The sequence below is a fragment of the Pseudomassariella vexata genome (genome assembly GCF_002105095.1).
Source record: "Pseudomassariella vexata strain CBS 129021 chromosome Unknown BCR38scaffold_2, whole genome shotgun sequence".
Taxonomy (NCBI): Eukaryota; Fungi; Ascomycota; class Sordariomycetes; order Amphisphaeriales; family Pseudomassariaceae; genus Pseudomassariella; species Pseudomassariella vexata.
The window spans coordinates 1155912-1417692 of NW_024467957.1; the positions used below are offsets into that span (position 1 = coordinate 1155912).

General features: G+C 51.7%; 82 protein-coding genes and 1 non-coding gene across 83 annotated transcripts in view; 40 read left to right on the forward strand and 43 right to left on the reverse strand.

The window, feature by feature from the left end:
- Positions 1-2324: 2324 nt before the first annotated feature.
- BCR38DRAFT_332443 (aminotransferase, class III) lies at positions 2325-4105 on the forward strand (the record flags this gene model as incomplete). Its single annotated transcript, XM_040855144.1, has 4 exons — positions 2325-2655; positions 2724-3242; positions 3424-3527; positions 3674-4105. 4 exons carry the CDS (start codon positions 2325-2327, stop codon positions 4103-4105), a joined length of 1386 nt encoding a protein of 461 aa, XP_040719765.1.
- A 1292-nt stretch (positions 4106-5397) lies between these two features.
- On the reverse strand, positions 5398-6513 carry BCR38DRAFT_93282 (uncharacterized protein). Its single transcript, XM_040865779.1, has 3 exons — positions 6228-6513; positions 6005-6129; positions 5398-5868 (listed from the first exon to the last, which is right to left on the reverse strand). Exons 1-3 carry the CDS (start codon positions 6406-6408, stop codon positions 5566-5568), a joined length of 609 nt encoding a protein of 202 aa, XP_040719766.1. The 5' UTR covers positions 6409-6513; the 3' UTR covers positions 5398-5565.
- Positions 6514-6632: 119 nt separating this feature from the next.
- Positions 6633-8998, forward strand: BCR38DRAFT_420152 (tubulin domain-containing protein). Its single transcript, XM_040859365.1, has 5 exons — positions 6633-7083; positions 7137-7336; positions 7396-7837; positions 7888-8504; positions 8583-8998. The coding sequence occupies exons 1-5, from the start codon at positions 7012-7014 to the stop codon at positions 8851-8853; spliced, it is 1602 nt and encodes a 533-aa protein (XP_040719767.1). The 5' UTR covers positions 6633-7011; the 3' UTR covers positions 8854-8998.
- Positions 8999-9264: 266 nt separating this feature from the next.
- On the reverse strand, positions 9265-12834 carry BCR38DRAFT_405494 (uncharacterized protein; the record flags this gene model as incomplete). The annotated part of the gene is made up of 4 exons (XM_040857964.1): positions 9265-10040; positions 10097-10324; positions 10376-11330; positions 11389-12834. The coding sequence occupies 4 exons, from the start codon at positions 12832-12834 to the stop codon at positions 9265-9267; spliced, it is 3405 nt and encodes a 1134-aa protein (XP_040719768.1).
- A 1194-nt stretch (positions 12835-14028) lies between these two features.
- BCR38DRAFT_480986 (uncharacterized protein) lies at positions 14029-15945 on the reverse strand (the record flags this gene model as incomplete). The annotated part of the gene is made up of 3 exons (XM_040863329.1): positions 14029-14060; positions 14117-15388; positions 15453-15945. 3 exons carry the CDS (start codon positions 15943-15945, stop codon positions 14029-14031), a joined length of 1797 nt encoding a protein of 598 aa, XP_040719769.1.
- Positions 15946-18779: 2834 nt separating this feature from the next.
- BCR38DRAFT_480987 (ribosomal L29e protein family-domain-containing protein) lies at positions 18780-19192 on the reverse strand (the record flags this gene model as incomplete). Its single annotated transcript, XM_040863330.1, has 4 exons — positions 18780-18815; positions 18874-18976; positions 19073-19124; positions 19186-19192. The coding sequence occupies 4 exons, from the start codon at positions 19190-19192 to the stop codon at positions 18780-18782; spliced, it is 198 nt and encodes a 65-aa protein (XP_040719770.1).
- A 3326-nt stretch (positions 19193-22518) lies between these two features.
- On the forward strand, positions 22519-24857 carry BCR38DRAFT_502715 (fork head domain-containing protein; the record flags this gene model as incomplete). The annotated part of the gene is made up of 2 exons (XM_040864862.1): positions 22519-23709; positions 23760-24857. 2 exons carry the CDS (start codon positions 22519-22521, stop codon positions 24627-24629), a joined length of 2061 nt encoding a protein of 686 aa, XP_040719771.1. The 3' UTR covers positions 24630-24857.
- A 712-nt stretch (positions 24858-25569) lies between these two features.
- On the reverse strand, positions 25570-27537 carry BCR38DRAFT_332393 (major facilitator superfamily domain-containing protein; the record flags this gene model as incomplete). The annotated part of the gene is made up of 3 exons (XM_040855141.1): positions 25570-26188; positions 26384-26639; positions 26706-27537. 3 exons carry the CDS (start codon positions 27535-27537, stop codon positions 25570-25572), a joined length of 1707 nt encoding a protein of 568 aa, XP_040719772.1.
- A 2923-nt stretch (positions 27538-30460) lies between these two features.
- Positions 30461-30554, reverse strand: BCR38DRAFT_t72. Its single transcript has one exon. It is a non-coding gene; the product is annotated as a tRNA-Cys (tRNA).
- A 175-nt stretch (positions 30555-30729) lies between these two features.
- Positions 30730-33473, reverse strand: BCR38DRAFT_420173 (putative C6 transcription factor). Its single transcript, XM_040859366.1, has 5 exons — positions 33174-33473; positions 33043-33064; positions 32890-32981; positions 32198-32837; positions 30730-32146 (listed from the first exon to the last, which is right to left on the reverse strand). The coding sequence occupies exons 1-5, from the start codon at positions 33389-33391 to the stop codon at positions 30956-30958; spliced, it is 2163 nt and encodes a 720-aa protein (XP_040719773.1). The 5' UTR covers positions 33392-33473; the 3' UTR covers positions 30730-30955.
- A 1898-nt stretch (positions 33474-35371) lies between these two features.
- BCR38DRAFT_332608 (patatin-like phospholipase) lies at positions 35372-37703 on the forward strand (the record flags this gene model as incomplete). The annotated part of the gene is made up of 2 exons (XM_040855164.1): positions 35372-36338; positions 36412-37703. 2 exons carry the CDS (start codon positions 35372-35374, stop codon positions 37701-37703), a joined length of 2259 nt encoding a protein of 752 aa, XP_040719774.1.
- A 1586-nt stretch (positions 37704-39289) lies between these two features.
- BCR38DRAFT_405501 (Intradiol ring-cleavage dioxygenase) lies at positions 39290-40359 on the forward strand (the record flags this gene model as incomplete). The annotated part of the gene is made up of 2 exons (XM_040857965.1): positions 39290-39517; positions 39640-40359. 2 exons carry the CDS (start codon positions 39290-39292, stop codon positions 40357-40359), a joined length of 948 nt encoding a protein of 315 aa, XP_040719775.1.
- A 355-nt stretch (positions 40360-40714) lies between these two features.
- Positions 40715-44422, reverse strand: BCR38DRAFT_93647 (fungal-specific transcription factor domain-containing protein). The gene is made up of 7 exons (XM_040865780.1): positions 44225-44422; positions 44073-44150; positions 43289-43712; positions 42881-43089; positions 42481-42832; positions 41740-42424; positions 40715-41689 (listed from the first exon to the last, which is right to left on the reverse strand). Exons 1-7 carry the CDS (start codon positions 44225-44227, stop codon positions 40996-40998), a joined length of 2445 nt encoding a protein of 814 aa, XP_040719776.1. The 5' UTR covers positions 44228-44422; the 3' UTR covers positions 40715-40995.
- A 2210-nt stretch (positions 44423-46632) lies between these two features.
- BCR38DRAFT_332187 (CoA-transferase family III) lies at positions 46633-48412 on the forward strand (the record flags this gene model as incomplete). The annotated part of the gene is made up of 2 exons (XM_040855126.1): positions 46633-47014; positions 47061-48412. 2 exons carry the CDS (start codon positions 46633-46635, stop codon positions 48410-48412), a joined length of 1734 nt encoding a protein of 577 aa, XP_040719777.1.
- A 332-nt stretch (positions 48413-48744) lies between these two features.
- BCR38DRAFT_454753 (biotin-requiring enzyme) lies at positions 48745-50103 on the reverse strand (the record flags this gene model as incomplete). Its single annotated transcript, XM_040861727.1, has 2 exons — positions 48745-49958; positions 50022-50103. The coding sequence occupies 2 exons, from the start codon at positions 50101-50103 to the stop codon at positions 48745-48747; spliced, it is 1296 nt and encodes a 431-aa protein (XP_040719778.1).
- A 440-nt stretch (positions 50104-50543) lies between these two features.
- Positions 50544-51422, forward strand: BCR38DRAFT_334117 (uncharacterized protein; the record flags this gene model as incomplete). The annotated part of the gene is made up of 1 exon (XM_040855286.1): positions 50544-51422. The coding sequence occupies one exon, from the start codon at positions 50544-50546 to the stop codon at positions 51420-51422; it is 879 nt and encodes a 292-aa protein (XP_040719779.1).
- A 448-nt stretch (positions 51423-51870) lies between these two features.
- On the forward strand, positions 51871-52939 carry BCR38DRAFT_93701 (uncharacterized protein). Its single transcript, XM_040865781.1, has 3 exons — positions 51871-52071; positions 52139-52308; positions 52458-52939. The coding sequence occupies exons 1-3, from the start codon at positions 52029-52031 to the stop codon at positions 52911-52913; spliced, it is 669 nt and encodes a 222-aa protein (XP_040719780.1). The 5' UTR covers positions 51871-52028; the 3' UTR covers positions 52914-52939.
- Positions 52940-54691: 1752 nt separating this feature from the next.
- Positions 54692-55570, reverse strand: BCR38DRAFT_420191 (uncharacterized protein). The gene has a single exon (XM_040859367.1). It carries the CDS (start codon positions 55507-55509, stop codon positions 54997-54999), a length of 513 nt encoding a protein of 170 aa, XP_040719781.1. The 5' UTR covers positions 55510-55570; the 3' UTR covers positions 54692-54996.
- Positions 55571-59637: 4067 nt separating this feature from the next.
- BCR38DRAFT_93742 (uncharacterized protein) lies at positions 59638-60509 on the reverse strand. The gene has a single exon (XM_040865782.1). The coding sequence runs from the start codon at positions 60355-60357 to the stop codon at positions 59845-59847; it is 513 nt and encodes a 170-aa protein (XP_040719782.1). The 5' UTR covers positions 60358-60509; the 3' UTR covers positions 59638-59844.
- A 3236-nt stretch (positions 60510-63745) lies between these two features.
- BCR38DRAFT_93781 (uncharacterized protein) lies at positions 63746-66753 on the forward strand. The gene has a single exon (XM_040865783.1). It carries the CDS (start codon positions 64084-64086, stop codon positions 66625-66627), a length of 2544 nt encoding a protein of 847 aa, XP_040719783.1. The 5' UTR covers positions 63746-64083; the 3' UTR covers positions 66628-66753.
- Positions 66754-67431: 678 nt separating this feature from the next.
- BCR38DRAFT_420203 (alpha/beta hydrolase fold-3 domain-containing protein) lies at positions 67432-68999 on the forward strand. The gene is made up of 5 exons (XM_040859368.1): positions 67432-67583; positions 67690-67968; positions 68069-68148; positions 68204-68264; positions 68353-68999. Exons 1-5 carry the CDS (start codon positions 67521-67523, stop codon positions 68950-68952), a joined length of 1083 nt encoding a protein of 360 aa, XP_040719784.1. The 5' UTR covers positions 67432-67520; the 3' UTR covers positions 68953-68999.
- A 2249-nt stretch (positions 69000-71248) lies between these two features.
- On the reverse strand, positions 71249-75206 carry BCR38DRAFT_454756 (uncharacterized protein; the record flags this gene model as incomplete). The annotated part of the gene is made up of 6 exons (XM_040861728.1): positions 71249-71589; positions 71665-71730; positions 71792-71935; positions 71998-72118; positions 72951-74388; positions 74452-75206. 6 exons carry the CDS (start codon positions 75204-75206, stop codon positions 71249-71251), a joined length of 2865 nt encoding a protein of 954 aa, XP_040719785.1.
- A 434-nt stretch (positions 75207-75640) lies between these two features.
- Positions 75641-76519, reverse strand: BCR38DRAFT_93821 (uncharacterized protein). Its single transcript, XM_040865784.1, has one exon. The coding sequence runs from the start codon at positions 76481-76483 to the stop codon at positions 76007-76009; it is 477 nt and encodes a 158-aa protein (XP_040719786.1). The 5' UTR covers positions 76484-76519; the 3' UTR covers positions 75641-76006.
- A 259-nt stretch (positions 76520-76778) lies between these two features.
- Positions 76779-77203, forward strand: BCR38DRAFT_420209 (uncharacterized protein). The gene has a single exon (XM_040859369.1). It carries the CDS (start codon positions 76930-76932, stop codon positions 77146-77148), a length of 219 nt encoding a protein of 72 aa, XP_040719787.1. The 5' UTR covers positions 76779-76929; the 3' UTR covers positions 77149-77203.
- Positions 77204-78130: 927 nt separating this feature from the next.
- BCR38DRAFT_93894 (uncharacterized protein) lies at positions 78131-79035 on the reverse strand. Its single transcript, XM_040865785.1, has one exon. It carries the CDS (start codon positions 78913-78915, stop codon positions 78448-78450), a length of 468 nt encoding a protein of 155 aa, XP_040719788.1. The 5' UTR covers positions 78916-79035; the 3' UTR covers positions 78131-78447.
- Positions 79036-79731: 696 nt separating this feature from the next.
- Positions 79732-80852, forward strand: BCR38DRAFT_420212 (ATP synthase). Its single transcript, XM_040859370.1, has 5 exons — positions 79732-79922; positions 79980-80009; positions 80136-80289; positions 80352-80530; positions 80594-80852. Exons 1-5 carry the CDS (start codon positions 79821-79823, stop codon positions 80624-80626), a joined length of 498 nt encoding a protein of 165 aa, XP_040719789.1. The 5' UTR covers positions 79732-79820; the 3' UTR covers positions 80627-80852.
- A 526-nt stretch (positions 80853-81378) lies between these two features.
- Positions 81379-82200, forward strand: BCR38DRAFT_332235 (uncharacterized protein; the record flags this gene model as incomplete). Its single annotated transcript, XM_040855130.1, has 2 exons — positions 81379-81891; positions 82141-82200. Coding segments are annotated over 2 exons (573 nt in total), but the record flags the coding sequence as incomplete, so codon positions are not given.
- Positions 82201-90422: 8222 nt separating this feature from the next.
- BCR38DRAFT_304836 (PalH/RIM21-domain-containing protein) lies at positions 90423-92306 on the forward strand (the record flags this gene model as incomplete). Its single annotated transcript, XM_040854600.1, has 1 exon — positions 90423-92306. A coding segment is annotated over one exon (1884 nt), but the record flags the coding sequence as incomplete, so codon positions are not given.
- A 2162-nt stretch (positions 92307-94468) lies between these two features.
- BCR38DRAFT_454759 (TLC domain-containing protein) lies at positions 94469-95893 on the forward strand (the record flags this gene model as incomplete). Its single annotated transcript, XM_040861729.1, has 2 exons — positions 94469-95335; positions 95417-95893. The coding sequence occupies 2 exons, from the start codon at positions 94469-94471 to the stop codon at positions 95891-95893; spliced, it is 1344 nt and encodes a 447-aa protein (XP_040719792.1).
- Positions 95894-96910: 1017 nt separating this feature from the next.
- Positions 96911-99024, reverse strand: BCR38DRAFT_93953 (uncharacterized protein). The gene is made up of 3 exons (XM_040865786.1): positions 98791-99024; positions 98469-98735; positions 96911-98410 (listed from the first exon to the last, which is right to left on the reverse strand). The coding sequence occupies exons 1-3, from the start codon at positions 98820-98822 to the stop codon at positions 97048-97050; spliced, it is 1662 nt and encodes a 553-aa protein (XP_040719793.1). The 5' UTR covers positions 98823-99024; the 3' UTR covers positions 96911-97047.
- A 252-nt stretch (positions 99025-99276) lies between these two features.
- Positions 99277-99991, forward strand: BCR38DRAFT_333042 (P-loop containing nucleoside triphosphate hydrolase protein; the record flags this gene model as incomplete). The annotated part of the gene is made up of 2 exons (XM_040855189.1): positions 99277-99325; positions 99396-99991. The coding sequence occupies 2 exons, from the start codon at positions 99277-99279 to the stop codon at positions 99989-99991; spliced, it is 645 nt and encodes a 214-aa protein (XP_040719794.1).
- Positions 99992-100187: 196 nt separating this feature from the next.
- Positions 100188-101121, reverse strand: BCR38DRAFT_481010 (ribosomal protein S5 domain 2-type protein; the record flags this gene model as incomplete). The annotated part of the gene is made up of 2 exons (XM_040863331.1): positions 100188-100905; positions 100958-101121. 2 exons carry the CDS (start codon positions 101119-101121, stop codon positions 100188-100190), a joined length of 882 nt encoding a protein of 293 aa, XP_040719795.1.
- A 295-nt stretch (positions 101122-101416) lies between these two features.
- On the forward strand, positions 101417-102179 carry BCR38DRAFT_333630 (Pre-mRNA-splicing factor Cwf15/Cwc15; the record flags this gene model as incomplete). Its single annotated transcript, XM_040855245.1, has 2 exons — positions 101417-101526; positions 101579-102179. The coding sequence occupies 2 exons, from the start codon at positions 101417-101419 to the stop codon at positions 102177-102179; spliced, it is 711 nt and encodes a 236-aa protein (XP_040719796.1).
- Positions 102180-102724: 545 nt separating this feature from the next.
- BCR38DRAFT_93970 (phosphatidylethanolamine-binding protein) lies at positions 102725-103810 on the reverse strand. The gene is made up of 3 exons (XM_040865787.1): positions 103322-103810; positions 103069-103235; positions 102725-103013 (listed from the first exon to the last, which is right to left on the reverse strand). The coding sequence occupies exons 1-3, from the start codon at positions 103618-103620 to the stop codon at positions 102862-102864; spliced, it is 618 nt and encodes a 205-aa protein (XP_040719797.1). The 5' UTR covers positions 103621-103810; the 3' UTR covers positions 102725-102861.
- Positions 103811-103898: 88 nt separating this feature from the next.
- BCR38DRAFT_420229 (Emopamil binding protein-domain-containing protein) lies at positions 103899-105408 on the forward strand. The gene is made up of 5 exons (XM_040859371.1): positions 103899-104325; positions 104389-104415; positions 104477-104613; positions 104671-104905; positions 104961-105408. Exons 1-5 carry the CDS (start codon positions 104040-104042, stop codon positions 105089-105091), a joined length of 816 nt encoding a protein of 271 aa, XP_040719798.1. The 5' UTR covers positions 103899-104039; the 3' UTR covers positions 105092-105408.
- Positions 105306-106221, forward strand: BCR38DRAFT_94019 (uncharacterized protein). Its single transcript, XM_040865788.1, has 2 exons — positions 105306-105739; positions 105856-106221. The coding sequence occupies exons 1-2, from the start codon at positions 105467-105469 to the stop codon at positions 106042-106044; spliced, it is 462 nt and encodes a 153-aa protein (XP_040719799.1). The 5' UTR covers positions 105306-105466; the 3' UTR covers positions 106045-106221.
- Positions 106222-106296: 75 nt separating this feature from the next.
- On the forward strand, positions 106297-107962 carry BCR38DRAFT_333745 (uncharacterized protein; the record flags this gene model as incomplete). Its single annotated transcript, XM_040855256.1, has 4 exons — positions 106297-106373; positions 106429-106863; positions 106924-107180; positions 107322-107962. Coding segments are annotated over 4 exons (1410 nt in total), but the record flags the coding sequence as incomplete, so codon positions are not given.
- Positions 107963-110865: 2903 nt separating this feature from the next.
- On the reverse strand, positions 110866-114203 carry BCR38DRAFT_420234 (uncharacterized protein). Its single transcript, XM_040859372.1, has 7 exons — positions 113861-114203; positions 113479-113803; positions 113287-113426; positions 113152-113228; positions 112800-113102; positions 112263-112748; positions 110866-112206 (listed from the first exon to the last, which is right to left on the reverse strand). The coding sequence occupies exons 1-7, from the start codon at positions 114084-114086 to the stop codon at positions 111226-111228; spliced, it is 2538 nt and encodes an 845-aa protein (XP_040719801.1). The 5' UTR covers positions 114087-114203; the 3' UTR covers positions 110866-111225.
- Positions 114204-118661: 4458 nt separating this feature from the next.
- On the reverse strand, positions 118662-120088 carry BCR38DRAFT_454766 (homeobox domain-containing protein; the record flags this gene model as incomplete). The annotated part of the gene is made up of 3 exons (XM_040861730.1): positions 118662-118933; positions 119078-119909; positions 119960-120088. The coding sequence occupies 3 exons, from the start codon at positions 120086-120088 to the stop codon at positions 118662-118664; spliced, it is 1233 nt and encodes a 410-aa protein (XP_040719802.1).
- A 9309-nt stretch (positions 120089-129397) lies between these two features.
- Positions 129398-130286, reverse strand: BCR38DRAFT_405522 (uncharacterized protein; the record flags this gene model as incomplete). Its single annotated transcript, XM_040857966.1, has 3 exons — positions 129398-129925; positions 130084-130181; positions 130241-130286. 3 exons carry the CDS (start codon positions 130284-130286, stop codon positions 129398-129400), a joined length of 672 nt encoding a protein of 223 aa, XP_040719803.1.
- A 4069-nt stretch (positions 130287-134355) lies between these two features.
- BCR38DRAFT_420262 (uncharacterized protein) lies at positions 134356-138307 on the reverse strand. The gene is made up of 7 exons (XM_040859373.1): positions 137941-138307; positions 137772-137879; positions 137398-137705; positions 137303-137332; positions 135980-137252; positions 135365-135922; positions 134356-135303 (listed from the first exon to the last, which is right to left on the reverse strand). The coding sequence occupies exons 1-7, from the start codon at positions 138019-138021 to the stop codon at positions 134782-134784; spliced, it is 2880 nt and encodes a 959-aa protein (XP_040719804.1). The 5' UTR covers positions 138022-138307; the 3' UTR covers positions 134356-134781.
- Positions 138308-139843: 1536 nt separating this feature from the next.
- BCR38DRAFT_481018 (uncharacterized protein) lies at positions 139844-141766 on the reverse strand (the record flags this gene model as incomplete). The annotated part of the gene is made up of 1 exon (XM_040863332.1): positions 139844-141766. One exon carries the CDS (start codon positions 141764-141766, stop codon positions 139844-139846), a length of 1923 nt encoding a protein of 640 aa, XP_040719805.1.
- Positions 141767-144462: 2696 nt separating this feature from the next.
- On the reverse strand, positions 144463-145550 carry BCR38DRAFT_332056 (NADH-cytochrome b5 reductase 1; the record flags this gene model as incomplete). Its single annotated transcript, XM_040855113.1, has 4 exons — positions 144463-144612; positions 144666-145209; positions 145257-145338; positions 145394-145550. The coding sequence occupies 4 exons, from the start codon at positions 145548-145550 to the stop codon at positions 144463-144465; spliced, it is 933 nt and encodes a 310-aa protein (XP_040719806.1).
- Positions 145551-146245: 695 nt separating this feature from the next.
- On the forward strand, positions 146246-146956 carry BCR38DRAFT_454773 (uncharacterized protein; the record flags this gene model as incomplete). Its single annotated transcript, XM_040861731.1, has 2 exons — positions 146246-146366; positions 146448-146956. 2 exons carry the CDS (start codon positions 146246-146248, stop codon positions 146954-146956), a joined length of 630 nt encoding a protein of 209 aa, XP_040719807.1.
- Positions 146957-147033: 77 nt separating this feature from the next.
- BCR38DRAFT_405526 (uncharacterized protein) lies at positions 147034-147516 on the reverse strand (the record flags this gene model as incomplete). Its single annotated transcript, XM_040857967.1, has 1 exon — positions 147034-147516. One exon carries the CDS (start codon positions 147514-147516, stop codon positions 147034-147036), a length of 483 nt encoding a protein of 160 aa, XP_040719808.1.
- An 827-nt stretch (positions 147517-148343) lies between these two features.
- BCR38DRAFT_94292 (uncharacterized protein) lies at positions 148344-151493 on the forward strand. Its single transcript, XM_040865790.1, has 2 exons — positions 148344-150997; positions 151048-151493. The coding sequence occupies exons 1-2, from the start codon at positions 148595-148597 to the stop codon at positions 151120-151122; spliced, it is 2478 nt and encodes an 825-aa protein (XP_040719809.1). The 5' UTR covers positions 148344-148594; the 3' UTR covers positions 151123-151493.
- Position 151494: 1 nt separating this feature from the next.
- Positions 151495-152416, forward strand: BCR38DRAFT_94269 (uncharacterized protein). The gene has a single exon (XM_040865789.1). It carries the CDS (start codon positions 151633-151635, stop codon positions 152095-152097), a length of 465 nt encoding a protein of 154 aa, XP_040719810.1. The 5' UTR covers positions 151495-151632; the 3' UTR covers positions 152098-152416.
- A 225-nt stretch (positions 152417-152641) lies between these two features.
- Positions 152642-152978, forward strand: BCR38DRAFT_333869 (histone-fold-containing protein; the record flags this gene model as incomplete). The annotated part of the gene is made up of 2 exons (XM_040855267.1): positions 152642-152756; positions 152815-152978. Coding segments are annotated over 2 exons (279 nt in total), but the record flags the coding sequence as incomplete, so codon positions are not given.
- Positions 152979-153466: 488 nt separating this feature from the next.
- On the reverse strand, positions 153467-154134 carry BCR38DRAFT_333859 (Sedlin; the record flags this gene model as incomplete). Its single annotated transcript, XM_040855265.1, has 2 exons — positions 153467-153773; positions 153950-154134. The coding sequence occupies 2 exons, from the start codon at positions 154132-154134 to the stop codon at positions 153467-153469; spliced, it is 492 nt and encodes a 163-aa protein (XP_040719812.1).
- A 277-nt stretch (positions 154135-154411) lies between these two features.
- On the forward strand, positions 154412-154909 carry BCR38DRAFT_481025 (ribosomal protein subunit L31; the record flags this gene model as incomplete). The annotated part of the gene is made up of 3 exons (XM_040863333.1): positions 154412-154467; positions 154560-154789; positions 154857-154909. 3 exons carry the CDS (start codon positions 154412-154414, stop codon positions 154907-154909), a joined length of 339 nt encoding a protein of 112 aa, XP_040719813.1.
- A 330-nt stretch (positions 154910-155239) lies between these two features.
- Positions 155240-156260, reverse strand: BCR38DRAFT_94323 (nuclear cap-binding protein subunit 2). Its single transcript, XM_040865791.1, has 3 exons — positions 156024-156260; positions 155810-155943; positions 155240-155748 (listed from the first exon to the last, which is right to left on the reverse strand). The coding sequence occupies exons 1-3, from the start codon at positions 156087-156089 to the stop codon at positions 155349-155351; spliced, it is 600 nt and encodes a 199-aa protein (XP_040719814.1). The 5' UTR covers positions 156090-156260; the 3' UTR covers positions 155240-155348.
- A 264-nt stretch (positions 156261-156524) lies between these two features.
- On the forward strand, positions 156525-159256 carry BCR38DRAFT_332450 (nuclear pore complex protein An-Nup82; the record flags this gene model as incomplete). The annotated part of the gene is made up of 2 exons (XM_040855146.1): positions 156525-156863; positions 156920-159256. The coding sequence occupies 2 exons, from the start codon at positions 156525-156527 to the stop codon at positions 159254-159256; spliced, it is 2676 nt and encodes an 891-aa protein (XP_040719815.1).
- A 1792-nt stretch (positions 159257-161048) lies between these two features.
- Positions 161049-162382, forward strand: BCR38DRAFT_481028 (uncharacterized protein; the record flags this gene model as incomplete). The annotated part of the gene is made up of 2 exons (XM_040863334.1): positions 161049-161109; positions 161175-162382. 2 exons carry the CDS (start codon positions 161049-161051, stop codon positions 162380-162382), a joined length of 1269 nt encoding a protein of 422 aa, XP_040719816.1.
- Positions 162383-164541: 2159 nt separating this feature from the next.
- BCR38DRAFT_405534 (uncharacterized protein) lies at positions 164542-165681 on the reverse strand (the record flags this gene model as incomplete). The annotated part of the gene is made up of 2 exons (XM_040857968.1): positions 164542-165524; positions 165576-165681. 2 exons carry the CDS (start codon positions 165679-165681, stop codon positions 164542-164544), a joined length of 1089 nt encoding a protein of 362 aa, XP_040719817.1.
- Positions 165682-166616: 935 nt separating this feature from the next.
- Positions 166617-169923, reverse strand: BCR38DRAFT_502762 (kinase-like domain-containing protein; the record flags this gene model as incomplete). The annotated part of the gene is made up of 5 exons (XM_040864863.1): positions 166617-166782; positions 166838-167042; positions 167099-169538; positions 169595-169781; positions 169844-169923. The coding sequence occupies 5 exons, from the start codon at positions 169921-169923 to the stop codon at positions 166743-166745; spliced, it is 2952 nt and encodes a 983-aa protein (XP_040719818.1). The 3' UTR covers positions 166617-166742.
- A 1489-nt stretch (positions 169924-171412) lies between these two features.
- Positions 171413-171703, reverse strand: BCR38DRAFT_324521 (histone-fold-containing protein; the record flags this gene model as incomplete). Its single annotated transcript, XM_040854803.1, has 1 exon — positions 171413-171703. A coding segment is annotated over one exon (291 nt), but the record flags the coding sequence as incomplete, so codon positions are not given.
- A 1780-nt stretch (positions 171704-173483) lies between these two features.
- On the reverse strand, positions 173484-175055 carry BCR38DRAFT_361187 (Alpha/Beta hydrolase protein; the record flags this gene model as incomplete). Its single annotated transcript, XM_040857168.1, has 4 exons — positions 173484-174440; positions 174493-174565; positions 174622-174811; positions 174925-175055. 4 exons carry the CDS (start codon positions 175053-175055, stop codon positions 173689-173691), a joined length of 1146 nt encoding a protein of 381 aa, XP_040719820.1. The 3' UTR covers positions 173484-173688.
- A 338-nt stretch (positions 175056-175393) lies between these two features.
- BCR38DRAFT_361192 (uncharacterized protein) lies at positions 175394-177742 on the reverse strand. Its single transcript, XM_040857169.1, has 3 exons — positions 177482-177742; positions 176954-177399; positions 175394-176890 (listed from the first exon to the last, which is right to left on the reverse strand). Exons 1-3 carry the CDS (start codon positions 177534-177536, stop codon positions 175676-175678), a joined length of 1716 nt encoding a protein of 571 aa, XP_040719821.1. The 5' UTR covers positions 177537-177742; the 3' UTR covers positions 175394-175675.
- Positions 177743-180524: 2782 nt separating this feature from the next.
- BCR38DRAFT_481035 (cation efflux family-domain-containing protein) lies at positions 180525-181743 on the reverse strand (the record flags this gene model as incomplete). The annotated part of the gene is made up of 2 exons (XM_040863335.1): positions 180525-181135; positions 181197-181743. 2 exons carry the CDS (start codon positions 181741-181743, stop codon positions 180525-180527), a joined length of 1158 nt encoding a protein of 385 aa, XP_040719822.1.
- Positions 181744-183267: 1524 nt separating this feature from the next.
- Positions 183268-184449, forward strand: BCR38DRAFT_454786 (silencing information regulator; the record flags this gene model as incomplete). The annotated part of the gene is made up of 1 exon (XM_040861732.1): positions 183268-184449. The coding sequence occupies one exon, from the start codon at positions 183268-183270 to the stop codon at positions 184447-184449; it is 1182 nt and encodes a 393-aa protein (XP_040719823.1).
- Positions 184450-184491: 42 nt separating this feature from the next.
- On the reverse strand, positions 184492-185205 carry BCR38DRAFT_481036 (uncharacterized protein; the record flags this gene model as incomplete). Its single annotated transcript, XM_040863336.1, has 2 exons — positions 184492-184682; positions 184740-185205. The coding sequence occupies 2 exons, from the start codon at positions 185203-185205 to the stop codon at positions 184492-184494; spliced, it is 657 nt and encodes a 218-aa protein (XP_040719824.1).
- Positions 185206-185437: 232 nt separating this feature from the next.
- BCR38DRAFT_420301 (peptidase family C50-domain-containing protein) lies at positions 185438-192176 on the forward strand. The gene has a single exon (XM_040859374.1). It carries the CDS (start codon positions 185609-185611, stop codon positions 191918-191920), a length of 6312 nt encoding a protein of 2103 aa, XP_040719825.1. The 5' UTR covers positions 185438-185608; the 3' UTR covers positions 191921-192176.
- A 6338-nt stretch (positions 192177-198514) lies between these two features.
- On the forward strand, positions 198515-199382 carry BCR38DRAFT_94532 (uncharacterized protein). Its single transcript, XM_040865792.1, has one exon. The coding sequence runs from the start codon at positions 198561-198563 to the stop codon at positions 199149-199151; it is 591 nt and encodes a 196-aa protein (XP_040719826.1). The 5' UTR covers positions 198515-198560; the 3' UTR covers positions 199152-199382.
- Positions 199383-199888: 506 nt separating this feature from the next.
- Positions 199889-202992, forward strand: BCR38DRAFT_333046 (zinc finger transcription factor 1; the record flags this gene model as incomplete). The annotated part of the gene is made up of 2 exons (XM_040855190.1): positions 199889-200766; positions 200823-202992. 2 exons carry the CDS (start codon positions 199889-199891, stop codon positions 202990-202992), a joined length of 3048 nt encoding a protein of 1015 aa, XP_040719827.1.
- Positions 202993-204795: 1803 nt separating this feature from the next.
- BCR38DRAFT_420310 (Rab5-like protein ypt51) lies at positions 204796-206150 on the reverse strand. The gene is made up of 3 exons (XM_040859375.1): positions 205924-206150; positions 205777-205840; positions 204796-205701 (listed from the first exon to the last, which is right to left on the reverse strand). The coding sequence occupies exons 1-3, from the start codon at positions 205999-206001 to the stop codon at positions 205121-205123; spliced, it is 723 nt and encodes a 240-aa protein (XP_040719828.1). The 5' UTR covers positions 206002-206150; the 3' UTR covers positions 204796-205120.
- Positions 206151-206324: 174 nt separating this feature from the next.
- BCR38DRAFT_420311 (KRI1-like family C-terminal-domain-containing protein) lies at positions 206325-208719 on the forward strand. Its single transcript, XM_040859376.1, has 2 exons — positions 206325-206587; positions 206792-208719. The coding sequence occupies exons 1-2, from the start codon at positions 206452-206454 to the stop codon at positions 208594-208596; spliced, it is 1941 nt and encodes a 646-aa protein (XP_040719829.1). The 5' UTR covers positions 206325-206451; the 3' UTR covers positions 208597-208719.
- Positions 208720-210680: 1961 nt separating this feature from the next.
- BCR38DRAFT_502772 (uncharacterized protein) lies at positions 210681-211928 on the reverse strand (the record flags this gene model as incomplete). The annotated part of the gene is made up of 3 exons (XM_040864864.1): positions 210681-211272; positions 211327-211602; positions 211668-211928. The coding sequence occupies 3 exons, from the start codon at positions 211926-211928 to the stop codon at positions 210859-210861; spliced, it is 951 nt and encodes a 316-aa protein (XP_040719830.1). The 3' UTR covers positions 210681-210858.
- A 1100-nt stretch (positions 211929-213028) lies between these two features.
- On the reverse strand, positions 213029-213550 carry BCR38DRAFT_481042 (uncharacterized protein; the record flags this gene model as incomplete). The annotated part of the gene is made up of 1 exon (XM_040863337.1): positions 213029-213550. The coding sequence occupies one exon, from the start codon at positions 213548-213550 to the stop codon at positions 213029-213031; it is 522 nt and encodes a 173-aa protein (XP_040719831.1).
- Positions 213551-216069: 2519 nt separating this feature from the next.
- Positions 216070-217490, forward strand: BCR38DRAFT_481043 (uncharacterized protein; the record flags this gene model as incomplete). The annotated part of the gene is made up of 3 exons (XM_040863338.1): positions 216070-216127; positions 216189-216463; positions 216516-217490. 3 exons carry the CDS (start codon positions 216070-216072, stop codon positions 217488-217490), a joined length of 1308 nt encoding a protein of 435 aa, XP_040719832.1.
- A 2660-nt stretch (positions 217491-220150) lies between these two features.
- Positions 220151-221983, reverse strand: BCR38DRAFT_332984 (histone acetyltransferase type B catalytic subunit; the record flags this gene model as incomplete). The annotated part of the gene is made up of 2 exons (XM_040855188.1): positions 220151-221388; positions 221662-221983. The coding sequence occupies 2 exons, from the start codon at positions 221981-221983 to the stop codon at positions 220151-220153; spliced, it is 1560 nt and encodes a 519-aa protein (XP_040719833.1).
- An 877-nt stretch (positions 221984-222860) lies between these two features.
- Positions 222861-224050, forward strand: BCR38DRAFT_333897 (Zinc/iron permease; the record flags this gene model as incomplete). The annotated part of the gene is made up of 2 exons (XM_040855270.1): positions 222861-223810; positions 223858-224050. 2 exons carry the CDS (start codon positions 222861-222863, stop codon positions 224048-224050), a joined length of 1143 nt encoding a protein of 380 aa, XP_040719834.1.
- A 325-nt stretch (positions 224051-224375) lies between these two features.
- Positions 224376-225282, forward strand: BCR38DRAFT_405551 (uncharacterized protein; the record flags this gene model as incomplete). Its single annotated transcript, XM_040857969.1, has 2 exons — positions 224376-224485; positions 224619-225282. The coding sequence occupies 2 exons, from the start codon at positions 224376-224378 to the stop codon at positions 225280-225282; spliced, it is 774 nt and encodes a 257-aa protein (XP_040719835.1).
- A 2229-nt stretch (positions 225283-227511) lies between these two features.
- Positions 227512-229810, forward strand: BCR38DRAFT_94705 (WD40-repeat-containing domain protein). The gene is made up of 2 exons (XM_040865793.1): positions 227512-229421; positions 229557-229810. The coding sequence occupies exons 1-2, from the start codon at positions 227625-227627 to the stop codon at positions 229791-229793; spliced, it is 2034 nt and encodes a 677-aa protein (XP_040719836.1). The 5' UTR covers positions 227512-227624; the 3' UTR covers positions 229794-229810.
- Positions 229811-230946: 1136 nt separating this feature from the next.
- BCR38DRAFT_481047 (pyridine nucleotide-disulfide oxidoreductase-domain-containing protein) lies at positions 230947-232606 on the forward strand (the record flags this gene model as incomplete). The annotated part of the gene is made up of 3 exons (XM_040863339.1): positions 230947-231115; positions 231181-232391; positions 232457-232606. The coding sequence occupies 3 exons, from the start codon at positions 230947-230949 to the stop codon at positions 232604-232606; spliced, it is 1530 nt and encodes a 509-aa protein (XP_040719837.1).
- Positions 232607-233817: 1211 nt separating this feature from the next.
- Positions 233818-235038, forward strand: BCR38DRAFT_502784 (uncharacterized protein; the record flags this gene model as incomplete). The annotated part of the gene is made up of 4 exons (XM_040864865.1): positions 233818-233855; positions 233913-234039; positions 234132-234216; positions 234345-235038. 4 exons carry the CDS (start codon positions 233818-233820, stop codon positions 235022-235024), a joined length of 930 nt encoding a protein of 309 aa, XP_040719838.1. The 3' UTR covers positions 235025-235038.
- A 1242-nt stretch (positions 235039-236280) lies between these two features.
- On the reverse strand, positions 236281-237377 carry BCR38DRAFT_481049 (uncharacterized protein; the record flags this gene model as incomplete). Its single annotated transcript, XM_040863340.1, has 4 exons — positions 236281-236864; positions 236977-237067; positions 237141-237267; positions 237349-237377. The coding sequence occupies 4 exons, from the start codon at positions 237375-237377 to the stop codon at positions 236281-236283; spliced, it is 831 nt and encodes a 276-aa protein (XP_040719839.1).
- Positions 237378-238152: 775 nt separating this feature from the next.
- BCR38DRAFT_420334 (peptidase M16 inactive domain-containing protein) lies at positions 238153-240323 on the reverse strand. The gene is made up of 3 exons (XM_040859377.1): positions 240255-240323; positions 239986-240197; positions 238153-239918 (listed from the first exon to the last, which is right to left on the reverse strand). The coding sequence occupies exons 2-3, from the start codon at positions 240106-240108 to the stop codon at positions 238299-238301; spliced, it is 1743 nt and encodes a 580-aa protein (XP_040719840.1). The 5' UTR covers positions 240109-240197; positions 240255-240323; the 3' UTR covers positions 238153-238298.
- Positions 240324-243141: 2818 nt separating this feature from the next.
- On the reverse strand, positions 243142-244005 carry BCR38DRAFT_454797 (pectate lyase-domain-containing protein; the record flags this gene model as incomplete). Its single annotated transcript, XM_040861733.1, has 2 exons — positions 243142-243317; positions 243396-244005. 2 exons carry the CDS (start codon positions 244003-244005, stop codon positions 243142-243144), a joined length of 786 nt encoding a protein of 261 aa, XP_040719841.1.
- Positions 244006-249441: 5436 nt separating this feature from the next.
- Positions 249442-251102, reverse strand: BCR38DRAFT_420346 (uncharacterized protein). Its single transcript, XM_040859378.1, has 2 exons — positions 249892-251102; positions 249442-249826 (listed from the first exon to the last, which is right to left on the reverse strand). Exons 1-2 carry the CDS (start codon positions 250828-250830, stop codon positions 249572-249574), a joined length of 1194 nt encoding a protein of 397 aa, XP_040719842.1. The 5' UTR covers positions 250831-251102; the 3' UTR covers positions 249442-249571.
- Positions 251103-252224: 1122 nt separating this feature from the next.
- Positions 252225-253291, reverse strand: BCR38DRAFT_94854 (60S ribosomal protein L32). Its single transcript, XM_040865794.1, has 5 exons — positions 253186-253291; positions 253079-253118; positions 252830-252954; positions 252592-252713; positions 252225-252513 (listed from the first exon to the last, which is right to left on the reverse strand). Exons 2-5 carry the CDS (start codon positions 253116-253118, stop codon positions 252405-252407), a joined length of 396 nt encoding a protein of 131 aa, XP_040719843.1. The 5' UTR covers positions 253186-253291; the 3' UTR covers positions 252225-252404.
- Positions 253292-253989: 698 nt separating this feature from the next.
- BCR38DRAFT_94915 (uncharacterized protein) lies at positions 253990-255924 on the reverse strand. Its single transcript, XM_040865795.1, has 4 exons — positions 255494-255924; positions 255375-255433; positions 254239-255318; positions 253990-254183 (listed from the first exon to the last, which is right to left on the reverse strand). Exons 1-4 carry the CDS (start codon positions 255525-255527, stop codon positions 254094-254096), a joined length of 1263 nt encoding a protein of 420 aa, XP_040719844.1. The 5' UTR covers positions 255528-255924; the 3' UTR covers positions 253990-254093.
- Positions 255925-258619: 2695 nt separating this feature from the next.
- On the forward strand, positions 258620-261292 carry BCR38DRAFT_454800 (uncharacterized protein; the record flags this gene model as incomplete). The annotated part of the gene is made up of 2 exons (XM_040861734.1): positions 258620-258770; positions 258822-261292. The coding sequence occupies 2 exons, from the start codon at positions 258620-258622 to the stop codon at positions 261290-261292; spliced, it is 2622 nt and encodes an 873-aa protein (XP_040719845.1).
- A 418-nt stretch (positions 261293-261710) lies between these two features.
- The window catches only part of BCR38DRAFT_384381 (Nnf1-domain-containing protein), a 1178-nt gene continuing 1107 nt past the window's right edge, over positions 261711-261781 (forward strand). Inside the window, exon 1 of the mRNA XM_040857456.1 lies at positions 261711-261781. This exon is cut by the window's right edge and continues 483 nt beyond it. Within this exon, the coding sequence (XP_040719846.1) occupies positions 261762-261781 (20 nt within the window). The 5' untranslated portion in view covers positions 261711-261761.

Genomic DNA, 261781 nt, shown 5'->3' on the forward strand with positions numbered 1-261781 from the left:
CAAACTTGTGGCTATCATTCGCATCCCGGTCTATGCCGCGTGTATATATAGATGATTCTCGCCGCTTTCTCGACTACTGGCCGAGGTCAGGATGGTCGGTTCGAAGTACATACAAGACATCTTCACTCTAGTTCTGTTGAACCAGGCGATGCAATTCAATGCAACTAGTTATGCATGTGGGGTGCCCGCGGCTTGCAATCAAGGGAGGTGGAGACTCGATATTCCTTTTCCACCATAGTCAAGTACATAGCCACTGGGCAGCATCCATTCTCAAATCACGACAGCCAACCACAACACGAAGTTGGTTATGCAGTAGCAAGCAGTCATATCCAATCCGGCACGTCTATCGAACCATGCATACGACCACTTTCCATCACATACCACGCCGCGGGACGACGGCAGCATTCCGCTGAAGATTCTCTGTCTCTTCCTCTACCTTTACCTACTAACCACTTCGGTTGCCTGCGGCGTCGCGTTGGGTTGCATCAGGTCTGAAAGTCAGAAGTACGAAGGACCAATACACTTGTGAGCCTGGTCGCAAGAAGCCCGCGCCGACGTCATGCGCTTTGGGCAAGGCGATGGCCAAGTGTTCCCAATTCCTTAATTGGGCCTCTCTCGACCTTGGAAGGGTTGGCAAACAGCTGGGAGGTGGATTCCTTGTGTACTCGGGAAGCCCTTCTCGATACACACTCACAAGTTCGCAGACAACCCGTCTGGGAGAGAGGGACGTTGACATACCAAAAAACACTTTGGGTAATGTATCGGTATGGCGTATCTCCAATGGCTCTAATGTGGCGAACCATTTTGATTTAGTCACGGCTCTCGGTCCGGTTGAAGTGCTCAATGTCAGCGGCACCGTCCGTGAGAGACAAGCGGTGTCTTCGGGCCGACGCGGGCTGACAAGAACTTCGGTGCCGTGCTTTGCAATATCATTGGGCCGTCTGTTTCGGTCTCGTATACTTCTACAAACGGATGGTTGAAAGGATTCTGCGTAAGGACGAACTCTACCGCAGATCGTCCCAACTTCCCGCTCTTCCTCTTTCCCCTTTCCCCTTTCCCCTTTCTCCTTTCTCCTCAGATGTTCCTAATCACACACTGGACAATACGACACCCCAGACTTTAGAACGTGCCTGCTTGCTTCCAATAGTCTTGTGCGCTGGTCGCACTGCCTTGTAAGGCATGCGCTGGCTACAAATAAAAAAAGAACTTTTTTATGATAACACGTTGAACAGGCTAATTTGCGCAAGAGTGTGTGGCTACGTGAGGGATTTCAAGCAAATCCAATCGGCCAACCTGCTGGGAGTGTACGACATACACCTCGTTGATACCGCTGTTATGGAACTGCACTATAACGGTGCGTTCTGCCAGCACCCGTGCTTGACACCTGTCCCATCGCTCTTCCAGTTCAAACTGTGGCGGTGTTGGCTCTTTGTAATTTTCGCACTGCTGCTGCAAGCACCTTGACGGTCCTTATTCACTTGATCGAGTGCTAGATTTCGTACCGTCCGTTACGCTTGTAATATTAAGTGGTGCACGGGTGATCAGCTTCAACCCCCTCCAAGCGTCTGCCGCAAACCGGAGATTCACGAGAAACCACCATTTTATATGCCCCCCGTTAGATAAAGCGACCTCTCCTTGGACGCAGGGCCAATAAAACAGACATTATAACTAACCGGCCGTATCTGGTAGTCAACCCACGGCCTGCCTATGGACCGATGAAGAAGTGGCATATAGCCTGGCCAGGCTCACAGCAAGTCCACGGCAAGTGCCCCTCCCCCCGGTATGGTTGCATTATAACGGATTAGGCTGCTATTGGTTTGCCAAAAATAACCATAGAGGGCACACACCATGTCAGCCTTGCTACGTGCAGATATATCGAGCAGATCGTTACTATTTACAGGCCCTCCTTCATGCTGATATGTCATCATTCTCCCTCCCATCGCGAAGCACGACTACGGGCCGGGTCCCACGACTATCGGACAGCTGAATTGTCAACATTTTCGGACAGGGTGCCAGCAGCCGGACCACAGCCAGCACACTGCCTGCATACTGCCTTGTGCATGATTAACATACCGTTTCCTTCGTACTCTAGCTCATCCGTACCCCATTCGATTGGAAAATATTATTCATTCATACCGCCATTTACCATATATGAGTACTTTGTCACGACAATACTCTAGGCTCATCGTTCCATCATGTTGGTCACGGGGACCAGGCTACAAACCTTAGACCAGGGCGGAGATTTCGATCCGGGTCCGGCAAGTGTTTCCCATCTGAAGAGCCAAGTAACCTCAATTCAAATTCAAAAGCTTGACGACGACGAGATGCTGGGCGCCAAAGAAGATCGGGCGCCAGATGGATCCACGACAGATCCCGACACTGAACCTATCGCCGCTCGCCCATTAGTTGTTGCCGGACAGGGCAACTATCTGTACCTGGCGGATGGCCGGACCATTCTAGATGCTTGCGGCGGCGCCGCGGTATCCTGTCTTGGTCACGGCGTCAAGGATGTTATCGATGCTATGACGGCACAAGCGAGCAGGATCTCGTACGTATCATGGAGCTGCTTCGACAATAGAACCAAGCTGGAACTGTCGAACTGGCTTTCTGAGAGCTCGAAGGGGCATTTCCAGAAGGCGTATATCACCTCCTCTGGTATAATAATCCTACTCGGCATCCTTACTTACAAATAGTTGGTATTGTACTAATGCGTGAAAATATAGGATCCGAGGCGATGGAAGGGGCGATGAAGCTGGCACGTGAGTACTTTGTCTGGCAGGGACAGCCTAAGCGAGTGAACTATATCTCGCGGGAGGAGTCGTATCATGGAATCACCCTCGGCTCATTGGCTCTGGGAGGTCATCTGGTTCGGCGGGGGCCTTTTGAACCGTTGCTGCTTCCTAACATCTATCGGGTGCCGGCTTGCAATATTTATCGTCAGCGACTGCCGGATGAGACTGACACTCACTTCATTGTTCGAAAAGCGGTCGAGCTGGAACACGCGTTCCATCAAGCCGGGCCTGACACCGTGGCAGCCTTCATCGCCGAGCCTGTTGTCGGGGCTGCGTCTGGCTGTGTTCCTGCGGTCCCTGGCTACTTCAAGGCTATGAAGACCGTTTGTGACAAGTATGGAGCGCTTCTGATTCTGGACGAGGTTATGTGCGGTATGGGACGGACTGGGACGCTGCATGCTTGGGAACAGGAGGGTGTCATGCCTGATATTCAGGCTCTGGGAAAGGGTCGTGCGTAACCCCTTGGGTTGTATACTCCCAGTCCCCCATTTTCTTTTTCAAGTCTCGGATGTCAAGATTCCTTGGTCGATTTTCTCAAGGCTTTGGCTCCTGAGAATTGACGTGTGGATTCGCTCCAGAAGTGTCGCCATGAAAAACCACCAGTAGCAACTGCTAACCAAAGGTGTTGTAGTTGGAGGGGGTTACCAGCCAGTTTCAGCAATCCTGGTGAGCGGAAAAATAACCCAGGTGATGGAGGCGAAAGGAGTGGCCTTCACTCATGGACATACGTACCAGGTTAGTGCAAGAAAGTCCGCCCTGCGTGCTCGTTATGTTTGCAGAGCAGCACTCTGCATAGAGCTTTTTATTATCACTTTTGGCGTATCAGAATTTCAACCGTCTTTCCAAGCCCCTTTCTTCTCTGACCGCCTCATGCGAAATAGGACCACCCCGTCGCCTGCGCAGCAGCATTGAAAGTCCAGCAGATCATCCAACGAGATAACCTGCTCTCTAACGTCCAACGCCAGGGTCAATACCTGGAAAAGCTGCTTCGGACCAAACTACGGGATCATCCGTACGTGGGTGACATCCGCGGCCGTGGACTGTTCTGGGGGATAGAATTTGTCAGAGACCTAGTTACGAAGGAGCCTTTTGATCCTAAGCTCCAGCTGGCGTACCGGATACACGAAATGGCCATGTCACCGCCGTATAACACGGTGCTGTATTACGGGCAGGGTTGTGCGGGGAATAGGAAAGGTGACCATGTCATGATCATGCCGGCGTACAATGTTACGGAGGGTGTGCTTGAGAGTATTGCGGAGAAGACGGTAGCGGTTATACAGCGAGTGTTTGAGGCGTTGGAGGAGGGGACGTGACTGCGGGTTCAGAGATCGGGTTGGTGGGAAGTTGGCACCATGGGAGACATGAAAGTTGGGCTTGCAAAGGTTAAGTTGTTGGTTTTATTATCGGGTAATGGGTGTCAGTCAGCTCGTACCACAAGCTTTTCATACCATGTGTCTCAAAACTCGTATGCGATGGAAAACTCGGTCATGGAACAGCCAATTTTCTCTTATGTTGGCAAAAGAAGAAGCCGCCTTAACAGTAATTTGAATTTGTTGTTTCATGGCACACTTGTGCGCTGGTGTCTCAAGTGGCCTCATTTCCGTGGGCTCCCAGTCATCGTAGCTATGGAGTTTTCATCTGATGCGGTCTGAACTACTACACGGCCACACGCTGTTTCGGAAATGTCGACATCGGCACGAACAAACACGATCGATGGGCTCAGAGGAGTTTCACACTCTCGGGATGGTGTTGGTTGGCCAGAACACGGCACCCTACATGACGAACGGCAAGTGATCCAGAGCCCTCAATCGAGGTAGGCATACGGAGAACAGCGGTTGCATATCTGTGTCTCGGTTTCAGCTACTGATTTATGCAACTCGGGAGATGAAACTACCCGGGTAAGCTTCATCTGCGCCATGTGCGGAACCCACGAACCCACCTTCATCAACACATGGCTGTCTGGCACTGAGGTCAATGATATTTGAGTACCGTTTCTACATTGATTCGAATGATGTATATCCTGTGCAGTTACGTACCAGCTAGTCCACGAAAATGGTATCCGGTGATGGTATCACTCGTGCCTCTGAATTGGGTCCCCAAGCGGAGTCTCATTCCTACCATCTCGTTCCTGCAGGTGCGCCGTATTGGTTGGATACGTAGATATGCTTCATATATGTGACGACTTCATGTTGTGAAAGACCATGGGGGATACAAACGACATGTTGACATACCCCCGAGGAAGGGTGGCACACCGGTGATGGGTCGGGCAGAGAACATTTTCGATAATCACAGGGCCGGTATGTCTCAAGCCGCATAATTTTCGATCTCTTGGGGGTCCAGTTAAAAGTGTCAATTTTCGGGGTATCGAAGCAAAGGCAGGCGCCCTAGCTTGGTGCTTGCGACCCCGGAGATGGCTGGCGGCTGCCCGTGTTTGCATCTTATTGACTATGCCCTTGGAATATCCTGGGAGCTTGGGAGTATGGGCTTTTGTTCCCACGACCGTGTACGTTCCTTTTGATCGGTACTTGAAGCTGCGATGTAATCCATCAGGTAATCCATTGGTTCGTTGGTGGTAACTTGATTGCTATAGGTTCTCGTGGCATAAGCGTGTTGCACCATCCCGTTCTCATTGAGTCCATCACAGCCATGTACCATAAGTCTCGCTCTTTCCGCTGTCGTCCTGGGTATCCGCATTCACCGAACAAATGTCATCATCCACCAGCTCGAAAGCATCATCCGCAAAACCCTCTTCCTCGCCCGCGGGCAAGCCATCCTAATGCTTGGCCCCTTCTTTGACGCCAAGGGCAGCCACTCCCTCGTCGAGCTTGGACAAGTCGTCGGCCGTTGCGGCGACGTGAGCCCACCTCACGATACCGTCTTTGTCCAAAGCAAAAGCACCGGAAATCTGCCAACGCGTGCCGCTTTCTGTCGTACGGTTCCAGATGTTCTCCTGCTTGCCTAGCTGCAGCGTGCGATAGAGCGATAGAGGGTTTAGCACGTGCCATGTCGTGGAGATTCCCAGGCCCCATTGCGCGTAGAGTTCCCGCTCGTGGTCGACTACTACCTCGACGTCCCACTGGATAGGGTTAGTTGTCCCTTCTCTCCGGGGTGTAAGAGGAGGCCTTCTGGATTAAGGGGTGCTGAGGGCTGGAAGTTCTCGACTCCCGGGTCTTGCGCAGAGGATAATTTCTGGATTCATAGTGTAAACTTACCGTACCGCCAACTTGCACTACCCAACGTTCTGTTGCTTCCGCAGAGGAGTGCGAGATGGCAACACAGTGAATTTCGGGGTGCTTGGCGGAGATCTTGGCGAGGGCCTTGAAGGTCTTCTCAGCGACTGCGATATCGTGAGTTCCTTGAAACCTGTATTACTGATACGTAATGGTGATGGGCGTAGCAACGATGCAAGCCAGTCACAAATGGACGACGACTTACAAGGACAGCCGCAATGGCGTAGGAATACAATCAGGGTGGGCTTATCGGCTGGCAGCGGGAGGTTCGGGTGGACAGGGGCCTGGTCACCAACTTTAGGAGGCGGCTGAACGTCCCTGGCCGGCGGAGTTTTAAACGATTCCCACTCCTGTGCGAGGGCTGCTTTATCAATAAGTTGGGCCATGTTGATTTATAGTATGGCTGGAGACGTCGGCGGTTTTATTAGGTCCAGTAACAAGAAAACGAGAGCATTCGATGTGGTTGCGACGATGATGGAATGGGTGAGTTTCGGTGGAGAGCTGAAGTTGAAGAGCGCCAGCTGTCGCGTAAATCATCGCCAGCTGCCAGCTTCATCAGGTATCGTCGCTTCCTTCAGAGTTATTCTACCAGATCCGAAAAAACAGTGACTTTCAACCTTCCCTTATAAGCAAATGCGCTCTTACATCGTCGACTTAATCCACTAGAAGATCATCTGCCATAATCACAGCATTGAACCTGCATTTCATCCCGAAGCACTCGTACTCAACTGTATAATCAAGTGGTTTTCTCGTCACAGCTGATACCGGGTCAAGCCGGTCTGGACTGTGGTGACAAATTTGCCAACACATTAGTTGAAAGTCATCGCAGCAACTTCTAAACTGTCCAGAGTCCAGTACATGCAAAGACTAGCGTATCCAGTATAACGGTCCACGCAACTGGAACGACCAAGTTTTTTTCTTTGGGATTTTCCCATCTAAGAGCACACGTCAAAATACTGTGCCGCGCAAACCCAACCAACCCATGAGCCATGCGTGAGATCATTACACTCCAGCTAGGACAGCAGAGCAATTATCTGGGATCCCATTTCTGGAATACTCAGGTACAACCAACCCAAAAAAACCCCGACCCTGGATTACTGCTCACCTATGTCAGGAGTCATATTTCACGTACGGCCAAGATGGCGAATCGCCAGTGGACCACGATGTCCACTTCAGGCCCGGGCTAGGCGCTGATGGTACCGAAACTTATATGCCCAGGACGGTAATATATGACCTCAAAGGAGGATTCGGCTCCCTACGCAAAATCAATGCGCTTTACGACGCCACAGAGGACGGGGTGCCTCAAGGGCTGTGGTGCGTCTCTTGTCTATTCGAGGCAAGTCTTGCGGGGATCAGTTCCTGACCTTATATAGGAACGGGCGGACTGTCGTGCAACGGGAGCAGCCCATCGAACCCAGCGCATACCAAGAAAGTCTTGACACGGGTGACGCACCACCAGAATTGACGACGAGCACCGTTAGGTATTGGTCAGATTTCAATCGCGTCTTCTTCCACCCCCGATCTATCGTTCAGCTCAATGAGTTTGAGCTGAATTCAACCGTGATGCCCTTTGAAAAGTGGCATAGCGGTGAAGAGCTCTTCGCTTCCTTGGACAAAGATCACGACATCCTGGACCGTGATTTGCGTCCCTTTGTTGAGGAAGCCGATCAGATGCAGGGTGTTCAGGTCATGACTGGCATCGACGATGCCTGGGGTGGGTTTGCGTCCAAGTACATGGAGCGGTTGAGGGACGAATACGGGAAGACCCCAATCATGGTCTGGGGGCTTCAGGAGCCCACAGTAGGAACCTCAAGGGTATGTGTCAAGTGCGTGCGTGAAGAAGGATCATCGCTAATGGCAACCAGGAAAAGCGCCTGCTGCGGCTTGTCAACAAGGCACGAGCAATTACTGACTTATATGCCCAAGCCTCTCTGCTCGTGCCTCTAGCAATCCCCTCGGTATCATCATCCCGAAGTGTTGCTTTGGACCGCTCTTCTCCCTGGCACGTCTCAGCTTTATTCAATGCGGCAATAGAAAGCACTTCGCTTTATACCCGACTGAAGACGTCAGACCGCACTAACTCGACATCCCTTGGCCACATGACTGACATCCTAAACGTTTTCGGCAAGCAAACGATTGTAAACTTGCAAATTAGTCCCATTTCACCTCCTAAGCCCGTGCAAAACGGCACCAATGGGGCGGTTGATGCGCCATCGGGACGGGGAGAGCTGGTTGGACGCCCACATGAGCTCGAATACGAGGATCAACCTGATGCCAATGCACAGAATGACTTGACTACCCTTGATGTCGACCTGTCTTCGCTAGACGAAACACTTGGACAATCAGGTGCCCGAAGTCGGAGAAAGCCACATTTGTTCTCCCAAGTCAGCACCTCTAGAGGTTTTGAGCCTGCTCAGCCCTCTGACGAAGTTGACTCCGACACCCCTCGTTACGGTGGTTTCAACCGACCAAAGACATACCAGTAAGATAAATTATTTCCTCCACCGTTCTGATACTCCGTCATCTGCTGTATCAGAAGACCCATCTAACCAAGTTTTAGGTACGAATCACCCCTTGCCTTCCCCATGCTCGATAGCTATCCCCGTATCTTCCGAGACGGTGACAGCCACGTGATTCAAAACCAGATAAGAGTGAAAACGGTTCTCTCAACTGACTCATCGGTCATGGATAAGATGAAGGGCCTGCGAACGACCGTGGCCCGCTCGATTGGATTAGAGGACAGAGAGACAATTGGCAATGAGCTAGCCGAGATTGCCGAGGGTTACAAGGAGGGCTGGTCTAGTGGAAGCGACGACGACGATGATGAGTGATGTAACTTCTTTCCCGCATGTGACCTCTATCAACGCAAATCTGATAGCACAATGTCGCAGCAACAGACGATCGTCCTTGTTTGTGGCATGATGACTTTGATTTTATGGTGCGTCCACATCGAGCCGAGTCATTCTTCGTATCGTGACAGCATGTATAATCAAAACGCAATGACCTTGCTCACCGTAGCACCGTAGAAAGGTAACCTAACTCGCAGTGACCGCATCATAGCCTACAACTCTACATATAAACTTCGGGAGAGCGAGGCGACAATGGCCCTGGTCTCGGGAAACAAAGGGGTACGTACACTGGGCCGACTTGTCGACCCGAGTCACAAACTCAGCGGCCAATATGCCTATTTCTCTGCAGCAAGTCCATGGCCCCATGTCAGGGTATCAACTTCGAGTCCCGCATCAAAGCACAAGCCAGCGCTCCGTAATCTTCTGAACAGCTTCCATATCACCACCAATAAAACACATGGCCTGTAAGTTGTATGCCGCCTCCCTGGCCAGATTCTCCCCACCTGCTTGCATCATCTCTTCTCGCGCCTTGTCCACCAGCCCTTCTACCTCCCGCAGCACGCGACGGTAGTACTCGGCCGCGAGATTCATGAGGCCGATGGAGTGGTAGCTGCGAGCGAGGTTGTAATGGGCCTCCTGGCGCTGGGCCGGGGTGGTCGCCAACCTGAGTTTCGCGTTGTAGTACTTCTCCAGGAAAGCGAAGCCTTGGATTATGAGGTACTGGCGGTTCTCGGCTTGTCGCTTCAGTGCATAGTGCACGTACGCTTGGCCAATGCTGATATTGATCATGAGGTTGTCAGGGTCACTTGCGTGTGCTCTGATAAAGTAGTTCAGCGCATAGGTGAAGCTGTTCGAAATGAACAGAATATGCCCGTACAGCATCAGAAGAGGAACGTGCAATTGGTCGTGTGGGTAGTGTTTGGCCTCGTATTCGTCAAGCGACCGATCCGGTTTATTCTCCTCTCTAAGAAGTTTCGCATCCATGATTTTGATCTGGCGAAGTGTAAACTTCTGGACTCTTGTGTCTGCGTACCAGGTAGCGCTTGATGCGCATAGTCGACAAAGTGCCGCATACATGCGAAATGCGTCTGAGGCGAATAGGTTCTTGGACATGAAGTATCGTGCTACTTCGATGCATTTCTCCTCGTCTCTTCCGCGTAAAGCGCAGGCTGTTCGAACGTGTAAGTAAACTTGTTCCCGTGGCGACGGGAGTGTACAACCTAACCTGCAATCGCAACCTGGATAAGGAAAATATCCTCGGGATTCTCGAAAAAGACGTTGGCATCCTTGGCAGAGTCGCAAATACTGTAAGCTTCCTTGACTTTCCCATAATGGGCTAGATTCAAAGCGTATTCAATGAACAGGTCAAGCCATTCCTGCCAGCCAACATCTCTGTAGCCCACCGTGACCTCAGTCGTTCTTGCTCGTTGATCCAGCTGGGTTGGATCCAAGTCTGCAGTCCCGTTAGTATACTATCAACGGCCATGGATAAACGAGCACTCACTATCTCGCAAACGCTCTGCCATCTTCAACAGTGCAGGGTTTGTCGACGACGTCGTAGGTCGATCCTGTTTCAGCCCCATATGGACGAGGTATCGGTCCCAAGGATAGAATCCACGGAAGGATCGGAAATCATCAACCAGCTCATTTGCTGCTTCCATCCAAACACTCCCAGGTCCTCCGTCAGATGATACTTGGCGTCCGGTCCTGACAATGTGCCACTTTTGTGCCAGATCCGCTGACCTCTTCTCTTCTTCCTTGGCCTTTTCCTCGTCAAGAGCAAACAATTTCGGTCGAGGCCTTTGAAGAGGCCGTTGAGCCCTTGACCTTGGCTCTTTCGGTGGCCTCGGCGGGTTTGGTGTCTTGATCATCCTAGGCTTTTGAGGTTTCTTGGCTGTCTCCGTTTTATCGTGATTGTGCTTTGGTTTGGCCCTGGCCCTGGCCCTGGGCTTCGGCTTAGGCTTGTCCGTATCTTTAATGGTAGCTTCGTCTGTTTTCTCCTCCCCTTCTCCGCCGGTTTCGGAGTCGGACTCCGAGGCCGAGTCTTCTCGGTCTTCTTCGAGACGCATGGCCTCATTCACCAAGATGTAAGCCTCTGCTTCGTGTTTGGCGGCTTCGTACATCTTCGCCAACTCATAACGAGACTGAATACGGGCGTCGATCTCATAGCGACCATACACAGGGGTATCATCCTCCTCTGGTTCTTCCAAGTCTATAGCTGCTGTAAAGCACTCCTCGGCCTGTCGCTTGTCGCCAGTCGCCAAGTAGCATTTCCCGGCTCGATAAAAGGCGGCAGCGTCCAACATATCGGTGTTCCGCAGTGGTTCGTAGAAGCGCAACGCCATTTCGTACCTCATAGTCTCCCAAAGCACTGTAGCCATCTCCAGGAAGAGGTCCGGATACTCAGACTTGACATTGGAATCAGACCCGTCTACGGGGTCAAGCAAGTCTATATGAATCTGGTGGTTAGTCAGTATGACTAAATGTGTAAGCTCTGGTCAGACTATAATATCGTACCTTTGCTTCGTCTTCTTGATTTAACCGTAGCCTACAGACAGCAAGCTTCACCCTCAGGTGAGGGGGGAGCCCAGCACCATAAGTCGATGATGGGTACTTATCTGGAACGAACTCGGGAACTTGGTTGCGACGCTCATTATGCTCATCCCATTCGCGATCGTCGTCCACATGATCCCAGTAAGCCTCATCTACGCGGCCCAGAAGCCATCTTGATATGGATTTCGTCTCCTTCAAAGCGTCTGCATACTGACGAAGGTGCGTGAGAAGCTCAATGTAAATGATGGCATCATCCCACTCAAAGGGGAGATCTGGGCTGTTGCCATTGGTTTGGGACCGGGCAATGCACTCGCGGTACGCATCCCTGGCTGCTTCCGGCTTCCCATCGTAATCGACTTTCTTTCCGTGCTCTTGAAGCTTGACGGCAGCCTCGACCAAGCCTCGGAGAGCATGTACATCGCACGGGGCGCGCTCTACGATGGCTGCGTACTCGGCCGTGGCTGCTTTGTAGCTCTCCCTTGCCAGTAACAACGCTGCTTTTCCCGCGCGCGCAGCCAAATGGCTAGGATCGACCCTAATAGCTTGCGAAAAAGTTGAAAGAGCTATCCTGGACAGGTCGTCGGCATCGTCAGGGGTCTCGTCCATCAACCCGATGGCGTCTGTCGCGCATTTCAACCACCCTTCAACAAACTTTGGCTGTAGGTGAGCCGCACACACCGAAGCCAGCAGACTCTCTTTGTAGTTCTTCTTGTCGTAGTGAATGTTGGCCAACATACTCCACGCACGATGTATCTCGGCATTGACTCGGATGGCGTCATTGACATAATCCAAGGCCTCATCTAGTCTGCCCTCCACGTATGCTACGTTGGCATAGTTGAGTCTCATTTTGACGTCGCCGGTAGGCTCAGCAGCCTTTCGAGGCCCTTTCCTGATGACATTTTTTCGGGGTTGCAACGGTTGAGCTCGACTATCAGGGAAGCCACCCCTTCGTTGATCCCGCACGCCAACAAAACTTCGCACCGAGTCTTCAAAGTTTGAAGTCGACACTTTTCTTTGCATCGGAGGCAAGCCCATTGTTTGTTGTTGTACTGGCTCGCTCTCGCCTACCTCTTCCACCACCTCATCGTCCAGGGACATGTTACCAATGCCGTCGTGCGCGTCAAGGCTAGGCGGCTGAACCTGTTGCCCGGGAGGTCTGGGCTGTATGCTCTGCCACGCATTACCAGCTTGCTCCGTATGACCACTGCCTTGAGGCCGAGGAAGAATTGGTCTGGGTTGAATCTTTGGCCATCTGTTATTGGCACTCATTTGTTCAAAGACGACCTGCGAAGGGAGGCTGATCTGAGACGGATTGCCCGCGCTATAGTGATTGGGGTAGATTTCAGGTTGGGCGGGTGGTTGTGTATGGGATGAATTGCCAGCGCCATCGTGGAACTGATGGCCCTCCATTGTTGCGTCCAGATCAAACGCGAACTGGAGTCAAAATGCTTGAGAAATGAACGCAGAAAAGGTGCAATGGAAGTAGTCCAGAGACAGCCGACAGTTATGTTATGAGTCGAGAGTTGTAGTCTGTAGATCCCGGGCTCAGAGCTGTAGGTGTGACTGGAGCTCAAACATGAGACTTCACTAGCTATTCACGTCTGAACTTGAGCAGGCGAATGAAGGTGCGATTCAGCAGACATCGCAGGGTCGGGTTCACAATGTTTCCAAATGGACTTGGAAGCGAATATCCTGTTCTTCACGGATATGAATTTTTGGCGAACCCACACTCCAATTTGCTCAATACTTATTTTTTATTTTTTATTACGAAGTAGATTGTTATGAGAAGTTTCTTCCGAGTTGGGTTTGTCAAAAGTCTGGGCAAAGAGTCGGAAAGCGCCTCTGGCTCAGTTGCTGCCAGCTGTTGGCAGCTGCCCATCCAGGCTGTCACTACTAGAGTTCTAAAATTCCTCCCCCCCCTTCACCCGGGGTGCTCAAGGCGGCGAGAGTCGGCTAGAATTTCTAGTTTTTCAAATATCTTACGAAATAGTCTCTGGCCTGCTGTTTTCGAATGCCATCTGATACAACGACTCATCCAATATCCCCATAGCACTATAACTTCAGTTCCAATGGCACACCTGCCAAGGTGTCACAGCATAGATGCCTAGCAAGCCGAGCGTCAGGTCAAGACAGCAAACAGCAAGGACTACTGTACTCTCTTGGAACACAATGCTATTTGAAACGAATTACCTTTCTCAAATCGCTAGTGTCAGAGAAGTAGTTGATGCAGCTCAGTTAGGTAAGACAGATAAAGGAATCATGGTTTGCCCGCCCCTGATTGGCCGTAGCCAATGGTCTGTATACACATATACCGTACAAACACAGGCCGCTATGCTCTTTTATCAATCCATGCGGCCGTATCCTGGATGGTTTTCCAGATTCGACCCCGTTTCCGCTGCAAGGCCTGGGAGAATCGTCATCGACGTCTCAAATACTTCCTAGATTTGCTCATTTGTGGCACTGATATGTCGCAACTTGATTGCATGCCTCGCTTTGTTAAAGTAGCTCGGTAGTGGGCATCGATACAGGAGTCATCTCTCGAGGTTCGGCTTCAGCCGTACCTTACAATTACACAGTAACGATTCCAGTCCATGGTAGAAGTGGCTAGCCCGTAAGCTTGCCGTCTGCTTTGGCTTCTGTATATTTTGTCAGTTCATGTGCTCGGTAGCATCCACGTGCGCACCACGCATACCTTTGACCTGCTCGAAGACCTTGAGCATCTTTCTACGTGCACCCAGTGCATTCACACCGCGCTCCTCTAGGGCCTTGTCGTCCAGCTCAACCAAGTCGGTCCACTTCATGTCCTTCAGGTTATCGGTGTACTTGTGTAGCCGCAGGCTTCGCAACCACGATGGAATATCTTGGAGGAGAGTTGGATCAGTTGGATCCTCTGGCGGCTTTGAACTCCCGCGACGACCACGCGGCGATCTGCCCCGTGCCATATCCGAGTGGTCGGACAGGTAGCCCTCGGGCGCCAAACCAAGCTGGCCCATGCCGACTCCGCCGAGTCCATTGTTTAGCAGTGCATTCTGGTCATACGCGCTCAAGAAGCCGTTGTTCTGGGGAGAAGCAAAGCCTATATGTCCAAATCCAGTCTGCATGGCAATGCCGGGGGAGCTGGGCCGCGAGCGCTGACCACCAAAACCGCCCATGCTCTGCTGGTTCTGCAAGGCAAGCATCTGATCCCTAGTCAGAACTTGACCGTGCTCGTTTATCATGACAACATTTGTACCCGGCATATTGCCACCTGGGAGACCAGGCGAGAGTGGGTTCTGAGCCCCTGGCGCATCGTTGGATCTGGCCCGTCGATACTTTCGGACGTCGTCTAGCGCAAACCGGTTGTTGACGGTAGACAATGCAGCGAGCTTCATGGCGGTCGCATTGGCCACCATGTCGGCCTGGTTGGGGCCCTGGTTCGTGTTGAAGGTCGGCATCATGGGCGTATTCACCATGGATGCCCAGTTACCGCTAGCACCATACGGCGAAAGTAGGGGAAGTTCAGAGGCTTGCTTGTCGGGCGCACTGAGGGTGGTGTTCTGGATATTGGAGTTGCTCGCGAGGTTGGAGGCTCGGGGAGATCTCAGGCCAGCAGAAGGCGGTGGCTGGACAAATTGACCCATCGGCGGCTGCCCGGAGGAAGATTTAGGTCTCGCTGACCCTTCTCCCCACGGTGAGCTCGGATTCTGCCCATTAGATTCTTCCGCAATCGTTGGGGCAGCCAGGGAATTGCGCACATCAGCGGCGGTGCTGTTTCGGTTAGAAGGTGGTTGGTTGCCCGTCTGCTGTGTAAACTTGGCCTTCTCTGTGGCGATGGCAGCGGCGGCATCCGGGAACATGGCATTGATGGTCGACGGATCAAGGCCAGATTGTCTCTTGGCAGATGCCTGCGGCTGCGATATAGAGTTCCTCGTCGACGTAACGTTCAGCTTGTTCATGGCATCGCTTAGGCGGGTAGACATAGGATCTGCAACAGGAAAGCGTTAGCACACGCATTCAAGCATGCGGGACTCGGTTATAGTGTATCTTACCCTTGTCGAAGTTGGCCGGTGACAGAACGCCCGACATGGGATGGTTCTTACCCATCTGCTGTAGGACCTGGATGAAGAAACGGATCTGGACCTGGGTCGTCTGTTGCAGCAAGGCGTAAAGAGCGGCGGTGCGCTCGGCTTCAGAGAGGACACGGAACCATTGCTCAATGGCACTCAGCTCATCCTTGAAGTCCTGGTCCAAAGTCGCAGCCGCCATCTCTTCCAATGTAGTCTCGTACTGGTCGATGTCGGCGATCCACTGCTGTGTCATTTTGTCCTGGGGATCCGCATCCATGCTGCCTTGCCCTTGACCCTGGGATTGGCCGTAGAAGTCCGAGGAGGGACGGATGCGGCTCGAGGGTGCATTTCCGGCCAGCGCGGCCATGTCAGCTGAGGCTCGGAGGTGGTGGTTGTTGTTCGCTCCGACTGTCCTCGACGCAGGCGGACGCAGAGACGAGGCGGCACTCGCCTCGGGGGTACTGTTCCGGTTCATGTTGAGCAACAGGATCTGCCTTGACACAGCTACACGGGCAGGAACCGTCACCAGGTATGATGGATTATGTGCTGGGAGGATGCTGATGCTGAGGCTATCTGATGCTGATGCTGGAGAGTGAGGTGGTCAATTAGGGAAGTTTCTGTCGTTGAAATTCAGAGTCCCGTCAGGTAGCTTGGCTCAAGCAGGGCTAGCATATGAAACGGCGCGACCCCTGCGAGCCGGAACGGGGGGCGATCAATGTGGCCCGTGGAAGGGGAGGACAGGGAATCCAAAAGTAATGCACTGTTTCGAGATTTCTCGACGAGCCAGAACGAGCCTCGATCAATGCCAACCGTGAGATGCTCCACAATGTCCCACCTGCGCGAAGCGGATGCACCGAGCAAGGAACATCCCAGATTCTTCCGTCTCGTTGACACTTCAAAGTTCCCCGAGTGTGTGATGCTGCAGACGACGACCTTGAGCTGTCGACTAATGGGCAAACCCGAGAGGGGCCGAGCCTGTAGCAGGGTCTGTTAGAGCCTTAGCGGCGTGATGAAGCCTGATGGAAGGCACCACTCGGTGACCTGGTCACGGCTCGGGGGTTAAGTTGGTCGCTAAAAATTCAAGTTCTAGAATATTGGAAAGGTTCTTGTTGAGAAAGCTCCGGCAGTAGCCTGCTGATCTGAAAGGAGTCATCCGAGGGTTATAATAGGGAAGTAAAATCCTTAGTCCAAGCGGCTTGTTTGCGATGAAAGGACCCTGTGAATGAACCAAAAGCTGGTCAGTAAGGGTTGTCAGCTTGTTGTCGAGTCGTGGACTCTCCCATACAATTATGTGGCGGAGACTCAGTGTCGGAGCTATCCAATTCAGGGGTGAAGGCCTAGTTTTGGTGGGCTGGACTGGCCGCCGCCCGATTTGTCTCGCTGACTAGCTAGGACCAGATGAAAGGGGACTCACCTGAAATAGTACTATATGTCGCGCCTTTCGAGGCAGTGTGGTTTCACAGCAGATACAGCGGATGGAAAAGACACAGGTTGACTTCCACCGGTAGTGGTTTGTTAAGTTATCAAATAATGAAAATTGAATTTGAGAGCAAGGAGATTTCAGCCCTTTCCCTTGCGGCTCTCTCTCGCCTTGGCTTGCCCAGGTGGCGCTCAGACACAGTGTTCAATTGTTGCGTGTTCCAGTGGGTTAGATAATTCGTCAGTGGCGCTTGGGCTTTGAATTGGCCAGCCATAAGGCACGTCCAAAGTGTCGTCTCGTCTTGCAGTAGCACGCTATCATCTAGGTTTGTGGAGGATCTGGAACAATTGAAATGCTGAAATTCAAAGGAGCACATTGCGGAACCGTGAAATCCACATTTTACTCTAAATTCAGGACCTGGAGGCATATACCCTGGCTATGCACCACCGTGCTGTCACATTGGGATGCTGTGGTTATGGTACGTATTGACATCCGGAAGCTCCTGTATGAAGAGTCCAACATCATATCGTTAAAGCTCCATCCCCATCAAAAGTAACTTACACATACCTCAAGAATATAGTAGATCCAGCTGATAATTGGAAAATCATGCATCGGCGCTACATACTTCAAAGATGACGCAGTTTTATCCCACTATGCCGGCTTGGTATTTTGTACAGTTGGAGCCGAATGCAACACTGCAACAGTACCAACACCGCTCCGGAGCTCTTGGCCTTCAAGTGATAGTACTGACGGCTCTTTTTTTGGTTTAAGTATAAAGTAGGGTATCTGGATATGCACACTCAGGATTTCGAGATAGTCACATAGCATCTAAGCTATCTGGATGCTGCACTCACGCAACTAGGTCAAGTACAATGTCAGAAGCTAAAGCTTACATCGGGGCATAACATAAATTCCAAATAAACCCTTCCCACCGCAAAATATTGAAATGCTCGGAGCAACTTTCTCTTGCCACTGTATACTATACCTAAGTACTAGTATACAAACCTTGAGTAAGCCGATAAGTAAACGTAGATAGGTACGCCGTCCCATCGCGGTAATTAAGCTTTATGAATTCCAAATATAACATTGGATTCGGTGATGGAAATGAGTGTATCAACCTATCTTGTTGGGCACCGATGATCACAATGAACTTTGGAACACGAAGTTCCGAGAGGTGCGCCCAGACACCAAAGCCTTCGTCCAGTCTTGTGGACTATGTTAACCAAGTTGATGGCAACTTTCGTTGAACAGCTCGGAGGCCAATCGCCCGGAATAGCCCCACAGCCCCTACAAATGTATTATCCATTGCAGGTACGGTTCGGAACGAAAGAAGCAATATCTAAGCTCCGATACGGCTGAGTCGCCAATTGATGACGTGTAGGGGACGCTCTTGTCAGTTATTGACACGCAAGGTACTGTGGGTGCTTCAGTGGCGCCACAGCAGTCAACATAGAAATCAACGGGGTGATGGGATGTAGTCCATGCTTCATGCACCTTTGCGTTCGAGTGCATTGAGCACGGGTGCTTGGTAATAGATGGGCTTAGAAAGTTGCTCTCGGCACGAGAAGATAATCCTTCAGCAGATGGGCATGGGGAAGCCCACAGCTGTACACACTGATGCCGTTCAAAAGGGGAAACTGGGAAATCCTTGGATTCGTACTTGGGTTCACATGTCGTTGTTCGTGAGGCCAATCGTTCGCACGCAGCATGTTGGTGGCTCGCAGTCGTCATCGTGGCTCATCGGCCAATGGGTTCATCTTCCATTGAAGACATTCCTGTGATATAAAAGCCAAATGCATGTCACAACTCCCCGGAATCATGTCCGAATGTCCTGAACCAGACTCGCCGTCGATGCACGTCATGTCCCTTGCCTTAGTCCGTAGCCGAAATCATGCAACCTCACGCTTGCCCTCCTTCTTCTCCTTCTGCAGAACTGTCAGCGACTCGCCACAAACTGCGACGCAGCTACCATGACCAACATACCAGAGCCTTCATTGTGCCGTGCAGCGCATGTCTGTGGTTTCTGCGGAACTTGGGGTCGGTACCCTTCAGAGACGGGTATCGCATAGTCTTGGGCTTCTTGATACTGTAAAGCGCAATTCGTCAGCTCTGATTTCCTTGCCATATCTCGAAAGTACCGAGCTCGATATTCGATTGCCGCGCTTAAATCGGTCGGACGTACCCATTGCGGTGAGCCTTCTTAGACTGATTGTGCTGGGACGAGTTCTTGGATTCTGTGGCCAAAACGTGAGCAATTCGCTGATCTGCACCTAGGAGCGAACATATTCGACATACTGGCCATCTCGAATGATGTGTGGTTGACTTGTCTGGGGAGTCTTGCGAAATGGTCGTTTTTCGGTCGAGGAATGGAAGTGATTTTGCTTCGGGGATGTGCACTTGTTGTGGAAAGAGCGAACCCTACCCGAATTTCCCAGCCACACGGGGCTGAATTCCAACATTTCGATCTTTTCGTGATAACTGGAGCAAATGGGAAAAGAGCGAGGCAGTGCAACAGCTGCCGGTCAGCTGTGTTCAATGACTTAGAAGTAGAGACTTCCCCACTCTAGACCCTGTGCTTACTATGAATCGGATGCTGCAGCGCAACGAGCTCCTCAGGCCAATAGTGCATATACACCTCAGCTAAGGACTAGAATAAAAATATACTAAACAGAATCTAGGCTATTTCGATAATAATGGTAAAAGCTGTGGACAATCCTCAAGTACATTGAAGGTTGTTAAAGCAAGTAGAGTACTATCACACCTTTGCTCAGGAATCATTTATCGTAATCCATTTCTACTTCCATGTCAAACTCTTCCTTGCGCCCCAATATTCAGCTACAGCGGTACAGTGGATGGACAAATTATTGGTGCCCTTTGTTTTGTTGGCCTTGTATCGTCCTTGTAGTAATGCTATTAGCGTTCTTGGACTTATTATACGAATCGGCCGCTCGTGCTCTCACGCGATAATATACCGTTTCCAGGGCTCTGCTCTTCGGTTAAGCCGCTTCGTCGACTTTTGGCAACAGGATCACTGGGTCCGCAAGGCTCGAAGGTTATAGTGATACAGGATCAATGTCATTTGACTTCCAAGGAGTTCCTCTGCGGTCGAGTTGGTTCACCTAGGAGTGCATCAGTCGCAGGGGAGTTGATATTTTACTGGCAGTTGAGATAGGCAACGAGCCTGACCTACTTCCTGGCCAGTTGAATTGGATCATTTATGGAGTCAAGGACTATGCGAAGAATGTGATGCTTCCACCTGATGGTCGAATCTTCCAGATATACGAGAAAAGCTCTAGTGACAGCGACGAATGGTCTATGTAAGGTGGCATATTTCAATATAATTGTTCCGAGGTACGTTGAATTTCTTAACCATTCTGGTGATGACCTCATGAGCAACTTGCCGGGGACGGGTGTTGATTTGGTAGAATCCAGGGCATTATGCAGCATTAGTGAGTACCCAACACTTGGGCTCGGACAGGAGTCTTGCAGTATAATCATAAAGCACATGGAGGGGACGATCTTCAAAGGATCCAACCCTTCAGCCCTGTTTTCACCGGTATAGCAATAGCATTGTAGCATATTTGCTTGATTATATATTCATGGCCTGAAACACAAAAAACAACTTCACCCACCCCATTCAGTTGCTAAGCCAAGACCCTTACAGGGCCATCAAATCCGTACTAGATGAGGTTGGTAGCTCAATCGGCAGCGCAGGTAAAGACATACCGCGTGAATTCCATCTCTCGGGTAGCCTACGCAGCTCTGTATGGACCGTGGACTGGATGCTTTTGAAGATGAGATTGATATTATCATATGCAGTCATTGCCTCCAGAAAATCAGACTAACAGGAATCAGAGTATAGACCGATCCTCGTGCAGCAAGGCTGGCGCTTCCCGTTCGCGGCTTTTCGACAAACACTGACGGGGACGATAGCCTGGCACACGAGTAAGGCGTGATTTACAGGCACACCTTCATCGCAGACTTCACAGGAACTCAGAAAAAATCTCCAAGCCAGCAAGCTTGACCCAATTTACTCAAGCATTACTGCCTATGCCGACTACTACGACAACAAGCTGACCAACCAGTTGCTATGGCCACAACTCAGTAATGAGGTGAAAAATAAGACTTGACCGGCTGAGACAGTAGATCTCGGTATGGGACAATCGAGTATCCGAGGTCAAGGTGCAAAAACTGACGCCGCCGCATGGTGATTCTCAGACTAATATCAATATGACTTGGGCCAGTCGGACTGGATGACCAATAGTAATGGCAAGCCTGTGGGAACTGGCGAGAACACAACCAATATGCTGAACCTTGCAGTTGGGAACGTCAATGTGACTATAGAGGCTGCTCAGCTATTGCTTGTATAATTGTGAATGGGGATTGTGTGTTGTAAACTGACACCTCATGGTCTTAAGGTTTATATATGGAAGTGCATATAAGAACGGGGACTTGTCATGGGCGTTCAGGCTGGGACGATCGATAACACAACATTGTTGATGATAGTGTTATACTTCGAAAATAAATCCCAAAGTCGAAGTGTTGAGATTTAAGTCTTTTGACTTTGACATCTTGCAGCATCTACATAATGATGCTGTCAGAACTTTCACATGAGGCGTGTAGGAAGTGGATTTCGACCTCCGGAGTTTTTGAAAAGCCTTCCAAGGTTGGAGGATTTGCCCAGCCACTTCGATGGACGGGAAACCTACACAATCGGGTAACCTCGTGTGAACGAGGAAGATGGTACTGGGAAAACTTAGACAATTAATTATCATAATGATGAAGCTTGACGTCAATTTGTAAATCCCAGGGAGTCGCACAGTTCTACAATAATTACAGGAAGATACACGATTTGGCGGGCACAAGGGGCATTTTTTAATGGAATTCTTCCTCCTGTGCCTGCCTCGTCAATCCGCGTCAGTCCCGCATCCGTATCTATACTTCTCCCCGCATCATCAGCTCGCATCAAACCTAGGTTTGGAGAGTACTGGTACTTAACATCTTGAAGCACGCCAAAAGCACTTTAAGACACCGAAACGTGTTCGCACACGCGCGACTCGACAGGGATCCCAGCGCAGAACGCGATTGATTGACTGACTGATCGATCGACAATTTTCGAGCAATTGCACCACCATTATCGCCGTCATTAGACACTTGAAGAGCAGTCGCTGTTGCGATCGCAACCTCCAGCCTTGTTGCAATTGCCATTGCTAGTTCATTTGAGTCCGCACCACCCTACTCTGGACTGGCGCCTCTTGCCGCCAGAAATTTGTTTACTTCGCGCTCAGAAACTGACGTAGCGCTCGGAACATCGTGTTGGCTGCGTCGACAGTAGCTGGCTTCTTTTTTTGCGCCTCCATTTCCAACCTCCCCGCCTCATGATATCTATCTCCCTTTGCAAATGCACGGCAGTCTCGATAGGAAACACAAACAGCTGGCGCCCATTACCAACCAGTCGCGCTGTACTCGCCATCTAACCCCAGCATATGCATCAAGCATCATTGGAACACCTAATTAGCGGCGCAAACTGGACATCACACTGCGATATCAGTGCAACTGGTTGATAATCATCGCCACCCTTGCCTCAACACTCAATGCCCATGCGCTTTCCGTAATCAACGCGCCGACATGCCACCATCCGGAAAGAGATCATCCCAACGGACTCGCAAGGCTCGAGATCCGAGTGTGCCTGTGCATACCGAGCTCTCCTCACCATCGAGACCGTTGAAGCGCAGACGCCAGGCACAGCCAGAACCTCCCTCCGAACCAGCCGACGATGAAGGCTCCAGCATGACGCTTGATCCTGCTGCGGGCATCAACTTGGAAGATGATGATGTTCTCATTAGTCGAGTTGCCGAAACCCTCACCACGGCCGAATTCCCTGTCAAGGCAAGCGAGATTTACGCCAATACCCTGCAAGCTGACACCGAAGGTATCGAAGCATATGCGAAACTGGCTGGAAAGGACTGGACCTACTACATCCGAACTCTTGCAATCAATATTGGTCGCTCTTCTGAGCCCTCACAGGCGCACCAGCCTCCCGACGACCCCAAAGACAAGGATTTTGTCCACATTGACCTTGGTCCCAACAAGGTCTTCTCTCGCCAGACTGCCATCATCTTCTTTGACGATGCTGGCAGCTGGGTCCTGCGGGTCAAGGGACGCAACGGTTTGAAGGTAAACGGTGTCCCGCTTAAGAAGGATGACAATCCCCACAACCTAGCCAGCGGAGAGGTTATTGAAGTTGGCGGGATTGAGATGATGTTTGCGCTGCCCGGAACCATCGGAGGACCTTTGAATATTCACGAGGCCTACTTGCAGCGTGCTGGCATTAAGGGCCCCGTCAGACCCCAGAGATCGAGTCCTCCATCAGAGACGCGCCACGCCCTGCCCTCGGCTCCTTCGCACAAGCGAGAGAATACCAATTCTCGACCGGATCTTGACTCGCCGTCTGCCTCGTCAAGCAAGAGGAGCTACTATAAGCGGGAGTGTTCTACCATTGAAATGCCGCAGCCCATCGCACCAGCGCCTCCGGATTACAAGCGTCCCGGTACACCTCCGTCGGCCAAAGGTCGTGCGCATGCCTCACAGCACAAGTCGCCGGCCTACAGCAACGCAGGAACCATGTTGATGAGTTCCAACGACGTGGATCTCAGCCTCGATGAGAACAAGCATATCAAACCTCTCTTCAGCTATGCTCAGATGATTACCCAGGCCATCAGCAGCACCAATGAATCAAAGTTGAATTTGAACGGCATCTACCGCTACATCATGGATAATTATGCGTATTACAGACATCAACCACCTAGCGGGTGGCAGGTCAGTTTTTTCTTAAGCTTCAGGTCGCGTATTTATTGACTCGAGTACAGAATTCCATTCGGCATAATCTTTCCTTGAACAAGTCGTTCAATAAAGCCCCGAGAACGACCGACGAGCCTGGAAAGGGCATGAAGTGGGAAATTGTTCCCGAGCAGAAGGAAGAGATGATGCGTACGGCGTGGAAGGTCGGACGAGGGGGCCATCGCGGATCGTCGGCCCCATCCTCGCCAAATCAACCCAGTCAGCTGAATTACATCAACCAAGGCCCCAGAGACATGATGTCTCGGGGACCAGGCTCGGCACGGAAGCGGAAGGCGCCATCTCCCGTCATCGCGGTGTCTCCCCCTCCGAGCTCATCTCTCAACCCGTCCCAAATGACCCCGGACCGCAGATACAAAGCCTCTGGTCCCGCAAGTTTCCAGGACGGCAGCCCTCTTCCGCGATCCCGCAAGCCGCTGGTCACCAGCTCATTCGGCCAAGCGGCTGACGGCTTGCCTCGTTCTCCTCCCACACTGTCTTCCTCATACCTCGGAGATGACGGCCCGTCTTTCATCACGCCGGCCCCTCATCGGGTGCACCCCCATCTCGCGCCTCCCAGCACTGCGCAACGACCTAGCCAGCACATGCCAACCAGCTCGCCGGCACCCTTCTGGAAGTACGCTGATATCGGCACGCCCCTCAAGGCCGTGCAGTTCGACGTAAGCCCTTCGAAGCCTGCGCTGCCAAACAGCAGCAGTCCGCCCCCGCCCATCGAGGGAAATGGAAGCGGTGACCGATCTCCTGTAGCAAGTCCGACTCGCTCTACGATCCGTGCCGAGACACAGGAGACGGCTACCATTGTCGAGGAAGAGGAAGAGGAAGCTGGGTTTGATCTTACCAAGTACGTGTTGTTATTCAGTTTCATCTTGCGTGTCCACTGACTGAATAATCAAAAACAGGGGTTTCCAACCCATAAGCGAATATCACGCACCTGTGAGCTTGCCTATGCCGCGAGCCAATGGTAGTCTTTCCCGGAAGTGAAACGATCTAGTATCCCTTTGGGCGGCTTTATTAGCCGACCGCACAACAGTGTAGGCCAACAGTCCTATATATTTGGTACAATTTCCTGATATAGTATACGCGTGGCTCGGCTGGTAAGGGGTGTTCGGTTGGGATGATTTGAGCATTTGCAACTGAACGACGAGTTTGGGTGGTAGTCATGATTTTCCTTCCTTTCCTCGCGCCACAACGTAACGACAGATCATGAGTGATGGCTTGGGGATTTTCCCCTTCGGTCCTTCGGTCTCTAAGCCAAGGAGCTTTCAACGGCTCTGTTGGATCGGTTACTTACACCGTTGGCCAGTTGGCGGGTTCTCATGGTGACGTGACTCCTGAGTAGGGGGTTAACATGAATCAGGGCATGATACCAATCCAGCACAGCGATTTTGCAGTACGCAATAAATCAAATTATTACTGTATCTTTTCAGGCGTTGGATTGAGCGAAGTGAGTGACGTAGGGTTTGATTTGACCTTGTGGCTAGTCGTTCTGCCCGAAATGTGAACCCGGCATAGAGCTACGAAGCTCAAGTGCTCTCCAGTCGTTTTCTATGTGATGAATGGGTGTTTTTGGATCGAGCATGATTATTCAATACTCTCATTTACGTCAAAGGCATTCTCCACAGGTGGGCAGCTGTATCCGTCGGTGAAAATAGGACAGGAGATTATACCCTTTTCAGGGGAAGACCGCCCACATCCCGGTATATTCGCCGGCGAGAACCGACTAGAAGCGAAGAATGAAAATGCAATCGAAAATTTGGCATGACTTGTCATTCGCCTCATGGAACCAGACAATAAAATACAAGTAGAAGATTGACGTACATGTCATGTTTTCTTTGCCTCTGCGGCCTCGACATCCTCCCTCTTCGCCGACTCATCGCCACCACCCACCCCCTCTTCAAGGGACAGTCCTTCCTGTGGCTGTTGCATAGCTTTGTTAGAATCATCCACAGACGAAACCGCGTCAACTATACCCCTACCTACCAGCTGCTCATCCGCATCTTCAATCGGCTCCAACCCCCTATCCCGAATAAACACGCACCCCAACAAACAAATTCCAATAAGTGGCACCTGCAGCACAAATACCGCCCTACTTGCAGCCATGTACGCATCCAGGACCTCCCCGCCTCCAACCCCCAACGTCTGTCCATGCGTCAGCGCGTAAGCGTCATCAGCCAGGTGCGCATATTCAGTGGGGAGGTTTGCCCTAAGCGCGGCCTGCAGCACGGCAGCCGAGACGGCGAGCCCACAGGCGCCGCCGGCGCAGCGGAAGAAATTGCGGTTCGAGATGACGGCGGCGCGGCGCGATTTGGGCGTGTGCGCTTGAAGGGCGACGAGGGTGGGTTGGAAGACGTTGCCGACGCCGATGCCGATGAGGAGGAGGGGGATTACTACCATGACGGGGTGGGTATTGCGGGTCCAGAGGAGGGTGAGGCCGGAGCCGCTTTGGGGATTTGAAGGTTAGTATAGGGGTAGAGGAGGAGTAGGTAGGTCGGTAGATGGCTCGATAGAATGGGGAGAAATCAAGGGAAGGAGGATATATGCATAGAGAGGAGTAGGTAAATCGGTAGATGGCTCGATAGAATGGGGAGAAATCAAGGGAAGGAGGATATATGCATAGATTTAGTCAGTTACGTACAGTGTCCAGCAGCCGAAGCCGCTCCACAGAACCTCGCCGTAACGCTTGCGCCAGGAGATGTACTGTCCAGAGACGATGGAGACGCAGGACTGAGGGAGCACGACGGCGGAAGTGTAGGCTGCCGAGGTAAGAACAGACCATTGCCTCACGTTTTGGAAGTACATGGGCAGGTAGTATAAGTAGGACTGATAGACGGCGCCAAAGAAAAGGCTCTGCGTTAGGATTACCACGACGACGGGGGATTTGAAGATGGTCACTATTTGCAGTATTGGTCAGTGGGATTATCTAAATTCAGGGGTCAACTCTGGCCGGGTACTCATACATGGCATCATGGGGAGTTTAGCAACTTTCCACTCGATCAAAACAAATAGAACCAAGGCACAGGATCCTATGGCAAGCATGCTAATTACCATGGGCGAATCCCACGAAAAATAGGAGCCGCCGCCACTGATGGGAATGAGCAAGAGTATGACTCCCACAGACGAGGTCAGTACGCCTCCATAGTCGATCTTGCGCACGCTCTCTCCGAGCCCCAGAGTCCGCGGCTTAGATGGAAGGAGAAACCAAGCCACTCCCCCGACCAACGCCGTCAGGGGTGCCTCCATCCAGAAGAAAGCCCGCCACGTCGCCTTCTGGATGAACGCCGCGGCGAGAAACGGCCCTGTCACGTTGCCAAGCCCAACGAAGGCGCCGATGATTCCCTGGTATTTGCCCCTCTGCTCGAGCGTCACGGTGTCCGAGACGATGATCATGGACAGATTGGTGATGCCGCCGCCGCCGATTCCCGCCACGCCACGGAACACGTAGAACATGGCGGCGTTCTGGGAGAGGCCGCAGAGCAAGGCCGCGATGGAGAGGAGCGCGATGGCGCCTAGGTAGACGACCTTGCGGCCGAAGATATCGGATAGCCGGCCGTAGAGCATCTGGAACGTCGTATTGGCGATGAGGGACGACGTCCCGGCCCAGGAAATGGTATTCGCCGCGTTGAGATCCTTGGCTATGGTTGGGAGCGTGACACCGATACCATTTTGGTCCACACACTGGATGAGCAGCGTCATGGAGAGGGCAGCGAAGACTACGAGCAGTTTGGCTCGAGGCAGGATGTCGGTTTGGTCGTGGAGCGCCTTCTCGGCTGATCTTTGGCGACTGTCCATGTTGCTGGCTGCAAGGCGTTTCCCGCCCTTCAGCCTATGGACAAAGACTTACCGTTCTTGGGGCAGCCGGCCTGTCTTTGCTGGTATTTACTCTCTAGGAGAGGAGAGTGTCGGCATTCCCAAACAGCGGTAAGCAACTCGACAAAACGGTGCCGATTTGCCCTCATTTCGAATACTTTGTCATCTGCAATTGTCATCTGCAATAATCCGGCTTGCTCTCACTAATAATACCTTGTCGACATCCACATTTATTTTTCTGTCCAGTGGGGACCAGTGGATCTTGCGTCAGGGGTGCTGGGAGGTATTGGTTGGTTTTATTGTCATCGAGTCCCCATCCATCGGACGCAGGGTTGGATTGCCCGCCACTGGATGCTCCGAAGGTGTCTTTTCGGATGCGCTCCGAATGTGGGCATAAGCCATCGGAAGGCCGATGCTTAATCGTACCGTGAGGTGGGAGGGGTCTGTTATCAGCTAGTATCCATTTTGCCCATATCATGATTGCCAGTAATGAATTCCGCAGCAGTATTGCGTGGGTATGTGAGTAGCTTGGAATGCGGCAATGTGCTTATGATGCCCATGAGCGATCGTAGGCCGATGTTGATGTGGTCTCGGCAAGAGAGTGAGAATAGATGCATGGCTTATTTACCCCGGTCAGCCAACTCGACCTTTGCCAAATGCACACATATCATTGTTTAGGAGCTGGCGACCTTTATCTCATCGTTAACAGCTTAAGTAAGTTTGGCCGAGGCGATTCTGGCGATCATGGCAACTCTTCGAACAGTAAAGAGGGCCTTCTCTTTTCCTCCCCCGAGGAGCTCAAACAGTTTGTTCGAGCTCCACAGGCACCCGCCGAGGGCGCTGCATATTTCGATAGAAATATGTTGCCTACGCCAGCATGTTAGTGAGCTGTCGATGAATGCTATAGAACCCGACCTCTGACCAGCACTATACAACTATAGCCCGAAGAACATGGACTGCTCGGCACTTCCTTGCGTGCTACCTCACTCAAACCTTGATTCCGGTTGGGTTGGTATGTTCTCGACATATGAGTGGCTAAAATGTCAGACGAGAATCCTAGAACCAACGTGCTGTTGGTAATGGTGGCATGGCATGATCGCCACCGTCATCGGGTCCGTGATTCTGAGCATTGTGGTGCTCAGCTCGCACGGCGCAACCCATTATCATGTCGGCTTCCCCTTCTAATTTCGAGCATCCTCAGGCGTCCGCAGATCCATGGTCTTTATCGCTGTTAGGGCCTCGGTCATCATCATATACTTCGCCATGCAGAGCTACTAGAGTAAGCCTCGATCAACAAACCATTTTCAAGACCCTGGACGAATTAGCCTAACGTGATGAGTGAAGAAGGGGTGTGAGTACTGCAGTGTGCCTCAGGCCTATTTGTGGTTCGGCATGGGACAGTATCCCCAATAGACTGCCTGCCAGCGCCGGGATATCGTCGAAGAATCTCCTCGCCTTATTCGTCTTCTGGATCGTGCAGTTTCCGGCCATATTCCTCCATCCATCATGCTGCGACATCTGGTCGTGGTCAATGCCATTTGCCCATCAAGCGCACTCATCGCCGTGCTGGGATGGGCAGTCCACATGAACGGCAGCCAAATCGGCCGCTTTAGCTTCGACAAGCAGGTGGGTGGTCTTTAGCGGAAGCGCGCTAATCTGGCCTATGATCCAAGCTATCAATCCCGTCATGGGCGCACTGCGTCCTATTCTCATCTACCAACCCGAAGTCTCCAGATAAGCAACCAAGCCATCGCAGGCTATTTGATCCCAGGCCACTGGCACCCTCGTCTCCTAGGTGCTTGTTATGTTCATCAGTTGCGCCACGATGAGCGTCAGCACCGGCTCCATAGGAAAGTCCTACTGGAACGAACGTCTGGACTTAGACGACTGGCCGGCCGGAGCTCGAATAGGGATTTCCTTTGCGGGCTTCGGCATGGTGCTCGCTACGATAGCCACCAACACGGGTTCCAACTCGCTGCCCGTGAGAGTGGATGGCAGCGGTTTGTTCCCGCGGTATATCAATCTCGTTTGGGAACAGGTCATATGCGCGCTGCTCGCCACTGTGCGTGCCGTGGAAGATCATCTCGAGCGCTAACACTTTCCTGACTTTTCTAAAGTGTATATACCGTCTTCTTGATGCCCATTTACGGCATCATGATCATAGACTATGAATTAGATCCCGAGAGGCAGTGATTCGCATGTTCCCAGCTGGTGTACCAAAACCGAGGGTACGCCCTATATGCCTATTTCCACGGATGGAACCTCCGAGCTGTGGTGGCCTGGGCGTTGCGTTCACGGTACACTGTATAGAGGGATCGCTTGATCCAGATTCTGTTGGCTAGGGCAGCAAGAATGTGTACAAGCTCGCTTTCTTGTTCTCGCTTGCTACTATATGGGGTCGCTGGTGTATTATGTTGCAAACCTCATCTGGACAGTCCCAGTCTACCCAAGCTGCCAGCTTTGCGTACCTGGATAATTCAGAGGTCTTGGGATGCCGTCTGAGGGAAGTGAGTAACTAACTAACTAGGTGTGCGAAAAAAAGGCTTTGTTATTGGTTAGACTGGATGGAGTACTTACTAGCTTGGTTTGAGGTGGAAGACAGGAGGAGCTGATGATTCCCGTACAACAAATACTCGTGTAGGTCGTCGTGTCATAGACGTAGCCTGATGATATAAATTGCAATGACTTTATTATCTCTCTGTCTGTGAACTTGATAAATCCCGGACCTTTTCATCTGCCACTGCTTCTATGGGGCACACACACAATCAGTTATGTCAGACGTAGAAACAAAAGTAAGGAAGAATGATTAGTGTACAACAAAAATATGGTCATTGGATTGCCAGTGAACAAACAACACATATATATATATGTAGGTAATGGACGCGACCTACAAGGTTGTAAAAAGAGGAGCGAATGAGGATCGAACTCATGACCTTAGGATAATTGCTAACTGTAGACCAGTACTGCAATCCCACGCTATACCACTTAGCTACCGCTCCGATTGGGTCATTGTATTTTTCCGTTCAAAAAGCTAATTATATTTCGGACTGTTTTCGGAACAATGGACTGTGCCCACTGTCCCACACAGTAGAAGTCCGTGCGAGACACTGAAGGAAGTAATGGCTTTGCCAAACTTAACAACTCAACCTCTACGAGATTTATCACTCACTGTAAGTGGAAGTGGAAAAGAAAAAAGTATTCATTCTCCTGAAAAACCTGAACCTGAACCACGTGCAAATACAGCTATGGAAGCAGCGTGACATTAATTGCGGATACTCGGAAGAACGAAAGTGTATATATAGCTTTGAACGTAAACAATTCAAAAGATACGCCCATAATCGCCACTCATATCGTCATTCATAACGTGAGACTCATTACTCCCATGAACCATGGTCTTCGTTTACGCGTGGGATAAATTCTGCAACATCTCAAAGTCCGGCATCCACACGGGCGAACCCTCACCCTGATCGATCCAGCTAGCCAACTCAGCAACCACCCGCCACGCCTCTTGTTCCTCTCCCATGCCTCCTTGATGAATCTGACCGCTCCACGTCTCCCTTCCTGTTCTCGTTCCTGCACCATCACCACCACCGCTGACCTGCGCAGCCGCCTTCTCAGTTAACCTCCCATCACCACTCTGCAACTTCTCCATGGCCGCGTTAACAAGCAATTCAAACGCATCACGGTACTTCCCCACCCACGATGCCCTCTCCCCCATAATGAATAATACCAGCGAGCAAGCACGGATGTCATTGGCCAGCGCCACAGACCACACAGCGTGCGTCTGCGTCCACAGCCCGTACAGCAGTGTAAGTCCCGACACAAAGACCGTCTGCACCGCGATAAAGGAATGTCCGCAATCAAGCGTTTGGTGCAGCCGCTTGTGCGCCTGGCAGATGTCGCCCGCGGCCCGCATGCAGAGGGCATAGTAAGGGTCGTTTGGCGGCAGGAGGGCCAGAAAGGGCTGTACTAGTAAGCGGACGGCGCTGTGGTAATGCAACATGGGATACTGGAGGTCGCTGCCACCGAGGCGGTCGGTGAGGGACTGTTTCCAGTCCTCAAGGTCGGTGTAGAAGCGCGTCATTTTCGGTTGGAGCGAGGCGAGGGGCTTGTCGGCGCGGTAGATGGAGTGCTGGATGCGGGACTCGATTTGGCGGAGACGGAAGAGGTAGATGGCTGAGGTGAGTGGAGCTGTCCTGTTTGGCGAGTTGCTACTACCGATAGAAGGTGGGGGAGCGTCATAAATGCCTATTTCCGTATAGTCAGTGGGCAGCGCGACGTCGATCTGGCGGTCTGCTATGGAAAAGGGCCGACCCATGGAGATGGCGATATTTCGTTCGAGGGAGTAGACGCTCCAGAACAGTCGTCGTCTCATTTGGACCGTCGAGGGATCGTAGTTGACCTCGTACCCTTTTCTATGCAGGCCGAGGTCGATGCTCGTTCTCATCGCGAGGCCAATCATGTACCATATGCCAAGACTTGAGAGGGATCGAAGGTGGTACATAACAAGAAGCGTCATGGCTTCTACATTCTGGATCGTCCGTGACTCTCGGGCCGCGGTAATATGCTGTAGAGCGGAAGAATAGTAGCTCTGCATAACTGTTAGTCTGGGAACCAAGAAGCACTGCCTAGTCTTTCGTACCTCTGGGGGGGAACTCGTGTACTTCTCCGTCAACTGAAGCAGCATTGCTCCGATTGCATACACCATGTAAAGCTTGAAGATGCCGTACCTCTGTGGCTTTGTCAGATTCGTTACGGGAGTGGAGGCAAGATTAATTCTATCCTCGTGCAACCGATAGACCTCATCCGGGTCTAGGAAAGGGTATCGAGAGTGAAGCTGGCTGAAGTAAGCACCCAGTATGTCGCGACCCAGCTCGTCCGTGGGCGGTTCAGCACTATTCGCAGCTAATTCCTTCATCGTGATGACGCGACTCCTGTTGCCAAGTCCTGACTTATATGTAGGACTGGCGGCGATGTCTCTCCGAGCTCTGTTGACATCGGGACTTTCAGGGGGGACCGGCAACGCTTTGTTCCAGACGGTAGCTTGCACTATTTCGCCCAGGTTCAGTGCTAGGGACAGTCCAGACGAATTGCCGATGTAAGCAGGCGCTTCGAAGTTACCCATTGAGATTAGCTCGGCGACTTCTCCAAGTGCATTGGTCCGGGGTGGATCGTTGGGGCTCGTAGGTGGTTGCTGGGCCTCCTCAACGGGGTGAGCACCGTTGACTAGTTTTAAGCGGGACTCAAGGAAAGCAACTCTTCCTTCCAAAGCGCGAGTGTATCTAAGGGCCTGAGTTAATTAGGTTTGTCTTCCGGGGCTGGGATGGATCTTACGCTGCAGGCGGCTCGTCTTCAGTAACGGTCGTTTTGTCACATCCAATCCCTGCCTTTTGACAGTTTGAGCAGTTGGGCCATTGGTCGTCACACTTTTTCTTAGTGATTAGCAAGACTATGGTACTTGCCATGGAGGCAATGGTCTCGGCTCACTTTTTGCTTGCGGTTCTTACATCTGTGACGAGAATCAGTCGTTCGATGTCTCACACGTACACGACGAGACGATTGATCGCATCCCCAATACTCGAATGACCATGTCTAATACCATCAGAACATCGACTTACCTCGTACAAGCAGTTCGACCTCGCTTCCTGGGATTCGGTGCATCGGCTGTGCTCCTCCGCCTGCCCGTCACCGTGGGCACGATCGGGGGTGCCGTCACCGAGGACATGATGAACGGCGAATCACTAATATTTCTGATCATTATTTTGAGCGTCCAGATGGATTTTCGTCTACTAGACGGATGTCCGACTCTTACATATCCTTCCTGGGCCCCCGCCATATCTTGTGAATTCCGTTAGTCATACCCCCGATTACAGCTCCATCCTACCGATGGCCTCCGCTCGCAATGACATGGGGGTGATCGGAAGCTGCGATCCGCTATTGACTGGGGCCAACTGCGAACGACGGGTTTATAGCAAACGGTGGGTCCTGCTTTCATCATTATCACCGTCCATCGCCAGAATCATGACCGTTTCTGGAATGTTGCATTAGTGAGCAGCATCTCCGTATGCACGTCGGCTTGGCACATATGCTACAGTGGTCATCAATAATTATGCCCACGGCCTGTATTTTCACTACTAAAACACAAGTATTACTAAATGCTATACTACATTAACTAAACATCGCAATAAGGGTTCAAGTATACTAGTATGGTTCGAATCATACGAGTTGTTGATTTATAACTCAATCTCAATATATGTGCTTGCCTTTTGAAAACTACTCCTTTATCTAATAAAGAAATCAATCAAGTTTATGATTTTGAAATACTTCTCGAGGGAATCATTCCTGTTGATGACTCCGATGAATGTCGATTTGATCGCTACGCCTGCTCTACACGTTTTGCTACATAGGCCGTCGGTTTTGCGAGCTCTATGAGGTGCTCTTTGCTCTCAGGAAGGAAGGGAGGAAGCGTCTGACCCCCTAGCTGTACTAGCAACTGTGCCGCTTTTGGCCTAGGGTATAACTGTGGCGCCCAATCCCACACTTCTTACTCATAACTTCTAAGCTTATATTAGGCTTTCGAATAACAAAATAATGAATAGCTTAGATAATCATTATAGAACTATGATTTGACGAATTGTGTATTGTAGGCTATACTTCTTCTTTCTATCGTAGTATTCCAATTGAATTTATACACTATCCTCGAATATAGTGAGATTGGGTAAGTCTTGGTGGGGAAATGGGACTCGTATGCAGACTTATTGAGGGTCACTGCATCTGATCACCTCGAACTCTGTCAAGTGATTTCCCAGTGAACTTGTTCGGCATTTTGCAAGTGGATTAGTAATGGCTGTTAGACAGGAAGCCGAGCAGCTCTCTTCCGAGGCTTCAATAATGCAATCACATCTTGCCGCCGTAATTGACTAAGACGTAGTGTCACGTAGACTATTCTTGTATGCGCATGAAATTGGAGCAAAAGTCCCGGATATCATGGACAATAGATGGTGCGGGCAGGAATCTCGTTGCAAGTGTCCCCCCCAAGGTTCATACCTTCCTTACCAACACCATGTCCCTTCCCAGGCCAGCAGTTCAACTTGAGCGGCTAAGAGGATTTTCGCGAATTAGGATTTCTGTAAGAACGTCTATTCGAGTTACGGTCATACCACAACAAACCCCTTACAATGAATCGATCAAGAATGTCCGCAATGGACCGATGTTGAGAGTCCAGACGGAAGAATGGGGTTTGAGTAGACGGATGCTATGGTATGATCAGCCGATACGAACAAGGGGCATCTTTATTCCTGCCGAAGCGCATGTTCAAGCACCATCCAGAGGCAATAGAAAATGCCACGCGGCTGTCGCCTATCATGCGGTCCAAGTGTTAGTGTTATGCATGACTCCGATGAGAAGCATTAGCGTTGCCGCCTCCCCCGATTTCCCGACCTCCCAACAAAAAAGCTTGACAATTGATTCCTGCTCATGATTTCTGCGGTTCGACGGCATCTGTAGTTGCCTTTGACCTCGGGAACTTTTTAAGTCGAGCGCGAAATCCGGGGTTCAGTGCCTAATCAGGCTTAACCCCGATATTAGCGCAGTCCTTGTGACCGGTGCCGCGACGTCATTCCCAGTTCCTAATTACCCGGAGCGCAACTGTGGCTGCCGTTGCCATTCCTCGCCAGCCTTCCAGCAACGTGCTCATCATACGTTTTCGAAAGAGTTCAAGAGCTGGTCTGCCCTTCATTCAATAATACAGATGCTGGCCTATGTCGCGTAGCGATGTCAACAGCTTTAGGCTTCTCAAAGCATCACTCCAGCGACTATGGCAGGCGAATCACCCAAATCTCGAGTGTCTTTTCTTGCCCGGAAACCGCACCACAACTACGGCTTTCCCGACGATGCCTTTGACCACACCCAGCTACCTGGCGTCGACGAGAAGTTCGTACCCGACGAGGACATCGCCGCCTTTGTCCAGGCACTCAGTGCCCCTGAACCCTTCCACTCTTCGACCGACGATGGCTCCTTTCTACAAAGCCCCGCCCTGCGTAGCGGCAGCAGTATCAATATCCCGCCTCCGTGGCAGCAAGGCAATGCTAGCCCAGCTAGGTCGAGCAATGGAATACCACGGCACAACAGCCAAGCGAGCCTACTCATATCGGCGCAAAACGACTGGGCGCCCGTCAACGAAAGGGTGTCCAAGTCGGGCAAGAGGCGTCGCAAGAGACGGAGTGCGCTAGGAAGAAGTGTTGACGAGGCGCGAGAGGGCTATCTCTATGCTCTACTCAGATGGCCGTTTCTTTTCTTCACGATGACCTGGATTTTGTGGCTTGGTGTTGCGTACCTCGCCACCAGGTTCTACGTCTGGGGGTACGAGTACTTCGTCGCCTGGCGTGGTCAGCGAGAGAGACTGCGCAGGAATATGCGCGCGACGAGCAGCTACCGAGACTGGGTGAATGCGGCGAAAGATCTCGATGCGTTCCTGGGAAATCAGTACTGGAAAGAGGACAACGATTATGCTTACTACGATTCGAAGACGGTTCGTCGCGTCTGGGAACAAATTCGCAAGCATCGTCAAGCTGCCGAGGCGCAAGAGGCAAAGGCCTCTGCTGCTCCTGGATACGTCAATGGGGACGCGCCGGCAGATGCCCAGGCGAAGAGGCCAATTGACGACCTCAAAGCGATGATCGAAGCATGCGTAAAGAGCAACTTTGTCGGAGTTGAGAATCCGAGGCTGTACAGTGAGACATATTACGGTACCAAAAACCTCATTCAAAACTTTGTTGATGAAGGTATGTCGTTGTTCTTACCCCTATGTAGCTCAGCAATCAGCAATATGCGCTACATATTGACATTGTGCCACAGTTGAAAAGGGTCTGCGGCTACTAGTCCGCACTGAACAGATCCCGCTCGAAGAGAAACAAATTTTGTTCAAGCACTTGCACACCAACTACGGTCGCACCGCTCTGTGTCTCTCTGGCGGCGCCACCTTTGCGTACTATCACTTTGGAGTTGTCAAAGCATTGCTCGAGGCAGACCAAATACCCGATGTAATCACTGGGACAAGTGGAGGTGCGTTGGTGGCTGCGCTCGTCGCAACACGCACCAACGAAGAGCTGAAGAACTTGCTCGTGCCGGCTCTGGCACACAAAATCACTGCCTGCTCGGAGCCATTCACAACTTGGCTTCCGCGGTGGTGGAAGACGGGTGCCAGATTCGACTCAGTCGATTGGGCACGCCAGTGTGCGTGGTGGGCCCATGGCTCCATGACCTTCCGCGAGGCGTACGAACGTACGGGCCGCATCCTGAACGTTTCCTGTGTGCCTGCTGATCCTCACTCTCCCACCATTCTCTGCAACTACCTTACGAGTCCAGACTGCGTCATCTGGTCAGCAGTGTTGGCTTCGGCAGCCGTTCCCGGCATCCTTAACCCTGTGGTTCTGATGATGAAATCCAAAAACGGATCTCTCGTCCCGTACTCCTTTGGGCACAAATGGAAGGATGGCAGTCTGAGGACGGATATTCCCATCAAAGCACTGAACTTACACTTCAACGTCAACTTCACCATTGTTAGCCAAGTCAACCCTCACATATCACTTTTCTTTTTCTCTTCGCGCGGCACCGTTGGGTCCCCCGTCACTCACCGCAAAGGACGGGGTTGGCGGGGCGGGTACCTCGGATCTGCGCTTGAACAGTATATCAAGCTCGACTTGACTAAATGGCTCAAGGTCTTGCGACATTTGGAACTCCTACCCCGACCACTGGGTCAAGACTGGTCCCAGTTGTGGCTCCAACAATTCAGCGGAACCGTCACTATTTGGCCCAAATCCAAGCCCAGTGACATCCTACGGATTCTAGCTGACCCGGATAAAGACCGACTGGCGCGGATGATACACGAGGGACAACAAAGTGCCTTCCCCAAGTTGAAGTTCATTGCCAACAGACTCAAGGTGGAGCGTATGATTGAACAGGGCAGGAAAGAGACGCGCAGCGCTAGGAGAGGCAGTCTCGAGAGCATCATCAGTGAAGACGACCTACAAAGTCTACTACTCAACCAAACCAGTGGAACGGAAGACGAGAGCACGGATGACATGGACTCAGAAGTCATTGATGATGGTAATTTTGAGGAAGCTGTGGGGGATATCAAGGAGGAATGATGGTTGTGCGGAGGGCGGTTGACCGCTACTGTACTACTGCCCAGTTACATGGGAAGGGCGGGATAGCATTCAACAAGGAGTAAAAGGAGGCGTCATAGATTGTTGGCATGGTGCAGCCATTATAGGTATCGGTATACTTACTTTTTTTAGAAAAGAAAAAGAAGCCAGAACGTGTCATCAGCAGCCTGAACGTTGGAATGGAGGGCAGGCACATGGAATGGCCGTACGAGCGCAGCGGCTACATTGATGGACGCCTACCCACGGCCGCGGATATGATCCGGGGACCGCATGATTACGAATGCGACATCACCGCCTCTCCCCTTTCTTCACGACATTAACGGCCGTGTAGCCTGCCACTCTGTCTGACTAAGTGACCTCGCCCTCGCTTGTCTCGCCCTTTCGGAAGTCACCGTGGCACCGTAAAAAGCACAAGCAAACGTGTCGACGGCGAAAAGGGTGGCCCACTATCTCTGCCGGAACCAACCTTAGCCATATGCCGGGTTCAATAACGTGGTACCGCATAACCTTGTGAAGGCACGCAGCTGTCTGCTCCCTGCCCGTCTGCTTGTTAGGGAACCATGGAAGCGGGACCATGGCACGATTCGCTGCTTACCGGTGTTCCTTTTCTTGGAGTTTTCCATGCACGTCTTTCCAGGACAGAGCGGGTGCCAGCATACGGACGGGCGATCTCCCTGACCCCTGGCAAGATCGCTTCTGCAGCTACGCGAAGCTTATCTCGAGCACAGTGACGTGTCGTTCTTTGGTTCCTCACTTTCCTTCTATTTAAGCGACTTTTCTGCAAAGAAGGAGAAACGAAAAGATGATGGTCGTCGGTCGGTGCGTGGAGGTGGCTTGGCCTGGTCTGGATTTAGTATAGAAGTTCCAATGAAGGTTGATAAAAGCCTCCTCCACTAAGTCCCCTTTTAACTTCGCATCGTGGCCCGGCCTAAGGTACTTAAGTCGTTACTTGCATTCGCCTTTCGGCGTACCTAGTTCCGTAAATACCTACTACCACGGCCGTACTTAGGTCGTCGTCTCGCTTCTGTCCAACTATTACTAAGTCAGCCCGGCTCGGCTGCTTTCGGCTCCTTACAGCACAAATCACCACAATTCGGGGTCGGTCAAGTCGTCATCTGTGCCACGCAGCTTGGTGTTTTCATTCCCAAGGCAAATGGCATGACAACTTTGGCGCAGCAGGGTCCAAGACAGAGTTATGTTGTCACTTGTCAAAGTTGCTGATTTGTTAGGTTTAGGTTGGATTATAGGGGTGCAAGTTTGCCTGTCGTGTTGTTGTTTCTAGTTCGTCGAACTTGCGCTTTTCTATTTTGTGTCAATCAATCGTGAAGCGCGACTCGCCGGATGTTGGTCAACGTTGGATCATTATCTAAAACATTTTAAATTGAGTCTTCGTTTTCGTCTCAATTCTATTTCTAGGACGCACTTTCCTCGTTATTCAGGAGCAAAGTTTGACCTCGACCTCACACGACTTCCTCACTCCACACGAGTCTTGATATACATACACCTGGTGAAGCGCAGTCAACCCATCTATCTGGTCACGCTTTCCCTCAAACCCAAACATCATCACGATGCCAGCCCCTTCGAACGGCACTCATGCTACCAATGGCACCACTAACGGTGAGAGTTCAGCCACACCTCGGTACGATACCAAGTTCACGGACGCTGTCATCGCCGCTACGGGCCCCAATGCAAACCCGCGACTGGCCCAGATCATGCCAAGCCTCCTCCGACACCTGCACGATTTCGCCCGGGAGGTGGACCTTACCGTCGCCGAGTGGACCACCGGTGTAGACATGGTAAGTCACAGCCACCTCACCTCCCCCATTTTCTTTTTCTGCATCTATACGATTCATGATGCAAACTCGTGTCCTTTACCATAACCGTCACATTACTAACGTAAGCTCCCAATCCCCGCTAGATCAACCAAGCCGGCCAAATGTCCGACGACAAACGCAACGAAACCCAGCTCCTCTGCGACATCCTCGGCCTCGAATCCCTCGTCGACGAAATCTCGTCCAAACTCTTGCAAACGCCCGGCAGCAAAACTACCCCCAGTGCCGTCCTCGGCCCCTTCCACCGCGCCTCCGCGCCCGTCCTCTCCAACGGCAGCAGCATCATCCACGCTTCTCCGACCTCCCCCTGGTACAAATCCGCCTCGGACCTCCTAACCCACATCTCAGGCCGCGTCATCAGTTCCACCAGCGGCACGCCCATTTCCAACGCCTCCATTGACGTCTGGGAAGCGGGGCCCAACGGCATGTACGAGCAGCAGGACGAGGATCAACCCGACATGAACCTGCGCGGCCGCTTCGAGACCGATTCTGAAGGACGTTATGCCATGGTATGCTTGCGCCCGACTGCGTACCCGATCCCGTACGATGGACCGGCGGGGAAGCTGCTGCAGATGTTGGATCGTCACCCCTACCGGCCGGCGCACATCCATTTCATCGTTTCGGCTAAGGGCCACCGCACGCTGACAACGCAGGTTTTTGATAGAATGGATGATTATGTGAAGAATGATGCCGTGTTTGCCGTCAAGCAGGAATTGCTGGTGGACTTTGTGTCGCGCAAGGGAGACGGAGAGGTCAAGTGGGAGTTGGAGTATGATTTCATCCTGGCGGAGGAGAACGGTCACTAGCTAGTCAGATAGGTTGTACTTCTGGCGGTCATGGCGGTTATGGCGCTTCGCTCGGGAAGATAGACAAGATTGTCATGAGAAGGGGACACTTCGTGTTAGAGTGATGGGTTTCCTGTGTGAAAATGAGAACTCGTGGATTTAGAGATTAGTCTTTGCTCTTATTTTTCAAGAGAAAAAAGGAGACTGGACATTGTTAGAGGATACCCCAGTAGTGAACTAGTCAATCTAGACAACCGCAGACCAGTGTAACTCCCGCACCTTGTCTTCAATGAGAGAATATATATATAAAAACACATACGCCACCCATGAATTAAATATGAAAAATGAAGCTAGAAGAACCCACTGTGTGCGCAAATTACGAGCCCCGCATTTTCCTGTCTAGCTCGTCTAAGCTCCCTCTCTTTACCCTCAAAATACTAGCTCTAGGCAGAGGTTCCCTGCTTACTACTACACGAAGTGAGGCCTGCCCTGCTTTCTCTTATACTCCCGAGTGTTACTGTGCGCTAAGCAGTGAATCCCCTACCTAAACTAGCCAACGCTGTTGCGCCGTTATGAGTTGCAAGCACTATGAGGCTCCCCAATCGCCGATCAAATCAATGCGCACTTGATGTGTAGTCCATATTACATACGAAAATGTCATCGGAAATCAGAAGTCGGATACAGCGGGACGTTGAGGTGGCCCACGGGCACCTGCACCGGGCCAAGCCCGTACGTACCAAAACCTTCGGCTACTTGGTGGCCCTCAGGGTGTGGATGAGGCAGTGCCATGCCTCCTGTAGGGGCTTGCCAGTTGGGCCACAAGCTGTCGAAGTCGAATTCTGCCTCAGGTCCGTTCAGATGGTCCATGCCGTGGAGACCAGATGAGACTACGCCGCTGCTGTTAACGGGCGACGTATTACTGCCATCAGGGCTTGGTTGCTGAATGACCGAGGGAACCATGGGCGGCAGTGTTGCTGGCAAGCCCGCGGATAACATGACCCGGCCGTTTTTCGGACCCGGTGCGAGCGGAGGTAGTGGTCCGCGGGAACCGGCTTTGTCCGACTGGAAGAAGTGGGCCATCGGATCGTAGTCGGCGTTGCGGACCAGTGTCTTGATGGTGGGTATCCGCCGGCCCGGAAGGGACAATTGTCGCGCCGTTGCTGGGCGGGTTTTGTTGGCTTTGTGAAAACTTTCAACAATGTACGAGACCCGTTCCGCCTGGGGGTCGTATTCGGCGCAGTATCTCAGAATTGAGATACAACTCTGGATGGCCCGGTCCCCTTCGGGATTATGATACAACGACGCAAACTCGTTGCTCAACACAATCAACCCTGATGCGAAAACAAAGTGTCTGCACCATGTTAGATACGTTACAGTGTTGCTGAAGACGGGGGGATATACATCACGAAGGGATTGCAGTGCGGAAGATATTCCGCGTCCAGCGCATTTTGAGCAAGAATTAGGGTATGCTGCGAAGCCTCGACACAGGTTTGTGCAAATTTCTCCATCCGCTGGCTTATGCGGTAAGATTTCTGACTGCCACCCGACCTCTCATGGCCTTTGCTGAGAATGTACAAGAAAAACGGTCTCGTGAGAAGGATGATGGCATGACAATGGAGTAGGTTAACATGCAAGTTGGCAATACCAAGGCTTGGGTCCACCGGACCAGACATGGCCTGTTTCCAGTGAAGAATCTGGTCGAGCTTGTCGTTCCAGTCCTCAAGCTGATTGGCAATCTCCTGCGCAACTGTAGTAGATATTTTGCGCTTCGAGTATACCCGTTTGAGCGTAATGCCAACGACGTGGCAAGTCCTCACAGTAGCATTAAGCGCTGCTGAATTGACTCTCTCCGTGTTGTTGGATAATCCGGCTGGACCAGAAAACTCCACAGGTGCTTCTAAGGCATGTTCCGAACAATCGTCTTCGGAAATGGCAGTTGGTCTGCCGAGAGACGCCGCAAGGAATCGATCGAGGACGAACAAACTCCTCCAAAGATTTCTTCGAACTTTGCGCTCGATGCCGCTGAAAAGGACCATGCTTTCTTCCCTGTGGAGCCCGAGAGCAAAAGCGGACCTCACGGCCATGCCTGTTTTCGTCAGCAACGCAATGCCGTCTTCGGAGATTCACACCAGTGCAACCCACCACAGTATGCGTACGATGCATTCCTCTTCGAGACGGACAGCATATACAGTGACATCAGAACAAGTGCCTGAATCGACCAGAAATCCGCGTCTTCGAAGCCCGACACTGGGTCGGCGAGGCTCTTGGCATTCCTGTAGAACAGTTCGGCACGGTTCACGTCTTCTGAGCGGAGTCTTTTGATAATGGCCTCTGCTTCAGTGCCAGATGGCGGTTTAGCTATCACCAGACCAATCGAAAACACCAGATAGAGCAGACACAATACTGAAGGATTGACACTGAGTGGATCGTTGTAACACTCCATCGTGGAAGCCAAGAACATATCCTTGTCGAACACTTCGACGAAGCCGATAGTCTATTACCGATTAGTATAACCTCCAACGAGTATTTGGGTTGTCATTACATTTGTGAAAAATGACTCCACTAGGATGTTTGCTGTTCGTCGGTCTGGAAGCACGCCAGTGGGCCGAACCGTCGGCGGTATAGACACCTGCGCCTCCATTATCATGTGCCGCCGCGGATCCCGAGTAAAATCAGATTCCCCAGAGATCTCCTCGACGATCATGCGGATAAGTTGTAGGTATGACAACGTCGCCGAATCACCCAAGTAGACTGTTAGGAATCCGTTAGTCGCCACTTTTTAACTCAGGTGGCAAGTTATAGCAGGCTGGGACAACTGTAACAGTGCATAAGAAACGCCCTTCATCCGATTCAGCTGGTCCTCAGCCGTAGGCACCCCTCCAGGGTGGCCAGGAAACTGGAACAAGTGCTGTACAATCATGGCAAGGAAATACTCTGAACAGGCACTCACGTAGTCTTCCGGTCGAGTCCTGAAGCATCCTTTGTGAGGGATAGACTTCAGCCTCGTCTGCTGCTCCACTTGTATTGCTCATCCTGGATCTTGAATCGGAGTCGCGTTCTTTAGCATCGACAAAGTGCCGCGTTGAGACAGCGCGTGGTCTAGGGATACTGGGAGTCAGCTCCGGTTTCACCAGACTGGCGGGCGACACCTCGACAGAGTCCCACGGCGGCAACGGCGGGTTGCGTGCTGGGCCGTGGTGGAGCTGCGCGTTCGACTCCTCTGGACTCGACTTGATTGCTCTTGGTGAGCCGTCGACATGGCGGCGTTTCGTTGGAGAAAAAACAGGACTCTGACTAGCCTCCAGAATCGCCGGTGTGTACTCGCACTGAAGCTGCCGTTTGGTACATGTGTTGCACGGCTTCAACCCGTTGCACTGGGATATTATCGTCAGCAGCTGAGTGACATGTGCTACCTAGATGGCTTGTGTTATAGTATTTGTCGGGTGACGGATATGTAGCATCGTCAAGAGGACATTGCCGCTTGGCTTGAATTTGCTGCGGGTAGCTACACAAAAGTTCCGTAGGTGAGACAAACTGAGCGCATGGAAGTTCGACCGACATGTTTTGCTCGCAAGATGATGACATAGCAGCTTCATTACGTGGCCTCGAATGTGAACTCGTGATGTCGCGGTTCGTGATAGCTGGGCTGCTTCGCAAGCTTGCACGCATTCCCGGCTCTAATGAGTTTTGACACAAACAAACCAAGCGCATAGACTGGTCAGAGATAACCGTACCTTTTGTTTCCGGCGCTTACAGCTATCGCAAGCACACGCCGTCCTTTGTCGCTTTTCGGGATCGACGCGAGGACGGGTCTAGCCAGGGCGGATGGTTAATACAAACACGGCAGATTTCGACATGGTGTCATGAGTCGCGGAGAACATCTCACCATAATGGCATTTCCAGCGACCAATTCTGGATCTGCTGGGACGGAGCGGCGCCGAGTCCAGTGTCTGACGAGATAAAGGGTCCTGGACCTAGGTCATGCTCGTCGGAAGAGAATCCAGCTCAACTATGGTGTCGGTATGCGACAAATCGGCGCGTGGGTCAAGGCCAACCAGCGGGATCCAAGCCTGGATATCGTTCCGAAGTAGGCTTTCCCCCCAGAGTGATGTCAGTCTAGCCCGTAGCCTGTGACGCAGAAAAGGAGGGGGGCGTGTCGATGCTCCGATACAGCTCTTGCTTTCAGCCCCGCGCAAGGTATTGACAACAAGACTTCGAAACCTGGAGCAACGGGAATAGTCGATGGAGCTAAAACTATGGTTCCGGATGCACTGGGAAGTAAGAAAAATCCGCAATACGCATCAAATAAGTTTGGTCGGATGCGGGAAAATGCGATGGGCAATCTTCAAGAGCAATGCAAGGGAAGACTCACAGCAGCTTTCAAAGGCATGGGTGTCCTCCAACGTCGAGGGCCCAGAGGTCCATAGCCCCAAAGAAAGTATCAGCATCTGCCCGCCAACCCGGCCCCAAAGTAAAGTCTCGACCATGGCGGATTGACTCGAGATAGGTGGGATAAACTGTAGCCCGTGATTGGACGAAGGGCTCTGGCATCTACCTCGTCTTGCCGGTTAGGCTGGGTCTGGCAAGAGGGGTGGCGCGCTTCTCGACAAGGTTCTGATGGGATCGCTCGAGCTGTTTTACCTGCGCAGGGGAAACTGGGTTCGCGAGTTTGTGCGACTGTCGAAAGATGCAAGTGCGCGAGTGCAGGACGGGCCGCCTTTTTGACGAACGTCAACTCAGCATCCCGTCGCCTAGAAAGTGACTGGTCATTCCCGCTTCCAAGATCTGGGAAACCTTCCTTTGGTAATAAGCCGAGTGGTCATTGCATCCCCGTAATTCCCAGGGACGTGACAAACGGTCAGATGTCAATCTCTGGCGTGAGTACCAAGTACGTAGGGTATTGTGGAGTAAAAAGCAACCTCACCCCGGAGTCCCATCTCTCGGCACCGGAAGATGCGTCGGGTAGCGCACCTGATTATTGCTCCGCATTGGACCGCTTGCGCGCTTGTGGCAGGAACGTATTTTCCAGAATGCGAGTCAACTACGTAGTATTCCTCAAAACTACAATTTGAACCACGCACCATAAGGCTTACATTCTGCGTTTCTATGAGAGTCCACCTTGAGCCACTAGGACCAGCCTCTATCCGCGCATCAGCACTATCTCACAATTTTACGAACCAGCTCGTGCCTAGCAAACGAACGACTTGCAACCCGGCCCAAGCCTTCAGGTCGACGCCCAGGATCAAGGTTATGACTGCCGAGACTTGGGCGCGTCGGATCGTGCACCATGGATTCTAAATCCTTTTTGGGTAGCCGCCCCCGACGACATGCCTTGCGTGCACATGTCTACGGTTGGTAAAGTCTGACAGTTGGGTGTAAGCCAGCTTTTTGTGCTCGTCCATGACGAACCATATCTTCGCTTTTGGGCAGCTGCCACAGCTGGGGTGATACCGCATCTGATGAAGGCTGTGGGCCCTGCCGCCAAAAGCCTCAAATGCATTCGTCTCACCTTTTACATAGTAGGGCGCTTTCTGGCATTGGCTGGAAGAACCACGCCTGACTCGACATGTCGGTTAGGACAAGTGGAGTTCAAATAAGGCTACGACCACGAGATCTCCACGAGACCTCCACGAGACCTCCATTCTCCACCAGTATCCTTCTCCGCAGGATCGCATCGCAAAGTCACGGACATAATTAGTTTCTTGGTCCAGTTGAGCTTTGAGCAGCTATTCCGCGAATTGCGCCCGATTGTTTTCCTGCAGCTTCTTGGCTGGTCACCGGCTCTTTTGCTCACGCCAAGATCCCGGCATGGCCCGCTTCGTTAGCTGGTGCTAATCAACACCTGGATGAGACTTCGCAGTATTGCCGGCTGCAGAAGCCAATTTAGTTGACAGGGCCGGATAGCTTCCTTGCGCCCGCTATTCCAGCAATGTGACAAGTTGCGGCATCAGTGATGGATCATCATCTCTGCCTTCCGACACTCCTGGATCACAGCTTGTGGATCACAGCATTTGCAGTTATCAGGCCAGACAGGCCTATCAAGCCTCCGGACTTCTCATCCACCTCTCCAGTGAGATTCGCCAGCACGCTCTCATGACTACTACTCCATAGGCGAATATGAGCTGTCTCATTTCTATTATCTCATACTTCACTAATTCCTGAGACGGCCTCTGACTTTTGTATAGTATGGCCTACACCTGAAGAACGTTTCGTTCTCCTCTTTCCTGGATACCTTGATATTCCTAAATCATACCGAAGCTTCTGCAGCAGCGGCTCGCGTCTATCCATTACACTATGCTCTTTTCTGATCCTCTGTGCTACCGAGTAATCTCTGGAGCATATGTTGCCCTTGAGGCTCTTATTTCGGCATGCCAGGCCGGCGAGGAGCTGCCCGACGAGGTCCAGGACTACATAAAACATGTCGCATTCTCAAATACTTCTCCCAGTGGGGACATGATCTGCTTTCCTTGTCCACTGAGGGAGCAAGAAGCTGGTGCGGCACTCAAAGCGGTAGAAGGGTGCGCGACCGCAGCCCTGTGCGATCTGCGATATGGGAAGCAAGGGAGGGACATCAACGTAAATTTAGAGAGGGTGACCTGCTTCTTGATGTCGGCCTATGTGACTACCTTGGACGGGCTGGGTAAGGGTCACCCCAAGATCAAGTTTCGGCTTCCAGGTGTGTTTTCCCGCCGTTCCTTACGTCGGCGGTTATTGACAACAAGGACCAGATACCGACTTGAATGAGGCACAATCTATACTTTATCGGCGGCTAGCCGCGAATTTATACGAGACTCGCAATCCAGGCGAATATTACCACATCCATGGGTCGCTCGAGGCAAGCACGACGTTGCGCATGTTGGGCCTGCCCCCCTTTCTGCCGGGTGCAACCGACTACCGCCAGTGTATTGACGCAATCGAAAGCGCAGTCAAGAAGTTCTCTGTTAGCGAGCTAGAACAAAGAAATAGAAAGTGTCGCCAGGCTGGTGCCCCAGCGCTGACTAAAGACCAGTTCAGGCAGACGGCACATGGACGCGCTCTCGCAAAACTTGCCCCTTTCACCGTTCGGCCCCTGGGCACGATTACGCCGCCAGTCGCATTCCCGGCAGCGAATGCGCCCCAGACAGCAGCGCGACAATGTCTGGCTGGGATACGAGTGCTGGAGCTGTGTCGCGTCATAGCCGGCCCTACGATTGGCCGGTCGCTGGCCGCGCATGGCGCGCAGGTGATCAAGGTGACCTCGCCAAAGCTCCCTGACGTGCCGTTCTTTCAGCTCGACGTCAACACGGGCAAACACACGACATCGCTGCATCTGAAAGACCCCGCCGACCGGGCCATCTTCGAAGATCTCTTGGCGTCAGCAGACGTCTTCATCGATGGGTACAGGCCAGGCGTCCTGGCCTCGCTCGGCTACTCGCCCGAATCCCTCGCGGCCAGGGCGGCCCAGTACTCGGGGCGCGGCATCGTCTACGTAACCGAGGACTGCTTCGGCGGGACGGGCGTCGCGGGCGCCGAATGGGCCGATCGTCCCGGCTGGCAGCAGATCGCTGACTGTGTGACGGGCGTCGCCTGGGAACAGGGCTGGTCCATGGGGCTCGACGAACCCGTTGTCCCACCGTTCCCTATCTCTGACTACGGCACAGGCATCCTCGGCACAGTAGCAGCTCTCACAGGACTGTATCGGCGAGCCACCCACGGCGGGTCATGGATCTGTCGCACCAGTCTAATTCAGTACAACACATTCCTCTTATCACTGGGCGCATATCCGCCAGTTGTCCAGGAGCAGCTCTGGAAACGCCACGACCGTGACTTGTTGGCTCTGCGACACAGCGACTCGGTCGACGAGGTAGGCGCCCGTGCCCTGAGGAGCATCAGGAGGCTGCACCCAGACCTGTTTGAGGAGGGCATGATGCAGGAGGCGTACAGCGAGGGCTTTGGAGGAGTGGTCAGGTGGCCCAAGGAGCCACTTGAGGTCACGGGGATAAAGGTAGGACATGTTCGACCTACACGACCGAATGGGTTCGACCCTCCTTCGTGGGACGGCTGGGACAAAGACAAGGCATTATTGGATGCATGAACGGCGGCATGTCAGACCTGTCAACTTTCTTTTTTCCGTGAGGGAGGGTGGGTTACTGTGATCATTGGGATAGGAGCATGGGAGCGGCGCGCCATCCACTCGTTTCCGTGCTACATAATCTGCGCGTGGCCTTTCCGTTGTAGACTTAGCGTCAGACATACTGACAGACATACAGGTAGGCAGGCAGAACAGTACTGTAGAAGGCATAAGAAACATCTATGAATGAAATTCATGCGTAGCCCATTCGTGGCTTTCCGTCGTGGCATAGCATCCATAATAGCATCCCCTCTAGTACAGCTTTTTAAGTGTCTCCCCCTTTGTCAACTTTCAATTCACAGCACTAGTCTTCCAGGGTCGTTCTCGAGAACCACCTTCAATCGTGCCAGAAAAGCTTGAGCCCTCTTCTCTTCAGGTTTGGACACTGTGAGGCTGAAAGTGTTGACTCCAGTCGAGATGCCCGATGTGCGCAGCGACTTAGGGGCACTCCGCTTAACAGTTCCAGCTAAGAAGTCAATAATGTCGACCTTGGCCGACTTCGGCTTCGGCGCTACCCCGGTGAAGGAACTTGGTGGCAACGCCGAGATTTGAGGCATGTAGTAGCCTCTTGAAACCTTCGGGTCCACCTTGTCCAGTCCCAGCACTTGGTTGAACAGGTCGTCGGCCGTTGGCTTGAAGTTGCCTGCTAGTGGCAGCTCATCATTGGCCAACTCGGCGGCGCGAGAGACGAAGGTCGACAAGGGCATGAAAGTGCCAAGGTTGTCTTGGATCTTCTTCTGCACCTCGATGACGGCGGCCAGGGAGACGGGCAGCGAGACCAGTAAGTCCTTGGGGATTGGAAACTCTGCCGCCGCGGGCTTGTCCGTCTTCTTCGCCGGAGGGGCTGCGGCCGGCTTGGCGAGCTTGATGTTGCTCAGGTCAAGATGAGCGTTGTGGTTGAAGCGTGCCTCGATCTCGGATGGTCGGCCCTTGGAAATGGCGCCTAGATATGCTAGAACGTCGCCCTTCAGAAGACGACCTTGGGGTCCGGTAGGTGTGATCTCGCTAATGGCTGATTCGTCCAGCTTGTGCTCCTTGATCAAGTGCTCGACCGACGGGTAAAGAGGATATGCCAGCTTCGGGGCCTTTTGGCCGGACTTCTTGGGCTTGCTGGGGTTGACCGCCTTCTTCTGGGGAGGGTTCTCTGTAGGCTTGAGCGGTTGCGACGGCTCCTCCCTCTTGGCTTCCTTCGCCGCAGGCTTGGATTCGTCGGCGGGGATCTCTAGTTGGCTGATGTCGTCGCCAGGCTCCGCGAGAAGCCCAATTCGTGTGCCCACTTGAATGCCTTTGGTACCATCACCCTCAAAGATCTTGAACATGATTCCGTCCTCCTGCGCCTCGACGTCCATGGAGGCCTTGTCCGTCTCGATCTCGAGCAGCACGTCGCCGGCAGCAAACCCGTCGCCCTCCTTGACCTTCCATGTTGCAATATTGCCTTCCGTCATCGTCGGCGACAGCGCCGGCATCGTGAAGTTTTGCGCCGCCGGCAAGGCAGCGGATGTTCGAAAGCCTGGGCATGAGAAATTTAGCGGACGCTTCTCCAAAGAGTATTACAGGTAATCGCTCTTCTCACCTCTGACTGCTGCACCTTGGGTCACTCGCCGGCTTACTAGCCTCGTCGAGACACGACACACTGTCGCAAAAGATGCTGCCATTGTTGGCCTTGGAAGGGAAAAAGAGTATTTGGAAGAAGCTCGATTGAGCGCTTTAGGTGCTGGGCCAATGCCGCAGCCAAAACCTTCCCCAAAGCTCCTGTTGGGACGATCGGACCTGTTCCCAGTGGAGACTAACGCGATAAAGTTTAGCCGATCCACGCTTTTGGGAAGGTAGCAGCTGCCGACTAAGCTGAAGGGAGCTGAGCTACGAAGCTATCCCAAACTTTTCAGATCGGCCAGTTTGTCGCCTCAATTGCGGCACCAAATCAAGTCCACAATATGCTTTGACCACTGAAGACAGGCGAAGCTCGATGACGGCCTCAACAACTAAATGCCGGGGCTTCACCCACCCCGTTATTCTACTTATTCGGGGCTCACTTCACAATGCTCCGCGACCGAATGGGACCACGAGCAGGGCACAATGCCTCCGGGCAGCGTCGATGCGACTGAGGGATAGGTCTTTTGCAACCAGCAGGCCCCTGCTTGTACAACCGAAGTCCACCACTAGCTCAGCCAGCCGTCGATCGGCAATTCAAAGCCCACATCCTGATCCATCTTCTTATGGACAGCGTCTGGCGCAGGCAATGAATGGAACAATCCTATACGAATCGGTGTCTTCAAAGATGTTTCTGTTCTCCAGCTACCTAGCGGCCTATTCCACCATGACTGCTGCTGGCCTCAATATCTACTTCAACGTCTATCATCCACCAGCTGGGGTTGGCGAATGGGTTCCCTACGCCTTTGGAGCCGTCGGTATGATTCTTGGCGGTTTTGCCATGTCTTTCGCACTCAGGCCTGCCAATATCGTCCGCTCAATCAAAGTGCTTCCTAATGCTGCTACTACTGTTCCTGGAGCAAAGCCAGTGGCACCTACCCTTTCGTCAAAGATCTTGATCGAGGTTCAAGCCCGGGGTTCACTCCCGATACCGGGACTGCCGCTGAAGAAGATGATTGTTGAGCCGCATAACATTATCTTGCATTGTCGCATGTACAATCCCAAGGTTGAGCCTACAATGAAACAAAAGTTCCTCAACCGTAAGGAGGAGGAGAAGCGCTTAATGGAGCGGCGCGAGTATGACAAGAATCACCTAATGACGGTACCATTCCGGGATGGAAAGCGGGCCGCCTCGACAATTTTTACTAGCATACGTCGAGGCTTGACTGGGGAAGGATTCGCCCCGATCATCATTCTTGGCACCAAGTACAAGTTGGACATTTCGAACGCGTATGCCTTGGAAGATGGCCGAGCTTTAGACAGGCTCGCGCGGCTTGAAGAGGACCCGAAAGTTGCTTTGTGGCGTTCGATGAGAGAGAGTTGATGATAGAGACGAGCTGTACGATATGCCAGTGGGCTCGATTCTGCACTACTAAATGTACATCTGACAAAAGGAATGACCACTGGGCTGCCTAGACTTACCACGGCCGCAGGAGATAAAGTGGACAAGCACAATCCATACGATTGGCGTTGATTTGAAGCGGGCAAACTATGATGGGAAAGAAGTACTCAATTTTCCCCAAAAAAATAAGGGGTAACACCTGGCGTAGAATCGATGATTGTGCGTAGGAATTGGGGGTGAACATAACGATGTTCGAGAGGTACGAATCCATTGCCACGGACGAATCATAACTATCATAGCATCTTTTGAGTCATTATCGGAACTTGCGCGTTGGGCCTTGCGACCTTTAGAAGTTGGGTCAATTCAACAGGATTCCGTGCAGAGATGTCGCTCTCCAAGCTGATCTACTCAACTGGGCAACGCTCTCGGAGAAACTCGGGGGAGTGGGGAGCAGTCGCTTATGTTAATGCACCTCAACTACGTGACTACCTCCCGTGGTCATCAAATATCATATCCTGGTGGCCCTCATCATACCAATCATACGCAACTAAACTTGTCAGAACTTCACATCGTTTCAACTTGTAAATCATGAAGATTCTTGTTCTTGGCATGCCCCGAACGGGCACGCAATGTAAGTCAGCTCAAAATAAATTCCTAGACAACGCACAACCTAACACCCAAATAACACGCTTTCCCAGCCCTCGCAGATGCCCTAGCCTATCTCGATATCTCACCCGTATACCACATGCGGGAAGTGGGCAAAAATAACCATCAGGCACTTTGGATCGAAGCGCTCGAGGCCAAGTTCGATGGCAAAGGCCAGCCCTTTAACCGGGCCAAATTCGACCAGATACTGGACGAGTTTGAGGTATATCCTTCTCTCCTCCTACTTCCCAATAATCCATCATGGTTCGGGTTTGTAACGCAAACTCGACTCGATGCTACCATCCTACTACATGAGCCCCCCCTCGATCGTCTATGCCGCAACCCCCTGACATGACGATGTCGTGAAAACAGGCACTCGCGGACTACCCAGCGGCCATCTTTCCCGTCGAACTCATGGCCGCCTATCCAGAGGCAGTCGTCATCTTGACGACGGGCGCCAATGAGGATCGGTGGTTCAACTCTATGATGGCGACGCTCTGGCACCAGCATACGCATCGGGCTGCAGATTCCCCCTCCGCCATGGCCGTCCTTGCTGGGAAGTACCACGACAACTGCTGGGGCGGTGATTTTCCCACCCTGGGAAGGACGGCATATCGCGCACATAATGAGTTGGTGAGGGAGGAGGCGGCTAGGACGGGGAGGAAGTTCTTGGAGTACGGGGTCGGTCAGGGTTGGAGACCGCTTTGCGACTTTTTGGGTGTAGAGGTGCCGGATAAGCCGTATCCGCGGACTGATGATTGGATGGGATATAAGAAGATGGTTGAGGAGAAGAAGAGGAAGGAAGCGGATGCAGGTGCCCAGACTTGAGACGGGGTTGCTGTAGTTTCCAGAGCAGGGGGGAGAGCGCCCTCCGGGGAATTAAGAGAAGTCTTGAGAAGAGCGGTTGATGATAAAGCGCCCGCTCGTTGTGCGAGAAGACCCTGGCAGTGACGAGTAAGAGTTCGAGCGCTTGGGCTGCCAGTATGGCTTCCGGTGGAATAGTAAGGTGAACTCGAGTAAGGTAATGAGCAGTTTGATGGGCTTCTGGAGGAGCCGGTGTGCGATTGTATGAGAATGTGCCAGATGATTTTGCATTTCAGAATAAACGAGGTAATACAAGTCGTTGGAAGTGTTTTTGAATAAGTGAAGTTTGTTTTAGTATCAGTGGCTTGTGGTGGTGCTGATGATGCTACACTCTGCAATTGCAAGCATGCAAGCAGACAACCCATGGGTTTTTACGATGCTACAATTCCGAGGCGGACGCAACGATATCATACGATTGCGGTATCGCGATGCGCGATAGCCTCACGATCGTCATTGAAGTGTTTGGAGATATTGGGAGGGGAAGGAGGGTCCAGTTCAGAGATCGGGACTATTTCAGGTCGATTCCGGCTTGTTCCATCTTACAAGAATCCACTGTGTCTGGTGTACTGTCTCGCTCTATACTTGCGAGAGCCATTTACAGTTTAGTATTTACGATAGCTTTGTGGTTCTCCAAGGAGCTTTGCTTATATGGCTTGATATGGTATAGACGTTCACCGCTTGAGCAGTGAGGCTTAACATCGTGGGACATATTTCCCCGCAGGACAAGAAAAAGGTTCGTCACGTATGTGCTAATCGGAAACGTCGGCACACTCGAGAGCCACGCCACAGAACAGGTTTTTTCCACATCGAAGCAGGGACGATGGTATACTCATACTCAATCTGATAGTTCCGCGTCTTCTGGTTGAATGGATGGAATGTGGACAACGCGGCCACTACTGCGATGTCGCAACGTGCAGGTTTCCAACGACGAAGCAACATCGATCGATCAGGATCGTATAAAGACAACGCCATATCCGTCCCCACAAATATAATGTCGATTTGATTAACGGCTCGCGTGTTTTAGTAGCTGCATGTAAACAAGTATATACGCGGAGTTCTCAAAAAATCAAATCAAAATAACTATCAAAAAGTCGCGAACTATATTGCTCGAAGTGTTGAGACCGGGAGACCGTGGTCTCGGGATGCATGGCGTATAACATTCATCATTCCGGTAAAACAAATCAAGATTCTGCAACAAAGGTTTCATACCATTGGTGTTATGTTACAGAAGCGGTCAGTCAGCCTCATGTTGATTTTAGACTTGCATTGAGAGGACCGGCAGTGGGGACTACAGATCCACTCCAAAGTAGCTCCTCTGTATCGCCAGCGATCTGATCAGACGCTCGGCTTTGAATCCAGAATATAGTTTGTTTCGATCCACTAAGCTTACCTTGCGAGAGCGCTTGTAGATCAGATCGATATATGCCAGTGTATGGGTTGAGATGTGATACTTCGTATTGTCCGTCACGGTATACAAACCCCCAAACTCGAAGCTAGCTCCGCTATGTATCGACGTATTCGATGCAACACAGTCCGTCGTGTTTATAGTTGAATATATTAGAAAAAATAGGGTTTTATTTTTTTTACCGTTGAAGTACTATGCAAGTATTCTGGTAGCAGGTTCGAGGAACTCGAGAAAATGCCGCATGCGCCTGAGGCGGCTGGCTAACATGCTTCATCTGCCCGAACGACTCGAATAAAGAGGGCCGTACAGCTAATACAGCCCTTCATACTCGAATATGGTTGGTGAGGATGAGAGCCAGCGCAACCCTCAGGACGAAAGTCGTCGTGATATCGTTATATACCACCCAGCAGTTTTCTTCTGGACCCAGCACCAGAGTCGTGATGGTGTTTCCGGCAGCGGTTTCAGCACCGGTTCTAGCAACACGACTGGAACAAAGTCTGATACACCCTCAAAGTCTTGATCGCAATCTTCCACCCGTGCCTTGGCGGCCTCCTCCTCAGGCAAACCTCCTGCCATCGACAAATAAAACTTGACATGAGCCTGATGTGCCCGTTTTGACATAACCGAGTTCGGCCCTGCTGACTAACCGCTGTTCAAGAGCCTCAGATTGTGCATCATCATGTCATGTCCTGGCCCCTTTTCACTTTTACGGAGAAGTCCGCCGTGGGGTAATATACTTTGCACATGGACCAGTCGTAGAAGTTGGCCGATGTGCGAAATCAACTCAGCGGCTTTGTGACAGCATGGTTGAAAATGAGCCATGATGAGATATTTCCTGCGGAGCCGTGGAACTAAACACTTGTCAGTGCGAAGCTGCTTCATGAATGGCAGTCCATCATCTTTCAGAGGAGTCTCCCTTTCTAGAAACCGTGTGGGCAGTATCAAAAAGATACCACTCTTTATCGCTTCTTGGCATGATATAGAGCAGACGTGGAAGCCGCCGGGCGGTTCGAGTCGGGGTATACGAGGTGCCCGTGTTGCTTGTGGCTCTTTGAGTAGAATATGCCGGAGCTGGCAGGGAAGCGATGCGAAGTCGCAAATCACATCCTGCAGCTCCTGAGGTAGTTTTTGAAACCGAGGGAAAAATTTTCTCATTTCAGCCAAACATGACTGGAAGATTGCCGTTTTGCATGGTGCTTAATGAATGAGCTTGATATGATGACTTGTTTTGTCCTGTCAAAAAGGAGCGGTGCCAAGACCCATGACAAACGTATACACCATCTCGTGTAGACGTGTCAACTTAGATATTGGTCCAGAGAGACGGTCTAAAGGAACCATGGTTATGCGAATCCTCTTCTCACGAAACCTTGACAGAACTCCAATCATTCACGATGTTATAAAACTTTGCAATCCAAACTCTTAGCATTATGGTGTAGTTGCTATCAAAAAAACCATACGAGCCGCACAGCGGCCTTAACGGAATCGTTCTCCCAGCACTGAACCTGAACTTAGCTTTCGACTCATACCCCAGATAAACAGTTTAAGTGACACGTGATTAGTGTGTATTGTTGCACCTTGCAACGACCAAAGTATGTATCAACACTCTTGGGAATAATCTTCAATCCCGATAACATGGTTCTCATGATCAGCGTGTAGTCTGTTCGTAGCCGCCACAGTCATCTGGCAGACTCCAATAGCCCCCATACCATTATGTAACTCCGATTCCGATTCTCCTATGATAACTAGGGAAGGTATATCACGATTACCTTTTAGACCTTGTCGGATACCACCGTGGCGTGTAACGCGGCGATGGTATGTTCGAGATCAAGCAGTAGCATTACGACAACGGGTAGAACGGGATGACATTGAAGCTGGCCGTGGGAAGCGAAGCCAGGTGGCTTCATCCCTCAAATTGAAGGTTGCGTGGCCAGCACCCAGCCCCATCTGCAGGATCCCGCCTTTTCTTCTTCATAATATGCCTCTCGAGTAGACGCTGCCCCTGAGCAGGAACAACTGTAACTGTGCCCGTCGTACAGCATTCGAGCAACGTAGTCTGCCGCAATATATCTGTTGTGAACCCTTCAACGGTCAACAGCGAAGACCCAATCACCAGCAGGGGCTCTCAGCCAATCATAGACAAGACGGTTGCATATTCAAACAACGCCATGTGCGGCCAGAAACTTGCCAACTTGCCCGTGCCTCGATATTGGCATATTTGATGGGACGGAAGATCCAGATACAATCGAAATGAACGGAGCGGGTACGTTCGGTACCCATTGGAAATAGGGCAAAAGATTTAAATACCCTGCACTACCCCTGTAAAGATCTATTTACCCTGCAATTTTTCTGCCGCTTTTCTCTCCACATTTCCGCCATACTTTCTGACTTCATGCCTCTGGAATTAGCATACGACTACTATTCCTCAGCTCAACATGACGTCGCTACCCCTATTATCTATTCCTATTGATGGACAAGAGTTCCTTGACCTTGATACTCTATCGCTTGCCCTCGACAACTGGGCTGTAAAGGAGAAATTCTCTTATCGGGTTGAGCGGCGAGATAAGACCCGTGGCTCCTGGGTGTGTGCCTCTGCGTTACGCGGCTGTTTATGGCGCTGCCGAGCAACCTATTCCCCTAGTGAGGATATCTGGCAGATTCATATTCTCGAAACGGAGCAGAGTTGTAGCGGAGCTGCAAGGCAAAAATTCTCCTCTGCGTCTAAGAAAGACTGGTTAGACCGTATTGTCGCTGCCAATATTGCAGTAACACAGCAGACCCCCCCACAACAAATACTCGACCTCCTCCGTATCCAATTCGCTGAAGATATCGACTACAAGAGAGCTCAAGAGTGCCAGTTGCGACTACTCGACGGAGATATTGGCAAGCAACGACATAGCTTCCAGTTACTACCCGCTTATAAGGAGCTCTTAGAGACCATCTCTCCTGCTATCCATATCGACTTACTTTGAGACCGCCATCAACGTTTTGAACGAATCTTCATTTGCCCTGCTGAGAGCCGCTCTACTTATACCCTTTGCCGACGTCTCCTCGTTATCGACGGAACCTTCTTAAAGGGTCGTTTCATCCTTACTCTATTGCTTGCCGTCACGATCGATGCGAATGGCGAGACTATTATCTTGGCCTGGGCGGTAGTCGAGTCGGAAAATAAGTCTTCTTGGACATGGTTTTTACAGCACCTTCGTTGGGCTATCCCAGAGGTCTCAACAGAGCAGAGCACAATTCTATCAGACCGAGATAAAGGACTCCTTGACTCGGAGAAGGTCCTCGGTCCGTTAGCTACAGGGGCGTGGTGCTGTCGTCATATTAAGGAGAATTTCACGGGAAAGTTCGGGAGAGGGCTTGCCTCTTTATTTTGGACTATCGCCCGAACACCAACTCTAGCCCAATACGAGGCAGCTTTAGAGAAGCTTCGACAACAAAAGCCCGAAGCTGCGGCATATCTAGAGGCGGCAAACCCTTCACTTTGGGCCGAGGCGCTATTCTCTGGGCGTCGATATGGCCACGATACAAGTAATATCGTCGAGTCGCAAAACGGAGTATTAAGCTTGATCGGGAACTTCGAATTATTGCTCTCCTCGACTCAATATGGCACCGGGTTATGGAGAAGAGGGCAGCTCGGCTTCAATCTGCTTTACGGTTGATAGAGGCAGGGAAGACAGCTACCCCATTCGTTGAAGGGAAATTACGAGAAGGGAGGCAATGGGCGTCTAGTAGTCGTGCTCAGTTTTCGTCACCAACGGAAGCAAGAGTAGTACAGCCTGACGGCCGTATTTGCATTGTAAATTTGACAGCAGGGACATGTTCATGCCGTCGATATCAAAGGAATGGAATCCCTTGCGGGCGTGCCATTACCGTAATACTAGCAGGAGGAGACGGTATAACCCCTTATCTACCAGAATATCTCTCTCTGACAGTTTGGGCTGCCACGTGTAGTAGCCTGATGCCAGCTATCAACGTCTCTGAGCTCAGGCTCAAGCCAGAGGACCCTTGTAACCCTCCAATTACTAGAGTACCTCGAGGACGCCCTGTCAAAGAGAGGATTCGAAAGGGGGATTCTCGCCGCCCTCCACAGAGCTCACAATCGCGATGCTCTAGTTGTGGTGAGACTGGACATAATATGAGAAGGTGCCGACGCCCCCATGGATAGCTTGATAGGCCCGATCGGTGGGTCTGATGGATTGGGAAGGCGGTGGGAGGTCTGGGAAATTGCAGGGTAAATAGATCTTTACAGGGGTTTTGCAGGGTATTTAAATCTTTTGCCCTTTGGAAATAACCACGGAGATATCCAAACGCATCGCGTCCCACGTTGCGGCCAATATCGGGAAAGACGAACTGTAATGGCGGAAGATATCGGCGACAGCAAAGTAATTTCAAGCAAGGAAACGCAACACCAATGATCATGCCACCACAGGCGAAAGATGACAATATCGCAGCCGCAACCCGTGACCACTAGGTCGCGCGGTCAGATGAGGTCGACATGAACATCCCTTGCCTCCGGCACAAGCATAAGCAAGAATAAGAGCGATCGCAAGAGGTGCATTGCATGTGGTTGGTCCGAGTTGCCGTCTTGGGGCAACGAGTTGGCTCCGGCCTGCCTGCCGGTCAAGTCCTGTGTGATCTGGTTTAGAAACAACATTGGGAAGGTCAGTTTGTTCCCCACGCGATCGGAGGCTCGCACACACCCTGGCACCCCTCACTTAGCTCATTTCGTGCTGATTCGTCATTTAGTGGACACTCTCGCATGCAAAAAGGGATTGGCTTGGTTAGACGCAACAAGGATCAGCAAGGCTAGTGTACTTCCCGTGATATCTCGACTCGTGCGATAACGAAAGATCACCACAGATCACAACAGCACGTTCAGCCATTGTCGAAGTGGTGCAACGAAATCACGATAAACTTGAGTCAATGTTATGCACTGCCGTGTGGTTGAGAATGGAGGCGACTGAAAAAGACGCACCGTATAGCAGCGGGAGGAAGGGGTAATAAAAAGAAATTATAGTTCAAAAATTAAAGAAATTAAAAGAAAATTAAGAAAAAGTCAGAATTTTTCGTAAAAAAAATTTCTTTTGGTCGAGCGGTGAGAGTTTTGAAGCTCATCAGCAATTAGCATATCGCGAAATTGAAAGATGCGGGAGGACAACCTTAGAAATCTGTTGAGTGTTGGTCCCAAGTCGGTAGGTGGGGGTTTCTGCCAACCCGTGAAGCCATTCCGCTTGGAGAAATGTGGAGCAGCCGTTTACTGAAGGATTCACTATATAATCCGTGGCCCTTGACTTAATGTGAGTTGGAGATTCCCGCACAGCCGCCCGTCGCGCCCATTTTTAGACCATCTCCGACGTCAGACGTATATAGTGTCGATGTTCCAACTATTATCGATTATGGTGAGTATTGCATGATCTTGAGCTCGACATAGTGTCGGCACTCAGATACAGACTGCGACAATGTACGGCCGCTACAAGGTTTGCGGCACTACGTTAGAATAACAACTTGTAAAGAACAGAGTCTTGTGCCATGCAGCTCCTCTTGTTTGCAGCGGCAATGTAGACAACTGATTGATACTAATGCGAAAAATGTCGGTGATGGACAATACGGTAGAGGGCTGCATGTATATATCGTCCAGATCACATCTAACCGAGCACCGAGAATGGGTTGGTTTCTCCCAAGAGAATCCTGAGCCGTACCCTGTGAGATGGCAGGCGGATGATTGCCATTTCTGATAGACCCGGCATTGGGGTGTCCAGAGATTAGCCAATGAGCCGTCGTGCGCGCCACACTTTCTACGTGTCCGGCATTATCTCTTCGCCCGAGCTCGAGCCTTTCGAATCGTCTGTTCCGAATAGAACTTCGACCGCTTTCGTAAGTGTTCTTTCCAGCTAACGAAACGAAGGACAAGATCAATCGCACAACGTACAACGTCTCGATGTGGCCCAGGCCGTGGCAAGAAGATGAGCGCTTTGAGATACGGGAACATGGCAACGTCATGACGAAGGAGCTCTTGGCTGGTTCAAGTTGACCCAACCTAGTCGGTGAGACTGAAGACGGCTTGAAACATAGCGACACCGACCGCACATATCAAAGACCCAACGGTCGGTAGTTACAAGCCTCAAGGCTAAAAATGGCGGTGGTGATCCATCTTAGAAGAGTACGTTGTAGTAGAAAAGGAGGGGCGGTGAAGGTATCTGAGAAGGGAGTGAACCGCAGGATAGAGTATCATGACAGATGCGGCACCACGAGCAACGGCAGGTGTGATAGGATTGGCGGGCATTCCTGAGAGTCATCATGTCGTACTACACTTGTAGGCATCCGGGTGTTCTAAATCTGTCCATGGCCCATGGTCCTTGAGACAGGGCGACGCCCATTACACTCAAGTGGGACACGACAGCCTGACAATCGCTTCTCCCCGCCTTGTTAACAAATCCAATCGAGTCAGTCGACGCCGTAGTACGACCCAGAAAGCGCTACGTTAGTCTCCAACGGGGACGTTCTTGTTGAACAAATATGATTGACGAATATCCATGCCGGACTCGGGGCTGCTCGGGGCAAGGAGCGCCGTCGTGCTCGTCCAAGATGTCTGCCCCTCCTACCCAACTTGCGAGCCCCGCCATGCGCCAACCTCTTACGATGGCCCCAGCGCTTCCTGAAAGAGTAAATTGTTGAAGCGTGCTCAGATTGGCGTTCTCTTGAACGAGAATGGCATACCAAAGACTCCTAGGTCGCAGTAGTCTAGCGGGGTCGAACGGCGCAGCGCAAGGCTAGGAGCAAGATGCCATTGGCTGATCTTTTTGGGATCTCGTAGTGTAGACATCCGAGCTCGTGGCAGATTCCAATCAGAAACGACTTCTTTTTGACATGTGGAGGTATGACATAACTGGCCCCCCATGGCGGAGGAGCGAGTATACACGGCCAAGCGAATGGGAGACTTTTGGGTGGATGCATGCGTGAATGTAGGTACCTAGACTTGCAAGACTTGGTTATTTGAAGCATTGCGGTTCAGTGATTGGCATCGGCATCTTCTGGAGCGGTTACAGAACCAGCGATCTCAAGGCTCACAACGGCATTGGCCCCCAGCGACCCAGCGACCCAGCGACAAGGTGACGGACGCGAGTATAAGCGCAACGGGTGGGAGATCGGCGTAGACTGGCAAACCGACAACACTAGTGCTGATCAGTATGAGAGAGACTAAGGAGTCCCAGAGTAAATGTGATCAATGGGAGAGTCTCAAATGCGTGGCAATCCATATTGAAATATCAACCTCGCAATTTTGCGACAGACTTTTCAGTTTTGCGAATAGTGACCAGTCATCTGCAATGAGATAAGTAACTCGAGTGCGGGCGCACAGACGACAAATGGCAAGCACCAAGATTAGCGACCCTCTTCGCGATTGTCAGGGAGGTATTCGCGTGGAATCCCAATGAAGGGATCCCTGGCGCTGCACCCTGAAATGCATGGAGATGAGAAAGGGACACCCCAGCAAGTGGCCTGCCATGTCCAGCGGCTTTAAATGAGGATTTTATGGCTTGCGTCTACCGACGCCCGCCGAGACAATAAATGGCCAGTTAGTGGACTTGTATGGCATCGGTGATAGTCGCTGTAATGTCCGGCGCGGAGTCTCAGTGGAGGCTGAAAGGAAGCATTTGATATTAGGTTCAGAGGATAAACATCAACTATTGAAGTCGAAGCGCACTGTCGTGGTAAACAAAAGCGCGATGCGTTTTAGCTACCAGATAAGAAGAAAGGCGATGGCGGAGTGACCATGCGGCGCAGAAAGATTTGGTCGGCACATTGGGCTTGTCCAAGTCGTCAAATGTTCGTCCGTCTTGGAGTCGGTCGTGATTGCATACTGGCGGCGCTCACTATTTGCACGCCTGTAAAGACAGATGGAGGGCAGGTGCTGGTTTTCTTATTTCAGAACAGGTAGAAAGACTTCGTGAACCCCAATCTCGCAGCTCTGAAACTGAGGTTTACTAAGAGTCTGGAGAAGCGATATTGGCATGGATTTTTATCACACCCTTTCCGTCTTCGGTGGGTCGCGAAGCAGCGTACCCTCACCCTGGTCTGGAAGTCCGTAAGTCCGCGGCAGCATGGCTAGCTGGTTGCTGGGTGCCTGTGATACGGCTTGTGTACAATATTTGTGTTGTCATGACAATTTATGCCGCATGTTTTGATATCGTCGTCGTCGTCGGTCATACTCTTTTTCGAAGAATCTTCTGGCAGTCTGGTTCGCAGCCCAACGAGATATATTGTACTCCATCGAAAGTCCTGAACCGTCGTGCATGTCCCAGTACAACTACAAAGAAGCCTGACTTAAGACACTCGATGCGCATTGAATGCAAAAACGAGCTGCAAGTGCTAATGCAGCCATCAAACAGGCAAGGCAGGCACCACATTATTGGCCAAGTCCACTCGAGAAGCCTAACCTATTGGCTGGCCAAAAAGGTAGGCCATCTGACGCTTTGCCGCCAATTCTGTGGGTCGTGCCCGAGCGGAAGTCTCTGGACTTGTTGCACGCCTTTAGAGCTCTACACATCTAGGCGGATACAGGGGACCATTGCGCTGTAGTACGCCGTAGGACATCGGTCGAGGGCCGCTGCAATTCCTGCGTGGGCTTGCACGGGCGGGCATCCACCCAACCTGATATTGTATCGGGTACGGACCCTTAAATGCACCCATGCAACCTCGCACCTCGCGAGAAGTCCAGGTGGACTGCTACCCACTCCCCACCACCGATGAACCCAGCTGCATTATTACCACCGAGTGCGCACCCCGTCAAAAGTAGGAGGGCCGGCCGACAAGCACGATTGATTCTTTCGGCTGGGAGTCCTTTATCATTATTATATTCATTCCCTCCCCAACCGCCGCAACCTCCTTCGCGATCTTGCCTGCTTTTTTCCCCCGACCTATGTGTGGGAGGAGCATACGCCACGGCCGAAAGAGTTGGAGATAGACTAGATTGGAGTCGCTCTCTTTTTGTGTTTATCCTATTTGCCCATTCCGACTTTCCCTCCTTTCGAGCCGTGCTCTGCACATTCTAAACACTTCTCTCGCGAGTTTGGCAAAGTCAGCCGGTCGGCTTTGATTTGGTACGTTCGTCTACATCGCAACATGCATAGCATTTACTCCCTTCCGTCTCCCAACAAAAGACAACACCCGTGGATGTCAGGTTGATAATGTGCCCTGGTGCTGGTCACCCCCTCGATATTTGCGTTGTCTTAAGTTTGCCCTGCGTTGCCTCTTCCCCACAAAGGAAATGTCATCTTGGACTGAGAGGGTACGACGACTTGTTAGTCATGACCAAGTCCTGTTTGCCTGACACACTCCGGCGTGGAGTCGGTCAACGGCGGGCTGGACACAGATAGCCCGGTGATCTGGCTGTTCGGGATCCTGAGTCTTGCAAGTCATTGGAATCACTTCTGTCTACACTCGTTTTGGTTTCAAAAGACCACTCCCACTTCTCCTTAGCACTCTGCTCAACATCCAGCACCGCTTCATTATCTGTGGAGTTGACTTCAAGCTTCAGTTGTCAGGACTAACAACTGCGTTTTCTCTAGATCGCTCTTGGCTGGTTGCAGGATATACTCGGAGCGTCCCGAAGTCTGTTCGACGACACCTTCAGACGAACCCTTCTTGGAAATTTCCAACTCGAACCCAAAAGCCGTTCGCAAAGTGCTGTTATATTTTCGTTCTCCATGTCGCCGTAAATCGTCACAAATGGATTCAGAAGACGGGGAGTTCTTCATCAAGCAGTTGGCCGGCTTCGTGCGCACACACGAGAAGGCGCTGGCCAACGCGCTGCAATTTCGAAGACAACCCAATACGGCCCGTCATGGCACTTCTCACAGCATCTCGGCTTTGCCTCCGACCACGCCGCTGTCACCGACCCGACCTTCGATGCCCGAGCGGCCTTCGACATCCTCGTCGACTAATACCCTTGCCACAGCCTTATCGTTCGGCTCGTTGAATTTCACTTCGCAGAATCTGAAGCCGGCCAAATTGGCACTTACGCCACACCATCTGTTCTACCTGTTGTCCCGTTTCGAGGATATAGGGATCAATGTCGGGCCCATGAAGATTCGTTTGGAAAGTCTTCACGACACATCGACTAGCGCCAACTATGTGTCGTTCCTCAGCTCCTCGCAGCGAACGCAGAGCCGCGGCTCTGATGTCGTATCAATCCGCTCCGTATCAAGCGTCAGGAGCGTCATGTCTGGCATGTCGGCTTTGTGGGCCAGCTTCGGCATTGGGTCGAGTATTTCTGCGTCTCGGAACGAGAGGCAGAAGGCTGCCGCGTTGGCTGACCTGAAATATCTCTACTCGGCCTTCACGAAAATACCATGCCTAAGACTCGCCCCAGACTGGCGTGCCAGACTGATTCGCGGTTACGAGGAGTTCCCGTTCGATTCCGCTGTGCCACTGTACGTCTTCAAGAACCTTCAGTCGCTGGAAATTAGCGGGATCGACTTCCGACAGTTCTTCGGCTGGGACCGCCTTGCAGAACAGATCCGGTCTCTAACGCTGAAGCGTGCGAGCATCGACGACCCCGCAGATATCCTTATCGACATTGTCATGGACGACATGGAGCAGCGGCGGCGTCGTTCGTCCAAGGCTCAGGCATCCCCCACCTACCCGCATTCTTCAAGCCCGCGGCGGAGCCCTACCACGTCCCAAGCCGAGTTTCACAAGTCTACCTCGGCCCCAGGCTCACCGGATGCCCGTAGCTCGCTTGGCGATCTCGCTGTCGGATCGATAGGAACTGACGCCACCTCACCGCAAGGTAGCCGTCGAGCGTCGGTGGTTAAGATCGAAACAGACGAGCCAAGGTCCCCAAGCAAGTCAAACCGGCCTCGGAGTCATTCGCCTAACCGCCCCAGTACCTCCCGCCATCATTCCACCAACCCAAGAGCCTCGTACAAAGTCAGACGCTCTGGGTCCGGCAGCTCGCATTCTAGCTTGTCCGATTCATGGCACAATAGCCGGAACAGTGCATCTAATCTATTGGCCATGGGTGTTCTCCCTGCCTCGAAATGGCGTTTCCTGAAGCATCTGAGCTTGGCCGACAACTCGTTGACGGCGATTCCCGCCTCCAGTCTTACCCCATTGGCCAATACTTTGGGCTCTCTTGACCTGTCGCTAAACCTCTTCACGCAGATTCCTGATAGCCTGGCCACTCTGACCGCTCTGCGAGCTCTCAACCTTTCACATTGCATGATAGATTCTCTGCACTCTCTGACCCGCAACCCGCTACCTGCCCTCACCGCTCTGAATCTGCGTGCCAACCGTCTGAAATCCCTAGCTGGTGTTGAGAAGCTGTATCCATTGGAAAGATTGGACCTCAGGGAGAACCGTTTGACGGACCCCACCGAGTTAGCACGCTTGACGGGAATCCCAGACCTTCGCGAGATATGGGTTGAGGGTAACCCCTTCACGCGAACACATCGTGATTATCGTGTTACCATTTTCAACCTCTTCCGCAGAACCCCGGGATATACGGAAGACATCATTATCGATGCGTCAGGTCCAAGCTACTCGGAACGAAAATATCTCGTTGAACGTGTTGCCATTCCCGCTGCGGTGCCAGTGGTGAAGGCACCTGTTCCAGAAGTCCCCGCCGTGGATGTTAGCAAACCGGCGATCGTCTATGATGTGCCCAAGGAACAATCTGACCTGCGAAAGGAGCGGCCTACACCCAAAGCTGTTGCTAGCGAGGTCAACACGAGCTCGACGCGGCGCCGGCGGACGCCAAAGCGAAGGATCGTTGATCTAGCCACCAATGACGCAGTCGCCACGACGATCCAGGCTCAGGGACTCGAACAGCTCGCAGCTGAAGCCACAGCTGCCGCTGTCGGCTCGGAGAGTAACTACCGCATCTCCCATGCACCAGAAGTCCAGAAATTCTCTTCGCTGCTCACAGAGACGAGATCCTCATCTTTAATGGGCCCTCCCGAAGTGCCTCGCATCGATACAAGCGTCGTATCTCAGACACCAATGAGTTTTTCAAGTACAGAGACGCCGATCTCTTGGAAAGGCGCCCAGGATTGGAATACCAGTGGTGAAATGTACCGACAAAAGATAGAGGCCTTGCGGGACAAAATGGGCAATGGCTACCTGAGCGTTCTTAACGAGGAAAGCTGGGAGTCCCCACGGCCGGCCACATACGTGGGTGACTACAGCCAAGCTTCTGCTATTCGACCAAGTCCCACGACTCCACGAACAACCAGTGCGCAGACCATTCATAGTGGCCGTACCCTGGGGTAACGGAAACCCACAGGTCTGGCCACTCTCCTCATCCTTTCTCTCCAGGCCACTTGTCGGTCAAATTTGTCACAAACATACCCCGATGGTGTTTGACGTGTCCTATACACGCATCTACACACCCTCATAGCGTTGTGTTCTTTTTTTGTTTTTAATCATGTCGGATATCATGGTGCATAGCGTCGCGGCGTCAATGGCGATGGAGGGTTTACAGTGTGGTTTTGAGCGTTCCTACATACTGCACGGATTTTTTTTCAAGCAACGATGGTGCAACCCGCTTTGGTGATGAAGACGTATTTGGTCGAGGCAGAGCAGGTGCTCGCAGTTGTGGTTGGGCGTGGCCGGGCAACTCCTACAAAAGGCGGCTCAGTTGTACAGAAAAGGACCCGTAATGAGAACGACTTATTGTGAGGAGTGAAGCGGACATGACTCATGACCGGCTTCAGGATAGAGCGTCGGGGTCGCAGCGATGGGACACTTTCAGGGAACGTGTCTCTTCTACATGATTGGCAACGCTTTTTCAGGAGCAGGCATATTTATTCTGCATTAGCGAGGGGTTGGCCCGGTAGAGAGAAGCATTTTGGCGTGCGGCTGGCTTAATGAAAACGTGCATTCTTGCGTTATTGCTCTCTTGAACAACACTCTCATAGACTTCTGCTCTCCCATATGCTATGTTCTTGATTGGTGTCGTCGGTGTTAGACTAGTGCGGGTCGCTTATAGGGGTAGTACGAGTGTGACCGATATAAGTGAGATGACGTCGGAGGTGGGACTCGATACATCAGTATTTAGCATCGGACTTGCAGCAATCAAACATTGATTCCCCCGAGGCATCTCTCCACGTCAAACACAACGCAACTTATCACAGAAGGCCCTGCCAGGCATCTTTGACTGCATCATGACGCCTCGCACGCGGGAGGAACTTGTATCATACGGAGTCGTGGACCCCGCTCTAGCGGCCGTAAGTCTGTCTACCTACGTACACACGTTCAGGTCAAGCATTGGTCACAATATGAACAAACAAGCAAGCCATCAATCAATCAATCGACCTAAATCACGAGAATTAGGAACTAGAGAAGAACCCCTTACGGGCACCGCAGCCGTCGGACCCGTACTATGGTCGGGACGATCACTCGGCATATCGGGAGCACCGGACAGCGACGTTGCGCGAGAAGCGTCATCTGCGCTATCTTGCAGAGCCGATCCCCGACGAGGTTGAGGAGGAAGATCGGACAGTGCGGATGCGCGATGGGGAGGAGATTGTGGTTAGGGTGTATCGGCCGAGGCGGAAGGTGGAGGCTGGGAGTCCGTTGATTGTGATGTATCATGAGGGAGGTTGGAGTATGGTGAGTCGCCTGCGGTTCTGTTTTTCGTATGAGACATGGCTTTGGTGTCGTTGTTTGTCGAGGAACGCGGGGGGATGCTGACCATATACATCGTGGACAGGGTGACCTCACGGATGAAGAAGTGAACTGCAGACTGTTCAGTCGGGATTTAGGGGCTGTTTGCGTCAATGTGGACTATAGGTATGGCTTCCACAAACATACAGCGAGGACTATGTGCTAATACCACCCCCACCAGACTTGCCCCAGAGTATCCCTTTCCAACCTGGATCAACGACGCCTGGGATGCCTTGCAATGGGTGCGTGTCCTCTCTCTCTAACTCCTCCACCCAGCTCAGATTCGTATCTAGGTGCGGTAACGTGGCCTGGCTTACTAACACAGCACAGACAGCCCAAAACGCAGGAGAACTAGGGGCCAACCCATCCCGCGGCTTCATCGTGGGTGGTGGATCGGCAGGTGGCAACATTTCTGCCGTCCTCGCTCATCTAGCCCGCGACAACAACCTATCCCCTCCGCTCACAGGCCAGTATCTCTGCGTCCCTGTCATAACCTGCTTCATGGCCCCCGACCTCCTTCCCGAGAAATACCGCGCCGAATACTTGAGTCACCCGGCCGTAACGCCCAACCTAGATCCCGTCATACGAATCGGCAAGTCAGTCCGTAACGACATGAACCTCACGCTGAAGGCGGATCTGGACAGCCCGCTCATGGCTCCCTTCCTGTTTGGCGAGAGGACGGAGCAGGGCCACAAGGGGGTGCCACCAGCGTATTTCCAGGTTTGCGGACTAGATCCGTTGAGGGATGAGGCGTTGATCTACGAGAGGGTGCTGAGGGAGGAGAATGGGATCGAGACCAGGCTCGATTTGTACCCCGGGCTGGGACATTATTTCTGGACGAATTGGCCGGAATTGGAGAGTAGTAGGCGGTTTGTGGAGGATACGGTCAGGGGGATGAGGTGGTTGTTGGAGCGGGGAAAGGGAGACTAGAGAATAATAGCCGAGGTGAAAGGGGGGTTGATCGTATTGAGGTGAGGAATAGCAACTTGTTCTTGACTGCGTAATCACAGAAGGGGAGCAGTTTCCCGAGTCCAGTGATGGCCGTCTGGGCAGATTGACGGCTCTGCTCTGCCACAGCATATGATTGCTGGGTTTCCAGGTCGTCCCGCGCAGAGGTAGCAGAAGTCAGTCCGATTTCACCAACCTACGCGCCGGGCGTATGGTGTTGTTGTGTTCACCGTCCATCCGGCCACGGGGGCTGACTGTTGGGAGGATAGGGGGAGGGGGTTTTGGCTGATCGTTGGTTGTGAGAGATTTGCAGCTGGACGTGACTGCGCAGCCGACCTTCGTAGTGCACAAGTCCAATCGCAATACCACTGCAATTGCGTCGGTGACTTGTTGGTAAACTGTAGCACCGGGATAGCATACCTGACCCGACTGTCCACACACTGTACCGCATACGTTACGGTAGACCTGATAGCGCATGGGCCTGAGTGCAACCAGCAAAACGTACAAGTTACTTCTTCCTTGAGAATGGAACACACCCTGGTTTAACCACACACCTGAGGAACCGTACGTGAAAGGCCGCGAAAGCTGTGACGCGTTCTCGCACCTTCGACCGTTGACACTCAACTCCACAGGTTAGCTCGTACACCCACCCTTCCACGACTCGCCTGGGGATCACAACCTGGTCTGAGAAGAGGCGGGTGCCAAGTCGTCCAGTCAAGTTCTGGATCGTTTTGAGTTTGCCAAGCGCGCAATCATGACTTGCGTGCCGATTCCGGCTCACTACATGCTGGACTTCCAACCTATGATCTATACCAACGCGTTGTCATATATCTCGGGGCGTAATCTTTGTACCATTCCTGGATACCCCACTCAGGCCGTCAGTAGCAAAGCCTTTGACTTCCGTCATCGCCTTATAACCCGAACGTGTCCATTTATGACAAACGACCCCGGGTGGTACCAGAGACCCCATCCATGCTCAATAGAAACCCCGGGAGTACAACAGGAAAGCAGAAGGGGGACATTTTGAGTCTATCGAACCACGTTTCTGTCGTCGATTGATGCAAGCTACTACAGTCGCGGACCCAGATGTCGCTCCCTGGGCTCATTTGTACAAGAAGAGACGGCCACAGAACAAGATACCTCGAAGCGTGGTCTTTCGTGGCACAACTAACCACACCCTCCCTGCCCAGTGCAGCAACCCGATGGACCTGGGCACTTTGAGGGAATGAATTTATCGATGCAACTTATTCAGGACGTTCTTCACGAGGCCGTTAAATGTAGTTCGAGGGGATATCGGCTGGCGAAGCGGGGAGACATACTTATCGAGTTAACAAGATATCTCCAACATGGACGGGATAGCTAGCCGGTGACAGCTAGTTTAGGAGTTATCGGGAATAGAGAGTGAACATAGAGTACCAGTATGGGGGCTGTAGCATTGATTTTCTAGATCTCTCACCTAGGTCCCTTCCAGTCGAGAAGCCATTGATAGGATTGGCCTGTTAATGTTGAGTCGATTTATGGGGCAATGCCGGATGCTACTATCAACATCGTAGGCCCATATGTAACAATTCGAATCTCCAAGTAGTTGGACTGACTATATTATTGAATCGTCGAAGGACAAGCTCCTATCCTACAGTATGCAAGCTACAGAAAGGCGTACCGTTCCATGGTGGCAAATATGGCATTAGCTTGAATATCTGTATCAACAGGAGCCACAGCTTCGAAAGCAGAGCGGACAGCGTAGACAGATCAGGCGCGTTACGTAATGACAAAAGAAGACGTAGGATGATGGACGACATATGCGCCATGTGTTACGCATAAATGTTGGATATCGATACCGACAAGCTTCAAAACTCAAAGACGGCCTGTACTTATCTATTACCCTGGACTCCCAAAAGTGCCCCAAAAGTCCCAAAACATGACAAACATGTGTTAAGCTATCGTGTAACTCCTCATTCCAGTGATAACGTTCGCATGCGCGCACAAACCAATGCAAATCAGTGTAGCCGTGGCGGTGGACGGAGTGAATGAAACCACAGGAAAGGGCTGGAACAAGGCTGCCGCCATGTGATGTAGACCATCCCATTGAAATGGCCATCGTCAAGCTGTCTATTCCCAGTGTCTGAATAGGGGGAGTAATCTGCGAACCCGAGCAACCATGTCGAGTTCCAAATTCCATCGTATATATGCCATATTTTCAATCCACCCGCCACTTCTATGCATATTGCTGCCAAGTCGAGTGGCGATCCTCCGTCCCGCCGGTGCTTCAGCGTGTGCTTTATACGTACTGTGACAGCCATCTGATACCTTCACCGTAGCCCTGTCTCATCACTACGGAGCACATGAAGACCTCGATCGGTCGGATTCCCTCCAAGGGCACCTTGCCCTTACCGGTTGTCTGGTACATGCCGAGTTCCTGTCGCAACATATCCTCGGAAATGGCATCGGGGTGGTCGATCTTGTTGCCTAGGACGACGAAGGGCACCTTGGCGAGCTCCTCCATCGACAAAAGGGCGTCGAGCTCGGCTTTGGCCTCGGGGAAGCGCTCGTGGTCTTTGGCGTCGACCAGAAAGACAATGCCGTTGACCTCTGGGAAGTAGTCCCTCCACAGTCGTCGGGCTGTACCGAGAAGCCAAGGCGGTTAGTGCCTGTTCTTATCATGGACAAAGAGCATAGAGTACAATGGAGTCCTACCTTGTTGATGGCCGCCTAGATCAAAGGTGGTAAAGCGGACGTTGCCAATGGCGAGCTCTTCGGAAGCTGTGGACGTTGTTAGCTGTCGACGACACACCTGCCGGATTCCGGGGGCGGTAGATCGTACTGGGATGGAGAGTAGGTTGCAGAATGGCAACTCGGTCGTTCTTCAACATATGAAGAAGCGTCGTCTTGCCGGCATTGTCGAGACCCAGGAAAAGTAGCTTAGCGTGCTTGTTGAGCAGGCCGAGCGACGAGAGGACGTCGTAGACTGGGGGCAGGACATCATCAGTTTCTAGCTGGGCAGAATGAAGGGTTTTCTCAAGCACATACACCAGTTGATGATCCACATGCTCACGGTTCGTAGCGTTACGGGATTTGATGTGAAGGATTCAGGTCTGAGAAGGGGGCAGTTCAGCTGTTGTCGTTGAAGGGGATGATCCAGATTATTTGTCTCGATGGACAATGGCAGATACAGCGCTACGTCGTCGCAACTCAGCTGGAAGCCCACTAATCACCTGGTCTGTGCGCATGGCCCGTGCCTTCTCTACGTGGTTCTTCCAAGAAACAGCATCAGTCAACTTTACACATGCGCAAGGAAGTCGCATTCACTGTTCGACATTTCAGCTTAGTTCGGCCGAGAAAAGGTCGGAGGACAGAGCTAATGTGTCATTCTACTCTATCAACCCCCATGTTGTCTACATGTGCTTTACTGCTTGCTCTTCCGCCTAAGTGCCCGCAATTCACCTTCACTGTATGAGCCGTTGATAATGCACCTCAGGATCCGGCAACACATGTACCAAGTACTTCTTCTTTGTGCTTCGCACACTTGACATAAACTCATTGGTTCCAGTCCAGTTGCCCACTCGAACTGGATCCACCCATAAGGACACATGGCGTTTCCCAGTGTGCAAAAACATGTGTGGCGTGGACTGGGGCTGTTGTCTTCAGACGGTCACTGACATCAATACTAGAGCTGGTCGGTTGATTTACAACTCTTTTTCACGGTATGTATGCACCCAAAGGTTATACATGTGTTCGTTGTGTAAATGAATGCTTTGGATCGCCGCCCATGAATGCTATGCTTGCCTGGTATCCTGAATGCAATCGCCCTGCCCGCCTAATGACCCTTGAGGTTTGTATCAAGGAACTATGGAAAGGATTTTAAAACAGAATATAATATGTACAAGAAACGAGGCCTATATGTGGCCCCTCTAGAGAGTAATCACCGAAAGGGGCAAGGGGTAAGCTTCCAGTGCCATGCATCGTGCCACTGCCTTTCAAACGGAGAGCACATAGTTGCCAGGCCCAATCTTCCCGGCGATAATCAAGCCGACTTCCCGCATGCGCTGGGCGCCGCGGCCAGGTTGAGGACGTTTTTCCTGCACCTGACCTTTCCGGGCGCGGTGGCAGTGCTTCTGGACATACTTCTCCCGACGTCGCTGCCGCTTGTGTTCTAATCCCTTCACGATGTCGATAGCGCCGCGGACGTGGGCTTGCGTACCCGCTTTCGCAGGCTGCCGACGACGTTGAGCCTTGAGGTGATGAGAAAACATGGCAGGGGCTCGAGGCAGCGATTTGGTGTAAGTCAAGCCGGGCCGGAAAGCGAGCGTCTTGAACTCAGCAGCACGCGCCTTAGCAGTATTCTCCGTTAGCGAAGCTGGTGTGGGGGAGTTGAAGAGTCGTCCCGAAGGAGGAGGCGAGATGAAGCGCCGAGGGGACTGCTTGTCGCAAAGTCTTCTTGGAGACCGTCCTCGAACCTTGGGGGCGGGAGAATGATGGCGCTTGGGCGGCGGAGAGTGGAATCTCTTCGGTGAAGCATGCTCGCCTCTCTTCTTACGGCCCCTATCTTCCCCATGGTGCAAATCTTCCAGCTCGCCGTGGATCCAAACTTGCTCGTCGCTGTGGTCCGAAAGCTTCACTGAGCTGGTTTCATCCTCATCTTCCGGCTCGGATGTCGGGAAGCTAGGATCAATGTCCTGCGGGATCAAATAAAGCTTCTCACGCCTTTTCTGGGCAATACACGACATGTACGCATCCTCCAGAGGGCGGTCCTCGTCCAGTGTGCCACACACGAAATCCGTGCTGTCTGGCAACTCCGGTGTGCCCGGCCGGATTTTGATGCGGCGGCTTCGTTCCCGGGAATCGCGGCCTCGCGATGTTGCTAGAACCGAAGTTGATGAATCTGATCCGTTACCTGTCAGTGACGACCGACGCATGATGGTCGTCGCTCCAGACACTCGTAAGACTTCCGATTGGCCGGGGTTCCACAGATCGAGCTCATCCCCATCTTCGTCATCGTCGTCCGACTCGGCAAAACCAATCTCGTTGTCAGTGCGGTACCCATCAGTAGCGTCGTCATCTGAACCGTAACCCGAAGAATCATCGGCAATGTCATATTCCTCCTCCGCATCATCCTCCTCCTCCTCCTCAAGTTCGTCTTCATCGTCCTGGTTCTCGGCGTCCTCATCTCCGCCGAGCCCCTCTTCCTCGGCCTCCTCCTGCAGGGCCTCCTCCTCAGCCTCCTTACCTAGCCGACGAATCTCGTTCTCTTTCTTTAAGGTGTCGTTGATTGTCAGGCGCCGCGTAGATAATGGAACGTTCTGACGAATCCAATCCTCTTCTTGGGGCTCGTCGCTGGCAAACTCGTGAAAGCGAGAAGCCTCGCGATTCAAGTCTACTTGGTCTGCAGTCAAAAACTTCTTTGATCGTACCGCGAGTGGGCTATGGGATGGCCGCCGCGGAGTGAGGGATCGCTGTGAGCGACTGCTTGACGGCGATCTGTACTTGCGGACAGCCGTGGGGGAAACTCCCTTGTTGGACGATACTCTCACTTCCGAAACTGTGACCCGACTGGGCTGCTCTCGTGCAGGAGCATCTCGTGAAGATGGCTTTGCAGTGCAAGCAAATTTGATACGTGACCTTCGCTGTGGTGGTTGTTCCACCACAACTTTAGCAGGAGATTGGGCTGGCTGGACTGGCTGGGACGGCGGCATGCTCTTTTCTACCTCAGGTCTGGCGGCGCAAGCAAAGGAGATGCATCGCTTCCTAGCTAGGGCCTCGACCGCAGGGTCCTTGGGCCGATTCTCCAAACGCGTCACGTCCACAGTCTTCTTTGTAGGGGTAGTATCTATGTTGGCAATGCCAAGTCCAACAGAAGCTGCTGAATCGGCGTCGAAGCTGGTTTTTGTATTAAAAAGAGCGGTGTTCAGCCGACCAAGCTGGAAAACAGGAAGAGGTGGACTAGGGGTGTTGGTACGTGCGGGACTTGTAAGACCGGTGTCGCTGGTTAGGTCCGCGGTCGAAGCAAGGCTGATGTTGCTGTTCATGGAGCGACGCCTGGACTGCGAGTTCCTGAAGGCAAGAGACACCGTTTCCTCGTCATTTGGCTGGTGAAGTGCCTTGGTCAAAAGGGATTGCGGCTTGTCAGCGTCTTTGCGAACTATGGTTCGATCGAGGGGGCGTTTGGTAAAAGGTTGACTTCTATCGTCTGGTGGCTCGTCTGCCTCTGCCGCCACCTCATCTTCCGATTCGTGCTGCATGTGTGCGCCTTGAGAAGACCACGCCAACAAATTTGACGTGGTCGAGTCGTGTATAGGTTGGTTTGTCATGGTGATTGTGACGAAGTGAATCTTAGATATGCGGTATAATACTGGTACTTTTTGTTGGTCAGAGGAGACCGGACCCAGTGGAAGTAACAGCGATTCTACCCAACGTCGAGGTAAGACCTGCTCGGGATCGTTCGCCGGCGCCAGATGCAGACAACAGCGGGATCGCAGAACACCAGTATCGACGATGAGCGTGGTGATGATAGTCGATGTAAGATCCTCCGGTGTTTACAAGGTGCATGCAGTCTTCGAGAAGCTGGTGACAGTGTCCCTAGGGACCGTGTTGCTATAATTGCCGACACATGGTGTGCGTGAGGGAATATGGTTTGTGGTTTGTCTTAACTGAAAGTTGGGGTGGGTATGTGTGTGTGGAGAGGATTCTCCCGGTTACGGCGAGTAGTAGAGAAGTAGAAGCGGTTGTTTGAGTGTTTTAATGAGTCAGTCCAAGCAACGGACTGAGCCAAGGGATCACAAGCACGGGAGAGTGTCTTGAAGAGTTGTCGGGTGGACGTCTAACGATCTGTGCAGGACGGACGCAAGACGCAGGGCGGAAGGGTCTTGGAAAATCTTAGCACAAATGCTATGTACCGAACAGGGAATGACGTTGGCGGGTTTGAGCAAGTCGTCGCTAGGCTTAGACGACGAGTGACGAAACCTCGAAGGAATCCTCGACAACGCCAACCTGGCTGACAAGGACCTGATATCAGGTTTTTATGGTCGTTCTAAGAACAGAATCAGACAGGGGAGAAGGGTGGGATGAACCGTCGGGCGAGGGGATGGAGACGCATTTGTGAGCAGGCGGGTCCCAGGAGGCCTTTTTCTGCAGCGTGTTGTGCGCGCCTACTGCGCGAGTGGATGCAGGGACGAAGCGGTGGGGGAAATACTTCCTGAGGGTAACTAACCACTGGCACTGGGTGGGCGGTCTGGTAATGTGAGGTATATGCTGGCACAGCAGCGGGTAATGAAGGCTTTGGTGCTGACCTGGGTGGACAGAGGGGCACGGGCAATCTCGTTACCTTCAAAAAGTCAAAAAGGCAAAGGGGGTGGTGCCGCAACAGGGACTTTTTTAGCCCAATGTGGTAGAAGCGAGCACTAGCAAGTTCAGCATCATAACAGCTACTTAGTACAATTGCAACCCCCCAAAGCCAGATGGGAACTTGCAGATTCAATGAGCGGGGGTCATGAGCATCTGGTGACTTGGAAAATGGCATCAGACGGGCTCCGATTGGCTTTGTCCTGCCACCAACCCAGACCCCCCAAAGTTTGGGCCGGCCAGGTTGCTGATTCACGGCCGAGGCTGCTTGTTATGGGTGCAAATTTCGCAAATCGCGGTCGACGAAACTGGTTTGGTTCACTCGCAAGATTGGACTTCAGTTTTCAGACTAGTTTGCACGCATCGTGCGCTGGCCGAGGAAAATTTGCATTCCTATTACTTGCAGATGCAGCCAGCAGTCACCCAAAGTCCACACGTACCGGAGGCAGGCCCGACACGCGCCATTTCCTGGATCATCGCCACCGCTGAGGTTCCATTGATCTTGCGGCATGTCAGAAAGCACCCTTTGTTTCACTTGACAGAGCTCCACCTGATGGCAACCCTGGGGCTTTCTGCTTTCGTTTAACCGCAATCAATGTGCTTGAGTAGCGTGCATCAATCCTTATGCAGACACGACTCGCAACACCGCCTTGTCCCCTTCGAGGTCTGTACACAATACTTCGTGCTCTGGCAGTCGTCACTTTCATGGTTGTGACTATGCAGCAACTGCGAGCGGTGATCTGCGTGGCGTCAGGCACTTGTTCTTGCCAATTCCAGATGTCAGTGTCCAGGGCAGCTCTTGGCAAGTGTGAGAGAGAGCATCTTGCGATCGGTCCGCTCTGATCAAGTCGGGTACTTGAAGTAGAAATAGAGTAACGCCATGGGCACTACGGCATGGGTTGTGCGACCATCCAATCTTCATCCTGTAGGACCTACTGCTTGTGCTTCGCTGCTCCGTCTTCGGCGAGGCTGTTTCGGCATCTGATCCTCTAGGTTCGGCCATTTCAATTCAACCATCGAGACTCGTACCTTACCCAAGGACTCAGGCCATTCCAGGGGTAAGCTTATGGTGGCTGAGCAAAACTAAGTCAATCGCCTGAAGAGGATTATAGTGTGACGAGGCCACACTCTCCTGATTGCTCCATTATTCTTGTCTGACACAATCCTACACGAGCACCATTTAGTGACCATGTGTCCTGTGTAGCATTCCCAGCTCGGCTGGAAACATATCATCTTGTACAAAGTGAATTATCAGGTACGATATTGGTATGTGGAATAGTACGGTAGTGACGGGTAGCCATGCAGTTTCCATCCCATAACACCCAGGCAACCCACATGTTCGCCAACTGCTTCATGCAGAACTTCAAGCATCAGACCATGACGCGCCCCAGTTATTTTAGAGCCTGTCAACGACGCAGTCTGACATCACCAGCCTCCGCGGAGTTAGACGTTGCACGTCTACTGGAATCATGCAACCTAGACCTTGTTGAATGTTTCCTTCCAAGTTGACTCAAATGGGCATCCCCGTTGAACTGAAGCCTTCTTTTCTGCAAGCTTGATGAAGTGTCTGATTCGGAAGAACTGACAATGCATTGCCTCTGACCAGCCGTCGCGCTGCCTTCGGTAATCGTAAAGGCAGCTTGATGGAGTACACAAGTATACACCTTGTATACTTAGACAATCAAGAACGTGCGGCTTTTCCCATGTTCCACATGTCCCAACGATCAACGGGATCTCCAAGGGTCCAGCTTTCGTAACAACCCTCAACTGGACGACAGAATAGAATGTGCACTCAGGTAGGCTTGTTAAGCTATACCAGATCTACTACACTGGGATATTAAGCCATCTCATATTGTTACACCCTTGGTGCACCGTTTATTCTGTCACCTCCTTGGCTCGATCAAATCTCCAACCTGGCAAGATGGAAGACGGCCTAGTGAGTCGATCATGTGTCAAACGTCCAGACTACCTGAGTAGCATCCCCGTCACCCCAGTATGCGGGGATTCTTACAAGACGGCACATGGCGTCGGAACGCGCGAGTGAAATAGATGCTGTTTCAATCGACTCTTGGCTATCACGTCAGCACGCCCAAGCAATTGTGACAGATAGTATTTCCCCGTCTATTGCTCCTCTTTCAGTCCTCATCGAGCGGCCGATTGAACGGAAGATCTCAGCTTGGCGGCTTGGCGGCTTGGGCGATTCGCAATGCTGTCGCAAGCAGGCAAAATCTTGAACCCCACGTCCAGTCTCAACCACCCCATTATCGCGGACGGTTCAGGTTGACGGTCACAGTGGAGAGCGGCCAATACCCCACATTCCGATAGTGTTTGTGGTGAGGAACAAATTGCGGCTTGAGCGCCTAGGAGAAATCGACGATTCGTGTGTCGAACAAGGACCCCTACCTGGTCCGTCGAGGGATTGACAGGGTCCCATAGTGGATTGCTGCGAGTGTCGATTGTCAATTCTTCTGGTTGTCCATTGATGCGGAGTATCGTTGACGTCTGTATATTCCAACGTTGTTGTCGGTCCGTCGGACAGATGTGCTCCAGACAACCCTGAGCAGATGACCAACATGACCCTCGTCGTACAACTACCATAGTAACGGCCATTCGGCGATGACTATGATACCAGTGTCACCATGTTGAACGTGATACAACGAGTTCCAGATCCCGTTGGACTGGCCGCATCATGCTGCAATGATAGGACGCCTGCACCGGGTCAATGCAGCATCGCAAGTAAACGAGAATTGGCTTCGAACATAGCACCGCTTGGCATTGTTGCAGTTTGGGAGGTATAGCCAAAGGAGATTGGCTTTCTGAACATGGAGGTATTCGCCATTTCGCATGGTATCATAACAAGAAGTCCGTGCTGACTTTATTGCTTAATTCTCTATGTGACTTTCCCAATGCGTTGGTCTTGGCAGGGCAAAGTTCACCATGCCCAAATTATATTTAGATGCTGGGACGATGAGACTGGGACACCGTTGCAAAGTTTATCTTGGGTGAGCCTGTTGGGATCTGTACGACCCTCAAGGATTATTCTTCTCAGACATGCAGTAAACTTCGTGCTGGCTATCATGTAGCTTCTGAAGATGTGATTGCGAATACTGATTTTCCGTAGTATAATATCTCCATCTTAGCCGTACAAGTATCGTCTATATATGCAGGCTAAGAGTGTTGATCTGCCGCAGAGGCAGTCGGGCCAAGCAAGGCATTGCGTCTCCGTGGGCAACTTTGTGCCAATGCCCAGGGCAATCCACCGAAGTTTCTCAGGAAACTTCCGAGTTCGGATGACCAGCCGAATCACGTGCTTGCTTAGATAATCTCAAATTGAGTCTTCATGATAATGCTACCGGCACGTGACTTCGGAATGAGGAACAGGAATTAGCCGACTGGCCCTCGCTGCCGGAAACGAACCGTGCGGCCGTGGACATTGGAGATGCTCAATTTGCGATAGACGACCCATCGAAGCTGTCCTGTCAACGCATCTCCCCAATTGGCAGCCATCACTCATCATGAACTCCCTACGCATTGCCCGAGCAGCTTTGAGAGCTCGCCCTGCAGCTCTGCGAATGCCTCTGCAGCGACGAACCTACGCTGAGGCCGCCACCGACAAGGCAAGTTGTCTTGTCTTGGCCTGCTTCTGTTTGTGCTCATACTAATTTCTGCCTCAGATCAAGCTAAGCTTGGCCCTACCTCACCAGGTACGAAACCCAGTGGCATCTAGAGAAATCTGAAGAACTCTTTTGGCAAGATCACGAACGCGCCGCGGCAACGGCATGGGAGGGCCGACTTAGAGAGAGCGCGGGCTCAGCTAATTACCGCAATAGTCCATCTACAAATCCCAAGATGTCGTTCAGGTCAACATTCCCGCCGAATCCGGAGAGATGGGCGTCCTCGCCAACCACGTTCCTTCCATCGAGCAACTGAAGCCGGGACTGGTTGAAATTGTCGAGGAGGCTGGTAGCAGCAAGCAGTTCTTCCGTACGTGCATGGTCTGATTCGGTACATATGGGCCGGCCAACTGACTGTTGATGTTTTGCTAGTGTCGGGCGGATTCGCAATTGTGCAGCCAAACTCGGTGATGAGCATTAATGCGGTCGAAGGCTACCCTCTCGAGGATTTCAGTGCCGATGCCGTCAGGGCTCAGATCACGGAAGCACAGAAGGTTGCGAATGGCAGCGGAAGTGAGCAGGACATTGCCGAGGCGAAGATCGAACTAGAGGTAGGCCCATAAAACTCACAGATACCACAAGTTTGACTTGCTCTTGCTAACTATTTACTATAGGTTTTGGAGAGCTTGCAAGCCGTCCTCAAATAGAGTGTATAGACAGACTTGAGCAGGGAGTGCATCGTGTACATCACAAAAGTTTCCTATAATCACCAGGACGTACCTGCGAGAATTGAGCATTTTTGAGGCCCGAGCCTTCCTGAGTTTCTCTTTCCCCGTTGCCGTTCGTAGCTGCTCAATTCATGATTGAAACTAACAGTGTCATGGTCAATGCGGCCGTAACCCTGACACCAGTTTCAGAACTTCTTCCATCCAACTCTTCAGTGTCATCGTCGAAGTGACTTGCAAATATTCCCAGACCTACTGCACTCAATTATCCTTAGGACCTATAATGCTCGGTACAAATGCTGTGGTTACAGCCGCCTTGCATCCGACATCACATTGAGGCTAGCGACCTATGTGGGTGAGCCAAGGGATGCCGATGAAGGGTCACCCGCACGCTTCAGCTATTCTCTGGGATGAGGAAAACCAGTCCGCCTCCGCCCGAAGCTCTTGCCGAAGCTCTTGCCGAAGAAGTGATCCCGAGTAGCATTACCTCTCGAATACGCCAGTTGCATTGTCTTGCGCACCCCGGTCACAATTCCAAACACAACCCGGAATTGTGGAATCGGGATCGCGAACACATTGTCGTCGGTTAGGGCCGTCGATCCGCGTCCCATTATGCACAGCCAGCCGTTTCCAAAGACCATTCCTTTCTGGGGCTAAGAAGCGCGCGCAACAAACATAGCGACGAACACGCCATGACACGAGAGTCCCATAGAGGACACCAATGCAGGCTGCAAATGTCGGACTGTGGGGCATGTACTGAGCCGTCTAGCAGCAAAACCCTTCGACCAAGCATCTCAACTGGACAGATACGTGTTCGGAAAGCCACGGGCTTCTCTTCCCATTCAGATGACTTAGTCGAGACGACGGATTTGCGGCGTCGTAAATCAGCTCGAGAGTTGTTCGAGCAACACGGCATTTCCAGGCCCTCTGGATGGCTGTCGGACGAGGAAGACTTGTCTCTTTCGGGAGATGGAAACGCCAGCCCCCGAAGATTCTGCAGAATCTGTCACGTCTGCTCTGCCCGGACTTGGTCGCCTACTCACTGCGCATCGTGTGGACATCATCTCTGCGAACGCTGTCTCTGCGAGGTTCCTGAGAACTCTGTTGAGACTCATAGGGGTTTCTCTCATCATCCGAGTCGAACCTTGGAATTAGATGACGCACGGTACGTCAGACCCCCTATTTCTTCGCCGGAGCCAGTACACAAGGCCACGGTTTCGAATCAAGCGAAAGGATCTCAAGAAGCTGTTGGATCGCAACGTCGTGGCGTAGGTAGAATTGAAGATAACCCCGGAAACAAATCAATCGATATGCCCCAACGGTCATCCTCGTTGGCTCGACAGGACCATGATAGGAAGAACCCGTTCCAGAGGAAGGCAAAGCTCCAGGATCGCAACCTATCTAAGCTTCCTGCAACTTCAGAGAAGCAGTTACATCCAGCATCGCCTGGCATACCAAGCTCGTTTCGATTACGACCCACCCTGTCGGTGAGGCAGAACCCGTTCGTGATTGCGGACAGGAAGGCTACAGGGAAGGCTGCTGAGCCTGAGATAACTGAACAGAGTAAAGTTGAGGTTTACAGGAGCAAGTATACAGACTTGGAACAGGACGACCACGAAGAATGCGATAACCCAGCATGTCGAGCCACCCACGACGGGCACCTTCCATATCGACACAGCGTCTCGTGTGCTTTGCATAGGAGTGGTGAGAGCGAGGGAAGTGATACATCGCATCTACATGAGGCCCAGTTCTCGGGTGAGGTCTCAGCAGCTTCCACGCCCAGTCTGCAACGGCTAGAGCAGCCGTCGCCGCAAACGGTGGCTATGCATTCTCGTCATGATACAATCCATCGTCATCACTCATCTGGATTTCATGGACCGCATCACATTGCAGAGCATCTCGCAATGGCCGTCGGCCACAGTCTTCATGACGATCGCCGCTCCGCTCAGAAGTCTCACCATGAATCTCGTGCAAGAGTAATTGACGAACGAGCTGAAAAGGACCTTCATGCTCAGCAACGCGACATGGGTTTAAAAGCCAATCTCAGCATTGCAACACATCTTGAGCCAGTCACATCCGTAGAGCCTGTAACCCAACTTGACCCCTTCCAGTACGTGGAAAAAGCCCTGCCTTACGGGCACCCTCAGCATCACGAACATGAGATACCTGCAGGGCCACAGCTTGGCTACATAGGAACAGAGATGTCTCGATCTCGCAAACCAGCACGAGAACTTAAACGTGTCGAATCAAGAATTTTAGTGAAGGATTTCCCTGGAGACGACACAACCGTGCGACGTCTTGATACTGAAGAGTCGACAGATACTACAGCTTCCGGGTTGCGTTCTCATCAGAGCATCAGGCGAATAGAGTCAGCCCGTTTCAAGGATAGAAATCGAGAAAATGGCCAGGTTGAAGACTCGAAGGATGAGATCTCTCAGTCATCCCATCCCGCACAAACCAGTCGGAAGGTGGAGCGGGTTGAATCTATTCCAACGCAGTCATTGTCAACGCATAAGCGAATACAACGAGCCTCAGCCCAGAAACCGGCCCAAACTAATCGATCCAGCCCGACGACGCAGCAAAGTCCTCAGACCGAGTCTCGAGGTAGCCATAAGATCCAGAAGCCAAGCGAGTCAAATGACGACCCCAAGCCTATCAGAAAGTCTAACACCATTAAAAGCTTGGTCGTCAAGAACAAGCACATCGACGAGACTCGAACGAACTTGGAATTCCCGGGGAATATGCTACATAGTGACCAGAAAAAAGCATTCGTGCCCCGAGGCCGCGTCGCCAGCCCTCCGCCATGGTTGAAGAATCCAACGAGGCAGCCAGGGAACCTGCAAGGAAGACTGCGCCATGTTGACACCAAGAGCCACCAGGACTTGTCCTATTACACTGCGCAAAACTTGGAACAAATAGATCGCCCAAGGAGTTCCGTTGCCAGCCAGCGGAAGCCAGGAAATTCATTCAGTAGCAGGTTGTCAACACCTAAAAGTGAGCTTCGTGCCGTAATAGAGGGGGCGATCGAGAAGGCCACTCAGGAGTCTTCGTCTCAAACGTCTCAGACTACCTGGCTTGGTGTTAAAGCTCAACTACAGGCACCGAAGGTGGATGCTGTTGGTTCTACCACACCTGAATCTCGGGTTATAGAGAGAGAAGTATCAGCGGTGAAGGAGACGCCGCCTCACCCTAGCCCCCAAAGAAAGGAACCGAAATCACCAGGGGCTAACACTATAGCTTCGTTCACATCACATAGTCCAGAACAAGAGCAACCAGCGGTGGCGGTGACTGCTACGCCCAAATCCGAAAGAGCAAAAGGCAAAGCACCGGCCTTTCCACGACCAGAGACGCTGCCGAATAAGTTTCAAGCTGGTGAAGGATTAGAAGACTGTGTTTTCTGCGAAGCGCCGACCCCCACCCCGCCCGAAGTCAGGGCTCTTCGCAATCAGGGTGTCCGGGACGAGGCCGTCAGTCCATCAAACGCCACCGTGTCAAATCACTACCTGGAAGAGTTCCGACGCAACAGCGACGCACTCCAGGAGCGGTACCGTCGAGCAACACTTCGTGCCGAAGTTGAGCTCAAACAGCTGAGGGATGTGGCATGCACTTCACGGCAAGATTTGCCATATCAACCCGACATTCCCGGCGGAGCAACTGCATCTAGCTTGCCCACGCCGCTGCCGCCGCCACCGCCGCCACAACCACGCCGGGTTTCTTCCCACCAGGACGAAGATCCTGAAGAGGACCAAGAAGAACCCCAAGAGCGAAGAGAAGACATCCCTTCGACCGCTGGCGCCGGCCGGACATCAAAGATGTGTCTTGATTGCAAGGAGACGTTCTCCTTCTACGACAACAAAGCAACGGACCTCGAGATACACCGCCCCACCCCCATAGCACCTCCAAACCACGAGTGCAGCTGGAAGGATCGCTACATAGCCTTGACAGCTGAGATCCGCCTGTTGCGGGCGGAGATGTCGACACGGGTCTCGGTCGAGGCGGACAGGGCCACCTCGGCGCGGGCGCTCGGGCAGCAGGAAGAGGATTTGGGGATCCAGGGGTTGACTATCGTCATGCACTTGAAGGATAAGGATGATTTGGTCATCAACACGGACTTGACCCAGGATGTGGAGGAGGTGGATGATGAGACGGAGGGGGGGAGTAATTTGTAATCTGGCCCAGGGGCTGTATTTCTGTTTGTGCTTTCGCCTTTGTTACTGACTCGAAAGGTGCATGATGGCGGACCCTATGATGCATGAGTACCTAGGTAGCTTCTAGACTGCAATGATAGACTAGTATGTCCGTAATGTTCCTTGGAATGGCTTAAACTTTGTGATGAAGAGGGTGCTAATGGATGTCATGTAACACTCGAGCCCGGCATCACGGGTTGAATGATACTGCATTACTATCTGCCTTGCGCTGGAAGGTGTAGTATATGGTGGTCATGCAGTCCTGCCATCAGGTGGATCCAGCCTGTCATTGACCTCAAACAATCCCCCAAAACATCCAGTGAGATTTGTAATAAGTCAAAATATTTCGTGTTTATTTTGGACATGCTGAATGTTGTTTTCTCATATTTTCTGCTTCCTATGCCACTTTTGCAGTCATTTGAGTGCTCTCCATTCTTCAAGGAGCCTGTAGGAGAACTTCTGGTTGTCAAACTTTTGACCAAGCCTTACCTAGCGATCTTCGGGCCTAGCACCCGTGACCTGATCTCCTCTGTGCTGTGTCAAATTGGATTAGTGCACTTAATCAGACAGCATATATGCGTACTGGCTGCATGCTTCCCCGAGGTGCGGATCGGCTCCTGCTTGGGCCCTATTGTGAGAAATACCGGAATTATGTGGGCAGCAGATTGTCGTTAAGTCATATCGTGAGTCCCTGGAGTTGATAAGTACATCAACTCTGCGTAAGTCCTTTGGGCTTTCATCATAGAGTTTGCTGAGAGGATATCTGCTTTCAACTGTTGCGACTTTGGTAGTTTTACTTTGACAAGTTCAGTTACTCAATTAACAACCGCAACATATTTTGCTACATGGTAAGTTATAAACAACACTTCGGCAGCCTCGGGATGTTTCCTTTATAGGTTTGACAAAAGTTTACCAAATAGCCAAGTGTAAAGATAATGTATGACCTAAGACCTACGAAAGGGATGTGGCAAATCCTTGAAAGTAAATTTCACATTTGGAACCCCAGAAGCAGACGTAGAGTCACAGCCAGAATTATTATATGTGACACAAATCAGATAGTCCCTGCTGGAATTATCTAGCACATGCCGCCCAGTGCCTTTGGGTTCGCATGGAAAGCGCAACCTGCATGATATTCAAGTTGCAGGAAAGTCACACACACAATATAACTCATAATATCTTACTCCACCGCCTTTCCAGAGGACAATTAGTTATTCACATACCCACTTGTCCAGAGTCATGTCGTATAAAGGCACTACCTACTCACGATGCGACCTCTAAGACAACAAGCTTTATCACGTATAGATATTCCCAGTTCCAGCCATTCACATAAATGTCGTTTGTTAATCATGAGTTGCGGCACTTGAGGTTTCGTATCCACATCACCCCACACATGGCTTCCGTAACCTCCAAGTCACTCTCCTGTACTTCAGACACTATAAATACCACAAATCATAAGCCCCGAGTGCTTTTTGACATTAGTTTTATATTCTCATTTTCTCGTAACAAGCACTGCTGTGGAGCAAGGTATTACTGTATGCTGCGTAATCCTCCGCTTGCAAGTCAGTCGTTGCTCAAAACGGCTTCCGCGTGGCAACCCCGACTATGTGCCATAGTTGGCAGTTGAAGCACATGATAGTACCCTCCTTTCAAAGGATGGCAACCAGAAACACAAAAAATCGCGAGATAGTTCCTACGGAATATCTGCAGGCAAGTAACAGGCAATCGACACGTTGCCTTGTCGCTGCGAAGCCGTGGCTGATCTTTGACGCGTATTCAAATCAACACGGCCGAAACCTCTATACCAAATCATGTTTGACGATACATTGGATGTACAGGCGAGTGGCTATCTTTATTAATCCCACGAAGTAGTCGTCAACATATTCCTATGTGAAGATGCCCTGCCCGAACCCAGCCCACGGCGGTACGATCAACCTACACAAGAACAAGGCGATATTCCGAAAGCAAATACTGGCTTGGAAGAGAACGAATAATGGGACGACAGATCAACTCTCTGCGACAACCCAATGTTCACAAAGGAAACCTACGAACGCGAAGGAACTCGAGGACAATTTCCGAGGCCGGGAACTCCAACCCCTTTTGCCGAAGAGACGACAAATTTCTCTTTACTCCGCGAACCTGGTGCACTGCCGCGGATATCCTCCTGGCTGGATGGTAGAGGCAACAGCACCATGATGATCACGTTTTCAGCCCTCCCCTCTTCCTCAGCATCCACCCCTAAAATTCCGCAGCAGGCGGCGTCCTACCCGTTCCGATGGCACTTGTAGGCAATACTGCCCGAGGAGACGATACAGGTCGTGGTGCAGCGTACCACGATCCAGGTAGTTTGATTCATGGGCCATCTCCACTGAAAGGGTTTCCGCGGGAGATGTTGTGCCTAGAGTGGGGAAGAACTTGCGGCTTTCTTCACCGGTGAGCCTCGATTACACGAATGAATATCAATCAGGGGACAAGGGAGGAAGAAACTATGACTGGGATTGAGAAGATGTCACTCGACCTAGTTGAGGTGAGGATGGGCCGACCGGCGGGTTTGGCGGACGATATCTATGCTATGATGAGGAGTTCGAGTCTGCCTAGGCTAGAATACGGACTTCTTTCTCGATACATTGTCGTTGCCGTGCCAGAGGAGCAAACATTGTAAGTTCACTGCTCCAGTGGCTTTAGTCATTTTGATCATGCATACTCGCAGTTACGGTTTTGTTACAGGTGCTTTCCCCGTAATGCGAACTTGGCAATGTTTAATTCTCCCGTTAAACAGACAGGCCATCGAGTGTCCGGGGTACGTCGATAGTTGCTCACACCCCAGGCCCTCCCTTGCCTGAGTAGGTCGGACGGCAGGGTTGGATGCAACGAAAAAGGTAACCAGCAACGCTAAGCTGCGCCGGCCGCAACAGCTGGAAGGCCTCCAGGCGAGATCGTATGGGCAGCTGTCGTTCCGTCGGCACCACTTTAATTGCCAGCACCAGCAAGACGTCGTCGATGTCAGTCGTAGTGCGCGACGTCCATGGGAACGTGGTCAACGCGTCCAAAGTGAGCTTACGGCCGACAATGTTCTCGACAAAGGGAACTGCCGTCTCGTCTCGAAGAGAATATCTACGTATGCAATCACCGTTGAAGCCTATGATGGTATGCGCGAGTAAACACCAGAATCCAAACCGCCGGTTTCGCATTCGTGCAAGGACATCGTCCCCAGGGGAGACTAGCTCGGCAGGCCGAAAGCGTGACTTGGAATCAGCGAAACTTGCAAGGCGTTCTTATAATAATCGCATCTGCAGAAGACCGAGACTTGATCTGAGACGTTTCCGTTGATTGCCCAATGTTGAGATGCCAAGCCGTTGCTCGCAGGAGCATAAGCTTTGCCAAGTGCCAAGGGAGGTCGACATCGTGGCATGCAGAGCAAACAGTCTTGGCGATGAACTATGGTACCAGCCTGCCGGTTACACCAGCCGGGCGCGCCCGTTGCGGGGTCCGAAGAAAGCAGAGGAAAATAACTTGGCCCTGAGGTTGCTTCTTTCATCATCAATAAGATTGGCGCGCCCGACATCCTCCGTCCGTCACGCATCAGGAGATTGTCGTGCGACAATGATGGCTATTTTTGATAGATGGCGGGAACCAGGCAGGTGGGCATTTTGGCTTTTTCCTCGCATCACCGATAGACTCGGTCGGGCAGTTCCCACTTTCATCGCTTCGAGTTGCGGTGACGAACCCTTCGCGTTGCGGTGACGAACCCTTCGCAAAGAGAGCCTGGGCGCTGAGTGCCACTGGGATCGTTTCTTACTGTGATGGCTCTCGTCCACGTGACGTATTGTTGGGAAAGTAGCCACGGCTGGGTCGGGCTAGGCATGACCTGCATCAATCAATATGTCGTACAATGAGGAGGTAGGTACGAAATACGGAGTACATGGATGCATGCTGAGTCAGACAACGCTGCTGCTCCACGCGTTATTTCTGGGGCGCTTCTCTTCCCCAAAACCACAGTGCGACACGGCAACGAAAGCAACGAAAAGTTGAGTTTGTTTCGCTGCGACGTCAGAAAATGTCCTCGAGGAAAGGCTTTCGTCAGGTTTTACTACACTGTTGACTCTCGTGGTAACAGCAGTAGCAGGACTGTTTCTGTAGTCGATTCGGATGCATCCGCAACTGAACCTGGCAAATTGCAAAAGTGGCTTGAGGGTTGGCCGGTAATCTAATCTGACAGTGTTGGAATTTACTTCGCATTTCCATTGAGGATATCGAGCAGGGGCTCTGATTAATATACTTTGCCTTTACGGGCAGGTGGATGCCTCTGCACCAACAATGTGATACATAATATTGCTGCATCTTGCTCCGCAACTAGGGTCCAGACCTTCCAGATGTCGAATACCCGCCTGCTAATATGCTCTGCTGGTCTGCAACCGCATGCATGATGTAGACATGTGCGGGCGACTGCGAATAGTCTGACAATGAATTGATTGTCCGGTGTGCAGCTCTCATGTTGCAACAATTCGGCGATGGCGAATGGCCAAAGGGCTGCTGCTTGCGGGCAAGGGGACTTGCCGAAGTGACACGCCAGATCTTCCGCAATTCATTGTCAGGCCAATTTAAACAAGAAGTATGGGCCCCACCGTATCCGCCGGAATCCATCACACTATCCCGCTGGGGCAGCCAACAGGCTTGACAGGGGTTTCTCTCTAGGTTGCATAATTTTACTCAAGTGAAGCTTATTTCAAAAGTAGACGGTCAAAGCCGTGCTGTCATACCGACCATGCACGTTGCTGCCTCGAGTCTTGCGAAGTCCCCACACAGTTTGAACTCTCTACTTGTGTTTGGTCCCTAGCAGGTCGCTCCAAAACACTTTCGAGACGTCGAAAAGCACCGCGCGCTGCGATGAATCCACTCGGCGCATCGTCTAAAGTGGGTGTTAGCCCCGAGTCCCCAATCGCCGACTCTTCGTCTTGTCGTGGACCACTCCGCCCCATCATGTCGGCTAGTCCAAATTCTCTCACCCTCCCAACCCGTTGAAGACTAGCGCTCTTCGTCAGCCATCAAGCCCAGCTACTGGTTCCCCAAGTGCCAACCTTTTCCCCCTTCTTTCACGCATGGCGCACCCATCCGTTTCTACTCTCGCTTCTACCCAAGAAAATCTCTCGGCGCCCAGACGTCAACTTCGAGTACCATGAACAGCTCCGCCGCGGCGCAATATAATCGATCACGATATTGAATCCCGACTATTGGGGCTCGGGTTGGCAAGCAAGTGGTTGGATCCGCTGTCAACATAACAACAGCGGTGGTGGAAATCGGTGAACCTCAGGGTCGAACTGCTGCGACTCTCGACGTCAATCCGGATAGTCGAAGCTGGACAACCCAACGCCAACTGCGGTTACACGAATAACCGACGGCAATTCGCGGCTCCCCTTCCGAACAGCCCTCGCTGGGCTTCTTTATTCCATGGCGAGTGTCGTGAGATAGCGTGCTTGCCGCTTCCAACATTGTCGCCCCGCAGCTGGCCGCCCCGTCCCTTGGCTAAAATGGATGCACTGCAGCTCTGGAAGGCAACATCAGCCGCTACGGCAACAGGCACTGCCGTCACCGGCTGTGATGCCATAATCCTCCCGGCTAACGGCGTCTTGTCTTTCGCCAGCGGCGCCATCTTGACCCTTGCCGCCGACACCGTCTTCAAACCCGCCTGCAGCAGCGTGGTGGCTGAACCGGCCATTATCGCAAACGGAGGCGTGAACATAGATCAGACTACCTCGTCTTCGGATCCTCAATTTTCTGACTTCCGTGACCCTTTCTACGCCTCGACCTTTCCACAATGCTACGCCCTGGCCGCGACAACCATCATCTCTTATATGCTCGTCATCATGCTACTCATTGCGCCTAGGTCTTTCCTTGACGGTGGAGTTGTTGTCCTCGGCCGACGTGGCTTTACGAATGGGCACTCGAACGGCATCAGTATCGGAGGACGCCCGTGGCTCCAGAAGGTCGCGGCGCTGACCGTGGCAATTTCACTGACCATCGCCACCGCCGACACCTTCCGCGTAGCTGAGGACCAGTATGCTTGGGGCATTCAAAACGCCGAAGCGCTCCAAGATGAGGTGTTAGGCGGGACTCAGCTGAAGGTTATCCGGCTCATTTCCGACACCTTTCTCTGGCTGGCCCAGGCTCAGACCTTGATACGCCTATTCCCGCGCCAGCGGGAAAAGGTCATTATCAAATGGACAGCATTCTCTCTCATCACGTTAGACGTCATCTTCGGGGCCCTTAACAGCTTCCAATACAGTGGGCCGGGCAACACAAGACCTCGGAGCTTCACTGATGCCGTTCCGGCTCTGAGCTACCTTTTCCAACTCTCTCTCGGACTCCTGTATGCGGCATGGGTGCTATACTACTCGCTCATGAAAAAACGATACGCGTTTTATCACCCTCTGATGAAGAACATTTGCCTCGTGGCCTGTCTTTCTGTTATTTCCATTCTGGTTCCCGTTGTCTTTTTCATCCTGGACATATCGAAGCCGGAATTCACCGGGTGGGGCGACTATGTGCGTTGGGTTGGTGCGGCGGCAGCAAGTGTGGTGGTATGGGAGTGGGTAGAACGCATCGAGGCATTGGAACGAGAAGAAAAGAAGGATGGGATTCTAGGTCGCGAAGTATTTGATGGCGACGAGATGATGGAGGCTTCGTCCACTGATTTCTCATGGCCTCGGCGAAGAAAAACAAAGAAGAAGGGGGAGGACGAGGATGGCGGAGAAAGCGGCGGTCGACCAAGCGATCGCGGTCCACCGTCCAGGGGGCGAAGCAAAATTTGGCCTGCCATGTCCTCAATTACGAGTCGATATATGTCGAGATCGGTCAGCCATTCAAATTCTCACCAAAAGTCGACGATTCCAGCTACAACGGCGGGCAGATCGCCCAGTCGGTTCTTACAGCCACCACTATGGCCATCTCGTCCCCCCCCGGCAGTCACCCCAATAAGCCGGGCGGACACAGCTAGCGCTGACAGCACAGTGTATGCTGTCCGATATGCGCCGCTTACCGAGACCGCATCGCGGACTACAGATGACAGGGCTGAACAACCTTTATCACGGAGCAATAGCAGTGCTTCGTCTGAGCCCGACGGTAGACCATCCAATTCGTCTCTGGCAAGAGCACCATCGCCCGATCGATCTCCGACCACGGAACCTGAAGCAGATCACAGGGCATGGCGTGCAGTGTACAAGTTTGCCAGCTTTCGCAGCAGTGCGCACGCTCCACCTGCTGAAGTTTTACCGCATGCTCAGAAATTACAACCTTCCCACCGTGACTTTGAGGGTGGCCGATGGGACATCAGAAGCCGTTTCGAAGACTTCGCAGCCATACAGGCGGAGAGGATGCGGGAGAAGATGCGACCAACACCGGACACGGAAAGTTTGCCGGTCACCGTCATACCAGCTCCGCCTCGACGAGGTGCGGCACTAGCCCAGCTTCTCGAGGAAGAACTTCATACGGCCCCCAACACGGGGCTGCCAGGAGGTGTCTCTGCTTCGCCGGTGCCGTCGGAATTAACGCGAAGTGGAAGCAACGCATCTGCGCCGGGACCCCCATCGCCACTGGCAATCGGCAGCGACAATTTGGCCGCGGACGCCCGAAGACCGACATTGAGCCCGCTAGAACGACACGACGCGGTGCAGCTTAGAACAGTTAGACGAGACAACGTTCCGACACCGACCTATCAAAGATCTGCAAGCACGATGGAGACCATGTCTCGTAGCATGGCGGGGGAGAGGCGGCCCGTTGATGACATTCTTGGGGATGTAACCCCTTCGAATTGAATCGACGGCAGCGTGCTTCTTTTTATTTGAGTTGTACTATCAGCATGGCGCTTCGGAGCGTGTCTTGGGTTTTGACATTTAGCGGGATGGTCGGATGTGCTGCATTTCTTTTTGACGAAGAACGATTTAAATCGATTCACGTCTGGATATTTGGGGTTTTGGAGGTGGGAAAATCCAAGGATCTTGGACTCTGTGGATCAAGTGTATTTTCATGGTATATCCCGCATGCTCTATTGTACATATATAACATCACATATGGTGTTGGCTTTGGGGGGGAGCGGGATGGATTCGGAAACATCAACGGCGCAATGCCGTCAGGGGCCGAGATAGGTTCTTGGACACTATGATATCTCCAAGTGTTGGAGTACGGCTCTAGGACTGGCTGCAGGAACAGGATATGCACCACAGCACTCTTTGGTTTATGGACGTTGATGACCCGACTTTGGTTTGATCATTTGTTCATGTGACCTCAACAATAAGAAACACATTCACATTAAAAAGTATGGAATCAATCTTCCTATCTCTGCAGTAGCCTCTTACGTGTAAATGTCCTACCAGAAGCCAACCTCGCCGGGTTAGACGTGATGGAATCCGAGTACGTCGTATTTTTATGTAGCCTGAACAAAACAATCAACTTGTCTGAACTCGGGGGTAGCTCATAGCGAGAGTGACACTACAGGCAGCCCGTTCATTTCGTCCTGATACCAACCGCGTAGAAGACAACCGCCCTATACAAATACTTATGAAGAACGCCGCCTGGCCTCGCTTTGTGTCCCGGATTTGAAATCCCGACTGCATCAAATTCCACCGACCCTCAGTTCCCCAATCTGCCCATCAACTCACCCCCGTACCATCCTAGCACATAGGACGGATGTACCGATCTGCTTGTTATGACACGGCGCTACTAAACTAATTCAAACCCGCTTGCCAACTCGATTGACCTTGTTTGCATAAATCATGTAGGATTCGTTTCAGTTAAAGTTGTCCATGGACGTAAACATGTGAGTGGACGATCAACAGTCATGAAAGGTTGTCTGACGTTAGCACTATGGCTCTCGACGGCCGCTAAACCTTCAGCTGAACCCCTATTCTCTTGGTATTTGGTTAAGCTGTGCGGGATCCACGGCAAGCGTCATGCGTTCGTAGTGGACCTGTCTGCCCAGAATTTCCAGCGCGCCGAGTCGATGCCAAGAGATCGTGAGATAAGGGGGTGGCATTTGCGAGTGACGATACCAAGAATTGTTGGACGGAACAGTACTTTTAAGACAGCCTGGGAAGGGAGGATGGATAGGCCAGTAGACTCGGAGATCTGTCGCTGGCGTTTCAAGTTGCACACGGAAAGAGCGGGTCAGGTCTGGCAAGCTGGCACCCGACCCGCAGCAGACCGGCACCCGAGGCGTCCGGTGTTAAACAGGGCGTTCAGGAGCAAACTGGGGCTGCCAAAATCGGCTTTTAAATTGATGCCATCATTCTGACCAACCAAAATTTGGGGATCCAATTCGGGGGGTCGATTGGGGGATCTAACATTTGAACAGAAAAAGCCTGACCACCCTTGGCGATTACCTGGTTTGCTGGACTCCAAAGATTTCCGCTGCAACCTCTGCGGACCGCTAGACGACTTCACTCCTTCAGCATCTCCGGGACGCGTGCCACGCGTGCCATTGATTGTACTTGCGACCAAGACACTCTTATCGGGCAGAATTCCGTATCGGTGCTGCGCTCCTTGACTGAAGCCGTTCAACTAGCCCGGCGAACCGCAGCACAACGTCGCAAATATGGCAACACCTGAACCATTCCCGCTGCTGAACACGGCCAACACGGTTGGTGGTATGCCGCGTCGACGTAGAAAGTCGAGCGGCCTTGGCCATGACATCCACGCCGGCGACACGGGCGCACCGAGTCTGGGGACTGGTCTTGCCAGTGTCCACTCCTCCGCTTCCTCGGCGACGTCCTCGAATGGCCACGTACAAGAGAAGGATGCCCTGAAGAAACTCTCCAAGCGCCGAAAGGCACGTTCGTTCCTGCACAGGTGCAAGCACTTCGCCGTCAAACACACATGTACCATACCGCTGGTGCTCCTGCTCTGCTTTTTTGCTCTGTACGCCGTTAATCCGACCGAATCCAACGTCGTGCACCACTTTATTTTCCTCTCGTACAAATTGCCCCTCGAAGCGGGCGCTGCCCCCGACACGCCTCCGCAATATGGTAAGGGTCTCTGGGATATCGCCTTCGTCAGCTTCTACATTGTGGTTCTGTCCTTCACCCGCGAGTTCATCATGCAAGAGCTCCTACGTCCCCTGGCCCGATTCTGCCAACTCAAGTCGCGTGGCAAGCAGGCACGCTTCATGGAGCAGATGTACACGGCTATATACTTTGGTATCATGGGACCGGCCGGCATGTACGTTATGAGCCGGACGCCCGTATGGTACTTCAACACACGGGGCATGTACGAGGGCTTCCCGCACAAGACACACGAGGCTGTGTTCAAGTTCTATTACTTGTTCCAGGCTGCCTACTGGGCGCAGCAAGCCATCGTCCTACTCCTAGGCATGGAGAAGCGACGCAAGGACTTCAAGGAGCTCGTGGGGCACCACATCGTCAGCTTGGCCCTGATTGCTCTCAGCTACCGATTCCACTTCACATACATGGGCATTGCCGTCTACACCACGCATGACATTAGCGATTTCTTCCTTGCAGTAAGTTGAATTGACTTGCGGCCCCTTTTGGCTTTCGGGAGGCGTTTTCCGGACGGGAACTAACGCAAGATTCTTCCGCAGACTTCCAAGACGATCAACTACATCGACAGCATTTTTGTCGCACCATACTTCTTCCTCTTCATGTGTGTGTGGATTTACATGCGCCACTACCTGAACCTTCGCATTCTTTGGTCGCTCTTTACCGAGTTCAAGACGGTTGGCCCTTATGAGCTCAACTGGGAGACCCAACAGTATAAGTGTCTGCTGTCTAATGTCATCACTGGCGGTCTTCTATCCGCCCTCCAAGCCCTCAACCTATTCTGGCTCTTTTTCATCCTTCGCATTGCGTACAGCTTTGTCGTGCACAAAACGGCGGATGACGAGCGATCTGAGGCCGAGGAGTCGGAACTCGAGGAGCTGGAGCTTAAGAAGCAGAAGACTTTGGCTGTGGAGAACAAGGGCGAGGCGGCGCCTTTGATCGATGGCAATGGACTCGCCAAGGCTACTGCAAACGGGGCGACGAAATCGCCTGTTTTGAACAAGAAAAACTCCCGGTAGAAGTAGACTGCCTGGGCCGACCTTGAGACTCCCGCCGGTGGAGTAATATATATCATCGCCTGGCGACATTCGCTCGTAACTTTCACATTGGTGGGAATGCGTGTACGGCAGCGAGTGTTAGCCAGTCAGGGCGGACATTGACGAGATCACTCCCAGCCGTGCTGTCTGCATCTCTATCGAGAGATTTGGCGTGTGATAGTGAGTTGAATCGCTTAACTCATTGGCGGAATCGGCGTTGAAGGAGCGGTCAAGCGTTACTCGCTCGATATGGTGTCCAGGACCATCGCGGCCCAGTCTGAAAGAGGGGACTCATGCATACACTTGCTGACATCGATCCTATGAGAGCAACGCAGCTACTGAACTGCGTGCATAGCGGTTGAGTTGTTATTTTTTGTATAAGAGAAGCAAAAGGATCGGCTGCTACGGATGGAACTTAGGGATAATAGGGCCCCCGGTTGTAAGGGGGTTTGGCGGTGTACGAGCGCGTTCTTTGTACGGCTTTTGAGTATGATATTCGCAAACTAGGCATGTAATACTTAATGGCAACTACGACAGCCTGCTGCTTAAAAAAATCGACAAAACTGGTAACCTTTACATGATTTGGTGACCCTCCCCATTTGTGGTATCCCTATGGGTGCAACTACGACCTTGAGGTGCTATGTGTACCTGAGGCAAGGCATGCCCTTACCGGTATGGTTACATAGGCATGCTTTCGCGACCAACGACCAGTCGCAATACTCACGACACTCTGGGAGTAACTGAACATACGAGTAGTGTCATGAGGGACAGTACCTTCGGCTGGTGGAGGAACAGGGGGGCCGGGGCAATGGTCGTCTCGCTCAATAGCAAGCCAGCGGACAATTACCTTTCTCAATGGTAGCGACGGAAACTATCCACAGCGCAGGCCTGTGCATGTTCAATATAGATTCCCAGATACCTAAATCTCGGAATTTAGGAGGTCCTGTGGGTAAATAGTAGCAAAAGCAGCGAGACGTCTCCATGGTAGTGCCAATGCAGCCCTCGGTCCTTGGGCGACTGCTATCCATCCAATATGCCCCGAGAAGCCCTAACCAACCGACTCCAAACTCCAATGTCCCCGAAACCTCAAACAGATATCACCTGCCACTTGATTCGTGAATGGGGTTCATCCTTTTTCATCTCGAAATGCACTCCCCGCCAAACACACCAGCCGACGCACTACCCAGTCCTCCAAGAGCTGACAAACCCCAAGTAAGAGCAGCTGATTCCCAGTCCAGCTCCTCGGGCGGCAGGACGTCTCCCTCAAGCGCATCCCGAGCTTCTTTGGCTGTGGGCTTATACGCTTGCTCAGCAACAGGTTCCGATCCTGGCTCCGACGCCGGCTGCTTCTTCTTCGGCCGGCCACGTTTTCGCGGAGTAGGCGCTGCAACTTCCTCACTGGAGCTGGCGACGCTCGCGACGCTAGCAACGCGAGGCTTGTGACGGGCCTGGCGGCGGAGCGTTATTTGCCCTTCGGGTTCCGAGGATTCCGTTGTAACATCGAGCTCGCGCTTCATGGTTGATTTTGACGTGATTTCTTTGGGGGCAGCTGATTGGCATGCGGGTGATTTATGGAAGGGGACGATTGATGTGACGATATCCTGAACATCGGCGTTTCGTACAGCTGCCCACAAGCCGAGGCTTAGGGCGCAAATTAGGGCATCCCATCCCACTGCAGCAACGACTGGATGGTCGCTTGTAGATCCTAGCACCTTACCAAGAGCAGTTGTGCCGCGCTCCCAGGTGGATCGCTTCTCGACGTCCCAAGGTATGAAGCGGCTGTGACGATGGACGTGCGAGTCTGGTGCATTGTATGACAATCCCAAGAAACTAGCCTTTGCGTGAAGCATGAAAGATGCGACGGAGATGAACCGGAAGAGACCGGTGAAGGAGCTGTATGCATTGTGTGGGTGAGCGTGGACGGTGCCCCATTTCGCGGGTACAACCTTGGGTATCAGGAGTGGCATGAAGGTTGAGGCTCTCGTTAAAAGCACGACTGTTACGAATGATGGCCTTTCTACAGCGTATGGCAAGAGGAACACGGCAGTAAAGTTGAGGGAAAGGGTTGCCAGATATAAGGCTGGGTGAGGGCACCAGTTGTCTGGCTTTGGCGGCATGAGCGTATTGCGGATGCGTTCCCAACGTGAGGCGAGAGGAGCAACAGGGAGTTTGAGGTCGTCCTGACCGGATGGGATTGGTGAAGGCGTGAGAAGTAAGGCGAGATAGAAGAGGTTCTGAGCAAAGGAAAGATTGACGAGGTGTGCTAGTCCCATGAACGCTGAGAGAAGAGGGACGCGTCTTCGGCGGCCCTCGATTGCGAGCAGCATACTCCAGGTGACGGTCGCAAGGTCAATCTGTTGTCCCCACCAGAACCTTCGCGCCTTCTCTGCGATAATTTCCAGAGCATCGTAGTAAACCGGTGTGTCATTCAACCATCGTGTTAGGTAAATCTGGCTGGAGTTCTTGGTGTCTGAGAAGAAGCCCTTTTCACCAATGAAGCTACATCTCATTCGTTAGTTGCCATGAACAATGCATATGAAAGTCTGACAGCACTTACTGTTCAGGAAGGTCGACGCCTCTCTCATCAGCCCAGGTCTTATAAGACAAAGTAGCGTAGCCGATTGAAGAGTACGTCGCGAGTGAGAGGGCCACAGCAGAAAGTCCAACGAAGACAGGCACCAGTTTCACTCGTTGTGACAGGCGCTGTCGCGTGTCTTGCGAGGGGGGCAGTGACCTATACGATGTATACAGGCTCGCACCGACGGAATAGGTCAAGTATACAATCAGACCAAGATGAGCCAACGTGACTGCCAGCGCCATATAGCTAAGGCGATGGATTACTATCGGTGCTCTACAGATGAGCTTGAAGACAAACTTACCTCGGCTCGTGATTCATCTCAACGGGAGCCATGATGTGCTCTTTGCCCTAGATGTGTGACTACTAGCAGTGCGAGGTTGTGATAATTGGGTTTAATGAGGTTGTAAAGTCGGCAAGTTTGAAAGCTTTGGAGCTCCAAAACCGAAACTGGGATGTGAAGCTCCCAAACGCGTAGTTGGATCGCTCACGCGTAAATGAGGCGGCGGCACTATCATAATATTATGACGTTGCTTGCTTGCTACTTGACTGTTTCGGCTGGCATGGTTGGCCGCAACCGCCTAAATTCCACCCTGCCATGTTCAATTAGCAACGCTACCCATGAACGGCATTGTGCTATGGTAAGTCGGAAGCTGTTGAACCCCACTCGGCCCCGATAACAAAGCTCCGATTATAACAAGTCGCCAATTCCAACCCGCTTGCAACCCGCCCATCTTGAACTCCGGCGCTATACCATCCCAACCCCAACGCCCGATACCTCTGATACAACATGTATCACCTGGCCAAGGGCCTGTACCGGCTCGCGACCAGCAAGGAGGGTTTGTTTCGCCCCATCACTTATTCGCTACCTTGCTTGCAGTCGACAACCCACTAACGTGCTACTCCTAGAGTACTCGGTGATCCTCCTCGGCCTTGACAATGCAGGCAAGACAACCTTCCACGAACAAACAAAATCGCTCTTCCTTCCCGAACGGCCAGACCCCAAACTCAAAACCGTACCGACGGTAGGCCAGAACGTGTCGACCTTGACACTGCCTGACATGTACCTGAAGATCTGGGACGTGGGCGGGCAGCTGAGCCTACGCAAGCTGTGGCAGAGCTACTATGCGAGCTGCCACGCCATCGTCTTCATCATCGACAGCACCGACATTGGGGATGGGCTGCTCGAGGCCGATCAGGACCAGCATGGCCGCTTGGACGAGTGCCATCTCGTGCTCGAGGACGTGCTGCAGAATAGCGAGACCGAGGGCGTGCCCTTGCTGATTCTCGCCAACAAGCAGGATCGCGAGGACTGTGTCGAGGTTGTGCGAATCAAGGAGGGGCTGGTCAAGAAGGTGTTTGAGGGAGAGAAGGCTAGCAGTATACGTGACTCGAGGGTCTTGCCTGTCAGTGCTTTGACGGGGACCGGGGTTAGTGAGGCCATCGATTGGATCAGGAGTAGAGTGAAGTGGAATAAGGAGTCGCGGCCGCCGGTCATGCGGTAGCGTCCGAACATGGCTGTGGAGGCTTTTTCACGACGGTCGCATTCCCAGCTACATAGAAGCGGCGTTCCGGACCGGGCGTTGAGAGCTGCGTTCATACTTTTAGATCTGGTCACAGTCATCTGGGACGGTGACATGTTTTCAAGACGCGAAGATGGTGGGTATCTCATTTTGCAAATTATGTTCCAAGCAGCAACTGCTATCTCGCGTTTTCTGCAGACAGTTCGGCTAATAGGCCACCTCTATCTCTATGCTTAGAATCCTCGGCGAGTTTCTGATCTAGAAACGTCGAAAACACCTTGACCTGCTGCACCGCAAGGTTTGCGCATTGGAGCAGCGACACTGCCTCCACAGGCGTACCGCCCAGTTTGGCCACTTGACATATCTCTCCGTGCTTGTTGAGGCTGATTGTGCAGCTGCTGACCCTCAATTGCTCCTCCAACAACGTTGCGTCTAGCAGCGTGATCTCTCCCTCCTCCCCGTAGAAGCTGAAGGTGATGCAAAATGGCGAATGCAGCCAGCTCAGGGGTACTGGTTCTCTCTCTGCCGGCGTGTAAACCGTTAATGTCTCGCCTTCCATGCTCGTATCGGGTTTTCTAAAATGTCGCAGTGCCGCAACCACAGCCAAACAAGATGCGTCAATCAGGTTTCCGTCGTGGGAGAGGACGTGTAGGTCGACTCTTATAGACCAGCACTTCTGCCCCGCAACAAGACATAATGACTCGGTATCCAAGGCGTTCGAACGGCGTACTGTCTTCTCTATCAACCGCGAAAGCAGAACCTCCGACTCTGTTGGTCGGTTGACTTCGAAGGCTGGCGATGCCATGGGGCTGAGTTCCGTTGTGATTGTGAAGATGCCTTCAAAGGGTCGGTCGGCGTAGGGGACAGTTACTTCGGCTGATACTTTCGCGAGTATCCTGCAACCCGGTCAGAACGCAACTTTTGACACCAGGACTGAGCCGCGCTCACCTCGTCTTGCCTAATGTGATCTCTGTCACTCCATATTGATCGCCAAATTTGAGATCCAGCGGTCGGTACTGGTCCAATCCGCGCCCGTCTAGTCGATGGTCTTTTTTAAGGGCTTCAACCACGAAGGCCTTCTCATTGAGGGAGGGTTCGGCCTCTCGAGGCATGGTTAACCGTGAAATGTGTCGGTTTTCGAGATCGGTCTTGATCGCATTTCGGGTGGAATGGTGGGGTGTTGCATCATTCGTAGCTTCCTACACGTCCAAGAAATTCTGCCGAGCGGTGACTTGCTATCCCCTGCAACATCGGCTGCTTAAAACACCGACTTTCAGCCTCCTGGGCACCTTGAGGCGAATATCTTCATATCTTCAACCACATCCCGGTTAACATCAATATCACTTTGACAATCGTGCCTTTTCACCCGCTCCTGAAACTTACATCCGCAAATACACAAAATCGACAATGACCACAGCACACAGACCCACATTTGATCCCGCTCGCGGGAAGGAAGCACAACGAGGGCCCGCTTACCACCAAAGACTCCTTCCTGCACACAAGAATCTCAAGTTCCGGTATGCTATGTCGTATCTACTTCCAGCCAACGATATCACTGATCCTTTATAGACAACCTGGACAGGGTGGAGATGCCGATAAGGACGTCCGTGATCTACGAGCAGAGCTTCTGGCCGCCGAGGCCGCCCACTTCGCCAAGCAGAACGGCGGCGCGCTGCCCGACTCCAGCGAGACCGCACCAGCCTTCAGCAACACTAAGCGACCTTTGGAGTTGACTTCGCAAGCGGATGGTGAGGAGGACTCCGAAGCAAAACGGCGGCGCATATTAGAGGAAACACGGGACATAGACGCCGATTCAGAAGATGATTCGGATGAAGAAGCGGAAGGTAGTGACGACGATAGTGACGAAGAGGACGAGCAAGCGGAGCTGCAGCGCGAGTTGGAGAAAATCCGCCGCGAGCGGGCCGAGAAGCGCGAGAAGGAGGAATGGGAACGCGCTGCGGTGGAACAGGAGGAACGCGAGCGCGACATCGCTTTGGGCAACCCGCTGTTGAACAAGCAAAATTTCAATATGAAGAGGCGGTGGGATGACGATGTGGTGTTCAAGAACCAGGCTAGGGGAACGGACGATAAAGGAAAGAAGAAGGAGTTCATTAATGATCTCTTGCGGTCTGACTTCCACAAGCGGTTCATGAGCAAATACGTCAGATGAATTCGACTTACGAGATGTGGTACTTGGAATCGGCAGCATTCATCACGGCCACACAACTCGATACATCGGTTCTCACGCCTCTGTTCGAATTGACACCGAAAGCTAGGACTGGATACGCCTTCTAATTTGCTAGACCCCTAGCACCGGTGGTTAAGGGCACTATCATCACTGTGGCCAACTAAATTGTGGCCTTAACTTGCCGACATTCGCCCAAATGCGTTATGGAAGAAACTATGGGGGCTGCAAAACTTACGAAAGTTTTAAAGAAGTTTGCTCTTGGAGGTTGGGCTCTTACGACCGGGTTCGTAAAGCATTGCTGGCAACGAAATCTTCTGAATTCTCCGATATTATGAATTGTACTGCGGAACCAGCTTGGACTTCTGCCATATTTGATCCAGAACAATAGCATAAAGAGGATACGACAGCATAATGCTCTTAAATATAGGGGCTCCCCTTGGTACTTCCGACTATAGGGCAATTTATACCATACAAATGCTGAAATAGACGAGCTGTTATTATGACTAATTGGCAGGACTTATTCTTACTCACGAAATTTGTTAGTTCGTCGCAGTCTCTATACTCTTCCATCAAGGTGCCCATCTAAGCCACCATTGCCACGAGCAGACTCGTAATCAACTCCATCGTGTTTAATATAAGGTTAAATTGCCTTTTTAGTGTCGCCCTATTTCCAAACTCTCTCACAACTTCCAACCCAAATGCCCCAGCCCAGCACCTTCCCAACAATCGCATCTGCAATCTGTTCTCTGGTCGTCGCTTTGGAGTTGAGCAGCGCTGTATCGAGTGGCTTTTTTAACGCGATGATTGTGAAGAAGTCTAGTACAAAATCAGCTCATATGAACGATGGGGTATAAATTGAAAACCAACCTACATCTGTGAGGTCCGTGGTTCATGAGTGGCCGCGGGGGCACGTACGGCACACTATGCCACGTCTTGCCATAGTGGAATCCACCCTTCAAGAGTGCCTTGCTCTTATCCTCGATCTCGAAGTCCTTTGCTTCCACACTGGTCTTCGTCGCGGCGATGCCGCCGAAGAGTCTTTCTCCATATCAGGATCGAGAACCAAATCGCAACGCAAGAAATCCGACTTTTAGTTAGGATTAGGCTTAAATTAAATGACTTACCCATGTACAATAGGAGTAGACAAGGGCGCATCGGGATCCTCAGACACGAGCAACCACTCCTTGACCTGAGCCGCGATGGCAGGCGGTGGTGTCCAGCTCAACGCCGGCGCCTTGCCCGCGCCGTCGGCTGTATACTCCACGCCGAGGTGGGCGTTGGTGGGGCCGCAGTCCGTGGAGGTGATCTCGACAGTGGGTTCGGCGAAATCAGCGAACGCGGGACCGGTTTGAAATGCTTTGGCGTCGCGGCCCTTGGCGTTCTTGAAGAGCCACGCTAGAGTGACTTCTACGATTGGTAGCATGTTTGGTTGATGCTCAAGTTCGTGAGGTACACAATGTCTTGGCGTCGATAGATTTGGATGAACGACGATTTGGTTACAATACAATCACAGCCTGGAGGAATTAATAATTGAAGTCATGATTATCAGGCTCGCAGCACTTGCGGCCTTAGCAGGTCGAACTTATTGTGTGTGTTGGGCCGACACTTGGATTTGGAAGCCGAAGCGGCCAATGTTCCACAATGCGCTGTGACTTACGGGTAACCCTTAGCGTCGTAACGTCCTGTGGCTCAATCTGGGAAGCGCAATGATCGTCCAGCAAAAAGTCAGCAAACCAACTCTGGCCACCAACTGTTTCCAGACCTAGTAAACGGTGCCAAACCCCGATACTTGAATCTGTCTTCAGGTGTGAAACTGGGTCATAAGTCTATTATACCCGTCTGATGGACGTAAGCTCGAGGCCTGTGTGGACATGGTGGCGAGCCGGCCAAGAACCGGACACACCACCCATCATGAAGCAAGCGCAGACCTTCTCATCGATTCACCCCTATTACCCCCTAGGGGTGACCATCCCGGACTATGCGTCGAATTCGCTTCCAGTGCTGGTACTTATTGCAGGTCTCGGTTCTATGCTGGGTGGCGTTCTTCTTGGTACCAGCACGCTAGCTTTGAGATTCCATCCAAAGTTGACGAAAAGCAGCTTGGCTGTGTTCTGCTGGTTCGTCCTCTGTAAGACACGTTGTCTTGGCCTACTCATCGTGTTGTGAGACCCATACTGATCACTTTCTTAAGGCGGTTCGCTTCACGTCTTCTTTGAAGGTGAGTTTATACTTCAGGCATATGATAGCGGAAGCGCCATTCTGATGGACAACTCAACCAGGGTACTTCGTCCTCAACCACACATCCGTCGCATCTTCGCAGCATCTCTTCGCGCAACTATGGAAGGAGTATGCACTTTCGGATTCCCGGTACCTCACATCCGATCCTTTCATGTTGAGTGTTGAGAGCATCACTGTCGTGAGTACCAAATTTGCTCAATCTTCAGCTCAGTCTGGACTAATGCGAGACGAATAGTTCGTCTGGGGTCCTCTGTGCTTTGCATGCGCTGTCTGCATAGTCACGGACAGTTACCTACGACACCCGCTACAGATCATCATGTGCATCGGGCACCTGTACGGTGTTGCCTTGTACTACGCAACCAGCCTGATTGAGACGCACTTCTCGGGCAGGTCACACAGTCGACCTGAGTTTCTATATTTCTGGGTATACTACGTCGGCCTCAATCTCCCCTGGGCCATCATACCGACAAGTGAGTGTTTGCGATAAGTTTCAAATGAGGGCATGTCGACTGATTCGTCGTAAAGTCTTGCTGGGAGGCAGCATTAGGACGATTGCAAGGAAACTGAAAATCCTAAACACCATCAAGGTCGGACTTCAGGGGTTTCAAGCGCGGCAAGGGCCTGAGGTGGTGAAGGAGTCTAGGAAGGCGCGGTGAGATGGCCAGTTCGGGTAACGCCGGTCTCGGTTCCGAAGGGCAAAGACGAATAACTAAACCTGTCAGAATCTCGTCACATACCTCTACGTCAGGAAGGCTACATAATCGAGAGAATCTCAAAATCTGGGTCCAAGAGCCTATCATGATTCAACTGCCAACCACGAGACATTGAAGACACGTTGCTTCTATTTACTTTGTCGTGGAATCAACGAGGAATCAACGAGCCATGGGTTGTTTAGTTCGCACTTCCTTCTAAGAGAAAGGCCATGACCCTGTAGTACTGATTGCCCTAGCGTGCTTAGCAACCCTGGTAGCTACCTCATTGGCTGGCTTCAAGTTTATGTCCCCGACTTAGCCGAAGTTTGGCAATACCCGATGGACGTTGTTTCTCGTCAGCGCTCTCTTCATTTGTACAACCTGCCGAGCTTTCAGGTTCTTGGTCTGTTCCGTGCGGCATGCACAAGGGTAACCGGAAACGCTCGACACCCTCTGAACCCGGAACACACCAGAAGCGGCCAGACTCTATATGCACCTGTCGTCGTCCCGGTTGGTGGGATGGCCGACAGTCCAGTCACTCTCCCCGTTCAGCAACCGGGGCCGGGTCGGATCAAACGCAACACGGCTTGCAACACTTGCAGAGACGCAAAGGCATGTACCAGACCGTACTCATCTCAACATCTCTCTCACTTGAAACTTGCTCGGTCCATTGATACACGTCGTGCAACGGCATCGGACTTTATACGTCACTTGGCTGACTATTCTAGGTCCGCTGCAACCCCAGTCTCCAACCGAATCAGCCATGCCAGCGCTGCGTGAAGCTCGGGCTCGACTGTGTAGTAGACAAGACTCATAAGAGAATAAGCCGAAAAAGGCAAGTTTTAGCCTGGAGCAGACAGTTTGAGATATCATATCTCGCGGGTATGCTCCATCCAGCCCATCTCACTTGCATCTAACCCCATAGCAGCAAGATCGATGAGCTGGCACAGGAAATTCAAACCATCAAACAAACAGTCGGCACGGTCAACGCCCCGAGTCAAGTCCTTATTCAAACACCCGTCACATTTTCCCAGCCTACATCCTCATTCAGAGACCATGTCGCCCCTGGACCTATCGCTGCATTGGTTTCTCCGAGTACGGGCAGAGTGGCCGTCTCTGTCCCCTCAACTATCCAAACACCGGCTGCAACGACTATTGTGGGTGATTCGACTGTTGAACCGAGCCTGCCCCGTGCTCTTGGGTCACAGCCTTTCTCAGGACCTGACATTGATTATTATTTCGAGAAGTAAGTCAAAGAAACACGGGGCCTGTGCGGCGATTGATTGACGGAACGTTGGTAGATATTTTGAGCATTACCACTCCTACATGCCCGTTGTACGGCAACGAGACCCAAACAAGTGCTACGAATCTGGCAACGTCCTTTTCTGGACTATCATGTTGATAGCTTGCCGATGCTATGCCAAGAACGAGCTGGTTCTGCCGTTTCTTCTGGAAAATGTCCGGCAACTGCTCTTTTCGGCCGTCACCACTATACCCCTTTCCATGAGCTCAATCAATGCACTCATACTGGCCTCTGTATGGTCCTTTCCCGATACGCGGATCGCCAATGATCCGACTGCTATATTTTCAGGTGCAATCATGAATGCGTCACTACTATTGGGTATTCACACGGGAAAGGGGCACAACCCCGAATTCTGCTTCGGGATATTCCAGAACAACTTTACGGACGAAGAGGCCGGATATACATGGGCCGGTTATAATATCACAGCACAGAGGTATGTACAGGCTCTTCTCATTTCATAACTTTAGGGGCAAAATTGACCCAAATCGTCCAGAGTCTCGACCTCTATGGGCTTACCGCCTGTTGGTTGCTTGTTCAACCAAGCTGTGCAAAATGTTATCGATGGAAATACGTCGTTCCAGGTTCCATCGAATTTCCGCGTGATGCTCGAGTGTCAGAAGTTCTCTAACCGATTGAGCAAAACCATGACGGTGTGTATGGATGAGACCCGCGGCGTCTCTCTCCACATCGTTGAACAGTTAGAAGAGGAGTTTGACGCTATTCGGAGACTTATTTGCTCGGAACGTTCTGGTACGTACAATACCATCCTATCCATCCTGGTCAGGAGTCCTCCGAGATGGATCTTACACCTCCAGTCTTCATCTTACTTGACCTGGTTTTCTGCTGAACTCCGTTGGCTTTCGAAATTGACCAGAGTACTGACTTTCGTAGATTGTCTGGATCGTTTCAACGCCCTAATGGTACAGCTCGAGATCCAAACTTATTACCTGCTTCCGCTGCCTGGTCACCATGCGGAGGGTCTGAAACGAAACATTTTACGAGCGTATACCACAGCTCAAACAGTCATCCGAGCCTCACTGGATTTAGAGCAACAGCTGCGGTTCCTTAAACACCTGCCCCAGTTTTACTTTCGAAACATCCTTAATGCCACCTGCATCATCTCCAAGGTCGTGCGCTCGTCTTACAGAGACTTCGTCGCCATCAAAGATGCAGACCAATCCATAACGGACGCAATTGCGGTATTTCGTGGGTGTATGATCGTAGAAACTGATCTTCCAGCGCGATTAGCCAATATACTGGAGTCTGTCTGGAGTGCGCGCCAGACCAAGTGGCATGAGGAGCCAGTGTCGGCTTTTTCGCATCGGTTGGGAGCCAACGTTTCTTTCGATTGCATAAGACGCTGGAAGAATGAAACGGACGAGGCGAGGCCAAAAAGCCAGCCCCCTCCAGCTGAAGGCAGTGATACTGCCATTTCATTGCCTGGCGCCGATCCATTGGCGAATATCGATTGGAGCTTCATGGACGACTTCGACTGGAACTTGGATACAAATCCCTTGGTGCCTGTACCCTAGAGTGGCTCGATATGTCACCAGTACCACAAGCAGATGTCAAGATCAGCGATGCCATGCCATGTCCTGGGCTCTCTGCTGAAGCCTTCTTGCCCTCTCGTTCTGCAACGCATTCTCCTCATCCTCCTTTTCCCAGCTTCGAAGGAACCATTCCTTTTCGTTCCACAATCTTACGACAATCCCATAAAATGAGGGGCCAGTACTCCTCGAAGAAGTCGCACAATGTCCAAATCATCTTCTTTGCCTCTTCAAACCGGCCTTCGACAACTGTTAAACGCCCAGCTAGTATATAGGTCTCGGCCCTGGTCCACGTCAAATCGAGCTCGCCCAGCAGCGGATCATCAAACATGGCTTGGACTATCGTCGCAGATCCCCCGTACTCGGCTAGGTCGTGCAGAGATAAGGCTAAGTGAAATTGTGACTTCAAGCGCACCATTGGCGACAAATTGCCGACGCCAGGTCTGACGAGGAACTGTTTCCTTATATACACCGTCTCTACAGGCTCAGGCAATTTCTGATTGAGGCAAGGCCATTGTCTGAACCTCGAAGCCGGCTCTTAAGTTGTCGTGGAGATGCGTCACAAGACTGTCACGGGAGTGGCCTTCTAATCTCTGCAACACGGTACGATTCTGCTGCGGACTTGGACAGAAACAAATGAAGTCGTAGATCTGGGCTGGGATGAGTGTTAAAGGGTGATGGGCGCCGTGCATATATTCGGATCCCTGGCGGATGTAGCGTTGTGGTAATGCCAGTATCTGCCCATTTACTCGACTGCGCTCTCATTGCTTCTCTAAATAAGGCCACTCTCTACCATTAGTTGCAACTTCAGATCAGACCGTTTGCGGAAACATAACGTGTCGAAAGCCGAGCACAATATTCAGAAGAGTCGGAATCTGATACCTTAGGAAGTGGTGGAGGTTCCCAAAACACAAATCCAGCAACTCGAAAGCCTTCTTGTTCTTTCGACTTTATTCGCTTCCAGCAGGTCGTTCGCCACCCTAAAGTGGTGGCCAAGGTCGAAGGCCATCTGGAGCGGCCACCTGGCCTCCACATCGTCCTCCTCTTAACCAACCAGCTCCCCAAACGTCCTGCCGACGTTCCATCGCCGCGACGAGAAGCACCCGTCATAATAGTCCCAGATAAGGCCTTGCAAATGGCTGCGCAACTCGAGTTCTGTCGGTTGCCGCAATGGCGCGGCAGGTGACGGTGTGTGACAGATTAGATCTTGGATAACAGCCTCCGTTCCAGGACAATTCCCGCAGATGTTCGCACCACCATGACTTCGAATACACTGCTCAACGCGAGCCATGTCTACCGGCTGGCCCCGGAGAAAAAACTCGGAGGCTTTGCCGAACTCGATTTCCCGCTGCGGCTTGAGCTGCCAGATTGTGTGGGCTTGGGACCGCGGTAATTCTTGGTGTCGACGCCCTAGTACTTGAAACGCGTTTTATACATGCGCTTCCTGATTAGTCCGTCAGGTGTAAGTCCAGACTTGCTGTTGGGTGAATGGGTTGGTGTATAAAGGAGAACTTACGTGGCGTGGAAGCTGTGCTCTAGTTTCTTGTGCTCCTTCGACTGTTTGAGGGTTTTGGTCTGGTAGAGATGGATGATGAGAGGCTTGAATTCCTCCCAGTCGCCGCGAGTCGCCCGTGATGGTTTGTTGGGACCGGGGTTAATACTGCTTTCAATAAACAAGACGTCTTTCTCGATAGTTAACAAAATCAATTTACTGGACTCGAGAGGACCGACTTCATGATATGCTGAAAATATACCTAGACGACAGATGACAGATAAAATTTAATTAGGTCATGAACTTGATGTGCGAGGGCGATCCCGCTCCTGCTGCGAAACTGGATTCAGCCCCGACGCTTGAAAAAGTCACTGGTGACGTTCAGCCCATGCAAGTATTGCCTAATGATCTGCGCTGGATGCTTGCCAATTCAATGGAGATAGTCGCCATCTATCATGAATCTTGCCCCGGTAGTTTCGTTGAAGTGGGAGGATGAAGCAAAAAAGGAAGGCTCATCCAGTTCCTTCGTGTTGGAGACGTAGGTTGCAAGGTTTGAGGTATGGGCATTATTATTATTAGTTTTCGAGATTTCGACTATTGAACAACGTAACGTGTAGCACAGCACACATCCATGAGGAAACAGCCAGATTGAGTGAGCTGCTAAGCAACGATCCCGATCTCCCTTAGCATGTCAATGCCACATAGAGCCACTGGCGCAGAAGTTATGGAAGGGTGATTGCGAGTCCAGGCGGTTATATCTATAGGGGTAGGTACCAGATATAGAAGAATCTCTGAAGGATCGCTACACTTTGGCCTAAAAGACACTTTTGTGCCCTATGAGAGAAAGTAGGCTCTCTATATGTATACCTAAAACCCTAGTAAAGCATATAGAACAGAGAGACGACACAGCGCATGGCTGTAAGACTACAGCGCACTTGATCTCTACCAAGGTATATATACTAGAAAAAGCGAGTGCCACGGTTCCATCCGTGCCATTCTGGGGTTGACAGGGTTGTTAGCCCTTGCGAGCTAGCACCCCTATACTAGACTAGATCTCACGATTCCCCAAAGGTTAGCCTCGGGCCTTCGTGCAACAACATTCCATCTACCTGACCCTATACTACGACCTTAACAGAGAGGTCCTAAAAAGGGACCTAAACTAAAGGGGTTACTACTAAGCTAGACAGGATAGCTATTCTTAGCTACCTATCTAGTTGGTACGGGAATTGCTACCAAGGAGTAGTGTCTATATCAGTGATCACCTGTAACACAGGTAACTTAGAACTTCGAAGGATAAGTAAATCTAGAGTTTAGGGGTATAAAACGACAAAAGTGAAAGGGTTATCCCTATATAGTAACTTCATTATAGCTCCCTAGAGAGTAGTTTAGGCTGTTAGGAGTATTATCGTATAGATTAAAGGCCTATTAAGCCAATGTCCTCATAAGCCGTAGGCTTGCATAGAACAGTACGTAAGAATTAATAAACCCCCCACCGTATAAATTATAGGTATATCTAATTCTTTCCAAGAGCAGATTAGAGTATTTAGTGGCTCAGTCAAGTTACATTCATCCATCTATCCGCGCAGCCAGATCATCTAATATTATACCCCATGTTGTGATCTATTCGCTAGCCAGGCCATCCAATAATCAACGTGAGTCATCATTCGCTGCGTTAAACCATGATCGACCTCAGCCCTGTTTGTGTACACCACAAATAACATACGCCACGATACTTGCAAACATGCCCCTCGCCCATCTATTTGTCTCGCCCATTGGAGCCACCTTGACCAGCGCTCCAGTCCACGCCGCCAACGCCGTTGAGCATAGTCCAGGGAGCCTGTTCGGTTACCGCGCTGTTTCTGAACGGGGCCTGCATACAAACACTAGCCATATCCCAATTATCAATCCCTCTGCGAACTTGAGCGTTTGAATCCCGGCCCGCCGTTCTAAACTCGGTCGTGCATACGTTTTCGAATGTATTGTTCCCCATATCGACCCCCTTTTGGGGATTCATCCCTGTTGAACTGGTCCGGTGGGGAAGATTATGCGTGACGCCTGCAAATTGGGCGTCCGGGTTGTACTGAGAATTGTATGCGAACGGTGGCTTGTATTGATCCACTGGAGGCGTCGTGTTGGTTGTCGTGCTCATCTCTGGTGGAGAGGGATTTGACGACGAAGACTCAGTTTGTCTGAATACTCTGCTCTGGGACCACGCGCAATCATTCCCGCGCGGCGGAAGCCCTGGGACTGAGCTGGAAGTATTTGCGAGCAGGTTTTGGTTTGCAACCGACTGGTCAGGAGACGATCCCGACTGGACTTCGTGCACTTCGGTGTCCTGAGTATAACCAGTACCGGATTTCCCCATTCTATCCTCAGACACATTTCCTTTTGGATTGCCGAGGGGCAAACGACCAGGAAGGGGAGGCTGCATCTCTGAGTGTCGTGAGATGTTGGATCGGACTAGGAGCGGAATGTTGTGACTGCCTACAGCGATGCTTGGCCCCAGGTAGTCTGGCTTCCGTAACTTGACAAAGTGACGAATGCCGTTGCGGTCTATGTCGAGGATGAGTTGCTTTAGAAAGGCCCTAGTGATGACGTGTGCTCGGCCGATGGCATCCATGGCCGAGATGATGAAGTCGAGGTTACCGATGTTGGTCGGTGATGGTTGCGTGTCCTTGCATTGGTATATATACACCGAGGCAGCGCAGTACAGAGATAGAGCAGCCAGCGAACTTTTCTTTGGCAATTTAGCACGTAGACCATAAAAACACGCCATTGGTGACGTAAACTTACTGGATGTGTGTCCACGGAGGTGGTCGTCTTGATAATATTGACAATCTCCTGAGCTGCGGTAAGCAGGCGATCCTGGCTTGCTTTCTTGATGCTGTTGGGAAGCTTATGCTTGTCGATTTTGTCGATGGCGGCATGGTGTAAGCAGATGACCGAGGCGTGTAGGTTCAGGTTTGTGTGGACAGCCGTAGGGTCCCGATAGTTTTCAGGCATGCGAAAGCCCGAGGGTAGGAACATGAAGGCACTAGACAATGTATTGTCGATCTCACGGTGCCTCTGCCAGAAGCCTCCGTAATCATAATCATCGGGGTTGTCGTTTGGCTTGGGCCGATGAGCGTGTTTAAGGATCTGATTGAAGAGATGACAGATGAGAACAGTTGCACCGAAGGAGGAGTAGGAGAAACCCTTGACAGCTTGATCGATTCTGCATGACTCGGCTTCTTGACCACTGTGAAATGCCCACTCAGAAGCTGGCAGGTGAGTGGTTATCTGGGACGTTATCAGATAGGGGTACTAGCATACAAGACTTATAGGACATACTTCAGAAGAATCAATAAGGTTGGGCCACCCAGTGGATATGCTGCAGTGGCTGTCGATGCAAAATGCACCCCAAAAGGTGCGTCTCCGTTCCTCGAGCTCTTGCCAATCTGCTGGAGGCTGAAGAGTTGGGGATATCTCTTCAGGGGGGCAGTCGAGACGGTGAAGCCCCATCATCTCAACGAGGCGCACCGTTCTGGCCGAGCTCATGGCTGCCCTTGTAAACAACATAGACTTTGCCTCATCAGTGGCGATACAGCACCAGGCTTGAGCATGCGCCACTGTGATGAAATGTTCGCCATAGCCCTGGGGAGGTCAGCGTTGGTATGTGCCGCAGTTCACTTTGCCGCCGCACCTTCATCTCGTCTGCTTCAGCATACTGCCTGGCCCTCTGATAGAAGATGTCGTGATACGAGCCATACTTGTCATTCCCTAGGACCATCAGTCAATGTTCAATTTTATACTTGATATAAGCTTCGGGTGCTCATACCATTACATGCAAGAGCCCATACGGCATATTGAAGACACATGGGAGGCTTCATATGCGGAGCCGAGTAGAAGGCCTGTAGATAACGGGTAGGATTGATGAGGGGTACGAAGTGTGCATGGCGCTCAAAGAAGATTCGGTTCCTGCCAGAGGTAAGTGTTATGTGGCCCCCAGCTCTAAACACAATATACTTACAACTCCTCCATTACTTCGAACGGTGGCAGTGGTTCTGATATGCCCAAGCCCATGAGCTCATCGCTGAAAGGGGTGCTCGAAGTCCGGGGCGCATCCGACGGTGCAGACGGCATCGCATAGGGGAAAGACTGGGGCATCGAGAATGTGTGGTCGCCGTCAATAGGGGTTATGGGCTCTGTGTAGTCCAGTCCCTCGAGGAAGACATGTTCGAGCACGGGTGGGACAGAGAAGTCAAATTCAACAACCTCGGCCTCCCTCGCCCTCTCCTTGTCCTCGGGGGCATTTCTGTTGCCGCCAGCCTCTTGCAGGAGGACCTCGACTTGTGCTTGGGATTATATCAGCCGAGTATTCTGATGCGGATTTCGGTTCAGGGGGACAGTACCTAGCCGAGCTTCGAGCTCCTTAACGTTCCTGCGCTTGAATGCTGGTTTCCTTCTAGACTCTGGATAGATACAATCTGTGTTGAGCCTTGCACAACGGGTACAGGCGGGTTTGGCTCGATCACAACGTAATTTCCTGTTTCTACAATTAATGCAGGCTAGAGGCTCTCCGCTTCCGGTTCCCGGGTTTGCCGCCGATTCGGTCGACGAGTCGTTCAACGGCATCATGTCGATCCAGGTCCAACACGGATCATAGCTTGTTCATGTTACGACAACGCAATTGCGAATATGTGTACCGACGGTATCTTTTGCTTGGATTTCAGCCTCGCGGCTCCCAACACGTCTTAGACTCGCACCATTGAAACCTTTGAGGTGTCCAGCCTGACATTCGGCTCGGGCACGGCACGAAGTTGCTCCGAACACCGACTCATCTTACCAAATGCCCAACCCGATCACAACGACGATTCTGCCTGCAACTCAGCACTAATTTTCACGTTCTTGTCCCTGCTTCACGCGACATGAAATATCAACAATCAATTGTTGTCATTTTACGACCTTTGTAATGCTGCGAAGAGGCTGCTGTGTTTGGAAGCTTGCTGCATCCGCTCCGCAATGTATCCAAGATTACTAAGTCAGAACTCTCGCGCACATGTCGAGCCCCCTTCCGTCCACTCTATCGGCGTCTGGTCAACCTACACCCATCCGCTCCAGACTATAGCTCAGAGAGTGGCATCATGGTTTTTCTCATATCCGTTGCGGTGAGACGACGCCTCTGGGTTGCACACCGGCGCCATTATTAGCACCAAGGTCTTGCCAAATTTGAGGAAATATGCATCAGCAGACATACCCGGGCACGAAGACGGCTTGTCCATGTGCGCGAGGCGTGTACCGTCACCTGATACAGTCAGTTACAAGTAGCCGCAATTATCATGACAACCCCCGGACGCCACCACGTCAGTGCAAGTACGGCCTGGTCCACTGGGATTTTAGCGCAATGCCGCACTTTACGTAGTCTCACAAGGACGTTGAAAGACAAAAGCAAGCACGCCTGGGGCTGCAGGTCGTAGGCCAGCCGCGCCCAGGCGTCCGGTACGAGGCTTGTGGCTAGTAGCGGTCAGCAGAACAAATCCCCATGGTCGTGCGCATCCGACCCAAGGCATTGATTGCCTGGCTACTTGTGCCCATACGCGAAACGACGGCATGGTCCTGTACTACTTGTCAAGATCCTGCAATGCCTTTTTTGTCTGCATGCACGTGTTGCCAAATGTCGATAGTCGAGCAGAACACGTCGGCTCCCTCCTGCTGTTTTCAGTCTAGCTGCTAATGCCAAGTTTTATGAGGAACCTCCTGCCGTGGGATATCGACTAGTGATCTGTCCTCCACAATTGGTTCGGAGTTTTAGGTGACGGGCATGACAGGTGCAGATCCGGCTAGGCCAAGAACGGCAACCGCTGATACTCTACGAGAGGGGCAAGCCGCAGTCTAGATGCAAGAGTAATGTTGTCGTGGCTGCTGTCAAGCCCGCAGTGGATTGAGATCCGGCGAAAAGCTAATGCCAAAATCACCGAGTGGTCGCCGATACCATGCTCAAGCGGTGCGGGAGTTTAAGGTTGTTGGAACCAAAAACGTGGATGCTTGGTGTCATGTCACGAATCGGCGCCAAACCGGTGGCTAAGGAAACGCAGTCATGTCAAAGCCCGCCTATGATGATGGCGCGGATTCGGAGCACTAGGCTAGTCAAGAGCCAGACTTCATCATAGAAGTCTCGTATGAGCCAAGCAGGATCGCCATCTATCCGTTGAAGTCAAACGGCGCCAGGCCGCGCTAGAGTTGGCCGTAGTTCCTGTGCAGCTTCTGACAGCGTTCCTATTATTCATACGATACCCTGAAACAGATCCGTCTTTTCCTAGATCCACGCGCCACCGTTACGGTGAGGACGGCAGTCCGACGCCCGGCCTTCTGGGAATAACATGGTACCAATCTATGCAGCATGCGATGGTAGACATTATATCCAATGGCGGAATATAGACTGGATGAGAAGTAGGTGTGCGGCCCCAGCGGTAACAGCGGATCACTTGAGTCTTTGATAACAGGGTCAGTCGAGGTCGCCGACATAACAGTATCACAAATTTTCCGGAGCCAGGGACGTACAGCGCCTTGATAACCGACAGCGATCAATGATACACTCAACAGACCAGGCCAGGAATGCTTGGAAATCTGCGATAGTCTTCTCGAAGATGAAGGTCTTTGCTTCCCAAGGTTCTTCGAGAATCCCGGGCAGTGCCCGAGCTGTTGGATTAATCTCAAAGCACATGCGCACAGGCTGGTGTACGTCGATCGCCCAGGATGAATAGAGCTGTCAGAGCACATTGAGATTATTCCGAAGGCTGGGTTTGTTTCGTTTCCTTAACGATTTGACCCGACGCCTTGTTGTTTGTCGCCTATCCCGTGCTCTCCCACAGACCAAACCATTGCAGATGAATCACATCTTCTAAGACTAGACGAAGGGTCCTTCCCCGACACCTGCCGGGGAAAGTCGTAAGTTGAGCTCGACCCTGGGCATTTTTAATGTTTGCCTACTATGTGAGTTTTATCAATCAGGCCCCGAACCAGGGGTTTGACCATCAAGGCATAGGCTGCCATCCAAAGGGATCGAGTACCGGTATACGCAAGCCCGAAGCTTAACCGTCCTCATATGCAGGATTTTCAGCTGAGACAACAGCTCGGGATCGCAGTATGAAGCCTTGAGAGCGACTCTAGGTTTGTAAATGATGGACAAGACCCTGCCTGTCCTGCCAGCTCATCCATCCTAGCATATATGCTTTGACAGCCTCATGACACCAAGCCAGCGGATCCTCCTTGGTCCTCGTCACTGTATTTCGAGTCAAGAAACAGGGAAGAGGCTCAGCTAACGAATACAGCAGTGACCTACACGGGGTTCTGGATCATCCGCGAGGATCCGAGATATTGAATTCTGTTCCGGTCTAGGTGTCACACTGCCTGGCTCTACCGAAGTATTTAGCCCGCGGTAGCAGTCATGGCTATGACATGATCATCAGCCCAACCTTCACGTAAGTTCAAACTGCCAGATCTTACGACGACATTTCTTTTCCTTCACCTTTTTCCTCCCCCCGCTTTCGGTTACAATCCTCCCGAACGTGACCGGACAAGGCGAGGAAAATGTTGACTGGGACGAAACTTTCAGCAGCATTCTATCAACCAGTCACAAATCAACTTCCATCAAATCCATTGTGGAGCTAAGTTTTGATTCGCAAGTCGGAATCATGTCACATGCTTCACAGGCGAAGCTGTCACTCGGAAGTCAGTCACACCGCCTTAGTTTCCCACGATATCATGTCGGTGATCAAATGTTGCATAAACAAGTCGATACTTCCATGTCTGATGTGCCTGATGGGACGACAGACGGCAGTAGACTAAACTCTTTTTGCTCAAGAGGGTCCCTAAGAACGATCCCAGCCCCCTGCCCTATCTCTCGGGTTTCTTGCTAAAAGGTCTGATTCCCAAAGTGCGGTGCTCATACACACACACACACATACACAGTTGCCAAGCCATCTGGATGAAACCCACACCACCAACATACCTACCCACCCTTCCCAATGGGAGGATGCAGCTTGTGATGGTTGCGGGTTACTACTCATACTGAATGTGCGTTTGTGCACGTGCTTGTGCTCAGCTAGCCGTCTCCCTATACATCTGTCGGCAAAGCCGTGCGTCCCTCGATTTTGTTCTCGCGTAGTGGTGCATAGACTCAGTCACTCAGTAGTACGTAGAGCCGAGTAATGGATCCTCCTCAACTATCCCAGTCAGGATTTTCTTGGGACGGGGATGGCATCAGCATAATATTGTGCCTCCTGTCAGGGATGCGTGTAGGCGAGACGTCAGACCGGATCAGACCGGACCTGGTCTGTTTGGAAACATAGACGTAAGACTGACCAACTGACCACCTGATCACCTAACTATGTTGCCAGGAACAAAACTGTGTTTGCATACAAGTCTAAATCTTGTCATGTTGTAGCTGGTGTTCAGTCAGAAACTACGAATAGATAAGATAGTAATGCACAGGGCTAGCCAGGCCAGGCCAGGCCAGACCACACGCACTGCGCCAGGACCCTATTGTGGTAGTAGAGATGCTTAGATGTAACTGCCGCAAAACGGCTGCTAGCATGGGCTGGCCATTCTAGGGCACGGGCGAGTACACACTGACGGGGAACCGTGTTATGGACCGAGTAGAGGTGTCGCGAATATGTGCGTGTCACAGCAGATGTTGGTAATAGCATCGTCAGCAATACCCGGGAGTTGGTATTGTTCGTATGTAAATATTTTGATGAGTATTGATTTGGTACTTTTCCCGGTCTGGCCAAGCCTCCAGTACTGGTGCATCTGTCTCTCTGTATCTTTCTCCTACTTTTCCATTCCGGCGCTTTAGAATTTCCTGCTGGTTTTCCGAACCCGCATTTTCAAGTACATGCCCCGGGTGCGATTCGATAAAATCCTGGTTCTATAGATGTGTTTATCCCTCTCCGAGTCCCTTTCTTGTTCCCAACCCGTTTCCAGCCAAAACCCCCTACAATGCTCCCATTTCCCAGTATGGAGAATTCGGTTTGCCAATCCGTAACAATGCTGCAAGCGTAACCTCGTAGGTCAAAGATGATATGATGGACTCTGATGATTAATAAAACGGAAAAACATGTTGGCTCCGCAAATCTAAAGATGTCCTAGTAATACATGATATTGGAAGTTTGTTGCTGTTTAACGTAATGATGTTGCGGCGGCGTATCGTCGTCAGATACTGCCACGCTTCATGTTGGAGGCCCTGCGCCGACTCAGGGCGTCAATGTCGACCTCATCGTAATGGCTAGCGTCGCCGTCGCTCAAGGGCACGCTGTCCCGCCTCTTATTGTCGTGATGTTGTTCGTAGTCAAGCCTTTCAGTAGACGGCAAGACCTTGGCGCTGTCGCCACGCCCAGTCATAGCATCGGACTCGGCCCGGGCATTGTTGATCATGGTGGGCAGTTGCCGGCGGCGGGCATTGATGAACCAATTGGAGATCTGGTCTAAACGGAAAAAGAAAAATCGAGTTAGCCTGGGAACCACCGAGAAGTTTATTTTTGGTGGCTTCGTGTCTGACACCAACTTCTGACTTTGGGGCACGCCAAAACCCAGGGTTCAGGGGCAAGAAACGGCGCGGGTAAACTTACTCATCTGCAAGCCAGTCTGCCTCATTAGTTCCTGTTTTTCGTCTTCCGTCGGATATGGGTGATGCAGGTGAGCCACAAACCAAGCGCGGAGCTTGTCGGTCGTCTCCTTGGGCAGATTCCCGCGGCGCTTACGCTGCTTGCTGTCACCGCTCATACCCATGCCCAGTTCGCTCATGCGCATGAAGGCGTCTTGAAACTGGTGACCATACGCTGCCGAAGAAAATGGCGTTCGAACAAATGGATGTATTGAGCCTAGAGACAGAGACTGCATTCGTGTCGGGTGGTGGTAGCCAAATCCGTAGCTAGCTTGCCTGTATGCGGGAGCGTGGGCTTCCATCCCAGGCCCGCTGCCGTGACCCATACCCGGCCTCATGTGCTCGTGCATGTAGTCGTCTCCAGAGTGGCTTCGCACGCGGTGCATAGGTGCCGGCGTGGGAGCTGCCGTGGGTTCCATCAGATGTGGTAGGCTTGGAAGAGTTGGGCGTGCTTCGCGCCGCTCACGAATTTCCATCGATGAAAGGGCGCCACTCGTCATGTACGGACTGGATCTCGCCGATCCTCCCCATTGCTCGTGGACTCGGCTTGGGCCTGCTGAAGGCGGTGACTGCTGTCGGGTCGGCATTCGGCTGGGGCTGGCGTACAGTCGGGGCACTTGACTGGCTCTCTCACCCTCCCGGTCATCGTCGAAAGAAAGCCGCCTTCTTTTGTTCTGATTTGGTGAATGCACGTATTCTGGTGGTGTCATGGTCCCAGCAGTGGGCGAGGTTGTGCAGGGTGGTGTCCTCAAGCCACCGTCCTGAGGTTGGACTCGGAGCTGAAGCTCTGGAAAAGCCTAGAGTACCCATTAGCTGTTGCTTCCTGTGCAAGTACGGGGTGTAGTACCTGTCGAATCGACGGCAGGGCGATCTTTTCTGGTTCATTGCGTGGCCGGTGTAGTGGGTCTGAAGGACGGGCTGCTTGCCAGGCGAACTCGCGGTGGAATCCAGGGTGTGCATGGTGGGGAGCAGGCATAGTGAGAGTAGACATCTTGCTGGGAAGCTGAGTGTATCTGTCCACACGATTTGTCTCGGCAAGTCGTGATGGACGATATTCCATAACAAGTGCGCAGACCTTGGGGGGTTTGCTCAGTGTTGGCACCTGGGAGGAAAGTTAATAACTCAGCTCCCAAGAGCCGCGCAATTAAATGTGCTGCGGCGGTCATAAAGAAATGCTAACCTTGACCCAAAGCAGTGGAGGGAACTGTTGGGAGCAGTGGAGGCCAAAGTCGCTTTCTAAATTAAGAAAGCCAGCGTGCCCGGTGTTGACTGTTTTCGGAACCTCGCGTCGAGTTCCAACGGACCTGGTTTTCCCTGCTGTCCCGCTGCTGCTTCTTTGATTCAACGGATTCAGATCCGATTGATATAAGAAATGTTCCTCAATTTTGGAACCGACCCTTTTTGTTTACAGACGACGGTGATGGTGAAAGATATATCCAAGTGCAGACAGCGACTCTGAAGTTCTTCCTGGGGTTGATGTCCTTGAAGGGTAAAGGATCTGGCAACGAGGTGCTATTGACAAAGTGATGGTGATGATGACCAAACAAATCCGAGTGTGGTTGCGGTGGCTCTTTTGTAGAATCTGGTGCTGTGACCTCTTTGATAACCTCGACGACGGTGGATCAACAAGCAGGCGCACGGATGGTATGCCCAAAGAGGCAATGGGGGAGAGTTCGACGACGGTAGAAACAACCAACGCTCGAGGAGGAATTTGAGATAGTTAGTCCCAAGAGGAGCTGACACAAAGAAAGCCTCAGACGATGGATCCGATATACTGGCCGAAAAAAATGAGCACGGATTGGCAGGACAGGAACGACGAGACCAACGTAAATGTGTTGAACAACCAGGAGGCTAAGTGCTTTTCTATGCTGATGAAGTTGGAACAACCCCTTCCAACATGTGGAGAGACGGTTTTGACGGGAGAAGGACTAAACCATAAGAAGCCTGAGCATGCGAAGCATGAGCAAGGATGACATCGATGCCAGAGCCATAGAGAGAGATACCCCAACCATGTGCTGTACCCACATCCCACAGACAACTTGACCCTGGTGCTAGTGGCGTTTCTTTAGGACAACGGACTGATGAGACTTTGCGACTTGTTGCCAGGCTCGTGGTGGTACTTGGATACCGGAGCATGGACATGGTTATGGGTCTGACGACAGGCTCGCTGGGCTTAAGAACAAGTGACACGAGGGGGTCACGAGAGTCTGCGAACAGGGGTGGGGTGAAGACCCCCGGACCGCTGCGGTTCTCGCTCTTGGTCCAGATGAAATTGCCCGATGGAAGGACGAAGTTGCCAGGGTCGACCTTACACACGGTACCATTGCATATGTCGGTGGTGGTGGTGTGCAGGTCAGTCCATCAACAATTATTGTGCGTTGCGTTGCGTTTGGTTGGATTTAGTAATCTTGAATCACTCCCCCTCGTGGCAAGGTACGTAGGTATCTCGGAGGGTACTCGACAAAGTACCTTTGCAGGGGCAAGCTGCGGATATTTGGTTCGAGGCTTTATTACTTACGCCGCATCCGGGGTGCACAAAATGATGAAGATTGCATGGGAGGTGGACCGGGGGAGGGGTGTGGGGTGTTGCTCCCAATACCAGCACAAAAGAGGCCCTTCATTATCTCAGATGCATGCTGATTGCCTCATCAAGCAAGGCGACACGGATGCAGATGAGCAGGACCCAAGGAAGGGAGCGCCAGCCAAACGAATGCACGCTGCCGACCCAAGAGAAGGTTTCTGCCCCATGGCATTTCGGCAATGGGCGTCATGGGCACGCCATCAAAAATGATGTGGTACCTCTGGCTCCGACGAGTTGGCACCGCCGAAAGGTTGCCGTTCCTCGGAACAAAGGCGTTGTTGGTTGCCCCCTCCCAAAGACGTTATGTCTTGTCTGATGCACCGGAGCACAAAAACAAGATGCTCGCGCCGCCCCAGAAAAAGTTGAAATTGGCCTGCACACACAATAAATAAAAAAGAGGACGAAGTAGCGCCGTTGCGGCTAAGCCATGTGTCAATGAATATCCTGTCTCATCCCCAGAATTTTGTTTTCCCTTTTTCTGTCACGACGTCCAATCATAGTGGGGCGGTATGAAATAGCTTTGGCTTGTCTCGTTGCAGAAGAAATAAGATTGTCCTGTCGTCATGAAAATACTTCATCAAAGTTGGCATATGTGTGTTCAGCAAAGTTCAAAGAAATCAGAAAATCGGAGGTTGCGCCTTTGAGGGAAGGTACCTGGTTACTGTCACCGTGCGCCAAATTTAAAGTGGTTTTATAGCACCCGCCATTGACACCCATGGAATTGGCGGCGTTCCCAGGGCGAGCAATTCGACTCAAGTGGTTGCATACTTGCAGTCGGATAGAAGACAAAGAAGCCACATCGCGGCACGCTTGCTTCGGTTCGACAAGTATGGAACGATGTTTTTGATGATGACTGCCGGCTCCAGAGCGGCGCTCTGCCACTTGAACATTAAACCACCACAACTTGCAGACGTACAACCAACAGTTCCAAGGTCCGTCGTAAGCAGAGCAGGCATGACCCAGCCAAAAACAAAAAACACGACGTAAAGATTGCGTGTTGACCTCCAACTGATAATTCCCTGCCCTACCCCTACCCGGTACTCTCTCCTATCTGTCAACATTCAATGGGCGTGGAGGGGTTTCAATTCCAAGGCCAGATTCCACCGTCAGTGCCGTCGGAGAATTGTTTGTTTGAAAGCTCCAGCACGTCGGGAGGTGTCATTGACCTCTGTGCGAATACGGCTGTACATAAGGAACTTCCCGATTAGTGCATGTCGATGGCCCCTATGGACACAACGTACTACCTTGCACACCAGCTATCAACTTCAAACTCTTAAGATCACGGCCGGGTGGCATTTCAGGCCACCCGCACCAATCCATCTCTGGGAATAATGAGCAAGCGATGACAATCACCGATGAAGCGAGCAAGACCTTCATGTCAGATTCGTCGGGTCCTGACTCTGCTAGCTTTCGGGATTCCTGCTCGGCCGAATCGTTATCGAGTCATGGGTTTTAGTTGCGGACAGCGGACAGCGGACAGCAATTCCGCACCGTGGCGCATCGCTATTTTCTGCACGGGTCGTCGCCAGCTAGCCCAGAGTTTCTCCATTTCTGGGCGGGCAGGGTGAATTTGCTGTCATCTTTTCGCCGATTCCAGGGTCTGGCCTGTCTCTTTTCGCTGTGGGTATCCCATCTCCGCCGTGGTGGGTCATCGGGTGACGATCCCAAATCCGTGTGCCGTTGTCTATTGCTCAATAATGATTATTCAACTGCCTGCCGGGCCATAGGGTTGTGTGGTGAAGTGCATGGGTGGAACCCCTGCTATTCGTCCAACTGGAACAATTGTCCTCGAAACGACACCTCTCAAGCTGTGCGATTGGCTGAAGCTGTCACTTGACATGTTTACAATACCCCTGACAGCTCGAGTCATTCCCTGGTGTCTGCTGCTGTCACTCCGAGTTTGGAGCCTTCAGAGCTTTGTTGCGATTGGGCTTGCCAACGTCTGGATCGTCTGAGGTGCAGCATGGATGGATGGCAATCTTTTCTCATCTCTTTTTGTCAGAGCCCGCCCAGCATATCGAAAGCATATCGAAGAGTGTTTATCCCGTTGCGATTGGCTGTTCATCATCTCTCTGCATCTGTCATCCAGCCTTCTCCTGTCGCCGCGCCTCCAGACACGGGGTGAAATATGAAGCACAGGCATTGGACCCAATCTTGAACTGGACATGGTAGCATGGCCCATGGCCTGGCCTACAGGTACAGTAGCGGCCCCTGTAACTACCTGTATTGCCCTAACCGTGTAGAATGTCCGTTAAGGGCATAAGCCTCCGGCCGAAACTACGATTCGTACAGGTAGACTAACCCATCCACCAAGTGAATAATGCCCTCCAACCGTAAACATTTGGCCTGCTCGTCCCACATGCAGTTGAAAGGGGCCGCAATTGTATCTTCAAACCCCCTCTTCATTTTACAAGCTAAGCCAGAGTTGTTTAGTAGGGAGCTCGATAGGTAACTAGATGCGATCGACAATGCAACTTTGTCTGTGGCTAGCTTGTCCAAGTTGCACCAATTAAGGCCGGTTCTGCCTGAGCCGCTGTCATGCTCAGAGGAATGGGCTTAGCTTGCTTGGTGTCGTTGCTCGAAAGCCGGCGCCGTCCCGGGTTCGATTAGGCCAAGAACAGCCAGGAACAAGACCAGGATCCGATCTGACAGCCCCTCGTGTATGGAATGGAATGACGGTGGGGCCGCAACAGCCGAGATGAAACCGCAGCTTGGGCTGGTGCAAATTCGGTCATCTTGGTTGAAGCGAGTGCTAGATAACTAGACTTCGAGACCCAAACCTGTTTATCGCCTTCTTTTTTCCTTCTAGAGTGTCTTTGGGCGCAAAACGCTACGGATGATTTCAGAGTCAAATGTTAACACATCAGATGCTAGGGCTAGGCTTATCACCAAGTCATGGACATGTAATAACCCTTGCTCGGCAGATCAAATTGACATGATTATCGGCTTGTCAAAATAAGATGCCAGGACTGAAACTGACCAAGGAAAGTCAACTTGGAGATGAGGCCGTAGTGTGTACCAGTGTACCCGTGGGCTGGACGGACCCAAGGCGAACTCGTTTCCGTCACTCTGTAATGTGCAACCACCAACCAGGCCATCCTTACACAGATTGATAATGGCCTCGCATGCGGGCCAATTGACAGATGCGTATCGATTTCCCGCAGCGTGCCAGTAGAGCACATCTGAAAATAATCTTTCCGGTTGGTTGCTGGATTTCCCGTCCCGCGCCCAGCCCCTGGGAAAGAGTGGCAGTCAGAGACCGAAGAGTGGGGTTCTTTTGGCAGATCTCTCCCGTGCGCACACACATGTTCTGGGCATGGGAACCGTCCAATCCCTATGCACATCACGTCGGCAGAGCTGCAGCGAAGGTTCCATGTACGCGGACCTAACCTGGTTGTCGGGTATGTCTACTTGGTAGTTGTATTACGTTCGTTCGCCGTGGCGTCCTCATTCAACGCACGTCTTTCCCAAAGAGCGAAAGGTCGTTTCACGTGGCTTTAGCCACATGGCAAGCGTGAACAAAAAGCAATATAAACAAAAATAATAACCACAGGCCATCTCGTATCATCTCCCTAGATGTAAGATGGTGGTAGACTAGAAGATGATTAGTAGCGGCGGGAATTGAGATGATCGACTCTGCGCTCGTGGATGCTGAGAGGAACAACATTCAAACCGCATTGACCACCTTTTTGCATGCACCCTCATTTTGCAGGGAATTTCTACGCCTCAACAACACGACGTCTCTCAATTTACCTCGCAATTTCTCCCTATCTACGTACAAAATGGCTAATCCAGTGGAGAATAGTCTGGACGATTTTGAGCAGCGAATCGAACGCGCTAAATAGCTTGTCCGTCAGGGCTCTTCCCAGGCCGTAGCAGCTCATCGGTACGGTATCAAGGGGACTACACTGTCCTACCGTATTCGTCACGGTAATTCGCATCGCGACGCGGCCTCCAGGCAACAAAAGTTGACTCCAGAGCAAGAGGAGGTTATCGTGAACTGGATCCTACACGAAGAAGTGTGTGGACGGGCTCCTAGCAAGCGTTATGTGGCCGACTTCGCTGCCGAAATCCTCCTTGCTCAAGGAGATAACAATACACTCGGCCAACACTGGGTGGATCACTTCGTTAGCCGCCATCCACAGATACGTACCAAAATTGGGCGCGTCGTAGATGCTAGCCGAGTTAGAGCGTCCGATTCGAACAAGATCCGAGACTTCTACACCCTCCTTGAACGCTTACGTACGAAGTATCGTATCAAACCCGACAACGAGTATAATATGGATGCGACAGGTGTCCAAGAGGGGAATCTGGGCATGGTACGGTTATTGGGACGTCTAATTCACGCTGGGTACGCGTATCAAAGTCGGACGCTTCGTCGTGGTGCTCCTGGTTAGAGTACATTTCGCATACCCAACGGGGTACACCTGTCTGCGTATTTTCCGGCAAGAGAGTCCAAGCACAGTGGTTCCCAGACCAAGATATCCCTGAGTGGGAATACACCGCGACGAGTAAGGGCTGGAGTAATAAAGTTATCGCAAATAGGTGGTTAGATCAGGTTTTTCTCCCCGAGATGAAGCCTAGGGGTACCGAATGGCGACTCCTTATCCTCGACGGCCACCAGACACATATTCATGCCGAATTTATGTGGAAAGCCTACTCGAATAGAGTCGCCGTGCTGTATTTAACCTCACACTGCAGTGATGATCTCCAGCCGTGCGATGTCGGGCCGTTCTCACCTTTGAAGACCTACTACCGCCAAGAGCTCAGGGCTTACGCTTCCTACAAGGCTACGGCCCCAATTTACAAGCAACGTATGCTATAAGCATATCTACGTGCCTCGGAGAGAGCCTTTACTACGGAAAATATTAAATCTGGCTGGCGGAAGACTGGTATATGGCCCCTAGGCTCCGAAGGACTAGTCGACGTATCTTGTGATCCTCCGGAGCCTCATACACCAGATCCTCCGCCTCATATATCACCACCTTTAGTTGCTTTTACTCCTCAGAAAGTGCAGCAACTATCTAGCCAACTACAGTCGATAGAGAAAGCCGAGGGCGGGGTATCTCGTAAGATTCGTACCCTAGTAGGCAAGGCGGGCAAGGCCCTTACACTCCAGGCCGCCGAGAATGCCAAATTACGTATCGAAAACGAGCAACTATATAAAGGACTCGATAAATACGCTCCAGATATACGCCAGCCCGTCGAGCCAGACCCGAATAAAGTATTCGTTAACTTATCAGCGATCCGAACAGCCCAGGACAAGCGAAATAAGCGAATACGGCCTATTTTACCCGATAAGCAGTTAGAAATTGATACTTTTCTCGAAGGAAGAGTCCCTCCTAAAAAGAGGGCTCGAAAGAATATATCTAAGTCTTCGGACACTTAAATTAAGTATGTTCTGTATATAAATAATATGGACGAAGTATTTAGGTCGATTCAGTTAGACCCTGCAAAATGGGGGTGCATGCAAAAAGGTGGTCAATGCGGTTAGACGTTCGAGAATGCTCCAAGCCAGCTAAAATCACTGTCAAAAAGTCTGGCACACACTTCGTGGCGCACTCGCATCCAACTCAATTTCCCACCTGCACACCCCAACATCGCAATCGACCATCAGCAGCCAAGGAAGACCCTCCCGGAAAGGTTCTTACGTGTGTTTTAATTGCCAGTCATCAGAGAGGCCAGTGGTGCTATACGCCAGTACGTGCCACCATGGCAACCTAACGTGCAGGCGGCTTAAGTGTATGTGGGGGGTTGCTAGCTGATTCGATGCTCGCCGTGAGTGGTTACACGCAATACCAAGTGCGTGCAACACACTCGATGGTCCGCCTGACAACACCGTAGCGGTCGCCCCAAGGCCCTAACCATGCGACAGGCCCGGTACATGACCAGAATAGCGAGGGAAAAACCCTAGAATTAGGTAGGCAGCGGTCTTAAAGAGGTCCGCGAGCAAGTCGGTCATATACTTTACCGCGATGTCATTAAGACCGCTTGTAGTTAATATAACCTTAGGTACTAGAAGTCGCTGTAGTAAATATAACTGATCTCGAAAGCTATATGTTCACGTACTACGTATTACTACTTTTCAGAGGAGTAGGAAAGTATAGCTAACTAAGACAAGTACGAGTAATAGTACAGCGTGGTCTCGCGATTCGCGACGCGATGTAAAGACTAACAATATGTATACTGCGAAGGTATCTTTGGCGATGGGTACATAGTATAAGATACTACTAATTCTAACGATAGTTAGGTCTAATAAATCCTCTATAAGTACGTTAATACAAGGAATAGTTAACTACGTAGATAAGAATCAGCTAGCTATCTCCATAATAATTAGAATGTTGATTTTAAGAGAATATTATTCTCATCTTATCTATAGCTCTAGAGTAACTCCCCCTAGGGTTACGTATTAATACTGTAAGCTATTATGAATAGGCTAATTAACTCGGTACCTACTCACGTGCGTAAGCTATATCGCGTATAGTTGGTATATTTTGCTAAGGAGAAGTAGGGCATCAACATGGATCGAATAGTGAGAAACGGGTGCGTAATTGAGTTAGTAACTATGGTGTTGATTGTTCGGCGACTCCAAAGTGGGGCAAGTGTGCGCCAGACTTTTGCGGACGATTTTACTATAGTGCTGGACCGTGCGCGAGTATGCACCGTGTGTTTCAGGTCCTGCTACAGCATGCAATGTACCTGGCCTTCAAATCTCCTAGCCCCCAAAGGCTTCATTTACACCTGCTATGTACAGCACAGATGACAATCTCGGTGGTATCCTTCGGTCTGTTCCTACGAGCGCTATATGCTTCTAGTGGTGTTCCAGGCTGCATCTCGATGAAGTTTTTCATGCCTGGATGTAATCAACGACTCATTAAAGCAGATTCTAGTGTGGTTTTATAATGCGCCTCAACGGTCTCATCTGACAAGCAACTCTGAAAGCTTAAATGCATCAGGAACAGGACCCATTTGACGCAGCCACGGCCGAACCTCGAATCATCTATTCGTGACCAAAAGACCTTGCACGCGGCCTTCTGCTAATGAACATGCCATTCCGAGCACCACCCATCGTGTATGTCGTGCACATTCGGCGGTTGTCGAACACGAGCTTGTCCAAGGCCATTGGAGATCCGCCGGTGGACAGCTACCGTGGCCTATGCTCCGTGCTGGTCCTGTTATACAATCAATTCAAAAGTGGCACGGCAACATCTTTCCGCCTGTTGCCTGTTGACAAGGGGCTGGATGAGGAGTGTTTGTACAACTGTGAACCCACGATGTGCATGTGACTATCCATCTGAATGGGACGAGGGCTAGTCGCGGTGCGTAGTGGTATTTTGAATGACATCGACTAGTGGCAGAAACAGTACATACTAAGGTATGCATGCAACCACCTCGTGTATGTTGCACTTGCACATTGGTCATCTCCGAGTAGCTTTGCCAAGTTCCCCCACCCGAACTCTTTTGCTTTTGCTTTTCCTGCTTTCTCTCCTGTCTGCGCCGCAATTGCATGGTCATGAGGTTCTAGAGAATGCCGTGATAATCAAACAAATGTCAACGATAGACCCCCTTGGACGGCCCCCAGCTCAGTTATGACCAAGGGTATCAAACCCCCTGGTCCCAAGTTCCCGACCCGCTGCCATCGCTGCCATCGGAGAGGCCCACCTTGCCCAGCTGTGCCCACCGATTTACTGAAAGAGCACTCCATCAATCCCACATGTGCCGCTCGCGACAATTGCTGCAACAGGCAATGATGACCAAGCTTGCCTCATTCATCCCCGCCTGGCATCTTCTGTTCTCCCTGCTCCACACCTTGACAACGCGGGTCCACAATTGCGCAGGGCCGTCGTCTGCCAGATCCCCCAGCACCTCACGAACGGCTAACCTAAAGTAATCGGTAGCAGCAACATTCCCAAGGGTGTTTAGCGCTCTTGGGCCATGAATCGCACTACTTTCAACCGGGCTGCTGGGATTGCCTCGACAGCTTCTTGATGCCTCCTGAACAGCAACTTTCACCGGTTTCAGTGGTCCCCTAGGGACGACGCTATTGTGCGGCATCTTGCCCCTTTCTGCCGGCCATCCTAGCAGCCGCGCACTTGAGCATTTCTGGCTCGATACGGGGCTGATGGGAATCATAACCGATGCCACGCAGGGGCGGTCCCACTCCCACCACTGGCGGCGGTTGACGCGCCGCCATCTAATGTACAACCCGCACAGCATCAAATGCCCCCAGTCCTGAAGTAATTTTGACGTGTTGAAGTGCAAGAGCGCGGGGGGCGGCTGAGTGGACGACGTCCAGGGAAAATGATGTTCGACGCGCAAAGTTGAGGATGTTACGGTTACACGTCACTGCGTGGTCATATCACAGCCGTCTCTACACGATGCTCGCTGACCCTGACCGGCGATGCAGCTTTTGCAGAGATCGATATGCCGGCGCATACGGTTTGGGTATAATAGACCAATGGTGCTGAAGCACACGACCAGGACGTAACTGTTGGCACAACATCGCCAATCTTCAATCTTGCAGCGCGGCCCGGAAATGTAGCACACCTCGCATGCCTAGCACATCTAGCACATCTAGCACCCTCTGGGCCATGAATGAATCATGAAGAGGCAGCAACGCCGCCGCCACGGACCTTTAATACGGATATGAGGGATAAGCATTCCTCGGCTGCCTGCTGCGTTGGCCAATGCAGTGCTACCCTCCACCACCGCCAGCTGAATCCCAGAGATCTGGATGTCACTGGCGAACGGCGTTTCCCACCGCTATTCATCCATAACCGGCAAGACGCATTATGCTGGCTGGAGGGCGGTTGTTCGCCGCTTCAAGAAGCATGCGTCCGTCATGTGTAAGGTCGTAAACTAGATCTCTACCACGGCGACAAGACGCTAGCTGTGTGTACGACGACCGTGTCAGCCGTCAACCAGCCCTGGGGTACCAGCCGCGCAGGTCGTGTTCCGTTACAGTCAAGCACTGGATTTCTCGATTCTTTATGGAACGCCGGATTTCGACCAACCAGATGCTTTCGTCCATCCGAACATGGCACACATCCGGAAGGTTGGAAACACCACTGACCAAGCTGTGTCACCGGCAGCGAGGAAAAGGAAGAGGCATTCTGATCAACAAGTATGTGTGCAAGGTTCTCGCGACGGCCAAAACATCGAAAACGTGACAACGCACCAGCCGCTTACACGCAGGTTTCTGTCTGCCTGTCTGCACTTGTCATTGCTTCTTTCAACGATCGTCCACCACCGATTTCGTTCCATCTTGGCGGACAGGATCCCAAACAACCCTGCAGGCACCTTGCTTTTCTGATGCATGGCATCCATCCGATTCTGACACTTCAGAGATTGGCTTGGTTGAACAGATTTATCACATTTTCAGATCTGAGGCTGTCATCGGATGTGATCCCAAGGCGATGAGTGGTTCGTGAGCTGCAGGCTCCCAAATGAACAAGTGCCTCTTTGGTCTGCCTACATTGCGGCAATGCAACACACGCCTGTGATGGCCGGCGAATGCCATCATGTCGATGAATCGAGTGCTTGGGTGGATCGTGAGAATCCCATCTGATCTCCGAGATCTCGCTTCCGCGCAAGATTCTCCAGAATCAGTTACGTAGGCGACAAAGGTCCCGTCACTTCACACCCCTCCCCTCTCACGGCCCTGGGCTTCCATAAGTTGTGGATCCTAGGTCGTCTATTCGTTATGGGGCTTGCTCCATTCGGTTGGACACAATTGTTTCGACCGACTTGTTGACAAGTTTGTTTTCGTACCATCCCTGGCGTTTCTGCACCGAATATGTACCTAGAATCACTACTAAACAACATTGTCGACTCATCACTCATCAGGCATGCCGCAGGACACTCCGCGGGTCTGGGGATTTCGACATGACCTACCGCATGGCAACGTTGCATGCCAAGCACTGCAAGTATGCCTTTGTTGAATACGCTCATACGAAGTAGTAGGGCAAAACCGCAACTGCCGCTGTTGGCAAAGCCTTAATGAGTTATAACTCAACCGGCCCTGTCGATAGCCGGAAACCTTAGGAGCCAGTGCCCCACCCTTGAGCCTGCCCGGCCGAAATCTGACAAGTTTGACAGCCGACAGGGGGCGGCTGAGGAGGCTCTTGTTTTTTTGGTCCTCCACTCGAGCTCGTCTTGCTGTTGGTCCCCAAGGTCAGGTCAGTGGCTGGTCCCCTGTTTACCGAAACTTCCGGCCAGCCCTTCCAAAGGCTTGGGGTAATGTCCCCGGCACGTGTCTCCGCCTGATGACGATTCCAATGTCGCTTTCGGCGGGGAGCCTCGGTTCTAGTGGTGCTGCCGCCGTTTTTAACATGAAAACCCCGTTGACGGGATGGATACGTGGTGAGGAGTTCGTTTTCCTCGTTTTCCTCGTTTTCGTATTGGTCACGTAACAGCAGCAGCTGCTGCCTCTATATTCCTTCCAGTCATTAACCCCTGATAACACGTTGAAGCAAAAAGCATATGAAGAATGAAGAAGAAGCAAAGCGCCGCAGCTATTTATTCAAGCCCAGACTGGCAAGGCGTTTGGGGAGAACAAGAAACCCGGGATCATGGTCACATCGCGGGCAGGGCGCCCCCTCCCCCCACCCCCTTTACCCGGCCCCAGCGCCTGTCACTGAAGTCATGGAGAGCTGCTGAGATATATGTTTCCAAACAAAAGCCAAAGGGAACGAAAAAAAAAAAAAAAAAAAAAAAGGAAGGAGAAAAGTTGGCGAACTCAATTCCAACATTCCGCAAATGCTGGCTCGGCCGTGTAGGGTGGCCCCACCCCGGCTGAAGTGGGAATCGAAACCCCTGAACCCCCGTGGTGGACCCCTGGGGCCTGGACTGCTTGTCACATTTCTCAACCCATCCAACCAGGTTACGAAGTCACTTGGACGAATCGCATCTTAGCATTTTGTCCCAGCAGCCCGCTCCGACGCGAAGAAGCCCTGCACGAACGACGATGCAACGGGGGAAAAAGCCTGGCACGGAGCACATGGGTGTACCAGTTCCCGTTTTAATCACCTTTATCTCGCGGCTAGCTCAGGGACACGGGCAGCCAATCTATAATTGTAGTAGATATCCACTGTGTAAATTCCCATTCCTCCCTAACACGAGGCAGCCCAGACAAAGACTAAGAGTTTGGCGGCTCGGTCGTAGGGCCTTTTTTGGCCATCAGATGGCCTTGATGATCGGCGCCGTTGCGCATCGGCTCCGCTCACCACAAACTTTAGAACTCCTCAACGGATGGCCCTAGGGGAGGGACCCGGGTTGTTTTCAACTTTGAACCGTTCCCGTCATATGTCTGCCTGTCTCTTTCTGGGGGCACCCCTGGAAAAGGGGGGAAGGATACGGTTGACACAGGGTGATTGACGAGACTTTCTTGGTTTAGTACTTCGTGGCATTATTAGGAAACAGGTCTGAGTGCGTGCAAGGAACTATGGATGATGGATTCTGGCGCCCGCCGCTCGGGGCCCACACTGATGATTTATGTGTATTCTCGAAAGGGTAGCTTTGCCTCCGAATTATGAACTGCACGGGTGGACTATGAATGGACACGTACTACACACTTGGATGACCAGGACGATGGCCTGTTGTAGAGACGGGTTGCTGCTGCTGCTGTTGCTGCGGCGGCTACACTAGGAGCAAGAGATGGGTTGTCAACAATACGCAGCAATGGTGGCAGGACTCGAGCACTATGCCCGAAAACGACTCAGCGGTCGAGTTGGGTCGGCCCAGGTAGATGTTGCAGAGTTAGTGCATGGTGAATATTGTATTTGGATGCAAGATACCCTTACTTCTAACAACTGACGTATGCAATGGCCGCTGTGCCGGCCATGCTGGCCATCCGTTATGTGTCTCGAAGCAAGGCTGGCAGGAACGAGGTCTCAGTTTGAGTCAGTAGACTTCTTCACAACCAGACATTGGCCCATCGGCACTTTTCGCATGATACTTCTCTCAATTAGTTTAGCTTGACTTTAACATGGCATAATGCGACTTATATGCAGAAACGAAAAACGATCCCTAAAACCTCGTGTGGTGCGGGTTCCAGATGGAAAAAAAAAGCCGCCAACAGTTGACATGACAGGCGACGGGCAGGCGCTAATGTAACGTCAGTCAGTTTTTGACGTTTTTGACTCGGCTACTGAGTTTGATAATGAGACATATGTGTGATGGATGTACGGACGAAGTCTGTCTTGTCTTGTCTGTCGGGGCTTTTTACCAAAGTAAGACTAATCAGATGAAAAGGAGAGAGACAAAAAGACAGACACACATACACACACCCAAACACTTGACTCAGATGACCTAACCTAATTCGACTTCTTAACTTACCCTGCTCGCAACTTAGACCAGGCTGAAAGGAAAATCCGATACTAGTCCGGTTAGAAATTTACCGGCAGACTTCAGTGTCAAGTTTCGCGTGATGGTTTGGATGTCCCTTGTGATTGTCACAGCAAGATGAGTCCCCATCAGTGAAATCAGTTCTGTGCCTGTCAGCATTCATCTCCGTGCTGGCATAAGCGAATGGTTACATTCGCAACACTTTCTTCCTCTAGCTGGCAATTTGTCAGTTGCAGGGCACACGTTATCCTTAGTAAAGATCCAAGTCGTCATCTTAATGGAAGGAGGGGTGGTATGGCCAAAAGGATGACATAAGCCTGTCCAACCTAAATATATTAATCGATCTGATCAGAGCCGAGTTAGCATATAGTCCCGCATTTACGGCTTAGAAAGATCTTCTCGGTCTGCCGTCGCATGAATGTGTCATCTATTATGTACGAGCTGTCAAACGCCAGGGAGCCAATCGGAGATCCTTTCCAAGTCATAAATATGATGAGTACCCTGCCCTGCCTGGCACTCGCCCCATGAACCCCGTTTGCTCTCCGAAACTCATTCCAAATCTACAAGGTAGGTGTTTTCAACGAACTATGTGCAACGAGTGCCTTAGGTGGTCCTTGATAGCTTCCCTTTCACTTCAGCTTGGATACTTCTAGACCCCGTGCTTCTCTCAAACGTCGACCTGACGGAACCAAAGGCTATCTATCCTAGCATCTCTCGCTATCAACCTTCCCGACAGAAGTTTTCTACCGTCCGCTCCGTAGCACCTTCTGCAACAACCCCCGGGGTCCCCGTCCCTTTTTTGGCAGATCGCCACTTCCACTTGAAGCCCCGGCCGCATCCTCGGATAGCTTGATGCTAGACTTTTGAAACGCCGCCTCGTTGCTGGGCTGCTCGTCGTCCGAATCCATCAGATCGTAGTCTTCAGTCGGCAGCTGGTGATTGCCGCGTGGCTTGTCATGGTACCCGGGGTATCCAGACTTGGAGTCGCCGCCGGCCCTTCCAGCCTCGTGCATCTTGGTCAAGCCCCGAGAGAGGGGTTCTACCAGGGTAACCTTTCGGTCCCAATTGCTGTTGTCCGGTTTGAGATCGAGGACCTTCCTGTACAGAGACGGCATCCGCCGCTCGAATTCGTCTTCAAGCTCTTTCTGGTGTCTCACCATAGCTTCCATACGCTCGGCCTTGGCTACGGGCACCAACTCTGTGGGAATTCTGTCTTCGTTCACTAACAACCGGAGCCACTCCTTGTACTGTTCCTGATTCTCTGTCTGTAAGGACATTAGCGTAACGAGTTGGTGGGTACCATTTGTAGTACTGGGAGATACGTACCTTCTTCTCTAGAGACCTTTCTGTGAGGCTCTCGAAACATTTCTTGGCGTTCTCGCTCATTCTTTGCCCTCCAATGTACCTATCAAAGGACTCAGAAAACTCGCGATAATGACCCTTGAGGATGAAGCCGTGCCTATTCCATCCCTTGCCCTTGAACTTGTGATATAGAGCTTCCGCCGTAGGGCACTCCCAGGCGAACTCGACGTGCCTATCGTAAAATACAACACATTCACTAGTATACCACTGGTTGAAGGCTTTCCGACTAGCCTCGTCGGCAAGCGCCTTCTCCAACATCGCTAGGGACGCGCGTTGCACAAAGGTGGCAGGAGCTCGGAAGTTGATTGAGCCATGAATGTGTGACCTCTCGTAATTTTCTTGGGAACGGAGATCAACCAGTAACACTCGGCCTATGGGAAAGATCTCAAGCAGTGTATTGAGATGCCCTGGCAGGATCATCCGTGGTCCCTCCCTCGCCGGCTCCTGCCTATGGTCGTCAATTGTAAGGCTCTGGAGTCTGTTGGCAACCTCCTGCTGCTCTCGACGGTGGTAGAACCATAACTGAGGATGGAATGTTAGTTTCTTTACTAAGGCAATAACCCGATATGGATTACTCACATCGATATCGGTAGTCTCAATACCCAGGTTGGAAGCCAGAAACTCCTTCACAGCTACGGTAGGGTCTGGGGCCTCCTGGAAGTAGTCTTCTAAGCGAGACTGAACATGGGGCGCAAGCTTAGGACGTGTAGGGAGATTGTCGCTCGAAACCAGTGTCCTTCTGAAGCTGCGAGCCTGGTTGAGTATCATCTGTCTCGATATCCCATCGCTGGAAGCTGTGCGAGTGATATTCGATGCCGGGGCTGTGGGGTGTCGTTGAGGCTGCCCTAATATAGGAGAGCCTCCCCATCTCGGAGTAGTCTCTGTTTGGCTCGTGGACGTCGAGCTGTTCGGGGAAGGTTTATACTTGCGAGTCGACGCCATCTCGGCTCGGGGTAAATGGCTGCCCGTGTAATCTGACGTTGCGCGGCCCCTCTTGCCGCTGCCACCAGGCAAGGCTCGCGGATCGTAGGTTAACGTAGTCCTGTGTGTGTGAATGGCCCTGGACTCTTCCTCTGAAATTGCGGGGACATCAATCTGAGCGGCTTCGGGTTCGCCGCCATCCTGCATGGCCATGTTGTTCGATCTTATAAAAGCGATAAAGTTGCAGGCAAGGTCGTCTGGGAGCAAGTCCCAAACCATGACGGGGAGCGACAAAAGCAATAGAGTCGAATGACTTTTAAACACGCCTTGCACTTTGACGTATTTCGCTATTGCCGGGAAAGCGGAAAGCCAGTTTTCCCAGGCATTGAGATCAAGTCTCTGATCATCTTCCAGGGCTAGAGATATCATCACGTGCGGCACATCGTCGTTGGGTTCGGTCCCAACACCATTATGCGGCCCTACAGATCGTCCCGTGGCAACTAAAGGCTCACTTTCAAGTTCTTGTGGCGGTGAAGGCGGCCGCTTATCACTAGACACGATTCGTGCCATCTCGATACTCGGAGCTCTGTGATTAGAAGTCATCATGAAGTGCACCGGCGTGGATCGAGTCTCGAAATGTTTTCCAAGCCGCACAATGGGTCGCGGATGCTTCAGACGTGCTAGGATCTCTGCGTGCAACATGGCGGCCGAGTAAGTGCGGTTTTTCCATTCCTGGAGAACCTCGATGACAGCGTTGGTGAACGAGTACCGTCCCGGGTCGGGCGCTATCGCATCCCAGCTGCTTGCTGATATTGTTTCTGTAATGCTGTTGCCATTGGGGAAAGTGGCACTCGCAGCACCGGCACAGCAATCCAGGAGAATCAGAACGTCAGAAAGCGAGCGTTCCAGCAGTGTTTGGATGGCAGACCACCTGGAACAACCGTCAATATGGTAAGTTGCTTGCGTGAACAAAACACTTACTGTAGCCACGGAGACTCAGAACTACGGGTTCTAAATGTCAAAGTTAGATTTTAAAATAGTAGCCACCAGTCCCGATTGTGCTGCTCTTCACTTACGCGCACCACGTGCTCTGCCTCGACTCGTCTATCCTCGCATGGCCTCCATAGTAGATGATAAAAAGAGTATCACTCGATTCGTGTTCCTTGATCATGGCTCCCACCCTCATCATCAGCTCCAAATGGGGGTTGTCCGAAGGGATGGGGAATTTCTCCGTCTCGAAGCTGTAGTCATCTCGGAGGCACTGTTCAAGGTCCTCAAGTTCCGGGAGCACAAACAAGTCGTCGCAGTTCCAGTGAAGCAAGAGCGTTTGGACCTTCTTATATCGCTGCGATCGGCCATGGTTGGGAAACGCCCGCGCGGCAGACTACGAGCGGCGTTAGTTTCTCTGCTCTCTTTTTCTGCGCTTCAGCGGGGTTCACTGTGTACACACATCTTCGAGCGATTTCGCAAAGTCGGACAAGTGCTTAACATGGTAGTTGACGCGACTAATGTCATGCGTCGCGGCCGCTGTCTTGTCGTCTCCCGCGCTGGAGCCGTACTAACCAGACGTTAGGCTGAACCGAGTCCGAGCCGTTTGCTTGTCCATTGTGTCAACGTACAGTAGAATCCCCACTGCTTAAACTGATACCGTCGGCGGGTCGCCTCGACCTCAATGTTACGTAGGGCTGGTTATCGCCCATAGCTGTCACCTCTCCAGGCAGGTAGGTCTATGGAATATGGGTATAGAAGATGCAACTCCACGAAGGGCTTATCGGAACCAAGGTATCACATCATATCGCAGCGCCTCGTTGTCGGGCAGACCTTGAACAGTTTGAAGAGGAGTTTCGAATAGAGGTAAAGAATTGCAGAGTCGCAGAGAAGAGGAACAGCGCAGCTGCGTCACACTGACATGGATATCAATACCTTGAGCCTAGACGAGCCTTCGTCGAGCTGACTTGTCGCACGCAGGCAAGGCAGACTTGGAATTCGGTACCCAGCTGGGCTAGCGGCTAATTGACAGACTCCCTCGGTCAACAATTGGAGCAAGTGCAACGAGGGGAGGAAGAGCGGGGTTCAGCCAGAGCAGGCAGGCACGGTCCATTTGACTTTTTGTCTGAAGTCCGATATCTCTTCATCCCTTGACTGGTTGAGCTGCACATGGTACGTCGGCATTGCTTGGCAAAATATAAATTGGAACCAACTCATCCTGCATCAAGTATACCCGGGTTTGGGATTGTGAAGTCTACACAGCTGGCGTCCAGATGTTTATTATAGCTACGATTGGCGTTCGTAACTAAGGTTAGTGAGTCGGGGTAGTAGCTAACGTCAGTGCATAACCGCCACAAAACCAACCATGCCGCATCATTTCGTTCAGTTGTCATCTCACAAGCGGCTGTGGTATCCCCAACCACCACCGGAAAACATAATGATCAAATGGTCAACACGATTCTTGAAAATTTGTCAAAGTCGTAATCAAGAATCATGTCTCAATATCCGTAACTCACAAGCATAAAAATAGGCACAGCCTGCCTGTTGGAGTCGGAGGTCGATTCTTAAGTACCAGATATGTATATTATATAGGTAAAGCCCTTGAAGGTCACCCAGGTCTGAAGAACCCATCTGCCTTTCTATTGCAGGGGTTCATTATACGTCCGCGTATCTCTACCAAAAGTCACCTAAGTTCGTATCTAGGCTCATTCCTCTCTAGCATTGGACCTCCTGGACTGGATGTTTGAGTACATGATGTGAATCTAGCAAGAACAAGGGTTTGAGGACTGACATACCACTCATCTCACTACTGTACGATAGAAACAGCTGTTCCCTCAATTCCTACACGTTTACACACCGAGGCCGGCAAAACCGTTACAAGTATATCATCCTATTCAGCATCATGCTTTTGCTATGAGTACCGTCCACACTGTGTATATAATAAAATTAAGCACCTAAACATGAGCATTACCACCACCAGCATACCATAATTACAGAGCAGGCAGTACAGATTTGATTTAGGTGCGTTTTCCGGTTCAATGACGAAACATCACACCGTAGTCTCGCGGTCTGACAGAATTGTGGCAATTGGCAATGTCCTTGGACTGCTCTAGAGCTAACGGTCAACAACACCGGCCGCCTTGAAATCAACGCGCACATTTCATCTTGACCCGGTATTCCAGCAAGGACCATGAAGAATAGTCTTTCCGGTACTAGTCAATGCCCCTGCCATTGGCAATGACATAACCTGTACGATGCCTTGTTGTTTGAAGATGAATGTCGAAGACCACGCAATTGACACCTGAAACAAATTCAGCAGTCTCCCTGCCAAAGCGCTTGTTTCCTCGTCAGAACTGATTGGGCTCGTATGAAAAAGTATGCTGTTATGCGAATTTGTGCCCCGTGTAACCGCTGGAAAAACGGAACTGTGGCAATGCAATGGCAAACGATGGTCGAATGCGAACCGCCAGTGACCACTCCTTCTATCTACGAGATAGAGAAAATTGGTAGACCCTAGCTCAGAGCGAAGCAGGCTCAATCGGGGGAACTTTCCCTACCTTCCGCCAAGTCCTCCATGATCATACGTTCACTCAAACTCCTCGGCGTGCCACCAAAGTTTGTCTTCTCGGGTCGGTAGCTTGTACTTTCATCCACGCCACTTCGGCCATCCACGCTGCCAATGAACGAATATATGTCGCCCATTTTTGCTGCCCTCTTTTGGATTTCATCATTCGTGACGCTCGACATGTTGAAAGACTTCCCTTTGTATGAGCCTATAGAGGCTGAGAAGTGTCGGGATTGCGGTTTTGCCGCATCTACATGAGCTGTAGCGCCAGCTGTAGATGGAGATGTAACGGAAGTTGGCGCAGAGGAGACATGCTGACTTATGGAAATCGCTGGCGAAGTCGAACACAAAGCAATAGGCATGTCCTCACTTGCTGAACCATCCATTGACTCCCCTTCAAGTCCATCATCTTCGTCATCGATGTACTTCTTTGGTGGCGATTCCCCAATATACTTCATTTTCGGCAGGCTCCCCCCCGTCTCGTCCTCGTCAGATTCATATGAAAACATTTCCTCTTCCTCGACATGTTGGTCTTTGGAAAGTACCACAGGTTTGCTTGTCGTTTGGGCCGAAGCCCTGACTGTTTGGGTATTAGAAGTGACGCCTTCGAACCTAGCCTTCGCATCGACTGAGAGGCGCGGCGGGGAAAACTTCTTCTTGCCTCGGAATGAAACCATCTGTGGCATCTCGACCATTGCCTCGTGCGCTCTCTCGGCAGCTTCCTCTGGCGTATCCGGGATTTCCTCGTCCACAGGGTTTCCAAAGTCAGATCGGACGGGTGTGTGTGTGCTTTGATGTTGCGCAGATGCATCCGTTACAGCAGCAGTAGCAGCGGCACTTGTCCTATCGTTGGCACAAGCCATGACTAGCAGATCGTCGTCGTCGTCGATGCCTTGCGTGTCACCAACGACCGTCCACTTTGATGTATCTTCGCTAGATGTCCTCGCCAAGGCCTTCAGCCGATCGGTGGATGTTATCTTCTTCGGTCTCGGGGGGGAGCTTCCTAGCAAGCCAACGTCAGGGTCTTCGTTTTCTTCGACGATTCCAGAGTCGTATGACTCATCCAACAGGTTGGTAGCGTTGCCTAGCGGAGAGGGCAGGTGATCGGTGTTGACTCGAGGTGATAGTGGGGGTGATGCGGTTGGCAAGACTTCCCCACCCTCCACTTCAAACCGTACCCGTCGAGGGCTCTGGGTCTTAGTGGTAGAGGAGCTCGAGGAGCGGCGGAGGGCACTTCGTCGGTTCTTGCCGTAGGCGCTATCATCAGAAGTGTTGGAAGAAATGGTATCTTCCGTGGGTCGTCGTACTGGGTCGGGTCGCCAGCTCACTCCCCTGGCGAGAGACGAAAGTGAGATTTGTTTAACCTGAGACTGGATTGAGGTCGCAGCCGGGGCTTGGGGTGGTATGGTGGGCTGCGACCTATGCACAGCACCATCAAGCAAGGGTAGATATGTGGGCGTGAACAAGCCGTGGAACTCAACCTCCCGCGCATGTGGACTCCTCGAGGCAGTATCAGGAGGCGTGCCAGATGTGTGAGGCAGAATGGGCGGTGGAGAGACCCGGACGCGCCGTTTTCGATCGCTGCTGCCGTCGTCTGTAATGAAGTTGGAACTGTCGACGTCGGAGTGACTCGGGGGTGGTGACTCAGGTGAGTCAGCGGCATTGAGCGGGCTCGCCAGATGCAAAGCCGGGCTGAGCGCCGGGTATCTGGGCATTGAATCTCGTATGGCCTTCTCGACAATGGCTGACACTTCCTCGGACGCGCCCTGCAGCAGATGTTGCGAATATCGCTGAAACTCCACCGCCATGCCCTGACGGTGCTCAATGATCTTGCGCTCGAGTTCGTCGAGCTTGGTGAAGAGCTCCGACACCAGGTGTGTCGCGTCATCCATTGTCATAGTTCCGTCGGCCGAGAGGAGTGCGCCGATCATCAACAAATTGGTCTAACTTGCAACAAAAATAGAAACGGCCGCCAATGTACAAAGGGCATGCATTATTCGCAACAAGCCCAAATCTCGCGCTGGCCGGAGTGTGTATGACAGATCTTCGTATTTGTAATATTGTATTTGTGGTATTTGCGCGATCGGAGTGGGGGAGCTGATGTGCGCGTGATGCCAACTTGTGTCTGTTGTTGAGGTTATTTGGTTGGCTTGCTCATCAACCTCTGTTTTTTCTGTTTCGAAGGTGACTGCTTGCCCCTTCTAGAAAATTGCTGTTCCTGTCAAAGATGTGTGGAGATATGGAGGGGTGGTGTTTAAAAGCTGCTTGAGCTCGGTCGCCCTGCACAAGATCTACAAGATTCGGAGATCCCTTGGCCAGGCCTGGCCGTGCCAAAGTACGTAAAGTGATAGGCAATCGAATGTAACGTAGACGAATGCTGATGGCGCTGCTACAAAGAGCTACCCCAATTCTTACGCACCGCAGCTCGACGAATAACAGCAATTGCTAATCGGTCGCACGGGTGCTTGAAAGGATCATATGGGCTTGCAGAAAATGAACGAATTCGCTACGAGGTATTGAAGGTTATCAGCTAAGCCAAGCCATCCGCATAATTGCGGTGCGAAGTGTGAAATGAGCCGCAGAGTCTTTTGCGCTAACGTGGGTAGTCTCCTCGTTCTCGGATATTAGCGATAGCTCAATTCATAAACTTGCTACTTAGGTGAGTAGCGTACGGTGGAGCAAGGGCGCTGTGGCAGGTGAATCTACGATCTCTGACGCAAACTGGAGTCTATTGTTGTTTCCGAGCTGATCGATCAAAGACGACAACCCTTCATTCAAGATTATCTCGATCAATTGAGATTCTGTATGCTGCAAAAGGACTTGCTCCTTCCAATTACGTCGGTGGAATACCCAAGAATGCACGTCATCGCTCTGCCCTGTCAGAAAGAGATATTGGAGAATCTCGTTATCTTGTTGGCAAGCCGCCATCCGAAATCGCTTGATATTGACTAGGGCATGTAGTATTATGCAACCTGCCATATTTGGACATTTGGACCTTTGGACCAACTTTGGGCCACCCGACGCTAATAGCAATGATAGAAACCGCATACTACTGTGAGTTTCTAGAGAAATACAACAAGACGGGGATGTACATTAAAATTCATAGCGTCAACCTTGCAACAGTTTATCTATAACATACCGGGTCCATCAATATGAGTCTCGTGAACAAATACGACGCAATGGGGTTACAGTCGGGGCATCTTAGCTCTTGGTTATGTATGGCCCTCAGGTCAAGATACACGAGGCTGGGGCAAGAAATACCACAACTCATCCACTCCAGCGCCGCCTCTGTGACAGAGCTATTGAGCTTCCTAAACTTGATGCATAACAGCTGTGGACTCGGGGGTTTCAGTTGTTCGTGTTCTCTGTCATTTGATCCTCTTGGAGTGCCCCTTGCTTAGTATTTCGATGCACTGATGATGGGTAGCCAATTTCATGATCGATTTATCATATCTTTACATGCGAGCGCTGACCAGGAATGTTGGTAGCCCTACGAGCCGCTCGTAAATTCATAAAAGCCAGTTTGAGTTGTTCCTTCTCGGTATATTGGAGTGAAGGGAGCAGCCTCGCGAGAGGCGGCAGATGGCTGACTCCGTAAGCCGGTCTCTCTTCCACCGAGACCAGAGAGCCCTTCCTGGAATGAGCTCGACACTATAGCCAGCTACAACTCACATGGTACTTGAGCACAATCGTTGTTGCAATATACAGAGACAAAGCGCCCCAGTCCCGTGCAGTATTGCCATGGTGCATGGTGAGACTGGAATGGTCATTGATTCCTATGGCTACCTAAAAATGGTGCCCCGAGGAAAGCAAGAACCTTCCAACATATTTCAAACACCAGAGTAACCTATTGTTCCTAAACCCTAGCACAGACAAGACTTCATTTTCAAAAATAGGGCATTCGCACAACAAATCTCTTCCTCGGCCCACCCGCTTTAACTCATGAGACGGAAACGAACGAGCTACACCCAGCAGGGGAGCTTGTTTGCGAAAAATTCTCCGCCATGCAAATGGTTGGATCTTCGGAAAGCACGGGGGCTTGTTTACTGTTCTAGGAAGAGTCATCGTCCACTGAAGATCGTATTTTGTGCCGGTATATCTGGAAGCAGCTTCCAGAACGACACTGGAGTGATTTCATATAATTAAATTGAACGATTTCAAATGTGATGAATTGGGATACATCGGACACTAATACCACTCAGAATCCCCCATATTTGGCAAATAGGTCAAGCCTCAGCGAGCTTGGCAATATCGATCGTACCCAGTCCAGAGTTGGCGATGAAGAGCCATATTACCAAGACTGCCCAGCACGGCATGTGCACATTTGATACATTCTCTCGGCTGGCACGACGAGTCGACCTTGGCTGGGGTTGAGGACAAGGCCTCTTCATATCGTGAAGTCAACTTTGATGCCAGCTCGTATTTGGTTGAACCTTGGTGGTTTAGTAGGCGATACTGTTGTAGTGAAGTGATCATGCCAGAATCCGAAGACTTTTCGGCTCCTGCACTACTCGGACATGCTACTGCAAGAAAAACTTTGCCGGATGGTCTCTATAGCCTCTTTTTACTGAGGCGAAGAGCCACATATTTAAAAGGCAAAGATTTGGTCCTCCAACTTGCTCACAGGTCGTGCCTTCTTGAAGCCAAGGCTCTCGGCTGTCTTCTTCAAACCGCTGACCATGGGGGGAGGTCCGCAAAGCAAGATCTTGACATCATCAGCGGGCTTTGGAAGCCATTTCTACAGCTAGCATTAGTCTTATCGTTTCGGTGTCAGTACAGTGGAGAACCTACGGTGATCATGTCGGCGGTGACGTAACCGACACCGCCGGTCCAACCCTCCGGAGGGTTGTCAAGAACATAGTGAACTCTGAAACCCTTGTCCTGCTCTGCGAGAGCGTCAAGGTCCTCCTTCAAAAGGATGTCCGTGGGCGACACGTTGGCGAAGATCAAATCAATCTCGGTTTTGTCTCCAGCAGCACGTCCTCTGATGACAGCCCGGACGATTTGCAGCATTGGTGTGATACCGGTGCCACCCGCAATCATGCCAAAGTGACGAACCATGTTGGGAGTGTAGACGAAGGCACCCTTGGGTCCCTTGACTCGGATTGTTTGGCCTACGGCAAGCGATGCCATGTGCTTCGAGATGTTGCCAGTTGGGTAAGACTTAATCAGAAGATCAATGTATCCAGGCTGGTGATCACCCGAAATGGGAGTATAAGACCGAACGATATCCTTGCTGCTTCCATCAGGCTGTTCGATAGCGGCACCGATGGATATGTGTTGTCCGATGGGGAGGCCGAGGATGGAGGTCGGCGTTGGCAATTTGAAGCGGTAGCTAGCACGGTTAGCTTGGCGTCAGACGCCATCGGCGACGATACGAACATGGCTGTATTGTGTGACAGAACTGTCTTCTCCTTGAGCTCGAACTCTTGAAACACGTCCGGCTTGAGGACCTTTTTGGGCACTGCGCGCAAGTTAGATCAGACGCTTCCTTCATGATATGAACACCATTGACGTACGCTGACTATAGAGCTTCAAAGCGCCAATGGCGACTGCCACAATGGCAGCATAGGGAACCCATTCTCTTTTCACAATGAAGGTGCCGAAAATGAGCAAACCAACGGGGATATAGATCCCGTTGATGTTCTGGCTCGAAGTCAGAGACGAGTCGCTCATCTTGAATATGGGCGCGCTCCTGCGGTATTTTTCGGAAAATTTGTCTTCCTCGCAGCAAGGCCGATGCTGACCCTTATGTGTTATCAACAGGAAGCAATCATCTCTTGTCGGGGTGTTACAGCTAGAGAGCGAACTCGGAGTTGATGACGAAGAAGAAGTACCTCTGTTTCTTAAGCAAAATACATGAATTGCGAGCGAAAACCGAAATGTTGAGAAGCCCGGGCCATTCAACTGCCGATTGTGTGTTTCCCCGCCTGGACTTGTCGGGTATTTATCGGGGGGCTTAGGGTGACAATTGCAAAATAAAGTTTTCATCGGGATCTTTCCCGCCAGTTTGGGTGAGGTGCAAGCACAGGCACCAGGCACGAGTAGGTACAGGTGACGCCTCAACTTTGCCCCGAGAACCTTGGGAAGTCGCATTTTGTCAATTTGCATCAGATGGTAATAATTGCACCGGACTCTTGACAAAATTTCTTGGCCACTTGCTCCGACAAGCAAGAGAACTGAAGCATCCGAGGGGATCCCATAATCTGCGTGGTTGTTAAACAGTTTCATGAATCCAGGTGTTCTCATGGTCCACAATGGACTCCAAGCTCCACCCCAGTGATTCAAGTCGAGAAGCTACTTTCTAATCATTACGGCTTGCAACCACCATACAATCAATATCTCATTCCTTGAGTACCCATCACGCAAACATGGGAGATATTCCGGTCGAAGAGTCGCCGTTTCCACTAACGGAAGTGGATAAGTGGGTTCTATCGCAAACGGACGAAGAATTCCATTGCCACGACTGGGAGGACATGAGAAAGATCATCGGTCAGTGTGGCTACCGTTACGCCCTTTCACTTGACTCATAAACTACTCGCCTAGAACCTGGCCAACTGATGAACATAATAGGTGAGAATAATCTGTCGGTCTTGAAACGCAGACCCTCGGATCTGCGAAGATACATGAAATGGACGGCCGAGACTAAAGCGGAGTATGGCTCAATGACGCAGTATCTCTTGGCCCATCGACTACCCCGAGCATGGGGCTCACCTCCTTTCACACCAAATTCCAGCACTCCCTTCAAGGATGTCTCCGATTACAAGGTCTTGCTGAACGATTGGCCTTACGGTCTAACGCCTGATATAACCCACATCGTGGTGTGGTCAAGAACTCCCATTGGAACGGATTCTAAGACAGGTGATATGACTTCCGAAAGCCGTCAAGTCGTTGCCGACTTTGTGCAAAGATTCTTTGTTGACAGACTTGGTTCAGGAGGAGAAAATCGGGTTTTGTGGTTCAAGAACTGGGTTGCATTGCAGTCTGTACGATCCTTAGAACATATTCACGTCATGGTCAAAGACGTTGAGAAGGATGTGCTGGATGACTGGAATAAAGAGCTCCACTGCCACCAAGTATAGCGTAGACGAGAGAACATGGACGAGGCTGTAGACGTATTCCCAGAGGCCTCTTCATCATTACCAACAAGACTGCGTACTCATGCAGCTCTTTGTTGCTTTCTGTTGCCAATGGGTGCGGCATTGTCCGGTTGCTGTTGCATGCCTGATGCCATGCCCCGAGCGGCGCCGACGAGACTGTAGCCCTTGAACGCGCCGTATGCAGGGACTGTAGTCCACAGTAGCCAGCCCCAGTTTCCGAAGAAAGTGACGAGAAAAACAGAAGCCCAAGTGACCCAGATTACATCGAACATGTACTCGGTGAGTCCAGGAGCTGAGAGGTCTTCGCCAGCAGTCTTGAGAGCCTTGGTTGAAGGATCATATTTCGGACGACCTGTTGACTCGAGGATGTATTCGCAGATGAAACTGGGGATGGACAATACGACATAGAGCAAAAGGGAGCGCCTCTTGAAGATGAGGTTGAAGAGGAAGAAGAGGGTGTTGACAATCAGAGTTCCCAGGTGCAGGTTCTTCAAGGCCTCAACATTGGATTTTGCTAGGTCCTTTCGTGCTTTCTGAGCCATGGTCGCTTGAGAATCTGATATTTTCTTGTCTTCCAAAGTTGAGGACAGATCGGGCGAACAGGTGATGCCGATTGAGGGAACCTAAATAGCTCCACGGCGCTGTATATTTTTTTCTTTTCCTTTTTTGTGAAATATGGGGATCGCTGGTCCTGATGTGAATGAAGGCTGTCAATTTCTGAGACCAAGAAATGACGAATGCAGCCAGCCGTGCGTGAAATGGATTGCGGGTGGAGGTTGGCAATGCAACAATGACTTGGAGAGGTTGAGAGGCTGAAAGTGCAGAGTTCAAGTAGCTGCAGTGGTGCACTAAGCGCTTGCCAAGGCCAACCAAGAACCCACCTGTTGCTCCGTGAGTTCCTAGCTGACCGGGAATTTGGCCTTAAGCAGACATCGCAGCCAATGAGAAGATTCGACGTTGCTTGCATCACAACATCGCGACGGGGAGACACCTGCTCATTATTCCACACAGAGACTTCAGAAGTTTTGATCTCATTTTTACCGACTTTGGCCATACACCTGTTGGAGCCGGCGTTTGGACGGTCGTTTCCGAAATAGCAACACAGCTGTATCGCCATTCTTGCGAACCGAGGAACGAGGATGCATTAACGTCAGGTATCTCGAATCAATAACGTCGACCCGGCATCGAATTCACGCTCATCCAACAAGCCACCAATGCTTGTTCGAGCAAGCAGTCAGGACCCGGACGCCGTGCCTAGTTTTATTTCCTCCGAGAGCCGCAGAGCCCTTTCCGCCTTGCAGTTCTTTTCGGTTGAGGTCCGGGCGTCTTGCCATTATCGCTCTTGTCGAGCTTGTTGAGCACCATAATTCTAATCACAACGGCGGGTTGCTCGCTTTCGGTTCTTGTGCAGCCTTTGATGCACCACCACCACCCAACCCCCCACCCGTTCAAGGCTGCTTAAGGTTTGAGGCAAACTCAACTGTCTCGCTAGAGCATTCATAGACTCCCGGGATCCTTTACCGCTGCATATTCGGCCTCGGGCACACATCAAGCTCATGGCCAGCCGGTGATAGCTTCAGCCTCGAACCAACATCATCACCGGGCGAACTTCCTTCCACCATGGCTCCGTCGAGTGCCGCCATTACGGGCCAGCTTCGACAGCTTGTATACTACCATCTCGACAACATATCCTACGACAACGCCCTCTTCTTCGCAGAACGATTAGCTGCCCACGATCCCCGATCGAACGAATCCGCCTACCTTCTCGCCTTGAGCCATATACGACTGGGTGACTACCGGTCTGCGTTCGAGTTCAGCAAAGCGGCAGGTTACCGTGGTATACATCTTGGTTGCGCCTTCATCTTTGCTCAGGCATGTCTAGTACTTGAGCGCTATAAAGATGGCATTGCTGCGTTGGAGAAGTCGAGGGGCATGTGGACGCAGAAAGTTACTTTGGGAAAACATAGCGCGTCAAGTCGAGCCCCGAATCCGGATGCCGCAAGTTTGTCTTGTCTGCTAGGGAGACTGTACCGAGTCTACGACGACAAGAAAAAGGCCATTGTCTGCTTTGAGGAATCCTTGAAGACAAACCCATTCATGTGGGATGCCTTCACTGCGCTCTGCGACATGGGCGTCAACGTCAGAACCCAGAATATCTTTAGGATGAACGACGATCTCTTGCATTGTTTCGAGCCCGAATACCCAAATGGTGTCCTGGAGCAGAAGGATAGCAGCGCGACGAACCCTATGGAGCCGTTATCGAAGAAGGCCTCCGTACGACCCGCCATCTACGAATCTGTAGATCCATTCGAGGCCCAACGGACTATGACCTCAAACGAGGTGCTTATACCGAACAACCTTTTATCAGCAGATGCTGGGGAGAATGACTTCATGTCTAAAATCAATGCTGCCCGCTCTAGAATGGCGACGACGACTGTTCACGTGCCAGACGGAATGGAGACACCTCCCTCAACAACCTTGGAGTCAACTCATATTCCTCGAGCCGGCGTTGCCCCAGATCCGTCGCATGGAGCTCCACGAAAGACCAGGCATGTACAAGCCGTTGATACCAGTTTCATGGACGTGCCTCCTAAGATGAGTTACCGTCTGGGATCGAGGCGAAACCAAAAAGCGTCTGAAAAGGGTCAAGAAGAGCTTTTGGTGGAGTCGAACCCTGCTACGCTGAGAGCATCGGCTTCCGCCGTATCCGGAATTGAGAGAAAAAGAACTGTATCTGGCCACCCGGTTCAGCCGCGGCAGCAATCAGAAGAGCCCGGTGCGCCACCCAGGAGAAGTACGAGAATAAACATGTTCAGAAGCACCAACACAAAGGCGAACTCGGGAGCCTCGACGGTTGGGTCTGCCCCGACGCGGGAATTGAAGAAGGCTAGGCCCCCGATTTCCCGCATCATGCGGCCAACGTCTTCTAGTGGCACGAGTGTTGGCCGGGTGGTGAGTGGCAATCGGAAGCCCGCGGAAGATCACGGCATGGACGTCGACCATGCCGAGGCGCCTCGAGTGAAAGAGCCCCCTCCACAACCACCGATCCCGAGAGTAGTTGAGCCCGACAACGCCAAGGCAGAAGAGACGTTGAAGAACTTGCTTGAGCTGCTGAAGAAATTCGGCGCTGGGTATTTTGCATTGTCACAGTTTCAATGTTCCAACGCCTTGGCAGCGTACGGCTCGTTGCCTAGAGCGCATCAAGACACTCCATGGGTCTTGTCGCAGGTTGGACGTGCGTACTACGAACAGGCGACGTACGGGGAGGCAGAAAAGCACTATAGGAGACTACGCATCTTGGCGCCTACTCGCCTCGAAGACATGGAAGTCTACTCGACCATCTTGTGGTTTCTGAAAAGAGAGATGGACCTGTCGTTCCTCGCACACGAGATGGTGGATTTATCTTGGCATTCGCCTCAAGCATGGTGCGCACTTGGCAATGCTTGGTCCCTTGCTAGGGATCATGAGCAAGCTCTACGCTGTTTCAAGCGGGCAACCCAACTTAACCCCAAATTTGCGTACGCTTTCACGCTGCAAGGTCACGAGCATGTATCGAACGAGGAATATGAGAAAGCCCTTACAGCATATCGCAAGGCGATATCGGCAGACCGTCGTCACTATAACGCCTACTACGGCATTGGGCGAGTGTATGAGAAACTAGGCAACTACGAAAAGGCCTTTACGCATTTCCACTCGGCGTCCCATATCAACCCCACCAATGCCGTCTTGATCTGCTGCATAGGCAATGTCCTCGAGAAGCAGCGACATCCGGCCCAGGCCTTACAATATTTCACCAAAGCCACGGAACTAGCCCCTCATGCCGCGCAGACACGGTACAAGAAGGCGCGCGCCCTGTTGGCGCTCAACCACCTTGACGAAGCGCAAAAGGAATTGGAGATCCTCAAAAATCTGGCTCCAGACGAAGCCACAGTGCACTTCCTTCTGGGGAAGCTATACAAGTCGCTGAACGACAAAAGCTCTGCCGTCCGACATTTCACCATTGCACTGAACTTGGACCCGAAGGTTTGTCACACCAATTCCGTCGCACAATTGCATACTGACCTCATTTGAAGGCGAGCCAACAGATCAAGGAGGCAATCGAGAGCTTGGAGGACGACGAAAGCTACGAAGACTCCATGATGGCATGATATTAGATCTGTTCCCGTGTACGGACGCCTAGCGGCGTTGTACTCACCTGTTTGAGCGGCATAAGGTGGCCATGGGCATCTCTTGGCCGTGTCTTTGGGGACGTTGCGATTGATGTGGAATCAAGAGTTATGATGCGACGAGGCAAAAAGATTCTATTGTCGAGCATGGCATGGAACGGCGTTCAGGAAAAACATCGAAGAAGGCTGTGCATGTTGGTTTCGGATCGTTGCCTGGCGGTGGCAACGACTTGTTTTGTGTATCGGTAGGCACGCAAGGAATAGGACATTGGGGGGTGGGGTTGCGATATTTGTATCATAGGAAAGCTGTTGGTCCTTGTCGTTGCGAAGGTGAAGCTCCAGGCCCTTCTAAATAATATATGAATACCCTGCCTGAGAAGATGCCTGTGTAGTGAAATAGGGCGATTATTCGCACCACACCGAAGCAACTGCTGGGAATAAATGTTGAGTGAACTCTGAAATAGGCGACACCTCAAGCAGGTATCCATCAACATGCATAAGACGGTCAACCCGTATTCAAGGTGCCCAATACAGATAGGAATCCCCTCTACTTGCTATCAAGAGGAAGGGGGCTTGTCCGGTTGCATCGGTGGGCATCCTCCAGACAATCGTATTGCCGATCAACCCATTAAGTGGGCATTGCATAGTGTACATAAAAGAAGAAGATTTGAGACGAAACCACAAGTACAACTCGATTTGGTCTCATTGAATAGCGATCACGGCTTCAGGAGGATTTGTTGGCAGTATTTGATACCACCCTTGCACCTTCCGAACTTTGAAGCTTGGACCTTCCGGGAAAGAACTAGACTAGATCGACTATGCAGACCCGGAGTGAACCCCTGGCGGCACGCAAAGAAAAGCGTGCTGAGTGCACGGGCCTTTGCAAACATCGAAATCCATAACCAGATGGCCGTGTTTTATTATGGGCGAACCGCAGCTGAATTTCGACCTCGATAAACATTGAATCAGTCAGAACCAATTTCCTATTTTAATTCGAGGTAGCCGCACGCGAATAATCCACTTTGAGCCTAGCGCCTCCTGAAGACCGCACAATCAGCCAGCAGCCCCCGCGACTCCCCGCGACTCGCATTTAAACCCACTGTCACCTCCCCCCAACCATCGCTTTTTCCTTTATTCTTTTCCCAGTTAATCGCCAATCATTCACACTCTGCATTGCCTATTTCAGCATCGCGGCGTCAACATTTCCATCAAATCCAACACCAAACCACATCTCAATCATCACTTACACTTCTCAAAATGACTGGACGTAAGTTGCTACCTCTTATTTGTCACCTTGATCACGCTGTCGCGTTGTTTGCGGTCTCGCCGGCAACTGAAAGGCAAGGCTTGCACGTTGACGGTTTCATTCTACCGCCGACGCGTCTTGCCTTCCAATCGACGCGATAGACGCGCCGACAGCCTCGAGAACATACACACTCTAATCAACGGAAGCATCTCGCTGACACCCCATCTCACAGGCGGCAAGGGCGGCAAGGGCCTCGGCAAGGGCGGCGCCAAGCGTCACCGCAAGATTCTTCGTGACAACATCCAGGGTATCACTAAGCCCGCTATTCGACGTCTTGCTCGTCGTGGTGGTGTGAAGCGTATTTCTGCCAGTAAGTTACACGCTAACCGTTGCCTCAGTTTGGACATGTTATCTAACCTGCTCCATAGTGATCTACGAAGAGACCCGTGGTGTCCTCAAGTCCTTCCTCGAGGGCGTCATCCGTGACGCCGTCACCTACACCGAGCACGCCAAGCGCAAGACTGTTACGTCTCTTGACGTCGTCTACGCCTTGAAGCGCCAGGGACGCACCCTTTACGGTTTCGGTGGTTAAAAATCCTCTTCCCTATCTTGATGGACTGGAAGCGGTACGTGTTGAATTTGGATTCAGCACTTGTGATTTTATGGATGGCATGAGATACATTCCAACATTGGCGTTCTGGTACTGGAGGTTTACGGCTCATGGTCTTGCGAATGAATTTTGAAGGGGCACCGTCTGATGGAACAGGCGATGGCCTAAATGAAGCTATACATGCTGAATATACCTGCGCATTGCAATCATGCTTTGACGCTACGAATCGATTTGATTTTTCTGCTCATGCACTTGTGATAAGATGACATTGCCAATGCCCAAAAGCAAGCGTCTGCGGGCCTCGTAGTTCATGTTGGCAATTCACGCGTCCTGTCGATAGAACTTGCTAGTGGACTCGAGATGTATTTTCGACACTGAACCACAATGGTATCTACAGTACTCCAGACGCCTTTTCCCGTTTTACTTCATGACATGATATCCACCCCTCTTATCCATCTTGTCGCCTTGGCTCAGAGGTATTTCCTCCCAGCCGCAGCGACCCTCTGCCTGAACGTCGGACTGCTCACCTCCATGTTGACGCGGTAGAAGGGGCTCATGATGGTCTTGACCCAGTTCTCGTATACTTCAATGAAGAAACTCTTGATGGCCTCCTCGGTCTGGGGACTCGTCGGGTTCGCGGCAATGGAGGTGGAGCTCCGGGACGAGGCGGTCGACACGGGTGTCGTGGGCTGGTGCAGCAAAAGGAACTTGATGTTGCCGCCCGTGATGAAGCAGGATACGTAGTTGTTGAAGAACTTGTCGATGCACTTGAGATACCTGGGGTCGTGGTTAGCCTCGTTCGTAGTATAGCACGCACGGCGTGGTCCACCACATTGACCGGAGGCCGGCAGCATAGTAGCGATCCGGATCAGATAGTGGTGATTGAACTTGATGCGCATGGCAAAAGCCTGACTAACTGTGCCAGACACCGGGACCGAGAGAGGGAGACGAACATTTGCCCTGTGCCCCATTGCACCTCCTCGACGATATCTAGACTGCTGTGCACGATAAACTGGTTCATGTGCCGCGCCTGTTCGCTGAACCGCGACATGCCGTCGCCGCCCTGCTTGGACGAGCCGAATTCATGCTCGAAGAGCGGGTTGTCTTGCGTGCCGACGATGGCAAAGTAGTAGGACATTGTTGCTGCACTATTATCTGTCGATCATTGGTCGTACTTCGTAGAGTTGGTGAGATTCCGGAGTCTGAAATGCATCTCTTGACCTCAGCGCTGTAGATTATGAGAAAGGCTACCCTGGAGCTGCATGTCGGGAGCGGAAGAGAGTGAGCTGTTTCGGCTCAATCGGTGGTGGGCTCGTGCATTGGACGGATGGGCGGGCTGCAGTTGACTGATCTTCAAAAAGTTGCTGAAGGGCGGCGTCATTAAGCGTCATCCGCCGACAGCAAAACCAGACACGATGTTCGGGTTCGGCGCATTCAGGGCTACGAGTCCATTATCAGGCGGTCTTCTTTGGTGTGTAAATCTTCATATTTGCTATAACCAAGATGCTCCGTCACCAATCAATCGCGCGCTTCGCATTCAAAATAGAACTGATCCCCCCATAGGAAGATCCCCTGGCGCCTCTCCCGATTCCAGAAAGCACGGCAACGCAAGCGTCTGCGCGCCGTCGACTCGGTCGTCGCCACCCTTGATTCCGCCTTGAAGAAGCAGGGCCAATCGCTCAGGTCGCTGGAGGTCTGGAAGGAGGAAATGCCTACCGAGGCCGAGATGCTGCCCAAGGACAAGTACACCATATTCGACAGGAAAGAGAAGAGGTACAGGAAGGGCATTCACAGTATGTCCAGCCATGAAGTCGTCCCATTGGGGCTAGAAGGGTGCCTTATCTCTAACATGCGTTGCAGAACTACCCAAGTGGACGAGAGTATCACAACGACTGAACCCGCCTGGTTACTAGAGCTGGAGAGAGGAGATGGGATTGATCGCTCTGCTGTATGGAAGTCGAAGGCTGGAGCCTTCGTCGCACACAGACAGACAGACAGACAGACAGGTGGCGTTTGGTCACGGTCAGGATTGTACTATATTGTCACGCTATGCTGGAGCTGCAGAACATGCTCCTCTGTATACGAACGAACATACATTGAACGAACACTTGGTCTCTTGACTGAACCAGGTTGAAGCGAGAGGATGCCTTACTGGCTTGACTTGAATGATTGCCATCGAAAAAGTATTCCATCACCTTGAACACTGCTTAAGCTCAGCAGTTGACCGACCCAGCACGTCTGCTCACGCCGGTCTACCCAGATGCTGCCCACGTATATAATGTCACCGTCAAAAGGTGGCGGTTCATGCCATCCTAGGGTATCTCCTATCATACAGTCCCCCCCAATCGCTGCCTATCTCAGCCGTCCGTAGTCATCTTCCATCTGTTGGTCGCGGTCACGATGTCTATCAACCTCGCGCATACGCTCTGACTGAATTGCTCTCCCCAGTCCACCACGGCCTTCATCGAAGTCATCTCGGTACTCATCGCGCACTTGTCCACCAGACTTGCCACGCCCGTACTGCCGACCCTCCTCGAAACCCGGGTCCAGATCAGTTCGGATGACACGCTCGTCCAGCTTTGTTCCTCCGATGTACTTCATACAGTCGAGGGCATCCTGGTGTGTGTAGTACTCAACAAAGCAAAACCCGCAAGGCGTCTTGTTGAAACGGTCCAGGCCCATGATCAGACGTTTGATCTCGCCACACTTGGAGAAGAGTTCGTAGACTTGCTCTTCGGTTGTGTAGAAAGAGCTTTTCGGAGCAATTAGGCTTGGGACCACAGACGAAGGAGGCGAAAGGAGTATGAGCTCACAGATTGCCGACGTAGAGAGTGGCTGCATGTGCCAGGGGATCCTCAGGAGCCTGCTCTTCGGGCTTATCTTCCTTCATCTCAGCGTCCCCGTCACGGTCGTCTCTTCCACGATCATTGCGTCTCCGATTCTTGTTCTGATCAGTGTGTTAGTGTCAAAGTCGTAGCTCATGACAAGATGCCTCAGTCTGAGATGAGACAGATTGGCCGTACTTACCCTGCTTTGGTAGTAGGCACTGGGCCTGTCCAGCCGCTCTACGGTGTTTCGGAAATCTGGTCGCATGTTGACACAGGCTTCCTTTGTCAAGATGGGGGGATTGCAAACGATGTCGAATGAAGGGACGTCTGTATCCTATTTTATAATGCGAGTGGTCACAGTGCTAAGTGAAACCGGGGGCTCTAAGGCTGTGAAGCTTGGGCCACTCGAGCTTCGCAGCTTCTCAACGCATGCAGGTGGTCGCGCCGGACCTTGCAGGGATCCAAGCATCTTCGCGCAGGGTACTTGTACTTAGTCACTCGAAATGCCTAAAAATTCCCCGGATGCGGTTGGCAGGGTGTCAAGAATCCAAAGATCTTCCCAACCTCATTCAACCCATCCACAACAAGCAGCAACCCCACGAACCAGAAGCGATTGCCGACTTGTAAAAGACGACTGGCCTGCCCTTCATTACTCCACGCAAACATGCACTCTTATTGAAAGTCACCCTGCCAGCCGACAATGCCCAAAATCAAGAGCTACACTCCTGCCTGGCTCTCTCAGCCGTCCCCGGGACACCGACTCTTTGCGCCGTCAAGCGAACAGCCCAGGAGCTCCCTCGCCTCCGCTTCAGTTCCTAGACTGGCTCCCCGGCGGACGATAGCCCGGTCTGGTTCCCAAATATTTGTCGCAGTTGGGAAGGAAGTGCGATGGGCCGACCTGATCGAATTAAAAGAGATATGGCACGCAAGATCAGCCCGAGGAGGGTCAGGCTCGCGGTTGAACCGTGAGGATTCTGGCGGCCCGGAAGAGGAAGAACTGCTAAGAGCCGCGGCGCAAGATGGTTATGCGGGCTTTCGCGTGAGTGTACTCCCTCGTCTGTTGACTCAAGTGTCCAGTACTAAGATGCTACGCAGACAATCAAGATTCCTGTTGGCTCCGACATACAGCAGCTCATCATCTCACCATATGCAGAATATCTGGCAGTCTTGACCACACACACTATTCGCATCTGTGCTGTTCCCGATCTATCCTATCTGACAATGCCGAGTAACGATGTCATCAAACCAAAGTCATGGACACTCGGCCCAACAACACACGTGGTTAACCAATCCCCCATTGCGTCGGCATTGTGGCATCCTTTAGGAGTTCACGGCACTGCTCTCGTAACGGTCACTACTGATGCTGTGGTGCGGGTCTGGGAACTATCACCGACTGATCGCTGGTCTTTCGACTCTCCCACGCTCACCATCGACCTCAAAAAGCTTGCTGATGGCACCTCCCTGGATCAGAATTTTAGTGCCACCACAGATACCCGCAAAGGGTTCTCCCCAGACTCATTTGAAATGGATGTTGCATCAGCATGCTTCGCTGCTCGGGGGTCTGGAGGATGGTCTCCGATGACCCTGTGGGTGGCTATGCGAGAAGGAGACGTATACGCCTTGTGTCCCCTGCTTCCCACCCGTTGGGCGCCTCCGTCCACTTTAATTCCGTCGCTTTCGGTTGCCATTGTTGGAAATTTGGCTGCGATCGAAGATGACCCAGAGGTCTCTCAACATGCGAAGTTGCTAGCACAGCAGCAACTGGATTGGATGTCCGACTTAGACAATCAAGAACCTACAGAAATTAAACACGCCCCAGGGGAGATGCCTACTGAAATCTACACTCGACCTGCGAGACCAGGAGTCATTCCCAAACTTCAAGGACCCTTCGAGCTTGATTTGAGCGTCGATTCTCAAGTGGATTCAGATCTAGAATTGTCTGATATTTTCGTCATCGGCCAGAAAGTAGACCTCAATGAGCTGATGATGGGCGAAGACGAGGAAGTGGAGGTTGATGATAGTGACCGCGAGGGTCTTTCACTCAATGTTGTCTGCTTGCTTGCCTCGAGCGGTCAGCTACGGATTTGTTTAGACTCCGACGGGGTGCAGGCCCAATGGTTACCACCTCGAAACAGGTCAAAAGTCAAGAACCCCTTGACAGAAGACGCTGAAACGCCTTCGTTATTGACCTTTCAAACTCTTGATATTCTGGGCAATCTGGAAACGACAGAGGGTGGATGGCCGATGTTTAGTCTCGACATCACATCACGCTATGCTTTCTTTGTCACCAATTTCTCCAGCATTACATATGTGTCACTTTCTCCTTGGGTATTCAGGCTCGAAAGTGAACTTCTGGGGGACTCTGAAGCGGGCTCGGATTTTCGAATTGATCTGCTCGTGGGTGGCCAGAGCTCAACCAGAGAGAGACTATATACAAGCCCGGTTCAAGGCAGCACCGCTCCCCCTCTGACTGCCTCGGTCGCTATTCGGGATCCCGATATTGGCTACTTCTTGCTGTCCGCAACACCCTTCGAGCCGGTTGCTATAGTGTTTGAAGCGCCGGAAAATGACTTCCAGCCGCTCCTCACTTCTGCTTCGCCCGGCTTCAATGTTGATATAGACGTCAAGCCCCTAGACTTCTACGAACCCCGGCCGATTTTCCAACCATCGCATGCATTCGAAGAGAGCTCGGCGCTGCCCAGCCTGTTGGGTCGACTCCGCACAAGTCGGCACAAGGCCATTGTGGACCAGGAAGTGCGCCTGTCGCCCGTCACGTTGCAGGTATTCACGGATGCCCACAAGGTTCTCAGTGAGGAGACGTATCGACTTGGGGAGGCCGCGTCTGAACTCTTCCGACGCCTGCAGACGTTGCAAGCTGAGCTCAAGCAACAAATCACCAAGGCGGGCGAAGTTCGAGCGCGAGTGGACGCCATCACTGGAGACGATCAAAACGAAGGCATGGAAACAGAGACAACCAACGCCGCGCTCGAGAGGCGTCTGCGTAGCGCCAGAGAGAGAAGCAAGGCTATCAGTGGGAGACTGGAGAGAATGCGTAGGACGATCCACAAGGCAACAAGTCGTGAATTGAGCGACAAGGAAAGAGCATGGATCAAGGAGGTCAACGCCCTGGACGCCAGTATCCGTGGATCTACGTCCTCGGCATCAGATGGCCGGGCCCGCTTGAAACAGCTAGGCAAGAGATACGACGAGGCTAAGGCACTCATAGATGAGCTTGCGTCACAGGCTGAGAATCTGACCAAGCCGGCGACAGGTGATGGAGAGGAGGACAATGTGTCTGCCTCACCTGATCTTCGCATACCCTCCGAACTCAGAAAGGCAAAGATCAATCAGGTGAGAGGGCTGCTGGAACGTGAGACAACCTTGGTAGATGCTGTGAAATCCAGACTCGAGCGATTATCAGTTGATGGATAGGGAGGCCGGCTCGGCGAACAACACAACGTCAGGACCCATTGGCCAGGCCGAAGACATTCACCTAGTTGGCCTTGTATACAGCAGATTAATGAGACTCGTGTTCGAGATACGCACATGGATGAGCCTCGCAGATGAGGCGTTCTAGGCTGTCAAAATTTATACCGGTGTCCGGATGCCGTTGGACGAGGCCGACAGCTGTGGCCGTTATCGAACTGTCGTTGGTTCAAAATTGTATCGTACGTCCTAACAATCATGCGATGGGACCAGCTTGTCGGCACCACAACTTTTAGATATTGTGCTACGGTGTGTGTCGATCCCTTCTACAAAATTGCTTGAATGCTGTGCTATGGTTGGGCATCATTGTCGCGATCGCCGCCTTGGGGCTGTCAGGCTGTCGAGGTTCAATAACCTCAGAAGATACTATTCTGAACGGTTTGCCGATATCGCCTTCCGTTCTCCGCAATATTTCGGGCAACAACTGTCGATATGATAGGCAAAGCGCTCTGACGACGTGTACGTCAAGTTTCGGTGAGATGAGAAGAATCAGGTCTGCTCCTGCACTGGAGGCTAAAGAACGAGTATTTAATTGACAGACCTGCCCACGCAAAAGCTCTCATATAAGTCGACGCCGATTGAGCAACCTTCTGTCTGGACAACCGTCTTTGTGCTCTGTGGCCCATGGAGCACTGGAACGCTGTGCAACTGGTCTGCAGAAATCTGGCCTAGGCGAGGTTCTCGTTCCCGGTATTGCTCGGCCTACCATGGCGCCCAGCCGCGTTCGCCTCGTTCCAAACTGCAAGGCGTCTATGTTGGCTGGATTTTGCCAGCCCCCCCTCGTTCTGGAACTCTCCCAGCAACTCAAACTTCCGAAGAGGGTCTCGACTTAGTCAACATTTCGACGATCATTTACAACACAACTGCACAAAATAATGTAGGTGGCATCGTGCCTCGTCACCGTTACGATGATCATCTATAATACAGCTTCACAAAAATTATGTCGGTGGTATCGTGACTCATCACCATTACGATTAATGTCTAAGATACTACGTCGCACCCTGTCGCACAGCATAGGTCAAGAACCTAGATGCCTGTGTTCAAGGTGAAAGATGATACCCCTATCTATTCTATCGATCGGTTGGGTTCGACTAGAGCCAGGTCGGTCTCTGGACTACTACGCCGTACCGCATGGCCATCGTAGTAAAAACAACACAGCATTCCGACGAAGACACGATGAAACCTTCCTCACAGATTATGATCACATTTACGATTGAACAATACGATGCAGGCATGCTGAAAATTCAACAGAACATGTTATGTCACCTGCGGTGCTCTTGCGTTGGTTCGGTATGACAGCCGTTGCCACACGGTCAATCCATGGCAAGCGGTCTCAGGCGGCGCCACAGCAGGCTCGTATTATTACTTCTTTATTCGACATATTGAGCTCTCGGCTGAGATGCTGGACATGGCACGCGGATTCTGTGATACCCAGTTTACCCCAATGGCTATCCGTTAGGGCCCTTTGTCTTGCTATCGGAACACTAGTAGGATTAGAACTACAGATCCTAGAAAAAGAAGGCCTTGCTTTTGTCCGCCTCACTCGAAAGAACCTCGGGGGGTGGGGGAGAAGGGATGAGGGGGGCGCGGGATTTGCGGTACGCGCATCTGCATATAAGCTGCATCTGATTCGCGAATGGATTGTATCTTTTACGAGGAATATTCCTATTCCATGTTGCTTCGTCTCGACGAACCTTTCCCTTTCTCCTTATCACCTCACTGTGAGAGGAGATGCACAATGGCTCCCTTCGTCGAGAAGACGTTGTCAGTAATATTTGATTACAGGGGTCAGCTCATAGGTAAGTTAGCGACAAGGCATTCTCGACACCCGATTGTGGCCAATTGGTTTCTAACTTAAACGCAGAAAACTGCGAGTTCATTTCGAGTGAAGATGACTACGTTTCACTCATCACGATCAAAGAGCCGTCCGGGAAGTGGAAAGCCGTGGTGATCCGGTCAAACGACGACTCTCGCGAAGCGCTGCTCGCTGCCGGTCCTTGCGAAACGGTTCAGAATGCCATTGAAACCCTACACGAGAAATCGTGCGAAGCCGTCCACCTGTACATAAAGGCCAATGGCTACTCTCAGCCTCGAGACCTCAAAAAGGTTGAATTGGAAGACGACGACGACGCAGACTCGGTGGTGTCGGGCCACTCTCGTGGCTCTGAGAGTATCGCCCTGTCAATATGGGACAGTTCAGATGAGGAAGTCGAGTTGACGCCAGCCTCGTCGTCCAAGGACAAGATCTCAGCTCCCAAGGCTAGCACAAATTCGCGCAAAAGCCGCAAGGGCAAGGCCAAGTCATCCGATGCAAAGGGTGACGATTCTGAAGATGAGCCCCGAAATCCCAAGCTCATCAGTCCCCTGATGCGGCCGCCAGGCTCCCGTTGTGCACCCCCTCCTCCCCCTGGATGGACCGGCGGCGTCCCTCCCCCACCCCCATGCTATCGCGGTCCTGGCGGTGTCCCGTCGCAGCCCCCTAGCTTCCAAGTTATGCCTCCTCCCCAACATCTGCACCAAATTCATCAGCAGGCACCACTCCCACACCCAGGCTTCAGTGGTCCAGGCGGCCCCCAACCGCAACAGCAGCAACAACAACATCAACCTCCCCCGGGTCCCCGCCCCTTGCCCCCAGGGTCTGGCAGTCCCCGCATCTTCGACGTCCGTCTGACCATCAAATGGCTACACCACTCGGAACAACGCATTTTCGAGTCCTCCCGCGCCAGTGTCCGCGCCCTGCAGGACACGGCGCTGAGCTACGTGCGCTCGCACACATCCTCTTTCGACAACATCACGCCCCACGATCAGGCGCCCGCCAAGCTGTGGAACCTCCGGGCCGTGGTCAAGAAGGCCTTCTTCGGCAACGAGGCTTACGACATGACTACATATCGCGGAGATGATCTATCTAAGCTGTTCAATGTCGTTAGTGCCAATGATATCCCGCAATTTGATATCGAAGTCGACTATGTCCGTCTGCAGATGCAACCCCCTATGCCGCCTGGTCGGGTTGCGCCCCCTCCCCTTGGCCCTGGCCCAATGGCCGTTCCTGGTGTAGTTGAGAATGTAGATTAGGGGGAACGGTGGCGTTATAGGCGGGGTCTCCCATCCATCCTTCCTCACGCCCAAATCCTGCGAGGCTTGTGGTGGGCACTGTGTCAACGCCCGTCTCGTGAGGCAATAGATTTTATTGTTCGCTCCAAAACGCACCTCGAGTAAACCGACCTTACGGGATCGCCTTTTCGGCGGTAAGGACATATCGGGTTTGCAACGAATCTCGACTGTCCAATGGATTTCGACCCCGTCGTAGTACGACCGGTGTGTTCGGATACCGAATATTCGGCGGGCATGTGGGATGCAGCTTACTTCCCATGTGTGTGTGGAGAGAGTTTTTGGTGATTTTATTGCATGGGCAGATCCTTACCATCTTACGTAGGATGGACTGGTCTGGAACGAGGCGGACGGGGCAAAGTCAGCGGGCATCTTTGATGTGGGCAAGGGAGGGAGGGAGCGATGGGTGGTCTTGAGCATTGCTATATTCGCATACTAACTAAATTGCTATTAGACTGGCTGACTGATAACCTTTTCAAATTTCCTCACGAAAGCACCTGTCGTTACATTGGAAGATTTCCTGCAGGCGGGTCGGGTTCTCTATTTTAGTTTCCTTTTCTTGATTTACGAAGTCTATTCTCTGTAGTCAATACAATCTGAGTCTTCCTTGGGACGTGTCATCTGGTTTCTGCAAGCTGCTTGTCTTCCCAGGAAAACCCCCATTCCTCGCCATGCACTATCCAATTGGATTGGGTTAGAATGGATGGATTCTCTTCACGATGAACTTGGGAGCAATCTGCATTTTCTATTCTGGTATCACATACGAAACTCTCGTCGTTCATCCCAAGCAGGCCACGTATCAAGCATGTCTGTGTTCGTCATTCCATATTCAGATGCAACCATGTTTTCTTGTTCTTCCTACAACTTGAAGTTGGTAGAGCCACTACCAAGGAGTGGGCTCAATAAAAAACGGGGTTTCCCAGAAGAACGGGTTAGCTATTGTTGTACAGAAATGAGGTGGGTTGCGTACTCTTCTCATTGTGCGGCCGTAGTATCTCCTTTGGGCAAAGATACTGGTTTCGTATGTACTTCACAACAGACAGGGAATCAAAAGTATGCGACCTCAAGTACGAAGCCTCATTCTAATGTATCGCAATTTGTCATGGAAAAGAAATGAGATTGTGCTGAGTTAGCCTACTTCCCTGTTCTGGCAAGTCGAGGAACGGCGCTTGTTTCCAGCCACTCGGCGGTCAGAGGATGCGTTATTTTCTCACGCTTCCTGCGACGACAATCATCGACCGGAGAGCGTAGGTGAGAAACGGTCTGATGACCATTAAACGGCTTTCGCCCCCGGCATATCGAAGGCTTGCAAAAGTCACGCATCGCTGTGGTGGTGGTAGCAGGACTTGTGGAGGCCGTCTATTCCGGTGCCTGTCGAACTGCCTATCGGTATATCGCCCGTTTTGTAAGCAGATATCACAGCGCTCGTCGAGATGTCAAGTTGATCGAAATATGCCCCGAAATTGGTAGCTGCGGGTGTTGAGCTGCCGGCACCCTTGAAACAGTCCATGATCCATGTGCCAAAACTACCTGAACCACTTGAAATGGCCCACCGTTCTGCAGTATAGGATCCGGTGCCATTGTGCCATGTGAGCATCGCCTCCAATATTCCATGTCACTTTATCACCAGTGTTATCTCAGAGACGACATAGGTTCGAAGAATACACCATGAGTGCTGGATCAAAAGACGCGTGTCAGAAGGTAGACTCCACGCCTTCAACCATCTATGCTTAGAGGTGACTTGGTTCATCCACTTGAAATCAAAGCGTGGTGGAGGATGTATTTGTCTGTATGCCCGATATCGAGCTGTTGAACCTGTGCAAGCAAATTAAACCCAGGCGAGGCGAAAACGATTCGGAAATGCCGGTAACACAACGTTAACTAAAATCCGGTCCTGGGCCCAATCTTTTGGTTGTGTTGGTGATTCGCGGTGACGTTGAAAGGGAAAGCAATGGTACTCGCCATCATGTACCGTCAGTTGGAGGTCAAACGTGCTCAAAATGAGGCTGTTGGACGAAGCAACTTTTTATACGATAGACTGATCTGATTTAGCCGGATCACACTACCAAGAACCCTGATCCCGGAATAATCGCTCCTTAGGATCACGATATGTTGATCAGGCATCAAAGATCACCACTGCCGTTTGGAAACAGGCTTTTTCGACCAGGATCAAAGCCTTGTCCCGCATTCGTCGGCTCGGAAGGATTGTTCCCAGTTTGGGCAGCAGTAGTTTGATTCTCTGTCTGCGGCATTATGGCAGCACTTTGACCGTCGGTAAAGCCCCATACTCTGCTGTACATCGGATAGGATGTGTGTTGTGCGCCGATCTGATAGGTGGGAGTCTGCCGATATCTCAATGGAGCTTCTCCTGTGCTAATTACAGAGCTGCCCATAGGCATGTGAGTCAAAGAAGCCCCTGTGTACCGCGGTGCAGCAACGCCCCATCCAGCCCCAGACAGGACGGGAATATGAGAACGCTCATACCTAGCACGACCCTCTCCTTGTTGCTGTAGTCTAAAGCTAACCTGCTGAGTCGTGTCTGCTTGGAGGTTAGCCAAAGCTTTCAACTGTACAAGGACTAAATGACGTGTAGCGACTGGGGCAAGACACTGACCGACGCCAAGTTCCTCAGACTCTCCAGGAACCAGTCTCATACTGATTAGCTCACCGGGCGTAAGACCATGGAACTTGCAATACTGCTCAAGCTGCCCTTTCGGCAGTTTATTACTCTTGCCATCATCCGAGGGTGGTCTCCAGGCTTTGCTCTCACGACTCGCTTCAGGCTGAGTAGTGTATGCTGCGCCCGGCTCTGATCTCTGGATTTGCACGCCGTCCAAGTTGGTGAACGTAGATTCGCGTCCGCCGTGGACTCCCACGGCCTTCTGGGCAACAAGCGCTTCCTGCCGCCCTTCAACTTCCCATTCCTCCCGGGTGCCGTTGAAGTTCAAGTTACGCTGGAATACCAGTCGCTTAGTACGAGTGATGCGTTGGGGTCGGCGCTGACGCTCGATAAAGAAAAAAGCGCCCCTTTTATCTCTCTCCAATCGTGAGAGTAGCTCCTTGACGTCCCGGAAGCTACTTGAAGGAGCTGCTGCTGGTATGGTACCTGGAGGCGAAGATATAAGAGAAAGGAAGTTACAATACAGAACACACTTACTTGTGTTGCGCAGATGCTCGTCTTTGCAGATGAGGGCCAGGACGGTGTTGAGCTCGAAATCCGTCCATTGATGCGGTAGTCGAGAATCCTTGGCGGGTGGTGCCATGGCGATGAGCGGACTGACACCAGAGTCGTGGAAGTTGGGGAGTCAGTCAGGTTGCTGAGGTGCATTGCGATGTAATCGTGATAATGCGGAATCTTGCATATGGTCGAGCGAATTACTCTATTCCGAGTTCACGAGACCGTGGCGCTGGGACAGCAAGTCTTACCTGCAAGTGACCATCAGGCGAGGAACCATGAGCTATATATATGAATTGGATTCCAAGAAGGGATTTACTGGACTGACCGAACGTGTTGGGCGACTCAGGGAAGGCGCATCCAAGCTAGGTCGTGTGCGTGTCGTGTTCGCCCCTTTTCCAGGTTACCCAAGCGACGCTGACCGAAACCAGCGTTTCGAGCAGGATAAACACACCTTCACCCAGAAATTATTCAAACCTGCTCTGCCCGCTCGTGAACCTACTTGCAACCTAGCACCTGAATTTCGAATAATGGTGCAAATGCGTGGTTCGCAGTCGAGGGATTCAAGAGAGTGTGAACCTAGTAGGAACGATACCAGGATCGTCGCAACTGGGAAAACCCTAGGCCATTAGAAAATCTCGAAGAGTCGAAGAGACCAGATGAAGATCAGTTGGCTCCAACTTATGTTCGAAGTTCCAGGTGAGTGGAGGATGGAACGGATGAGGCCACTTCACCCTTCCTTCATCGTGGGGTGTCAATTACCAGGGTAAAATCAGGAGCTTTCAGTGAATAAAAGGCCTTTGACTGGTGATACTGTACAGCATGTAGAGAGTCTGACGAAGATGCCTCACAGGAGATGATGATGTCGCGCATTCTCCCGACAAATATGAGTGTCATTCTCTGCAGCAGCAGGGATGAGTTGCTCTTCCATGGAAAACGTCCATATATGTATTCACGATATTCACGCTACTTAAGTATGTTTCTCAGCAGTTATCACGCGTAGATCCAGTCATTCAATCCAACATATCCGGGTGGACGTTATCCTAACCGCGAGTCTGTCACCTTCAACGCCGCCCAGATGCCATTTTTTCCAGACGCTGCCACATCCCCCGAGCCTTGCGCTAGTCAAGGTCGCGTACGTCGTTCCCCTTAGTATATACCCTGTGTTCTATACTGGAAGGTATCATAACTAGAGTCAAAGTCAGCTAGGAAAGCTTCAAAATCGAGGACTCGTTTGGACTCACAGTCGAGTGTAATAGCTGCCGAGTGACTTGCCGATCAAATCGTTCTCAACGAAATTTTCAGCTTCTTCAGCGCTCAAATGGAGCTGGAAGCGCTGCCTCAACGTGTTGGTTGCCTGCGCAATCCCAACTGCGAAGCAGGGCATCTTTGAGTCCCGGCCCATCATGCTAACTAAGTCTATGATGTTGTCCGCGGAGCGACGTAACGCTGTGCATGCTCGTTAGCTCCGTCGGATTGACTACGTGGACATCAATACTTCTCACCTTGAAATGCTTGCTTGCACAATTTTTTGAAATCATCAAAATCCGGCGACCCAACACCGCCCAAGACGTCAACGTACTCTTGGGTCAGCTTGAAAGGGGCTGACTCGAAACCGAGTGATCCAGGCGAGTTCGAAAGCATGAAGCCGAAGTCGATGTGAATAATGTGGCCCTCGTTATCAATGAGAACATTGCCATTGTGGCGATCTTTCAGCTGAAAGATATATGAGATCATACTATAGGCTGCCAGCGAGCGTTTGAATGCATCAACGGCCGCCTTGTATGGATCCCCTTCCGGAGCCCCAAATGTCTTGACAAAGTGATCCTTGAGAGTCGCGATTCGCCGCCGAGGGTTTTGCCCAGACTCAATCAAGGCAAGCGTCAAGCTGCGCTTCAGCGAATGCAACGAGACTCCGTTCGTAATTGTCTCGATAAGTCCAGAAGACTCACCAGTGACGAGTATTCTCATGATCTTAACCCAGACTGGAGTTCCAGCATCAGCCCATATCTTATCGCACACCTGAATGAGCTGGCAGGCGAACGCTTCCTGTCGTAAGTCTGCTCCTGTCTTGACGATGACACTGACAAGGTCCCAATTTTTCATCCACCCGTAGGGCGAACTCTTGCGAATACGTTCCTTCTTTTGCTGCCATGCCTCGCCAAATACGGCTGCACTTGGATCGTCTCGGTCTCCTTTCCGTTGGACTCCACCTGTCATGGCGTCGTTCTCCATCCTGGCCTGACCGGCACTCTCGTTCATGGCCGGCTCCAGATCCTCCAGCTCGCCGCCTTCTGCTGCTGCCGATGCAACACTTGCTTTGGCAATAATCAGGTCGAATGTCGGGCCCTGGCTATCCTCCATCTCGAAGTTCTGTTCCTCGAGGCTTTGCATGCTTGCTATGATCTTAGCACGGATTGCGGCCACTTCGTGACGCGGCCGCTTGCCACTCGTAGCCTCCAACTGAGCCAGCATCTGCGACGCAGTCCGCATGTGAGTGGCTAGAGCAGAGAAGTCTGGCTGGTCAACTGAATTGTTACGAGGGTGTTGTAATGTCATCTTTCTGCTCTTGAGGCCTGGGCTACTGGATCTCGAGGATGGAGTAGTCGAGGCCCGCGGCAATGTCAAATCGGTAACACTCGATAATGTTGCGCCGCTGGACAATCGTAGCGGATGTATTGGCATTTTGCCAATGTTGTTCGCAGTTTCATCGTCGTGTGGTTTCAGCAACGGAGACCTTCCCAGGTCACCTGAAATTGGCTCAAAAACACTGTCAGCTTTCTCCACCACTGCCGGCTCCTGAACCCGATCGTTGGCAGGAGCTCGTGGTGCTTCAGAAGAAAGATCAAACATGCGTTTGCGTTTTCCCTGCTCGGCCAGCAGTGTGGTAACCAATCTCTGGTTCTCAGCTGAATCGGGATCGAAACTGAAATCATCCCGAAGTATTTCCACCATGAGTAGGAATGGCACCTTCTCAGCACTGTTCAGAACTGTGGCTTCCGCTGGATTGACTCTCACGATACGATGGTGTCGGCTTCTTGAAGGAGATCCATCGACTAGAGTTGGAGGACAGATGACAGGTATATCCACCTCCGCTGGCAAGTCCCTCGCTATCAGGGCCAGCTCGGCACGTAGGGCACTGATACGGGCTTGCTTGGGAACAATGACCAATCGGTTTGAGATATCCTCTAGTGCTGTTAGAAAAGCAGTCTGGCAGCGGAAGTAGTTTTGTCGTAATAATCGCGATTTTTGCGCTTGGGTCATTTCTGACTGAATCAGAAGTGTCTTCACATGGTGGGAATGCCGTCGTGAAAGATTGTCGTTGAACCGTGGGAGGCCAGCAGAAACTGGCGTCGATGGACGAGTGATTACCCTCGGAGACCGAATGTCTGGCAGAGGTAGGGACGACGAACTAAGTCGCGCTTCTAAAATTTTGCTCTCGATATAGCCCGGCTTCCGTCCATCAGAGGCAGTCTTGCTTGGATAGGCGGCCGAATTCGAGCGGCTGGCGGCAGCACGTGGCGACTTGAGTGGCTGATCAGATGCAGGAGTTTTGGGTTCAGTGAGTGGCATGCTTGTTACTCGGTTCGCATCGCGTCGTTTCGACCTAGTCGTCCCCGCAGACACCGTCTGACTCCTGGTCACCTTTGTAGCCTGACTTGCTTCCGATATCACGTCACCATCTGGGTGGGTTCGTCGTGCTTGCGCCACGGCCAGAGGCCCCGCCCATTGTGGTAGGATGGGAACTCCAATGCTGGCGAGCACGAAGCTTGCAAGGACCGTGACGGGAAGCACGTTCTCTGTGATCTTCTCGTGTCTTACCGTGTCAGAGTGTCCAAACACAATGTGTTGCACCTTGTTGTATACCCTTCTACACGTCTTGAAGGCCTGCGCCTGCGGTGTCGCACCGAGATCGCGTAGATATGTTTGAAAGAGCCAGAAAGTCTAAGCATTGTTCAGCAATGTGATCCAGGCGTGCGAGGGCAAGGTAGGCGACCGACCAGTAGAGCAGCAGTGACAGACTCTTCGCACAGGTCCAGCAAGAACTCCTCGAGGGCCATTGACTCATTGTCAACGCTGATTATAAGGTGACATAGCTGGGGGAGGAAGAACTCGATATCTTCGTAGGGGAACTGTCGGAGCTTCGAACACAGAACATAGTGGATACCGACGTGATCCGCATATCGTCTGGACTCGCAAAGTCAGCAATGATGCAATGGGAAGCTGCTCCAGGTGGGAGTGCATCTTACGACAGATACGAAACGGAGAGAAAGGGGTTCTGGTTGAAGACATCACTCTCGATAAAGCGCTGGAGCAGGTCCCACGACATAGCGAATCAAGGGTCATGGGGCGGGCCGTCTCATCGGAGTAGGCAGGTAGGACATTAAAGATTTGGATGGAAAGACAGTTCGGTCATGGCGGCAGCATGCGGGCGGGGGCAACGAGTGTAATTATCCGGATTCGAGTTCGAGCGAAGAAAGGAGAAGGGAATTGTTGTCCTTTTGCGCATCTGCGAATCCCGAGTGGATTGGAATTGGCCATTCAAGCAAATCAATCAAAAGTCGCCCGTCCTTGGTCCCTTTTCTGGCTGCTGGCCTTGTTCGGCGTGGGCGGGTCCTCTCAAGTCCTCGCTACTGCTCGAGTGCCCACTTTCGGCAGGCCGTCGACGAGGGTCTTTGCGTGTGCGCCTTAGAGCTAGCTTGAGGCTATGGCTATTGACGCAGTATCCATACAGCCAGTAGTTTTCCCATTGTCAGGTTGATCAGATGACGGAAGGTCTTTGCTCGGCCGTTCTTGGCGCCAGTTTGGTGGGGTTAGCTGGTTGATGAAGCACGCAAGCAACTTGAGAACAAATGAGCTGCTGCCGAAAGAGCCGAAAACACCCAGAGCTTCAAAAGTCTTCACCTCTCTCTCCTTCCAAGTTGCATAGAAGGAGCCCATTATGCGCCAATACCGTCCTCGGCCGGGTCTTGTTTATTCTGAATGGTTTCTACCCAGTGAAGCTTACCGATTTGCAGATAGCGCAACCATGTGCTGTCTCGGTTCCTTGGGCGAAATTACATCTCTTGGATCCCTGATAGCCGGCACGCCTGGCATGAAGCTAAATGCTTAGAATGAGCTTATTCTTGCAAGCTGAAGGGATGACGACATTTGTGTAGCACTCAAGCCTGAAAGACTGGCCCTGCATACTCACAAGCCCAGAGTATTATTGACATGTAGTAATTTCCCCCCCCCCCCTATCCGCTCGTCGCACATCACCTTGGTCCCTCCCAAAATGGCTCTAGGGAGGCTCCGCTACCATCTCTAACATCGACAGCAACGGTGAAGTTTGTCCTAAGTTGATGAGAAGACTTTGAAATGCTACCTGACCACTGGAGCACCGAATACGTTGATGCCGTCAAGATTGGATAATCATGTAGTTGTTCTTCAAGACAAACCACATGACAGCATAGTTTTGTCTGCTCTACTTCGCCCGGGAGTCGAGGATGCCACTGTACATGGCTGTATTATCATAGGTGCGCCTTTGCTAGAAGATGCGATCATGTACCGGAAATATGATTTTGCTTCACATTCGTGCTTTCTCGCTCTCCAGAAGCTGGCGCTGAACCACCAACGCCAATACATATGTGCTTTCCTCCATCTGAACGCCGTGTCGGTCTAAATTGACCCTGACGATCCCAGGGATATCATATCGTGAAATCGTTCTGAAACAAAATGCCAACTCATGCCGCCGCTTTCTTCTTCCTGCCCCCTCTTGCCTTCTTCATCTCGGCAGCTTCGGCTTCCTCGTCACTATCCGTTTCTGCCTTGGCTTTACCTGCCTTAGACCCCTCCTTCTCCTCGCCAACCTTGGAGACAATTTCTTGCAAGAAGTCCCACTGTGGATTCGAGTCGATGGCTTGCTTGAGCATCGGGGCTGTGATCCTCTTGGAGTTCTTGTCCTTGGCTACCTCGGCACTTTTCTCCACAATCTGTACCATGAAAAGCTCGAGAGCCTTGCCCACGGCAATGGGCGTCTGCTGTGCAACCTTTCCTACTTCTTCGTCTGCTTGCATTATTCGCTTGATGCGTGCAGTCGGGAATTTCGTCTTGACTGGCGACGGAGCGATCTCGGCTTGCTGCGACACCTGGGCAGCTTTCCGTGGCGGCATCGTGCTAGATGATTCTGACGTGCCGGTTGGATCGTGTGCGACGAGCAGTTGGGAATTTTCAAATGGTAGGGGCGGCGGGGCTGTCGACGTTGCGACCGGTGGTTGGTAGCCCTTAACTTGGGGGTAATAAAGAAGTGGTTGATGCGGAGATGGTATGCCGTACGGTGCTTGTGGTATTTGTTGTAGTTGTTGTCCGTAACCAGTTTGCTGGGGAGGATAGTATGACGGAGGCCGCACGGCGGTCTGTGGTGTTGCGTAAGGGCTGAAGTGGTTATACGTGTCTGGTTGCAGGTAGTATGTGTTGTGGGGCTGTGGCTGACCGTAAGGTGTGGGTTGACCTTGGAATGGTGAATATCCGGTGCTCGAACTTTGTAGGTGCAGGTGCACAGGAGAAGGTTCTTCCCCACCAGCAAGGAACGAAAGATCTGGCGACTTGGGTGCATATGTTCCGTCGTCGTTTGCCATTGCCTTGGTGCCTCGGAACAACCGCAGGACTATACCAGCGGGTTCTAGTCCTCTTTTTCCTTCTGTTTTTCCCTTCTCTTTCTTCTCAGATGGTCCGCTTTACCGTCCGTCGCTCCACTGGTCTTCTTTGTGTGGCTGATCGCGAGCGAGACAGGGGTGCGTCGTCGCGAGCGGGAGGGGCTTATGCAGGTCTCGAAAGCTCTCAAATGATGCCGACAAAAACCAAAACTCGGGAGCAAGGGTCGGTTATGTGTGGACAAATACAGAAGTCTGTATCTACCAATATGGCCGGCCAGGCCACATCGGGTTGCGCTTGTTCACGAATGCCAGGAAAGCTGATGGAATGCCCTCTGGAAGCCACAGCACAGCTGCTTTCCTACAAGAGCCTCGACGGCTTTAAAAGCCCGATGATGGTGGGGTTGCAAGTGCGCGCCGCGTGAGCACGACTACAACCGAAGGACTTCAGGAAGATCCACGGGTCTGGGCGGCCGGAAAAGGTAAAGTCCGGGATCAGGTCCCAGGATGAGAGAGTTCTTTTTGGCTGGGACAGGACTAGGCTCGAATTTTGTGGGTGGTGCGAGCTCAACTCGACTTTCGCGACAGGCATTCGGTGGGCGGCCAAAAGCTTTTTTAAATAGTCACCCGCAGGGGTTCTGAACGATAACAGGGGTTGGGCGATTAACATTGATCGATCAGACACACAGCCACTTCAAATTTCTCATTCACTCACCTTCGCAACGGCTTATAGCTGCAGATCAGATCAGATCACGATCAGACCACAGCCGGCAACATTGATTGAATACAACACCTCGCGTACTGCAGAAAGAGAGCGCATTCAAGGGGACTAGAGGAACAGCTTGCATGTCATCTTTCCAGTCAACTCCAATCATCTGTGGATGGTAAAATACCCAGCTTTCCAATGTCTGAGTCTCACGCCTACATGTTGTGACGCGTCGGGCTAGTCCCCCCAGCTGGAGATGGCCAAGCCCGGGTGAGAAACGGACGGTACCTGTCCAAGTAGGTATCGCGAGGCTCTTTCACATGGATTTGAGTCACGACTCCCCGATGTATTCGCCGCAACGCTCTCCAAGGACTTGGTATGTCGCCCTCGAGTCTTCCGGACCGTGGTGTTTCGCGAGATGAATAGCAGTGAGGGAGGCCAAGTGGTTCTTTCATGTCAGCATGCTGTTGCCTGGAGGCTAGAGTCATCTCCACACACCCCCTCCAACCTCACACTGCATAGTGAATATCTGAATATGTCATGAGTGATGATAAAAAATCAAAGAGCTTTTAAAATTCCGGAGACCAACCTTGGGGTTCAGAAGCCGAATACTCCAGTATTATGGTTTCTCGTCTTCCATTATCGGGGTCGATGAAGGTTTACTTGATCTAATCTGACATGACAATATGAAGTTATCTTGCTCGTAGTGTTACATATGCTCGACGCACTACAACTACATTTATACATCTATTTCCGATTACGGCTTTATGCTCTCCTTTATTTTCTCCACCAGACTTCTGAGTCCCTTCTGCCTACTTTCGGGCGATGTGCTCAAAAATAGCGAGGCAACAGGCCAAGCATGTATGCCGCCTGGTTCCTCCTTGCTACTGACATTTACACTGTTCGAGTCCAAAAACTCAATCAGGCCCCTAACTTCTGGTGCGAATACCTCTTCTGCGCCGTACGCAAAGTGTATGCCTCCTGGAGGACAGGCTCTTTCCCACCAGCTCGCGTCACCGCAGTTTCCCGGCGAGATCAGAGGATCATCTGTCGGGACCTTCTTGCCGGCGTACTGCCGTGCATAATGATGCAGGTTCCCATCTTCGAGGTAGTCGCTCGCGGTGTTCCGATGTTTTGGCGAAATAAGCGTAACCCAAGGGGAGATGAGCACGCACAACCTGGGTTTCGCAAGCCGCCAAGAACCCGTCCCGTTCATTTTGTCGGAGTCCCAGTCCAGGTTGGCTAGATGCAGCAGCAAGCTCAAGATCACAGCTGCGCCTGCCGAGTCTCCGCTTACACAGACTCTGGATGGATTTTGCACTATTGCAAGCACATGATTGTAGCCGGCGATGGCCTCCTCCACTTGGGTTGGGAAGCAACTGTCTGGGACGAGTGTGTATTCCAGCGCGAAGATGGCTGGATTGGTGTACCCACTTTCACCGAGTATAGACAGCCAGGTCAGGAGGAACTCGAGGTAGAAGTAAGAGGAACCCATTGCAAACCCACCACCTGGGTGACCGTTAGCTCTCGATGATGACTGCAACTCTCCATGGGGACTCACCGTGCGCGTAGTAGACGCAAACATCCGGTTTCTTCATCGGATCCTTAATGATCCATATGCCTTTGAAGTGCTTCTGCCCGCGGAATGGTCAGCGCGGCATTTCCCACGGGATAAATTTACGTCGTTCACATCTTGGAATTCATGCCAGTGCGCAGGAGTCCTTATATACCCATGGCGCAACATTCTGAACCTGATAAACGGCAGAGCCACGGCCTTCAAGAAGAAGACCCGACCGACTTGCGGCGGTATATGGGCGAATGCATATCGAACACAGCGGATCACAAAGTCCTCAAACGGAGACGCGACCTGAACAAATGGACTTTGCTTCTCAGCGCCGAGGAAGAACCGCTCATAAATGAAGCTCAGAGGCAATTCAAACACTGAATCGCCAAGTCAGCGTTGTGATGGCTTCCTTCATGCCGGGAGATGAACCCACATAAGAATGGAAGGCACTGTAGCACAACACCGACAGTCTTGATGAGGCCGACGTGAATCAGCAGTTGTGGTGTGAGGAAGCAGCAGAACACGATGCAGTCGATATAGGAAACTGGGCCGAGTATCATGATGAGCGACAACGAGCCATGAGCCTTAATTGTTGGGAATAGAAACTGATGGAATTGTAGCAAATCGAGAAGTGAATTAGAGTTCCGCTCAACTAGATAGTGTGCAATTGAGAAGAAAACTCAATTACTGATGAGGTTCATGTGAAAGGTCTTGTGGTGACGTCGAAGATCGAGGTTGAGATCAAGGTTGTTCGCTGAAGTAGGCTCCGGAGCAGCCAAGCCACCATGTCAAGTTCCACTGCGGGCGTTTCCACTGGTGTCACGCTGCATTCCTAGTATCGTGTGTCTGTGGAAGAGAAATGAACCATGCACATGCGAATTACTCCTCAGGGTATTATGCAAAGAACGAGTGTGGAATTCATTTGGAATGATTGACACGATGCGCACTTGAGGCTCAAAATGGCCGGCGCAGAGGCTGTTAGTTCCTTTGGTAACCGCGATTACCTGGACCTATCCTATATCGACGTGGACTATCGATTTGATTTGTTGAAAGTTGTACCAAGTTCAACTCATAGAGGATTAAGGCACTGGAGCCGCATCGGTGTTAGTCTTGGTGTTCTTCACCACTAGAGTTGACGCAGATGGACATCCTCAATCATTCGAGGTACATGTCTCCTACCCTAGTTATGCGCAACCTCCAAGATCCTCTTCTCCATGTCCTCAAACGCCCCAACAACACCGCCATACTTCTGGAACGTCCCATCCTTAAACCCATCATCAACCTTCTGAATTGCGCCCTCCTCAGTCCACCTCTTCCCAATCAGCGCATCGAAGCTCTCGTTCTCGCCCCTCTCCAGCGCCCAGACGGCCTTGTACGCCCCGCCCAGCGCGCACGCGTTGCCGCCTACATCCAGCTTGTAAACTCCGTCCACGCCGCCCAGCACATCGCCCATGACGCGCGCGATGGCCGGGTTCAGCGATCCGCCGCCGACCAGGTAGATGCGCCGCGGCTGCGCAGGAAGGGCGTCCTTGGGGCTCGTCACGAGGTTTTGGGACCGCAGGCGCATGGAGAGGGCTTGCGACTCGACGATGATGCGGGCGTCTGTATCGGGGGGCCAATCGTCCTCGTTTTCAGCCTTCTCCTGCAGGTCCGAGCCGTCAGATTTGCTGGTGTACCGCCATGTGCCGGCCTTGATGTTGGGCACGATTTCCGGCATGGGGAAGTACAGGCCGAGCTTCGCCTTGTCGGTTTCCGTCTTGATGTCCAAGGGCGGCGTCTCAAGGACGGCCTTGTTGAACTTAGCCCAAGGGTCGGAACCTGAAGGCTTCGGCAGTCTATCCCGTACTTTTTCGCGGGCGAGGCCACCGTTCTTGTAGCAGAGCATAAACATGTAGTGTCCGGGGTTGGCGGGATGGTTCATGAAGTGGTACGACGGATCAGGCAAGTATGTTGGGGTGATCATAAGAAAGGTCGATGAAGTGCCCAACGAGACAATGGCATCGAGTGGCCGCAGCGGTAGTGCGAGAATTGTCGCCGGATTATCTCCCGTGAAGGGGACGATTTGACACTCGGGGTTAAAGCCGTACTTCTCGACGAAGTAAGACGATATCGAACCCATAGTACCACCGCCATCCATACGCACATCGCCAAGCTTCTTCCGAAGCTCCGGTATGCCGTCCTCACCTCCTGCTGTAAGTTGAAGGAGCGACTCATGCCACGAGTCCTTGCGGATGTCCCATAAGTTCATGCCCGTGACATCGCCAATGTCTATGGGTGCTATCTCACCAAGGAGCAGTGACGCGAGGAACGAAGAAACGAGGGATATTCTTGCCGTCTTCGCGTATACTTCAGGACGCCTCCTCCGCATTCTCATAATCTGTGTCCCGGTGAACCGCTGTCCGATGTCCCATGTTAGTTCAAGCTCCACATCACATTCACTTCAAGCACCGCGACCTACATGATGTGCCGAGCTTCCCGTAGCCTCGGCCAGCTTCTGCTTCGACCCCAAATGCGCATCGAACAGATCGCACTCCGCCTGCGTACTGTGATCCTGCCAATTAGGACCAAACTCGTACGAAAACGCGATTGTCAGCTGTTCTACCAAGGTCTTCCCCGCATCAAGCTTCTTCAGCGCCGACCCGCCATCCGCGCTCCAGAAGACGCTGCCGTGCTGCTGGCACGAGCCACTGATACCCCTGATATCCTGCACGGGACACTTATTCTCCTTCAGACGCTGGAGAACCAGGTCCAAGGCCTCGAGCCACATAGCTACGGGCGCAAAGACCTCGCCATCATCTTCGTTGACGCGCACGCCCTTGCTGATATCATACTTGGCACCGAAGTCAGCGTCGAAGTCGACCTTGGCCTCTGAGACGACTTTGAGGTCCGAAGAGACTACGATAGCTAATGGGAAGGAAGGGGGTATGAGAGTCAGTAGAAATCCCATTGGTCTATCATCGAACGATGCCCAGTACAACATGCATACCTTTGAGTTGCTGGGTTGAGAGGTCAAAACCCAAATATAGCGGTCCGGAACTCATCTTGGCTGTCTGGTTGTATTTACACCTTCAAGTTTTGCACGAGGAAGTGCATGAGTAAAGGTCGCAAAGAGGGTGCAATGAATTAGCCACATCACAGAACTCTAGAAAGGTCATATCGTGACCACAGGACCGTAAGTCGGACTTCTCGATGTGAAGTTGACGTGGGGTTAACTCCACAAGGGTTGGATTAGATCAGTCCCACAGCTCATAGTGGGGCATTGTGGGCTTTCCACAGCAAAGCTATTTAAGCTGATTTGAAGGTGGTTGTAGTTAAGGTGACCATAGACCCCCCTAGTTTAGCCGACTAACCCCCCACTTTAATCAAATATTTTATAGGGCAGTCCTTTTCTTTTTCAATCCGTAGCGATTTTTCGTAGTAATTCTAGCCTAAATATAAAGAAATCATCCTATAATTAGTTCTAAAACGATTCTTAATCGATTTTACTATATTCACTTTATTATAGCTACTGTAGATATCTTCCCTATTATCTAAAATGCCCGCTCTATATTTAGAGGTATAGAAATTAGTGACCGAGCTTAGGAAGAGGTTACTATTTACGATCGCGCCTATAGAGCTATTGTCACGCCGCGCCAGGGGTTGCAATCCTTGCCACTACGCCACCGTACCAGGTGTCTTCATCAAAAGAGACCAATACCAAAGTCCCTGACTTTGGTATCTGCAACCACTTATCAATCTGTTCAGACCAGTGTGGGTCAATCACGTGACAACCGTCACAGCTATCTAGTTATATAATATAGAGGTTAGGGTAAGTAAATTAATTCGGAACTATTTTTAAATCGATTCTGAAGCAAAATTATTATTATTGTCTCAGGGGGGACTTTGTTGGTAGGTTGAGAACCAACGTAGTATGGTAGTGAACGCAACGCAGTCGCCAATAGGGCGAACCGACGACGCAGCGTATGTATTTAGTCCAGCCATTAGGGCACGGTTTGACATACGGGAGTACTAGTAGAGGTACCGGGGGCTTCGAGCCTACGGCGTATTTAATAATAATAATAATAATATTATTATTTTCGTCACAATCGTTCAGACCAGCAGGGTACACGATAGAGAAGGAGGCTAGGGGCTCCGAGTGGATAGGCAAGGCGAAGGAAGTCCCGGCCGCCCTCCTAGACCACTGGGAGAAGAGATGGCTCTCCGGGGCAGCACAACACGACCGCCAGCGACGCGCTATCGCCGAGGAGCAGTGTGAAGGTCAACCCTCGCAGACTCACTACAACCAGGTGACTTACAGCTGGAACACCTGCCATGGCAGTGTCAGATGGGAAGCCAATCATAACCCTTGTAGGAGCCCCGCCAAGCGTGGATGACTTAGTCGCGCTCCCTCAAACCTAAGTTGTCATCTTCTTTCCTTCGCTCCTTAGAGTAGAATCTTCGTCGATAGCACCTAATCGAGGTCTATACCAATGCGATGCAACCCAGGTCGTGACACCCCGGGCCTCCTTCTCCATAGTGTACCCTGCCGGTCGGAGTAGCTGCGACGCCTGCTTCCTCTTCGCCGGCCTATCCTGCCGGAGTATATGTGACGCTTTAGCGCTCGCGCTGCGAAGCAGATTTCTCTTCCCGCTAAGCCGTAGCCGTTCTTCAAACTTAGCAGCCCGGGCACTAAGATAGAGGTCTAGTGGCGGGATTGCTGCTTCTGCTTCCAGGTGGCGAACCGGCGTCGCTTTGTGGGCGCCACAGACTACCCGGAGGCACTCGTTCTGTATCCCCATCAGGCTCTTAGCTGGCCCTGCCGGTTCCTCACTTATAGTATGCCACGCAGTCGCCCCGAAGGCGATCGCGCTACGGATAACCACCGTATATAACAGCCTCGCCCGTATAAGATCGCAGCCCCACGACATATTGACTAGCTTTGTCAGGGCTAGCTTTTGAGTTGCCATTTTTGTTTTAACAGGCTCAACATGGGCGTGCCACGTCAGTTTGCGGTCGAACCAGACTCCTAGGAACCTCGCTGAGACTACCGGCGACACTGTGGCGTCCCCAAGGCGAATACTTTGCGGCAAGGGCTCTCGGGCCCTAGTAAAGTGCATTAGCTCACTCTTGTCAGGAGCGAACTCCATCCCGTGCCTCACTGCCCACCGCTGACACGTAGCCCATGCGCTCTCCAACCGGCGGCAGGTCGTGTCTGGATCGGTGCCGACGCTTAGCAGGTTCGTGTCGTCCGCGAACCCGACTACTAAAAGTAGTGGGTGCTGCTCCGCTAGCTCCTCGTACAGCGTTAGTTAATTTAGATATGTACTTACTGTGTCCTTATATAACGGTATCGTTACGTAGAACGATTAGCTGAATTGCGAGGAAGAAGTAGCGGATAACGGGTTGTTAGCTGGACCTAATTTTCACATATTTTCAACTAATAAGAATGGAGGGATTATCTACCCCACTATGGTCACCTGGACCCAGTTTTTTAACATCACGTGAGATCATGGTCAGCTCACTGGGGGGGTCTACGGCCACCTTAACTGTAGTCTTGATTTGAAGCGCGCCAATGAGGGTTCAGGAGACGCATCTTCAAAGTCGACAGTATGGTCCGACCCGGTAGCTGTAAAGTACTTACCTACATGTCCAATTAGTATTAAGTTCTCATGCAGGAACTTCGCATTGGGAGCATATAGAAGGCAGGAATGTACACTTTGCACCCCAAGTTACGTTGAAAAAAAATCTATTATATTTTTGAAGTTTGGCCTGGTATTTATCATCTGAATTTGATGAGATGTGGTCTTCTGCCACAGAGACCAAGGTCTGTTAACGCCATTTGATGCAAAGTTCTTCCATATGGAAGGCATAGTACATATGAGCTCTGGCTCTGTTCGAATGCCCTGGTGTTGGTATATAGTCTTAGCTAATGCCAGCTCTCTCCTCCTTTTTTGGTATCATAGCTTCACCTCTTTCCAAGGTTGCTGAATATCCATCCTAGACCTGAACGCCATATAACAGTATGACAAAAGTTTCTTGGAACAGCACACTCAATGTTGCTTGTGGTGTTCATCGTTGTGGCCGTGGTGATGGACATCCTCATCAGGCTCTGGACTTGATCTCGGGCTAATGTGGCCAGGGATGAACTCATCGAATTTTGGAAGATCGTCTGCCTCCTTTGACACAAACCGGACGCGTACCCTGCGCACGCCCCGAACCTTGCCTCCTATTTGAGTTCTGATCTTATCCTCCACATGTCTAATGTCCTCGATCGTCCAGGCATTAGGAACCGCAACCTCAAGGTCGACGAGGTAGTTTTGTCCAGACTTGATGCCAGAAACGTCACGTAACTCGATCTCGTGTCCCTTGGCAATTTCCGGTGTGACCTTGTATACTTTGTTCTTGATTGATCCCTTCACTTCGTCATCGATGCTTCGGTCAGCGAGCTCCATCAAGGCAGCTACTGTGTTCTCGGCACCAGCTTTAACAACCATCAGAGAGATGAGAAGACCACCAACGGGATCCAACCAGGCCGCGTTCTGCATGAAATTTGCCCCAAGAATGACGGCCAGTGTGACGAAACCTGTAAGACTGTCGACTCGGTGGTGGACGGCGTTCGAAGCGAGGACCGAGGACTTGCGCTCTCGGGCAACTTTCATAGCTGTAAAGTCGCATTAGCAAGGATTGTGTGATTCAACGCGCATTGCGTAATGTCCACTTACTCGCGTGGTAGAGCCATTCCTTGATGGCAACCGTTCCAGCCGCAAGCCAAGCAGCATGGATACTGGGTCCAGAATGATCATGGCTGTGATCGTGTCCGTGGGAATGTGCGTGTGCTAACAGGTCTGCCGCAGCTGCCGGGTCGAGGAAGAAGTGGCCATAGAGAGTCAGCAAGCTGCCGTATCCCATCCACATGCCGCCAATTAGGAGCATGCCAGACACGCCCAACGATCCCAGGCTCTCGATCTTGCCAAATCCGGTCGGGAACTTATCCGTCGGTGGTTTCAAGCTCCACGAGATAGTCGCAAGTGTCAGGATATCAGACGCAAGGTCGGTAACACTGTGGATGGCATCGGCGATCATTGCCTTTGAATTGAATGCATAGCCTCCAACACCTTTGGCAATTGCCATGCCAAGGTTGGAATAGAGGCCCAGTCTTGTGATGCGCACACCGGCGTCGTTCTTATTCTGTGACGTGAGGTAGACATTGTCGTGGTGGTGATGGTGATGTCCGTGGCCGCTGTGGCTTCGGGTCTGTGTGGTGGCCATGATTGGCAAGTAACGCGAGCGTCGTTGTTGAGTGAATGTGGAGGAAGGAGCGACGGTTGGAGGAGAAGAGAGGGAATGTGCGGGTATTGAGTTGCTAGGATTGCTCGAGGTCTGCAGCACACGACGCAGTTGGAAATTAGGGTGATGTGGCCTCAGAGGATAAAACAGAGACTCTTCAATGTGTCGTGTCAAGAAGGCTGCCATCGGACGGCTGAGAAGAATGACAGCTTGTCGAGTTATGCGGCCCGGCACGTAGCCCTGGCCAACAAGCCTCAGGCCTGCGCAACGTCTACCTGACATTGCGGAGAAGGCATAAAAGCTAACCACAGTGCACCGGGTGGTAGCTTCAAGCCTCCCAAAAGAGATGGATACACACGCGCAAAGACCAGAGATTACCGGGAATGCGGGATTGAATAGCGTTGGCGCAAGCCAGTTGAAAGGCCTCGTTGAACCCAAAAGCTCGATCGGAATATTGCCTCCAATCCGCCGCTGCCGATTTGAAAGGTCCCTGAGATTTTTACGTCAACCAGCGAGTTCGGATGGAGTGGACTAACGTCACACACCTTAGTGTGCGTAAGCTGCTCCTGGCCCAAAAAAATGCTGTCGGGTTGTGCGCAAGACCTCAGATTGCCCTGGATCGCGTTGACAACGTCGTGGATCGGATACGATGTGCTTGGCCGAGAGGTTGAAAAGAGTGTTTTCAAGCGTTCCAGAAGTTGGTGCATATAATAATATTGAGAGACAACGATGGAACTAGAATCTTATTCAAGGATAACTGGGTACAGCACTTTCAAGGCGCCTAGGAAAGAACCTGAAAATCAGACCATTGCTCTGTGTAAATCACACGACTGTGAATATCTCTGCGCATGCAAATCTTTAGAAAGTGCAGCAGAAGCCGTCACTTCTGTTTAATAACCCCGAGTTCATTGGCCCTCCAACTGTCTTGTTCCAGTCATTGTGAACATTGCCTGCAAGTCGGTGATCCACTGAGAGATGCTCTATTGTAAGCAATTGGCAAGCATTACATAGTATCCTAGTAGCTGGGGCAGTACAGGGCAAGCAAGTTGTTAGAAATGCAACCTTGGGTCGTCATTGCTATATTGCTACCGGATACTGATCAGAACTCAGCTATCCTTCAAGGAACAGTAGTGGGTAAATATTTACTTGCCTATTAGGCAAAAAGTTGCCAAGCGCGACTTTTAGAGTTTAAAACATGGAACACACAGCTCTAATCACTTCGCGACAAAACTTGCAAAAGTTAATGCTCAACACTTAAGCTATTTTTCCCTTATTGGATTAGCGTGGTGATGGATTAGTTAGTGCCATTGCAATATGGTGACGACTTCTGATTCCAAATGAGCCTGACTTCACCGGACAGACCTCGACTGCTGGAAAGAAGATCACATCCCAGCCACCATTATTTCAGTGACATCACAACACAGCGTTGAAATACGGAGTCCCCTTTTAACATCGTCATACTCCCGGCTTCACTTTATCTGCCAACCCATGTTGCGTAAGCCTTATATGCGCATTCCTTATACGGATGTGTTAGCCCCGCCCACCGTCATTCCAAAAAGTGCAAACACGCTCATCGGTGCAGTCGCTGCACTGCAGGAGTTCTTGACCGCACCGTCTCCTAGGGGGCTCCTAAATTCTACCGTTGTACTCACAGGAGCTGGCATTTCAGTCGCCAGTGGTCTTGCTGACTACAGAGGAACAAATGGCACATACCGAGTGAACAAAACATATCGGCCTATCTACTATTCTGAGTTTGTCCAGAATCACGAGGCTAGAAAGCGGTACTGGGCAAGGAGTTTCTTGGGTTGGACTACACTGCACAAAGCTAAACCAAACGTTGGTCACTATGCTATAAAGGATCTTGGATCGTTGGGCCTGGTACAGAACGTTATCACTCAGAACGTTGATTCTTTTCATTCAAAAGTACACCCTCAGATCCCGACTATTGAGCTCCATGGGTACTTGAGAAATCTGGTCTGCATCTCATGCCATGAGGAGCTACCACGAGAAAGCTTTCAGGGTGAGCTGGCCAGGCTCAACCCTGCGTGGGCAGCATTTTTGCAAGAAATCCTTGAGTCAGGGGCTCTTGACACCGAAAACCCCGACGAACGACGAGCAAAGGGGGCGAGAACCAATCCTGATGGAGATGTTGACGTTCCTGGTGCACCATACACTACCTTTAGATATCCTGCTTGTCCTCATTGTCTTGTCAGCCCACCCAAGACACCTGACGGAGACAGGGCAATAGTTCAGGTTGACCCAGATGGCGCATGGAAATCAACAAGCACGGCTGGTATCTTGAAACCAGCTGTGATCATGTTTGGTGAGAGTATCCGCAGCCAGACAAAGCTTGCGGCAGAGCAGGCAGTAGCGAGTGCTAGCCGACTGCTCGTGCTAGGGACATCACTGGCAACTTTTTCTGCTTGGCGACTAGCTAAGAGCGCAAAGGATCGAGGTACGCCAATCGCCATCGTTAATCTCGGGGGTGTACGAGGAGAGGATACGTTCTTCTCTGACTTGGATCCCTTAGGAAGTGGTGCCCTAGGAGCGAGAGTGGAGTTGTCAACAGATGAGCTTCTGCCAGCGCTTGTGTCCGAATTACGGCAATCTTCGAGCAATGCCCATCAGCACAAAGACCACCGCCTTGAAAAGCATGGAGCTCTTGTGTTCAAAGACATGTTGTCTTGATCCTAAGCTTGTGTATGTACACATAGATGGATACTCCAGTTATTAGAAGAAACTTGAATAGCTCGTTGCTGCCTTTTCTTTCGTTGGTTCTGTCTTTGTCGCCGTCGCTGCGGGCGTCTGTTGTGCTTTGATGTCGTCGACTTCGGTTCCTACTTTCGTGAGCGCCGCCTGCTTGCTCTTCTCGCCTTTTCGTGAGTTTCGTAGGGCATCATCGCGTTCGATTTCTCTCAACACTGAGGTTCAGGTCAGTAGACGACTCCTCATTTCGCAGGGCCTTCGAGGCAGCGAACCTGCTTCCCACTCTTGCTCCTTCTCGGCATCACCCGTGCCCAGCGCTTTCTCCACATCGACCTCCTCCCCTCTCTGCAGTTTGTCAACCACCTCTCGCAGCACACCGATGCGCGTATCCGATCGTCTCATGAAAGTGTTGAAGTCTTTCCTCAGCGCAATCATCTGGATCGACATGGACCCAATGAACATAAAAATGACAATGTAGAATGTTGCCGGATTCCACTCTTTCGATTTCGGCTTCTTCTTCACCCCATAGTCGGGTGTTCCCCAGTCTACAGAGGGCTGCTTGCGGCGGCGCAACGGCTTAGGGATCAGCGACTTCCAGAATGAAGTCTGCACGATTGATGGAGCGGAGCTAGCATGCCGAACTGATGAGACATGCATGGCTTGTCTTGTTGGCGTGGTCATCGCAGCTCGGAGGCCAAATGGCGCCTGTAGAGCTCTGCTCAAGAGTATTCTCTCCATCTTCAATCGACTCCGTATTGCGCGCAAGGACAAGTTGCAGATTGGGAAATTTGACAAAATCTGCTGAATTCATGTGAGATGGATTTGGATCAGCATGTTCGAAAAAGGCACCAGCTGAGCTGACAGGGGTCTGGGATCCAGGGTCGCTGTTGCTGTGCCAACTGAACGACTAGAAATGGAAATAACGCTCAGCCTTTCTTTGACCGTTCGTTGCGCCCACATGGAAGCATTACCGTCAAGTCAAGGATCGCACATTGATCGTTAAATGCTTTAGAGTGTTACAAACCAAACTGCTTCTCTTAGCTCCCTCATCGTCGCTTCGTCGTATGTTCGCTTTGGATACCGTTCCATGTTTTTGCTCATGTCGATATGATTAGGAGTCTACAAATACCCCAACAGTTACATGGCTTCCTTAACAACACAGGCCGACGCCATCCGAAGCGCCGTCGCGTCCACACAGAGTTGCACTCCCACTGTATCAGCTACATTGAAAAAGCTACTGCTCGGCAAAGACATCGAATCCATTGAACCGAAGACCACCACAACCAAGGCTCGAGCCACGAAACCAGTGACAGTAAAACCCGGCGTGGCAGCCAAACGACCTAGAGCTGCAGCGCAAATTGTACAACGAAAAGATGGGCAGGATGGAGTTCTCTCCCCTAAAGAGAAGGCAGTCTTGGCTACACAAGTCATCAACGCGACGCTCAAGGCCTTGGGCGATGCTGCCAAAACCCCTTCGGCACCTCGATCACCAGCCCCAGGCAAGCTCGTCCAAACGGCAAGTCGCAAGACACTGCGACGATCGAATTCAGTGCCCATGACGCCGCTTCAGCCTCGGTCACTAAATAGGGTGTCAACCACACCAGGAGGAAACACCAGGACTTGTCGGTCACCGTCTACAACGACAGCTTCTACAGGTTGCCTGGCTACAGTGGAGTGCGCGCGGGTAGCATTTGCGACTCTGAGAACTTTGTCAACCGCCGGACAGGTTATGCTTCCGGAGTTGCAGTTGGAGTCGGGGAGTTCCTCATTTGTGAACAAACTGATTGCTCTGGATCTCTTTGAGCATGCCTTGAAAGAGTTGCGCCTATTGAAGCGACGCCTGGAAACCTTGAGTGGCATAAAAAGCGCCAAGGCCACCACGAGTACAGATGCTGCATCTAAGACACTTTCTGAACTATTCGACTACTCAACGGCAAATGCACGGGGGCCAGTGCTGGGACTGATCATTACAGCCCAGCTCCAAGCTTTGCGCATCCTCTACGGTTTAAAAAAGTCATCCTGTCTAGACTCCGCCCTCCCTTTCCTCCGAGCAAGCCACCAGTCTTCACCTTTGAAGTTGCTACTGCTTTCCCTACAAGACAAAAATTCCGACCGGTCAAAATGTGCCCGGCAACTGGACAGCTTAGCGCAGAGTCTCCTATCCTTGACCCCTAGCTTATCAACGAAGGATGACGGTGTAGCGGTCGAGCCAAGACTGAGTCCTTCACCTACAACAGCACTGGAAATCCAGACGCTCGCTTTTACCATCAGGCTCCATTCGTGGGGTCTGTCAGGTCACAGGGGGGATGTGAACAAGGAGGTGTTACTTCCTCTATCCAGATGCTTGGGAGCGTACGCAAGAAGAAGCTCCTCAGACGCGCACTCCAATCATGGAGTCGTGGATGCAGCGTTTGCTCACGTGTGGCAACGCATTCAGGCGCTGGATCTCAGGCCATCCGAGTCATCGAAGTCTCCATTAGCAAATATTTACCAAACACTAGGGACTGTGTCTCGAGAATCTGGCAATGTGAAGGAAGCGATAAAATGGATTGGGAAGCTGAAGGTCTCGACGAATCCCAAAGAGGACTCACCCGCTCTATGTTGCTCGGTGGCAGCTCAGTTACTTGCACTTTCTCTCAAGCAGTCGCGGCAGGTGGATGAGAGCTTGGTTAGGGAGGTATTGGACGGGCTGCAAGGCTCATTAAGTGGTAATACCACTGAGCTGGATGATCTTCTCGTCAGCATATGCCAGGCACGCAAGGCTTCTATGAGTATCGTGCTAGGGGACGGAGAATTATGTCCGGTTCGGCACCTTCTCGATTCTCTGATTTTCCAACTTCCGCGTTTTGCTCTCCGATGGCTAGGTAAACCACCTGCCACTGCTGGCTCAACGAAAGATTTCCTCCGGTTCGAACAACGACGTCAACTTCTTTCCAAATACATACAACACATACTCGACTCTGCGCTAATGCTGACAAAAATGCGACTAGATGGTGGAAATCTAGCATGGGATCTCATGGACTCGATGCTCTTGGACAGTCTGGCCCTGCTCGAGAATATGGGTGACGTAGCTGTTCTGAACGCCAAGACTAGCCCAGTTGCATCCTATCACGTTAAAATCTCGCATTTCTACTACCAACAGCACATAGCCCTGCGGAAGCAGACATCTGGACCCAAGGACACATCGTGTCTGCGAGCCCTCCGTCGATCGATTGACTCAGTCAAGCAACGTACGGAGGCCGAACAAGTGAAAGCTCAGATGGTGATGAAACAAGAGCGACTGGCAGACTTGTGCAAGACATGCGGGAGAAGAGAGGACGCAGCCGATGCGTTACGATCCATTCGAGATGCTCTTGTTCGAGACGAAGTTGTTGCGGACATCACATCGGCCTCATCCACGCAACCTCCCGCAATGGCATGGCGGCTGAACAACAAAACCGAAACGTTATCGCGCACAGTTTGCAATTTGGCCAAACTGGAGTGCAATCCTTGCGATTGGACATGGCTATTGAGCGGTGTCGACAAAATCACAGCGCTTGAACATGATCTCTGCTTCATCTTCTCAGGGGATAGCGTTCCTAAACAAGCCGAGCTGAGCGAATCATTGGTTGACAGTCTGCTCAATCATTATTCTTCAGAGAAATACCCACTGCGGAGGCTCAGGACGTTGCTACAGCTACTTGCACGGTGTATGCGTTGTCACAACGACGCAAACAGGTGGATGGACGAAGCGAAGGGCCTGTCCCAAGATATAGCAACCGACAAACTTGGGGAGGATTCCGGATTAGCCCGCTACATACCTCATCTTCAAGCTTCAACCGCATGTACAGCTGCCTTATTCGACTCTGCACCAGGCTCGCCGGCCGTCAGGCAGGCACTGATGACCTGGACATCATTGACCACGGATTGTCAGTCGGCAGAAGAGTTGTATAAACAGATCGACGATCCCTCTCAGCTTCTTGCGAACCTTCAGTCTCTGGCGGATTTCGCGAGAATGAAAGGTTTCGACACGTTGCTCGTCTCGATATTGGAGCTTTCGACAACTGTATCTCGACTCGTCGCCACCAGCAAGCCGGAGTTCATGATGACTCAGAACACTGCTTTGTGTTTGCAGCACCTGAAAATTGGACACTCGTCCAAAGCAGAAAATATTCTGGAGATGTGTCGCGAGTACTTATCCCTGCCAGAGCTATCCTCTGATGTAGTAGCAAGTTTTCACCTATGCGCCGCCGAATATCACATGGCTGTCGGGAAGTTTGACCAAGCCGAAAAACATCTGACGGAAGCACAAATTTCCGCAAGTTCCGAGTCTTCTTCGAACCCGTCGAGGACCAGCAGAATCACCAGGAAGACATCAATCGCATATGCTTATTTTCTGCATTCCATGCTGGCGCTCGAGCGGGGCAACTCGCACCATGCTCTTAACTACGCGAAGAGTGCAGTACGAATTCTCTTCCATGATTGGACTAGATTGGAAAGTTTGAGGCGCCCAAGCGAAGGACATGTTGATGAAGCATCACAGACGGAGGTGTCACAATTTGAGACTACAGAAGACGAGTCATCTATCAGTAGTTCTCGTTCAGCGCAAACCGAAACCACTCGTGCAAAGACCAGCCCGGAGTTTTGGGCAATGGTTTACCCTCTGTTCCGGTTTCTGCTACGGCTCTCTTCGATTTATGCACACATTGGGATGTATCAAGAAACGATGTATTATGCAGACCAAGCACGCAAGGTCGCAGAAAGCACAGCGTCGATCACATACATTTCGCAATCCAAAACTTGGCTCGCAACGGTGGCTCTTACTGCTGGAAAAACTGAAATAGCACTGGAAGTAGCAGAGGACGTCAGGTCGGCGTTACCATCTCTTGAAACCACAGTTTCTACCTTCGACATGGTGTGCCAGCTGAGTCGAATCTTTCGGGACACACACAACTCTACAGTGGAGTCCGCCCTGATAGACCTTGCCGACTCGATGCTTCAGACATTGAACATGAACCAGAAGGCGGAAGTCAATGAGCCCAGCTTGGAGTCGAAGATGGAGGGACTCACCATCAAGGAGAAGCCACGGAGAACGCGACAAACCAAAGCGATCAGACCGACCAGAGTTGCCGCCAAGGCCGCTCCGAAGAAAGCACCATCTAGAAAAGCAATGTCCCCAGTCGTGGTCTGCCTGCCCAGCGTTGAGGAAGACATCCAGCTTTCCTTCATGCGCGCATCTATGCTGCAGCTTCGGTCTGCATCGTTGCTAGGAAAGAAAGAGTGGACGACAGCTGTTGCGGCTCTAAAAGTCGCTTGTGAGCTTTCGAGATTATCAGCTGATATATCACAGGAGCGATTGCTCATGGCTGTGGCTTTCATCGGCCAAAGCTTAGAGCAATTGGGTCGAGACTCTGTTTTCTCTGTTCTCCAGGACTCGACTCTCTCATTCCCTTCTGTTGCAGCAGCATTGAAAGACAAGACAGATCGAATGTCGCTCACAAAACCATCTCCGCCTCGCAAGGGGCGTGCGATCGCGCAAGAGACCCCCGGGTTTCTCGACAACCTAAGACATGCCCAGGATTGTCTTCTTGAGGCCCACTCGATTGCAAGCCTCAGTGGAGATGGTCGACTGCTCCATCGAATTGCAACTCTTCTCCAGAGCGTCTTCATTCTAATATCAACCACCAGTCCTTCAAAGAGCGCCGTCGCTGGACATCCTGCTCATGCTACTTGCTCCATTGAACTGGCTCGCAATCTTATATGGCGGCGGGAAAGGAAGGCCCTCCAGCTTGAAAGTACCAAACCAGGGAAGGCAGATTGGCCAATACCGTTGGATACCCCTGATACGAAAAGAACAAGTCTAGGGCCCTCAATCGACATGCACCGGTTTCAGAAGGATTTTGTCGACATAATCCCCAAGTCATGGAATGTGGTGTCTGTATCCTTGAGCGATGACAAACACGATCTCTGTATCACGAAGCTGCAAGCTGGCCACAGCCCCTTCGCCATTCGCCTGCCGCTCGAGCGAGCAAGCTCGAGAGATGCGGACACCGAAGTCTTCAGCTTTCAACAGGGTCGCGCAGAGCTACTTGACGTCATACAGGTAGCCAATCGTACGTGCCACAATGCTCGCGACATGAGCGCAAAGGGCGCAAAGTCGGCGTGGTGGGCAGAGCGGGAGGCTCTGGACGAACGCATGAAGGATCTCCTTGACAACATTGAGCAAACCTGGCTTGGAGGCTTCAAAGGAATCTTCTCCCAGCACCACAGACGTTCTGATTTACTTGCTCGGTTTCAAAAAAGTTTCCAGAACATCCTCGACAAGCATCTTCCGTCGCGACGACAAGTGCGAGGCAGGCGGCTGAAAACGGCTCCGAACGCCAAAGTCACACTTGACCCGCGAATCCTGGATCTTTTCATTGGGCTAGGGGATGCCACTGCCTCCTCGTGCGACCTCGATGAGCCGCTGACAGATTTGCTCTACTTTGTTGTGGATATTTTGCAGTTCCACGGCGAACGAAATGCGTACGATGAGATCGATTTCGACGGAATGGTAGTAGAGACCTTCGACGCCTTACACTCGTACCACGCGGCTGCTAAGAGCACAAAAGACGGAGATGATGGCGTACACACAATCCTCGTACTGGACAAAGCCCTCCATATCCTCCCCTGGGAATCACTTCCTTGCATGCAGGGCTTAGCCATCTCGCGAATTCCTTCATTGGCGTGCCTACGGCGGTCTATTCTGGAACAGCGCTCTCACATCCAGCCATCCGAGGACCAAGATGAGGATGAACTTATGCAAGACGCTGCCCGTGAAGGCCACCACATCTCCTTGAACTCGGGCACCTACATTCTTAATCCTGGTGCCGACCTCAAAAACACGCAGCACACCTTCGGCAAACCCCTATCCGCCCTGCCACCCGCCTGGAACGCCATTGAAGCGCGCGCTCCGACAGAGACCGAATTCGAGACGGCCCTCTCACAATCCGACCTGCTCTTGTATTTCGGACACGGCAGCGGCGCACAATACATCCGCGGCCGCACCATCCGCAAGTTGGAGAAGTGCCGCGCGGTCGCCCTGCTCATGGGCTGCTCGTCCGCATCGCTCGCCGACGTTGGCGAGTTTGAGTGCCAGGGACCCGTATGGAACTACATGCTGGCTGGCAGTCCGGCTGTCGTGGGCACACTGTGGGATGTCACAGACCGGGACATTGACCGGTTTGCCGGACGCGTGTTCGAGGAATGGGGTCTGACACCCAAGGGTACATTTGCCGAGGAGACGCACGGGAAGCAGACTACTGCTGGTCGAAAGGGGAAGAAGAAAGCCGCCATCGTTGCGGAGGAGCAAGCAGATGGGAGTCAGACGTCACTGGTCGAGGCGGTGGGCAGGTCCCGGGGCGCGTGCCGGTTGAGGTACTTGACTGCGGCTGCGGTTTGTGTATATGGCATTCCGGTGTATATCAATAAATGAGCACGGGAGAGTTATGGACACCCCGTGGTATGGATGATGATGAGTGTTTGGTGGAAGAGACTGTACCAAGTCCAAGCTGGGGTGGTTTCAAGCCTGGAGCACCGCCTGGAGCACCTGCTAACTGCTATGGAAGGCAAGCCATGGGGGTAGGGGTCACATGAGTTGAGTTACGTTGTATACCCGAGCCAGGGGGGAGTCTATATGAAATGTTAATTGGCATAGCGCGGCGTTTGGGCTAGAGTAGAGTAAAGAAGTTGATTTGGTTTTACAGCTCGTCTTATTGATACCTCGGTGCGGGTTGTGGATGAATTCAGGAATGCGACTCTTCATCTGGCACTGTTCTATATTGTGGTAATGCCTGCAAAAATTCCTTGCTGGAGAGTCTATGTGCTCCTCAGGCCCTTTGACTGTGCGAAAGCCATGAAAACCTTGGTTTAAGATTATTATGCCCCTGAGTGATTGTGGCCCACATATTGGGAGTAACGACGGCAACGAGTGAGATAAACAGTAGCGTCGTCACCTATCTGGCCCCTCTCCCACAGTGCTCCGGAATGGAGATCACGTTATGTGGTAAGAGTCCGTCCAAGGGAAAGCCTGGTTACATATCACATCTGCACCGCCTGATTCTTGTATCGTCAATACTTACGTAGGTTGCTCAAGTTTTACAAGCAGCAAGGACTCGCTTCTCACCTTGCGACCACCGCCTCATGCAGAGGATTGCAATGCTTGATATACTCACATAGTAACAGTGAGGTTGGTCCTTCCCGAGTGTACGATAGCTCTAGGGAACCTTGTCCAAGGCTGGCTGACCAACGTGAATTAGTCAATATCACTCTCTGTTAAGCAACCCTGATGAATACAGTATGAGGAACTTTGGGGATGATTAGGAGGTCAACCGCGGTATCCCCAGCGCGTTAAACGGTTCGGGTACTTCTTTCGGGATCTCGAGAGGGGGGATATTCAGAGGGCACACCGCCAATCAGATAGCTTTAGCTGGGGTACCACTGCACTATCTTATGCCAAGCATATATGTCAAAGTCACGTTGCGTTGAAGGAACACACGCTATCCAAGATCTAGGATGTACGCCATTGATCAATATGGACCCTTCGGATTCTTCGGGTCCTTCGAAGAGCAGCGGCTGCTATTAAATCACCCCTGTCTTCATGGCCTGCTCCTGACACACGACGCAATCTGCCACTGTACTATCGGCATGGTGTTTTTAGCACGATATAGCCGCATAGGTTCGGTTGTCGCAGTCACCTGTTCAACTAACATGGGAGAGTAGATCTAGTCTGGCCTAGTTCCTCATATGAACCCATTGTTGCTCTTGTGTCGGTTCGTTGGTGTGCCTATTTTTAGGCTGTTGTGACATATCAAATTTCATTATAGTTTCGCACTTTTATATTCCCGTGCAGCATAATATCGCCGCGACGCAGAAGGGCATTGATTCATCACGTCCGGCTCTCGCTGCTAGACTTGGCATCGGGTTATCGTCATTATTCGGGGATTTATTTGTGATCAGCGTTGAGTCATCCTAGTCTGAGGTCAGTGGTTGCCATTTTGCAGAAGCTGCAGCCAGGGGACAGATTGTTTTCGGTTGGTTGGTCTCTAGGCCTGATTGCGCAAGCTGGAGAACGGTGTACCGGCGTACGTATTTTACTTCTCTCAGCGTTTTTTAGACTTTGCTTAGTTTCTCTTTCTACTAAGGGAGTTCCTGGATCATGAGCTTGGCACGGAGCTGAGTCTCTTAACAATCTTTGCACGCTAGAACACCGCATTATCACGATTACCCCGTGTAGAAGTGAGCCAGTCAGAAGGAATGTTTCGATAATGCTGAATAGTCGGTGAAAGTCAAGGTGATGTTAACTTGGCTTGTCAGGTGTATGGAAGGGGAAGTCAGGATGTCTCGTATCTGCCACAGCTCGGGGTGCCCTGTCATGCTCACAATGGGCAGACCCTGCTTGGCCAGCATGCCTGCGTTCACTCCCACAATAGCGAGTTCAACTGCTTAGATCGCTTCAACAAGGCAATTACCTTACGTGGTAGATCCTTCGCAAGATATTACTATACCCGGCAGCTGTCAATTCGGATTACAGCTGCAAGGCAAACCCGCTTCAAACAAACTTGATTTACGAGTATAGGGGCGAACACATATGCTGACGAGTTGCACAGACAGCCTATGCGACAGAGAAGAGGGAGCAGCCAAACCCATTGGATGCAGCACCCACTCCACGCGGATGATTACCACCGCGTATAATGAAATCTAGCAGATCGAGCTACCCGGCCGCACGGGCAAGTGGGTGCCTAACTTTGGAGGGCTTTAGTTCGTGTGTCTTGAGTCAGGCACGGGACACGGCCGATGACATATCGCTGATCAAGCCTCTAGAATAATGGCTAGAACCTCGCTTCAAACCCCCTATCGCGTGGTATCCGGACGACGATCTAGTCAAAACTCTAATATCAAGCCCTTAGCGCTCCTGGAATGATAACTTGTCGTAAATCCGATCTGAGGAACCCTTCGATGGCATCTGGATCTACCACATTAGAGTGGAATTGCAGAAATCCTGTCATCCGGTCCGAAGCCAGCGCCCCAGAACCCCAGAACCCCAGATCCCCACCCACCCGAGCCGCGGCCATGGCCATGGCATTGACCATGAATACTGACTAAACAACCTGGTGTAAAGCCTGTCGCAAGTCTTCGCGAAAATGCTAAAAGCATGCCACCAGTTGCCAATCCTGGACTCCGCAGGCGCGGAAGGCTTGAGATAAACTTTTGTGTCTTACACGCTCGGCCGTTTCTCTCGCACGTTAAGTCGCATCCAATTGGCAGGCAGGGATTCATCTGACGAACCTGTAGACCCTAATCCGGACTTACTACGACAGTATTGACACGCACCGGACGGTCCCATTTCGACACGTCGCGACTCCCTGACTGCTGCTCCAAAGTTACGTCCCGGTGGGAGCGGACGATCACCAAGTTACCCAGCGGTGGATGTGTCACAGAGATCCCCTCGTTCAGATCTTAACGGCCACGTACTATGGCGTCGTCTTTGACGGTCACCAAGGACCTGAGGAGCCAGTCGCATCCCGAGCAGCGTCACAGTCCAACAAGGGGCCTCGTCATCTTAGATCTCGTGACCTGGGAAGAAGCACGATGCCGCGTACAATTGTAGGTTGTGACTGGCGACTTTGCATGCTGTGTTTTCCCACAGCTCGCTTCCGTCAGCCTGTCAGTCTGGATAATCAGGAAAGTCTGGCGGCTGGCGCAGGGATCACCGCGGAAGCGTGTCAACAATAAAATTAGGCAACCGTGTGGTTTCGCATTCTGCCCAGGCTTCTCATTTTTCCCCCATTTTTGTACAGCGCAAGCCACCGTCCTGAGGGCCACTACGTTCGTCGGAGGCCCAATACGTTAGGCCGCCCAACGGCTTTGCTTTGCAGCCTACCGCGTGTAGTCCATTGAACGGCTAAATGTAGACCATCTATACGCGTAGCTTTTCCACATACCAAATAGGGACCCGCGACACCAATAGGCTTGGAGGAAGTGGGTATAAAGTAGTGCATGTGTCCCCGCCGATTCGGGGAATTGTCAGTGATCACTTTTGTATGCAACCCCCAGAGTCGTTTCTTGAACGGGCCGAGTTGACGTGGGATGTCTCGGTTGTTTGCCTTGAGGAGACGGCCATCAGGTAGGTGATACTCTGCGTCTTCGGAGGCATCCTTTGTATGGTTGTCGCTGTCGAGAATGATAACAAGATGCTGTGACACGATCCCACAAGGCGCATCTCGCCTCAAGGCTCATGCCGGTCATATCAGGAAGCTTAATCACTTATGGCCCAGTTAGGGAGGGGCCGCAGGAACGCGTCTGCGCATCCGCGCCGAAATTGCCTTCAGCATGCTGGCATCTTGATGCCAGCCATACACTGCACTGTAGTACAGCTATGGTACAACGAGGTAACGAAAGCTAGAACCTCTCATCAGAGGACCATGGCCAGGTTGGACTGGACTCTCAGCGGGCCTCAAGACTGACTTCGTGATGACCCAATGTAACTCATGTAGACAGGTCGAACTCAGTTGATAGTGACTGGGGAAGGTGACAACATCAGTCAGCGGCCTTCAACATACGAGAATCGTGACGCATGATGATCAATCAACCAGGCCTGGGGCAGCTGGTCCTGAGTAAGGTGCACGAAAACTTCCGATAATAATAACGGCCTCATTAAGAGCAGGTGATGAGAGAACAATCTGTCTAATAAAGGCCTGCCCCAATATGTAACCAAAGAGAGGGGGCCAAGGGTAAAATTCTAGAGGTCGTTCAGGAAGATGCTGGGAATCAACAGGTTCGTTCGACCGCATATTGACGGATGTAACAGGGCCGTTTCTGGGGTAAATAGACGGTGATCATAGGTTGTCGTGCTGCTTTGGGTTGCTTTTGTGGCGGTTAAACTTGAGTTGCAATCCAAGCCAAGCCTTCTAGAATTGTCCCCGGAGATTACTGAGATTGCTGTTGATGAAATGGCAGGGCCATCGAGACAGGCTGACCGAAAGGAGAAACGATGCAACTCGCCACTTATCAAGCGGTGCGCACTTAAGTTCCGATAGCTTCTATCGCCGTGAATGCTGGCCCGCCGCAGTTTGTGAGCTAGCTCTTGAGCTTTCCAACGTCGTGGTACAACTGTAACCACAACGTTGGCGTGAACGATAGCACTGAGACAAGCTGACGACTGGGCAAAACCTTCCACGTCCGGCTCTTGAGATGTAAAGCTCCATATCATTGGTCGACGCAGGTGGGAACCCAATCTAGGTATAGTCCATGTGCTAAGATGGAATGACTGGGGTGGTCCTGAGCCAAATGGATCTAGCAATGATCTTCGACGTTCCCTCGTGGGTCGCGACACGAGCTCTAGCCTCTGCAAGATACCTGCGAAGGCTAATTGCTTCCCTGGGGCTGCTGGTGACTGGCCCAATGAGACTGCAGTAAGTTGACGGAAGGTCCAAGTTATGACAGAGTCTATGAAGATTGCTGATATTGGAGATAATGCTCGAGTGACTTGAGGATGCAAGAAACTTGCTATGCCAGGCCTAGTTTGGCCGCTATAAGTTGTGTACCACTAGCTGTAGCTTGTAAGTTGTAACGAGCAAAGATCAAGCTCTGAATGTGCTGCTACAAGGTTTGGCAGGAGCAAGGAAGCAGATGAGTGGTAGGGCCCCGCAACCCCCATAAAGAAGCGGGTCGGGCAGAAAACCGCCGAGACCTTCGACAAATCAACATGCCCACAGTTGTGCCCCTCTAATCCTGGATCCCTCCACCTCAGGAGGTCAGAGCTTGCACTTGCGTTGCAGAGCCTAGCCAGTTCAAGCAGTGTGCGCCGCCAATTAACCCGGGCGATTTCAAGTCGACAAGAAGCCCAGCGAGCACACAAACGGCTTTCTACTATGGCAGAATCGCGTTGCTCAATTGCTTGATATGGGCAGTGGCATCATCAACGGCAGCTTACGAAGTAGTGTCTTGCTCACACGTCTCAGCATCTCAATATTAGCCAAATCTGCCAACGGCCACAGAACAACACCCGCGTACATGCCAGGTCATCATTGCACGAACCGTGGGATATTGCCCCGGCGCCAGCTGCATCCGTCGCGTCCTCTCGGTCATAGTCATTAAGCAGTAGCCATATGGCGGCGTGGATGCGGAGGGGGGAGAGGGGGCCAGGAAAAAAGCCGCTCTGCAGGGCATGGACTCGTGGTTGATTGCGGGTCGAAGCTAGAGGTCCGGATAAGTGCCAAGGTGCATGGGAAACGCATTTCCAGCCCTCCACATCTTGAGTTCCACACAGCCAGTTTGATACCCCCGGACCAGTCGGCTCCACACGCTGCCAGCATGCATGCAAGCACGCTAACTGCAGCTCTGAGCTCCACTCCTACTTCTCCAGAGTCTCCAGCACAAGTTACAACTGGCGCTTGCCAGACGCTGAATCCTTCGTCATTCGAGGTCACGAATCATCGTCGACTTGTCTTTGCTCTCGTTTGCCAAAAAAGGCCAGACAAGAGCAGCATGGGAGCACAGGGCAACTAGATCCTCGAAGCTTACGATGCAATGCAGCCTCTCTCTCTCTCTGTCCCTCTGTCTCTTTCTCGAGTCATCCAGCCCAGCCCTAGTCATCCCTGCTCGTAACGGGTTATTCCGCTTCGCCGAGGCCACCCACGCAGTACTACGTACTGAGTACAAACTGCTGAGAAGTCCAAGTGCGCTTGACGCAGCTACTTACCCTATATCACCTGGCATTGTCCATGAGTGCGAGCTGTAGCCAAAGAACGATGAGCTCACGCGAGTCAGGGCCGCACATGTGCCATACTATGTGCAAGCCATATTGAATTGGAAACAGCCAATTTTCGGCCAGACTTTATTCACATTCACATTCTATCCTCTGGCCGTGTACAGGATAGGCCAAATGGGACTAACCACAGCTCTCCCGTAGATGGAGTGCGGGCAGACCGTACCCGCGAAGTATTATAGCAGACAAGGTCAAAAGACTGCAAGAACTGGCCTGGCAATCCTGAACCCATGCTCCCGAGTTCCATTTGAGGGCGTATACAACCGTATGTGTACCTATATCGAAGCGGGGAAATCTCGGGTTTGTCATGGTTACCCTTCTTGCGAGGAAACATGGACTTTCTTTATTACTGTCTCCTGTCAAAGGGCCAGAGAGAGGTTCCCATTTCCCAGGCCCCATTCGTCACGGCCCACCCAGTACTTCAACCCCTTCAAGCAAATCCCCAGCAGCAGGCCAGGAGCCCAGAAGAGCCCAATCCGAGCCCATATTAGTCTGGTGGGCGGACACCCTGGGCGGGACCCCCAAAAGGACGTACACTAGAAACAGGGTGCTCATGTCCAGATACTTCTATCTCTATTATCCCAAGCTCTGTATTGCCTTCGATTTCATCTCGTTCTCTGTATACAGACTTCCCCTTCCACCGCCACATCTTCTCGAAGCAGCCCAAACTTCAAGATTATGCGAAGGGGTCCTTAGTCAACCGGGCAACAATTTACTGTTCCACATCTTCTCACTATTCCCTTTCTTTCCCGTCACGATCCTCTCCGTTACTCCTGTCTCGCATATGGTCCTCTGCACTTCCGAGACATCGTTAGGCGTCGTGCTGGTGTGGTTCTCGACGTCAATCAAGGAAAGGCTGGAGGGAAACGAACGGGTATTACAAGACGTCCCCCGTTGAGTGCTGATTTGGCCCGCGGCACTGCTCACGTACCCCATAAAATTTGCGCGCCGAAAACGCTGCGGTGGATTTCCTCGGCAGGATTCCCAACATCGTCGAACCGGAGCATACCCCCGTAATTATTCGACACAGCCAACAAATCGACCGCCGCCGGCCGCCGCCAACATTTGCGACTTGCTCCTAAATTTAGCTACGCACATCGTCTCTTCTTCCCAACTAGCGTATACAGAGAAATCGAACTCAGGACGTCTGCTATGTCGCAATTTATGCGCACTCTATAGAGTCTCCGGAAGGCCGAGAGCGTTCCCAAAATTTCAAATATCCGGTCGCGCGGGGCAAAGCAGGCGTGGTAGTTCGTGCTCAACCACGGATACACCAGACCGAACTGACGATCGTCTGCGTGCTTCGGGCTGCCACGCACCGTTGGTACCTTTCCCATCTCAACGCGGACCGGCCCAGCAATGTCACGCAGTCAATCCCAAGTTAATATTCAATCTCTCCCCGTGGTCGGACCCAATGGCTCTCGCCCCCAACCCGTCGAGTCGGAAAGGTCCACAAAGTCTGAGCGCGAGGCCCCTGATTTGAATGAATACTCGATAGACTCAAGTCGCGATGCGGCCAATGCCTCGGCTTCGCACAATCTGATAGACGCATCGGGATTCCCGGACTTTTCCTTTGCCTACCAGGAAATTCCCGACGGGAATGGGATGCTTGGGTTGGAGGATCATGGTGCTGACATGTTCGCCGCTTCGGGACGAGGGTCCATTTCATCCATGGGTGACCGTAAGGACTCGGTAGCGTCTTGCGCACACAGCGCCAGCATCACCGTGGCTGGGCATGCCCAAGAACCGCGTAGTGTCGACGGATCTGACGACGACAGCCAAGACGACGCTCACGCTGCTGGCAACTCTTTGGAGGACAACATGGAAGACGAATTCGGACTATCGACGAATGGCCCCAGCGATGGAATGGATCTCGGGGGCAAATTCAAGGAGAACAAGTCGGATACGGCCCCCGCGTGGAGCGAACTCAAGACCAAGGCAGGGAAGGAACGAAAGCGACTGCCTCTGGCCTGCATCGCCTGTCGGAGGAAGAAAATTCGATGCTCGGGGGAGAAACCAGCATGCAAACACTGCCTGCGGTCACGTATCCCTTGCGTGTACAAGGTTACGACACGGAAAGCGGCTCCACGGACAGATTACATGGCCATGTTGGACAAACGACTGAAGCGGATGGAGGACCGCATTATCAAAATCGTGCCAAAGTCGGAGCGGGACGCATCGGCAGCGCATGTCATACGAGCTGTGGTGAAGCCGGCGATTCCAGGGTCGGCTCCTGCTGGCAAGCAAGCGGCGAAGAAACGCGCGGCCGAGGAAGCTTTCGGGGCCGACTTGGACAACTGGGCGAGGACATCCTCGAGAACCAAATTCGACGATGCGAGTAAGCCATCGACGCTGCAGGTCCAAGAGCGTGAGGATGGCAAACTTCTCTCCGACGGCAGGGAGGCCATGCCATCTATGGAGATTCGTGAACACCTGGCCGAGGTTTTCTTCGAAAACATTTACGGCCAAGCTTACCACTTACTTCACAAACCAAGCTACATGAGGAAACTGAAGTACGTCAATATGACCCGGCATGGGTTCTGTGGGGTCGATGCTAATTATTACGCAGAGCTGATACGTTACCTCCTGTGCTGGTCCTGTCTGTCTGTGCTATCTCCGCACGGTTTTCGACACACCCCATGTTTCCGAATAATCCGAACTCCTTCTTGCGTGGAGAGGAGTGGGCCGTACATGCCCGCGACATCGTTATGAGGCGATACGAATGGCCCAACATAACGATCCTGACATGCTTTCTCCTTCTTGGACTGCATGAATTCGGGACTTGCCACGGAGGAAGAAGTTGGTCGCTGGGAGGTCAAGGTATCAGAATGGCGTTCGCCTTGCAGTTGCACAAAGATCTAGAATATGACCCAATGAGGCCCAAGTCAAGCGCACGACTAAGTTTCATCGACCGGGAGATTCGCCGGAGGACCATGTGGGCCTGTTTCCTGATGGACCGGTTCAACTCTTCGGGGGTCGACCGACCCATGTTTATAAAGGAGGACGCACTCAAGATCCAACTACCGATCAAGGAGAAGCTATTCCAGCTCGACATGCCCGGCCCAACCGAGGACCTCAACGGCGACGTACCTCACCCCGTACCCGACGACGAGGGCCAGCTGTCCAGTGCGAAGGATAACATGGGAGTTGCGGCTTACATGATCAAAGCGATCGCATTGTGGGGCAGGATCATCAGCTTCCTGAACCAGGGCGGGAAGGAAGAAGACTCGCACTCCATGTGGCAACCCGAGTCACAGTACTATAAACTACTCAAGCAAGCCGAGGACTTTGCCGAAGGACTTCCTGACGGGCTGAAGTACACAGCTGAGAACCTGCACCTGCACGACACGGAGGGGATGGCGAACCAGTTCCTCTTCCTTCACATATCCGTTGAACAAAATGTGCTGTTCATGAACCGGTTTGCCGGCATTTCCCCTCCTGCCGGTGTTACCTCAACTGATGTCCCGAAAGCGTTCATCACCGAAGCCGGGCAAAAGTCGTTCGACGCGGCCAACAGGATATCCCAGTTGCTCAAAGATGCGGAAGCCCACTCCATCGCCGCCCCGTTTGTCGGATACTGCGCTTTTCTGTCGAGTACGGTGCACATATTCGGCATTTTCTCGGGCAACGAACAAGTGCAGTCGACGTCGAAGAAGAACCTGGCGATCAATGTGAAGTTCCTATCCAAGATGAAGCGACACTGGGGCATGTTTCACTTCATGTCGGAAAATTTGCGTGAGCAATACCGGGCTTGCGCCGACGCAGCGAAACAAGGAACGCCGGCTAGCGAAAACACGACGGCCTCGCCGATATTTCAATACGGAGACTGGTTCGATCGATATCCCCACGGCGTCTCGCAAAACGACTTTTTGGACCCGGCGTCGTTCAAGAAAAAGGAAACGGGCGATGATGGCGTGCTCGAACAGAAGCCCGAGGCTTACACTGTGGAAGAATTCTTCACACAGCTTTCGCCACCGCAGAGCGCAGAGGGACGCGAATCGGGTCCGAACCGACCACCGATGCCCAAACGCAAGTCTGTGGCGAGGAAGGGGGGGGGCATGCCTGCGCGGGGCGACAGCCAGCACCTGGAGCCCCTGATGACGGATCTCAATGCGAATGCTCTCCCCGAGCACATCCAACAGCGCCTCCAACAGCAGCGCAACTATGCGTCCCGCCTAGGCGGCCAAACAAGTGGGCCGGCATCCTTTCAACCCTCGTTGTCGCGAGTCCCCCACTCACAGAACACAGGAGCGGCCTCGAGCGCATACCACACGCTTTCGCCCATCAGCCCCGTGACCCACGGCGGCCATGCTCAATATGCCGCACACCACGGCCAGCCGGCCTATTACAATCCCGACTTACTCTCCCTCGGCCTGCAGAACAATGCGGCCGGCCTGTTGCCACAGCTCGATCGTCAGCTCATCTTTGGCGCATACGGCGGCATGGACCCGACCAGCATCAGCGGTCCCGAGGCCATCATGGATTGGGATGCTCTGGCTGGGAACACGGCCGGCGGCGCGAATTCAGGAGACGGTGGCCCTGGGCCCGAAAGCGTCCATCATGGTGGCTTCTCGGCGCAGCCCAGCTCCGCCTGGTTTTTACCTTTCAATATGGAACCGCCTGAGCTTGACCATGATGTCAGCGGTCTGGATTTTGCCGGAGGCATCTTCAGTCCCGGAGCTATGGCGGCGCCGCGGCCGGGGATGCTCAGGAGAGGGTCTCACATGCATAATCGCTGATGACCAACTCTCTCTTATATCTAATTGTTATTCGGTAGGAGGGGGGGATGGGGGGATGGGGGGTTATGTATACATCCATATCTGGTTTGCAAAGCAAGGCGTCTGGACTAAACGATCAGCCGGGGACAGGACAGGATATATGGCCTGGGCATATTGTGAAGCTGGTTTAACACAAAGCAGGTTTGGTGTAAAAGATGATCACAGTTGGGACGATGTTACGAGAGAGGGCGCCGAGATAGAGAAAGGTGTCAGCAGCAGCAGCCATGTGCGAAGACCGAAATAAATAGTGTAAAAGGGGCACCGGCCCTGAGGTAAATACCACCACGGAAATGCATATATATACATATACACATATATATATATCGGGATTTGCGGGTTTGCACTGAGGGATTATGTGCAGAGCAAGCCAGTCGACTTATGGGCGTACATAGGCGATGGATTACCGTATGACGGGTGCCTCGGACTTGACCTGCGACTTGTTTTCTGGGAATTCCCTACGCAAATGGTATAAGTCAAGGTAAATAAAGTCAGCAGTTCAATTGAGGGCCGGCTTGATATCGTAATAATTGACGAGTATGTATTTGCGGGTAGTAGACGACATAAGTACTATCGTGCCAAAGCTACTGATAACATTGCCTACTTGTACGACTGTTGCATTTGTGAATGACGAAGCATACGGACTACACGGGATAGTTAACATCCCTTCGCTAGAGTGGGCTGCTTCGAGCTATTGGTACATTATAGATGACCAGAAGAATGCACTCATATGATTTGTCCAAGTGTCCAGTATTCATGAAGACTGTATCACTTATCCCTTCAGTCTTGTGATTGCGCTTCGATAAACAAGGCTCCTCCAGGTTTGTTGAGGTGGCTGTCCGAGGCCGTCTGTAAACACACAGCACTGGTGGATACAACACCCTGCTATTGAATCAGTCGGATAGCACACACAGTCACTAATATCTTAACCTAGTGTCTCTTTCGGCAGTCTATTCTAAAGGCACTCTTCATCAGGCAGACAGATGAGCTGAAGCGAACGCGCACCGTGGCAATCGAGCACCAGCCACGCACAGTGGACAGATCATGGCCATCTCGGATAGTGTACAGATTGCTGTCCGTGATTTCGGATTCGGAAAGTATATTTATCGACAAGTTGGCAAGTCATGTGGAAGGCTGGCAGTCTGGGGATTGCGTGGTTAGATCAGGTTGGGAGATGGAAATCGCTGCTAGCGGTATGAGGCGTCCATGACTAGAAACCGAGCATGTTCGCATCTAGAGCCGAAAAAAAACCAAAACTCGAGGAGGTTTCGCACGGGTTCGGATATTCGGTATCAAAAGCTGACTAGTGCTGAAGTGGTATCGTTGAGTCAAACGCTCACCAAGTCTCTGCTATTTGGCTAGCTTCGCATAGGGTCAGGTGGCCATACTTTGATACCAAAGATGATGGTTGCAGCATAAGTCGTACTGATAGTATGGACCAGATCGACTCCAGTGGTGATTGACGGTTACCTAACCAGCGGGCGCAGGAGTTGCAAGAAGTAAAGATAGGATGTCTAGAGACACAGGCAATACTAGGATAGCTGGAAGAGTGTGAACCAACTAAGATTGTGACACTTTTTCATGACCTACCGTGTTCACATTCAAAGAAAAGGCTGTACTCTCCTTGCACACTCCTTTCGCTACTACTAGTTTGCAACCATGCGCACCTTGTAAGTATCAACTCGTGTACATGGCAACTTGGTCAATGGCAGCACCTTTTCTTTGTTAGTCACTGATCGCGTTCGGCTGTCATCATGGACCGGAAACTGAATGACACAAACTGGTCGAACTCTGAATTATTTGCTACATGGATCAAGTAAGCTAAGACTACCTGCCACCCGGGACGACATCCCTCTACCTGCGAATACATCGGCATCCACTGGTAACACGCTCGAGTAACTGTATGTTGGTTGCTGAAATCCATCATGTACCAACGGAAATAATCATGCGCAACAAAAATTTTCCCGCGAAAACCCAATTTACGGAGACCCAACAACTCCGTATGAACAAGTTTAAAAAATGCAGCGGCAAACAACTTTCCGTTCACTATGTCGACAACCGACCTAGCACGGCCACACGCACTCGTCGCTTATCAGCAAGCACATCCCTCCTTGACCGCCTCGCGCGGGCCCGTCAAATTGACCCGTTGCTCATCCCCAACCCGGCTAACGGCATTGGCCGCACCCGGGCCCCTCGTGCTCTTCAATGACGTCTCGGGAATGGCATTAGCGATGGCCGTGAACACCTCGGTAACATTATGACCCGTCTTCGCACTCGTCTCGAAGAACAACAGGCTCTCCTCTTCCGCGTATGTCTTGGCCTCATCCGTCGACACCTTGCGCGCATCGCCCGACTCTTCCTCGCCACCCTCGGCTGCTGCTGCCGCTGCCGACTCGCTCGGACCCGACGATCCGCTGTCGTTGGTCAGATCGAGCTTGTTACCTACGAGAGCGATGACGATGCCCGGGGATGCTTGGCGCTGGAGCTCGGCGACCCAGTGCTTAGCCTTGACGAGCGAGGTGGGCTTGGTTAGGTCGTAGACGACGAGGGCGGCTTGCGCGTTGCGGTAGTACATGGGGGCGAGCGACGCGAAGCGCTCCTGGCCTGCCGTATCCCATATCTCAAACTTGATGGTCCGCGTGGGGAGATTGCACTTTTGTGTGAGGAAGGCAGCTGTGGGTGGCGATTGCGGTCAGTATGAAGCATACGTAGGCGGCGGGATATCTCCGATGTAGACTCGCAACTCACCCCCAATAGTTGGCTCCTTGTTCTCTTGAAAGTCATTGTTGACGAACCGCAAGACTAGAGAGGACTGCCCTCATGTTAGTCATCCTGTATCGATGGCGGCGTTTGAAGGTGCTGGAAGGTCACGATGGCTGAAAGGGACCGACGAACCTTTCCAACCGCTGCTTCTCCCAGCAACACTAGCTTGACGCTGCTGCTCGGCTTGGGAGCGTTGGCGGAATCTGGCATGTTATCGGATTGTGTGCTATTCTCGAATGATGTATGATGATGGTGATCGATGGCAATGCTGATTTGTCGTGATGGGAAAGCTCTGGTGAAGCCCAGGGCCTGTTTGTTAGTTTGATAGTTGATAGGCAGACGAATTTGGAATGGTATCAATTACTGTAGCATGACGATTGTCCTGACTGGCGTTGGGGGGATGCGAGCAAGCCAGTGACAGGCGCTCAGACCAGCAGCCTGCGACTCAAAAGTGGCCCTAATCCAGACTTAGCTTAGGGCGGACAGTCTCGGACTTGCCGTGCAACACCGCCAAAATCTTTCTTGTAGCTTCTCCAAGAGCGGCAGAAAAGTTGTTTGATACAAAGCACCAGCGTCCTGTGGATTGGGCATTGGAACAACAGAGACATTTCACGCCCGGGTGTTCTCCAGCCATCCACTTACACACCCACCCCTACGAACATGATGGCTCCCGACAAGTCCAAGAAGACGCTTTTCGACAGCGACGACGAACTCGATGGGGGCGTCCAGCTGAAGGTCAACGATGAATATGCAAGACGATTCGAACACAACAAGAAGCGCGAGGAGCAACATCGGCGTGAGTCTTCCCTTCTGAAAAAAAACCCCTTAAGTAGATGCGACGCATTGGGGCAAACGGGAATGATGATTGCTCGTTTCGTCCAATCATGGGAGGGCATAATCTGAAGGAGGGCATTCATCCCAGGTCTGCCTATCGTGCTCATTGCCTTTGCCCTTGTCGCATTGAAGTTTATGTACAGAAAAATACTGACTAATTCTCCAGTGGAAGAGAAATACCAGGGAAGACAGTCCCAAAAGACGGGTGGAAAGGATAACGACGATGACGACGACGATGAATCAGACTCTTCCGACGATGAGACAGAAGATGAGGAAGGCGTTCTAGCAACCGAAGAGCTAGATGCCCAGCTCAATGCTACGCTCCAAGCCATCCGTAATAAAGACCCGCGCATCTATGATCCGAATGCCCAGTTTTATGCGCCCATAGACGACGAAGCCGACGATGACGAGCCTCCTATGAAGAGTAAAAAGGAGAAGACCATTACCCTTAAGGACTATCATCGAGAGAGAATCATGCGTGGCGACGCTGGTGTAGAGGACGATGACGACGACAACCAGCCTGCCCGGACCTATGCTCAGGAGCAAGACGACTTGAAGAAGACCATCCGAGATGAGATCCAGGCACAGCTACGCGCAAACACTAGCGATGCTGGTAGCGATGACGAGGACGAAGGCTTCTTGAAAGCCAAAGAGGGCGCTATGGCCAAGGCGACTGCTGAACTGAGCCAGATTGGCATGCATCCATCCCGAGCTGCCAAAGTGAAGCCTAAGAAAGTTTCACTGGAAGAGGCGGACAAGAACCCTGAACTTTACTTGTCTAACTTCATGGAATCTCGTGCTTGGATTGAAGAGGACGCCGGGAGGTGGAAGGCCTTTGAGTCGGATGAGGAGGACGATGAAAAGGCCGAGAAATGGGAGGCAGCATACAACCTGCGATTTGAAGATCCGGAGAAAAGCAATGAAATCCTGAAGACCTACGCCAGAGATGTGGCTGCTGCTAAGTCAGTCCGACGAGAGGAAAAGACGGGAAGGAAAAAGCAACGAGAGCTCGAGCGTGAAAGAAAGGAAGCAGAGAAACAGCAACGAAAGGAAGAACGCGCAAGGTTGCGCCGGCTGAAGATTGATGACGCGGAGCGTAAACTGAAGCAGATCAAGAAAGTCGCTGGCCTCTCTGGCAAGACAATCAAGGATGAGGAATGGATCAAATTCCTCGATGACGCTTGGGACAACGACAAGTGGGAAGAGGAGATGCGCAAGACTTTTGGCGACGAATATTATGCCGAGCAGGGCGATGTGGAGGTATCTGAGGATGAGGATCAGGACGGAAAGAAGAAGAAAAAAGTTAAGAAGCCCAAGTTCAAGGATGACATCGACATCAACGACATTATTCCGGGTTTCGAGGAAGAGGAAAAGCCCAAGGTTAGTCTATCTGAGCTCGAGGCAGATGCTGAGGAAGATGAGGACGCAAAGGACGACGAAGATGAGGACGGCCACTCTGCAAAACGCCAGAAGACGACGAAGGACCGCAGGAAAGAACGACTCGCCAGCCAGAAGGAAGTGAGACAAGTACGCTCCAAGATCGAGGCTCTGGTCGACGCCAAACTGGACATCGACGAGCCAGATATTCTGAAAGCAGCCAAGGCCAAGGACGGCCCCAAGTTTGCCTACAGGGAAACCTGGAAGGAGTCTTTTGGTCTAACGGCACAGGATATTCTCATGGCCCCGTCCGATGCCGCACTGAATGAGTACGCCGGCCTGAAGAAACTTGCTCATTTCCGACCCGACGACAAAAAGTCCAAGGACAAAAAGAGGCTTGGAAAGAAGGCCAGACTCCGACAATGGCGCCGTGAGACATTTGGTCCCGAGGCTGAGAGGGAAGGTCCGCAGTTTATCTTCGGTGGTGCTCCGGAGGAGAAGGAGGAACCAAAGGTTGTAAGCAATATCATCGAAGGGAAGAAGAAGAGGAAACGATCTGGTCGCAAGGGGAAGAAAGTTGATTCCGAAGAATGAGCTGGGCAGATAGCAGGATAACGTCCATTTCAAGGACGAACCGTCGGTACTATTCTTCACCATCGATGGTCAGGCCCACCATCAGTTGTACATACTAATGATACTCGTTCTATCATGCTTGCCATATGCTATTTTGAGCACTGGGTCTTCCAGATAGTGAATGACATATGGAGAACGTGTGTATACTAAATGTCAACGGCACGCTCTGGTCTCGTGTTTATCTTCAGGTTATTCTGCCAACTCAAATAGCAGAAGGGCATATGTAATTCAACGTGGTTGATATCTCAATCACCGATAGAATTGGGCGACTGGATACGAGATCAGAAACTTTGCTTGCCGCTTGCTTAGTAATGGATGACCATTTCAGTACTATGTGCATACACTCTCGTGAACAAACCGAATAGGTCCAGTCTAGCCCTCGAGGTCATACCGCCCAAATTCCACGGGTTAAAACATCCTCTTTCGACGGTTCTTGGCCCAAGTTGATTCGCCATTGCAAGAATAATGTCCTTTTTGCAAAGCTCAAACATCGGGGTTCTGAGCGTTTACGGAAGGATTCACAGAGTGCTTTGATGATAGATGGTATGTGTCGTTCAACTCGATGGCCCACCGCATTGCCGGGATGGATCGCACTCCTGTTTCAGCCGTTTGGCACAGATAAATAAGCAACGACCCCACCACACTGTCGAGACGCCCGTCGAAGAAGATGTGAGCTTTCGAGTTCCCGTGGGCTGGGTTGGCTACGTGGCAAACAGTGTCCCGGGCGAGTCTCACAAGACTTGGCGAGTGAACGAATGGAGTTTTTGTGCAGGACAAACGGAGCGGATAGAAATGGGAAATGCTAACGGGGCGGTGTATCATGAGTCTCCTGGATAGAAATTGCCTGTCCATGGTATGAAGTTGAGAATCATGCAGTATTGGTTGAATGCAACCTGGACATTAAGTGGCCAGATACCAATAGTGCTGAAGTAACTTGCACTCGATCTTCCTATACAGCGCGAACAGTGAATAGCACACAGATGAACACCCTCTAGCCTAGTCATCATAAAAGGGGTCTCAGCTACACACTTGCAACAGCCCAGGAAACAACGATTCCAGCCTGCATCATTGACCCAAGCCCAGGCAGACATAACTCTTGGTCTTTCGCACCCCGCCATGTGTCCATCTCACAAGCAGTCAAATATAAATATGGATCCATCTTCTCTTCTCGCCCGCCACCTCCAAACTCTCGTGCCCTTCCTGAGTCTGGCCATTTCTGCATCCGCAACAGAACAACTTCCTTACCAAGCCAAGTTCTTGAGATGATGAACTCAGCTCGAAGATATGGGGGGGGGGGGGGGGGGGGGGCTGGGATCTGATGAGCCACCCGGTGGGCTGGGAAGTCAAGTTCTGCTTTTCCGGCTCGACAAGTGGAGAGACATCAATGTTGGCAACTTGGAACCTCTGCCACGGGCATGTTCCTTTTCCGGAAATTAGAGTCGTCGATGGCTAATGGGATGTAGTTGGTTGTAGTTTGCGACCAGAGTTCAGGGAAGAGCTCGGTTCGGGGGGCCCGTATTAGTAGTATGAAGGTGCGTAGGAGACCGGAGAGGACTCGGTTACCAGACGGCAAAGGCAGGTGTTGGGTAACGCCATTGAGAGCTTGGAGGCGGCCGTGAAGGGTTGGAAGGGGTAAGGCGTTTCTCGTCATCGTCTCTGTGAATGATGCGAACTTATGTCTCACTCGTGGTTAATCATTGAGCAATGCCGTAACAGGTGTTTAGGTAGCTTCGATCCATGCTATGCCTGGCCACGGCTGTGCGGTGAGTTTGTCAAATTAGGTGCCAATGCAGCTATAACCAGTTGATAACACTAACCCTACATTGACTTTCTCTATCAGGACTATTGCGGTGTCAACCGTGGGTCACCGATGCATGGCTGCGGCACCTGCATCAAAGCTACTATTAATTCTAACGAAGACAGCAAAGGGCATGTATGCAGAATCACCCCAGGTCGTTCACGTTGGTTGGTAGGCGGCTTATATGCATGGCGATTTGAGGGAGGTTATTGCAACACAAATTACAAATATGGGCCCCCTCCCCGCCCCTTTCCTGGTTATTGAACACAGACCAATCTCAAATGCAATCGTTTAGGTCATTGCTTCGAATTTACAAACCCATACGCCAGTAATGTCCCTAAATTCAGTACGCCTCCTGGTATAGAACGCAATCACTAGAGGCTGCGTGTTGCAGATTCTTCCATCAAGTGCCATGCCCTCTAACATTAGTCATCATCACGGGTTTCCTTGATTCTGGCCTGCAGCCACAGCGTCAGATTCATCTTGTCTTCACTCGAGCGTGTGCCCGCCTTTTTCGTTGATACATGTTCGACCTCGACGGTCGGTACTCCGCGAATCGCAGATAGCTCCTCGAACCCAAGAGCTTCAGGTAGTCCGCTAGCAGAGCGTCCTCGAGCAAAGTATTTCCGCAGCTCCAGCTCTTTCTTACTGGAGTTTCTGGTTGTGACTTTAGAAATGATGACGGTGAGCGCTTCCAGGGAGCAAGTGTGTAACTCAGTGATCCCAGTGTCGGCGTGTTGACCGCACCAGTGAAACTTCACTGCACGGATGTGAAACTTCAGGAAAGGGTTGTTGCGAAGCTGGCAACCCATTTCGCAAGCGCAGGGGAAGTTGAAGATCTTGAAGCAGTTTCAGTGTGTGCCCGGTCCCACATCGAAATGAGAAGTGCTTACAAAAGACTTGTAAAAGAATCCCAGGACCTCGTCTTGCATTTGCTTCGAGGTAAAAGCCACGTTCAGCGGCTTCTTGAGCTTGAAGATCTCGAAGTTAAGGGTATCGGGGCCGGCGCATATGCAGTGACCTCGCTTTCGATAAGGAGTCATGATCTTTGTCCATCGAGGGGTGAGGTAGAGATCGTAGACACGCTGGCGGATCTCGATGGGCAACTTTATGAACGACGGGAATCCTTCGGTTGGGGGAGGTTTGTCTGTCACATCCGACGTCAGAAGCTATCATCAATAGTAGTAGTCCCCCAGGAACTTCAACAGAGACAAGGCTTACCGGCAATGGTGACAATATCTCCACATGTCTCGATGATGGCAAGGCAGTGCTTCGACTCTGCTGGCTTCTTTTCCATCACTTGGGCACATTTAACCATGGTCTGGACGATGGCTGCACGATTCTCAGGCGACAGTCGGATAAGACGGCCCAGCTCGGCCTCATCGATTCTCCCCGTCTTGAAGTCCTCGTATGCCTTCAACATGGCCTGCGCATTGCTCCTGATCTGGTAGCGACTTGGGAGGTTGAGCATTCGGAATTCGTAGAAGGACGACATTGTGAAGAATCGACTTCGAGTCGGTTGGGAACGGGGTTGAATTGGGTCAACGACTGGGATATCGATGGCAAGGCGTATATGGAGTGGTCGATCACATGCACAACAGTACGAGTTGAAGGAGAACAATGGTTGACCTCAAGTACATTGATGCTCAAGGACGAAATCAGAGTAGGAAGTCGTCCGGTGACTCCAAGCAGATGGACAAGGGGGGAAGCGTGACCGTCCAGCTGGTTTCACTGGTGAAGAGAAGGCAATTGAATGCCGAGACGTGCCTTAAGATGAACGGCGGAAACAAAGAAACAAAAGACGCAAGCTTGCAATACAGAGAACATGGTGCTGCTGGTCGGCAGCTTGCTACCCTGATCGGCTTGCAGAAAGAGAGGTCTTTGTTGCGAGCCGGATTTGTGCAGCTGGAACGCGTTTGGCGACGCGAGGCAAGAAATCCACACCTGGGCCGAAGTCGAGGACTTAATATGAGAAGGACGACCTTCAAGAAGGCACGATGGTACTAGATGGAGTATCGAGTTGTGGGGAAGGTGCGAGGGCCAAAGGCAGCTAACTATCCGGGGTCTTTAATTCACCATGTCCTTAATTAAGCCTCTTTTTAGATGCCCGACCCAGTTGGAGGATTCTAGCTGGCATAATTGTTGTCAGTTGTAATTGAAAGTCCTGTTTCTGTAATATTAGCTATAATTTGCGTTGTATAATTCGAGTTGGTCGCTGCCGTGCCTGGGTCATTGAGCATCCGCATGTACATGTCGGGTGCCCATAGAAATCAGATGACAACCGATGGACAGACAGTACCTTCAAGATGCGACTGACCAACAATATAGAAGTACAAATTAAATCAAATTGATGTGTGCACAACCACCATACCACGGCAGCGAGTTCCAGCCCTTGCATTGCTTGGTTTATGTGCAATATCCTAATAGCAGATACCCCATCATCCAATTTGATAATACCGCGATTCACGTTGATGCAGATATCCCTCCAACGTCTCAAGGGAACAGTCGATTGGTGTTCCAACGAACATATCATGGGAAGCCTGGAAGATACTGCTTCCTGGGGTTTGCCTCCAATTTGCTGAGCGCTTGGGTGCGCTAGTGCACTGCTTCGACGTGCGGTGCTTTCGGCAGCACTCCCATTTCTTGCTCCCTATCCGACTCTTCGCCGGGCACTTCTCGCGGTGACTCATGGGCTAAAGAGCTTCTGAATCGGGTATGTGGCTCTCTCCGTTCACCATGTGAGGTCGACAGGTAATTAGAGTCCACGCTGGCATGTCTTGAAGCACTCGGACTAATACCGCTGGCACTGCTTCGACCGCCGTGGCTCGGCTTGCGATTGCCGAAGGACCACACAAACGAGCTCAATAGTTTCTGGTGTTCCAGATTTTGCTGAGTAAAGGGGCGGTTCAAGTGAGCATATGCGTCACCCTCGGTAGTTCTCTTCTTCGCTTTACTCGATTTGAAGCCCCCCGTCAGGGTTCGCATGAAGCGTGATTGGGTCTTGACAAGATCCGGGCCTTCGCTGTCTGTCGGCGTGAGGCTTCCTGTGGTGTCGTTCTCGCCGGAGCTGCTCGACGGCTTCCTCCCTCCAATGCGCCATTTGCTCTTGAGTCCCATGGTGATGGTGGCGGGGACGGATCGATGTCACAATGGGTGGCAGTTGTGGACAGCGTTCCGAGGGGGTCGTGATACCATATCTATGGGAAAGGTGCGCAACGCCTCCGACGGCGGTATTGAGGAGTTGTCGATGACATGGACCGGACCGCTGGAAATGGCCGGAAGCTGGAAGTCAAATAGGAAGAAGCTCTCAGCTTCAGCACGCACGGAAACCTTGTATTTCAGTCCCTACTACCCTCCAAGATGTTCTGCTCAGCCAGTGGTTGCCGTCCCCATCTGCCAAGCATCCGACTCACACCACACTATCGTAACGCGGGGTTGCCGAATCCCCCCAGCTTCCTGAGAAGCCTGGCTTGGCCATGTACAACCGACGTCATTGGCGATGAGTCCGCAGCACGATCATGCAGACTCACGTGCAACCGGACTCCCTTCTACGAAACTGTGAGAGGCTAGAACGGCGCTTAGCTCAAGAGCGCCCGACCTACCGTCTAGCGAGAATGCTGGTTGGTCAGCAATAGGCTTCTAGAGTTCAGCCGTGTAAAGTGGTCCCATCTTGGAAGCACCAATTGATGCGCCGAGGGACCTAGCCCTGGTTCTTCCGGCCGTTGATTTACGTTGGGGGTTCAAGAGGACCTTTTACCTTTATGCAAAGTTCCCAAGGGTTGTGAGAGCAACGGGGTGGTGATGTTTTGGAGCGCTAACAAAGGTACGCATTCGGAGTGTGGCACTGATCAGTGAATAGTATACGAGGTCAAATCTAAATGGTATAAGATCGGATCTGTAGATTCCTACAAGACCCGACGGTCCGACGGTTTGCAGGGGGCACTCGGTTGGAGGATTGATATGATGAAGGACGCCGACGTGCCCTAATCAACTTATCTCACCATGCCCGAAACATCATAACATACAATGGTGCATAGTAACACCCCAAGACCGTCCATCCCAGTAGCGACGAGGTGACCATGTGTCAAACCTCCTCAGTGGCAGATGTATATCACGCTAGTATGTCCCCGAACATAGACATCAGACGGCGTCAATTTGGCAGTTGTACATGGCTACCTAGATGGGGCGCTGGTGGTTGCGAGGGACAACAGTTAGTTCCATGCCAGGAGATACACAGTGGGGAACTGGCATAGCCTCTGCGCAACTGTTTCTGGCATGCCTCAAAGATACCGCTCTCCGCGGTTTGTCAACTATGGTCAGGTTATCCTGGAGCGATCGTTTGGGAGTTATGTTTCGCCGGGCTTCTGTTTCAAGGTTGAGGGGCATCTTGAAAGTCGAAGTTGAAAGCCAAGTTGCCAAGCCGCCAAGGCCTCTGAAGTCCTGGATTTGGCCCGTTTGCACAGCCACCCCGTACTTCAATCGCACGGGCCAAAGCTTAGAATCCCCATGGTATAGGCATGGCATCCTGACATCGTACCTTCAATTTGTCTGATCTAGTTGTGTTATTCCTCACATGCGACGATGGGGATAACCCCTGGCTGTTTATCACGAGGCGACCATGCGGCTTTTGTCCGTTCGATCTCTGTACTTCATTCTCTCAGCTGCATCGTCCCCAATGGCGGTTAGTTTTGCCTCCCAGCCATCCAAACTCGAGAGTCACGATCCACGGCCATGATCTACTGAACGAATGGCAACTTACCGTGTCTTCGCAATTTGTTTGTCCTGCGTTTTGGCGATATTCTGATGTTGTTGGTGCCGTGCTGGCCGGCGCATTGAGATCCGCCATGTTGATCAGGAAGATGGAAGTTTCGCGTGGGTCTCGAAATCACCATGGGTTGACTTTGTTCGTCTCTTCCGGCCCCATTTCAGGGGCAGCATTGCCGCTATTGGCTCTCTGTGTCCCTGGCGGTACGAATCTGGTCAAAATTGTCAGGGCACGGATGCACTTCTGTCAAGCCTGCCATCCAATAACTCTTCAGATGATTCGTTCGACGGAGTCTTCAGACCATCCATTTCCAACTCCCCTGTCAAGCTAGACGGGGCGGAGAGGTACCGCCTACGGCCAATAGCCCCAGAAGACACCGGTGAAACCTGGTAATGGATACATACCTCTCTTCCCTCGCAGCCATGACTGCCAGGGCCTTTTAAGTCGTGGAGTCTCCATGGCCACTGCTGCCTTGCTCCTACTCCACGAAAGCTTATCCCATGTGTTTAATAGACGCCCCTATGAGGCTCAGATCCTGTTGAGGCACACGCCAGTCCAGACGCCAAGCCCGGAGTTGAACGGATGACAGAGCATCCGGTACCATTGAAAGATACCATGCCAGATGATCACCAAGTGAGTAAGGTATATAATGAAAATGATCCCCTTTGCATACAGAGGCTCGCCTTACATGGAGTGGTATGATCGATCTTCATCCAGTCTTTCATCATTCTCTTCCGCTTCAACCTTCCTTCTCTTCTCTTCCGTGCGCCCCAGAGGCTGCCTTCTTGCTTTTTTGCTTCTACAACAGTCCTTTGATAGGCTTCCTCATTCCGTCTTTGCTGCCTCTTGAAGAGAGCCTTTTATTATCATTATGCGTTTTCAACAGACCTGTGCCGCCCTAATGGGTTTGGCATCGCTTGTGGCTTCAGGTAAGTCATCTGGACCATACATATACATGTCTTGTTGACCACTCACTAACAAGATGGTCAGCACCCACTCCTGAGCAAGATATACAGCCCGTCGAGCGTGGACTGAAGTGGCGCACAAGAGCCCAGAAGCGAAACCCTCTCACTATCATCCAAGAGGTCCAGGAGACGACCATCACTATTATTGAAGAAAACCTCGACGAGATTGCGGCCCTTGAGCAGGTGGCAGAGCAACAATTCGCCGCCCTCGTCCAGGCACAAGTTGCTCTGATTACTCAGCTCGAGGATATCAAGAATAACATTCGGATCAACCACTTCAAGGCGAAGTTCAGTCAAGTCGTAAGTTGTCCAATACGTCAGACACCGGGGACGTTAACTGACCGTGACGCAGAACGTTGTCATCATTTCAGTATCAACATTGATCGATGCTCGAGCTGATAAAGGCGACCAGAAGCGCTACATGGTGAACCAAGTCTTAGCGGACAATGGAAAGCCAGATCAGGAAATGGTAGTGATGGTAAACGACGGAGCCACCATGACTATTGGCGCCGCCCAGACAGCGTCTCCCGATCAGGCCAGTGCTGCCTCAGCTCCCACTGCTTCTCCCGCCATCGCAGGCTTTGACGTTGCCGCACCATTCGGTCAGCTCAACCAGAGCGTCATCCTGCCGGCCGGCGCCGCAGCCCCTGCCATTGACTTGGTTTTCGAGGATCCCGCTGCCATTATTCTGCCAAATCAGAACAACTTGTTCGTACAAAGCGCCGACAGCTTCCTATCCGACTCTATCTTTTACCAGAGCAACGGTAACAGCTTCCTGGACCAGGCCGCGCAAATTTTCGAGTCTTTCGAGCAATTGGCTGCCGCGCAGGCTGCCGCTATCATTATCAACGGAGAGGCAGCCGCTGCACCGCCCGCTGAGGAGACTGCTCCTCCCGCCGAGACGACTGCTCCTGCAGCTGATCCGGCCGTAGAACCGCCTGCTGAAGTAGCACCTCCCGCCGAAACAACTGCTCCGGCAGCTGATCCGGCTGTGGCACCACCTGCTGAAGTAGCAACTCCCGCCGAAACAACTGCTCCGGCAGCTGATCCGGCCGTGGCACCACCTGCTGAAGTAGCAACTCCCGCCGAAGCAACTGCTCCGGCAGCTGATCCGGCCGTGGCACCACCTGCTGAAGTAGCAACTCCCGCCGATACGACGGCTCCGGCAGCTGATCCGGCCGCGGTACCACCTGCTGAAGTAGCAACTCCCGCCGATACGACTGCTCCGGCAGTTGATCCTGCTGCTGCTCCAGCCGAGACGCCTGTTCCGACCGCCCCTGCTGCAGTTGAGGCAACTCCGGCACCTGCACCGGCACCGGCAGCGTGAACAAAGCCGTAGTTCAACGGTTAAATCTTGCAGATCATGCTACATGATATCATACCGACCAAACGGTCTATTGTCTTATTTTTATTGTGTATACGGTGGAAGGTGATGCATCGTCTTGTTCGAGATGCTACGTGCGGGCGTTCTGTGGCGTTATTCCTGAATCAAGAGGTACGCATATGGCAGACCCGTAAGCAAGACACAGATCATAGTGCATAGAACACTCCCCGATCGGTTATGACCGCTGGAAGGAAACAAAATCATCAGGTTGCGGCACCCATCAGCCCTGTGGTTAAAAAATAGATATATAATGAACATTTTACCACCACTACTTCACCAATCCGCTCACCAAATGAAGACATCCAATAACTGATATGATCGACATTTCATCTCGTTTGTGCACCCTTGTATATGTTTCGAGTCTGTGACAGCGATCCCGGCAGAAGCTGTCAGCCAGGGGAGCATTCAAGTTTATAGTTGCGGGCGGGTATATCGGTCCCACAACCTTATGGACATGCCAAGATCGTCCAAACGCAGATACTGGGCGGTCTTGTTTCACCGTCTGCAGGCACAACACTTGGACGTGTGCACAATGATGGGGGTATACCCAGGTGTGCTAAATTAGTCTTTTCTCCTTATGCCGCCGACGTCGTCGTCGTCATCATCATCATCATCATCATCATCATCATTATCGATAATACGAGATGGGAGTCGAACACTCTATGAACATGCTACTGTCCAGAGTATCTTGAAGGAGATGTGCAGGAGTAATTGGAATAAATGTCAGAGGCGGTCCGCGCGTATCCATCACTACTACTTGGTTCCAGCCCATCAGCACTAGCCTAGCTTACCTAAATACAACACACTTCGATCTCTGTCAATAAAACCAGGTAGACATGGTCGCTAGCTAAGAAACTATCAACAAGGTAGATTATTTAATCCTTATGTGGGCCCCTTGTTTGTTTGCCATGATGCAACTGCGAATTTTTATTTGTGTAAAGGCCTTGAGCCAACTACTAGGAGCCTTCAAGGTTATATAGCTTGATGAACTCCAAGTCCGAATTGGCCCTGACTATTGCTAGATTCGGATAAGAAGGTTGCCCGTCACCTTCCCTCGTTGATGTAGTTCTCCCTTGCCGTGTAATCTTAGCAAGTTGTCATTCACATCCTGCAGATCCCACCTGCTGATAGAAAAGGAGGCCTCTTGAGAAGCTGTTCACTGCTAATAATAGCCTTCTAGGTAAACGGTTAATCATGTTTGAGACCCGTATAGTAACTCAGATATACTTTGGGTGGTCTCAATAATTGCGAGTGACGAGGAATTATTTACGTAGGTGATATAAACCCCTTTAGACTTGTTCTTATTACTTGACTTGGAGATCGATTGGCACTCCCTACCTCACTTCCTCCACACTTGCACCAATAGAGGAAGACTGACTCTGAGTATTGCCTCAATCCATTTTAATATGTTATCATTCACCTAAAATAGGTAGTCATCATGTGCTATAGTTTTCTAAGATAGACTGCAACTGCCAAAAGGGACCTTTGAACAAGGTAAACAGGGAATAACAGCTATGCCGTGGACAAAGTTGGGACCATCATAGTGCAACGAAATGTGATAGCACTAGATGCTTGCTATATGTCGCGCCGTGCCCGGGCAGCAGCTGGGCCTCAACAGTTTGATGATGGTAATCATACTCCTTGAAAGGTAAGCTAGGACAGCAGCAAGGCATCGAGTAAGTCCTCAAAACACTTTTCGCCATCTCAACACAGTCCTGAAGCTCACTTACACTAACACGTCGAGAGTTCACAAAAATATTTCATGATGACCACATACATCAATCAACATAACAACCGCCAAGGTGCACCAAATCCAAGAACCCACAGTCATCAACGTCGCTCCATCCAAACTCTGGATCATCCTAACCGAAGCTCCAACCCCCCTCCCGGAAGACCTGCAACACCTTCGTCATTGACGCCAAAGTCGAAGGCGGCGTCGCTGAGCTGGCCGCCAGCTCCCAACAAACCATCACCATCGCCGCTTTGAACACCGGCAGCTCACCGTCGACTTATACCAACATCATCTCAAAGCCGGTGCCGGAAAGAGAATCGAGATGTGGTGGCAAGATCATATCAACTGCGCTCTTTGATGCTGAGCGGCTTGCCGGTTCACACAGGTTGAGCAGTTCAAGTTGTCAAGTACGTTTGAGGTTATGAAGACCGGATATCGGAGGACGAATGGCGATTTGAACAACTTGGCCGAGAATGCTTCATATCTGAATTGCGGCTTAGGTTGGGTTTGGGGTTTGGGGGGATGCACTGGCAGTCAAGTATGAGCAATGTGGTACCAAAGTGAGAAATTAAAAATGGCTATCATTGTGCCACTACTCATATCTTTGCCTCGTGTAATAGAAAGTGGTTTATAGAAATCCACTGGCCCCGTGGAATCATATGTGGCTGAAATGAGGTATCATACAAAACCGCCGGAACTCCATCCTTGTGCGTCGTTTCCTCTTACATGCCACAACCAAGCCCAATGAAGGAAGCCTCCAATGCAGTTGCCGCTTTCATTCTGGTGAGACGGGCTCACGGATCACCCAAAAAGCACATATAACAGATCATCCTGGTGAGCCCATGTGTTTTGGTCGAAAAACTCAAACACTTCATGCATCCTCGACACGCGCCTTCTTACTTGAAGCGGCGTTAAGTCCGTTCTCCTCGTCAACCTTGCGCTTGCCGTTCTTAATGACTTCTTCAGCAGCAGGCCGCGCGGCCTCGAGTCGCTCTAACGTGCGGGCGTACTCCCACTCCACGTTCTCCAGTGTCTCGTTGAGCTTAATGATACGCTCCGTTATCTCGAATTCCGCCAGAATCGACGCATTGCGGCGGTAAAGACGCTGCTTGAGAAGAAGCCTCCAGAGGGTGTAAAGATGTTTGTCCGCTTTTGAAGCTGCGGGTTTCTCCCGCTCAACATCAGCGGTCGGCCGGACGGACTCAGGCAGCTTAGACATGAGATGCATCTCGACCAGGCGTGCAAATTGTCTCGGCGCGATCTTGGCCTTCGTACGCAGCGCTTCCAGTGCAGCTACATCCACGATACCCTCAGTTGGCGTGGCCGTGCTATTCGAGAGTGAGATTTGCGTATCGTGGTGCATTACTCCACCCTTCTCAGGGACAGAAACTTCAGGGTTCAGATGCAGATCTGCAAACTTGGGCACATTCTTGCGGAGGTACTTCATATCGCAGAGATCTCTTAGGAGGTCAAATGCCTCGTTAGGATCTTCGACAGTGATCTCCTTTGTGGCGCCGTTCTTAGAGTGGACCTCGAATATGGCGTTGTACAGCATGGAGCCTGCTCCTTTTCCTTGGAAGGGAGGCAAGATCACGAACTGTGATATTCTCGCGCGGTGGGGGAATTCTTTGTAAGGAGAGTCTCCAGCGGGAAGCTCCCACGCATCATTCGTCTTGGCTTTGATAAGCGCTGGCTCCTGACCAGGGCTCGCAGGAGGCGTTGAAGGCTCCAACAGCCAGAAGTGGTAGACAGTCGAGTAGCCTTGGAATATGTATTGGTGCTCGCCTGCGGATCCCGGTATGACTTGCCTCTTAAAGAGGAAGAAGACGGACCAGCGTGCACGAGAATATTCGGGTTCCTCATTGCCTTCTGCATCCTCGCCGATGTAGGACCCACCCTCTACGTAGAACAGAACGCAGACCTGGATGCGTTTCACCATTTGCATCACGGCGTTATCAGCCAGACTACCCTTCCAGATCTCGTAGACTTCACCATCGCGCTGGATGGTCTTCAGAAGTTCACCAGGAGGGAACGACTGCTTGTCCTTGGGATCGCGCGTGCGGTCCTGGTTGAGGGCCAGCTCAAACTCCTGCTTCTTCTGAAAAGCGACTGAGATATGTTAGGACACGCCTTTTGAAAGTGACATTATAGATTTGGAGAAACCAGATGGCTTGCGTGCTGGACCAAACCAGGATGATCAGGATCGCAGAGCCGGTATTGTATGATGCCAAGACTGCATGAATAGCATTACACCTCTTGTAGTCTAGATGACATCAATGAAGTGATGGGGTAAGCGATCCTTGTCATCCCAGTTTATATTGCCTATGGGCCACATGGCTGTGAACCAGCGAGGGTGCGCGGGTGTCAGTTGGGGCAACAAACCTCCGGGTAAGAATTCCTTCAGCACCTGGGCCACGTCCACTGCTGCAACTTCGCCAACGGTCTTGAACTTCCGGATGCAAGAAACCGTCAAATTCGGTCGCATGTCGTTGGCATTGTATAGAAGAGCGACCTTCAAGCCCTTGTACCCAAAGATGCGCTCGTCTTCGCCGAAGATGGCATACGTGAACTTGGGATGGAAGGACTCGATCATTTGGAGGCCATTGTCGGTCGGGGTCACGAGTGAAATCGTGATTGCCTCATTGGCATCGACCGTCCCTATGGCCAATTCAGCGTTTGAGAATGGTATGTAGTAGCATTGCATATGGTGATCGCATACACTCTTCTTCCATTTTTGGATTCTCCAATCGATCAATCGGACTCGAAGTGGTGGATTGTCTTGACTCGAGTGTCGCGGCTGGGTGTAGTTGAGAGAGTGAGACCGAAGGACAGCTGTAGGCTCAATGTTGTAGTTCAAGAGCCTGTGATCGATCCCTTAGTATCGCAAACGTGGATTATTGTGTCGTGGTCACGGTATTCACTCAGGCGCAAGACGTAACGTTAAGGTAGGTCAAGGAAGCGGGTCTAAGAAATTCCCATTTACGCGTCGTTGAAAGTTGAAAGCGCGTTTAATTCAGAGCACGGACATTGAGAGAATCTGAGACGGGAGAAGATGCCGGCTGAGGCACCCTAAACCCCTGTATGAGGAGCAGCGGTTTTTTTTCAGGTGCGAGCTAGAAAGGTACGTACCTCTCTTGGTCCGTTCGTCAGGCCAGCAACGGTGCAGGAGTGTTGCCAAGGTTGTTGAGGAAAGCTCCAGCACTGAGACAAATCGAAGTTATTGTCGAAACCTGACACTTCAACAAGGCTGCTGGTGGTGGACTTTTGCTACGGCGACTCTACAGATTGGCCTGCAAATGTGAACGGCCCCAGTATAGTCTATTCCGATGCATCAATAGCAGGCTATTCTATCTGAAGTTACCTCCTCAACCCAACAATTACAATGGCAGGCGTGTTCCTGCTACTCGCCTTGACGGTATGTCCCTAGTACTACAAAGTGGTATTGAACTGGTCACTGACATATGCGTTGTATAGGTCGTGATGGCATTGGCGTATGCAGAGCCTCTTCCTCCTCTTCCTCCCTGTAACGGTCTGAACTGACTGGGACCAGCTCCTTCCTCGCAGGCGCCCTTCCGCTTTCCATGTCGCTATCGCAATCACAACTACGATTAATCTCAAGTATTGGTATTGGGATACTGGTCGGCACGTCTCTGATAGTTATCATACCGGAAGGAATTGCTGCGATCACGGAAGCTTCATTGACGTCGCATTCGCATGGCCTGCGACGAGACATCCATCTGGGAGGAAACAACATTGAAGTCCGCTGGGCTCCACAGAGTGGAAAGGAACCCCATGAAGTTATCGGCATGCCTAAGGACGTAGTCGATACGTACGAGGCAAGTCCTGAGCCCGTCATCCCACCGGAAGGGGAAACTCTCGACACTCCAGAACCGATCAAGGTCATAAATCGCATTGAGGACCCTCCAACCATGACAGATACCGATGGTATGGATGCAGAGCCAGTGCCTACTTTCTACGTCGGCCTTTCTCTGATATTAGGGTTCGTCCTTATGTTTCTCATCGATAGACTCCCACGGCATGCTTCAGAGAACTTTCAGCCGCCGCCCACGCCGAGACATATTAGCCTAAGCAACCTGGGGGGTTCGGCGCTTTCTGGGGACGAAGAAGAGGAGTCGGAAGGCTTCCTCGGTTCCTTAACACCAACACCGAAGCAGTCGCGGAGTCTGGCGACGACAACAGGACTGGTGATACATGCAGCAGCCGACGGCATTGCCATGGGCGCGTCTGCTTCCTCGTCAGACATGCAGTTGGGCTTCATTATCTTCATTGCAATCATGGTGCATAAAGCTCCAGCAGCATTTGGCCTGACCTCGATTTTGTTGAAGCAGGGTCTGTCGAAACGGGCGGCTAGAGGCCACCTCATAGTATTCAGCCTGGCATCTCCCTTTGGAGCCTGGTCAACTTTTATACTTGTGAAACTTCTTGGAGGGGGCGGTAGTCCTGGGGACGACAGCCAATGGAATCAGTGGTGGACAGGCATGCTGTTGTTGTTCTCGGCAGGGACGTTTCTGTAAGTATGCGCTCATCCGGCTCATGAGTCAATGCTAACAGCTCAAGGTACGTTGCCATGCATGCGATGCAGGAGGGCGACTCCGTGTCATCCCATGATGGTGGCTCCGGGTCCAACGGTTACGCTGAAAGTCCCAACCCATCTCAAAGAAAGCAGGCCAGACCTCAGATGCGAGATACGCTCGCATCGGTGGCTGGAATGTTACTTCCACTTCTCACGCAATTTGGTCATCATCATTAGAGAGACATGGCTGATGTTTAGAGCGATGTTGTGTTGATAAAAATCGGCGTCACGTGTAGATGGGCCGGGCTTGCTGCCGACACTCCAAGCCTCCTTAGACTTAACTTTCGAGAGCAGGTCTCGCATCCATTCGTCTCATCGAAGTAGGGGCCGTTGTGTAACGTACTTGTAATGCTGCATGATCATGATTGATCTGAATGGAGTCAGAAAAGAAGACTTTACTTTACTGCATGTGCCACCAAATACCCCGAAGTGGCATGTTGGATGAAACCGATTTTCAAATTAGCAATGCGATAAATTAAGGAGGGCCTTGCATTTGGGAATTATGTGTCGATATCCAGAGAAAATACTTCGCCGAAACATGACAGGGGACTCCGTGCCCTTAGTTGACGACAGACTGCCTCATGTTACTTTCGAATCCTTCAGTCGTAGCCAGTTCGTATTACAATCCACCTAGCGATAGATCTACGTAGAGTACGATGTTAGCAAGTCACCAGACAACAAAAAGTCCACAATTTATCTCAATCAAGTCGATGTGTAGTCGCGTACTGCTGTCACGGGTTCTTAGGCGAGGCGGTTACACGAGACCGTTTCTAAGACCTGCAGAAGTGACTGACAGGTCGCATCATGAAATCCATCTCAAGCTCACAATTTCACCTCGTGCTACACCAGTTGTTGGTTCACAGTGGCTGGTAGAATGGTATCACAAGTCGTTAAAAGGCAAACCTAAGGCAAACCACTCCTCAAACATCATCGGGAACTCCCACAGCAAGGGAGCATCCGCATCCACTAGTGAATCGATTTCCGCCATCCTGACAAAGTACTCACGGATGGTGCATGATGCACGACTATCACCAGCCCCCCACCCCCAAAAAGCCTCGAACTTTCCCAAAACGACCAGGCGCATGCTGAAAGATAGAGCCCGAACCGGTTTGCTGTCCCTCCAACTCACAAAGCGGGAATCAGACTTCGATTTGGAAGTCACTAATTCGCAACTATTTGTCTCGTCTGCACACCAATACGGCAAGCGAGCGCTTAAAGCCTTAGTCTCACGAAAGACGTTGCATCGATGTGCAGACGACTTGCAGCGCCGCAAATCCCGGCCTATTTACCGAGGTGAGATCCCTGCGAGGAATCAACCTGGGACACAGTTGAGCGAAGAAAAGCATGGAAACAAAAGTGACGATGGGGATGACAACTTCATGCACTTGGTCATTGGAAACCCATATTGACTTTATTATGTTTGAAGTGGGCAATTACTAATCTCATTGAGATTAACTCGAGTACATCATCAACACGAGAGAACGTTGGGCGTTGGACCTTGTTGATCCTGATTCTGGAGAGTTACTACATTTCGTTTTGGTTCGTCAGCTGCTGCAGTCATCTTTGTTTACGACTACAGCCATTATTAGGTTTTGCGATTGTTCCTACTTCGTACGATTTTCAACATCCTTCTCCTGCCAATGTCCATCGGGAAATAGCGGATGAAACAACAGCGAAGGAGAAGAACTTACTATTCCTCAATACTCGGTCGCTAGGCCTAGGCGTTCTTGTTCATATACGGTATTTTCGTTCTAGCAACTCCACGCTTGCAGTTCATCAGCGCCTCCGCGCGTGGCTAAAGTTGACTAGCATATTTGCCCAAGGACTGTTTCCGATATGCTCACGTAAAGTTTTCAATCTGCCATGGCCTACTGAACTCCAGCTTTTGGGGGTCATGCCCGAGCAGGTTGTGAGGACGGCTCGGCCCAAGTAATCGTAAAGTTGTGCTCTACTATAGGAACTCACTCACTATGGCGTAAACTACTTGTGTAGTCAGGTCCATTAAGGCTGGAGGGTACAATCAAGGTGGGCAGAAGAACCGGACGTCAGCCCTCAAGGTTATGACTGGTTACAACAGCTGTGTTCAAACTCGACAGTGGCGTGGCGGAGTTTCAGGCTTCAGCTTTCGGTAGCCAGCCCGCCGGGGGAACCTAGGGGCGTGCTTTTCAAGTCACTTGAGTAGAGCCCAAATACTCCCTACTTTTGATGATATGTGCCATTGAGAGAAAGCAGAAAGCAACGGACGTCAGAACGGGGCCTCATGTCGTGCCGCGCTTGGTCGAGAATGGAAAATTGAACGATTGCAGGAAGTGCAGGCGGTTCGCGCTGATGCAGGCAGGGGATCGGAAGTAAACAACACGGACGGGATGAAGCCTGGCCAGTCAAAAGAAGGTATGACATTGTCAAAGAGCCACATGAGTTCTACCTACCAGAGAGCCGGACCGTAGCCGAGACTTCCTACGTGACATTGCTCTTCTACGGAGTAAGGTGAATAAAGCCAATCAACGACGCGAAGTAGGTGTGAAGGTACCTCTAACGAAGTATCAGACTTTATCCTCAACGTCCTCAACGCGCGGGCCAAGAGAATCTTGGAGCTTGAATCCGACAATATTAAGCAATCAGGGGCGAAAGCAGGAGACCTGGCCGCTCAGCGACTCAGACTCAACAGGTACAAAGTCCTTGAGACAAAACCTTTGGTTTTCGACGCCGACGCTTGTACCGCGCGCCCCACTCCTTCCTTCCGCACCATGCCTCACCAGACCCTTTCCACTGAGCATTCAAGGAGGTCCCTGTCCCATTGTATTCTTAGCCCCCAATCTGATCCGCCAAGGCCCAGCGAAAGTCCCAAAGCCGCCGCAAGACCCGTCAAGTCCATCGCTTTTTGGAGGTCAGCCCATCGTCTTTCCCTCACAATCAAACCCGCCTAGACGACATCCCCCCTTTGGAAACCGGGTCTCTTCGTGGACGAGTCCAACGTACCCTTGCCACTCCCCCCCCGTTGTCAGACTTTGATGAGGTTATTTTGACTCTTCTCTTTCTGGATGTCGATTCAGGCATATTATGGCATTTTGACGAGCGAGCGCTACTTTATCTTGGAGGGATCGATGCAGGGTGTCTTCTGCCATTCACTGTCATCTTAAACGGCCGTCTTCCTTTCCTGCCTCGTCCTCGATCGGCCGGTCCCCTTCCTCGACGAGCGGATACCCAACTGTCGGCGCATTGTCAATTCTCGTCTACCAACTGCACTTTTGGGAGTTTGCGCGGAATCCTCCCGATTGTTGTGCATTTTACCAGATTCTACGCAGTGAAATCTTCGTTGCAACCTGAGGAACAGCCATTCTGAGGTATGCGGTTCCTTGACCCCAGCCTTGACTTCTACTTCCACCTGCCACTATTTGTCTCAGCAATGCAATAAACCAACTGTATTGCATCTGAAATCAACTGAGATGGGCATCACCGTATGGTAATATCCCGCGGCCTTCCCCTGGGTACGCCTGTTAATACCGGTGGCGGGACCAGATCATATTACTGAATCAAGCGCAAGTGCGGTGCATCCCAAAGGGTATCATCAACGGGAGGAAATCTTGGAACGCTTGGCAGCAACCCTAGCTAACGCTCCCTACTTAGATTTGCTTGTTTCCACTTCGAAAGGTCACAATTGCAGCGAGCCCGACCGTTTGCAACTTTTCCAAGATACCTACCTTGAGCGGTATCTCCGCTGCGCTGTACTCTACTCTCGAGCTGCTACGAAATGGCTGGGTACGCGAGACCGATCAGCTTCTCTGAGCGAAGGGGCAGTGTACTAGGCGATGACTTGACTCTGAAAACTAGCCATGGGCCTGTGATCAACCAGAGAATGGATAAGATGGTTCAACCCAGACCAAGGGGACCTCCTACCCCGAGCATGAGTACGCCAGCGCCGGACTTCGACCAGCAACTGACGGGGTCACCTCCGCCTCCACCGACGCCAGCGGCATCGCCTGGCCCAACACACGCACAGCCTGACTGGAGTGATGCAGCCGAAGATGAAGATTTCTTCCTGGCTCACGTCCGTCAGCACTTTCAGAATTGCTCCAGCCCTCAGAGGAACCGACTTCTGGCCGACCTGCTCAACATGTGCACAACCCAACAACTGAGCTTCGTCCATCAGTTTGTCAGTCCGTTACTGAAGAAGGACCCCTTCACAAGTCTCCCTGACGAATTGTGCCTGCGAATCCTGTCCTTTATCGACGACCCGCAGGTCCTTGCACGCGCTTCGCAAGTATCTCGCAGGTGGCGAGATCTTCTGAGCGACGACGTGACGTGGAAGAACCTCTGTGTCAAGCACGATTACGGACGGAGGTTGTCCGAAGTTTCTTATGGCGTCCCTTCATATGCACCAAGACGTCCAAGCGCAGTCCCCCTTTCCGATCCCGAGTTCGTCAATCACAGCTTTCCTGGCGCTGTCCCTACGGCACTTGCTGGAGTCCCGTCCCATCAACCATCACACAGTTTCGAGGGACTACGTAGTACGGCATCATCTCCGCGCCCAAAACTACGGTCTTACAAGTCGCATTTCAAGCAGCGTTATTTGGTTGAATCGGCGTGGAGAACCGGCGGACGCAATACCACAAGGACCATAACCCAGGATAACCGAGTCGTGACTAGTCTTCATTTGACTCCCAAGTACATTGTTGTGGCTTTGGATAATGCTCGTATCCACATATTTGACCGGGAAGGCAATGCGCTGCGGACGCTGTCCGGTCATGTTATGGGTGTATGGGCTATGGTTCCATGGGAAGATACCCTGGTCAGTGGCGGCTGTGACCGAGACGTTCGAGTTTGGGACATGACCACTGGTACATGTATGCATACCCTGCGTGGACACACATCCACTGTCCGGTGCCTCAAGATGTCCGACTCCAGCACAGCCATCTCAGGCTCGCGGGATACTACCCTGCGAATTTGGGATATCAGGCAAGGCGTGTGTCGGAACGTGCTTGTTGGTCATCAAGCCAGCGTAAGATGCCTCGAGATAAAGGGCGACATTGTCGTTTCTGGCAGTTATGACGCCACGGCTAAAATATGGAGCATTTCCGAGGGCCGGTGCTTGCACACACTGAGTGGTCACTTCAGTCAGATCTATGCTATCGCATTCGACGGTCATAGAGTGATCACTGGCAGTCTCGACACCAGCGTGCGTGTCTGGGACGCTCACACGGGAGAGGCTATCGCAGTCCTTCAGGGGCATACCTCGCTTGTCGGTCAATTGCAGCTCCGAGGTAACACTCTTGTCACAGGTGGCTCAGACGGCTCGGTCAGGGTCTGGTCGTTGGAAAAGATGTGCCCCATCCACCGCTTGGCTGCACACGATAACAGCGTTACGAGCCTGCAATTCGACGATACCCGCGTCGTCAGTGGAGGAAGCGATGGCCGAGTGAAGGTTTGGGACGTCAAGACGGGCCATCTTGTGAGGGAGCTTATCGCCGCAGAGTCGGTTTGGCGAGTGGTTTTCGAGGATGAGAAATGCGTAGCTGTTGCCAACCGCGGCAGCCGTGTGATGATGGAGGTAAGCATGATCTACCCCCACAGCACCACTTCGAACCACTCCCGTAAAATGGGCTGCATGGGTTGATGCTGGTTTTGCGGACCAACACATTATTACCCTTTCGGTTTACTTCGAAACAACTGCTGACAAAGTCAGGTCTGGTCATTCTCACCACCAGAAGATGCCTACGAGAGGCCGATGTCACTAACGCAAAGAATCGGCGCGGAGGCGCCAATCCGACCCCAGAATGTGGTAGACTATCGGCGGTCTACACTTGGTCTACCAGCTTCAGCCAGTCCCGTCGAGGATCTCGGGAGCCAGGACGTGCATATGAGCGACGCTGGCCCTTCGACTGCACCCTCGGGAAATACGACCTTCTTCCATGACGATTAGGAGGCTGCGGTGAGGCAGCACATATACATGGCATCAAAACCCGGTGTAGCTGACGCTCCGAATTGATCTCAGCCACTGAGACAAATACAGTAGAACAGCGGCAGCAGCGACATTAGTTACTTCGGTTATCGATTGCGGTATCTGTTGCAACGGCTGTTTGTGGACCAAAACCTCATGGCCAGATATGGATACGGAAATTGCATGGCTAGGCGTTGGATGTAAGATTGGCATTGAAACATATTACAAGCATTGGGGGTGAGGTGTCATTTAAGGCCTGGGTGCCGGCAGGATTATAGCAACTGGAAACCTTACCATGTGTGTATACGTGGCCATAGGTTTAAACGATTCGATACGCCTAATGGAAGAACGAACATATCGACTAATCCCGTCCGGTGTGAAGAGTGGATGTGCACAAGACCGGACACGGCAGTGTGGTAAGAAGTGGATCAAGGTAGCCACGACGGGTCCACTACAGGTATTCCCTCATACCAGGTAGTGAGGCATATCGGGCCTGTAGACTAGGTCCTCAACTCGATGCGTCCTTCTGGGCTTTTCGTTCATGGCTCATATAGCTTTACTGCCCTTTTCTTCAAAAGAACAGGTCTCCACCGACGACTTTTGTTTCATTGACACGCAAAGAATTACAAAGCTGGATAATATTTTCAAGTGCAATTTTACTATGAGTATAGCACCGGCCCGATCCCCTGAGACTGGAGCGTCAATGGTTCGGTGTCTAGGTGTCTTCCCCCCTCCCTACCCCCCTCCCCCTGACCATCGGGTCTCCCCGTGGCCCGATGGAGAGCCAATTTACTGGAGCGCGGCTGTCAGTTAATCTGCTCATTCACTTCAACTCTCAAGTACCGGAAGATGTGGTGGACTTCTCCTATACTCGGAGACGAGAAATCCACCAAACGAAAAATTTGTGAGATGGCTGATAGACCGGCGCCACCTTGGACACCACATGCCAGGTGCGACGAAAACGGAACGCGCCGAGCTATTCTCTAGCCAAACATTATTTTGACATCTTTTCAGCTCAGGATGAGACATATTATGCTAGTTCTCCGCCTGACGGATTGCCTTGTGTTGATTCCAACCGCGAAAGCGACCTTGATTGTGCCTCCTGAAGTTATATTATGATTAATAACATCATCCGATGACAATAACATCGGGGCGCTTAGCGGCGGCTGCAGGCCGACGACATGTCGGCAATGCACTCGTTCCATCTGGACTATACAACTCGGGTATCGCTGCTCAACCACGTGGCTCGGATCTTGGTGGGGTCCGTTTGGCAAGCACGACCCCAGTCGGTGATGCCAAACCCAGTAAGTGATGCACTTCTCCATCCTTCTTTGGCGAAATCACCATGATGCTAAAACATTGTCCCCAGACAAAAAACAGCGAGTTGTCGTATTGGGGTCAGGCTGGGCCGGATACGGGTTTGCACGAATGCTAGACCCGAAGAAATTCGAGCGCATTGTGATATCGCCGCGCTCGTACTTCGTCTTTACGCCGTTACTCGCCGGTACCGCCGTCGGGACGCTCGAGTTCCGCGCTGTGTTGGAATCGGTCAGGCGACTGGGTCTCGACAAATTCCATCAAGGGTGGGCTGACGATATCGACTTCGCGCGTAAGACGATTCGCGTCGAAGCTAACACGTCGGATGACCTGGCTTCGCGCACGCAGACGACGGCCGTCACGTCTTCGGACCTGCAGGGCAGAGAGGGGGATATGTTTGATGTGGCGTACGACAAGCTCATCATTGCCGTGGGATCGTACGCGCAGACCTTCGGCATCGAAGGCGTGAAAGAATACGCCAATTTTCTCCGTGATATCGGCGATGCTCGCAAGATTCGACTCAAGGTGTTGCAGTGTTTCGAGAAGGCTGCGCTCCCTACTACGTCGAAAGCGGACAGGAAGAAACTGCTTCATTTTGCCGTGGTAGGAGGTGGGCCGACGGGGATCGAGTTCGCCGCTGAGTTGCACGATCTGATTCGCGATGACATCCGTAATCTCTATCCCGAGCTGATGGAATCGGTGGCCATCACGGTTTACGACATCGCGCCCAAGGTCCTGCCCATGTTCGATCAGACACTGGCCAACTACGCCATGGAGACGTTCCGCAGGGAGGGCATTGCGGTCAAGACGGAGCATCACCTTACAAGGATCAGACGGGATGAGAGCTGCGAAGGCTGCTTGACCCTCAACATCAAAGAGTACGGAAACAAAGAGGTCCACGCCGGCATTGTGGTGTGGAGCACTGGACTGATGCAAAACCCTCTGATACAGAAGATGGGCGACAAAGCATTCTCGCCGTCCGATTTTGAAGGACAAGGGGATCAACCACCTGTCAAGGTCAAACTGCAAAGGGACTGGCAAACCGGCAGTGTATTGACGGATTCCCACCTTCAGGTCCGCGTAGTTCCCAACGAAACCCGAGCAGACCAAGTCCTGACCACGGAATCCACCGCCCTTCCCGATGTTTACGCCATCGGCGACTGTTCCATTATCCATGGGCTCAGCCTACCCGCCACGGCCCAAGTAGCCAGCCAAAAGGCAACTCATCTGGCCAAGCGTCTCAACCAGGGGGATGTTGACATGGTGGATTTCCGTTTCAAGAATTTGGGTACCATGACCTACGTGGGGGCTGGAAGGCCATCCACCAGAGCCAGACGGATGACCTCAAGGGCTGGGCGGCGTGGGTTCTCTGGCGCACGGCGTATTTGACGAAGAGCATGAGCGTGAGGAATAAGATTATGGTGCCGGTTTACTGGGCCATGTCGTGGCTGTTTGGTCGCGATATTGCTAGGTTTTAGGATAAAAGCTACACTGACAGAGCAGGTGAAAGGGTAGAGGTCACAGGGGGTTATACCAACAGACGTATAGGACGCAAAGACTCGTAACATTTAATGGCATTCCACGTATAATACAAACCATTCCTCATCTATAACGCATACTTATCTGACTATACGCGTTAGCTCACTTCGCGAGCCTTGATGAAATTATGTGTGCCTCCTATTTCCTCTGCCGCGTTTGAAATTTGTGGGAGATAAACCAGTAAAGGTAAAGGTTGTCTGAGGTTTGCGACTGTATATTTCTTTGGAGACACGATCAGCAACTGCAGCAAGCTGCCCATTTCTCACTGAATGCCGGTTTGTTCATAGACACGACAAAGGTGAAGACGACAACGGGGATATTTCTTGAGTGTTGAACATGCCCCTCTTGATCGCCTGGGGAGCAAAATATGGCTGTTCTTGGTTCTCTGTATACTGCTCATAGCCAGGGTGTTCTTTTGCCTGGAGGTGAGTTACATTCTAACTAGCATGGTGATATCTTGACATTCCAACTTATGCAATGCCTTGTTAGGATCTGTGTACACCTTACAAGAAATCTGGGGCAGGCTCGCACAGCAATAGATACATATCTCCCCTTTGAATATTATGATGAATAGAGTCCTGAGGGCACGATGAGAAGGAGCCTGTAAGTAAGCCTTAGCATACTACGAGCAACACTTCTAGTAGCTACAACTTGGAGATCATCAAAGCACTTTTGCAGGAGTGTGACTCAACAATAAAATCCTGTACCCGAAGACAACATAAATGACCAAATAATTCCCGAGACAGAGACCACAGCCAACATCCCTATTCCTGTCGGCTCAATGATTTAACAATTGATTACACAACACTACAACTGACGCCGTTTCTCGAAAAAAACACGAGAGCATCTGGGGAAGCTGTTGCCCTGTGGTCAACAACAACAACAACAACTTGGCGAGGCTCAGTATTGACACGTCTTTCACGTGGCCCTGCTCTTTCCCTGTTCGTCTATCCTCAGCCAAAGCTGGCAGAAAATCACGATTATTTACCCCTCAACCAAAAGCTCTCGACACGACTTTGGGTTAGTTCCTCTTTGTATCAAATCATCACACACTCAGATGTAGCGAGGGCACCTGTCACTCCATTGCATCTACTCTACGCCTTCATCATCTTCATCATCGCAGATCTTCGGGATAAGGTTACTCATCATTATGTCGACCGCGGTTTCCCCTAGTGAGGCCGACAAGCAGTGGGGTTTTTCTCTGTAGCTCCTTCCTCTTCACATCGCTGACCCATCATCATTCAGGCTTCTCGAGTCAGGCAATTTTGCCGACACCACAGTCAGGTTGGGCGATCGCGTCTGGAAGCTCCACAAGAGTGTTCTCTGTACTCGCTCCGAGTGGTTCAAGCGAGCCCTCTGCGGCAAGTTTATTGTACGCGACTTATTTTCTTCTTCTTTTCTCTGCTTCTCGAGCTTCATTGTCCTCGTTACTGGAAAGTTTATTGGGCTGATAACTTGACCTAGGAGGCGGAAAAGAACGAGGTCGTCTTGTCCAAGGAGGAGGACCCTACAACAATTGACCAAATGTTCTACTGGATGTACGCCAGAGGTAAGTTAACATGCAGTCTCTTCTTGCACTCTTATTTGGATCGGACACTCCGGCGATGTTATGTGCTCTGCTCTCGTCGATCTCTGCCATTTTTGATCAAGGAGCTCGGCTGACGCAAATACGTCCAGAGCTGATGCCCTGCGTCTTCGACGACGAGAGCCAACTATACGTCGCTTGCATCAAGCTCTACCATGCAGCCGACTATTTCATGCTGGAACCACTCAAAGTCGTAGTCTCGAACCACCTGAGCGCCCGCCTGCGCGCCAAGGCCAACGCTGCTCAGAAGCAGTTCTGCACACCCGTCACCAGCAACGTCGCCACCAGCCCCAACTTCTTCAATGGCCCTAGCGCCGTCGGCCTCTTCAACGTCTTCAATAGCCCCAACGTCGTCAACGACCCCAGCACCGCCAACAACACCAACAACACCAACAACACGAACCTCACGGTCGACTACAAAGGCTTCGCCGACGGCCTCGAGCTGGCTTTCCTGAACTGCCGCTTCGACGAGCTCTTCCACAAGTTTTTCCACTTCTTCGAGGCGACCCACCTCTGGGTTCTGACCGACCCCAACTTCAAGTCGGTTGTTCTGCAGCGCGTGCCCGAGCTGGCCATCGACATCCTTGAGATGGTCCGCGACGGCGTCCGCGGCAAGACCTATCACCCCGATCTCCTACCCCCCGCCAAGTGTCGAAGCTGTCGCCGCGTGCCCTGGAGCTGGGACAGCTTCTATTGGGGCGAGATCCGCATCAAGGCTAATGGAAAGCTTTCAGCTTCTTGCTGCCTCTGTACGCCTGGTAAGAAGATCTGAGTGGTATTTTTGGGGGTGGGGGGACGGTATAAGTCTAGGTTTTGCGGCACACTTGTGAGCAGGATGAAGTTATTATCTAAGACGAAGTTGGATCTAGTTAGGAGCCAGAAAGTTTGGTAGCAGAGACTGCTTGGGCTGGCCATGGCTCGTTTGGCGACTGGACCATGATTTCTGGCCACCTTTTACTCTCTGTTTTGGTATTCTCCAGGACAGATCAAGACACTCTTCATCGCATGACACTTGGAGGTAAGAGATCTTCCACACGATGAACAGATTCAGAGGCACCCATTGAGGACAAAGTTTCTCAACAACTTTCGAAAATATAACCAGCAGTCATGACATCAAAACTCCGTATAACTAGTAAGATGTTGCTAACATATACTAGGTGATGGAGCCAGAGCCCTTCGCCTTCTCCTCTTTTAAACCACCCATGGATGTTCAGCCTTTCTAGATCATACATAAATCCCGAAGCGTCGACCGGTCGTAGGATCAAGAGTCCCAGGTTTGTATGCTCGCGCACCTGACTCGCCATTGGAAACGTCCACAATGTCTTCGACGAGGAGCCTCCCCTTCTAACAACACCCTTGCCGGATTACACCAGATATCATTACCCGAGTATCTACCTTAATATCTACATGTTTTGCTTATTTGATATCAAGGGTCCAATGTAGCCCAATCGTCACCATGTGTTGTGAAACCACGTTCGTAGAGGAGGATGCCGTCATCTCGGTCCACCAGCTTCGACGCGGACGAATGTGGAAGAGATTCAGCAAAACTAGACGTACAGGCTACAAGGCATCCAGCACTCTCCCCAACAGAGATGAGTTGCGAGAAGAGACTCAACTAGGCCCGGTATTCATCCCTTGCTTTAAACCAGTCTTCAGAAAATTCAAGTCCAGATGACGATAAGCCCAGGTTGGCCGGACATCTCTTCGTTGTTCAAGAGCTGCGTTTCCAGGTTACAGGTTACTACAGCTTATTCCATTGCTGCCGGCATGAGATCGACGCATACATTCTCAAAATACTGGTGGATACATGTTGTATCAGTAGTTGGTATACAGTTGATAAAAGTCCTAAGGACAGTGGCCCTGGATTCATGAGTTACAAGAATTATACCACACAAGTGCTTTCAGTTGTTCTAGACTGCGCGAAGAATGAACAAGTATTGCGTGTATGGCCGTCATCTGCTAGGCAATAATACCGAGTACAAAGTGTGCCTCGCCCTCGATTCAACGTTCACCCCCCACCGTTTGCCCTTATACAGACTCTTCCTCAGCCATCACCTCAACGAAGCCACGACAAGCCCGCTTAACCCCACGGCCGAACTTCCCGAGCCAACCCCCGGCAGCCAGTCCATTGTCATCCACCCTAGCCCTTGGTTGGTTCTGCGCGTTCATCGCACGGCCCTGACGCACCGCCACGGGTACATGTAAGAAATGTGAGCTCCTAGGAATCAGCTTGATGATATCAACAGCGAATAAGGGCACCTCATCAAGTATCTCGACGAACTTGGCGTCCTCGAGGACCCAGAAGCTGGTCATCTCGACGATCTGGCGGAAGACGGCGTGCAATTCAGGAAAGTCGTACGAGTACGCGACCTCGAGGCCGAGCTTCAGCCCGCGCAGCACGTCGTCGCTAAGGAAAACCTCGTGGCCTGCGTGCGGGGGATTCTTGCAGTAGAGCTTTGCCATCTGGACGGCCCTCGACATCAGGTGCGCGGCCAGGAGGCCACGGACTTCCTTTTTGAGGTCGGCTTGCAGGAAGAAGTCGGCCGTTTTGTAGAGCTCGGCGTAGGCGCCGTAGAGGAGGTCTTCGTTGGCGAAGATGGAGGGATCGAAAGCTGGATAGGGAGCGGTCTTGGTTAGTGATGGGTACTTTTGGTTGAGCTGAGTTGTGTGATTCTGCAGTGAAGACATGGCGGCGGACTGCGATAGGTTGTTATTACCACTCACATTGGCAGGTTTTGGTGTAGACCCATAGCAGCATGGCATGGACCGAGTCGGGATCCTTCTCCTCAAGGACGAGCTCATTCTCCCTAGCTTCCTGTACATATTTGTGAGCCTTTTCCGTATTGCGCCAGGAAGAGGGGAGGCAGGAGCTGGCTATGTGCGGTCACCTTGAAGTCTCCGCAGATGGCGCGGCGGAACCACTCTGATCGAGAGGTTAGAATGGCTTTATGGAGCTTCCATTCTCGGCCATCGCACTTGACGATGAAGTCGGCGAAGTTTCCTGTCTCGAAGAGCCTGGTGTAGGGAAGTCAGTACTTTGCTCGAAGGTCCAAACTATGGATGGATCAGCGACAAGGAAAGAGCAAGTGAACCTACTTCTGGTCTTGATCGATTCTGCCAGACATCATGGTGTATATGATGGTTGAAAGTGGTTGTAAGACCAATTAGGGTTAGGAATTGTGCATGGGATTGTGTTTTGCACCGCGGCACAGTGATGAGAATGTGGCAGCCAGGCTCGAGGGGCTCGTGGATGGCCGGGAGTTGGAATGCAATTTACTCGGATCAAAATGTGGTCGCCAACATGCGTGGTTGTTTCCACGGCTTTAAGAGAAGCTGGATCGAGTGTTGAACTAGGATGGCAAAGAGAAGTGACCTTTGTGGCGACCTGGGGACATCGGATTTTCATACATCAGATAACATGGAAACTGCGTACAAGTTGTTACTGAACGGACAATGCTATGGCATCACAATTTGTGACAGCCTGGTCAGCTAGTAATGCTTTCTTCAAATTCATTAAGTTTTCAACAGATTTAGTTCGATCTGTACAACAGCCGAGATGCACTTCCTCACCACCTAGTGTTTTTATGATGTGAATATATATGTTCTGCAATGTTTCACTCGACCTGATAGTGCCATTTCGGGTATTAAATATTCGTTTCGTTTCTTGTCAGTTGTTAATTCGTAATAACTACTTACACTATATTCCATGACACAATACGAGCACAAATCAGACATGAAACACACCGTGCTCATGAACAGGCATACATGGTCCATATGGATTGAGGCCAGTCCGTTTCAATGAATACATCGAACATGGAAGCCTTCCTGGCCATATTCCAGCTAGCGTGTTCGAAACAGCATGTCAGCAAGTATGTTCGGGTGAGCTTGTCTGACAAAGGGGGGAGATTCAAAGCCGAGGCTTATCTATTGCTACATAATTGTACAGCTTCTACATTTGGTCTTCCAAACCTTCGTAACTGTGGACCAAGCGTTCGATATATACTTTCCTACCAAACATGGAAATACCTGCAGCCTCCTTTTCATGCTTACCGCTTACCCAAGCCCCACCGATACACTCTATCCTGAATCTCCTCCCAAGTCATCGACTTGACAGAAAGATTCGGGTTCTGTGCCTCCTGTAGCACAACGGTTGGGGCACCGCTGCCAGCTCCAACATTTCGTACCGCACCGCCGACAACCTGTTTCGCCACCCGGCGCAGGTCCTCGACGGTGAGCATCTCAATCTTGCGACACATCTCATGGACTGGTACCTTGCGGCCGTGTACCTGGACTTGCCTGCCAAGATCTTCCAGCTCGACCATACGGCTCTCCAGGTTCATCAACAGACTAGACCGCAGTTGGTTCTTGGCCCGGTTGACTTCCACCTGGCCCAAGGCTGCAAAGCCTGTCTCAAGCGTCAGCGCGCGGAGCTCCTGGCACATGACATCGATCATGCTGTGGGTGCGGCCGGGTATGCACATGGCAGAGATGCCGAAGAGGCCCGAGTCAGTGTAGGAGTGGTTGAAGGCAACGCACGACTCGACCCAGGCGTGCTGGTTGAGCACGTTAGTGTACAGCCTTGAGTACATGCCCTTCCCAGGACCTCCAGCGGAGAATGATCCGCCGCCACCAAGCAAAGTGTTCAGTGTTGCTAGAGCGTAGATATCGTCTGAAGCTATCGGTAAACCTTCGAAAGCCAGGTGAATGTGAGTGAAGATGGGCTGATTAGGGTTGTAAGAAGGTGCCTGTGCTGGGAGGGAGACGAAACCACCAGTGTAATGTGCGGGGGTGGCCATGTCTTGTAACGAGGGTATGGCATTAGTTGCGTCGACGACGGAGGCGGCCTTTGACGCAGAGGTGGAGAGATTCTTGAAAAGGGGTATCTTGGAGAAAATGCCGGATGGTGGTTGTTGGGACGAAGCAGAAGAAACTGAAGATGACGTTGAAGTAACCGAACTGTCGCTGTCTTGTGATGCTAGCGAGTCTGTTGACGTTTCTGATGCGGCCCGACGTAATGCTGGCAATTCCTTGCCCTCCATGTCACCGAAGAATTGTGTGGCTAATTGGACAGCCTCCTCATGGGGCACTCCAGCAAAAGCGACGACGGTCCTCTCGGGACGGTAGAAAGCCTCTCGGTATGCCTCAACAACCGTCTTGGTGATTTCGGGTATGCGCTCTGCTGGACATAGCAGTGGGTTGCCCAGAGTATTGTCCTTGAAAGCGGCCATATGCACGAGCTCGGGTATGATGAGCTCAGGCTTCTTCCAGATTTCGTCGATCTCATACTGAGCAGTGGTGAGCTCCTGTAAAACTTCTTCTTCCGTGATGCGAGGGCTCCGTATCGTCTCGGCCAGGAGTTGGGTGGCGGTGGGAACGGCCGAGTTGAAGGTGGCGGCCTGGTACATCATGGACTCTCTGGATGAGACACATTGTATGTTTCCTCCAAGAGATTCTACTGTCGCTGCGATTTCCTCGCCACTTCTCTGTTGTGTGGACTGGAAGGCGAGACGATCCACGATATGGCTCACTCCACTAACATAGCTGTTTTCGAATCGGGAACCAGCCTCGACGTAGACGCCTACGCCCGAGAAAGACCCCGGCAGGGCCTCGGATGCGACTCGGATGCCATTTGGAAGAGTTGTTATACGGTCAAGCTCGGTAGGTTCCTAGAAGAGAAGTCGCGTCAATATTTCCGCCGTGACCAAGTTGAGACAGGGTATAGATGCCGTGTACTTTTGGGGGTGGGATGTTCACGGAAGCGAGCGTCCTTGCTTGCCACAATTTGGGTGACCTGGCTGGCAATCGCACCGTGGAGGTCAAGCCTCTCGTCAAGGTCCTCAAGCTTGCCCGAAACATTTTGAGCCGATGGATCGCAGGCTGATGACAGTCAATAGCACATCGAGGTTGTCTGTCGCGAGTGACGCAAAAAGCCTTGAGAGTGTTCGCTATCTTATCGGGTGAGTCTGTCTGATGGTCCGTGCATGACTGACTGACTGACTTACAAATTCATCAGTCTGGTTGGTTGGACGGACAGGCTGGTTCCCTGTTAGCCCTTGCCGGGAGAGAAGAACAACTACAGATTCAGCCTTGTTACACTTTGTATCAAACCATGGCACGTGGTGAATTACCTCATTTCTTCAGCTAGTGGGTTTTGCGCAGCCTTCAGGCAAATCGAGAGCTTTGTGATCCTCTTATTTCTTCCAACCTTTTGAAAGACTGCCGAAATTTGTCCAACTCAGCGTGTGTCGTCAAGACTTCACCACTCAGAATGGCACCCCCGTCAATCCAAATTTTCACATTTGTTTGGAATTGCTGCCCATCGAGGCACGCAAGATGATTCTATGCGAGCTTTTAGGCCTCAACACGCTCAGAGATGCGTCTCGGCTTACAAGGCGATGTGCTCAGCATACCTGGTTGACAAGTTGCATGCTTACATCTACGGTGTGGATCCTTCTCTGAGCACATTGGCGTTTCCACCCAAGCTTGCTCGGGAGCTCCGAGAAAACGACCATCGACCACTTCATTGAGAGCTACATGGTCGGTGATGCCAAACTCAGCACCGTCTTTGCAACTGGCTCGGAACGTGGCCGTTGGAGTTTTCGGGCTCGGAATGTGTATCGAGCGCAAGAGTGGCGAGAGTTAGTGCCCGCCGCCTGGCAAAAGCCGTCAAACTACGAGGCATTGCCCGTCGATCTCGTGCTCTGCTCCAGAGATCTGTACACTCAAATCTTTGACCGCTTCGACACTTTCAGACATGGGTGGTCCTGGGTCAAGAAACTATTCGCAGAGGCCACAAATCTCGACCTAGCAAGGAACTAAACAGCGGGTTAAGTATTGCGCTCACGGGTGTATAGATTTAAGTCATACACAGGTGGCGACGGGTTTCCTGGCGTACCTGCACTCTCATTAGGGAGTAGTCCTATAGTCACCCTCTGTATCCGATTTCTAACCCAGTCAACCATGCGCATAGTTACCAAGCGTGTGTGTGAGCTAGGTTTGGGGCACTCCCGGTGATCGGCTCGCCGATCCGAACGCTTCTCCTTCTCCACGAACGGAATAGACATTCTGCGCAAGCTACTGTTCCCAGAGCGCGGCATCGAGACACTATACCCGCAGATCCACACATTCTGGCATCTTGAGCCTTTCCTCGGAAGAGTCGCCAGTTCCCTTCCCGCCCCTTTGAAGGAGCAGTGGGACGTATGGCCGCTGAAAATTGGAGGCGAGCACCACAAGGGCTCTACACCGGATGGGATATACATGGGTGCCTTTCTCCCACCGCAAGGCGAGCAAATTTACGATGGCTTATAAGCCCTCGAGAAACCCGACTTGGCGGCCAACGTCGATGCCTTGCGATAGACGAACGGCGGTATTCATATTACGAACATATCAAGTTGGACCCAACTCGTCGTATGACCTTCTGGAACCACGAAAGACTTCTCTCGGTCTAAGAAGGGCCTCATACGATATTACAAGAAGGAATTTCAAGGGTTATGGGGAATGGGGAACACATAAGAGGGCCATTCGCACCGCTTAGGCTTCCCAGGCCAGTAAATGCGAGGGAATATGACAACTCTCAATAAGACGGCGAGGCTTGAAGCAACATGCGGGGTAGTCGAGAAGTCCGGGGAGTAATCTTCCGACCGTCGACCACATATGTGCTGACCGGCCCGAAATGTGCTATTAGCTGAAGCCCACGTTTGATCTGGCGTTCTAATTGTGGGGTGAAGGGGCCAGATGCGAGTACCGCGATGGTAGATTGTCCTCACTGGAGTCACGTTTATTTACTTATTTCCGCTGTGAGCATGAAGATTGGGTCTGTAATCATGCTTGATACTATTTTGGACAATATGAATCAAGGGAACGCAGGTTGACCGCTCAAGGAGAATCGCCAACATTAATGCGAATGGAGTTTGTACGCTTTGGCACAACACATCCCGCATGGCTTTATGAACCACTCCTTCTACACAACCTCTTGCCCCATCACCTGGTCAACTTTACCTAAATCTAATTGATGGACAAGCCAGATTTTCACAAACTCACGACGCGCAAGACACACCACGGCCGGAACCTGCTCGCAAAGTGGGTGTTCCCGACTGCCGCATCGCCTCGCGTATGTGAGTATTGATCAGCGCATAATGAAGTCAACCTAGAAGGAGCCGGGAACTATTCTCGAGCCCACATGTTTGCTTGACTCGTTCACAACTCGGATTCGCCTTGGCACTCGGCGCTTGGCGAGAGCCAAGTTCAGCCCTACCCCAGTTCGCCATGTGAGCCAAGACGATAGACGGTAGCTTGGCACTGAGGTCTTATACGAACGACGGATATAAAACTTCAACATATGGTATGTGGTGAAATGGTTTGGATTTGGCGATATGGGTACAAATTCGTTTGATTTCTTCAGGGTTCAGAGGCGCATCTTCGTTTACCTTCGTGTCATCGAAATGCCGAACAATTTTGTATCACCAGTTTGCAGTACCCGACTCAGCACACCTACATCTCTCAGGAGGTCTCTTTCACAACTTGACTCTGTCATAACAAGATTTTATAACACATTGAATACCTTATTCATATCAAGAGGATTCTTTAGCGTATCTTTGCAATCACCATAATACTGACTAGTGGCCGATTTAGGTATCAACGGTTGCGAATATTCGAAGTCAGGATTCGATGCTGACGCAGCGAGTTCAAACGATCCAAGACCAACCGCCAAAGTACCACAACAAGCATCACAAGTCAATGACAAGAAACGAGAATGATACGCCTCAAGACGAAAATATGAAATTTGTACACAGTACAATATATACAGAAAAAGACGAGTCGACACTATCCAAGTTAACATGCACAACTCTCTGCCAGCCGCTCCCCCCTTTTGTCACAGGATGGTCCCGTCTACGACGAGATATCGCTCTCGTCGTAGATGCAGTAAGTGCCGTCAGCACCGGAGCCGTACTCCGACGGCTCCTCGTCGTTGTCATCGGTACCAGTGTAGGTAACGCAAATATCGTCGACGTCGCTGGCGACGATGTTGGTGAAGGTGGCGGAGTCCCCGTAGTTGTAGTTGATGCCTGTTTCAGAACGGTTAGATTGACGTTCACAGAGATTTGTATTGTACGTGAAAAGGGGGATGCGAAGCAGAGACATACCAGCAAGTTCGCTTCCGCTGGAGGCAGTGATACCGTCCATAATGACGTGACGCTCGTACATGGAGTCACAGTTTCCGCACGAGCGGTACAGCTTGCCGAATTCGGAGACGGTGAAGTCACTGATGGAGACGGTACCGGCACCGTTGTGCTGGACGACCTTGTCGGAGGCGCCGAAAGCACCACCACCATTGATGTAGGTGGTGTCACCAGAGTCTTGATTCTTGATGCTGAAGGCGTCCTCGCAGACTGCGGACCACCAAACGTTGGTCAAGGTACATGCACCTTGGCAGTGGACACCCTCAATCTGGTTGGGGCCGATGATGACGTTGGAGAGCGAGCCGCCCTCCTCGATCTGGAAGACGGCGTCAGAGTCGCCGCCCTCGTCCTGTCCGGTGCAGCTGACTCCGCGGTCGAACATAACCATGCCGCCGTCGAAGGACTCGCCGGCTGCAATGGTCTTGACGTCATCCAGGACGGAGGAGCCCGAGGAGGCGGGAAGACTGTCACGCTTGGCCTTGACCAACTTCGGGTCAGGGGCGGAGGTGATCTGAGGTCCAGGGGCGGCGAGGGCGCCGATGGCCAAGGAGGCGATGAGAAGCGAGTACTGCATTTTGATGGTGGTGTTGGTGAAGGAGTGGGATAAGATGATATCTAGTGGCCTGCTTAGACGTGGGATGTGGCAGGAAAAGAATGACAAGCACTGCTTGTATGCGAGTGAAGCTGTTGAAAGAAGGTGTGATGATGACTTGGGCAGAGAGTGCTGAGGAGCAAAAGAGAATTCATCATCTGGGTGGAAGTCACCGCCGTATTTATATCACATTCGATCCGTTGAACGGGCATCCGTGAGAATGGGTTGGGAGATGGAAGCAAAACCACCAGCTGTACTAGCTGCCGACAGCCGCCCAGACTTACGTTGATGACTTTGGATTAACAGCTGGGGGGTTCTAGAGAGCTCCTGGAAGAAATTTCTGAGATGAACCTGAAAACCCTGGTGCAAATCCCTGGTGATGGCTTCATGGGGGCCAACAGCAACCCCAGTGTTTGTTTAGAACAGATCAACAGACGCCTCCTGTCCCAGCAGAGTCATATATTGGTGTGTCGGCAGCGAGACGTGCCATTTTGATTGTCGTGATCCACCATCACACCTACGCAGCCGGAAAACCTGGCTGTTTGCATGTTCCCATGTTGATAAAATGGGTAGTATCAAGGATGCGCTAGACGCCCACGCTGCTTGACGACTGCGACGATGACCGGTGGACAATCTCGGCCGGCCGCCGTGGTTAACAATGGGGCCAGCATGCATAGACGAAATCCCGGTCTAACGAACACCGGGGTTGTCAGCGCCGCTGCCGTCCCCAGTTTTCTGAAGCACTGCCAAGCTTGATCATCGGCTTGGCACTCTCCAACAGCAGATTTTCGTCCGATTCCTCGGCGCACACAAGTGGGAGAAATGATATATTCGTCATACTTCGCTCGATCGGATCTGTGCAGGTATGTTTCAAGGACCCCTTTCATCAACTGCCCTGGAACCTGCAGCCCCGAGTAAATTCCGGCGTCGGGCGCTTGGTGTAAGTGGAACCGGAAAAGGAAGTACCCTGGTCGTGCTGTTCTTTCCTGCCTGCCTGCCCATGCTCAGGTTCTGTTTGAATGTGCTCAGTGGCACAGCACAGATTGGTGGGATATTTCTGACAATGTTGATCCTCATGACACAGACACTCCGAGTTGCCGTTACGAGATGTTTAAACGACAGTTAGTCCAGTAAGGATATTGTTCGAGTATAGTCACCCGGCTAGAAACATCACATCTACCTCTTACGTTTCATCCCGAGTTATGTTTGTAAGTATTGCATACTCCTTGAGTCATGCCCCTGGACCAGTGGCCCAACCTGGTTGAAAATCCACGACTGCGTGGGGTTTCGGATTATTTTACCTGTCTGGATTGGAGAGATACCTGGTGGCTCCATCTCGATCCCCCGTTTGCCCCTTCTGGCCTCTCTATTCTCTCTATTCATTCATTCTACAAAATTATCTCTATGGGTCCTTACAGGATCATTGGCTGGTCCGTGAAGTCGTGACCGTCGACCAGGTTCCCAGGCAGACTGTTCCATGGGGCAAGTTTGCTGAGCCGCACACACACATGGCAACATAAGTCTCCATCGTTGGTGTTTCCCAGCCGCGCGTTCTATCTGTCGACAGCATATCGTCAGTACGTAGCACAGGCGACGAGTATCAGGCTATTAGCGAGACGCAGGAACCCTAGTGAGCAAACAGTCAGCCGCACAGTTTCAATCTTGTTGGACTTCGCATCGAGGCTTCCCAACCTGTCAACTTTACGGGCTTGGGGAGTACCGAATTTGTGGGAGATGACTACTTGCGTCCATGAGAGTGCAATTTGAATTCATATCAACGACACGTAATGTGGGCTTCATCTGAACCCCTCCAAGGTACGCAACTCCTCACCCGTTCATCCCAATGCGTTGTCAGTTCCCACATTCCACTTTTCTCAGTTCTTGGCAGAGCTTCCCCAATAAGGAGCATGAACACCAAATTCCAGTCCAATGAAGGCATCCCTGGGATCCTCCGAGGGATTCTCGCATGCGGAGTCGGGACGTTTCTGGACAAAAGACGAGAGTTCCCAACGACATCCAACTGGAGGAACCGCGTCTACCATGATCTATTCCGCTGGCCCCGGTGCTGTTGCTGATAGGTGTAGTCATCCAAACCTGAGTCAGGCAGCGTCAGTCTCGTGGCGTCGTCACTTGGACCTTCTCGACACTCACCATCATGATCCCAACGATCAAGAGGCACGCAGTTTGGAGGACGAAATTGGCCGCACTCTCCTCCGGCCCGCACGAGGTCTCGGTTGCGTCCGTCTGAGCCCCGTGGTATCATAGCCACTACGACCCGAGAGGACGAACTCGCTCGTCTTGGGGCGCGGCTTTCCTTTTCCAATCGATGTGATATCATACCCACTGCGGCCTTCGTTGGTACAATCGCTCGACCGCGGCTCCGATTCCTTCCCGGAGGCGTCATAACCACTACGACTTCGATTGGCTGACATGGTAGCTGACAAGAAAGGCTTGAAGCTAATATATGAGCGTATAATGCGTCGTTTCATCTGGTGATGCGATATGGTGCTGCTGTGAGTTTGAGTTGGGCATCGATGACGGCCCCTATCTTATATGCCCAGATGATCTGCCCGAACATCACTCGCCCAGCTGAATGTACCTTGCTGGTAGATACAAATACGGTTGCTTCACGTTCTCGAGCATATGTCGTTTCTATCCAGATGGTTCACTCCATGCGAAAGAACAAAAGTCGAAATCTAAAAGCTCCTGGGTTGAAGTGACAAACACGGAGGTTTGTTGTCTATAGCCAGTTGCGGCTAAAGAGTAGGGACAAAGATATTTTTTTAAAAAAAATATCCGCAGCACATACAACAATTTTCAACACGCTGGGATCCAGAAATACAGCAACTTGCTTCTAGTCTACTCTATCTGTTAAAATCAATTTCGTGGCCCCGCCACGTAGCTGCGCACTAGTGTACGTGTGGAGTCGCGATAAAAATTCATGGGGAGGAAGGAATCCTGAAGCAAACCAGAACCTTCCGTCAACATCACGTCTCATAGACTTAATTCATGGATAATGAATGCCACGCACGCAAAGTTGTTTCACCTCCGAGCATCGATGTAAGCGACCTTGAGAATACGTGTGTTGACTTGCCGAGACTGACTCTCAGACTCAAGGTTGATCAGGACTCCCTTGGCGAATTCGCACATCACACCGATTTACAGATCTCGTAGGATCATCCTCAGATCCTGTATCTGATGTAAAGCACGTCTGATACGTTCCAGTCAGAGCCGCTGGATAGGAGAAAGAACATATATCATGCGGGTGATGTAGAGTATCTCCGGGTCCAGAGAGGGACTCCGCAATGAAGGTAATAGAATATGGTTTGCATTCCTGTTGAAAGTTGGGTATCATTTCCTGCGTTGAAGGCTCGAGCCTGCAGAGCAATGGGTAGAAGCCGTTGGGGGCTCACCGCGGACCCAGGGGCGAGCACGATGTGTCTGCTCCCCCTCCGATGACCGTTGCGTTCTGTCTTGTATACATCTTTTGGGTGTCATGGATTCATGGCCTCCGGATGTGCCTTGTTCCAACTAATCTCCCAAGTGATGGTTCCCTACCATTTCCCATAGATCCCGTGATTTGCAGATTCTTTCTCGGGTTGTAGCGTTGGCGAAGCCTCTCAGCTCCGAGTTGCTTTCGATGTCTGGAGTCTCTGTGATATGGTGCAGAATCAAAGTTATCGACAGGAAAGGCTCTGTTCGTCTCATTCATGATATCCGACTCGGGATGCTTTGGGGCTTGGCTGACCCATTCCCTGGGATCAGGGCTGAGTCGGTATGCGGAACCAGGGTGATAACAACGCGCCTCTCATTGTATCCGTACTGCAATAATGTTGCAGTTAAGACCGATATCGTTTTCATTAAGGGCAAAAGATTTAAATACCCTGCAATTTCCCAGACCTCCCACCGCCTTCCCAATCCATCAGACCCACCGATCGGGCCTATCAAGCTATCCATGGGGGCGTCGGCACCTTCTCATATTATGTCCAGTCTCAACTAGAGCATCGCGATTGTGAGCTCTCTGGAGGGCGGCGAGAATCCCCCTTTCGAATCCTCTCTTTGACAGGGCGTCCTCGAGGTACTCTAGTAATTGGAGGGTTACAAGGGTCCTCTGGCTTGAGCTTGAGCTCAGAGACGTTGATAGCTGGCATCGGGCTACTACACGTGGCAGCCCAAACTGTCGGAGAGATATATTCTGGTAGATAAGGGGTTATACCGTCCCCTCCTGCTAGTATTACGGTAATGGCACGCCCGCAAGGGATTCCATTCCTTTGATACCGACGGCATGAACATGTCCCTGCTGTCAAATTTACAATGCAAATAAGGCCGTCAGGCTGTACTACTCTTGCTTCCGTTGGTGACGAAAACTGAGCACGATTACTAGACGCCCATTGCCTCCCTTCTCGTAATTTCCCTTCAACGAATGGGGTAGCTGTCTTCCCTGCCTCTATCAACCGTAAAGCAGATTGAAGCCGAGCTGCCCTCTTCTCCATAACCCGGTGCCATATTGAGTCGAGGAGAGCAATAATTCGAAGTTCCCGATCAAGCTTTAATACTCCGTTTTGCGACTCGACGATATTACTTGTATCGTGGCCATATCGACGCCCAGAGAATAGCGCCTCGGCCCAAAGCGAAGGGTTTGCCGCCTCTAGATATGCCGCAGCTTCGGGCTTTTGTTGTCGAAGCTTCTCTAAAGCTGCCTCGTATTGGGCTAGAGTTGGTGCTCGGGCGATAGTCCAAAATAAAGAGGCAAGCCCTCTCCCGAACTTTCCCGTGAAATTCTCCTTAATATGATGACAGCACCACGCCCCTGTAGCTAGAATATGAATCTGCCAGATATCCTCACTAGGGGAATAGGTTGCTCGGCAGCGCCATAAACAGCCGCTTAACGCAGAGGCACACACCCAGGAGCCACGGGTCTTATCTCGCCGCTCAACCCGATAAGAGAATTTCTCCTTTACAGCCCAGTTGTCGAGGGCAAGCGATAGAGTATCAAGGTCAAGGAACTCTTGTCCATCAATAGGAATAGATAATAGGGGTAGCGACGTCATGTTGAGTTGAGGAATAGTAGTCGTATGCTAATTCCAGAGGCATGAAGTCAGAAAGCATGGCGGAAATGTGGAGAGAAAAGCGGCAGAAAAATTGCAGGTAAATAGATCTTTACAGGGGTTGTGCAGGGTATTTAAATATTTTGCCCTTTCATTAATTAGATGACTTCTCGAGTAACCACGTGATGTTGGTGATCAATCACACTCGATCTAAACGGAGTGTTCTCGAGGAAACCCCATGTGCCAAAACGGCTACGTATTCATGGTACTCGATTCTTCTTTTCATAATTGACATCCTACAGCGAAGCTGTCGTATGTTTTTGGCGCAGATTTGCCGATGGCCGTTGAGAATATCGCTGTGGTGTGGTGTGGCGTGGTGTGGTGCGCCATGTTCCGTGGGGTTAGTCTCCGTGTTTTATGTTGAAATCGAGAGACATGAAGTGACGTGAGCCCTCTTGACGCTTGGGGTGACTTGTTGCTGCCCAGCAAGGTCGTTTCCATTATGTTTGTCTGTTGTGATGGAGTTGGCATCCTTGTGATGACCGGCTCTCGTCTTGGATTGACCAGGACTGTGCAGTGGTCTCCGCTTCTCTACAATGAACTTCGATAAGTTGGTGAACCCTCTCTATGGTACCCAGCAAGCTTCCAAAGCCTTCAACATCTTGATTGGCAGACGTGAAAATGGATCTTTTCCGCGAGCAGAGTTGGTCAGGCCAGAACGAGGGGAAGACGCATCGATCGAAGGGCACAGTACTCTCTTTTGTGGGATGTCGACAGGCAAAAAAGCTGCATCCTTGCCAGATCCATAGGCCTCTTCTACCGTAGGCCATTTGCGTCTGTCGATGTCGGTATTGGACTCGACTTTATCCCAGACGGCAGGAAACTCCTCCTTGATGATGTCGTTGAAGAAGTCGAAATCGTCAGGTTCTGGGGCCTGGTCGCGGATGGGAATGCCGCAGTCATCCCAGCTTGCGTTAGAGTCGTCGTTGAAGGTATGGATGTGGGCAGGGGAATCAGGATAACCTCCGTTGCTAGTAAGTCTACTGTGAATATTGTCATCTTTCCCAGCGGACTTTTGGGACAATGAGCCGGGAGGTTTGGCAGAAAATTCGCTCGGTGCAGAGCTTGTTAAGTAAGTGCCGCTGGAGGAAGAAGTTGTCGAGGGACCCTTGCTTGATCGACGGCAGCCTTGATTGAGGAATTCGAACCAAGCTATTTGCATCCACTCGATAAAATGAGGAGGAAATTCCACCGCGCCGGAAAAGTGATCGTCGGATATCCCCTGGATTTCTCCCTCGTAAAGCATCTCAAGCTCTCCGGGTTGCGTAGTCCACGAAAGTGTTCGGGGGGCATGCAATAGTTGTAAGTAAAGGTTCTTGGCCGCCCGAGCGATATCGTGGAGGTTGAGCCAATCAAAGAGGCAATCTCTGCATGGCTCGACTTGCTCTCGCCCTTGGATGAAACTATCGCCTCGGATCTTGGACTGGTGGAACTGTTCAGAGTGGAAGTAATTGCTCTGGCAAGAGCAGACGGAATATCTGGAGTACCTAAGGCAGGTTTTTCGGTCGCATGGTGTGGCAGCAACTTGAAGAGCTCGGTCTCCGTAGAAGATGTATATGCCTTCTTCTAAGATGTTGGGATATGTGTCGACGGGGTGTCCCACAATGTTGATTTTGGCGAGGCCTTGGTCGCTACTATATACAGCAGCCATAACGGCGATGTCCTTGGAAGGCATGGCACGGCAACCATGGCAAGCCATCGTCGAGGTGTAATGGGTGCTGAGGTATCAGGAGATACTGGGTTGCTGATCGAAGGTAGATATCGTAGTTGCCAGTAGTTAGGAGACAGCGCATGTCCAGACGTTCGAGTAAAGGTAGATAGCTTCGGGGCTTAAGACAATATTCCCTTAATCTTGGGACGATCTTGTACTTCGTCAGGGAGAGATAGCATACGAGTCTGAAAGACCTATGCGAGGAATCGACAACGAACGAGAACATAAAAAAGGACCCAGCAATATGCAACTACATGCACTTCGGAAAATATTGGTTGTTTCTTTACCAGTGAGATACAAAACTTTGAAGCAACAGACTTTGCAACGATCCGGGAAAGTCATAATTACAGTTCTGGAAAGCCATAGACACGGACCCGAAGAGTCGAATAATCACTTTTACACTATCATCTATGCGAGGTATATAGACACTCGGGTGGTGTATATCGTGTTTTGTTGTGTTTGTAGTGACTAATGTACCTATTGGTTCTATTCGAGAGCCTTTGCCTTCCAGACAGAGGGAACAGTATTTTCTTAGGAACATAGCTCGTAGTCACAGTGACAGCACCATGGAGTTCGAAGAAGCTCCAGGTAATTGGAACTAAAGTCAACGGGTAAATCCAGACATTGGTTGTCGCTAGGTCTTGGAGAACTCTCCTGTATAACAGTAACAGAACAATGAACATGGCCGAGACAGTTTGGGTATTCTCATGAGTAGGCATTATTGCTAACCTTGGGGGCTATTTTAACTCTTTCTTTAGTCTCCAAGTTGTGATAATCACACCCCAATTATCAGACCATGTCTGCTGTGAACCTTCGAGCCGATTCTACTTAGTGGCGAGTTCAGGTGAGAAAACAGAGACATCAGTCTTTCGTAACTCCCATGTCTATTCGCGGGGCAAATCCAGAAAGTGTCCAATGCTTCATAAGATGAGATAGTTGGATACATGCCAGACATGGAGAGGGGAGACGGAAACGAGACGACAAGAAAAGCAACGAAATGCTGGAAGCATGATCGGGATCCCATAATGGGAACCGACTGTTTTGCTCAACGGATCTGTTGGACACTTGGCTGAGCAGAGACACCCAGACACCGATAAACCGAGGCTTCGCAATGAAAGGAGAGGGCATGGGTGCCCGCCGTAGTCCAGGTTGTTCGTGAAACCGAGTTCTTTCTGACGCTGGCAGGTGTGACCCCACTCCATATCCTCCGAAGTATGAATGGACTCGGCACGGTAGACGACATGGATGGACACTTGAGCTGGTGCAATGACGACGGAACCCGCAGCCTCGCCTAGTTATTCCAGCCTTGCATTACCTCTACACATGTCCCCATTTCGGTTTCTTCACCGACGTCACGTTGAATCCGAGGAACCAAATGGTCCGATACTGGGCAGGCGGTATCATCGTAAAAGGTGTATTTTATTGCCTAGCGTGGTCATGCCATGCTAGTTCGTAACCATCCATAGACCATTTCACTGAGCAAATCCCTTCCAATGCATGCAGTTTTCCCGAAAACGAGAAACCGGACCCCTATGTCATCGCAAGCAGCAACCTGAACCGACTTACACCTCAGTAGTAACCTTCGCCTTGGGGTTGGTGACCTTGACACCGAGTTGCTTGGCTCGGGCGATGATGTCGATTCGCTTTCTGGACGAAACGTTGTGGGCGATCCTACGTTGGCTGTTAGTACTCCCTATTCAGACCCATTCGCCAGGTCTGGAACCAGCTGCTTGTATGGTGTGTACGTACTCTGCGGCGTAGGTTCGGTTGTGCATCAACAGCAGCTCAACATCCTGGGTGTTGCTGACGAGGAAGGCCTTGTGGCCGGAGGGCATCATGTGGCGGGTCTTCTTGTTGGAGCCGAATCCGATCTGTTGTTGCATTCATGTCAGCTCTCGCTCTTTCCCGGTTATCCGATGCAGACAACTCCAACATTGGAGCTCTGTCCAAAATCTCAGTATGGCACTCTGAGGGCGGTGAAACGTACCGAGGGCATAACCATGCTACCTCTGAAGCGTCTTCGGACTCGGTTGTCGATACCCTTGGGCTTGCGCCATGATCGGTCCAGGCACTTGAAGCGATCCGACTGGTGACGGTTAAACGTCTTGGTGCCTGTTTGAGCGGTCATGTCAATAATTTTCTCCCTTTACAGCGCCGACCAATTTCTGCATCTCTCAATCGTCCATCCACCATGGCCTCTGCTCAAATGCAGGAAGGGGTCGCGGGTCAAACGTACGCTTCTTCACGATCGGGACATGCTTCTTTGCGGAAACCATCTTGTACAATTGTCAGTGTGACTGGTCCAGAATAGAAGTACAGGCTGGGTGGTCTGGCAGCATTTACCTTGACTGATTATCCCCGTTGCTGTGATGAGAGGTTAGTCGTCGATTTTTGTTGTGGTGTCGTGGTTGCGGCCGGGGAAAAATCGCACACCCACTTTGAATTTTGACGTTTAGGCGAAGAAGGTGCGGTCGACATGGGGCATCGAGCAAGGATCTTCCGAGCCAATCTGTGCGTTGATTGGTTGATCTCGAAGCATCAGCCACAGCACACAACCACATGCAGCAAGGCCTGCCCCTCCAGACCAATTGCTTGCGGTTCGTTCTGCCGCAATGGCTGTTGAGCTCAAATGATGGATATCCTAAAGTGCTTCGCTTCTTCATATGATCATACCGCGGGTTTTCAAACGTTGCCAGGCGCCTAGCCTTCTATGCTATCTATGCAATTCAAGCGGAGGATGGAATGAAACGGTGCACTGAGTGGAACAGTGCGGGATAGTATGGATTGCTTCAGGATGAAATATGACTTTAACTCTGGCACATCCCGATGGAAGATCTAGATACGCCCATAATTCGGTCCTGTACACGTCCACCCCCCGAGGAATGGAGGAATGGACCCAGCATGCACTGGCGCTATCACGCAATTGCAATCAGCAACTCACAGCTCTCTATTTGTCACATCGTCTATCGATGTATCATCCGCAAAACAAAGTAGGCATGGCTGATTTTCGTATTGGTGCGGAGTTGTTTCCTCGACGAGGATGACAGATGGGTGAATATATATTTGAATCTCCTATTGTCCATCTAGAGCCGGCCGTTATCCCTTAGGCCATCAGTCCATCAGTCCATGATCGAGATTTGCTCCCCAACTGTCTATGAGAACCAAAAACCCAAACTGTACTACCACAGTGCATTGAAGATGTTTCTGGCGTATCTTGCCCCCGGTATTTCATGATCATATCTCATATCTCGTTACTGTTGTGCACACTGGGGCTGCCCTGCGTCTTCGTCATCATCCTCCCATTCGCCTTGGAACCGGGGGTCCCCCGACTGAGCGCCCATCTATAGCAGGGTTAACGCGTTGCCTCAACATGTGGATAGCGGTCGCTTCACTTACATCTTCGATATCGGCATCGTGCTCAAATTCAACCTCGTCGACTTCCTCAGCCGTGATGGCCGGAAGTGGACCGGGCAGGAGCTTCCGCAGAGCCTCGTGGTCGCTGTCATCCTTGAGCCAGCCGTCTTCAGGGAAAGCAATCTTGACGATCAAGTACAGGTCGCCGTTAGTGTCTCCACGCTTCGGCGGCATGCCCTCACCCGCGACCTTGAGCACCTGCTCCGGCCGCAGGATCTTGCCTCTGGGGTGGGTGATGTGAATGCCACGGCCGTCCAGGTGCGTCAAGACGACACGAGAGAACCCGCCGAGCGCTTCGGCAAGTGTGATGTTCAGATCCGCAGAGAGATCAGCTCCGACACGGTGGAAAGTGTCGTGCGGTTCCTCGACCAGGACGAAAACAAGGTCGCCGGGTGTTTGATCAGGAAGCTGGTCTGCTTCGCCTTCCAAGACAATGCGCTCTCCCTGCATGGATCCTCGCGGGATGTAGATTTCCAGAGGCTTGGTTTCCGGGACCACCCGCTTTCCCTTGCACTTCTTGCAGCGCTCCTTCTCCTTGAAGTAGTTACCGGCACCCTCGCACTTGTCGCACATGGCCGCTTGCTTGGTGATCATGCCGGGGCCAACTTGTCGCAGCCTCTCGACAATGCCGTGGCCGTGGCATTGCTCACACTGCGTGGGCTTCACCTTGTCCTTGCCTCCACTGCCCTTGCAAGTGCCACAGATGACCTTCTTGTTTGCAGCGAACTTGACCGTTTTACCCTTGTATAGGTCCTCCAAACTCACGGCATAGCGCGACTCCTCGTCGTTGCCGCGTCGGGGGCGCCGTGGGCCGCCTGGACCCCCCATGCCTCCTCCCATTCCCATGCCGAACATTTGTGCAAGAATGTCGTTGATGTCGGGTCCCTCGCCCATACCGCCTCCTCTGCTGGGGTCAAAGGCGGCCATGCCATGTTGGTCGTACATTGCTCGCTTTTCGTCATCGCGAAGGATCTCGTATGCTTGTGTGATGGACTTGAACTTGGCTTCAGCCTCTTCTCTCTGGCCCTCAGGTACTTTGTCGGGGTGGTGTTGGAGGGCAAGCTGTCGAACAAAGATCAGTGCATGTTGCGGGAGAGGGGTTTAGCATGGAGTCTCACTTTCCGGTACGCCTTCTTGATTTCGCTGGAGCTTGCCGACTTATCTAATCCAAGCAGATCTGATGGAAATGATTAGCAAAAACGAAGAATCGGGAAGCGAGAGCCACAGCCAAACTTACCGTACAATTCAGTATCTTCTCCGGCGCCGTCCATGGTTGCAAAATTCCGGCCTGGTTGGTCCGGTCTATCCTGAAAAGATTCCTGATGTCTTTTGCGTCTGCGAAAGTGGTGTCGGCTCTATGGTCGATCTATGGAGGTTGATCTTGTCTGTTGAGACGTCGAAAATATTTAGCGGGGCAGACAGTGACGAGTGAAAAGCTGGAGCGCCTAGTAAAAGTGACGCCTGACCCTCTTGGAATTTCGCAACAGGCTTCCAAAGTCAAATGAATCAACCGTCTGAAACGGTGAAATAATGCCGGGGTACTATGGGCAAAAGAGGCGATGCAATGCACTAGAATGTCCAAGAAATTACCAGAACCGAGTTTAGTCACAACGCCTTACAGTCCTTATGGAAATGCGCAAGATCGCAAACTACAGCCCTAGCTCAAGTAGTAACACTATCGCGGGGCTTAGAATTTGAAATCCGAAGGCAAAAGACACACAACCATCCTGGAAGTAACATGGGCTGTGTATTGCGCCGGTCACAGGTATACCATGGGTTTCCAGGCAAATATAATCATCCCTTATTGTTAAGCCAGATCGAAGGTTTGTCGGCTATTCAGTTTGGGTGCTCGACAACTGTAGGGCTGTCCAATCAACTTTCCGATATTGGAACTTACAAGCAAGCCAAGCACTTGCACACAAGCAGAACAAACTACTACGTTCCAGCTCTGAGTATAATGCAAAAGTTTCTACTTGCAGTTACGTCCTGAGTTCTCCTGGAAGGTAATGAACTGCCGCTTCAACTCAGAAAACTTTAACTTGATGTCCTGTTCTATTAACCCAATGTATAGCTTACGCACTCCATAGATTTTTCAACTTCATTTAGTGAACATCAATACTAGAAGATCCGTCTCAAAAGTGGCATCTATAGCTGGTGTCCAATTTTTACACTATAAATGTATATATCCCCGGAAGACCAAAGGTACTTGAGCGAACAAAAGACCGTAAGAGGCATCAATACATTCTTGCCTTTCGTAAATGAGGCCGAAATTGAGCTTTCGCCGAAATTTAACGAGTCTCATCCCCAAGGTGGCGGCGGCCTTTGCTCTGATTGGGTCTTCCCAGACATTTACAATACATTTTTACATCCACTGTGTAGAAGTCATTTTCATGGGAACAGTTTACATCACCAGGTCTTTTTAGCAGGTACTATAAGCATATAATGACCCAAAAGGCATGCTGTTTTCTGCCCTGAAGCCGCAGAACGCTTCCGAGGTCGAAACCAGATAGAAATAGTGGCATGTGAATATGTTTGTGAAGCACTTATCCAGACTCGGCTTCACGGGACTTATAGCCTTCCCCAACCATCACATGTTTGCAATTTCTTTCACCACTGATTACCAGTGAACGTATTGTAAACTGGACTCCGCGGGAGGTTAGAGGGAGGCTTTTTAGATGGCGATGGCCAAGCCGCTGCACCTTTAGGCAGACGTCCTGGTTCCTCGTGAATGTCCAAAGTGGCTGACGGTCAGGCCGTGGGCCCCAGATTTAAAGCTCTCTGCATATACTATGCTATCTGGTGGGAGATGGAGTTGAGTCGATGGAAGACTCCCCTAGCAGAGAGAAATCGTGCGGTCCCCTTAGTGAAGTGTTCCCAATGAGGCGAAGAGGTTCTGTCGAGAACCCCAACAGTTCCAAGGCTTCACCCACGAGGAGAAGGAAATATGGTCAGCCAATTCCTGACGGGTAGTTCAGATGTATTTCTTCGAAAGTGTTAGCTGAACGTCAGCAAGGATGACGGCCATCAATAGGAATATGTCATCGCGTGCGCTTTTATGGAAGCGGATGACGATCTTGACCAATAACAAAGGGCTAGAGTTGAGGATCCAGACAATGACACTGCAGCGAGACTGCTAGGCCACCTTGACGACGCTGGTAGTACTCCAGAGGATAACAACGACGACAGCGTATTAAACTAGCGGATCGGGTGACCAATCATAACACCCAAGCCAGCTTGCAACAACGTCGTGCTGGCTTAGCAGTACAGGCAAGAGGATATGCTTTGCGGTATCATGTGTACTGAAGCCCCGCGACGGCAAGGTGAGGCAGCCGAAGCGTGGAGCTTGCCTCTCGTGTGGCTCTGATCCCCCGCCTAGAAAGATGCTCACTCGCTTCTGCAGTGCTATTACAATAATCAGTGATAAAACGCCGGGAATTGCGGCCTTTCCGTTTCGTTGGCTGACGAGTGTAGTTTCTCTCGAGGTTGAGAGTGCCCTTCCGCGAAAATGAATGTGCGATCGCTAACACTCAATGACTAAACGGTATTGTCTCATCTGAGGCAACACACGAGAATGCTTGTCTTGCTGTTGAGGGACACACAATAGAAATGAAGTGTATTATGGTGAGGAAAGAAAGCTAGGCTAGTGTTGTTGGTCTGGAACTAAGTAGTGTTGGTGGCTGCGCAGGGACCACCTCTGACTTGCTATTCTAGTAATATGCCAGTCATCACATTAGGACCAACATAGTGGTCTAGTTTGAGGAGAAAGGTTAGGTTGTTCGTTGGTGCCGTGTTTTGATGACAGACGGTGAACCATTAACGTGGCATAGTGGGGTCCAAGCTTGTCGTGACAATACCCGTTGCCGTCCATCACCCCGCGCAACGCAAGTTATCATCAAGATCCCTGCTCTTGGTAACCCGAGCTTGTGGTGACCGCCATCGAGTTCCTGCGTTCGCTTTGGGGCAAGTTGGTACCTTTTTCTCTCTCAAACATCAAGATTTTGGGTTGCATGATACCTTTCCGCTATTTCTGGAGTCAGGTTTATTTTTTTGCATCTCGACCCTCCAGAGCCTCCAGAACTCAGTGCCCGCACCGAACTGCACATTGGCGGTAAGAGTATATTCGCAACAACCTCATACCCCGCCAAAAGTTGGTGCCCGACAGATGAGCTAGACAGCTCACTTCCGTGTTGACGGAGCTCGAGACTTCTTTACTTTATTTTACTGCCCATCCGGCCAGCTTACTGCAACATACAAATTCCGGAGAGGTCTACGAGAAACACAGCTCCACATCCCCCGGGCGAGGGGCGAGGCATTCATCGAGACCGCGATTTGATATTGCCGGTAGTAGGAGATCGACGCCATCATGGCGCCGACCGATGCGCTGTCGGCGCCGGGGACGTCTTCATATGAATCGGACACGATGGTGGTTGGAGATGGCACGTGGGATTTCACCAAGAACACCTTTCTCCTCCCGAATCTCATGGGATTGAATTTTGAAACGATGCGATTCAATGGTAGGTGGAAGCTGTTCCAACTTGCAAGTGGCGATATCTAATTGATAGCAGGCATGGGCAATCGCTTCTCAACATTGACGCAATACCATTCATTGGTCACTGCCCACGGCGTCCTCGCTGTGCTCACCTTCTTGTTCATAATCCCCATCGCCATCTTCATGGCGAGGTTCTACCGGGGACGTACAGGGTTTGGAGTCAGGATGCACGCCTACTTACAGATCCTCGCCGTTGGCTTCACGACAGTCGTCTTCATTTTGGGGTGGTTCGCCGTTGGTCCTAATCGAAGTTTGACCAATCCCCACCATGGTATCGGTGTCGCCATCTACACCCTGATTCTGGTGCAAGCCATTGGGGGCCGCTTGATACGACACATTAGGAAACGTTCACTCAGGATCATGCTGCACCAATGGATGGGGCGCATTGTCGCACTTCTGGGTATTGCGCAGATACCGCTTGGTCTGACACTATATGGGTCGCCCAAGTATACTTTCATCCTGTTTGCTGTGTGGATGGCAATCTTGGTGCTCCTCTACTTCGTCTTGCAATATCGCCATGAAGGATACCGGGATGAATTCTTGGTCCATGGTGGAAGGTCTGAAGCAACACGAAGTCGGTACGATGTTTCGGAGCATACCGAGAAGAAATCCAGCCATGGTTGGCTCGGTCCAGTAGCTGCTGGCGCCGGTATCTGGGCGTTGCTGCGCGGACAGAAGAACAGGAAGGAGCGAGAGCGCAGCAGGAGCAGGTCTCGTTCAGTCAGCCGAAGCCGAAGCAGGTCGCATGTCCCCGAAGTCCTTCCGCCCCGGGAAGGATCCAGGATAGGGTCCAGATCCCGGAGAGATTCGGTGAGCTATACGGATGAGAAGTATTCTGAATCGCCACGCAAACGCGGCGGCATCTTCAGCAAAATTCTGGGCATTGCCGGCGTAGTAGGAGCTGGAACTATGGCCAAGAAATATGCCGATCGCAGGGAAAGCCGAAGATACGAAGGCGATTCGGAGTATACGTCTGTGGCGAATGACACACCTAGCCGACACAGCAAACCGAAGCGATACCCGAGACCACCACCCACCGAGAGCGCCTTCAGCGACGACTATACGGATCTCACAAGAGATGAGAGGCACGGTCCGCTACTTCCTGGGCCGGGTGACCCTGTTGCCGCAGCTGCCGCTATAAGTGCTGCCGAACCACGTCCAATTAGACCAGTGACACCACAACGGCCCACTCACGCCAAACCACCCCTTTCATCCAGAATCGACAGCGATTATTCCAGTTACGATTCTTATGTAAGCCCGTCTAGGAGAACGGAACAGCCAAGTGGGAGCGGGGCCGGAAAAGGCCTTCTTGCTGGTCTGGGAATCGGTTGGCTTGTCAATAAGATGAGAGGCCGAAAGGACAAGAAAGCAGAGGAGGAGCGATTCAGGGTTGAGGAGAAGAGGCGTGAAAGCCGCCATGATCCTAGGTACGCCGGTGGTGCGTTCATGTCTCCAACCCGGAAGCCCTCGCGTCGCCACCAGTCCCGAACCGGAGGAACTACAATCACGACTGATTCCGAGTTCTCTTCGGCCATCGAACCGCGTCCTCCAGGTTCTGGATATGGGGGACCCCCGATGCCGCCACTGGGTCCGGCAGGCGCGGGCTCTGTGCCTCCTATAGTCCCCATTCCGGTTCCGGGTCGTCGTTCGCGCTCCAGGTCTCATTCGAGGCATTCTAGGCATTCAAGATCTTATTCAGGATCGGGGTTGTCGAAGTTGGAAGTCATTGAACCAGTTGATATGCCATATATACCGCCCGAGCCCCATGGCATTCTCCATCGTGACGAGTCGGGCAGTGAGAGCTACATGTCGGCTGGTGGACACCCACACAGACGACACTCATCAAGGCGCCAGCGAGCAGGAGAACAAGCAGCGGCCGAAGCAACGGCAACAGCATCAGCCCTCGCGGCCGAGGAACAATCGCGGCAGCGACGCGACCGCAGCCGAAGCAGACCTCCAAGTCAACCCGTCAGCGTCAAAGTCAAACACCATGACGACCGCATCACGTTGCGTCGGCTCACAGATGAGGAGGCAGCGCGTGAGCAACGCCGGCGAAGACGATCAGCTTCCGCGAGTAGTGCTTCAGGAGCTGAGTCTGGTGGGCGTCGCCGCTACCGAAGGGATTCGAGCTCTCGTCGCCAGGCTGAGGAGGCAGCAGAACACATGACCAACGAACCCCTTTCGCCGCCGACGCCTGCGTTCGCTGGTGGGCGGCGTCAAACCTATGCGAAGGACTCAGCGTACTACTCGGGAGGAGCTGGGCCCGCGCCGTCAGGCCAAGCTCCGGTTACACCCGTGCATGGCAACCCGACTGTTTCTAGTATTGGCAGTCATGGTACATGGAGTGCGATGAGTCCTTCTCCCAGTGGGCCGACTGGTCCCTCTGCTGCAGGCTCTGTCTCAGTTTCAGCAGCAGACAGGCGCAGACGGAGACGATTGGAGAGGAGGGATAGCAGACCGGCGGTAGGGACAGTTGATTTCGACTAAGGCCAAACCGGCCTCGTTTGCTTCATACTCATGGTTTGGCGTTGAGGGTGTCATTGGCAATTTAGAATTTACGTGGCTCAAGCAGAGAGAGAGAGAACATAGTATTGGTTGTTTGGAATGTTGCATCCAGACCAATGAAGAATTTGGAAGATCGAGATCACACACGAAGAAAATGATGATTACTGTACTAGAATATGACTAAAACGATAACATAGCATGACGCAAACAGGGCTGGTGCTTTAGGTTGCTTTTACACATTGTGAGATGTTCCAAAAGTTGACACTAGTGTGGTGTGATACGATCTTGATGGACCCTAGAACAAACCAATCGCAAAACTGCAATAATAGTCTATCGATAAGCGCATAAGAAGTCGCGACGCGGTTCGACCTTCAACTTTCGACTTTCAACACTCAAATTAGAGAAAACGTACACAGCTTCTCACACCTCACAACACCTCTCCCCCGCAACAATGACGTCCGAACCCGCTGC

Bases quoted from the DNA above. Each gene is read 5' to 3' on its own strand.
- BCR38DRAFT_93282 (XM_040865779.1), bottom strand. From the start codon at position 6,408: ATGGCCCAACTTATTGATAAAGCAGCCCTCGCACAGGAGTGGGAATCG. The intron at 6,130-6,227 runs GTAAGTCGTCGT...ACGATATCGCAG, and splicing joins ACGCCATTGCGGCTGTCCTT to TCGCTGAGAAGACCTTCAAG. The intron at 5,869-6,004 runs GTAAGTTTACAC...AACCCTATCCAG, and splicing joins TAGTGCAAGTTGGCGGTACG to TGGGACGTCGAGGTAGTAGT.
- BCR38DRAFT_420152 (XM_040859365.1), top strand. From the start codon at position 7,012: ATGCGTGAGATCATTACACTCCAGCTAGGACAGCAGAGCAATTATCTG. The intron at 7,337-7,395 runs GTGCGTCTCTTG...GACCTTATATAG, and splicing joins GGGGTGCCTCAAGGGCTGTG to GAACGGGCGGACTGTCGTGC. The intron at 7,838-7,887 runs GTATGTGTCAAG...AATGGCAACCAG, and splicing joins CCACAGTAGGAACCTCAAGG to GAAAAGCGCCTGCTGCGGCT.
- BCR38DRAFT_420173 (XM_040859366.1), bottom strand. From the start codon at position 33,391: ATGGCGGGGGCCCAGGAAGGATATGTAAGAGTCGGACATCCGTCTAGT. The intron at 33,065-33,173 runs GTAAGTCGATGT...TTCTCGTCACAG, and splicing joins GGTCGAACTGCTTGTACGAG to ATGTAAGAACCGCAAGCAAA. The intron at 32,838-32,889 runs GTAAGATCCATC...TCAGGCCCTTAG, and splicing joins GAAGACGAGCCGCCTGCAGC to ATACACTCGCGCTTTGGAAG.
- BCR38DRAFT_93647 (XM_040865780.1), bottom strand. The intron at 43,090-43,288 runs GTGAGTGCCTGT...GATTCCTAACAG, and splicing joins GGACTCGACCGGAAGACTAC to TCTACTTGGGTGATTCGGCG. The intron at 41,690-41,739 runs GTATATCCCCCC...AACATGGTGCAG, and splicing joins CACTGCAATCCCTTCGTGAT to ACACTTTGTTTTCGCATCAG.
- BCR38DRAFT_93701 (XM_040865781.1), top strand. From the start codon at position 52,029: ATGAAGATTCTTGTTCTTGGCATGCCCCGAACGGGCACGCAAT. The intron at 52,072-52,138 runs GTAAGTCAGCTC...ACGCTTTCCCAG, and splicing joins GCCCCGAACGGGCACGCAAT to CCCTCGCAGATGCCCTAGCC. The intron at 52,309-52,457 runs GTATATCCTTCT...TCGTGAAAACAG, and splicing joins AGATACTGGACGAGTTTGAG to GCACTCGCGGACTACCCAGC.
- BCR38DRAFT_420191 (XM_040859367.1), bottom strand. From the start codon at position 55,509: ATGAGAAAATTTTTCCCTCGGTTTCAAAAACTACCTCAGGAGCTGCAG.
- BCR38DRAFT_93742 (XM_040865782.1), bottom strand. From the start codon at position 60,357: ATGACGTTGCCATGTTCCCGTATCTCAAAGCGCTCATCTTCTTGCCAC.
- BCR38DRAFT_93781 (XM_040865783.1), top strand. From the start codon at position 64,084: ATGGATTCAGAAGACGGGGAGTTCTTCATCAAGCAGTTGGCCGGCTTC.
- BCR38DRAFT_420203 (XM_040859368.1), top strand. From the start codon at position 67,521: ATGACGCCTCGCACGCGGGAGGAACTTGTATCATACGGAGTCGTGGAC. The intron at 68,149-68,203 runs GTATGGCTTCCA...CACCCCCACCAG, and splicing joins TGCGTCAATGTGGACTATAG to ACTTGCCCCAGAGTATCCCT. The intron at 68,265-68,352 runs GTGCGTGTCCTC...AACACAGCACAG, and splicing joins CCTGGGATGCCTTGCAATGG to ACAGCCCAAAACGCAGGAGA.
- BCR38DRAFT_93821 (XM_040865784.1), bottom strand. From the start codon at position 76,483: ATGCCATTTTCCAAGTCACCAGATGCTCATGACCCCCGCTCATTGAAT.
- BCR38DRAFT_420209 (XM_040859369.1), top strand. From the start codon at position 76,930: ATGCAGACACGACTCGCAACACCGCCTTGTCCCCTTCGAGGTCTGTAC.
- BCR38DRAFT_93894 (XM_040865785.1), bottom strand. From the start codon at position 78,915: ATGGCCGTTACTATGGTAGTTGTACGACGAGGGTCATGTTGGTCATCT.
- BCR38DRAFT_420212 (XM_040859370.1), top strand. From the start codon at position 79,821: ATGAACTCCCTACGCATTGCCCGAGCAGCTTTGAGAGCTCGCCCTGCA. The intron at 80,010-80,135 runs GTACGAAACCCA...TTACCGCAATAG, and splicing joins GCTTGGCCCTACCTCACCAG to TCCATCTACAAATCCCAAGA. The intron at 80,531-80,593 runs GTAGGCCCATAA...TATTTACTATAG, and splicing joins AGGCGAAGATCGAACTAGAG to GTTTTGGAGAGCTTGCAAGC.
- BCR38DRAFT_93953 (XM_040865786.1), bottom strand. From the start codon at position 98,822: ATGGCTCCCGTTGAGATGAATCACGAGCCGAG. The intron at 98,736-98,790 runs GTAAGTTTGTCT...CCATCGCCTTAG, and splicing joins GAGATGAATCACGAGCCGAG to CTATATGGCGCTGGCAGTCA. The intron at 98,411-98,468 runs GTAAGTGCTGTC...AATGAGATGTAG, and splicing joins GGCGTCGACCTTCCTGAACA to CTTCATTGGTGAAAAGGGCT.
- BCR38DRAFT_93970 (XM_040865787.1), bottom strand. From the start codon at position 103,620: ATGCTACCAATCGTAGAAGTCACTCTAGCGTGGCTCTTCAAGAACGCC. The intron at 103,236-103,321 runs GTAAGTCATTTA...ATATGGAGAAAG, and splicing joins TCTACTCCTATTGTACATGG to ACTCTTCGGCGGCATCGCCG. The intron at 103,014-103,068 runs GTAGGTTGGTTT...ATTTTGTACTAG, and splicing joins GAACCACGGACCTCACAGAT to ACTTCTTCACAATCATCGCG.
- BCR38DRAFT_420229 (XM_040859371.1), top strand. From the start codon at position 104,040: ATGGACGTAAGCTCGAGGCCTGTGTGGACATGGTGGCGAGCCGGCCAA. The intron at 104,614-104,670 runs GTGAGTACCAAA...CGAGACGAATAG, and splicing joins GTGTTGAGAGCATCACTGTC to TTCGTCTGGGGTCCTCTGTG. The intron at 104,906-104,960 runs GTGAGTGTTTGC...TTCGTCGTAAAG, and splicing joins CTGGGCCATCATACCGACAA to TCTTGCTGGGAGGCAGCATT.
- BCR38DRAFT_94019 (XM_040865788.1), top strand. From the start codon at position 105,467: ATGGACGTTGTTTCTCGTCAGCGCTCTCTTCATTTGTACAACCTGCCG. The intron at 105,740-105,855 runs GCATGTACCAGA...TGACTATTCTAG, and splicing joins ACACTTGCAGAGACGCAAAG to GTCCGCTGCAACCCCAGTCT.
- BCR38DRAFT_420234 (XM_040859372.1), bottom strand. From the start codon at position 114,086: ATGATGCCGTTGAACGACTCGTCGACCGAATCGGCGGCAAACCCGGGA. The intron at 112,749-112,799 runs GTATGTCCTATA...ATAACGTCCCAG, and splicing joins ACCTTATTGATTCTTCTGAA to ATAACCACTCACCTGCCAGC. The intron at 112,207-112,262 runs GTAAGTTTACGT...AAATTGCCAAAG, and splicing joins CCTCCGTGGACACACATCCA to AAAAGTTCGCTGGCTGCTCT.
- BCR38DRAFT_420262 (XM_040859373.1), bottom strand. From the start codon at position 138,021: ATGGGCGATAACCAGCCCTACGTAACATTGAGGTCGAGGCGACCCGCC. The intron at 137,880-137,940 runs GTACGTTGACAC...ACGTCTGGTTAG, and splicing joins TAAGCAGTGGGGATTCTACT to TACGGCTCCAGCGCGGGAGA. The intron at 135,304-135,364 runs GTACGTATCTCC...ATGTCCTTACAG, and splicing joins AAAGGTCTCTAGAGAAGAAG to ACAGAGAATCAGGAACAGTA.
- BCR38DRAFT_94292 (XM_040865790.1), top strand. From the start codon at position 148,595: ATGGCTCCGTCGAGTGCCGCCATTACGGGCCAGCTTCGACAGCTTGTA. The intron at 150,998-151,047 runs GTTTGTCACACC...CCTCATTTGAAG, and splicing joins CACTGAACTTGGACCCGAAG to GCGAGCCAACAGATCAAGGA.
- BCR38DRAFT_94269 (XM_040865789.1), top strand. From the start codon at position 151,633: ATGCATAAGACGGTCAACCCGTATTCAAGGTGCCCAATACAGATAGGA.
- BCR38DRAFT_94323 (XM_040865791.1), bottom strand. From the start codon at position 156,089: ATGCGACCAGATTTCCGAAACACCGTAGAGCGGCTGGACAGGCCCAGT. The intron at 155,944-156,023 runs GTAAGTACGGCC...CACACTGATCAG, and splicing joins GTGCCTACTACCAAAGCAGG to AACAAGAATCGGAGACGCAA. The intron at 155,749-155,809 runs GTGAGCTCATAC...TGCTCCGAAAAG, and splicing joins ACTCTCTACGTCGGCAATCT to CTCTTTCTACACAACCGAAG.
- BCR38DRAFT_361192 (XM_040857169.1), bottom strand. From the start codon at position 177,536: ATGAGTTCCGGACCGCTATATTTGGGTTTTGACCTCTCAACCCAGCAA. The intron at 177,400-177,481 runs GTATGCATGTTG...CCTTCCCATTAG, and splicing joins CTCAACCCAGCAACTCAAAG to CTATCGTAGTCTCTTCGGAC. The intron at 176,891-176,953 runs GTAGGTCGCGGT...GACATCGGACAG, and splicing joins CGGGAAGCTCGGCACATCAT to CGGTTCACCGGGACACAGAT.
- BCR38DRAFT_420301 (XM_040859374.1), top strand. From the start codon at position 185,609: ATGGCTTCCTTAACAACACAGGCCGACGCCATCCGAAGCGCCGTCGCG.
- BCR38DRAFT_94532 (XM_040865792.1), top strand. From the start codon at position 198,561: ATGGTTACCCTTCTTGCGAGGAAACATGGACTTTCTTTATTACTGTCT.
- BCR38DRAFT_420310 (XM_040859375.1), bottom strand. From the start codon at position 206,001: ATGCCAGATTCCGCCAACGCTCCCAAGCCGAGCAGCAGCGTCAAGCTA. The intron at 205,841-205,923 runs GTTCGTCGGTCC...ACATGAGGGCAG, and splicing joins GAGAAGCAGCGGTTGGAAAG to TCCTCTCTAGTCTTGCGGTT. The intron at 205,702-205,776 runs GTGAGTTGCGAG...CGCCACCCACAG, and splicing joins CAAGGAGCCAACTATTGGGG to CTGCCTTCCTCACACAAAAG.
- BCR38DRAFT_420311 (XM_040859376.1), top strand. From the start codon at position 206,452: ATGATGGCTCCCGACAAGTCCAAGAAGACGCTTTTCGACAGCGACGAC. The intron at 206,588-206,791 runs GTGAGTCTTCCC...CTAATTCTCCAG, and splicing joins GCGCGAGGAGCAACATCGGC to TGGAAGAGAAATACCAGGGA.
- BCR38DRAFT_94705 (XM_040865793.1), top strand. From the start codon at position 227,625: ATGGCTGGGTACGCGAGACCGATCAGCTTCTCTGAGCGAAGGGGCAGT. The intron at 229,422-229,556 runs GTAAGCATGATC...TGACAAAGTCAG, and splicing joins GCAGCCGTGTGATGATGGAG to GTCTGGTCATTCTCACCACC.
- BCR38DRAFT_420334 (XM_040859377.1), bottom strand. From the start codon at position 240,108: ATGTTTCGGGCAAGCTTGAGGACCTTGACGAGAGGCTTGACCTCCACG. The intron at 239,919-239,985 runs GTACACGGCATC...CTTCTCTTCTAG, and splicing joins TGAACATCCCACCCCCAAAA to GAACCTACCGAGCTTGACCG.
- BCR38DRAFT_420346 (XM_040859378.1), bottom strand. From the start codon at position 250,830: ATGGCTTGCCATGGTTGCCGTGCCATGCCTTCCAAGGACATCGCCGTT. The intron at 249,827-249,891 runs GTAGAAGAGGCC...CCCACAAAAGAG, and splicing joins ACAGACGCAAATGGCCTACG to AGTACTGTGCCCTTCGATCG.
- BCR38DRAFT_94854 (XM_040865794.1), bottom strand. From the start codon at position 253,118: ATGGTTTCCGCAAAGAAGCATGTCCCGATCGTGAAGAAGC. The intron at 252,955-253,078 runs GTACGTTTGACC...CCGCTCAAACAG, and splicing joins TGTCCCGATCGTGAAGAAGC to GCACCAAGACGTTTAACCGT. The intron at 252,514-252,591 runs GTACGTACACAC...CAGCCAACGTAG, and splicing joins AACCGAACCTACGCCGCAGA to GATCGCCCACAACGTTTCGT.
- BCR38DRAFT_94915 (XM_040865795.1), bottom strand. From the start codon at position 255,527: ATGGACGGCGCCGGAGAAGATACTGAATTGTACG. The intron at 255,434-255,493 runs GTAAGTTTGGCT...CATTTCCATCAG, and splicing joins AGAAGATACTGAATTGTACG to ATCTGCTTGGATTAGATAAG. The intron at 255,319-255,374 runs GTGAGACTCCAT...TTTGTTCGACAG, and splicing joins TCAAGAAGGCGTACCGGAAA to CTTGCCCTCCAACACCACCC.